Raw genomic sequence first — 275879 nt, 5'->3', positions numbered from 1 at the left:
AGTAAAGCACTAAGAAGATTAATTTGTTTGGGAATATTATAATAAATGTTGAAACAAAGCTTTTTTTCTAAGATCTGTTGGAGGGAAATTTGGCCAGTGAATCAGTGCATGTGCTCAGGCCTAAGAAAAAAATGAGAAATCATATTTTGTGTTTTAACAAGTGAGTAAAATTGTTTGAAAGACTCATTCTTTCCTTTTTTGGCATGGAGTGGCTATTTTTTACCTTAGCATGTGAATGTACTAAAAACTACAGAGCACATCCATTATTCTATGACCTATAATTAGAATCTAACTTAGATTTAAGTTGACCAACATTCATAATTATCTTTCACTTGCCAGTTAATCACAACTTGGACTTTGTTAGAGGAAAGTCTCTGGGGAAAATATCATAGCTAGTATTATCCTTTTGAAATAAATGCTTTCTCCATACTTGAAGCATCTAGGATGTTAGACTTAAAGTCACTTTTGGAGAAGGTGGTAGCCAAGAAAAAATGGTAAACAGTACTAAATATTCCAGAGTTGATTTATGACAAGGTAGAAAACCTTATGTAAGCCCGAGAGACTTCTAGAGTCCCTAAGTTTCATCACAAATGGCTGAGGGCAGGAGTGGTAAGTAGGTTTGGGCTCAGGTCCCACGACTGTCACCTGCGAGGGGCTCTGTAGAGCACAGTGCTGAGGATGACTTGGAGGCTGGGTGGAAAACAGGCCCTCATTGATTAGGGATGTCCAGTGCAGGGAGGGGAGAGGGGAGTGGCAGAATGTGAAGAACCGTCGTCCTTCTATTGGTCAGTGCAGCCTGGGAAGTGCCGGATTCCACAATCTTCCCCATCTGTCTCCACAGATCTTAAAGCAGGCATCCTGTCCCTTCATTCACATCATAAAGGTCCCATCTAATGAATGGCATTTTCTCCACAGAGCTAATGCAATTCTTTTAGAATATTCCATCTATATACAGATGTGTTCATTCTTAGTGGCCCCAGAGGTTCTCAACATGTAATCATTTATAATTTGAGAGAAACACAAACTTGACTTACATGTGCTCAGGATAGGTGGGTGGGAGCCAGTCACTTCCCTAGTGAGTGAGCCCAGCCACCCCCTGCAACAGCATCTCAGCACAGCTTTGCTTGGGGCTTTTTCAGTCATCAAGGAGGTAAAGTGAAAAACAAAATTTGTCTTTTTTGTGTAAGAGAAGACAGCTTGCATGTGCTGTAGTGACATTTATTACTTTGGGATTTGTGAAGTACTCAGTAAAGAGGCCTCTGTGCTGCTAACTAAAGCTCTACGAAAATATTGTCTGGAAGTTTCCACTGTTGGACCTCATTATGGGTGAAATTGTGTTTTAGTGAGGTACCTTCTGCAGTTTGGTAATGGTTCCCCTGGGAAACACATTCAAGAGAGATCCACTGTTTCTGAATCTCAATGACATTATACATAAGTCGTGTTGATGTAATATTCAAATGTAAGAAGGCTATCTCAGGAAAGTTGCAGGCATCAATTAAAAATTGATTTAAACCTCTCAACTAATCAAACTTAAAAACTGAAGAATAACACCTTCGTTGAAATTGTTATACAGGCATATTTCTTGAAATGGAATGATGCTCACAGCATGTTCTATAAAAGAAATGGCTTGCAGAGCCCACATTTGATATCAGTTCTTCTCAACCATCTGTGATCTGACTTTTGTCTGTCTGTCTATCAGATTGAAAACCCAGGTTTTCAAATCTGTTGCAGGTCAATACGGGCATGACCAGTGTGCGGCTCGTGACACATGCACCCCGAGGGGAATTCACAACACTGGAACTGCTCTCCTCCTGTTGGAGATGCAGCCACTGGCCACACACCAGGGTGTCGTGGTGGTGTCAGACTGGTATAAACCTTTCTAAATGCCTACTCCCAATTTCTGCACTTATCTAACTGCAAACAGGGAATAACAATTTACAGACCAGCTCTAGCAGTTCATTCTATACAATCCCATTTTTTGTAAAATAACATATATATGTTCTCCATAGGAATTCGTTATTGGATCCCGAGTACAAGTAGATGTTGTAGTGCTGCAGGCGCTCAACAAGTATTTGTGGACTGAATGACATTTCCAGTCTGCACATGTAGGAGAGGTGGCAGGGAGAGAGGTACTCTGGAGTGTTGGCAGTGGTTGTCCTCGGGTAAATAATAGTAGGGTGAGTCTAGTGTCTAGAGGGAGAGATGCAGGGAGGCAGGGGCAGTTGAGGGGTTATTTACAAGGGCAGAGTGGTGCCCCAGTCCATGGCACTGATGCCAGTTGTCTGTGGCCGAGGTATAGGAACACCAGCAGGGGCCTCCTCGTCCTGGGGCTCACTCTGGGCATGCTTTGGGGGTCGGCTCCTGCCGCCTGGCTTCTCCCCTGTCTACCTTCTGACCCTGGTTCTCCAGCCTTCCTGTTGACTCTGTGACCCACTACCCTTTATTTTCCCAGCACATCTATTCTTTTAGCCAGTGTTGGTGCTATGGACTAAACTGTGTTCACCTAAAATCTGTATGCTCAAGCCCTCACCCTCAAAGTGTTGGTGTTTGTTAGGTGCAGCCTTTGAGACATAATTAGGTTTAGATGAGATCTTGAGGGTGAGGCCCTCATGAAGGGATTAGTGTCCTTATAAGAAGAGCTTGCTCTCTCTGCCATGTGAGCGTACGGTGAGAAGGTGGTTGTCTGCTAGCCAGGAAGAAAGCCCTCCCCAGAACCCAATCGTGCTGGCACCCTGATCTCGGACTTCCAGCCTCCAGAACTGTGAGAAATTAAATGACATGTCTGTTGTTTAAGCCACCTAGCTCATGGTATTCTGTTATGGCTGTCCCAGCAGACTGAGACAGTTGGTGCCATTTGTTTCCATCCAGAACACTCACCCATTAGAAAAAAATTGAAGAAAGTTACTCGAGATCCACTTTTAATTGTATAAAACCTACAAATGTTACTTATTAGAGATATTAAGAAAAATATCTTAAAATTTGGAAACTTAGTGATGTTTTTAATACAGAAACTATTTCTCATTTAGCTTTTTATCAGCCACGTGAGAGAGAGATTAGGTTTCTAAAAATTTGGAAACCCAGGTTTTTCAAATTTTCTATATGTGTTTGTGTTAGTAGAAATCTCAAAATATGGAGCCTCATATCTCTGCTCAGTGGCTCACTCTCCAAATGACATTGCACGGGCGGAGGTAAGGCTTGGATGAGGCTGTTTTTCTTAATGTGAGCAATCTTCAGTCTTCCAGGCTCCAGAGCTCAGGACACCTGTCCCATGCTGAGCTCACAGTGCTGGGCACAGGAGCTATTTGATTTCAAAAAGTAAATGTTCCTCTCTGGGGGTGTTTTTTTTAAATGCACTTAAAGTAAGCAGGTTCACATATAACACCATGTAGGTTTGATATAAACACTTTGCAAAAAATACTAATGGGACACTTTAAATACATTTTAACTAAAGTCAGCATTCTATTTGCAGATTACTTTCCTTTGTAATGAATTTTTGTTTGTATTTTTGAAATTACAAATTATTTCTTTCCTAGTGTATACTGTAGTAAAAGTATAAATTTCTGGTCCTAGGATAAGCCAATAAATAATTTCTTCTCCAAAACACAACACAATTAAGATCATTAGACCATTTCCTGATTATAAAATAAAATGGGTTCAAATTCCCTTTTCCTCCAAATACAAAGATAAAATGTATAACTGATGGTGATCCAGGTCATTTTTAGCGCAGTGTGTTTATATTTATTGAGGCAGGTGTTGTAATGCAGTTTGTGGAATGCTGGCAGATGAAATATTTAATTTTATGAGGTTTCAAAGCTATGTATTAAACATGAGAAGGTGAAAGCCATGCAAAAAATTCAAAAGAAAATCTTTTTGTAATGAGTCCTAAAGAAATAAGATAAAGGAAACAAGAATATCCACTAGGAAGTTTTGATGTAAACGGCAGGAGTATATATAAATCTTTCTGTTTTAACTGTTTTTTATTATCTTTTTATGTAATTAAAAGTCTAGTTGATGTCAGGGTTTGTCTTGAGTGACAGCACTGGAAGGCTGTGTCTGAGCCACTACTGTAAATACTAGGAGAAAAGGCAGGAGAGGAGACGTGATAAGACCCAGCGTGAACAGCACGGTGGGGACAGACCAATAAATTGCTGCTTCGATTTCATGTCACCGTGTCTTAGGTTCTCCCTGGAATCCACAGCCTAAATTCTGATCGCAAATTCACAGTGAGATGAAACAATGTGGGACATGTTTACTTTTCTAAAAACAGACGAGACTGCTCTGCTCTGTGCATTTCTGGCTCTCTGCAGTTAGAGCCTGCTGAGATCGTGGGTGTCTCTCCCGCGTCTTCTGAGGAAGAAGCCCAGTCACCTTTTTCAGATCTGCCAAGTCGGTGCCCAGGTTCCAGCCACATCTAGGCACAGTGACACGTTCTCCCCGAGAGGTTTCCTCAGAAACCAGGGCCCCTCCTGTGAGCTGACTGACTGCCACCCTCCAAGGCGGGCTGGTGCCTGTTCCGTCCACATCATCCAGTTCAAGTCTCTTACCAGGTTTTATGTCATTTTCACTTCAGACCTAACATTCAGGTTAGGTTCCCTCTTACATCCATGGAATTCTATGGAATGAGCTCTCTGCTGGGGACGCTGCCGTGTGCTGTCCATGCTGTATCCCTGGAGTCCTCAGAACCACGCTGACGGGACTGCCAGCCCTTCCCAGGGAGGCGTCTGAGGCCTGGCAATGTTGGTATCATTTGTCCAAAGGCCACACAGGCTGAAGTGGCTCTGGGGAATTCAGACCGTGGCTCCTGGTCACCCTCGGTCCCCTGTTCCTACCGATCTGGGTCCCCTGCGGGTGTCCTCACCTGGACGCTCTCGCCGCCTTCACTTCTCCTCTCACGCTGTCCCCATGACTGTTACGTGAGCACAAGATGTTTTTTCTTTTCACTTAAGCTCTATTTAAAAAAAATAAGACTGTCTTATGTTTTCTACAGTGATCTCTATATGATATCTTTGACATGAGGGTATCATAGGAATTTTTAACTGAAAGAAATTTTGGAAGCCGTTTAATTTCCTTACTTTACGATCAAGTAATTAAGGACTAAAGAGATTAAGTGACTCAACGAAAGGGACTTCACTCAAGTTTATAGCAACGGCGAGACTGGACCCAGGTCCACACACTGTGATAAATATGCCGACTCGGATTAATTTTTTAAATCCTTCATTTCAAGGTATTCGTTTAGTTACAAATGTAGTATATTCCACGATTTAAAAAAATCTTTGCCTTTTTTATATCAAAATTAATTTATATCAATATAAAACCTACTCAGTCTTCACTCAAATAGCATTGTCAGGTTTTTTTACAGTGAAAAATGGAAGCTTTTGTTGCAAAAATAGTTTTATCATTTGTACTTGAAAAACGAAATGATCTCATAATTCCAAGGCATTATATTTGTTTAGGGGAAAAAAAGGTAACTAATCAAATCCAAATAAACTTTCTACCTGAGTTAATAGTTTTGTACCAACGTCAGCTTCCTGGTTTAGACAAGGCACTGTGGTTCTGTAAGACATGATCATTGAAGAAGCAGCTGGAGGGGGTGGATGGAAACTCTCTGTGCTATTTTGGCAACTTCTTGTGAGTCTTGAACTATTTCAAAATAAAAAGTGTTTTCCTTTTTTTTTCTTGTTTTTAAGTAATGACATATTGCTAGGACAACCAGCCCTGGAAAACTTTGCAAAAATGATCATGCCCTTGAGCCCTTCCTTTGAAGGACATGACAGTCTCCTATTTCCAATTCCAGTGCCACCTCCTGGGGTCTGCTCCATCCCCAGCCTCACAGTTGCAGAGGTACTCTCGGTACACTTCGGAATGCAGGAAATTAAAGAAAGTTTTATGAGGTTGCCTGAGAGTTGAGGCCTCCTTCTTAGCATTGTTTCGATGGGGAAATGCTTCTATGCTTCAGAGCCCCAAATTGCAAGTGTACTCTTGAAGCCCAACTATTTGTAAGTTGGGAGTTGCCTGTGTGCTCACTGCCATGAATGTGACCTTGGGTTTAGCACAGAGGACATGGGAAGCTGGCTTTCTTCTGCTTTGAAGTAAGCATTCATCTTTATATGGGAAAAGACACCAGTTTTACCAATATGGTGATCAATCATACTTCTCCAAGGCAAGTCTTATAAGAAGGCTATGACTGAAAAAAAAGTATTTATGTTTCTTCTACTCTTTTACTGTTGTAATCATTGGTGTTAATTAGTGATCTTGCTGCAAAAGATTTACTGTCTTTGCTTAATAAATACAGCCACACTTGGTGTATAAGCTTTGTGTGTGCACATTCTGCAACACACCTGGATGAACCTCAGAACAACCTGTGTTTAATGACCTGGCTGTCTGGGGCATCAGCCTGTGCTCACAAATGCAGCCCCTTGGACAGGTTCGCGTGAACCTCAGTAGCTGTCAGTACACCCCTTCCCACTCCTACAGGAAGCCTTGTCCTTGCACACTCTTGTACCCAAGTCTTTCTGGGAACCCCCAGGAGCTAACTTTATGCACATCCCAAATACTATTTTGACAGTTTTCTGCACTTCTTGTACCTTTCCAGGAATCTCTAAGACAACTGTGGGTGGAGATGTCTCATTTGTACTGTGGAACTGCGTCTTACTCACAGGTTAAGTCCTTAAGTCAGAGCACAAGGAGAAAATAGTGTACGGTTAAAAATCATCCTTGAATGTCTTTTCAGTATCCAGAAAGAACAGATCATGGTTCCTTTGGTCAGGGACCAGATGAAGCAATTGGCTTGAGCCCGACAATCATCTCATTGGAAAATACAGAATTAGAATGGTGATGTGTACATGTGGGAGGCTTGGGGAGGCCAGAAATGGCAGATGCTTGTGCACATCTGTGGGGGGGTTGTGAGGGGCTGGATGGGCTGCCCTTCTGGCTCAGCCAACAGGTTTCCACGGCTCCTACCTCCAGTGCATCCCTCAGCTCTGCATATGTTTGACCCCAAGTACCACCAGAAGTCAAGTTCTTTCCCACAGGTCTCCTGGGCTCTAGTCAAATCAGGGATCACCCCTGGGCATCTGTGTTCATGTCCCTGAAGATTCTGTCTGTGTGTCCAAAGCCCACAAAGTATGGTGGTCACCTACTTGAACAGCCAGTATACACCTGAATCTCTCTTCCAGGCCAACCAAAACTCCTCGTCACCTGCTAACACTGACCTCCCCAACCCATCCCCCATCATCTAAGCCCTCCCAAGATAAGCCCTGTTTACTCAGTCACATGTTTTCATCCCTACCCCCAAGTCATGCCAATTCCCTCTTTTATACTTATGCTCAATTCTTCTCGAATCTGAAATGCTCTCTCTTATCACTGTCTTCTGCCCCCATGACCTCTATTCTATGAATATACATTTATATTCATATTCATATCTATACCCACACCTTTTCTATCAACATAACTATCGCAGCAAGGTGGTTAAGTGACCAACTTCTAGAAGCTGCTCTGGTGTTCCACCTCTGTCACTTGTTTGCTATGTGTCTTAGACACATCGCTTACTCTCTTTGAGTTAGTTTCCTCTTTGCTAAAATGGGGATCAATAACAGAATCAGCTGTGTAGGGTTGTAGGGAGAAATAAATGAAACACTGTAAATTGATTGCTTAGCACAGTATCAGAGAAAAGGAAGAATTCAATCAACGTTAACTATTGTTCAAAATTCTTTCCATTTCCAAATTTTACCCCCCACCCCCCTCATGCCTCTTTCCTAAACTCTGCTGTTTCTCTTAACTCCTAAATATTTATGCCCATATCACACCACTTGACATTCAATAGCATACCAGCTATCAGGAGGCACTCTTTTCTAATTGTGTCCTACAGTTACTATTGTCTTATTAATCTTATTGATGACAGGGGCTGCATTATGTATTTTATTTCTCATGTATGAAAAATGCCCATTGTATTGCTGGACATATCACTAGACAGTCTACAAATAATTCATTGGCTCTCTGAGTAATTTTGAGGAAGTCCCAATGGCTCATTTTGTTATCAGTTTAGAATATTCATATTTTCTGAACCTCTTTATTTTGAATATTTTGATTTAATAATACCTTTCCCCATACCCAAATGGGAAAATAAATTAGGATCTCTATGGTTTCCAAAAACTATTCTTTCTTCTTCATCCAAGAGCAAGAAAGCCATGATCTCACACTATCAAAATGGGCCAGACGCCTGACGCAGTTGCTAATTATTACTCCACTGACGTTTTCAGATGTGCCTCTGACCAGCCTGTCATGAGCTGGTGATGCCAACACAACGACTTTACAAAGGAAACTTGCCAGGGCAACAGTTGATTTATGACTTATTGCCCTTGCAGGTATTATATAGACATAATCTAAAAGATCCTCAGTCTGTGTTGCTGACAGACATCTGTTCAATGGAGTTCATTATATACCTCAGATACAGTGACAGATAAACTGATTTTAAAAATCTTTCCACTTGGATATTTTATGACTGTGAAATCTCCATTAGAGAACATCAGAAAACTTTTTACAGATGTGATGTGTGAAGCCATTGGCATAATACTTACTCAGATGACATGCCCTGAGAATGAGTTTTCAGATGGCTGAAAGTATGGCTGTTCACAGTATTAATCAGTCTGAATACTTAGGAGACTGAGTTTGGAAAAACTGTGAAATTGCACAGGTAAATACCAGCTCCACAATAGGATTTGAGAGTCATGTTATCCTTTCAGAAAAGGCAATACTATTGGGTATGAAAGGAAGCTCATTTAACATTATGTTAATATAAGCTCACCTGAAAAAATGAACTAGACAGATGGAGTTTTTGGATGATGAAGTGTCTTTAAACTTAATTTTTAAATAATTTTAAACTAAATTTTTTAATTTTATGAGCTCTATGATGATATCCTATGGGACAATGAGAGGATGTGGCCTAGATAGTGATAATAGGATTTGGTGGCTTTATGGCTAATAAAAGTGGGATGAGGAATCAGTGCCAAAAAACTGCATGTCTTCTTCATGTCGTTTATTTGTTCATTCATTAAGTTCCTGCTATTGGACTAGGAGGTACAGAGATTAGTAAAATAGTGTCCCTGCTCCATAGATCTTATTCTCTAGGACAGAAAGAGCAGAGAGACATATGAAAGCAAATCAGAAGACAGAGTCTGGAACACTGGGAACAAAGAGAGGGGATGGTCATCGGTTTTGGAATTGGGTCTGAGGCATAGGGTAAGGTGCCATGCCAAGGTGAGGAAGACCAATGGACAAAGATCAAGACAAGAAAGCCATCTGCCACACTTGGAAGACTGCATAATTTTTCCTACAGCTGGGATTCAGAATGAGAAGAATTCCTTGAAAGATGAAGTTGCTTAATTGTGGGAAGATCTGGACGATAGGAGACTAGCAACAAGGTGCCCATTCAGGAGACTCCCAGTGGTCCCAGGGAGAGACAGGGAGGACATCCACCAAGGAGTGACGGTGGGAAGAAATGAGCGATGGATGTGAGGGTGCTAAGAGGCAGTAGGACAGCACTGTGGGTGGGAGGGGTAAAGGGTGGCCCACTGGGAGGGTGGGGGGTGGTGCCAGTCAGGAGGAGAAGAGAAGAAGAGAAGTGAGAGACTGGGAGAAGACCGGAAAACTAGTCTTAGACACGCTGAACTTCAAGTTCCCAAGGGACAGCCAGATGGAGCCATTTGGCCAGCAATTAATTGGTTCCATAAGAAAGTCATCTGAGACAGTAAACAAGAGTTTTGGAAATTATTTACCTATATCTTCAATTTCTGTTTTTCGTTAGAACTTAAACATGCTTAGGTCTCTACTCAAAGAAAGAAAAGAAGGGAGGAAAAGAGAAGAATGAAAGGAAGGAGAACTAGAACTACAAAGAAATAAAGGAGAAAGAAGGGAGAAAATACATCAGCCTACAACCACGTTTCTCCTCCGGCACCACCGAGCCCTTCTCAGCCAGCATCGTCTGCTTGTTCCCCCTGGCTCTTGGTCCTTACCATGGCCACTCAGCTTGTCCTCACCACTGCACTGTCTTGACAAGGTCATCAAAGCCTCCTTTTGGCTAAATCCAATCAATAAGGCTCAGTCATCTCATGGCCCTAATAGCCATTGATGTTATTGAACTCCTTCCTCCTCCTTCTCGAAGAGTGGGCCACCACTCTGTGGGCCGCTTTCCTCCCTTGGCCTCTGTGAGGTCCTGAAGCCCACTCCTCAGACGTCTGGGTGGCTTCCCTCCCTCTTGGGGCTCTGGCCAAGTCATTCTCCTCTTCTAGTCCACACACTCTCCTTGGGCGATCTCCACTACCCTGCAGCTCCTGTTGTCACGAACAGTAGAGTAGTCATGGCTGCAGCAGCAAATGCACCCCAAAATATATAGTGACTTGTCATATATTATATACTTACTCAATAAAGTTGATGGACATTTAATTTTGCTCAAACAAGGAGTAACTCAGAGCCTTCTCACCAGCCATGTCCCTAAACGTGTGATTCCCTCTCACTCCCAGGCTTCCCTGCCTCCCCTCCCGCCTTCTCCTAACTCATTTTTGTAGGCAGAATTTTATTTCATTTTTACTTCCTTAGCTCTTACCTGTTTTGGTGGAGTACACACTAGACTATCCTGGATGTTTATGCACACCTCATCTCATTTAATCTGTTATGGCCTTTTTCACAGAGTGAACCAACATTTGGAGAGGGAAAACTCACATAAAATATAACAAGGCCAGAATTCAAATCCAAGACTGTCAAATTCTAAAGCTGGTATTTTTTGCACACTTCATGTCACTCTGCTTTTTTCTTTTTCAGAGACACTGAAGTTAAATATGAAAAATAAACCATTAGTAAGAGACAGAGTTGGGATCCAGACCCAGGTTTTTGATCCCAAAACTAGAGCTCAAGTCCCCTCTGTACTGGTCTCTTCTGTGTCGTTATCAGCATCAGTGATGAACCTCCCAAGTTCCTGACTCTACATTTGCAAATTAATTTACGGTTTCCCAAAAGGAACCTGGGCATGAGACCGCGGCTGCTCTCATCCACCCTCCTGTGCGCCTCCCGTGTCTGGGAGAAACAGCCCCCCTGCTGCTCTGGGAGTGAGTGCTCCTAGACCTAGATGGCCACTGGCTAATGCCTGAATCATTGAATCAGCCTGGTCAGGAGTATAAAAAGTAAGATTTCTACTCCAAAAATGTGCTGCCTGCCACAGACACTGACAGTAGGGGTAACTTTCAAACAAAACCAGCACCAGTTATGTATCACCGGCACATCTATTCTTGGATAAAATGTATCCCAGACTATTTAAGTCAATCTTTAAGTCCCCCCATATTCCCTGTCTTCACAGGTTTGTGATCCAAGCCCAGTTTGGCACGGATGCTCCCTGGTGTGACAAAGGTGGCTTATGAGCTGTGGGCCTCAGGTGTGAGTACAACCAGGGGCCCTGTGACACCAGAGCCCCTCTGGGAACTGTGCAACCCGTTCCCTGCTCTCCTCTCTGGGGCTGCACCTGACATCCCATCCCACGGCTGTGCGGCCTCTTCTGTCCTCCCTCAATCGCTACTTCAAAATACATTTTACTGTTGGATTATTTCATTTTAAAACATTTAATTAAAATAATCCATGCACATGAAAAAACTGAATGATATGAAACGAAATACGGAAAGACAACAACGTCCCATCCAACCTGTTAGCCTAAATAACAGAGAGACTCTGTAAGGGAAAAGGATGTTTACTCGGGAATAGGCATTGCAATGTGAATCCATGCGCCACGGTAAACTATGTGCGTATTCAGGGAGGTAGAGGAACATGAAAGGTTTTTAAGAAAAATGAGGAAGATTATATAATTGTTTTGAAATAATTATCCTCGGCTACAAGAATCGATAACAAGGTGGTGCCAGTCGAAGGCTGGACAGGCAGTTGCTGGGCAGATGTCCTCGCGGGAAGATGTTTTTGTGTAAGGTTGTGATGGTCTTTGTGCAAGGTTGCAGTTTTTGCAGGCTCGTGATAGTTTTGTTGTGGGGCATACAAGCGTGAGAACTCTCTCTTCAGAGCTTTCCCAGCTCTATTTGTTCGTTGTTTTTGTTTGTTTTAACACAAGCGACTCCATTTTGATTCCGACAACTTTCACGGACCCTTCCCCATCCCCAGTGCCATGACCCAGAGCTGAACATTTTTTAGTAATTTTAGTGTTCAGTCTTCCTGGAAGTTACAGCTGTAATGTGGAATAACAAACCTAGGTTTCTGTTTCTTGTTTAGTAACATTTGATAGTATCAGAGACTCTCTGCTGCAAAAAATAAGCATCTTTCCCTATAATCTCCTATATATTTTATGACTACAGGCTGATTTTGAGTTCTTCTGTATTTAAATTGTTATTAAATCTCTGTTTCTTGCCCTAGAAACCCTGGGCAGTGTCTCCTGACTCAACACTGGTGTTCCTCCATCCCCGATCTCCCACCCATCTTTGCCCTTCCCCCACCGCCAAAAATGGGGACAGCATGACAGCCCTCACCCAGGTCCATCGTCCAATGGCGTTTGAAAACGAGCGTTCTCACATTTTACTTCATTTCTTCAGCTATTGTTATTCCGATGTTTACTTTCGCATTGGGCTGCTTTAAGGTCGGGTCACACAACCGTCAGCTTTCTGCCTTCTCCCGAGCAGAACTGAAAGACAGGCAAGGATGGAGAGTGTAGGCTGACACAGAAAGAAGACCCAGTTCCTGTAAATATTAGTAACAAAGGACCAAAACTGGGGGCTCAGAACCACAGACCTTTGTTGTCCCATGGTTCTGGAGGACAGAAGTCCAAAATCACAGTGTCAACAGGGCCACGCTCCCTCCTGAGGCTCCAGGGCAGGGGCCCTCCTTGCTCCTCCCATCCTCTGTGGCCCCCACGCTCCTGGGCTGGGGGCTGCGTCGCTCCAGCATCCGCCTTCGCCTTCCACGGCCTGCCCCTCCCTCCCTGAGTCGCTCTCTGTCAAGAGGTTTAACCTAATTATATCTGCAAAGACCCGTTTTTCAAATAAAGTCACATTCAGAGGTTCTAGGAGTGAGGGTGTGGGGAGGGGTGTGCCATTCAACCCACTGCTCTTCCCCTGGGAAAATATGTTTTGATATAAAAATAAAGGTAGAATCCTTCCCCCCCACCCTTTGTCCTCTGAAAATAGAACAAGGAAGAAGCCTTCCCATGGCAAACATCTAGAGGCTTTTGCCCAAACCAGGGCTTAGCTGAGTTTTGTTCTTGATTTTTTGTGTCTAGAATTTTCTGAGTGTGGGGCTTGAGGGGAGGCTTGTGGGCAGGCATGTTGGCCTCATCAGGCCACTTTCTACGATACAGACTCAGTTCCTGGGGATTCTGGGGGTGGGAAGGAGAGAACTATTTACAGGAAGGCTCTCACCTCCACCCTGACACAGGTTTCCTTTGAGGAAGGTGCCTGCCTTTTTTTTTTTTTTCTTAAGTGAGAAGGGTTGTATTCCATGTTGGCAGGGTGGCTTAAATGAGCCCACACAACTGTTTTTGATATGAAGATACAGACTGAATGTTCTAGGCCTCTCCAGACTTTGGGAGCAAATGACATAATTTTGGCATTTCTGCCTAAGTTAAAGGTCATTAAATATGAAACGTCCAATTTTGAATCAAAAGTGTAGTTTACTACATCTCAAACAAGAAGCAGTACAGTTAATCAAAATAGGCGCCTAAACTATCGACACAGTTTTGCCATCTTAACAGTAGCTTGCTCACGTCAGCAGCAAAGAAGCCTGGAGAGCGAGTGGCAGGGAAATAGCAAAAGGCGTTTGCCACAGCCTGTTGAGAACTGAATATTTGTCCTTGCAAGAAGTGGTCCAAAGCCTGGAAGTGTTAGTCAGTTGGTGCAAGGTCTGGTGAATACGGTAGATGACAGAGAGTTTCCAAGTCCAGCCTCTGTAGTTTGAGCAGCGTTGTTTGTGCGATATGTGGTCAAGCATTGTCTTGCAAGAGGATTGGCCTGTCTCTATTGACCAATCTTGGCTGCTTAAACACAGGCATCCTTATTTTGTCCAGTTGGTTGCAGTAGACATCACTGTAATCGATTGACCAGGTTTCATGAAGCTGTAGTGGATAATACCAGCGCTGGACCACCAAACACACACCATTAGCTTTTTTTGATGAATATTCAGTTTTGAACTGTGTTTTGGTACTTCATCCTTATCCAGCCATTGTGCCACAGGCTTGCAATTGTCAAAAAGAGTTCATTTTACATCACACGTAACAATATGGTATAGAAATGGCATTTTTGTCTTGACAGCAAAGAAGGGCAAGCTTTGAGATGATTTTTCTTCTGATCCTTGTTTAATTTATTTGGTACCCTTCTGTCCAGCTTCTTTAAATTGCTGATTTGTTTCAAATGGTCCAATATTGTTGGAATAGTAATGTCAAACCTTGCTGCTAATTCACGCATAGGTTGAGATGGATTCGCTTCCACTACAGCTTTTAGCTCATTGTTATCCACCTTGGTCTCAGGTCACCCACGTACATGGCTCATTTTCAAGATTAGAATCACCAGAAGAGAACTTCTCAAACCATCGATGTGCTGTGTGTTCATTAGCATATATCCTTCCCAAACACTCCGTTGATATTTTGAGCTGTCTGCGCTGCATTGGTTCCACGACGGAGCTCATATTCCAAAATAACACGCATTTTTTACTTACACATGGTTTCACAAAAATTGCTCTAGATAAAAGTTTGAAAGATAATTTCAAGCTAAAACGTACATTTGAAAGACTGAGGATGTACCTTCACAATAAAAATAAAACAATTGTCAAAGTGAAATGTCAGAGATATCAACTGTCAAACTGAGTACTTAAGGAAATGGAACATTGCATACTTAATAACTTAATATGAGGCTTTGAGGCCTTATAGCTCTTACCTGCTAAGCCAGGTGCTCAGCACTGCCTTCCTGCACCCCCAGGCTCCTCCGCTGTGAGGAGGCCCCATGCCCTCAGGAATAAGCCTGACCAGGGGTTCTGCTCGGGGTCACAAGGTGTGTCCCCATGACCCCTGCAGCGGGTTCGTCCATGAGCAGTGGCTCCCTCTACCGTTCTCCTGGCCTGCCCTACTGCTCGAGGAGCTCTCAGGGTGCCAGCCCCCGGCCCTGGGGCTCTGGCTGGAGGAAGGGGAGGTGGCCTCCAGGCTGCTCTACGCTGTCTTGCCACCTGGGCCGTGAAGCTTCTGCTTTGAGCCGCAGAGCCTTTCACAGAGTCCCATCAGTCCGGTCTATCCCCTCTCTGCCAGGCACTCCCGATCGCTGGGCCACCATTCCAACCTCCAGCATCCGTCACTGCTTCCTGCCTCTTTCGGAGGCACTAAAGCACTCTCAGCCAGGAGGTAAAGTCCCATAAACTCTACAGCTGTAAACCCCGTCTGGGTTCTGCTAGGATATCTGGTTCCGGGCGGGGGGAGAAGAATTGGAGACACAGGCACCATATGCTTCTCTGCTCCACCTGTGAGCGCAGCTTCTCCCACCAGGCTGGGTCTAGGACACACAATGACTCCCCTGAGCCTTTCTCCCCATTTACAAAAAATGTTAAGCCTGTAATTATGAACCCTTTTTCCCTTTTTGGTCCCACAAAGCTTAGCAAATTATTTTCTCCCAACATCCTTTCCAGTTCCGTATGGGCCTGCATTTCACATTACTCACTGGGAATATCATTCCCAAAATACCCTGAGAAAGCTTGTTTTGCAGCATTGCCAACCTGTACGGGAGGAGGCGTAATCAGGAATTGTATCTCTGGGGAGTCCTGGCCCCACGTGTCTAACCTACCAGAAGTAGGGTGATCCTGACCTTCAGTTAAGGATATCGGGTACTTAATTGTGATTTAACGAACCCATTAATGTACGCACATAGACCATATGCACAGTAAGATTATCCAAGGATGCACTGGAATACTTGACCTAAAGTTTTGCTTTTCCTTTTTATTTTCCAGTCACTTACTTTATACACTATCCATTTGATAATTATATTATTATATAAAACAATAACACAAAATATAATTTTTTCAGTAATTTCAGCATTGCCAATAATCTGGATCATCCAAGCAACGTCTACAAGTTTAGTTCTGACACTCGATAGAGGTATACAGCCCAAATGAAGTGCTGTGGCATTCTGTGCCCCAGCCCTCCCAGCTGTGAATAGATAGCTGATTATAGATGTTAAGAATTTTATTTCGTTGAATAGTAACCAAACAGAAATTCTCTTTGCTAAGTGCTCTGAGTACATCTTGCCTAGGGACCTAGGGAAGAAATTATGTCCTCTCCTTAGCATTCTGCAGTGAGCAATCCAACCAAACAGTGCTGTGAAGGCTTCTGTAAGCATAGCTCCACAACTCAGACACTGTCTGTCTTGTTTGTGGAAAAATAAAACTGGATTTTCATTCTTGGGATCAACCAAACGGATTCTCAGTCTCTGTTTGAGGGGAGTCCATTTAAATATCTACGTCTTGAATCCTGTATTGAAAGAATATGATGTGAAAGTGCTCATAATATTAATGTTTGTTTAAAAAGGATCAGTCTGCTAAGCTGTATCTACAGTTTATTCTCTAAAATATCTCCTACTAGATGCTGAAAAGTCTTTGTTTGGAAATAAAGGTCTTTATTCCACAATTCCTCTCATGGCTTAAATGTAAATCCCTGGGAAATACAGTTGATAGACTAGGTCACACCAGTTATTTGGAGGAAGTGTCCTTTCCTGAGTACCTTATTTTGATACAGGGTGAAATATGAAAGCTCTTGGTGCCAGGAAGTGGGAAGGATGAGGCAGAGGGAGAGGAGTTTCTCAAGGAAGGAGACGTGGGGCTCTGAACACCCAACTGCACTCACTTCGAAAGTGCAGAGGGCCTTGGCTCGAAACTGCAAGGGGATTGGCCTTAGCAATGGGGAATATTGATAGAATCAGGCTGCTTTAACTTCATATGTTTTTATCTTCATTTGAACAGAAGACAGCCTATTCTTGTTTGCATTCTGTCATCAAACCTGTACTTTATTTAAAGTGAATGGGTTATATTTTTCTATTAGAGAACCCTTAGCACAGACTGGATCAAAAAACTGAACTGAGGTACTCAACATACACTTCTAAAACAAGATGACACCAAGAGTTAGAAAACAAAATATGCCACATGATAAAAATATCTTTTAATAAACATAAACTCAAAAATATATGTATATAAATATAAACACATCTTTTAAAGAGTTATTTAAAATTTTTTTAGAAATTTTTTTGAGAAATTACAGTTACATATACAAGATGAGATTATTTGTCATTGGAAATCATGTTCATAGTTATTGGTAGAGTCATTGGAAAGAAGTGAAACTGAAGTGTGGTGAGAAGTTTTGTTTTAAGGTGAAGGATGCAAACATGTTTAAATGTTAATATAAAGGATCCAGTTCAGAGAAAGAGATGGAACACAGGCTAACATGCATGTGAAGGCAGATGACTGTCAGTTCCTGAGAAGGCGGGGCTGGGGGTGGGGTTAGAATCTACAGCACAGAAGTAGGACTAAAGCTGGGTCTTGCTTTGTGCTCTTGGCTCTTGGTTCTGTGGGAATCTTAAGAAACTCCATCCCCTCTGCCTTAGCCTCCCACCTTCTGTATCAAATGTAGGACTGATCTTCAGTCTCCAGCACCATTAGTTGAGACAGACTCCCTAGAGGTAGGAAGTATTCCTACAAAGCAACCTCCCCAAACGCTGGAACAACTGCCATTTTGTTCATACTAAATTTACCCTGTCATGGGCACTTTGGGAAGTGCTAGGTGCGCTTGAAAGTTGTGTCACACACTGATCACCCCTCAAAGGAGGAAAATGAATAATGTATGTAAGTCACTGCTACATGCGGAGCAAGTGTTAAGGTCCATGAGACAAATGCAATGGCTGTCCTGTAAGTCAGCAAGACAGACAGATGCAGAGGAGCTGACCCAGCCCAGCAGAGACAAGGAACAGGAAAACCGAGGGCAGCACGTGACCCTGGCTTGATCCTGGGCTGGGGACAGTAGCCACAAAGGACATTATTGGGACAATTGAAGTAACTGGAATACAAACTTTAGGTTCAGTTAGACAATAGTACCGTACCAATGTTAAATTTTCTTATTTTGATGGTTGTACTGTGGTAATGGAGGAAAATGTCCTTGGTCTTCAAACACATAGAGTATTTAAGGGAAAGTGGATGCCATGTCTCCAGCTTACTCTCCCACATTTCATACGTGCGTGTGTGTGTGTGTGTGTGTGTGTAGAGGGGGAGAAAAATAAGGCAAAATATGAGTAATTGGTGAATCTAGGAAATGGTACACAGAATTTTTTTTACTCTTATAACTTATCTATATTTGTGAAATGATATAAAAATTAAAAGATACGAAAATTATTGTAAGCATTGGGCAGAAGAAGTCCAGTTTCCAGCTTGAAGAACTTTGTAGAAATGGTGAAATTTTACTGGGTCCTATTTGTGTTCTCTGAGATGGAGAAGAAAAGTGGAGGGAGAGGTGTGGGCAAGACTGTGGAGGGAGGCAGTTCCAGGGGGGCATTTGGAGAACAGAGTGTGTTTTCATTTAGGACTGGAAAATAGAGCTGAAAGAGAGACCAGCACGAGAGAAAGAAGGCTTTGAATGCAAGGCCCAGGGTTATAGGATTTCTTTCAGGGGCTACAGGACAGTGTAGGTGAGAGCAGAGGTGAGGAGCTCAGCTGGGGCCAGGGCAACAGAACGCATGAAAGTAGCCAAGCCCCCAACAAAGGGTGGGCTATGGGCACAGAAGGGGGGACAACTTTGAGTGATGTAAGGAGTTATCCCTGCCAGCATGTTAAATCTTGTAACTGGGAAAGTGCTCTCTTAGAAGGAAACACAGGATTAAATTTTAGTGACCTGACATATGCTACAACATGGATGAACCTATAGAGCATTCCAAGTGACAGAAGCCAGACACAAAAGGGTACATTTTGTATGATTCCTTTTATATGAAATGTCCAGAACAGATAAATCTGTAGAGATAAAAAGTAAAGTAGTGGTTTCCAGGGTATGGAAAGAGGAGGGAATTGGGAGGTACCTGGTTTCTTTGGGTATGATGGAAATATTCTAGGATTAGATATGGTTGCACAATATTTTGAATATACTAAAAATCACTAACTTGCAGATTTTGAAATCATTATAATGGTGAATTTTATGTATGTTAACCAAATATATTAAAAAGTATTTGTAGGAACACTGTCCCTATTTTCCCCACTCCATATGTCCCATTGAGGGCCCTGACTTTGATATTACAGACCTGTCTAGTTGGGCATTTAACATTTGGAGCTCAGCTACTCTGATAAATATCTTTGTGTCTCATACTCAGTTCTGTCTTCCCTCGTGCTGCAGGAGATGAGAAAATCTTCAAATGATACTAAGGACGCTTTTGCTTACTTGTTAATCAATCCCAGGTCTTCGTTACATTTTTCTTTTAAATGCCTGATATATCACATCAGCTGGATTTCAAAACATCTCTTCCCCTGTTATATCATCCCAGTTCACCACCAGAGAAAATTTTAACCATTAGACTACTGCCTTGTACCAGGAGCTATCTCCATCTACCACCTACCACCTCCACCTACCTACTCCGCTTACCACTTGTGATGGGGTGCTCATTACCAGCTGGACAAGTGATTTTTGCCAGCTCCAAAACCATATTTTTTTTACCTACTTTCTTGGCACATTCCTGCTACTAACTGTTGTAGATTGAGTTCTCTGGGAAAGTCTCTGAGATAGAATTTTGTATGCAAAGTGCTTGTTCATGAGTGACCTTGAGATTAATGCCTGAGAAAGGGAGGAGAAGGGTGACGAATGGGGCAGAGGGAGAAGTTGAGCTGCACTACAGGTCCAACACTAGCCCCGGAAGACCCCCAGAGACCTCTGGAGCTACAGTGGTCCTTCAGAGTTATCCTGAGTTGGGCCAAAAGAGCCAGACTTTATATTTTTCAACTGGCCAGTCATTTCATGGGGCCTGCCCAAGCAAGAGGTGGGCAAGATAGCTCTCTGCAGCTACCATAGTCTCTGAAGGCCCTTACGATAGAAGACTGGTTGTCAATAGCAGTCCCAGCTGCTGTGACAACAAGTCTTTCCTTAGAGAGGATCTGGGAGGCTCAACTTAGTGTTCACCAGTTCCTTCATTGGATTTTCAGCTACATCGCTTTTCATTGTTCTTCTAGTTGTTCCTATAGGAATTATGACATAAATTAATCACTTGTACCACATCTCATAAAATATAAGAACTTTGTAATAATACATTTCCAATTATCATCACCCTTAGGTCTATCATTGTCATATATATTATATCTACATACATTATAACAGCACAGAGTTATACATCATTATGTCTTTTATGTAAATTATGAGAAGAAAAAAATTGTGTAATCTTTATATTTGCCCACATTTGTACTATTTCTGGTGTTTCTTGTATTTCTTAATTTCCATTTGGAGTCAATTCTCTTCAGCCTGAAGAATTTCTTTTGTTATTTTTTGTAATGTAAATCTTTTGGTAACAGAGTCTCTCTATTTTTGCTCACCTGAAAGGTCTTTATTTCACCATGATTTTTGCTGGGTATAGAATTCTGGGTTGTCAAGTTTTTTTTTTTCTTTCTACACTTTAAAGGTACTACTCTAATGTGTTCTGCCCTCCATTGATTCTGATGTGAAGTCAGTCATTATTCTTGTTGTTGCTTCCTGTAGTTATTGTGGGGTTTTTGTTGTTACTATTGTTTTTTACTGTTTCAAAGATTTTCTCTTTATCTTCAATTTTCAACAGCTTGACTATGACATGCCAAGGTGTGAGTTCCTTTGTATTTATCCTTCTTGGGTTTACTGAGATACTTGGATCTGTAAGTTTATCAGATTTGGAGAAATTTAAGTCATTTCTTCAAAAGAATATTCCTGTCATTTGCTACAACATGGATGAGCCTGGAAGACATCATGTTAATTGAAATAAGCCAGAGGCAGAAAGACGAATGCCAAAGGATCTCAGTTGTATGTGGAATCTAAAACAGTTGAACTCATAGAAGCAGAGAGTAGAATGGTGGTTGCCAGGGACTGGGATAGAGAAGATGTTAGTCAAAGGATACAAAATTTCAGTTCACCAGGAGGAATAAGTTCAAGAGATCTACTGTACAACATGTCGACTATGGTTAATAACATTGTATTGCCTTTTTAAAAATTGATAAGAAAATAGATTTAAAGTGTTCTCACCACAAAAAAATGATGTTTGTGAGTAATGTATATGTTAATTAGCTTGATTTAACCCTTCCACAATGTATACATACATCAAAACATGTTGAACATGATAATTATATATAGTTTTTATTTGTCAATTAAAAGAATACATTACTTTTTTTGAAAGTGCAACTGTAACGCACCTGTCAGCAAAGAGTTGAGCTTCCCTAGAGGGGCCCTGAAGAGGGAGAGCCTGGGCCAGGGGTCTATAGCCCCAACCAGGCATCCCCCTGCCACCGATCCCTTATGTCACGTTGGTCAAATCACTTTCTCCTTGAGACTTCGTCCTCCTCTGTAGAACAGAGACGCCACCTGCACCCTTCCTTTCTCCTTCTCCCCCTGCCTTCCTTCCATCCTTTCTTCCTTCATCCAAGCATTAATTGAACTCCTAGCATATGCTGCATGGTGGCCCAGAAATGAGTGTTTATCTCTCTTCTGGCTAGCTCCCACACCCCACCAACTTTATTGGATCATTGTGGGGGACATATGACAAGGCAGATGTGACGATATCTGTAATAAGAAGGCGTTTTCCCTGCAGGAGACACGATTGCTATTTTTAAAGCATTCCTGTTTTAAAGGCAGGGCTTCCTTTAGCAGTATGTAGTGTTAACTACAGGGTGTCCCAAAAGTTGCCATACATAGGGAAAATGAGAAATTGTAGCTAAATGTACCTTTATTTCTAAAATATTCATTACAAAAATTTACAAAATTTTTCCTTTGTATGGGGACTTCTGGGATACACTGTACTGCCTGTCTGTGGGGAAGCCCTGAAACAATCCTTCTGCGTGTTGTTCCGGTGAAGGCTGAAGAGGCCCCTGTGTTGTCTGGCTGGCCCCGAGCTGTGGGCACAGACCCAGCCTGGCATCTGGTAGAACTGCATACCCCGGCTGCTGTCTCCTCCCCAGCAGAACACACAGCAGGCTGGTGAGCCGGGGGTGTCCAGGCTTCGTAAAGCCTCAGCCGAGGCCAGAGAGAAAGTCAGCATAGCATATCAGGATTTGGAGTTGACTTCAGATTTCTTCTGCAGATACCAATGTGCTGCTTAAACAATTTTGAATTATTACCTATTTAAGAATGTAGTGTTGTAACTCCAAATATTTGTATGGAAAAGTTCCAATCAGATATGCTTCTCTTCCCCATCTTTAGTCCTCTAATTGTTAGTCTTAATCACTTTGATGCCATTCTTCAACCGTGGTGGTCAGCACCTGCCTTTAGGATCTTATTCAGGGACTATGTGTCTAGCGGTACATGCCACACGCCACGCAGAATAGTCCCTGAGGATCTCCACGGCTTCAGTTGGCTCCTCTATTAAATGAGGAGACTGCCCAAATTTGTTTAGTCTCCATAGTTTCATAATTCTATAATTTTAATTCTAAAGGTTTGAATTCTAAAGTTTCTAGAGCTTACAGTATAATTCAGGATTTAAAGCTAACAAGAAAGTATAAAATAAAGGTCTTTTGCTACCAGCTCCTTGGCGTCAGTGACCCCTGCAAATAAAAATAAGACATCCTTTTATTTTTAAAGGTCTCATTGAAGTGTATCATAAACTAAGAGCCCATGAACGTTGGGACACATCGTGATTCTATCTCTAAGGGCTCAGTTTCCCTGCCTGTAAGATGGGTTAGTTAGAGCCTGGTGCTGGTCTGTGACAGCTTTTGCTGATTCGTGTCAAAATGGGGGAGGGGTGTGGGAACAACATCATTACATTTTTATAAAGCTAAATTTACTATATTCTAAATTCTGAGATGATTCCTGCAATTTCTGGTATCCATACATTCTTTTCTAAAGTTGAGGTAATAGAAGATGATTTTTTGTTATTGTTGCTTGTTTGTTTGGTTTGTTTGGTCTTGAGTATCTTGCTGGCAACTCTATATCAGTCATTCTAGTTTTAAAATTTATTTTCCCAATCCATGAAGTCCAATAACCGGAACTGATAGGTCAGAAAATTTCTTATTCGAGTCCACTGCACTTATTTCTAACACCCTTGTGCTTTATCTAGTTCAGCAAATTAACACATTTTCCCCATGCCCGTAGTCTCTCACCCTTTCTCCTTCCACCCAAACCCTAGCACCCACTCTCCATTCCAGCCACCACTGTCCCCCGACACCAGATAAGCACACCCCCTCCCTCCCTGGACATGCTTCCCATTCCAGAGTCCTTTAAACTCAAATGAAGACTTGCCTGTTTCATAAACCCTTCCTGAATTGTTCCACCCTGTTTCAGCCTGGTAGCACTAATGGGGAAAAATGGGACCAACTCATGTCAGAAAACAGGGACTGCATTGAATATGTCTCTGTTTTTCTCACCAGCAACGCCTTTCTCTACCTAATACTCTGTAACACCCACAAAGGTTAATCAATCAGAGCATTGACTGGAAGAGGCCTTGGAGCCTAAGTGACCCGCCCAAGGTTGCAAAGCTGGTTCAGGGAAGAGCAGAGGCCAGGTTCCAGCCACCTGCCTCTTCCTGCCAGAGCTGGTGACATTGGCCACTCCACCCTCCTGTCACAGTTCCCAGGAGAACCTCTGTTGATTTAATGTACCGACTTAACCCTACTGAGTGATTTCAGGATCTAATCAGGTGGCACATGCCTCTTAGATAAAGGGCACTTAGGGATTGGCGTTCAGGTGTAACAGTTTTCTAGAAATACCCTCTGTCCAGAATTGATCAAAATCCTCTGAGTTAGCCATTTTCTAAGGCAGATCCTTGGCTGGGCCCTTGAGGTTGCCCCCACTTGTCAGCTGCAAATGGCTGCCCTGTGGACAGAGCAGGTCTGGGCCGACTAGTAATTCAGAGCAGGTCCGGGCCGACTAGTAATTCGGGGCAGGCCTGTGCCGAGTAGTAATTCGGAGCAGGCCTGCACTCTCACTGCAAAGCACGGCGCCCCAGGTGAACATCCTCTTAGCATAAACATCCTATTCCTTATTAGTATTCCCACCAAACATGGATTTTTAGTTATTTCAATTTGAGATAAAGAGCAACTTTTGTTTAGGCTGCAAAATACTAACCAAGGAAGATGGCCTTTGGAGATTAGCTTTAATGACAATTTTAGTGCGTCTTTAAAAGGAAAGATGTACTTTAAAAGGCAGATGGTCAGACTGTGTTCCCAACACCCATGAGATTCTGGAAGCTCTGCCGTTGTGCAGGCAGCTTGGGGAAGGCTCTGGAACCCAGAGGGTCCCAAAGTGGGCCTGCTCCGGAAGCCTCCCTCCTCCACTTACTCATTCAGAGCAGTGCTAGTCCCACAAGGTGTGTTTGAAATGTGCACCAGATCCACCCAGCAGCTCCCTGAGCCAATACCGAGGGATATCCTTACCAGCTCATGAGCGACAGGAAGGACTCAGTTCAACAACATTTAATCACTCTGCACCTTTGCGGGAAGGGAGAACATGCCGGAAACCGCCTTTCCTCTTTCCCTGGGTGTGACATTGCTTAATCTCCCCCATCCTATGGCTGGGAAAGCTGGAATTAAATTACTGTACTTTGCAAAACACAAAAACAGGAGGAGGACTTTGCTTGTGCATCCACACTCCCAACAAAGCCCCAGAATGGGGCGAATGATTGTCAGGGAGCAGCCGTCTGGGGCGTCTGCAGAGTGAAGCATGCCCTGCGCCTCGCAGCACCCAGCTGAGCACCCAGGATCCGCGCACAGCAAGGGGCTCTGTGCCTGCCTAACGCAGCTCCCGATGGGGGGACATGCAGCCTACAGCTCACTTCACAGGATCAAATTCCAGGTGGGTGTTTCTGACAAGTGTTACCGGGATTTGATAACCCCTATAAAGCGCTAGGCTGGTTGTTCTGGGGCCAAGAGATAAGTGGCAGCAGGCGGGGAAGGCCTCGTAGACAAGGTGGGAGCCAAACAGCGCCCTTTCCTAGACAGAAAGGCCAGCCCAGTGCAGGGGTAAAGGGCCCGGCTGGCGGGGCCTGCTGCGTGGGGACTGGCTGCGCAGCTGGGGCCCTGCGCAGTGAGCCATGGAAGGAGGCCACACCTCGGGAAACACCGCACCCATACCGCATCCCGGAAACCTGCGGGTGTGGACTGTGTGTTTCCCGCAGGGGCCACACCTCCTCCCGCCTGTTGCCTCTGTCCGACACACCCTGCCTGCTCCTTTTCCCGGCTGGCACCTGTCTGCCCTCCGAGAGCAGGGTCACGCGTCACACTTCTGGGAAGCCCTGGCTGTCCCCCAGCCGCCCTCTCTGAGGTGCCCTGTCCTGATGTGCCCAACCGCTTGGCACATGCTGTAGCATAACGATGAGTTTGCTGGTCGCTGTCCCCGTAGATGGTGAGCGCCTTGGGATCGTACCCAGGTGCCCAGCACTGTGCCTGCCATAGAGTCAGCAGCCAAGTCACAGCCTGCTGCATGCTGAGCCCAGTGTGGAGGGCAGGCTGGTGAATTCTGGAAGTTGGGGGTGGGGCGGGGTGCACTCTGCTCCCTGATAGGGAACTACAGGAATTACAGCTTTGCTGGCCAAAGTGTCTACTGGAGAAGATTCTGTCATCTTTGGGCTTATGGGCCTGTATTCCTTGAGCCCTTCCAAAATCTGCCAAAGCTCCATGGCTACTACAGAAGTCTGACAGCTCTCAGTGCCTCAGTTTCTCCACGTGAAGTTCAGTTTCTCAGAGACTGCCACAGAATTGCCAGATATTATTAAAATCCTTACCTTTGATCCAGCAATCCCACCCCTGGAAATCTGTCCTTGAAATAAAAATATACTCAGATACCTAAAGGCATACACAAAGATGTTCATTGCAGCAAAACCTCAGAAACTAAGGGATTGGCCACCAACAGGAAGACCACACCGCCCTCCTGCTGTGTCCTCTGCACAGGCGCATCCTTGGTGTCTTTTTATGTGTCCAAAGTTGCTCTTCTTGTAAGGACACCAGTCAGATTGGACTGGGGCTCACCCTAGCAGCCTCATCACCGGCCCTCGCTCCAGACACAGTCACATTGTGAGATACTGGGGGTTAGGACTCCAGCATGTGAACTGTGGGGGGAGGATACCATTCAGCCAGCCCACAACAGTGTGAATGTGTGTGTGTGGGGGGGGGCGGTACATGGATGTCTATGTGTGTGTGTAGATGCGCATGTGTGGCTGTGAATGTGTGTGGATATGCATGTGTATGTGTGGGTGTATGGTTGTGTGTGTATGCATGTGTGTGTGGATATGCACATGCGTGTGGATGTGCATGTGTATGTGTGCACGTTGACTGATCCCGCCGTGCATGTGCAGTGGTAGCATACATGCACTCGGGCTTGTTCTGGACTTCTTGTTGAGGAACACTTGATGACTTTTGCTCTTTAAAAAGTATTTTGAGAGGGTTGTGTGTTTCTTGAGTTTTCTTAATTGCAGTCACAAGCAACAATGACTTAGTTGCTTCATCTCAGGTTAACCAGTCTTGGCAAATGACATGGGTTGGGGGGGTGCTCTCTGATGACAGGATGTTTATTAAATGACACACAGAATCCTTTTCCCTTTGGGGGTTGGGCAAAGCAAAAATCTGGCCGCTCAAGGATAGTTGCACTTTTCATGAAAGGGATACCTGGCCCTTGTCACTTCTTGGTCTTCCGCATCCCTTTGTGACCTCTTCAAGTCTGTTCCATCCCCCACCCACACTTGTCTTTCTGTCCCCTACATGTCTTGTTTTCTCCCACTTCAGCTCCACACAGGTGGAACTGTCCTCTCCCGTAATGAAGTCCCCAACACAAGCTGAATGAACAGCCCAACACAGCCTAAATACAGAAAGTACATACCATCTCCAAAGCCTGGTTTATAAAAAGAACAGTCTGTGTTTTCTTTGGAATGCCTGTCGCAGATTTGGTGATGTGGCCTCTCAATCCCTGCCCTGCCATGCCCACTGAGATGTGGGAAGTGTTTTGCTTGCTCTAGAAATGCCTCGATAAACCTTCAGATCCTCTCCTTTTTCTTCTTTTCAATCACTCAACATGACAGGAATAAGTGCTGTCGAAGCTCTGTCAAGTAGATCAAGCTGTGCCGGGCAAATGGCAGGACTGTGAGCGCACACACATGCCAGGCCGTGAGGCAGTGGGACCAGTGATTCTGAAAGTTCAGCTGCTGCGGTGTAGCATGAAGGGCCGTGGCTTGGTCTAGTCCCACTCTGCTGTTTATTCACTGGGTGAACTCATCACCCCACCGGTCCAGCTTCTCGCCTGTGTCACAGGACTGCTCTTGTTCTCGGTGGACGGCCAGCCACGTCCTAGCTCATGCACGGATGTGCTGTGTCAATGGCAGAGCCCCAGGCGCGTGGAAGGTGGGAGACGGCTTTCGTGTGGCATTGATGAAAGGGTTGGCTTGACGGTGTGGGATCTGGGTTTAGGGGTCACCTTTGCTACTTCCCTCTGAACCACGCCCCTGTCACTGGGAAAACAGGGACATGAGAAGCAACTTCCCAGTTGCCCTTCCAGGTTGGACCATCCAGAGAACGTCGGACAGCTGTCCTCCCAGGATCCTGCACACAATGTTCCTTATTATCCCGCTTCAGAGGATAAGAGGTCTTTAGGGGCTCTGCCTGTGGGGTGGGATCACGGAAACATGGCCCTTAACCTCCCAGCCTTTGCAGAGCAGGGTCTCCCCAGATCTTGCTTGGCCCCCAGCCCTCCCAGGAGTCTTCCTTGTGTTGAAGCAGGTGCCCAGGGGCTTTGCGCCAGGTGCGCTGCAGCCGGTGCCTCAGTGCCCTTGCAGCCCTCATCCTGCGTCCTCTCAGGCTTGCAAGCACTCAGCAGCCACCACAAGGTGGAGTCAACGGCTCAGCCTCCCGGGGCAGAACAGGATCATGCCAGGGCTCTGCTCCTGCTCAGAGTCCCACCTCCCTGTCACGTGTGCTCACCGCCCTCAGTGCCCTGCAGACGATGGGTGGCAGGGAGCCCTTGTGCCAATCACCCCATCAGCCTGGACCAGATCTGCCATACCAGCTTAATCAAACAACCCTGCTTCTGGGTACACAGCCAGAAGACGTGAAATCAGTGTCTCAGAAAGAACCCTGGTGTTCACTGCAGCAATTTGCAGCTGTTATTCACGATAGTCAAGACACAGAATCAACCTAAGTGTCCGTCAACAGACAAATATACAAAGAAAATGTGGTGAGTGTGTGCACGTGTGCACACACACACACACACACACACACACACAGAGGAATATTATTCAGCCTTTAAAAAGGAGATTCTGCCATTAGTGACAACATAAATGAAACTGAAGGACATTGTGCTAAGTGAAATAAGGCAGGCACAGAAAGACAAATACTGCATAATCCCACTTATATGTGGAATCCTAAAAAGTTGAGCTGACAGAAGCAGAGCATAGAATGGTGGTTTCCGGGGGCTAGTGGAGGGGGAAATGGGGAGCTGTTAGTCCAAAAGTACAAAGTTTTAGTTATGCACGAGGAGTAAATTTTGGAGATCTAATGTACACCATAGTGACTATAGATAATAATACTGTATTTTATACTTGAAATTTGCTAAAAGATTAGACCTTAAGTGTGATCACCAAAAAAAAAAAAAAAACTATGTGAGATGATGGATATATTAACTAGCCTGATTATAGTAATCATTTCACAGTATATTAATATATGCATATCATCATGTTGTACACCTTAACTATATACAACTTTAATTTGTCAATTATACCTCAATAAAGCTGGATAGAAATTTAAAAATCAAGGGACAGTCTTCACCAGCTCATAATGAACAGAAAATGCACCTTATATTTCATCTATATTCGTCTTATCTTAGGGGTGCGTTCAGTTATTTTCTCATACCTTTACTGAAAACTTCCCTATTTCAGGCTCATTGCTGGAGACTGGGCACATGCAGATGAATACGACACAGCCCTGTCCTTGGAGAGCTCATGGTCTAGAGAAATGAACAAAAAGAAGGCACTATTAGGCATTTAGTAAATGTGTGGTTGGTGTGCAAATGTAAGATCACTCTTCACACTGGATGCCCCTGTCTATTAACATGTAATATTAACCTTTTCACCATACTCTGATCAAACCTTCTAGAAAAAAAAAATTCGAGGTATAGACTGTGGCTATGGAATAATCCAGTCTAACAGACCCACATGAGGAGCCAGTCTTTGACCTTGATCGCTGGAGGCCAGGTCTCTGGTAATGCGTGAAACAAGGCTCTGAAGTTTTAAAATTTGTAAGTAGGAAGGGCTGAAAACTGGTTGTGACTGAAAATCGCATGTTAAGGTCTCTGCTTTCATTGGGAAACACTGCATTAATTATAAAGGCCAGTGGTGGCACAGAGGACCATGTTCTGTTTATCTTTAAGGGGAATCTGTGTTCCTAAATGCTCAGGGAATAAATCCATCACCAGAACACTGACTCTATCTTAAAATGCCAACGGCTTGCTCAGCTGCCCACAAAAGGAAAGTATAAAAGCTCCTGTTAAGAGTGTATAACTCAGGCTTCCTCCTGGCTCTGCCTGCTTTAAGCAATGCCAAAAACCACTCTCCCAAGAAGACTTCCCAATTAATTCTACCTAACAGAACTCACTTCAGAGCCTCTTGGCATGCGTGCATGTAGTTTGTATATGCCATGACCAAGATCCACCAGCCATCAAAATAATTGCTGTCTTCCCTGTAAACCCTCAAACCAGTGGTTTGTCTGATTAATGTGTGCTCTCTCTGGGGAGCAGGCAGTTTTGTTTGTTTGTTTTTTAGGCTGGCAGAGTAGAAGTTACTGCTATATGCTCTGTTGGCTAGTAAAATAAATATATGTTTAATCATAATTTAATTCTTTACTTAGAACAATAAATTATCACAAATACGTATATTACTATCTTTTTATTATAAATGTCCATTAGTATCCCAGTACTATGATAGCAAGTGTTGGTGAATTTTAACTAAATTATTTCTACTAAAGCTTACCATCCAAACCTATACTTGGAGAGGACTTTCTGTTTACAAAAATCTTACACGTACATTTTCTCCATAAATGTCTCAATAATATTGTGATATTGATACACCTATTTTCATTTTACAGATGAGGAAAAAGAAGCTCAGAGCATCCAAGATCACAGAGATTCCAGCCCTGATGTTCTGGTATGTCCCATTATTTTTCACTCCTTCACGACTTTCACACATGGTATACACAAGGGCCACTGTAGTTATAACACAGACGTTACCTTCAGACAATTCTACAGGTTTCACATCTAGCTAGCGCTTGACACTTACAGGTGAAAATAGCAAAGACTCCAGCTGAACATGGAAGCCTCTCCCTATATCCTCCCCCCTACTTAGGTTACGGGGACCCCTGAGGTCTGAGACCAGGTTTCCATGTCTTTTGTAGCTCTCAGAGTCTTGGGCACATAACAAGCTCACTCTGCATTTGTGGAGTAAGTTAATGAACATTTGCTATGAAGATGGAGATTCAGTCCCCCATCATCTTTAGGAATTGTCCTCAGTCATCCCAAGGATTTAGCTGTCCCTGAGCCTGGGGAAATCAAGCCTCATTTGGGGTTACACTCAGAGGGATTTCAAGCTGTGACAGGAGCAAAGATGGAAAAAGGGAGTGGCAGACTTATTTCATGCTGGTGGCAGATGAGGAGAAAGGTCTGTGTCATCTGTCTCTGAACTCTGGGCTCACATCGGTCACTACCCAAAGCCGACTCCTTCCAGGGGATTTGGGTAACAGCCCTGCCTTTCAGAGCAATAACAGCATGCTCTTGCAGAACTCTTTAGGCCTTTTGGGTGGCTTTAGGGATGTAAGTTCCCATCCAGGTCTATTTCTGTGCAGTTCCCTGAGTCCCAGCCCCCCACCGCTAACCCCAAGACAAATATGACTCCAGAGCAGATAGTTCCTGTTTGGAGGCTTAGTCTGTTTGTATTGGCCCGTTACAGACGCTCCCAGAGATTCGCCCAATGCACATGCGGGCCTGCCGTGTGCTTAGAAAACAGCTTAGAGAACTGCTGGGGGAGCTGGTGGGAACCCTCCTTTCTGCCTCTGCTCTGAAATAAAGTGCGTCCTTCTAAGACAAAAGGCGGCTATGCTGAGATCACTTATGGGGAAAATCACAGGTCACAACAGAGTAACATTACTATACAATACAGGAATTTTGATGACAGCTTATGATCGTGTAGTCACTCATGTTTCTTTCGCCCCCCAACATCTAACATTACAACAAGCACATGTCACACACTCTGTTTCAGTCTCTGAAAATGAAAGAGTTAGATTTGGTATATCTAAAGTTCTACTCATCTGTAGCAAATACTAAGATTTTATAGCAAAATATATCACATAATGAGGGTATTTTGGAAGTTTGGGTTCAGTGTTCTCCCCATCTCCAATTCAGCATTTCATAAGACCTCCTTAAATTATTAAACAGAATCCTAAATCAAGAGGATATTAAGTTTCAAGTGACCTGTTGATAAAGCACTATGTAAAATCAACCAAAAACTATAGGAAACTATTAAGATGATCTAAGAGAAAATGTGCAGGCATTAATATTTTTTCTACCAACAAAGATGAGTCACAAAACCTAAAGTTCCTAGCCACAATATAAATAACAACAAAAACAAGTAACTTGGGAACATCTTATTAAACAAATGCACAGGGGAGCCAGGTGCAGTGGCTCACACCTATAATTCCAGCTACTTGGGAGGCTGAGGCAGGAGGATCACTTGGGGCCAGGAGTTCAAGACCAGTCTGGGCAATGCAGTGAGACCCTGTCTCTAAAACAAAATTTTTTTTAATTTGCCAGGTGTGGTGGCCTGTGCTGATAGTTCCAGCTACTTGGGAGGTTAAGGTGGGAGGATCCCTTGAGCCCAGGAATTAGAGGTTATAATGAGTTATGATCTTACCACTGAACTCCAGCCTGGGCAACAGAGCAAGGCCTCATCTCTAAAAAATAAATAAATAAATAAATCACAGGATACACACACGTATGACATATATATTTACTGAGCGACATTAAAGAGTGGCATAAATTGAAATAATTAAAATAAATTGAAATAAAATAAAATATTTGTAGATGAGAAGATTGGGAAGATTAAAGTATTGGTTCTTCTCCTAAATAACTGAGATGTTTTATTGAATCCCAAAGAAAATTTTAATGGCATTTTTTTGAAGTTGAAAAAGATAACATAAAATTTATCTGGAAGATTGAATGGATGAAAATAGTCAGTGAATAGGAATAGTATTCATCTTTTCTGCAGAACCTCTTTTCTATCAGATTTGAAAAGATATTTTAAAGTTAAGATGATTTAGAGTAGCATTATAGGTGTATAGGATGAGACACAAAGATAAACAGAACAGAGCTGAGAACCCATAAACAGATCTTAGGATACACCAGAGGTATATATTTTATAAAAGTGGCATCACTAATCAGTGGGGATGGGTATTTTTTAAAGTAATGATCTGAGAAAATTGTTTGACATTTTGGAGAAAAACATTAGTGTCTTATCTCATACCCATAATAAATTCCATGTGACTTAAGTAATGATATAGAGAAAATAACCCCTTAAAAATAATAACATTTGTTAAAACTTTATCTCATCTCAGTAAGGAGGGTTTCAAAGCACAAAAGCAATGGAAAAAATAAAAGATAAATATCTATTTAAATATTGAGCACCTTTGTAGGTCAAAACTCCTTAAAATCAAAAAGCCAAAAATAAGCTGGGAAAAAATCATTGGCACAAATTTCCGGCTTTCTGAAATAGCAGCTTTGCCTCGTTCTCCTTCCTGGCAAAGAGGAGGCTCTTTCTGCACCAGTGTGGGCTTCTCTCTCCCGGTCCCGCTCTCCTACCTCGCTGTGCCGATGTGCCAGAGACATGGGGAAACCTTGTACGGAAGTTCATCATTTACCAGACATTTATTTAAAATATGTAAATATTCTCATGCCTAAGGACCTCATGCTAAGGTTTTTTTTTTTTTTAAGAAGTTACATTACTTTACGCTTAGATTTTTAACACTAGAAATGTGATATTGTCCCTTAAGGAGAAGTCTGTTTGTAAAATTCTCAAGGGAGAAAAAGTTAAAATTATAAGGAATGAACTTAACTAAATTTCAAGTGGACCCTTGATGGGAGCAAAGAAGAACTCCCCTGAAAGGGCGATGTTACTCCCTCGGTAGGAAAAGAGGCCTCAGAATGCACACTAGGGGCAGGCAGGTAAACAAGGGCAGGAATTCTCCACACGCTGGGTGCCTGGAGGTGTGATTCACCTAGCAAACAAAACCCAGGAATTATTCATCTGTTCAGTTACTATTGTACGTGTGCAACGTAAAAGCATAGCCACATGCGTACATGTTTGTTAGAAAGAAGTGAAAACTTGGGAGGCTGAAGCAGAAGGATCACTTGAGGCCAGCCTGAGCAGCATAGCGAGACCCAGTCTCTAAAAAGAAAAAGAAAAACAAAAAACAACAAAAAACCTAGTTGCTAGTTCATTTGCAATTTCTGCTTCTGATCGAGTTGAAGTAACAGAAACCAGATTTATCTTCCTGCCTGAAACAACAATAAAAACCAAACAAAATATATTAAACAGCAGTTTTCAAGACCCTGGACTTCAGGCAATGAAGGACAGTAACGCTGAGAGATGCAAATTAAACAAAGTGAGCCCTGGGATTCCCCCAGCTCACTGCCATGAGAGAGTCTCCAGGCCCTGGTGCAGGGAAAGGGAATTCAGGTGGCACCCAGTGGACTCCCTGGGTAAACACAGCTCTATTGAATAAACAGAGCTGAGAGTCAGGGAGAGCAAGGTGCCAGGAATTTGCAGATTAAAGTACCAGAGAAGACAGAGCTGCATGGAGAGAATTTCTGAGACCTGTGGAGCACCCCTCTCAAAAGCTTAGCGGAGTGCTGATAAGCATGTGTGTGAGGAAATTATTTGAGGCTAGGGAAAGAACTGTCTCGAAGAGTTAGAGAGAAGAGTGCCTGGTACTCACACAGGGCCAGATAAAGTGTCTGTTTCCACCAGCAAGACAGGAAACATAATTAACAGGTGGTTGGAAAGGGTCCTCACAGTAGTCTCTTCTCAGCAGTGTGGAATAATTAGCCTGCGACTAACAACTGCTCTGTTCTGACTAAAGATTCCTAAAGCAAGAACCAAAAGGATCAAACTTTTCCCAAGTAATTTAACTGCTGCATCTCAGAAAAAAGCTCAAGAATATTTATAGATATGCAAAAAGTAAAATTCAGCAAGCACACAAAGAAATAGGAAAATATCTATAAGTAAGCAGAAAAATCAACAAATTGAAATCAACCCCAAACTGATACAAATGTTTGAATTAGCAGAAAAGGACATAAAACAGTTACGATAACTATATAACTGTATTCTAGATGTTCGAGAAGTCATGTAGACCCAAATCAAATTTTTAGAGAAGAAAACTACAAATTGTTAGATGAAAAATATACTGGATGTGAATTAACAGCTGTTTAGACATTGCAGAAGAAAAGATTAGTGACTTTGAAAACATAGCAATAGAAACTATCCAAAATTAGTTACAACTTAATTAGAACTTTAAAAAATGACAAAATCATCAGTGGACTGTGGGATAACTCCAAATGGCCAGATATATGTATATTTGGACTCTTCTTTAAAGAAGAGTAGGAAAACTATTTTAAGGAATAATGATTAAATTTTTCCAAATTTAGCGAAAAGTATAAACTTACAGATCTAAGATGCTTATCTAACCCTGAGCATAAGAAACATTTAAAAATTACATGAGGCACTTTATAATCAAATTTTACAAACCTCTAATAAAGAGAATCTGAAAAATAGCCAAAGAAAAAAGACACAATTGATATAAAGAAACAAAGATAAAGAGGATAGCAAATTTCTTGTTGGAAACAATGCAAGTAAGAAGACCATGATGCAACATCTTTAAAGTACCCAAATTAAAAAAAAAATCATCAATATAAAATTCTATAGCCGGCAAAATACCCTTCAAAAATGAAGGCAAGGCTGGGCGCGGTGGCTCACGCCTATAATCCTAGCACTCTGGGAGGCCGAGGCGGGAGGATCACTCAAGGTCAGGAGTTCAAGACCAGCCTGAACAAGAGCAAGACCCCCGTCTCTACTAAAAAATAGAAAGAAATTATCTGGACAACTAAAAATATATAAAAAAAATTAGCCAGGCATGGTGGCGCATGCCTGTAGTCCTAGCAACTCAGGAGGCTGAGGCAGAAGGATTGCTTAAGCCCAGGAGTTTGAGGTTGCTGTAAGCTAGGCTGACACCACAGCACTCTATCCAGGGCAAAAGAGCAAGACTCTGTCTCCAAAAAAAAAAAAAAAGAAGAAGAAGAAGGCAAAATAAAAACAAAAATTCTAAATTCTGAAAAAGTTAAAAAGAATTCACCACCAGCAGAGCCATATTTAACATTACTGGAAATGTTAAAGGAAGCCCTTCCAGCATAAGGAAAGTAAAATCAAATGGAAATATGGATTTAAACTAGTGTTTTCCAACCTTGGCACTGTTGACATTTGGGGCTGGATAATTCTTTGTTGTGGGGCTGTCCTGTGCACTATAGGATACTTACCAGCACCCCTTTTACTCTCTAAATGCTAGTAGCAACCTTTCTCAGTTGTGACAACAACAAAAATATGTCCAGACATTGGCAAATGTCCCCTGAGGGGCAAAATCACAACCAGTTGAGAACCAGTGATCTACACAACGGAATAAAGAATACCAGAAATTGTATGATATTGGTAAATATATGTTTTTTCTTATTATTTAAATATGTTTAAAAGATAATTAACTTTTTAAGGCAAAGATAATTTACTTTTTAGCTTTTAAAACAAAACAGCTTTTTAACTTTTAAAACTTTTTAAACAAAAAAGTGATTGTGGATTTTATGGGTTTGTGGGGTTTAAGCAAAATATGTGTCAACAACAGCATGAAAGCTGGGAGTGGGAAAATAGAATTCTACTATTGTACATAATTGTACTATATGGAAGTCATATAATATCACTTAAAAGGACATACTTGAAGTATGTATGCTATAAACCCTAAAGCAGTTGATAAAAGATTGAAACAAAAAGTTTCAGCTAATAAGTCAACAAGAGAGATTAAATGGAGTAATAAAAATAATTAATTCAAAAGAATATAGAAAAAAGAACAAAAGGCAGGTGAGAGAAATAGAAAACAAATAGCAAGATGATAGACTTAAATCTAATCATACAATCACATTAAATGTAAAGGATTTAAAGCTCTCAGTTAAAACAGTTAAAAGGCACAGATTATCAGAGTATATAAATAAAGCAAAACCCAATTAAATGTTGCTTCCAAGAGTACTAAAATATAAAGCAACAAGTAGATTAAAATGAAAAGGATGGAAAAAGATATGACACGTTAACACTAGTCAAAAGAAAAGTATTAATATCAAAGAAAAATATAAAACAAATAATATTATGGGTATAAAAAATTATTTCACTAAGATAAAGGGTTAATTCAGCAAGTGGATATAACAATCCTAAAAGTTTATGTACCTAACAACAGAACTTCAAAAAACATGAAACAAAAACTGATAAATATGAAAGGAGAAATAAACAAATCTACAATTATAGTGAGAGATTTAAATACCACTTTCTCAATAATTGATATAAGACGTAGACAGCAACTAAAGGGTATGGAAGACACAAACAACAGTACCAACCAAATGATCTAATTGGCATTTATTGAATGCTCCACTGAACAATACCAGAATACACATTCCTTTCAAATACATACAAAATATTTACCAGAATAGTAATATTCTGGGCCATAAAATATGTTTCAATAAATTTAAAAGGATTCAATTTATGCAAAGTATTTTCTCTGACCACAATGAAGTTAAATTATAAATTGATAAGAGAAAAATGGCTGAAAAGTCTCCAACTATATGACAATTAAATAATGCAATTCTAAATAACCCATGAATGAGTCAATGAGGAAATCAAAAGAGAAATTAGAAAATATTTTCAACTGAATAAAAATTAAAACATAATCCACCGAATTCTGTGGAATGACACTAAAGCTGAACCTAGAGAAAAAGTGATAGCACCAAATCCATATATTTGAAAGTGCAAAAGGTCTCAAATCAGTAATCTCAGATCTCACCTTAAAAAAATAGAAAAAAAGAGCATTTTAAACCCAAAAGGAGCAGGAAAAAGGACAAAATAAAAATCAGAGCAGAAATCAATGAAATAGAAAATGGGAATAAAAGAGAAAATCAATGAAAAAAGCTGGTTCTTAAGGAAGATTAATATTATAAAATCGATAAACATGTAGTCAGAATGATCAAGAAAAATAACAACAGCAAAAAAAAAAAAATTTTAGAAGGCACAAATTACCAGTATCACCAATGTAGATGACATCACTACAAAGTCTATAGATAATAAAAAAACAAGAGGATATTATCAATATCATATCCATAAGAGGATATGAACAATTTCATGCCTATAAATTCAACAATTTAAATGAAAGGGACAAATTCCTTGAAAGACACATACAACCAAACTCACTCAAGAAGAAATAGATAAACCGATTAGCCTTAGATCTATTAAAGAAATTGAATTTGTAGTTAAAGTCTCCTCAATGAGAAAACTACAGGTCTCATCTGTCTTTGCTGATGAATTCTACCAAATATTTAAGAAATAAATAATTCTAATTCTACACAGGTTTTTTTAAAAAAATTTAAAGAGAAAGAAATATTTCCCAACTTATTCTACGAGACCAGCATTACCCTAATACCAAAAACATATAATGATATATACAAGAAAAAAGATCTATAGACCAATATCCCTCATGAATGTATATGCGGAAATTCTAAACTAAATTTTAATGAACTAAAACCAAAAATCTATCAAAAAGAAAATGCATTATGGCCAAATGGAATTTCTTCAAGGAGTGCATGGGTGGTTTAATATTCAAAAATTAACTACTGAAATTTCCTATGTTAACAAACTAAAATCAAAAAACCATGTGATCATTTCAATGCAGGCAGAAAATTATCTAACAAAATTTAACATTCATTCATAATAAAAACTCTCAGCAAACTGGGTATGGGGGAAACTTCCTCAATTTGATAATTAAGATATATGAACAACCTACAGTTAATATCCTAATTAATGATACTTATTGTTTTACCCTTAAGATTAGTAACAGTACAAGATGTTCACTGTCTTCATTACTATTTAAAATTGTACTGGAGATCCCATTCAGTTCAATCAGGCCAGAAAAAGAAATAAAAGACATCCAGCTGAGGGGCGATAGGTGTATACAAGAGCAATAGGAGTCACGATTGACATCGAAGCTTTGGCCCGAGCAACTGGAAGAATGAAATTATTAATGCTATTAACTGAGCGTTCAGAAGTATCAGCTTGCAAGCTCACTTCAAAACTCCTTTCAAAAAGTTGAAAATCTGAGCTCATTTTTTAAAGAAAGGCCGATAGAGACATTTCAAGCTTTAAAAAAAATAAAACCTATTCTTTTGCTGTTTGATTAGTCGCCTGCTTGAAAACTGGTAGCAGCCAAAAAAGTTTAAGAAAAATGTTTTTGAGAGAAAAAATGTAAAATTGAGATCTTTTCTGGTAAATAACAGAAAGGAAGATGAGAGAGAGTCTGGTTTTAGTTGCAGCTAAAATGGACCCAGTGTGTGAGAAAACAGTGCTTTGCAGGAGTATATTTTAAGCTCTGCCTCGTATAATTTAACATTCATTCCCACTGGCTTCTGCCACCCATGTAAACTTGCTAAGTAGAGCTGCAGAGAAAAACAAGCGACAGCGTCTGTGGCCCCGCTGTAGCCAGGACTTCCTGCTGGGCAGGCAGCCTGCCTGGGCTGGGCAGGGGCTGGTCTCCACCGGGCAGCAGCTGAAGGGAGCACTCGGGAAGCTACAGAGGGAGGAAACAGATGAATCCAAGGATGCGGTTTGCTGTCCTCTGGCCCCTCCCTCAGCATGCATAGAATTCAGCCAGGGGGGTCGGGAGTGCAGGCGAGGCCAGGAAAAGACTTGGACATTCACAAAGTTACGGTGAATTGGAGGAGTAAGTGGCTGTGGGTGGGAGGCAGGAGTGAGTGGCAGACTGGAGTCCCAGCGGGTGAGCAGACACTCAGACTGGCCTGCATGACCCAGAGGTGCAAGCTGGACGTCTTCAGTGAGGTGCAGCCTGCAGCCGCCCCCACACCCCTGGGAGAGCCTGGGTTGAGACGGTTTCCTGACTGCATTGCCCAATGCAGTAGTCGCTAACGACATGAGGCTGTGTAACTTTAAATTTAAATTGGTTAGAATTACATAGAATTACAAATGCAGTTCCTCAGTTGCACTAGGTACATTTCAAGGCTCCATAGCGACCTGTGGCCACTGGCTGCCGCGTGGGAAGTGCGGATGCAGAACACACCAGTCACTGCTGCAAGGCCTCTTGGACAGTGTCTGTGGCCTCTGCTGCCTGCTTTGCCAGGTGGCGGAGACCAGCTGCTCAGTTGTCCATGGATTTAAATGACTTTGACGTCATCGGATCGGGTGCGCTCAAAACCTGAGATGCATCATCAAGATGGCCCGTGGGACATGCAAGGAGAACCCCAGACTGTCAGAGATGGCCTGTCCCTGACCAGCCTGGGCCTCATTGTCCTCACTGTTACATTCTCAGAAGTTGGGGACGGGTCCTGCTGGCAAGTCTCTGGAAAATACTTTATTGTACCCAAGTGTTTGCATTTTCTAAATCCTGGTCCATAGTGAAATTTTGTAATGAAGTATTTTCTGTGTTTCCATGCTACTGCCTTAATTACGAGTTTTTGGTGTTTGTCTTCATTTGTCTTGGTATAAAAGGCATGTAAGAATGGGCAAGCTGTGTGGGATAAGACAGGGGACAGCACTGTTGTCCCACAAGGAAATTTGTGGGGTGACCCTGAATGGGTTGCCTTGAGCCATCTGGGATTCAGTTCCTTCAACCTTAAAATAAAGCAGTTGGATTATGAGTCTGGGACCCTGTGACTGTGTCTGAGCTAACCACAGTTCTGGAAGCTCAGTAAGTGACTTGACGCATTAGCCAGATTCTGCGGAGGAGGTGTAGGACCGTGAGCCGTGGGCAGTCCCAGCTCTCCATGTAGTAAATACTGAGTCTCACAGAGACTCTACGGAGCTACTGATTCCAGCTCGAGCAGAGAGAGGGTCAGAGCGGTGGATGCAGTCAGAGTGCAGCCCGCGTCAGCCGGCCTCTCTGCTCTGCCACGCTGCAAGGACACACACCGTGTCACATGTGAGGAAGGACAGGAGCCAGGGCTTGTCTTCACCGCATTGCAGCTTTGCTGGAAATACCTCGCTTACTGCAAACACAACCCTGGGGGCAGCACAGGAGAAATAGTAACTCAGAAGAAAGATCAGAACTCCGAGGCCCCCAGACGTCCTGACCAGGCAATATTTCTTTAATCCATCAGCTTGATTTTGTTTCCACCCCAGCCTTCGACTGGACCGTGGATATTTCTGGGTTCCGCACAAAGCCAGCAGCGAATTCAGCCTCTGGCTGCGATGAGACTCACGATACGGAAACACAGCTCTTCTCACTGAGCGCAGGCAGCTGCGGGTTTGCTCCTGCTGGTCGGCGCGCAAGCAGGGCAGGGTGTTGAGCCCCTGGATGGCGTCAGCAGCGTTCCGGAGTGATCTCCTGGAGCGGCAGCTCGTGGCAGCCCAGGCGGGGACAGGCACCTGCTGCGGCTGTTGGGAGGATTTGTGCCGTCAGACGGACACCCGCAGCCCCGAGAGAGCAGCGAGGTGCGAATGTCGTCACTGGCATACTGACATAAATTGAGCTGAGCTTGAATATCCCTGGCCGCTTGCTGGCTCCAGTGGTCTTTGCCGACCGCCAGCCTCTGGACTGAAAGACACCAGCTCTGCAGTGTCAGAATCCCAGACCGGCCTGCCAAGCGACCCTGAGCAACCTGGAGGTGAGGGTGCCTCTCGCCAAGCAGAAAGGGCGGCGCTCACAGTGGTATCATCCCTGAGGAAGAACATTCTGGAGCCGGCTTTCATTCACCCTTTGCTCTCTCCTACACTTGTTTGTCAACATGATGAATAAGAGGCATATGGTAGGACCACAGCGTTTCAAAAACACAAGCTGGGTTTTTTTCCCAGACCTCTGAGTGTACTGGCCAGAAGAAAGGACCTCAAATAAAACCGATTTTTCATGAAGCAAACTTTAACTTTGCATATATTGCACCAAGTATCAAATGAACAAAGGCTGTGTACAGATTTATTTAGTGTTTGGCAAGCGTGTGGTCACCCAATCATCGGTACCATGGAGAATGATACGGTATACAAAAGTCCTCCGGGGCTGGCTCAAGGGATTTGTTTATTCACAAGGAGAAGGAAAGAGAAACAGATACTTTCTCAAAAAGCAAGTGTGAGCTTGGAAGGAACATTTTGGTTACTTAGAATCAACTCAATGACTGTCATTGAAATTTCACAAAAATCTTGTCTCTTAAGTAAATTGGAAACAACTGAAACAGTACAAACTTGCCAAGCTGGAGTTTTTCAATAGAAGCTGTGTTATTTTGAGGGTCCGAGCCCAGGGTTCTGGTGCAGATAGGATTGGGATGCTGACTAGTGTTAGCCGGCAGGTTTTGTTGCCACTCACTGTGGTGAGAAGAGCCCTATGAAGGCAGCAGACCAGGGCTGCAGACCCCGGTCTGCTCCTCTCTGGCTGTGTCTAAGGCCCGTCATGTCCCCTCTCTGGTCTCCATTTCTTATCTCTAAAATAAAAGGTTTGGACCAATAGTTCTCACCTGGGGACATGTGGCACATCATGACTTGGGGGAGGAGAAGCCGCCAGCAGCTAGGGCATAGAGACCACTGTTAAACATCTACAATGCACAGAACATCCCTAAACAGCAGTTGTCTGGCCCAAAATTGAGCTGAGGTTGAGAAACCCTGGTTTCAGCTAGACTACATTTTCAACAAGGTGACATCCGGTTTAAACATCCTGTAGTCCTATAGAGAGTTCACTATATTTCTTCCATTCCGTATCCTTTATCCTCAATATAAAGAATAACTTTTACCAAAAATATGTGGATAACAAGCACTGTTTTAAGGTGTTTTTTAAAAAAACCAACAGAATAAAGCTTCCTAAGACACTGGGAATACACTCCTCATATTTACAATGGCAGTTGGCAATGATGCACAGTCTTGCAGTGCATAACCTACAGCCTAGCAGCAAAATTAATCTTTTGGAAAGCTACCTTAATAATTGTTTGCATGATGTTTGCTGGATAAATGATTCATCAGATAGTATCTTTGGTGCTGAAAGAAAACACACAGCTCACAAAAGCCCCAGACTGTGGGAAGCAGAGGACAAGCAACCTACCGAAGCTCCTCGCTTAGCCCAGCCTCCCTTACACATGCCCAGAATACTTGCCTTAGCCTGTGGTTGGGCAAAATCAGAGAACCCAAAGCCTATTTTATAATGAAGTGTTGAACATCTCGTGTAATTTCTAAATATTGTACTGACAGTGAATGGTTATGTGGCTACCTGAAGTCGTTTCTACTGAAGGTGTATCACTTTTGCACCATTGTAAAGTTGCAAAATCGTAAGTCGAATCATTGGAAGTCTAGGGCCATCTGTATTTCACCTTCTAAAATTAATGTGAAGAAAAGAGGTTAGAAATGTTTTTTTAAATTCTTGATTACACAATATTTTCTTCACATTGCGTTCCTTTCTTTCCGCTGGGTAAATGAATATGGCTTCTTGGTCCCTAATTTACTTCCAATCCTATGAAAATGATGCCCTTAGCTGCCTGATGTTCCTATTCCTGGATGAAATACAACTAAACTCTGAGACTTGATCTTGAGGAAATCCCAAATATAAACAAAACACTTGGGTCAGTTGCCCAACATCTCTCATGGTAATCATAAATCTACAGGTCTTTTGCTAGTCTTCTACTTTAATTTGTCTTTTTTAGGAAAATGAGGAATTTATGGAGGAATTATATCAGTGATAAGCTTGATAATTTTTTCTCTTAATCAATGAGACTAGTAATCTAAGAAAATGAAGAGGACATAAGTAGCTGCTTATCCGGAAACTACGCACCTCACAGGCAAGCCTGGCTCCACCTGTATTAAAGTGAGAGCCTTTTGAAAGAAAGAAGGCAACATTTATGTATGTGATGTGATGAGAGATCTGTAGCATAAGTGTTACAGAGCCCTTTATTTGTACATGACATAAGAGACTTTGGATTTACCTCTAGAAAATCACTAAGTCCTTAAATTATGACATTTAAAGGATCCGTAGAGATTAGTTCATTCCCTTTAGTTTATGAATGAGAACATTACAGACTCATTAACTGACTAGCTTCAAGTAACAGAGCAAGTTCTACCCATCCAGGACAAAGTACAGATTCCTTTCTAGGTCAGTCCCTGTTTCGTTATACAGCAAGGTGCTTACCCAGCCCCTTTTGACACCAAAGCTGGCTGTAGACTTTTAGATCCCTACTTTGGGGATATAAATCTGAAATACGGGGTTCAGAGAGCTTCGGGTTGGTGAACATGCGGAGGTGCCTGGGGAGGGGGTGGGGGGCTCCGTGCCCTCCCCCGTCTTGGTCCTCCTGCCCATTTATCCCCCGTCGCCCCCTCCCATTCTTTGGTGAGAGTAAGGTGGTGAAGGCCACCAAGTAGTGGTGAGGATGACCGAGTGGCCCTAGACTGCTGCGGGTGATTTATGAGTCAGAGACTTCCTGAGCTTGCTCTGACTACGGTCTTCTGGCAGCCCGCAGGCCTGCTGTGCCCCCTCCTCCCTCACCCCAGCCCCCTCTCCCAAACCTGTCCTGATGATAAACTTGAACTTTGTTCTAAGGAAAGAACTTCTAATGCAGCATGGAGTGAGGATCATTCCATACTCATGGGAAGCAACGTACTGAGGGAAATCCAACACACATTAGGCTGTTTCACTGTGTACCCGTCAGAATCCAGTCCCACAGGCCGAGGGATGCCAACCTCGAGACACATGCCAGCTGCAAGTCTGGGCTCCGCAACTGCTGACTGACCAGCTTTCAGCTGGGAGCTCCCACAACCTTCTCCTCTGGTTTGGTTCATCTGCTAGGGCATCTCACAGAACTTGGGGAAACAGTTTACTCACAGTTACCAGTTTATCATAAAGGATATTACAAGGGTACCGAGGAACAGCAGAGGAAGAGATGCCAAGGGCGAAGTGTGGGGAGGAGCATGGAGCTTCCAACCCGAAGCTCTCTGAACCCCACACTTCAGAGATGTTTATGGCAGCATCATCACACAGTCAGGGTCTATTATTAACTCAATCTCCAGCCCCTCTTCTCTTCTCAGAGGATGGGGTGGGGGCTGAAAGTTCTAAGCTTGGAATTGTGGCTTGATCTTTCTGGTCATGGGGTGACCCGCCCCCATCCAGGAACCCACCGAGAGTCACCTCATTAGGACAAAAGACACTCCTATCACCCAGAACATTCCAAGGGTTAGGAGCTCAGTATCAGGAACTGGGGTCAAAGACCAAATATCAGAACAGAAGATGCACCTAGCACCCCTGTTGCTCAGGAAATTACAAGAGCTTTAGGGGTTCTGTGCCAGAGAGTGCAGAGACCAAATGTACAATTCTTATTATATCACAGTAACACAGTCCACTCCTGGTCTCTGGCCAGAGATCCCTCACAGCAAAATGATACACAACTGAAAAGATACTGTCACATCACGAGGATTCCACTCAGTCATTAACAATTAGTTCAGTCTATCATTATATCTTATGAACGTGTCTCCCAAGGTGAAGCCACTCAGGTTTGCAGCTTCCATCGGATCTAGTCAGCTTCCAAAAGCAGGAGTGGTCTTGGCAAAGACATGGCTTCACCCTTCTCAGCATCTGCAATAATTGAGCTAAGAGGCAAGGTCATCTCCTGCTCTGAGCCTCTTTCAAAGTGTTAATGTAATATTGGACTTCCCTCATTACATAAGCCCTTTATTCACTTCTTTACCCTCAGCTACTATTTCTTCTTTTCTTTGTTCTACCCAGACTTTTCCCTCTTTGGAAGAGACATTAGGATCGGCCACTGTGCTGGTCCAGATTGCAGGGAGCAGTACTTGTCCTGCAAGTGCCTCCCCCTTAGGCCGCTCCCATTCAGACAGCTAAGGTTTCCGGGTGCAAAACAGAGGCTATATTCACCACCAAACAAGATAGCCGCTTTCGGTGTCAACCCCAGGGTTGCCGGGGTGGGGGGTGGGGGGGGGTGGGATAGGCACAGTCCACCCCCACCATGCCCTTAGGAATTCCAACACAACGGCTCAAAAACTGTTATGGTTTCTTGCTTAGGAATCGTCTCTGCTTCCAGCACTTGCAGTTGCAGCCCTGGCCCTCTGACCCCTGCTCAGGGAGGGGGAAAAAGTTAAGGTCATGTGGGGAAGAAAGGAAAAAAAATATACCTAGTCATTATACCAGTGTCCTCCTCCCTTGGCAGGAACTACAGTCATACCAGCATCCTCCCCACCCCTCCCCCAGACCCACCAGAGAGAGCCTCCCTGCTCGTGAGTCTGTCCTCCTTCTGGCTTTGTAAATGTCCCCAAACGGGGATAAATAGGGCAGACTGGTTTGGAACACTTTAATGTTGGGGAACCAGCAGGGGGTTGCTTTGGCCTGCACAACCTTCCATAGTATTGTACTAAGACCTTTGTTTTGGTCCATTAAAAGAAAAACTTTAGACAAATTAAATGTAACAGAGTTTAATTGAGCAAGCAAAAAAAAAATTGTGAATCGGCAGCCCTTAGAATTGCGGCAGATTCAGAGAGATTCTGGTGTTGCTGTGTGGTTGGGAAAAGTGTATGGACAGGGAAAGGAAAGTGACATGCAGAAAACAGAAGTGAGGTACGGAAACAGCGGACTGGTTACTTGGCGTCTGCCTTATTTGCACACGGTCCAAACAGTCGGTCGCCTGTGAGTGGCTGGAGCATGGCGCTGGGACTGGCTGAGTGAACCCCAGCTGCTGGTGCAGAAGCGTTCCCCGAAGTTAGGTGTTCAGCTTGCCTGCCTGCTAAGCTAAGTTGCGGCTTGTCCGTAAGGACTCAAGCATGCGCGAGTATGGAGGCTTTCTCAAGCCAGAACTTAGTTTGATTTAACGATTCCCATCAATGTCTGTTTGAGTCATCCCATTTCTTAACAACCATCTAGAGATGTCCATCCTGCTGGGACAAGTCCTGTGATTCTCTACTTTCTTTTTCCTCTTTGTTTTGCTCCTTTCAATATTTGCTTTATTCATCTTATTTCTTTTTTTTAAATTTTTTTTCTTTCAGCATATTACGGGGGTACAAATGTTTAGGTTATGTATATTGCCCTTGACCCACCCGAGTCAGAGCTTCAAGCATGTCCATCCCCCGGACGGTGCGCACCGCACCCATTAGGTGTGACTATACCATCCCCTCCTCCCCTCCCACCTGCCCGACCCCCACTGAGTGTTAGTACTGTGTGTGCACGTGTCGGTCAGTTAATAGCAGTCTGATGGAGAGCACATGTGGTGCTGGTTCCCCTTATTTCTTAATAGCCACTTAAAAATTTCCACCTTGTTGGGAAGAGTCCTTCAACTCTTCCCTTGGCCTTTCCCCATTTTCTTGCTAAGTAACACGACTTTGCTTGAATTAAAAGGCCTGTTTCTGACACCTGTTTTATTTTTTTAAATCAGTTTGGAATGAATCAACGTTAGCATTATACATTCCCTTTGACTCTAGCCCACACGCACCTGTGCTGAAATCCCTTTATCATAAACAGACGGGAGGGTCACGTGCACTGCTTTCCTTAATGCTCTGAATAAGCAGTCTTAAGAAATGATAACTTGGTCAAGGAGGAAATTGGTTGCTAATTCCTTATAATCTCTGAGAATTATGCCAATAAAAATTTTACAGAAAAGATCCTTCTCTTTCTGTTCCCTAACAGTTCTCCATGCAACATTTCCAGGACTCTTTCTCTGTCTCCCTGGATTCTGTCTTTGAAGAACACAGTCCGGCCAGGAAGTTGACTCCCGCCTGGGGTTCTGCAGGTTAAATGCCCAAGGAAATTCTAATCGTATCTGGATGTTACTGGGGAGTCACTTTGGCAAATGGAACCGTGTGAAGACCCAGAGTGGCCAGACCAAAGCGCTCCGGTGACAAGAGCCTGCACTTATGTCCCGGCCGCTCCTTTAACCTGACGTCAGGGAAAAGAAAAGATTTCTTCTCCTCGCCCATTGCTGGGTTCATGGCTGAGGCCCCTGTCGGCAAGAGACAGATTAACAAGAGAAAAGCGTACGCATTTATCCAAGTTTTACATGACACGGGAGGCTTCAGAAGTGAAGACCCAAAGCAACAGGGAAATCTGTGTGTTTCTAAGCTTTGGTCTGATGAAGTGTGGACAGCTGCAGGGAAGTGCGATGGGACAAGGGCTCCCACAGGAACAAGCTGGGGAGACATAGTCAAGTGTGTTTGTTTAGATTCTTCTCTGTGTCCCTATGTCTTCAAGGATAAGGACATTCTTTTCCTCCCGATCTAGGACAGGCACCTCTCGAATAAGGGTATTATGACCTGATTCAGGAGAGAGGGACAAGGGAAGGTGAGAGGGACTTTCCTGCTTCTGCTGTTTTCTCTAAGGCCACAGTGTGGTATTTTGGAGTGGTGTGTCCCGAACCCCATCACCCACTTGGAAGCCAAAGGCCTAACTGAATACTTTGTACTTAATTTTACATAGAGTAATAATAGTCTTTAAAGACAAATATTATCTAGGAGGAAGGAAACTTAGTACTTAGCTGTCTCGGTCTTTTAAAAAAAATGATTCCCCAGAGCTATATAAAATTATACCTGGTGCACGATGAGGAAGATCTTTCCAGCAATCAATAATGTCCAACAGCAGCATGAGCTGACGTTGAACAGGAAGAATTTGCGTGTAGCTACTTAGGACAGACGTTGAGGAACGGAAGCATCAGACGTGCTACTCTGATGTCCTGTGAGCCGCCTTCCCTCCAGGAGGTTCCATGAGCCACAGTTCTGGATCAAGGCAGATCACCTGCAGCTCTGCTTGGCCACGGAGCCCTACGCCCAACCCACCTGGCAGTGACGCGGATGGGCAGCAGGGAGTTGAAGAAGAAAACAAAGGCATGTGTGGGGTGGGAGCCGGGCAGAGAGGAAGGAAAAACGGGAGAAAGGGAGAGGAAGTCTCGGTGGATGACTACTAACAATTGAAGCTACCCCAGTCAGTAGCAGTCCTGTGTGACCCCGTCCACTGGCTCTCTGGCTTAGGGAGAATTGCCATGTTACAAGAGGTAGGAGCTTACCGAGGTGACACGAAAACTTCAGGACCAGGCTGGGCTACGTGTGGGCTCTGCTGACTCCCTCTCTGGACCTGCCACACGTCCCTGTTGGCTGCGTAGAGAACACACAGCAGCCATCACTGTGAGACATCAGTGTCAATCATTCTTGTCTCAGGTAGACCTCAGCTTAGCAAGGGAGTTGCACTGACCCCAGTAGATCAGATATCAACTGCTAAAAGCACCCTGCTTAACCCAAAAGTCCCCTCTCTGATTGCTGATGGATCCCCCTTGTTCTGCCCTGGCATCCTCTAAACACCTGGCGCCCGGCTTGCCGTAGGAGGGTATCGGTCTAACTTCCCACCTCAACCGCCCCTGTCCTCTTGTGGGGGACGGAGACACTGTGAGCACGACTGGCCTTCCTCAGTGCTGCACAGAAGACTGCAACCTGGGGACAGTGTTTATTGACATTGTAAAGGATCCTGATGAAAGATTGAGAAATACTTCCAACATTAATTACAATGAATTATCAGATTACATGGATTAGATGATCATTTTGCATTGGATTGGATTACCCTCTGGGCACACTCCCATAAAGGAAGGGACATTCCACAAGAGACCTGCACTCAAATCCTAAGTGTTGAGTTAGCTCCGCCCCTACCCTCCTTCCCTCTGCGGATTCCCACCGAGTTGCTCGAGTTGCTCGCTGCCCCTGTGGCTTTGCTGTAGTCTCCAGTCTGTCACCTAACGGGGCTGGTTTTACGGCAGGTGTGCTGTGGAACAGCAGCATGTGGAACAGTGTTGAAGGGCTGTGCACACAGATTGCTGCAAGCGACCTGAGTCCTAACATCTCCTTATCAGATCATTCACTCTAATTCCTAATGGATTTCAACATCACTTCCCCTCAGCCAGCAAAGTGGCCCTCACCTGGCGCGACCTCCCTCACGGTGTAAGGTCTGGTGTCTTGAAGTGAACTGTGAACCGTGTCCGTGAGTCAGACTGAAGTGCAGGTGTCTGCGCCTTTCCTAGTAACAGGCAGTCGGGACCATCCATGGGGCCCAGGGTGCAGTGGGGTTTGACGACCTCAGTCACTTTTTAACTGGCGGCTTCAGGGCCCGTGGTCACCGTGGAGGTGGAGCATGGGGGTGGGGAGTGTAGGGACCTCACAGCAGAGAGACCAGCCTCAGCTCCTGCCTGTTCACTCACGACGCTGGCCCTGACCAAGAAGTCCCCACACTGCGCTGAGCCCACTCACTCAGCTCAGAGCAGACAGCGCTGGCATCGGCCTCTGCTGCCCAGAGCAGCTGCAGTGGAGGCCAGTCAGCAGATGGCCTTGCTGGTGACCTGCTTTTTGCTTTTTTAAGAAAACTAAAAGCTTGCAACTGCAGTGAGGGGGAAGACTCCTAGGTGTCACTATTTTTAGACCATGCTATTATACCCACTGACTATTTTATGGAAAAAAAAGAAGAGAGAAAACTGGATTAAATTTCTGGCGTTGTACTACGCAGATGTGCCAGCAGGGACCCTCTCCACGTGGCAGTCGCGATGCATTACGGATCCTCTTGTCCACCAGGAAAGACAGACGGCCTGTTGCCCCTGCATTTGGGCACACCAACACCTTCCTAAAGAGACACCCCTGACCCATGGGGCAGAAAGGGGGTGAGCCCTTTCCTCCCCATCATAAGGGTCACGACCGACAACCATATAACAAAAGGCAGGTTAACAAGAGAAAAGCACAACAAATTTACTTGATCATAGTCGTATGTGATACACGGGCTTTCAGCACGAAGACCCAGTGATGCAGGGAAAACAGTTCATTTTTATGCTTAGGTTCGATGAAGAATGCACAGCATACAGAACTGCGATTGGACAACAAGGGTATGAACTAATGCCGACAGGCACAGGGAGAACCCAGCAAGGCCTGTCTGTGCAGATTCCTCCTGGCCTCCCGTACAGCATTCCTTCCTCCCAGCTACGGGGCAGGACCCTCTGGAAGGAGGGTGTTCATTTCTTTATGGCCAGCTGCCACACAGATAGGCAGGGTGAAGGTTAGAGTGGTATGTTTAGGCTTTATGGCTGGCTTTGGGAGAAAGGGGTTCTGGTTTCTATGACCTGCCTTGGAGAAAAGGGATCTATTTCCATGGCTAGCCGTGGGGGAGAATGAGGGGCCAGAGACAGGAGGGCAGGAGAAGGTCAGACTTTGCTTCTGATGCCTTCACTTTGGGGTATCATTTTCTGAGCCTCAACAGAACACAGACAGAAAAATCTAGGACAAAAAGACAGTGGCATGAACACACCCCACTTGCATTTACACTTGACCTGTCTGTGAGGTGAGCACTTTATACTTTCCTCACAGATGGGTCAAGGAGAAGGAAACTTCAGGGTTAAAAGGCAAGAATGCCAGATTGGAGCAAAAACACTTTTTAAAAGCAGAATTATAAAATCTAGAAAAAATCAAAACAAGCAGTCACAGCGTGCGTCCTGAACACACTCTTTGTTTGGAGAACGAGCCCAGTGGTGGGGCTTGCAGACCAATCTGAGTGTGCACAGGGCGCTGACCGGAGACCTCGATTCACACAGTACCTGGGCAGCCGGACACGTGTGCTTTCTGCGCACCCCGAGGAAAGGGGGAGATAGGAATATATTAGGTTCCTGGACACTTAGGGTGCCAGAGGGAGATTAACAGACTGTGATACGAGAAAGCTCTCAGATTCCTCCCCTGGGACACAGAGAAAGGGCTGTTTGTGGTCCCCGCGTGAGGTAGCCACAAGCTCATGAAGCACTAGTGACATCCGTGCCCTGGGAGCCTGCTCAGGGCACTTCGGGAGCTCAGCGGGACACACACCGCTGGACAGCTGCACACTTTGAAGCCTGAGCAAGGTCTCCGTCTCAGGTCAACTCTCACCCCTTGACTTTTGGCCAGGATCTGTGCTGAGCTGGCCGCAGCCGCTCTCGGCAGCACCTGGGACGTCTCAGGACAGCAGCAGGACTGCGGCCTCAGGAACCATGCCCACCGTGGACGACATTCTCGAGCACATAGGGGGATTCCACTTTTTCCAGAAACAAACGTTTTTCCTCCTGACTCTGTTCTCGGCTGCCTTCACGCCCATCTACGTGGGCATCGTCTTCCTGGGCTTCACCCCCGACCACCACTGCCGCAGCCCTGGGGTGGCCGAGCTGAGCCGGCGCTGCGGCTGGAGCCGGGCAGAGGAGCTGAACTACACGGTGCCGGGCCCGGGGGCCGCGGGCGACGCCTTCGCCCGCCAGTGCAGGCGCTACGAGGTGGACTGGAACCAGAGCGCCCTGGGCTGCGTGGACCCCCTGGCTGGCCTGGCCGCCAACGGGAGCCACCTGCCGCTGGGCCCCTGCGAGGACGGCTGGGTGTACGACACGCCCGGCTCCTCCATCGTCACCGAGGTGAGTGAGCTCAGGCCTCCCAAGCAGAGCAAATAATTGAGATTTTCTTAGGGGAAAAACCAGGAAAGACCTGGCTCTTATAGCTGTGCCTGGACATGCTCTTTGGACTCCATGTCGCTTATAAAATCCTAGTTTCCGAATGAAAGCAGGCAGCTCCTAATTTGTGTGCACATTGAGTGGGTTAGTTCCAACTAGAAATTAGTTTCCTCAAATTCTGACAGCAATGATTCTACCTTGTGCATGTCTCAACAGTAAGAAATGAGCAAAAGCACATCAGAAATCCGGGAAATGATGCCAGGAAAGGGGATATTATTGAGCTTCCTCCTTTTCTGGAAACCGTACCTCTCCCTGTGCTCTTCCACCGCACAGATGGACCCCTGCAAGCGGCAGGACTTCCCGCGCTGTGCCTCAGTGTGTGGCCCCGTGTATCCACACTTCTGCCTCAGTGGCTGTCTTTTTCCCCTTAACTTGCTCAAAGGTCCATATAAAACCACTGGGCCTGGAGAGTATGCTATGGCACTACTATTTTGTTAAAAACTATAGTTCACATTAAGAGCTAATTGTGAAGTCTTATTTCAATAAATAGAAATTTAAAAATGGAGACTTGCTTTTATTGAAATGGGGGAATGAGATTATTCTGAGAACACTGAGGAAGCCAGGTGCCCAGCTTCGTTCAGCAAGACTGCTTGGGGGTTTTGCATGAACAGACGTTTAAAGAAGCCTATCTTGGAGGGTCTGAAGTGGACAAACAGTCCCGGGAAATGTGGAAGCTCGTGGACTTCACACCACATAACTTTAAGAGGCTCTTGGCATGGCTCATCTCACCCCTCCCCGCAGAGATGAGGAGGTGGGGGGCCCAGAGCAGAGAACGTTCTGCCCCAGGCCACCCAGGGAGGGACTTAGCAGAGTTCGCCCTCTCAGCCGCAGCTGCATCTCCTGGGTCCCCACCACCTCCCCTTAGTCCAGAGGAGAGCAAAGGGGAGCCGTTGGCGGGCGCCCCTAATGCCCTTGCTGCTAAGGAGACAGCAAAGAGACGCTACGCAGCTCAGCCTCCGCACGGCTGCTTCTGTGTCAGGTCAACACACCTATTTGCCTCTGTGTATTCAAGTTAGAAGGGAAAAGAATGAATTTGTCTATAAGTGGAATAATTACCCAATTTCAGCTGATTTAGCCAACACAACAGTTCAGCCTAATGACAAACCCCCAGAGGAAAGGGCAAATCTTTTGGTCCTGTAAAGAAAAGGAACATAGTCAAAAAGCAGTTGGTTTGTTGCCATTCAGCCACGCATTTCTATTTAAGGAATAATGAATGAGTTTCCTGGGTTGAGTTGTGTCCAACAGGATCCTAATGGGATTTTGTTTTCTTTCTCTCCTCACTCGGAACACACTCACGCCTCGGCAGTTTAACCTGGTGTGTGCCAACTCCTGGATGCTGGACCTGTTTCAGTCGTCAGTGAACGTGGGATTTTTTGTTGGCTCTGTGGGTATCGGCTACGTAGCAGACAGGTAGGTGAAGCACCTGTGGCGGAATTTAAACAACCCCACAGGTTTGGAAAACACTTGGATACACCTGCCCCTTCTTGAACACCATCCTTTCCTAAAACACGTACACCACAGTCTCCTGGCTGTAATGTCGATTGTTTTCACAGTCTTAGGTTTCTTCTGCTACTTTGATCATCGTGAACCATGTCTTTATTTGCAGATTCTCCGAGGCCGTAGAAAGATGTTTCAGTATTAGGCAGCAGTTTCTCCACGCGGGCTACCACGCAGCTTGGGTTCAGACGGCAGAGGAGTAGGTGACATAATCCCTTTGGTAATTCCTAGTTCATTGTTTGACCTCATCACCATCCACCTGGTCATGGGCCTTCAGGGCCTCTGGGCTCTGTACCACCCGCCATCTGCTGCGTCTCAGGTACTGCAGCCACCAGCACCAGGCCCGGTGCAGAATATCCCTATGCCCGTGGGATTGCAGGATTCCTGAATTGGGTCCCTGGGGCCAGATGTGACTGTGTGTGGAACCTAGGATGTGATCTATGAAAGGAAGCCAGGATCTGTCTGCACCAAAGGAGGTCACTCTCCTCCACAACCTCAGTGTCTCTGGAGAGAGAGGACAAAAGGCCCCCAGGCGACTCCGTGTCTTCAGCAGCTGGTCTTCCGTGCTCACGCTGACCAGGCTCTTCTTATCTCTCTTGTTTATCCAGCATTTTGGAAGCCCATGCTCATTTCATGAGACTGACTGTTTATTGAGTGTTCCCGTGCTCCAGGCACTGTGCTCAACATTTTGGACAGTATTATTCTTCCTAATCATCAGTCACGTAGTGAGATAGTGGCATGTAACTATATAAAATATATATATCATATATGTATAAAGCATAAATCTATAACTCTGAAATAAATGCTAAACCCACGTTATGCCTGCTGCCCCCCCACACCCACCCCAGCTACATCTGTGGTACAACCCAGACCTGTGAGCATAATATTAAATGTTATTCTCTGATGACGTTGTCAGGCTGGATTAAAACTTGCAAATGTGGTGAAGATTAATAATGGTGACTTAATGTATCCTCCCCCTTGGGGACCCCTGCCTTTCACAGGGGTCGGGGGCCGCCTGGCAGCAGGAGGGAGAGGCATGAGAGTGGCATCACCCACGTTTGTTGCCATCCGCTCAGCCTCCCTGGGAAGGCTCCTCGTGGGGCTGTGGGAGGCCCGAGAGGTGAAAAGGAAGGTCGTTTGTTTTCGTTTTTACTGCTGCAGCTTTGAGGAAGGTTGTTTGGAGATGTCCCACTGAGTCAAGAGAGACACACTAACAAGGGGGGTCCGGAGTCAGACCTCGCTGGGGGCTGTCTGGCCGCGCCGCTCCTCTATCTCTCGCCCCCGTAAGGCGAAGCCCCTCACACTCAGCCTGCTGGGAGGGATGTGAGCACGTAGGTGACTGAGCTTTGCACAGTGGGGCAAGGAAATTAGGTAATTATTTTCATCCCACTCAACGGGTAGGAGACCGGTTATGATTTCCTCTGCCAGTGCATTCCTGAGTTGTAATCTGCAATTACCCACCTTCTCAGACGACCTCATCGTTTGTTCCCATTGTTGAAATCTCCTCTGCAGGGTTGATTACTCATTATTCTCCCCTCAAACGCTGTCTACTGGCCTCTTTTCCTTAAACTCTCTGAAGTTTTGCTGGCCGTTGCCTCCTCGTCTATCCTGTCTGTGCCTGCAGGCAGGAGTGTGAAGGGTGGCCTAAAGGAACACGACAACCACCAAAACATTCAAAAAATAATAATTTTTTTGCATAATTCATGCCTACAATTTTCAGATTTTATATAATGGGACAAGAATCTCATGGACACCCATATTTTATCCACAGACTAAACTAACATTAAATAAAACATTGTCTTCCATGAAGAATTTTTAAAATGCCCTAATAGCTGATTAGGGTGTCTTTTAAAAGAAAACCAAGAGGACATTATGAAAAAGTTGCAAACAAGAATACTGGAAAGCTGGGCGTGGCGGCGCATGCCTGTAGTTCCAGCAACTCAGGAGGCTGAGGCAGGAGGATGGCTTGAGCCCAGGCACTCGAGGCTGCAGTGGGCTACGATTGCGTCACCGCACTCCAGCCTGGGTGAGAGAGAGAGAAAAAAAAAGAATAGTGAGTTTTACCCCAAGTCAACTTCTTGAGGGTCAGCTTTGGAAAAGGAAGGAAGAAGAGGAGGGAGGGTGGGAAGGAAGAGCGTATGTTAGACAATTTGCGAATGAATCTTTTATGAGATGTCTAATTTATTTCATCATCCATAACCTCCTGAAGAGTGATTTTGAGTATCACTTGGCACAAAAAAGTAATCCCTCACCAATTCCAGGTGTTTTGCTGTAGTGATTAGTAATCATGAGCGCTCTATTTAGTGCATGCTTGTGCATGTTTAACAACTGGCTCTCTGCGGGGAAAAGCCCCAGTTTGTGCTGTTTGCTGATTTCCAAGGTGTAAACACACCCACCCTGGTCCATTTCAAGCTATCGAAGTGAGGTCACTGGACACAGTGTTGGCCAGCAAGTTGGCCATCATGCAGCATTTCCACCATGCAGGTACAGCAGACGTAAATAACCTCACAAGCATGGGACGCCCAAATACAGTAAAATCATTAGGAAAAAATAAGTTTTGCATATTTATTATACTTGTTTTTAATATCATTTATTTAATTGTAAGTGTATATAATTTAATTTTTAATGATGGTGGTGTTCGGCAAGTAGCTGGCCAATTGTCTCAGTCTGGTAATCAGCTCTCCAGAGCCAGCGCCCCACTGTCTGTCTGTCAGGATGGAACTGGATCAAAGCAGAACCGAGGTCCCAGTGGGTGGCAGCCAAACTTACCCAACCAGACAGGATCTTCCGAAACAAGTTCTCCACTGATTACTGTGGGCTATTTGCTTCACTGTGCATCTTTATTTGTTATTTTTCATTTAGGATCACAACAGCCTTTTAAAGTAGATTTTATAATCTATGATTTACAGATGAAGAAACTGAGGCTCAGTGAAATTAAAGTGCTGCTTCCTGGATGTTCAGGTGCATATAAACCACTGGGGAAGCTTGTTAAAAATTCGATTCCGATCCAGCAGGTCTGAGGTGGGCCCGAGATTCTGTGTGTCTGACTAGCTCCCAGGCCATGCTGGTTCATCCCTCCAGTCCCCTGCTGACAGTTCTGGACCACATTCTGAGCAGCAAGTAGCTGAAGGACACAGGAAACTGGCAGTCCTGGGAGCCCATCTCTCCTCTCCTCTTCCAGCAGTTTGTGTTTTCATTTAACCACTTAAGTATCTCCGCTGGGTAGAGGGAGAGTCTCAGACCACTATCCCGAGACCTCCCAAACTTCTTCTAGCCATGCCTTATTTTTTTTAAAATAGCATTGTATCCTCATTTGGAAGATGTTCCCCAGTGAAATTTAAGGCCACGATTAAACCAGGTTGACAACTTTTTCCTCCATTCTGTGTATTGGAACAACTGTGTCCCTAAACTAATGCAACCTAATTCCCTCAAACCAAATGTGTGGCAGCTGTCCCCAGGGTGCTCCAAACAAAGGCCCCATGGGATGGTACATGTGTGGCACCAAAGACAATTTCCACGCAGACACACAAAGACCGTGTTGAAAAGGGATGAGGGTGTATAGTGAACATTGAATTTTGTTTTTTCCAAAGCAAAAACTCTCTTGGGTGGGCAGTTAGTTGAGACTATTAGTGCAAAGGCTCCAGCTCTAATGATGATGTAAGACCGGGCTAGGCCCCGAGGGCATTCAGCACTGGGTGGCCTGGCAGAATTCCCCCCTCCATGAATACCTGCCACGGTGTGGGGGTGTGGGACCGCAGCACTTTAACCCTGGGGAATGGGGCTCATTGTGCTTAAACTTTATGCACAGCAGGTTGGTGAAAAGTCCTAAAGGAGCTGAAGTCTGGATTCCTCTGTGGCTGTCAGTCTGCGCCTCCTTATTTCCATGATTTAGAGTTAACCTCTGTTTTGTTTAGATTTCCTTATCTTCCACGAATTTTCTCCAACCTTCACGAGTGAAATTTAATTCGATTCCCTCTCTTTGTTTTCCTCCCTGCAGGTTTGGCCGTAAGCTCTGCCTGTTTATTACGATCCTCATAAATGCGACATCTGGAGTTCTCATGGCCATTTCCCCAACCTATACGTGGATGTTAATTTTTCGCTTGATCCAAGGACTGGTCAGCAAAGCAGGCTGGTTAATAAGCTACATCCTGAGTAAGAATGTGTGTGTGATTGCAGCTGTGGGAACAAAGGAGCATTGCTGCCAAAACACAGTCCAGTGGGGGACAGCTCTGTGGGAAAACAGACCCAACTTCAAGACCATGTTGACAGGGTTTTTTTCCATATCAAAAGAATTTCTAAAATCATTTCAATCAACTCATTCTGCCTTCCTCCTATGAAGAGAACAATGAAAGCAGAAACAAGGATAAACATCATGCCACCCAGATTCTCATTATATAGAACTCTTTAAGAATTTTTGGTTTTCTATTATTTCCACAGAAAATCTAGCCTACCAGGCCTATTCACAAAGAAGATTCAATGATGAGAGATAATAATAGATTTATAGAGGACTTTAATATTTTGAATAAATCTATTCTAGTAACCACGATTATCCTCAATGTACATACAAGGAAACTGGGAATACACATCCTGTGTTCAACCTAGATTACTCAGCCAGCCATTGTGGGACCAGGAATATAATTCACACCCTGTTCATTAGTAGCCAGAGTTATGGGTAAGCTCCACGGAGCATAAGAGAATATTTGAATTTTAACAGCATAGCATCTTTATAGCAATATTAAGAAAAATCACCACCATAATTAGATCTTGGGAATTAACCTCATCATTACTTTCCCTTCAGCTACATTCAACCAGAATCTATACAAAGGGAAATGGATATTTTGAAATTAAAATAATAATAATAAAGCTCTCATTACACATGAGAAAACTAGAATATGTGTGCTTACAATTTTACCTGGGAAAGTTATTTGGGGAATTCCGTAAAAGGAAGAGGTGCTAACTAGTCCTGCCAGCATAGGCACTTAGTAAACGTTTGGTCAAAGAACGGATTAATGTGAGCAGTATTCAACCAGTAATTGGGTTTGTAGGAAACACAGTATGTAGAATTATACAGAATTTAATTGCGTAAATGTGAATTTCAACAAAAGTTAATCTCAGCCTCCTCCCATTAATTTCTTCTCCTGTCCCTCCAAATGTCCATGACGTAAACCTCACTGCTCCACCTCTGCCTACCCTCCCACCCGAACTTCATCTCTGACCCCAACACCTCTGAAAGACAGACATTTCTGTTTATGGAGCACTTACCTCGGTTTAACTGTTTTAAAATAATTTTTAGGGCACATTTCCATTTGGTTTATAAGTAATTGAAGTCTTTAACATGTTTGCCAAACATTTAAAGCAAAAAATGTGGCTTGTGGAATATCTTGAATTTCAATTCTAGTATGTCTGTCATATAAACACAACTATCCCCCAATTCCATGTACATGGACCTCGTGTCTGTCATGATGTAGTCACGGATGAGATAAAGCTGATTATTGTACCCTGTGCAGTGGTAGCCTGCCAAATTGGCTCTTAGAGAGTAAAAAGCCCTGATTTGTGGAGTTTTCCAGTTTCCAGGTGTGAATACTCCCACCATGACTGATTTCAAGATACCAGTGGGTTGAACAACCAGCTTGCAAAATTCCTGAAAATTTAAAAGCCAGTTCTTGCAAACCAGTACTATCTGATTGCAGCCCTCTGCTAAGTTTCCAAGGCATTTACACAAATACGATTGCAAAGGAACATTTAACTCATGTAAGAGAATATACAGGTGTTCATTTACATAAAAATTACCTGCAATCTAAATTCAATGTTTGATTCACTTATTCAGGTCTTCAGTTATCACTGTCTTATTACTCTGGATCAAAATTTTGCATACACAAACACAATTGCATTTGTCCTTGAAATTATTCTATAAATCAAATGTTTTTGCTCATGTGGGCAGGCCTTTCATCCTATCTAATATGGGATTATAAAATTTTATATCAATTAATACAACAGCAATTGTTACAACAAAATAAGAACTAAAGAACATTTAAAAATATTCAGAGAGCTGTATAGAAAATTCTAGAATATGGGCTATATTTTTGAAGTTACCTTTCTAGTGTCCTGATAGTCAGCCAACTCACTGCTGTGCTGAATTGCACTGACCATGTGCATTCTCTTTGCAGTTACAGAATTTGTGGGGCCGAGCTATCGGAGAACAGTGGGGATTTTTTACCAAGTTGCCTTTACCGTCGGGCTCCTGGTGCTGGCTGGGGTCGCGTATGCACTTCCTCACTGGAGGTGGTTACAGTTCACAGTTACTCTGCCCAACTTCTGCTTCTTGCTCTATTACTGGTAAGTCCATTTGGAACAAAAAGGAGATAAACCAAAACATTTTATGTTGCTAAAAATGCTGCCTTAGTGCATACCGTCCTTCTGATTCCAAGGTTTCTTTCACTTTCCAGGCTTATTTCACAGGGAGCCCAATTCCATGTCTCAGGGATAAAAATCACAAGCTTCAGCCTGTCTCTCCCCAACACCCCAACCCCAGAAATCAAATGTCTTTCTCTTTGGGCTTAAAGTTTTTGTGACCTGTATCTTACATTTCTGCATTACTTATTTGGTGTTTAAATTAGCATCTAGCAGCTGTGGTACAATTTGGACTGTAGACCCTTGAAGAGATTGACAATATCATTATTGCTGTTGTATCCCTCCTCAGAGGAAACTTTAGGATGAAGAAGGTAAAACATGGCACTTGTGTCACCACTTTCCAATACCTGTGCCTGAGGCAGACATCCCCAATCAATCACAGCAGTCTCTATCTCAGATAAGGCCCAACATGGCACTCCAGATAGACTGTATCAATCAATCAGAGTTACCAAGGAAAGTGAGTTTCTCTGCCCAAGGGAAACACATGGGAAATAGCAGAAACTATTAGAAACCCCTAATTTACTTGAAATAAAGCAAGGGGGATGCTGGATTATCAGACCAAATATCTCTCCCATGCAATAAACCCATTTGTTTACTTCCTCTTGGATGTATCCACTTGTTCTTCCCATGGTTGTCTTGCCTAAGACTTAAATGTCATAACCCTCCCCAGGAAGCTTGTTTCCTTGTCCGAAAGCCAGTAAAACTGTGTGTCTTAGTCAGCTCAGGCTGCTATAACTGTGTACGTAAAAACAAACGTTTCTCACAGTTCTGGAGGTTGAAAAGTCCAAGATCCAGGTGTGGCACGGTCCATTCCCGGGGAGGGCTTCCTGGCTGGAACACAGCTAGACTTGTTGCTGTGTCCTCACATGGTGGCAGAAGAGAGAATCCTCTGGCCTCTCTTCCTCTTCTTATAAGGACACTAATCACATCACTTCCTGGGGGTCCACCCTCCAGGCCTCATCTAATTACCTTCCAAAGGCTCCACCTCCAAATTACACATTGGGGTTGGGACATCAGTGTATGAATTTTGTGGGGACACAACGTTCAGTCCATAACACTCTGACAGTGACCTGCATCTCCCCTCCCTCATCTCCTTCTACCCATTTCTCCCTCCTCTATACCTCGGAATTCACCTCTCTTCTCCTTTTCCCATTAGGAAATCATTATTATTTCTTGCTTGGGTTACTGTGATAGATTCCCAGCTGGTCTCCTTGACATTTGGTTTATTGTCTTCTAATCCATGCTTCCTGCCACATGTTAGACATCCAGTTCCACCATGTCACTGCCCTGCTTAAAAGTCTTTCCATGGCTTTTTCCCTGCGGAATAAAGACCTAGTGCGTTAGCATGACAGAGAGGCTACCTATTATCCAAGTTCTGACCACCTCTGAAGCACTTCCTCTTGCCACTTTCACTGAATAGAATCAAATTGAATTTACTTACAATTCTGCAAGCTCCATCATGTGCTTCACATTTTTGAAGGATTGCTCCAGATGCAGAGTAGAAGACAGGTGTCATGGGGGAAGAATGGAGGCAGGGAGACCAGAGAAGAGACTATTGCAACTACCCTCACAAGAGAGGACAAAGGCCTGAATTGAGATGGAAGTTGTGGGTATGAAGAGGAAAAATTACAAACAAAATTCTAATGAGGCAGTAATGACAGAGGGTGGTGACAAACTGCCTGTGTGAACTTCCTGTGGTAGTCTGCACACTCCCACCTCTGCTCTTTGACCCTCTGTCAGTTCTGGGCCTTTGCAAAGCTCAGGCCCACTCGGGCTGACCTGCCTCTCCTGCGTGCAGCGCAGAGTCGGATACCCAGCGGCCCCCGCTTGGCTGCTCACATCCTGGGCTTCCGCTTAGACATCTCTGAGGAGGGAGCTGGAAGGCTTCCTGGACAAGGCTGACCATAAGTCACATCTGAGGGAGGAAAGAGCCACATATCCCCCTGCGTGACCATTTCTTTGTAGATCCAACTGGACCTTACTGTGTAAGATCCTCAAAGAAATCTGATTAGGAAAATTGGGGTTGGGGGGACGTCAGTAAAACTTTCTCCTCCACTGACCTTGTACCCTAGGTGCATACCTGAGTCTCCAAGGTGGCTGATCTCCCAGAACAAAAATGCTAAAGCCATGAGGATCATTAGACACATTGCAAAGAAAAATGGAAAACCTCTGCCTGCCTCTCTTCAGGTGAGCCAGAGCCTGAAGTACCAAATCAGGGGGCAGTGAGAAGGGAGGCTCTGGGAAGACACGTGGACACTGGTGTTCTCGGGGAGCACAGGACCAACCCACCACCCTGCGTGTGGGCCTAACTTGTAGTGAAAAGCAACAGAATATTTTATGTACTAAGATTTGGGGGTCCCTAGGAGAATACTTTAAACTGATGCAAAACATCAAACTAAAAGGGAACCAGAGATCATTTAAAGGTCACACAAGGAGTCTCTATCTTGTGCAACTCACACCTCCGCCGGCCACTCGGGCCACGCTTACCTGTGTGTCCGGCATCCCCACGTCAGATTCTTAGACCGGCACGACAGTTCTTTTTTTCACTGAAAACTTTTCTGTTGGCCTTTTGGATAGAAACAGGAATTTATTTGCCAGGAAGGATGATCCTGTCATAATTCTGCTGGAACCAGCGCGGGGCCTCCTCTTGGCTGGTTCTGTGTTTGGCCCAGTGCAGCCTGGCCTGCACTTCCTGTCTGCAGTGTCAACACCCAGCCTGCCCTGCACCACACAGAAGTCCAAGCTGTGCATACTAGTGCTTGTGTCATATTTGATACCCGGATCAATATGCTCCTGGATCCCAAAACCAAAGTCTCCAGTATCTGACAAGTTATTTTTTTCTTAACTCATTCTCCCACACCTTTAGACCTTTCTCCAGGAATCCTTCTGCCTTGGCCCCACTGGCTGCGCAGGGGACGGCGATCTCATTTCTGCCGCTGCCAAAGGACCTGGCAGTGTATCTAGCCGTGGAGGACGCAGGGGTCTGGCCTGAAAGCTGCCCCTGCACCTTGGCTGCCTGGGCCAGTCTGTCCCCGCCCTCCCCACACAGATGCTGAGGCAGAGCCTGCGGATGCACAGTTCCCACGTAGGCCTCCCCTTTGCACCTAGACCTGCCATCATGGAGAACAGGAAGAGAGAACAGTTCTTTAGACACAAATAATTTCTTAGAATTTTAAACATTTGGATAGAAATGGCCCCAAAACATTTTAAGCAATCTGCTGCCTTCTTAAATAGAATCAAGTTACTCAAGTGTTCATTATGTGCTCAGTGTTTGCCTTTAGCAGATCTCACTACTTGGATCTCAAACCTTTTCATCTAATAGGGGCTGGAAAAGAAAACATTAAGCTTATTAGAAAATTATGTCAAAATAAGAGTAAATCATTTCTGAAGGAGGATCTATTAATATGATAGGTTACGTGTAAGAACTTGAGATTTACATGACATTTAGAATGAGAATTTTTGGACTCAGAGGGCTTTTTCCTTTACTTCCTCCCTGGTTCCTGGGTGGTTGAAATGTATGTCTGGCAGAGCACCTGATTCTCAGGTGTTAGAGTCCTTCAGTGAAGGGTCAGTGGGTAAATCACAGGAGAGTCATCGTCTCCTAAGAGGTGACATCCAGGTGTCAGCAGTAAATCTCCACTCCACCACCTACTGACCATATTCTTCTAGAGCAGGGTTCTTAAACGTTACCCTCTGTGCACAGGAATCACTGAGAACCTTGGGAAAATGCAGATTCAGAAAGGTCTGTTTCCCGCCTATTTCTAACGAGCTTCAGGTGATGCTGAAGCCAGTGTGAATGTCAAGGCCCCAGGGCACAGCCTCCTGCCTGGTGGGCCACAAACGGTCCAGGTGGCAGACGCATTGCTTCCCCTCAGCCCACAAGGCCGGGCCGCAAGGCTGGGCATCGATTATAGCCCACTGTGCTCTACAAATAATATCATTTCAGACAGGCACTAGGAATTGTCTAACTTCTCCGCATCCCAGCTTCCTCTTCTGTAAAACGGGGTGAAAGAAATAGAACCTAACTTCTAGGATTTTTTACAGATTCAATGAGACAAAGTGTGCAAACTGCTTAGTGTAGTGCTGGGCACGTGGTAAACACCGATATGTGTAAGAAATTGTTGTTATTCCCTGTATGACCCAGAGACACCAGCCTCAAATAGACAAAGCTGTTCCTACCATGTCTTTTCTTAGAGCCTGAGACCTGATGAGGAAGTGAACGAGAAGTTGGACCCTTCCTTTCTTGACTTGGTCAGAACCCCTCAGATAAGGAAACGTACTTTGATCTTGATGTACAACTGGTAAGGAATATTCTTCCCTTTAAAATCCCTCCGAAGTCTTTTAATCACAATCAGCCACGTTAAGGAGGGAACAAGGGCACCTTCAACTCATAACCTAATCCCAGTGTTGGTGTCAACAGCGGACGGCAGCGTGTGGCTCATGCATAGCAGGTTTTTCAGCAAATGTTGAAATCCACTTACCGTCCCTGAGCATGAATCAGGGCATTCTCAACCTTGGCTCCACATTAGAATCACCTGGAGGTTATAAAACACCCAGGCCAAACCCCCGTCTCCAGAGATATTGATTCAATTGGTAGAGGGTAGGGCCCAGGGACCAAGATGGTTTAAATTCTCCAGGTGATTCTGACATATAGCCAAAATCGAGAGCTGTTGGTAGAGATTAATTGATGATGAGTGTAGATCTCTATGGCAGTACAAGAATGGCAAGGAAAGGGACTTTTCTTTCCTTTTTCTTTCTACCTGGAGAAAAAATAAATAAATTAATGAACAAGAATAATCCGCTGGCTGCACAACCCGGTAACGTGATCTCCACTGTGCTGGCTGCAGGTGCTCGCAGAGTTTTGAGGCCGCCTTCTCGGCGGGGATGCTCCCAGCAGCGCTGGGTCTCAGCCAGCCAAGGGAAGATGCATAATCGCTGACAAAAGCAGAGCTCCCCAGGAGTTAACCGAGCAACCTTCGCAGTGCTGCACCAAAAAGGCAGCTTTGAAATTTGGCCTCATTATCCTTCTTTCCTTTTTTGAAAAACTGTGACTCTTGTTGATTATCTTCACATTTTCTATTACATATAATGAACGTTTTTAGTCAATAAAGCTAAAAACGTTGTCCAAATGCTGTTTGCATTGGGTCGAGAGAGAAATCATCAAGAGAGGAGCTCTACCCATGTGGTCTTCTGATTTCCTAAAATTGGAATTACGTGGTCCGTTCTTTCGACCCCACTGTGTTAGAAGACCACAAAGACAGATGTAATTCATAACCACTAATAACTTGATCTAGTTTTACTAAACAAATCGCTCTATTAAGACATTCTTTGCTTTCAATCTGGCCAGGAAATGCTATCCTAATTTCTTCCCAGGGTCCTCGGGTCACAGCCAGCCAATGAAGTGGATCAGATATTATAAAGGTGGTGGATGGAGGGATCAGTGGGAAAGGTGGCCTACAACCAACTCTTTTTTTTTTTTTTTTTTTTTTTTGAGACATAGTCTCACTCTGTTGCCCAGGCTGGAGTGCCGTGGCGTCAGCCTACCTCACAGCAACCTCAAACTCCTGAGCTCAAGCAATCCTCCCGCCTCAGCCTCCGCTGGGACTACAGGCATGTGCCACCATGCCCGGCTAATTTTTTCTATGTATATTTTTTTAGCTGTCCATATAATTTCTTTCTATTTTTAATAGGGACGGGGTCTTGCTCTTGCTCAGGCTGGTCTCCAACTCCTGAGCTCAAACAATCCGCCCTCCTCGGCCTCCCAGAGTGCTAGGATTACAGGTGTGAGCCACCACGCCTGGCCCAACCAACTCTTATTTTTCCAGAAGCCTCTCCCTTTCGGTGGTTATGCTGGCACTCAGCTTGACCTGAACTCTCCTCTCTGCTCAGGTTCACGAGCTCTGTTCTCTATCAGGGCCTCATCATGCACATGGGCCTCGCAGGGGACAATATATACCTGGATTTCTTCTACTCTGCCCTGGTTGAATTCCCAGCTGCCTTCATCATCATCTTCACCATTGACCGGGTCGGTCGCCGTTATCCTTGGGCTGCGTCAAATATGGTGGCAGGAGCAGCCTGTCTAGCCTCAGCTTTTATCCCTGATGGTAAGTTTCAGGACAAGCTGGGGTCTTGTCTCGAAGGCCCTGAGAAGAGGGGGTGTCCTCAGCCCTTTGATAGGAAGACCATGTAATTTATCATTTGGATCAATTTGAAAGATGCAGAATAGTATCTGGGACCTAAACCTATATGGCCTGCCTACCTCTAGGAACAATTGTACCCAGTTGTTCCCTGATGCGATATAACAAGAGAGGCTGTGGGGATCCATGCTACGGGCCATCGAGCCAGCCTAGAGCAAAGCTGAGCAGACCCAGGTTCAAAATCTTACTCCAGCACTTCCCAGGTATTATTTAGCAACTCTCTTCACCTCCCTGCATCATCCTACAGAATAAATGAGAAAACTTAAGTAAATGCCATCAATAAACAATTATTCAGTTACTCTCTTTCCTTTTAAAAATGCTTTCTCAAGGAAGAGGAGCAAAAGCCTGTAGAACAGAATCCTTTTAGCAACATGGATTTGTTTTGATCCTTCCGTTATTAGTAATTTTAAAAAATGAGTCCATATTTTGCTGTTTCTTTGGAGTGACCTCTGTAGACTGAAGTTGGCCCAGCTTTGGAAACTGGCATAATTCCATTGTCATTAATGATTGAGGTCTAAAGTTAAGAGAGCACAGAGGATTTTTAGGGCAATGAAATTATTCTGTACGATACTATAACACTGGATACAGGTCATTATATGTTTGTCCAAATCCATAGGATGTACAACACCAAGAGTGAGTCCTAATGCAAACTGTGGATTTGGGGTGATTATGATGTATCAATGCAGGTTCATCAGTCGTAACAAATGCACCACTTGGGTGGGGGGTGTTGATAACAGGGAAGATTGTGCGTGTGCAGGAGGCGGAAAGAGTATATGGGAAATCTCTATTCCCTCTCAATTTCGCTATGAACCTAAAACTGCTCTAAAAAAATAGTCTTTAAAAACAAGAGCGAGCAAGTATTACAATTGTGTCTGAGGTTCAAACAAACACATGTGAGACTTTGTTGTTCTACAAAAGAACCAATTTTGCTTTCTTGCCCCATTCTGGAATGGGGGGCTTGTCCTCGAAGCCCGCCCCCTGCGGCACGGCTGAGAGGGGGACCGTCTGCGGCACGCGAGCACTAGTGGTGTGCTTTTCCCCACAGATCTACAGTGGCTAAAAATGACCGTTGCGTGCTTGGGCAGAATGGGGATTACAATGGCTTTTGAGATGGTTTGCCTGGTCAACGCGGAACTGTTCCCCACATTCATTAGGTGAGTGCCTTTTCCTCAGCATGAAGAGGGCGGTTGGGATATTTATTTGCTTATTGGCTGGAACTGCCACGGGTGCAGGCAGAGCACACCTTGCTTTTCAAAACACAGTGTGAGGGAAGGTGAGAAGATTTAAAGGCAGCATCCGGGCCCAGCAGGTCACCTCTCACACTTACAGGCTGGGGTGGACCACGGACACCGTGGTGAGAACAGAGGACCGGGTCACGAGACAGGGCTCACCGACGCTGCAGCAGAGCGCAGTGCGGGGCAGCCCGCAGGCCCGCAGCGGCAGCCCAGGGCAGCCCAGGGAAGGAAGCAAGAAGGAAAAATGGCTCTTCCTCCCACCATTAAACATCTTAAAGTTTATGTAAAACAAGAACAACAGGAAATGAATGTTTTTAGGCACTGAAAACAATGTAAAATTTTTTTTCGGTTCTCAGACATTTTAATGATTTGGGGAAGTATTTATTTGGAGGTGAGGTTGGGGGTAAAGTTACCGCCCAACCCAGTCCCTCTCCCCCCGGCTGGACCAAGGCCAACGCACTGCCAGCATCATATGGTGCCGGGCGAGGAGACGGCATGACTTTCTCAGCTCCATCTCCTCTAGAATTTGGGGGCTAAGATTTTTAAAGGAGTTTTGGTGACCGAAGCGCTAGGGAATGGGGTCTGCTGATTGGCTGGGGATGGACTCATACAGTTGGGAAGCAGAAACAGTGTCCTTGGTGAACAGGGGTCTCTGAGTGGGGGCCTGCAGGCCTCGTTGGGTCCGTTCCCACCAGGGCTGCGGGGACCCCCAAAGGCAGAGTCTGGAGGACATCTCAAGAACCAGCCTTAGGTTTTACCATAGAAATGCAATCTGTAGAAGCAGTTGGGGAAGTCACAAATCTTGCCCCTGTGAAGGGACAAGCAGTGAGCAGTGACAGCATTAGGGAACAATGGCTGGTTAAGTTGTAGCTATGTCTATACTTGTGCAGAAATCAGACTTTTATCACTATTCCTGTCCATGGCCTGACATTATTTTAATGTAGGTGGTTTCAATAACTACTGCACTTTGATAAATTAAAAAGTTAAATCAGTTGCCTGCATTTTAGGAATCTCGGTGTCCTCGTCTGTTCCTCAATGTGTGACATTGGTGGCATCATTGCACCATTCCTGGTCTACCGGCTCACTGACATCTGGCTTGAGCTCCCGCTGGTGGTTTTTGGTGAGAAATCCTCGTAGAGGTCTTGAAACGAAAACCTATGTTTCTAGGGACCTTTATTTCTCTACTGCAAAATAGGCATCGTGCCTATTAGTAAATACCAATCACTACTACTCGTTAGTAACATTATTAGTATCAGCAATACCGGTTAATACTAGCGCAGGATTCACATTGTCAGTCACTGCTAACACGCAGGTGTGGGCTCCTGCCTTAGACGGGCAAAGTTCAGGCAGGAAGGAGCAGGGAGGAGCCTCCCTGCAGCTGCCCTAACTCTCCACCCGAGACTCCCACCTCTCCTGTCTCCCGGCAGAGAGCTCGCTCTTCTGCCTCATCCATGTCCGGAGGGCGAAACACAAAGCACAAAGCCCCTTTACTTCTTGCTTCACAGAAAGGCAGTTACGATTTTGAAACCCAGAGGAAACAAAGACCCACATTAAGAAAATGCGTCAGCACAGTGGAGCCCAGTGTGCGTGCTCCTGCGGCAATTAGAGAGCCCCTCTGCTACTGCCTAAGAGCCAGGGGCAGGTGGGAATGTCCCAGCACTGAGCCCCTCCCCTCCCTGGAGGACAGAAGGTGACAGGGACAAGTCTAATCATCAGCAGTTAGCACACAGAGGCAGGTGCTCAGCATGAAATCTGCAACCATGCAAGGGCACTGCGGGTCCCGGGTCCGTCCGTCCATCCGGCATCCGTGGCCTGTTCCCACAGCTGTAGGCTCACGACAGAGCCGCTCCTGTGTGTCCCACAGACACCTGCCGTGTGAACGCTGCTCCAGATTCACACACATGGCATTCACCTCTGGTTACCTGGCCCACAATGCACCCATTTCAGTCTCCTTTAAGACCCATTCGGAGCCACTTTTAATTCAAATATGTGATGCTTCTTCCCTGGGGTGTATGACACTCACTTAATTTGGGGGGAGGAGAGGAAAAGGCCCTACTCTCACATGCAGCCCAGGAAGCCCCTGGCCTCGCTCCTGGGGCTGTACAGCTGCCCACAAGCATCCTGCTCGTTCCTTCTCTTCCCCTCTTCTCAAGGGATTTGTGTGGGGGAAAATTTTCCACTGCTGTGGATCTGCCAGCAAAAGTTCCAAAGCACTGATAGAACTCACCCGAGAAACAGACCGATGTGTTCCTCCACATTCTCGCTGAATGACAAGGGGCCAGCGCTGGGGGAACACAAGCTCTTTACCCTGCGATAACCGTGGGCTGCCCACTGAGTAGCTGGCGCTGCTGATGAGATGTGTGTGCCCCAAATTCCTTTCTCCCCCAACACTGGCTGACGAGCCTGTCCCCAGAGCCCCCTTTCCAGGTTGAGCCCACCCTCTGGCCCCCTTTCTGCTATGGAGGAAGTTAGAGACACCTCAACATCAGCTACTCCCTTAGGTGGACAGTGGGTGGCCAGTGGGTCAGTGGGACACTGCTGGGTAGCAAACAGCTACTTCATGTTTCTCCACATCTGTTTAACAAAGCAGTGCAAAATCCAGACCCAGAGGAACATTGTGGACCCTTGCTCATGCCTCATCCTCCCCTGGGAAGGACAAAGGATTATAACTACATTGCAACATACACAGGAAAATCAAAGACAATTCCAATTGTATTCTTGTGGGTAGTTTCATCTTCTTCCCTCACCAACCTTTAATCTGAGTAGTTAGCAGAAAGCAAAACCAGTAGTTTTGCATTTTAACTTCTTTCCTTTTCTTTCTACACAAGAATGGTGTGCTAACTGTGGTCTTGAAATAGTCTTAAAACAGTAATAGAAGAAACATGAAAATCAACACATTGGAAAATCCTGGTTGAAAGAGTGCTAGAAAAACTGTTAAGGATCATCCCGGTTAATTAGGCCCGTCTTTGCAAATATAAAATTCTGAATGAATGATAATTTGATTAATCATTTGCATTGCATTTGTCATAATCCTCTCACTTCAGAGATTCCAATGCCTGCGAATGTGCATCGTGTTTGCATTAGTTACAATGTAATAACCAAGTGAATCTTGGGAGGTTTGGAGAGATGTTGAGAGGTGGTTATTTAGTAAGCACTTCCACAATTCATAGCCCGTGCGAGGCACTATTCTCAGGGCTTGGCAAATATTAATTCATTTCAGCCTCTTCATAAGACTGTGGGGGAATCTGACCTGCAGAGAGATTGCAAAACTTCCCAAGGCCAACCAGTAAGTGAGGGAGGCAGTGTGGCCGCCCAGGCACTCGGGCTTGTGTTTTGAGCCACTGTGCTCTGTGGCTTCTGTTAAGCCCATTTTTAAGGGTTCAAAAATAAAGGCCAGCATGCTTGTTTTGAAACCCCAAACTAGTGAGGAACCCATATCTGACTTCCTACATTCTAACATAGAAGACATAAAAATATAACTTTAAAAGACCAAAGCTTTTATTGGAATCTAAAAAAAACAAAACCATTAAAGCATTTATTATTCAAAATTGTAGCCAGAGACAAGGATTAACAGGAATTTAGCAAACACCTGAATTTGAACTAAATGCCTGGCTATACTTTATAATTTTTAGTGTCGTTATGTAGTTACACGATTCATTACTTTTATTTGCAAATAATGATCCAAGTTTCTGACTTATTTTCATTACTAAGTGCTTTATACTGGCAGGGTTATGTTCTTCCTTTTCACACAGTTTTTTTAAAAGTTATTTTCTAACTCGAAAGTATCTTAATATGGTGGCAATGTCCCCTAGCCTAGAATAACCTTGACTCAAAATATTAAGTATTTCATTTCCCTATAAGGAATTGTAATTCAATGGAGTTTGGAATTGGTGTAATACTTATGACGGAAAATGGGACAGTCCGAGATGGCAAAGGAATCTGTAAATAAGTATAGAAAAAAATACCCAAAAAAATTTTAAATAGAAATAAGGGGAGCTCTAATTATAGAACCTGTGTTTTTCAGTTCTTAATGTGGTTTGCATCTGTTTGGCTTTCAGCTGTGGTTGGCTTGGTTGCGGGAGGACTGGTGCTGCTGCTGCCAGAGACCAAAGGGGAGGCTTTGCCTGAGACCATTGAGGAAGCGGAAAACATGCAGAGGTAGGCGGCTGAAGCTCCTCAAGGAACTATTTCATAAAGGTTTTGGGACAACTCTGTAGCCAGTCGGAAAGGAAGATTAGATCAAATCCATACCTCACACCGTACATCCAGATAAATGCAAACTACATCAAAGACTTAAAAATAATGAAGACACCATGGGAGGATTCCTTTATACTTTCGTAGGGGAGAAGGTCTTTCTAAATAGGACCCCAAAATCCAGAACCCATAGAAGACATGTCAATACCTGTTTTTGTTATTTCTGAATTTTGGACCATATGAACTTATTCAAAAAGTAAATTGAAAAAAATCTAAATACAGAGAAACCTGTATGACACCCTCCCCATAAGTATGCTTATGCAGTATGCTTAGATATTTCTATTTATTTTGTTTTTATGCCAGTTTTGGCCTATTGGTGCCACAAACTGAGCTGAATTTTATCCATTCTACGAAACCTTCATATTTAACATATTCCTTAGAATTGTTCTTGGGCAAAATGTTGCCAAATTGCAGTGGTCCGAGGCTTTTCCTAGAACTTGAGTCTTAGATCGGAAGAGGCCTTGGAATCCGACCAGAGGTCACACACTGGCAGCCCATAGGACACCAAGTTCTCAAATGTTTTGTTCAGCCCACGCAGTGGGGTTTTTTTTTGTTTTTTTTTTTTGTTTTTTTTTAGAGAGAAATTCCATATAAACTGGACTTCTAGGATCTGTTTAAAAAAATCAGAAGATTTGGTAACACTGAGCAGGTATTACCTCTTGTTAGTAATTTGTAGGAGCCGAGCAAGGGCTCGGCTTTCTGAAGGGCATGCCTTCTTCAGCAGGCCACAGTCCCCACTGTTCCTTATCGTCTTGTGTCTGGTACATTATATGATCTGCTTGGTGCATGCAGACATTTGAGTCTGAGACCCCTGATCTAGCCCAACCATCCCCCACTCCATACCCCCATCTCAGAGCAGCTTCCCACGCACACGGGCACCTCCCCTCCCAGACACGAGACTAAGTCCTGTCTACCTGCATCCCCAGAGCTTAGCACAGCACCTGGCACACACAGAGGAGGAGCTGACCAAAGATTTGGGGAATAAATGCTGGTGTTCCTTCAGCAGCATCCCTAATTCAAGTTCCCTTTCCCAGGCAGCGCTCTGGCGCCAGGCAGGCAGTGATACGTGCGGTGAGGACAGGGCTGTCCTCACATTCGCCCTCTGTGTGGCCTGACGGCCTCCAAGCCTCAGTTCTTCACCTGTGAGTGGGGACAACAGTAGCTACTCGCTGGCTTTGCTAACAACTGAATAAGCCAATGTGTGTGTAAGGGGCCTGGCGGTAAAGGTCCAGGAGCCAGTGTTACCATTCACAGCTTTCCTAGCTGTTCTGTAAAACAGGAAAATAAGTACCTAGACTATCTATTGAAATTCAAATTTTAAAATACGTCCTGAGTTGTTTTAAGACAGAGAAATGTAGCCCGGGGCCACACATATATGCCGATACTCATCAGTCTTTCATTTTCATCAGGCTGGTTCAAAGCAGGCTAAAGAGATATTTCAAAAGAGTATTCCTTTTGTTATTTTATATTCTTTCTGTTTATGTAACCCACAAATACTCCTATGAAGATCTGCACTTTTCCTTTTTCTGTGCTGCGTAACTCAGCTCACTGTTCTCAGGCGGAAGACAGGTCTGCGTGCGAGCGGCTTGGGGGCTTGCGGGAGAGCCTCGGAGGGGAGGCGGGGACAGCTGGGACACGGCTGCTGCAGCGGGAGGGGTGGGAGGCAGGGCTGTCTGCAGACCTGGTCGGCACGGAAAGCTGACCCAGGTACAGTGCCGCAGACACCAAGGAGGGCCAGCAAGAAAGGGCAGGGCCGAGAGCCCCTGGGTTCCTAAGGGTGCGCGTCCTAACTAGTTACCAGTCTAGCCTGTGTGAGTCTCACCTGACCCTTATTCGCCTCTTAAGCCTGTTTCCTTTTCTGTAAAGTGAGCATACGAGTCGCCTACGTTTACTAAAAGCTCTCAGCTAGAGCATCCCCAGTGCACTCGCACCCAGGAGCACCTCGTTTCCCTGTGCTATACTTCGCTTTATTGCGCTTTGCAGACACTGCGGTGTTTTATAAATTGAAGGTTTGTGGCAGCTCTGCATTGTAATTCTCACAATATTTCAAACATTTTCATTATTATTATATTTGTTATGGTGACCTGCGATCAGTGATCTTTGATGTTATATTGCAGTTGTTTGGGGGCACCACAATCCGCATCCATGTAAGACGGCAAACTTAATGGATGAACGTGGCGTGTGTTCTCAGGGCTCCACCAGCCAGCCCTGCCATCTTTCTCCCGCTCCTGGAGCCTCCCTATTCCCCGAGACGCAACAGTACTGACATTAGGCCAATTCATAACCCACAACAGTCTCCAAATATTCAAGTGAAAGGAAGAGCCACACGTCTCTCACTTTAAACCAAAAGCTGGAAATGACTAAGCTCAGTGAGGAAGGCGTGTCAAAAGCCCAGAAAGGCCAGAAGCTAGGCCTCCTGTGCCAAACGGTTAGCCAAGCTGAGAATGCAAAGGAAAAGTCCTTGAAGAAAATTTAAAGTGCTGCTCCAGTGAATGTAGGAATGGTAAGAAAGAAAAACATCCTAATTGTTGATATGGAGAAAGTTTGAGTAGTCTGGATAGAAGATCTTACCAGTCACAACATTCCATTAAGCCAAAGCCTGCTCCAGAGCTCAATTCTGTGAAGGTGAGAGAGGTGAGGAAGCTACAGAAGAAAAATGTGAGCTAGCAGAGGTTGGCTCATGAGGTTTCAGGAAAGAAGCCATCTCCATAACATAAAAGTGTGAGGTGAAGCAGCAAGTGCTGATGGAGAAGCTGCAGCAAGTTATCTGGAAGATCTAGCTAAGATAGTGGACAAAGGTAGCTACACTAAATGATAGATTTCAACGTAGACAAAATAGCCCTCTATTGGAAGAAGATGCCGTTTAGGACTTTCATAGCTATAGAGAAGTCAATGCCTGACTTCAGAAATTCAAAGGAAAGGCTGAGTCTCCTATTAATAGCTAATGCAGCTGGTGACCTTATATTGAAACCAGTGCTCATTTACCATTCTGAATATCCTAGGGCCCTTACAAATTATGCTAAATCTACTTTGCCTGTGCTCTACAAATGGAACAAGAAAGCCTGGATGACAGCACATTAGTTTGTAGCATGGTTTACTGAATATTTCAAGCCCACTGTTGAGACCTACTGCTCAGAAAAAAGATTCCTTTCAAAATATTACTGTTCATTGACAATGCATCTGGCCACCCAAGAGCTCTGATCGAGATATACAAGGAGATGAATGTTGTTTTCATGACTGCTAACACAACATCCATTCTGCATCCCATTGATCAAGGAGTGATTTAATTTCAACTTTCACTTATTATTTAAGAAATACATTTCATAAGGCTATAGCCGCCATAGATAGCGATTCTTCTGGTGGATCTGGGCAGAGTAAATTTAAAGCCTCTGGAATGGATTCACCATTCTAGATGCCATTAAGAATATTTGTGATTCATGGGAGGAGGTCAAAATATCAATATTTACAGGAGTTTGGAAGAAGTTGATCCCAATCCTCATGGATGACTTCAAGGGGTTCTAGACTTCAGTAAACAAAGTAACTGCAGATGTGGTAGAAATAGCAAGAGAACTAGAATTAGAAGTAGAGCCTGAAGATGTGACTGAATTGTTACAATCTTATGATAAAACTTTAACAGATGAGGAGTTGCTTCTTATGGATGAGCAAAGAAAGTAGTTTCTTGAGATGGCAAAGATGCTGTGGACATTGTAGAAATGACAGCAAAGAATTATGAATATTACGTAAACTTAGTTGATAAGACAGTGGCAGAGTTTGAGAGCTGACTCATTTTGAAAGAAGTTCTACTATGAGTAAAATGCTATCAAACAGAATTGCATGCTACAGAGAAATCTTTCATGAAAGCAAGATTCAACTGATGTGACAAACTTCATCGTTGTCTTATTTTAAGAAATTGCCACAGCTACCTCAACCTTCGGCAGCCACCACCATGATCAGTCAGCAGCCATCAACATCAAGACAAAACCCGCACCAACTAAAAGATTATGACTCGCTGAAGGGTCAGATGATTGTTAGCATTTTTTAACAATAAAGTATTTAAAAATTAAGGTATATGCATTTTAAGACATAATGTTATTGTACACTTAATAGACTGCAGCATAGTGTAAGCATAACTTTTATATGCACTGGGAAACCAAATTTTCTGTGACTCTTTTTATTGCAAAATGTGCTTTATTGTGGTGGTCTGGAACTGAATCTGAAATATCTCCAAGGTATGCCTGTATTCCCTCATCGAATCCTTCTAACAACCCTGTGAAACAGGTATTATTATTAACCTGGTGATGACTGACAAAAACCCAGGACAGAGAAATCAAAGGACTTGCTTAAAGCCACACAGCCAGTACAGAACAAAGCCAAGGTTTCAATCCTGGCAGCCAGATTCCATGGCCCACGTTCTTGTCTCACCCTCAAGGCCTGGGCTTACAAATGCCAAAATGTGGTGAATCACCCACTGCAGTGCCAGGCATTCAGTTAGTGGTCAGTCTCCAGCAGCTGGTGTGGCTGCTGACATTGTTGCTGGTGCTGTTGCCATTGTTACTGGTGTTGCTGTTGTTATTGGTGCTGCTGCTGTTCTTGTAACTGTTGTTGCTAATGTTTTTATTGCTGCTGCTATTGCTGCTGTTATTGTTGCTGCTCATGCTGATGTTGTTGCTGTTGCTGATGCTACTGTTGTTATTGTTGTTGCTATTATTGTTGCTGCTGACGCTGCTGTGCTGCTACTGCTGCTGTTGCTGTTGTTGCTGCTGCTCTTATGGTTGCTACTGTTGCTGCAGCTGCTATTGCTATTGCAGTTGTTGCTACTGTGGCTGCTGTTGTTGCTGTTATTTTTTATGATGCTGTTGCTACTGCTGTTTCTGACATTGTTGTCACTGCTATTGTTGCTGCTTTTGTTGTTGCTGGTATTGCTGTTGTTGATTATGATGCTGTTGCTATTCCTGTTGCTGCTATTGCTGACATTCTTGCTTCTGCTACTGTTGCTTCTACTGTTGTTGCTGATGCTCCTGTTGCTGCTACTATTGTTGCTGCTCTTGTTATTGCTGCTCTTTTTGCCGCTGCTGTTGCTATTGCTGTTGCTGTTGCTGCTGTTGCTATTGCTGTTGCTGTTGCTGCTGTTGCTGCTACTGATGTTCCTGCTGTTGCTATGACTGCTGTTGCTATTGCAGTTTTTGCTGCTGCTGCTGTTGCTGTTGTAGCTGCTATTGTTGATTGTTACATTGTTGCTGTTGTTGCTGCTGCTGCTGCTGCTGCTGTTGCTGTGACTGCTACTGATGACATTGTTGCTGCTGTTTTTGTTGCTGCTCTTGCTGTTACCATTGTTACTGCTATTGTTGCTACTGTTGTTGCTGTTGTTGATTATGATGCTGTTGCTATTATTGCTGCTGCTGTTGCTTACATTGTTGCTATTGCTACTGCTGCTGCTATTGTTACTGTTGCTACTATTGCTGTTACTGCTGTTGCTTCTGTTGTCGTTGCTATTGCTGATTATGATGCTTTCACTAGTGCTGATATTATTGCTTTTGCTATTGTTGCTGCTGATGATGCTATTGTTATTGTTGCTATTGCTGACATTGTTGCTCCTGCTGCTGTTGCTGCTGTTATTATTGTTACTATTGTTATTGTTGCTGCTGATGCTGCTGTTGCTATTGCTATTGCTGCTGCTGTTATTGTTGATGCTGCTGTTGCTGCTACTGCTGCTGCTATTGTTGCTATTGCTGTTGCTGTTGCTGCTGTTGTTGCTGCTACTGTTGATATGGCTACTGTTGCTATTGCAGTTTTTGCTACTGCTGCTGCTGCTGTTGCTATTGTAGCTGCTATTGTTGATTATTATGTTGTTGCTGTTGCTGCTGTTGCTGCGACTGCTATTGATGACATTGTCGTTGCTGTTTTTGTTGCTGCTCTTGCTGTTACCATTGTTACTGCTATTGTTGCTACTGTTGTTGCTGTTGTTGATTATGATGCTGTTGCTATTGTTGCTGCTGCTGTTGCTGACATTATTGCTATTGCAACTGCGGTTGCTATTGTTGATGTTGCTACTATTGCTGTTACTGCTGTTGCTTCTGTTGTTGTCACTGTTGCTGATTATGATGCTTTCGCTAGAGCTGATATTATTGCTTTTGCTATTGTTGCCGATGCTATTGTTATTATTGTTGCTGTTGCTATTGCTGACATTGTTGCTCCTGCTGCTGTTGCTGTTGTTATTGTTGCTATTGTTATTGTTGCTGCTGATGCTGCTGTTGCTATTGCTATTGTTGCTGTTGCTGTTATTGTTGATGCTGCTATTGCTGCTACTATTGTTGCTGCTACTGCTGCTGCTATTGTTGCTATTGCTGTTGCTGCTCTTATTGCTGCTGTTGTTGCTGCTGTTGATATGGCTACTGTTGCTATTGCAGTTTTTGCTACTGCTGTTGCTGTTGTAGCTGCTATTGTTGATTGTTACATTGTTGCTGTTGTTGCTGCTGCTGCTGTTGCTGCTGCTGCGACTGCTACTGATGACATTGTTGCTATTGTTTTTGTTGCTGCTCTTGCTGTTACTATTGTTACTGCTATTGTTGCTACTGTTGTTGCTGTTGTTGATTATGATGCTGTTGCTATTGTTGCTGCTGCTGTTGCTGACATTTTTATTATTGCTACTGCTGCTGCTATTGTTGCTGTTGCTACTACTGCTGTTACTGCTGTTGCTTCTGTTGTTGTCACTGTTGCTGATTATGATGCTGTCACTAGTGCTGTTGCTGCTGCTGCTTTTGCTGATGTTATTGCTTTTGCTATTGTTGCTGATGATGATGCTATTGTTATTGGCGCTGACATTGTTACTCCTGCTGCTGTTGCTGTTGTTATTATTGTTGCTATTGTTATTGTTGCTGCTGATGCTGCTGTTGCTATTACTATTGTTGCTGCCACTGCTGCTGCTATTGTTGCTATTGCTGTTGCTGCTGTTGTTGCTGCCGTTGATATGGCTACTGTTGCTTTTGCAATTTTTGCTATTGCTGCTGCTGCTGTTGCTGTAGTTGCTGTTGCTGATTATTATGTTGTTGCTGCTGCTGCTGCTGTTGCTATTGCTATTGCTATTGTTGCTGAATCTACTATTGCTGCTGCTGTTGCTGTTGCTATTGCTACTGCTATTGTTGCTGTATCTACTATTGCTGCAGCTGCTGCTGTTGCTATTGCTACTGCTATTGTTGCTGTATCTACTATTGCTGCTGCTGTTGCTGTTGCTATTGCTACTGCTATTGTTGCTGAATCTACTATTGCTGCTGCTGTTGCTGTTGCTATTGCTACTGCTATTGTTGCTGTATCTACTATTGCTGCTGCTGTTGCTGTTGCTATTGCTACTGCTATTGTTGCTGTATCTACTATTGCTGCTGCTGCTGCTGTTGCTATTGCTACTGCTATTGTTGCTGTATCTACTATTGCTGCTGCTGCTGCTGTTGCTATTGCTACTGCTATTGTTGCTGTATCTACTATTGCTGCTGCTGCTGCTGTTGCTATTGCTACTGCTATTGTTGCTGTATCTACTATTGCTGCTGCTGTTGCTGTTGCTATTGCTGCTATTGCTATTGCTGTTACTGCTGTTGTTTCCGTTGTCACTGTTGTTGATTATGATGCTGTCCCTAGTGCTGTTGCGGCTGCTGCTATTGCTGCTGTTGTCGCTGATGCTGCTGTTGTTGCTGCTGGTACTGCTATTGCTACTCTTGCTGCTGTTGCTGTTGTTGTTACCATTGTTGCTTTTGTTGCTGCTGCTGTTCTTGCTGGTCCTGTTGCTGCAGCTATTGCTCCTGCTGCTGTTGTTGTTGCCATAGGGACCATGGGAGCTCAGCAAACTGGATTGCACCCCTCCATCTGGAGTCTGAGAGAACCCCAAAACCACAGGATGATTTGGGCGAGATTCTGCTATGCCCCACCTCAGGTTGGACTGGTCCAGAAGTTTAGGCAGGACTAACCACCTCCAGGTGGAGGAAGTTCGAGGAGCCAGTTGTCTGGAAGCAGCCCAAAGCTGATTCAATATTACTGTAAACAAGAACAGGTCCAAAGGGCGTGGCTGGGAACAACAAAATGAAGAAAGCAGTATTTCTACAATGACTATCAGCAACATCTTGGCATTCACAAAGACAGGATGATTGAGAAAACTTGCATTTGAACAAATGTTTTAATTGCATTCTTCACTTGCCAAACTGTTGAAAAATAAATGAGCTTTGGTAAAAATAATTTCTCAAATTCTATGTGCAGAGACTGATGATAACAATGTCTAGATTTTAAAATCATCATCTTGTACTGACATACGATTAAATTTAGACTTTACTTACATTCTCCATTACAGAGAAGGGTGGAACGCCCTAAGAAAGGAACTTATGTAGACCAATTCCACATCTAGAGGAGATTTTTAGGAGCCACTCCATCCACATTAGTTATTCAACAAGCTGTCCATTTTCTTTATGAGAATCACCAATCAGAGCACTTTGCAAGACTAATCCTGGACAAAGCTTACACTCATTTATTGTTCCTTTTATTTATTATAATATTTGCTTTATTTTGGTTTTCAGCCTCCTCATAATTTCTTTCTTCCGTATTTTTATTTCTTATTGCAGACCAAGGAAAAATAAAGAAAAGATGATTTACCTCCAAGTTAAGAAACTAGACGTTCCATTGGACTAAGAAGAGAGGCCTTTACTCCTGCTATGTCCTTGCTTTGGTGATGCCAAGGCTGGAAGCGGAGGTTTCTTCACTCATCACAAAGCCCGTATGCTCCAACCTTCTGTACCCTGGACCCCCTCAGCTTAGGCCTTCGGCCAATGGAGTTTGTTGTCCCTTCTGTAAGAATTCACCTCCGGGACCAGATCCTGCCAGGCTCTTCCAGCTTACTCTGTTCTCAGCATTCCTAGGACAGTGGCCACTAATTTGCTGGAATACATATTGGTATTTTTTTTATTCCTTTTCCCACAATGACATCAAACCAGAATACATAGGGGAACTGTGGGCCAGTGACACAGAAAAGAGCTGACAAACAATAAAGTTGGGAGAGATAGACTATTTTCTTAGAGAAATGAAACATCCAACACAATATTGAGTTGTCCAGAATGTATGTCGAAAACTTTAAATAGGCCTTTCAGTATCATAGGTGAGGAAATTTAAAATACATTGATTGTTATCTGGATTAGACTTGAAGGGGACCTCAAATAAAAGAATCAGCAATACAACTTGAATAATCACCAAGTCCTTCTGTAGTTACACTGGATAAGTACAAATGTGTGATTTCTGCAAAAGATCTTGAGAAGAGTTCACTAAAGAGCATTGCTGGCAATATTAACCCAGAGATGATAATTTTTTAGTTCAGTAAAAATTCCTCAAAATTTTTGGACTTTAAAAATTATATTAATATTTTATCAAAGTAATATAGTAAATATATTTTGAAAAGCTAAGTACTATAAGGCTTATAATGAAAAACAAAATTTCCTTGCCCTATTCCACCTCTATAAAAACCTTGGAGAAAATTTTCAACTATTGAGCTTTGTTTTCCCTAGATTGATCTCCAGGTATCTAAATAATTTCTTTATATTGATATTTTTTGATCTTTTAGTTTTAAATATTATCTATTGACTTTTTAAAATTAAAAAATGAATATTTAGCTCTCTTCATCTCTCCTGTCATCCCAACACACTACTTCTCTCTGCCTTTAATCTTTGTATTGTTACGTTTCTATTAAATCAAATAGTGGACATTCATTCACCTCATTGTGGCTGTTATCAACGCTGAGCCACATAGTATACTGTGAGGATGCTTCCTTTCTCTCACAGCATCTTGTTTTTCCTGAACCTCAGTTTTTGTTGCTTTGTTTTCTATATATTTGCCATTAATTTTCTCCCAAACTCTCTGACAGAGCAACAAATCTCCTCTCAATGTATTTAAAAGCATCACATACTGGTTCCCTTTCTTACCTTTTTCTTGCGAGTCCTCCCACCTGGAAGCTCCAGGCCTCCCGCTCCACCTTGTCCTGGCTGATCTCTAGGCTGCTGCACAGCTGTTGCCCAGCGCTGTCCTTCCCCACCTTCCTGATCATTCCATTGCCTCTTTCTCTTGTTGGATCCCCTGTCTCCTACATCCAAGGCCATCTCTTTGTTTTCTCTCTTGTTTTGAAGAAGCACATCTTGCAATCGCTTCCTGAGAAAGAGTGCGTGCCTGTCCTGCTCTCTCTTCTGTGGCATCGGTGCTGAAACCCACAGAGTTCATCTCCCAACCTCCTTTCCCCCTGGCTTCCTGTGAGGCTCTACCGATGGGTAGCACTGGCCAGAGAGAAGCCGTTTTCCTTGTGTCTTGAAGAAGAGTCAGGCAGCTACAGTTGTAGCTGTGGGTGACCACAGTCAGAGGACGGAGGCTCCTGGCCCTGCTCAGTGGCACTGGGGTAGTTCTGACAGCTGCAGAGGCAGCAGAAGTGCCTCTGTCAACTTTAAGGCACCAAAAAGCTCTTGGGCTCCAGCCAGGAGCAACTGCTACTTCCTGGTCTTTGTGTATAAACCCTTTCCTCTCTCTAGCATATCTTCATCCTTTCTACTCTACGAATGATTTTGTAAACAAGTGTCTATATTAAATTGCCTCCCTTTGAAATGCCTAGAGTGGTTTCTGTTTTGCTGAGTCATCACTGATTAATACTCTACTTGGTACTATGAGTAGACCCAGGAACCAATGCCCAAATATGGGAATCTGGGGTTTGTTAAGTGAGGGGGATTGAACACACTGGTGACTTCATTGTCAGTTAACATTGGGATACTGATAGCATCTATCCATAGTACACAGTGGCAAAACAGTCACTTAAATTATTAGCTGTGATTACTTGACGTGAAATGCCTATTCCAAGAAGACTTTGGAAGGCCAAGTGATTGTTGAATTTGATCACTGCTGTGAGCATTATGATCACAAAAACTCTGGGGTAGGGCTGGCTGGTTCTGATTCCACTGCAGAAATTACAAAAAGAAAATATGAACTTGAGGGCTTTAAAATATCAAGTTGCAGCACTGTCAGAGAAGGAGAGAGATCCCTGTAATGGCCCTAAATGAGATCCATCAAATTTATAGAGGCAAGGGTAAAAACCAGTGGAAAGCAGACTCAAAAACTGATGCTGTGGGTTATAGGTTGAATGCATAGCCTAGTCTGGTCTCTTAAATGAAAGTCACACAACTGGTGGGAAGGAGGAAACCTCTGAGAATTGGGATGAAGACACTGAGTAGACTCAAGTGAATCTGAAAATCTTAAACCCTCAAACCTACTGCACCTCCTTTGCCAAAAGAAGCAGCCTCTCCTTTCCTTTTTGAGAAAAATAATCTTCCCTTGCTTGAACACTTCTAATCACGTCCTCTGAGTTAGGTACCTTGAGAGGATGCCAGGACTCCTCAAGACCTTCCCTCCGCATTGTTGCCCCAGATATGTCTAGAGTAGATTCCTGCACACATCTCAAGGGGAGAAGGCAAAAGTCTGTCTAGGGAAGAGAGAGCTTACACATTAAAAGAATTTCAAGGTTTTGTAACTTACATCAGCAAAAGTCAAGGGAAAATTTAGGAATAAATTGTAACGATGGTAGACTCGGGAGGGTGAACATAATGCCGGATCAGGTCAGATATGTTGATATGAGTTCCATAACCTAAGATTCTAGATTTAATGTGCTAGCTGAAGCATTGGTCATTAGCTCCAATAGTTTGCAGATCAAGAACTTCAGAAAAAAATACAAGTGAATATTTCCATAATTTGGAATAAGGAAGGACGTATTAGGTAAGAACAAAATACAGCAGACACAAAACAAAAGATTGATCAATTTGACACAAAACAAGACCAAATTAAATGGAGCTAGCTGAGTAACACACACACACACACAAACACACATACCAAAAATAAATTTAATAAATGGGTGATAGATTTGAAAAAATATTTGCACCATATATAAAATATCCAAGGAACTAAGGTCCAGAAGACATAAAGTGCTACTATAGATCAATAAGGAAAAGACAGTCAAATGGGGGAAGAAAGGTCCAGGACTACAAATAGCTATTTACAGAAGATTACATAAAAATGGTCAATTAACTTATGAAAAAGGTGTGCATTCTCATTATTAATCAGGGAAATATAAATTAAAATAACAATGAAATATTTTTCACTGAGATTAACAAAATTGATAATATCGAGTATTTTACACAAGGGTATAAATAAACTTTCATACATTGCTAGCGGAGGTATTGATTGATACTGTTTTTTCTTTGAGACAGAGTCTCACTCTGTTGCCCAGGCTAGAGAGCAGTGGCGTCAGCCTAGCTCACAGCAACCTCAGACTCCTGGGCTCAAGCAATCCTTCTGCCTCAGCCTGCCAAGTAGCTGGGACTACAGGCATGCCTGGCTAGTTTTTTGTATATATTTTTAGTTGTCCAGCTAATTTCTTTCCATTTTTAGTAGAGATGGGGTCTTGCTCTTGCTCAGGCTGGTCTCAAACTCCTGAGCTCAACGATCCACCCGCCTCGGCCTCCCAGAGTGCTAGGATTACAGGTGTGAGCCACCGCGCCTGGCCAAAACAAACTATTAATATCAATACCTACATAACTTGCATAAATCTCAAGGGCATTATGCTGAGTGATAAAAGCCAATCTCAAAAGGTCATTCTTGAAATGAAAAACTGTAGAGATGGAACACAGATTAGTGGCTGGTTATGGTAGTAGTTACACAAATCTACACATGATGAAGTAACACAGAACTATACTCACATACTGCACCATCAGTTTTTGGGTTTGGATATTGTACTATAATTACATAAGCTGTAACCAATGGGGGGACACTGGGTGAAGGGTACCCAGGACCTCTCTGTAGAACCTATAATTATTTCAAAATAAAGCTTTAAGAAATAAAAAATTGAAAATAAATGCAGTATTTTAAAAAATGGAGTGCTATGAGAGCCCAGAAGAGGCCGTTTCTCTGTAGCAATGTGACTTACAGTCATTGATCATGGTGTCTTTGAAACCTGAAGCAAACTGATTTCTATCCCCAGAAAAATACATAGCCAGAATGTGCACACACTCTCCTAGACTGTACCTTAATTGGGCAATCCCTCACCCAATTAAGAACTCTTGCTGTGACACACCATAGCCGATAGGCAGAATCCAGCCTTTCCCTATGTTTTAAAGAAAGTTGTATTGGAACACAGCCACAACCATCATTTATATGTGGTGTATGGCTGTTTTCAAGCTACAGCAGTGAGTAGAGCAGCTGCTGCAGAGACTCTCTGGTCCACAAACCTCGAACTATTTACTCTCTGACCCACTGGGTATAATTCTACCTCTATAACCTGAAGGAACATCGGAGTCAAAAAGAATAAGAGCAGAGAAGACAGTATTGTCAACATCCTAAAAGCTGCATTTCACTTTCTGTGTGCCTGGAAGTAAATATCATTTTTTGTAGGCAAATAGGCAAGTAGTTAGATTAAAAGGTGGCAATTTGGAAAGAAGAACAAAAACTACTGTTTATGGAATGCCTCTGGGTGTGGGCTGTGCTCTCCGTGAGTGTGGCCTGGGGGTCCCTCCCCACTGCCCCTAGAGCAGGCTGGGGTGCCATCTACCTGGGACCCCGGGCCTGGGGGTGTGTCCAGGGCATGGTAATCCTGCCAACCCCTCACTCCTGAGAGTCTGGGAAGTGGCTTGTGAGTGGAAGGCCAGCACACTATCCATACTGTTCAAGACAAGCTCAGGAGAATCCCTTGTATCCAATGCCCATTCATCAAAAAGAACATTATTTTAATTTAAACCAAAACAAATAATTATTTGCCTTTGATGAAGGATAAAGATCTTTAAATACAGGTCTTCTGATAGAAGTTCTACATGCTGCTTCTTGCATATACCACATTCATAATTCATTGTTTGTGATTTGCAATTTTGATTTCTTTAAAGTAGAGCTAGAACTCAAAACATTTTGGAACATTCTGAATCCAAAAATCCCAGATTTTTATAGTACATTTTCCTTTACATTTGATTCATCCACATTTAATTAGACAACATTTTTAGGATTCACATTTATTGACTATTAAGGAAGCATTTAATTTGCATTAATTAAATTACAAAATGTAACTCATTTGCACATTTATATTTCACCAGGTTACATAATAAGTAATCAGATTTGGTAATTACGATACCAAGTTCAACGAGAAAACACAGATTTGGGAGCAAAGCCAGCTGACTCTGGTCAGCCTGTAACTCAGCGGTAGACGTGGTTGGTGAGCGCTGGAATGTGGCCCCAGCAGGAGACGTGACTGTCAGCTGGTTTCCAGGGGGAGGGGGCCTGTGAGGGGACCAAGCAGAGGCTGGTTTTGTGAGCTTCCCCTAAGGCCAACGCTGATATTTCAAACACAACACAGAATTGTCTTTATTTCTCTCACACAAGCCTCATTGAAGAGGACAATGTTTATGAAACACCACCCAACTAAACCCCAGGAATCAAACTCTCTTCCCTTTCCTTGTTTGGTAAATCTCAGCACAAGAGCCATGATTAACAAGGATTCTGAAAGGAGGACTCGGGCCAACCCGAGTGACCTCCATTAAGTTTTGGAATCAAAAGTGACTTGGCAAAGACATCTTTTCCAAAACAATTTGACTCCACTTTTTGTCATCAGACAAATGGGTCTTGGGCTCAAGATGACATTTTGATGTCTTTGGCAACAATTTCTTCGAGGCAAGAATCCGTGGAGTGAGAGGCTGCGCTGGTCCTGTCCCTCTCCAGCTGCCGTAATTTTCAGGTCTGTGTGGTTTCAGTGTCACCCCATTCTACACCTTCTCTGGACAGCAGTCCCCAACCTTTTTGGCACCAGGGACCAGTTTCATGGAAGATGCAGTTTCCGCAGACAGGGGCGCGGTGGGTCGGGGTGGTGGGAGGCGGAGCTCAGGTGGTGATGGGGCGGCGGGGAAGGCGGTGGCTGCACATGCGGATGAGCTTTGCCAGCCCGCCCGCCGCTCACCCCCTGCTGTGCGCTCCCCGCCCAGTTTCACCCATGGACCGGGGGTTGGGAACTGCAGGTCTAGAATGTAGCAAATCTTCCACCGTGAATGCTTTTCCTTTATCACAGAGCACACAAGCACACCCCTTCCACAATGACCAATCCTGGTAAGGCCAAGGCCACTGTCCAGGTTCCCGTGTGCGGGGGCTGCCTCTCCTGCTTCGCAGGTGGTCCACCACCCTTTTCCTGTGACAACGGCAATCTCCCCTCAGGCCCCTCACCATGACCCAGAGTCTGAGGACTCTGCTACGGAGTGACGCAAGGGGGCAGAGGACATTGTTTTGTAAACCAATCTGGCTGTGTTGTGGAAACTGGTGGTCACTGTCCAGAGCCCCAGGGCCTTAAATCACTGGACGTGCTTGTGTGCCCAGAGGCTCCTAAAAAGCAGCGACTCTCGACACCAGACACCTGCTGTGATTCCCACATCGATGGGCGAGCCCAGAACTTTCCCTGTTCCAGACATTGCTTGTTAGGTGTCCTGAGGGTTTCTTATGGATGCCACGTCTCACTGGAATTTTACTGCCAATGAATAAATGTCCATTATCCTTAGATCTTGATGAGAAGACGAATTCTGGAAAAGTTTGTATTCATATTTTGCTTGCCGTTATCTAAGCCATCTCTCATCCCCAGGAAAATCACAAGTTATTTACTCCAAAAATGGATGTTCGGTGACTGTTTTTATGTCGGGCTCAGAGGCACCGGGAGTGAAGCGCAAGCCCTGACCTCCCGGATTTCATAATCCAGTGGGGCCACAATCCCAACACGACAAACCGTGACGCTGAACTAGAACCGCATTGTGCGTGGTGTCACTACAGCATTGGCCTTCAGCCGCAGCACCGTGTGGGGAGTTTGTGCTGATCTTTTCTGTTCGGTAATCGCTGACTGTTGAATACAACGCCAGCATTGCACTAGGCAGTGGGACAAGATAAACACCAGGGCTGTGGGTTTGTCTTCACAGGGAGGACAGAGGCAGGGAGCAGGCAACGACAGCACAGTGCGATCCCTGCGCCCTGGCAACAGGAGGAAAGAGCTCTGGGTTCCCAGAGTCAGAGCTCAGTCCTGCCTGCTGGGTTGGGACACGTGTCCCTGGGGAGCTGACATTTAGCTGCAATGCTAGAGGTCAACAGGATTTGCCAGGCGGGCAAAGGAGAAAGTGTTTCCTGCAGAGACAGCAGCACTAGAGAACAGGCAGCGGGGCAGGTTGGGGAAGGCTGAGGGACAGAGGTTAAAGGAGGAATTTAAGACGAGTCCAGCAATGAGAATGATCCCATAACACTCTAACATAAACTAGAAACCAAGCCAGAATGCTCAGCAGCCTGGGGACACTTAGTATAGGGGACAGATATCCAGAGGCAGCTCTATAGGTCCTGAGATCTTAGAGCAAGATGCAACTTTTGTACATAAAATTATCAGAAAGCATAAAAGCAGATCCAAGTACATTAAGAATATTCTTTCAGAAAGCAAGAAAAAAATATACAGCATTTTAGAAACAGTTTCATCCAAAATGGTCAAAATGGAAATAGAGTTAAGATTGTGGGTAGGGGTCATTTTTAATTTTCTTCTTCATAATTTTGGCATTTCCCCAATATTCTATAATGCATGAATTTAAAAAACTGGTTAGGTAACATTTCAGGCACACAAAAGCATGTGTGTGGCACATGGGTCACCAAAAAAGCTGTTATTCCTTAAGCCATCCATCATCTACGCCCTCACCACATGGAAGGGAACCATTTCTGCATGTTTTGTCTATACCACGTCCTTGCTTTTAATTTTTATCACAAACACACATGTGTATGTATGTATCTCTAAAGGAAATATATTGTAGTTTTATTTAGCTGTCTAAACAGATTTATTGAGGTATAATTCATGTACAATAAACTACACGTATTTAAAGCATACATTTCAATAATTTTTGACATGTGTGTACTTGTGCAATCATTACCACAGTCAAGATAGTGAATACCCATCATCCCCAAAAGAGAATGCACAGCTTGCACTTCTGATCCAGAGCGACGCAGCTGCATGAATGCCGGGCTTAGGGCTTGTGAGGACTCGCCTGCCGTGCGGGTGCTCCTGTAGTATGGACTGTAGGTGTTTGCACTGGCAGGACTGGTGGGGTCCTTCTGCTTATCCCCAATCCTGGTCAGGGACATAGGGCTGCAGGGGCCAGGTGTCTCCATGCTGCCCTCCGGGGCTTTCAGTCACCGCAGGTGCCTCTCCTCTCCCCTGCTGCACTCCAGAACTCTCCCTTCAACATTGCAGTCAAAGCTTAGCTGTTTATTCATTGGCTTGGTCCTCTCTCGTTGTGGGGACAAGTGCCAGGCATCGCTAGTCAGCCATCTTGCCCTAGTTTCTTCTTTATATCTTCTGGATATGAATTTTATCAGTTATAAATGTCGGAAATATCTTCTCTCAGTTGGTGACATGTACTTTACTATCTTTTTGATGTCCTTAGATGAATGAAAACTCTTAAGTTTAACGTGGCTAAATTTATTGATCTTCTCTTTTTGATTTGCATGGGTAATGTCTTGTTTAGGAAATCCTTTGCTACCCAGAGGCCACGTGCATAAGCCTCTAAAATCTCAAAGTTTTGTCTTTTACACTCCACTTGTTAACCCATCAGGATTTACCTGTTGTGTGTGGTGAGGAAAGGGTCTCTCCTCTACCCAGTAATTTGCTATTCCGTCTGTCTTAAATTCTGTTTCCATAGAGACATCATCTGTTTTGAGCTCTCTTTTCTGTTTCCTCTATCACCTTCCAATCCCTGCATAACATGACTCTGTCAACACCTATTATCCTTACAGTAAGGCTTCACGTCTGCTAGAGAAACATCCCCATTTCTCTTCCTCCCCCTCTCCCCCTCCCCCTCCCCTTTCCCTCCTCCTCCTCCCCTTCCTCCTTCTTCTGTGTATTAGCTATTCTTGGACCTTTGCTCTTACACATTAATTTTTCCAAGTTCCCCTCAAAACTCAAAACCCAGTTGGGATTTTTATTGGAATTGTCTTAAACCTGTAAATCAGTGTTGGGAGAATTAACATCTTTGTAATATTAAATCTTCCTACCCGTGAGTGTCCTATAGCTATACATTGAATTAAATCTTCTCGAATATCTTTCAGTAAAGCTTTATAATTTTCTTCCTACAAGTGTTGCAAATCTTGGATTTATCTTTAGGTGCTTTTCATTTGTTGTTATTGTTTTACCTGGTATGAAATTATGTTGCTTTTGTTATTGTTGCTGCTACTGGTACACAGACACGCAATTGACTTTTCTGTGCTTTTCTTATTATTTTTAATACTTTATAGATACTTTTTCATCTTCTATGCAAGCTATCATGTCATCTATGAATAATGACAGTGTTGTTCCTTCTTTTCCAACGTTATACCGTTTCCCCCACGTGCACTGGCTAGGACCTTCGGCAGAGTGTCGCAGCTGTATTGAAACACCACTGTTACATTAGCCCTGACTTTAAAGGTAATAATTGTAACATTTCACCATGAAGTATAGTTGTTCTAGATTGTTGAACAATAGCTTTGTCAGGTAAAGAAATTGCCTTATATTTCTCATTTGCTAAGTGTTTCTCTTCATTTAATCTGCTAATGTGGTTAATTATGTTCACAGGTTGTCTAATGTTAAACTGCTGTTGAAATTCTGTGACGAACCTGACTTGGTCATGATATTATCATTTCTATTAATTGTTGGATTTGGTTGAATAGTATTTGTTTAGGATTTTTAAATCTATGTTAATGAATAGGAATGGCTTCTAGGTTTTTCTCTTGTCCTGCCCACAGCTGGTTGTGGAAGTGAGGCTGCCGCGAGTGAGCACAGATCTGCAACAACAGGGAGCAAAGCTGCCCGAGGGCCGAGCGAGGCTGGGCTGCGAGACCATCGCCATGTGTACCCAAGGCCTCGCTCCCCTCGGGCTGCTCCCAGATGACGCCTGAGCTTGAGGGACACTCAGGCAGTCCACCCCTGAGCGATTCATCTGACCACCGACGTGACAAACCTCTCCTAGACTGCCCGGGGGGTCTGGTCCTCCACGCACCTTCTCTCCCTTGCTCCTTCCCTGTCGTGGGACAGTCTTTCCCAGCTCCGTCCCATTTTATATCACAGGTGTGCACCCAGTAAAATTCTTGCACTTTTAATTCTGACTTGGCAATTGCTTCTCAGAGGACTCAGTTTAGCGCAGAAATAAGATAATGCTGGCCTCGTAGGAAAGTGTTAGCAAAGGGTCAAAAAATCTGTTCCCTGCAGTTTGGTGGGCCTTGCCTTCAAAACCATCTAGCTGGTGTTTTCTTGTGCTAAAGTGTTTAAATGCCCATTCACTTTGTTTTATTGCCATAGTATGATTTAGTCTTCCTGCTTCTGGAGCCAATTTTGGTTGTTAGGTTTTTCTAGGAATCAGTCCATTTTGTTAAGTTTCTTAATGCATTGGCACAAAATTGTGTTTCGTTTGCTTTTGGCTGTTTAACCTCTCCTGGATCTGTAACTACTCCCCTTTTTAATTGTTACCGTTTATTCCTGCCATCGCTTGGCGTTTCTTGGTGAGTCCCATCAGAGATTCGTCTATTGCATTCATCTCCTCGAGAAGCCAACTTTTGGCTTCCTTGAAACTTTCTTTCATCTTTATTTTGTATTTTATTATTTTCTGTTCTTTTCTTCGTTTTTTTTTTTTACTTTGGGTGTATTCTGTGGTTTTTTTTCTAATTCTCTATTCCATGCTGCCAGAAGTAGAAGTCTTCCTGTGCATCACTATTTCTGTATGCTCAGAAAAATATAGCACACTTAAAACAAGAGGAAAAGGGTGGGTTTTTAATTCAATGTATCTGTCATTTACAAAATTTATCATTCTATAATAATTTATCACTTGGAGGTTTAAATCCCTGAAACATGATTTTTCAGGTTATATACTTTATAGCTTATATGTCACTGTATTTATGCATAATTCTGAGTCTTTCTTGACCATATTTGATCCAGTAATTGTAACAAGTAGCTACCATTCCATTTTATTGAAGGAAAATGTACTTCTGTAATCAGAATTGAGTACAACTTAATTGCCAATCAAGCTAGCCAGTGACCAAGAAAAGATCCTGCAAGTTCTTATTCTGTGATAGCAAATGAGCTATAGTAATTTAATAAATGTTTATCTGGAAAAAGAAACACATGACTATATACTTGAGGTTTCTTTGGTTGTTGAAAATTCAAGCTCTTTTGACATGTTAGGACACAATGTTAATTCAGTTGACCCAATAACCTTAAAAACTGGAAAGCAATCAGATGAAATGGACTATTTGTTTTTATTCATTCAGACCAGCTGGGGATAAAAAAAGTCTGGTAGTACTTTCTTTAAAATGTGACTTAGAATAACATATCTTCTTTCTTTGACCTATTTTTAAGAAATGAAAGTTCCAGTGTTTAGAATGGAAAGGAATTATCACTTGCATATGTTGAATTACGTCAATGAGATTAAACAAGATAGCAAGATTTCCGCTAACCTCAGAAACTTTAAAAAAAAGCAAGCATTCACCAACAAAGTTTTAAATGGCCAGCTTTGATTAGCTAAACTAATAAATGTTTGACAGCTGATTCTGGGATTAAAGCTACAGTAAGATAAACTCCCTTAGGTGTTTGATGTCTTGCACAGCCAGGCTGCAGCTGTGGGAGGAGGCTGCCATCAGAGTGGGATCCGATGGGACAGCCACAAGAGTGGAGTGAAAGAAAGGCATAAATAACTGCTTGACCTACAGACTTCGGGTGAACCCCAGACTTTCTGGGCACCCTTTGGGAATCAATCTAAATCAAGATGATCTGCCTGTGGCTACCATACAGTCCAAAGTTTGAGCCTTTTTTTCTTCTTGAAAAAATGAAGGACTAGCACTCTGGGAGGCCGAGGTGGGTGGATCACTCGAGGTCAGGAGTTCGAGACCAGCCTGAGCAAGAGCGAGACCCCCCCCCCCTCCCGTCCCTACTAAAAATAGAAAGAAATGATCTGGACAGCTAAAAATATATAGAAAAAATTAGCCGGGCATGGTGGCACATGCCTGTAGTCCCAGCTACTCGGGAGGCTGAGACAGAAGGATTTCTTGAGCCCAGGAGTTTGAGATTGCTGTGAGTGAGGCTGACGCCACGGCAGTCTAGCCCAGGCAACAGAGTGAGACTCTGTCTCAAAAAAAAAAAAAAGAAAGAAAAGAAAAGAAAAAATGAAGGATATTGTAAGAAAACACCTGGAAGGCCTTAATGGCCAAATCCTATTTATTTAGGTCCTTGGAAGCCTAGAAGAAACACAGCTGGGTCAGTCCCCCAAAACATGAGAACCTGCTAGAGATGCCTGTTGCGGACTCTGGCAGCTACCAAGGGTGGATAAATGCGAGTTCTGGTTTTAGAACTTCTGTTCTCAACGTTATCCATAGGTCTTATAGAAAAATCTCTGCCAATTGCCATGAATGAGGAAAAAACCATTAAAATCTACAGGGTAAAAGCAAAATAGACATTTTATTGACATGCACAGTAGTGTTTATTTTACCAATGCTCGTTAAGCATCCGCTATGTGCACATGCTGCCCTGGGCATGGGGATACAGCGTAGAGCAGGAGAGGCCTGAGGGGGCTTGTTTGCCCCTTTTGACGTTTGTGTCACATGGAGACACAGCCAGAAGGTGCCATTTATGAGGCAGAGGGCCCTCGCCAGGAACCAAATGTGCTGGTACCTTGATCTTGGACTTCCTAGCTCAGAACTGTGAGCAATCCATTGCTGTTGTTTGTAAATTACCCAGGCTAAGGTAATTTGTGATAAGGCCTGAGACAGGAGGCAGGGAAAGCCCAGCCTCCCGTTGGGAGGAAACCAGCTACTGATGCTCTAGGGGGGACTCCTCGAAAGCTGTGCCTGGATGTTTCTAACTTTCCTAGCTGGGAAACGAGTTGCCCAAGGTCAGATAGTGGCACATCATTATCTCAGCTCAAACACATTTTAAAATAAAGATTTCCCCTGTTCTAGGTACAAGAGAATAAGTGTTCGATGTGAAGTGCCCCCCACCCCCAGCAGCTGACTTGGGAGGACAAAGGGAGGCTCCAAAGAAAAGGCCCCTCCCTTCTTCCGGATCTGGCTCCAGGGAAGTCTGCAGACTTTGACCAGTGAAGTGATTCTTCTGAAGCGTTCCAGAGAGGGGGAGTTGATAAAGGCTACGTGCCCCTGGTTAAATGAAGTCCCATAAATGGATTCGATAAGGTTTGTAAACGGAACAACAAAGCGCGTCGTCATGCTATGGTGCATAGGGGAGTGGACGGGGAGGGAAGAAGACAGCCAGGGAGAAAGGTGGGAGGGCGCGGGGAGAGGCCTGAGTCCTCTGCACCTGGGCTGCTGGTCTTCGGCTGCAGTCAGTTTCTGAAGCAGTAGAGAGAAGTGGTTAAGAACATGGGCATTGTGAAAATTGGATTTGTTTGTTTGCTAGCCACGCGCCGCACATTTTAAGATTTTGCTGTATACATCAGACCGTCCTTCAGAATGTATTACCAATTAATTCCACCAACACACCGGCAGAGAGTGTGGCCTTTGCATATCCCCATGGCCACAAACACAGCACGTGCACACTCGCTCTCGCACAAGTAGGAAATAATATCTCATGGCTGTTTTATCTGCGTTTCTTTGCTCGGTGAGATTGAACATGTTTTTATCTTTATTGCTAATTTTCTTGTTCTAAAGTGGCTATTTTTGTCCTTTGACCATTTTCCTTTTGGGCTAGTCCACTTGATTTATAGGTAGAGCCTTTTATATGAAGAATATCAGCCCTTTGACTGGCATGGAATCTTGAAATCATTTCTTGGAGTTGGTCATTGGCCCTTTAATTTTCTCTTTGGTATTTTTCATTGAAGTTTTTAAAAATTCTAAGTGGACAAATCTATACTTATTTTCCTTTGTGGTTTCTTAAATGGTGTTATGTTTAGAAAGTCTTGCTCTGACCCCAACTAGATAAATGTTGACCTACCTGGTATTCTAGTATGTCGAATGGTTTTATTTTCCACATTCAAATAAATTGAAGCAGATGTATTTTGATGTAAATTGGAAGGTGTTGATAGAACACTCCAACTTCCAGGGAATGTCCCAGGATGTCCCCAAGGTCCAGGGGTAACTTTGGTATGATTAAATCAGATGGTCTTTGAAAGGGGGCCTTACCAATAACCTACCTAACAGAGGAAAATAAACAAACAGAAAGTAAGAGAAACTCACAGCACATAATTGCCCCTTCAAGGAGAAAACTCAGCACAACTGCCCCCTTTATTTTGTTTGATTAAACACCTGGGCCTCAACTCATCTTTAAGCCTAACTTGTTATCTCTTAAGAGTTTGTTTCACTGCCTTGAAGAGCCCTAACAGTCAACAGGGGTGCGAGCTCTCTGCCTCAGTTCCTGCCAGGACTACATTGCAAGGACCCTGGTAAAGCCGGCCTCATGGAGAAAAGAAAAAAAAAAAAAAAAAAACAGAAAAAACAAACTCAGCCTCTTTAGCCACTCCTGTTACCAATCTGCAGCAAAGGGGAAAAAAGCCCTTTTACCCTTTAAAAGCCTGAGGAGCTTTTCCTCAGCTGCCAGCACTTCCCTCCTTTTGTCTTTTCTTTCTCTTTCTCTCTCTCCCTCTTTCTTTCTTTAGAAGGTACAATAAACTTTTTACTACTTTCTATCCTAATATTTGTATAAGAAATCTTTCTCCAACCCGCCGTGAGCTCCTCATGAGTCCCCCCCTGACAGTCTGGGGTCTTGATCAGTCATCTCTGGAGGGCACCAGAGCGACAGGGTCCGTCCCTGTTCCCAGGCTCCCCGGAAAGTGCTCCTCTGCTTCCGCAGAACTGAGGCAAAGCCCGGAGCATAGAGGTAGAGCAAATAGAAATGTAATTTCCAGTTTCAGCCCTCTGCATTTGCAAATTTCATCGACTGCATCTGCTTTCCTTGTCTTTCATCTTTTTACTGGTCACACTCACTTTTGCCTCTTTCTCTGCATTCCAGCAGAATCCCTCAAACACACCTTCTAATGCCCAGATCTGGTTTTCTGTAATATTCAATTTACTCTTTGCTGCCTCTGTTGCTTTTCCAGATTTTTTTCTTTCTAAAAGCCATACATCTTTAACAAATTCTTCCCTTTCATGACTTCATGGTCTTCTAGAATCTTGGAGACAGCATGAATTAGAGATTTTCAAAGGTTTTCTCCTTTTTGGTGGGGAGAACTCTTTTATGAGGAAACACTTGCTCTGATATCTCAGGTTTGTCACTTTGTCTAACATTTGTTATAATGTTTGGGTATCTTTCTGCTCCTTTCTTTTTTGCAGACAAAATCTACGTTTTTTTCAGAATTAGTAGATGAGGTGGTTTTCTGGACTGTGTTTCTCAATGACACAAAATGATTCTATACAAGGGCCACGGGCTATTAAATGGCAAGGCCACCGCCACAGGCACACACAAATGTGTGGGCCACTCTTCAGACCTTCTGGGCACAGACCCACGGATAATAGAAAAGTTAGATTTGCTGCAGTTTTTCTTTGCCACACGTTTTGAGACCTACTGTAAATTGGATTTGTCACCCATCTCTGGGCCAGACTGCTCGTAGGTTCTCTTGCTCACAATGAGATGGAAGTGCCCTGGCATTGAGAGTCTCATATTGGTTGCAGGATTCCACCCACTCTTTTTTCCTGATGAAATGCAATGCTCAAACAAGATCTCTGTATTACTTGCATTTCTTTCAGCCTCTGCTTGAGAAATTTCAAGCCTCTGAGCAGGTCCGGGGCTCCGTGCTGCTGTGCCTGTCAGAGACAGACAAGCGGAACAGTGTGCCCACTGCCGAGGATAACATTTAGGAATTTGGGGGCCGTTCCACTCCAGCAACTGAAGGTTAAGGAGGCAGAAGTTGTAGCTTGATAAAGAAATTTACTCACAGCCTTCCTGGGGCTTAATGTCAGTAGAACTTACTGAACAGGAGCAGAGCCTTTAAGACAGACACGAACCTCTCCCTAAGTAGGTTGGGAAAGGGTGTCGCAACAAGGAGCCAGAAAGGTCCCTAAGAAAAGAATTCAAATAAATGAATTTACATATATCATTAATCCTTCCTCAATAGAAAAAGGGGTTATACACTATTCAGGAACCATGGTAAAAATGTATTAATACTCTATTCAAGAGAAAAAGAAAAATGGTTACACAATTACTTAACCTAAATTAGCCCTAAGGGATCCATTCAAGCCTTTCTGTGCCCCATTATCCTAAGTGACTTTATCTCCTTCTGAAATTACTTTGTTCATCTGTTTATTGTATTTTCTCTGTCTCCTGCAACTAGAATGTAAGTTTGAAGAGAGCAAGAGGTCTTGCCTTTGCTGTTCTCTAACTGAAAGCCTAGCACCTAAAACTGTGTCTGGCACACAGTAGACGATCGGTTAATAACTGCTAAGTGAGTTAGTGGGGATGATTGGATGATGGATGGAAATAGGTAAGAAATTTCTGGAGCCATAGTATCCCTTTATTTGGGTTTTACTCGTGACAAAATAAAAGTTAGGGGGCACGTGGTTGGTTGTGAAGCCCAACAATGATGATTAATCCTGTAATAATCAGCAATATCCAGGCAGGAGCATTTTAACTGTCACCATCAGGAGACCACGTTTCATTATCTCAAACGGGTCATTAATTCATTGACTACATTTGCCTTGTTGATTTTTGATAATTGCCAAGTGCACTCTTTAACTTACCATTAATTAGAAACTCTGCATTCTTTACGCAGTGGCTGTCATTGGCAAAAGACATGCTACTTTAACCAAATTCACCAGGATTTCTGCACCAGTGTTGAAAATACCCAGCCTTTTCCTGAATAGAAGTGGTCCAATATTGCACAACTGTCTTTTAGAACAAACTCAGCAAAGGAACAAGGTTTCAGGGGCCGCTTGTGTGCACATCAGCATTTGGGATGGGGGAACTAGCCCTAGTCTCACTTGTCCTAGACATTTGTCTTTCTCTTCCAAAAAGAAAGCAGACTTTGGTTTGAGCCCTGGAATATCAGAGGTCATGTGCACAGTAGGTCATGTCTTCAGCTTTGAACAACAGCGACCATGTCAGAAGCAGCTGATCCATGGGATCTCACTGGAAAAGGAAACTTCTAGAACCTCTCAATTCCAAATGACTGTGGGTCATAAGTTGTATCTCCCCAATCCCCAGGCAACATTTCTTTGTGCCTTTGGTTTGGGTCATAGGTACCTCACCTTCCTTTTGTCCCCCCTCCCCAGCCACCCATGGTTAGAGGGTTTTTATCTTTTCATTAGCCTTTTTGGCTAAGCATAATCAGTGGATCAGCATCAAATGATTCCTTCAAATTTTGCTTTAAAAAATGAATGCATATTGTTTTAAGTGCATATGTCTGATGAGTATATGCCCATGCAATAATTAAGGTGACAGTTTCAACCTTCTCAGTAGATGGCCCTCCGGTCCCTTCCCAGTGGCTTCACCAGGGCTGTCAGGGCTGTGGCCTGTTCTCCCCAGTCGTCACCTGTCCTCAGCCTCCCTGACCAGGTGGCCCTGGAGGAGGGAGCCGGTGACAGTGGGAATTTCAGAGTCTTAACAGTTCTGCCTGGGACCTAAAGTGCCGTTTGAAGTTTTGCCTATAATCAACATCAGGAGTGTGATAAAGTGGAAGGAACTGTCTCATAATTGCCAGTTTTTACCAAGAAGTTGTATCATTTGAAAATACCATTTTTATTATTTTTTAAATCTTTCAAAGTGATGAACAGTTCTGTGACTATTTCTGCCTAAGGCGAGTTGGGCTGAACCTGCTGCCTCGTGAGTCACGGCGGGGAAGGCCCGTGGGCCCCTGTAACCCGGCTGTCAGCCAGACCCCGCCCTGCAGATCACGTTCCCGATGTGGGCCAAGGAGGTCCACAGTCTCTATTCCAAGCCTGTCATCTTCAATTTGGGCTGAGCCCCTGAACGATGTGCCTGTGGTTTCCAGGTCTCTCTAATTCTGGATGGCCAATGTATTTTAATTTAAAATTATCAAAGCATATATATTTTAAGCACACTTTGTTTCCTCTCTACATCTGTTTCTTACTTATGGTTGTGAACTTTGGTGTTAATCTAACCGTGAGTGGAGGACTCACATGAGTTGCATCGAACAATTAACAGAACGTCTTGTCAACTTTATTGGAAACCCACGTGTGCCGTTCCTTGGCGCACTTCCTGATACTTATTCCTTTGCATATTACCATGCACTTGTGAATCTTTATAGGCTCAGCTCATTCCGATTGACTATAATCAGTCTTTAGGACATGGAAACTGTCCCTGCTCGGCCATCGGGGGCCATCCATATTTAGTCCTCTTTGTCTTTCAGCGCTACCTTAGACAGCGCTGACCGAGTTCTCCCTCTTTGGCAAAAACATTTCCCTACCCTTCTTGAACTTTGCATGTTTCTTGTTCTTAGGTCCAGTTACAGCAACCTTTCTTGGAATATTAATTTATTGTTTTTAACAAATTATGTGTTAGAGACTAAACTCTGGGTTCTGGGATTGCCCAAGAGATGGTCGCACAGGCGCTGGGGCAGCAGCCCCATATCGTAGGCAGCCCCAGCCCTGGGGGGGGGGGGCGGGGCGGGGCCCACAGAGTCAGGATGCCGACGTTCACTTTAGACTGATTTAATAATTCCTTGCCTATCATGTTCTCATGTGGAAATACATTTGTTTCTTTAGCTGAACTATCAACTTTTCTTCTCATCTATGTAATTCTCTTATATAAAAGATCCTTTGTTAACTCTAGTGTATCATGCTTGAATGGCTCCCACCAAACCACAGCTCTAACTTATAATATCAGCCAAAGCTTTAGATATCTTCATTTTCCTTTCTTTAAGGAAAAAAAAAGATATCATCCAGCAATTTTCAAATATTTAAGCAAGATGGAGGCCACGAGCAATTCAAGGGTGCAGGGATGACACTGGGACTAGGCACTGGCCATGCAGGACAGGAAGGGGATGGTAATTTTGGAGACAAAAGTAAGTTTCTATCAGAATATTGCTTAAACAGGCTCTATGTTTAGCACATACGTATGAGAAAATGAGATGGTCAAGGGAAGCTGGTATAATTCTTCTAATATTTTTCCCTCTTGGGAGTGAGGGGGAAATCCCTGGCCTCTGTGTAAACATGAGAGGTGGAAATAAATATGCTCCTCTTCTCTATCCCCTGAAGAAAAAAAGGGAGACCCAGCACTACTTTGCAAACTGCCTGTGGCAGAACCTGGTACATATTTGCTACCAGACTGCCACTAGATGTTTAAGTCAGAATGAACCCGGGAACACAGTGTTTGCCCAAGTAGCAGCTAAGTGACGACCTGCGCCTGCCCGTCCCAGACCATGTACCCTCCCCTCCCGACATGGTCCCAGCTGTGCGGTCCCTGCGCCCGCCGTGGGCGCAGCCCTTCCTCCCACCACAGCAGCCCTGCGTCAGATCACGCTTCGGCCCCACCATGGGAACAAGGAGTCTCTGCGCTGCCTCGGGTCCCCCGGCTCAGGAGCCCCAGGCAGCCATGTGCACCCACCCCTCCCACGCCACGGTGGTATGGAGAACTCTCCATGGTGTCACTGCCACCTACAGCAACCCACAGCAGGTCCCCTCTACTCACAGAGCCTCAGATTTACTGTCAAGGTCCAGCTGTCCCACCGACCCAAGCACAGACAGGTATCTGCCCCTGCAGCTGTTCTCACCCACTTCCTTGGTGATGGAACCCAATTCTAGGTGGGGCCCACAGCCACCCACCTCCTGTCTCTGTAGTTGTTCTGGGGTGGGGCCTTGGGTGACATCCAGAAGTGTCCTTAAAGGAAGGGGCTATGTTCCTCATGGTGCCCCTGTGTCCTGCATGTGACGGGGCAGCCAGAAGCCAGCTTGGACCCTAGCAAGGAAGCCCTGCCCAGCAGAGCCACAAGATGGCAGGTACCCAGGCCTGTCGTTTCGGCACCCTGGCCAAGCTCCGTGCTGACATCCTTTGAGCCTTCTGATTACAAGAAAGACATAAACTGTATCTTGTTTAAGCCCCTGATATTTTAGATATTTTGGTTACTCACAGGCACATTTAGCTCAGACCAATGCACCCCTTGGGAGCTAAGGTAGAGTTGGGGCGCGGGCCAGGCCGGGGCCCTTCTCAGGGAACAGCACCAACTCTAGCTTCTCTCTGCATTCTTCGCCATCTGCCCGGCCCAGAGCAATTCTGCCTCGTCTGTTGACTGGAGACATGCCCTTTCCTTAAGTTCTGAGTCTCTGTACCGGCAGAGGCCAGCCTGCCACCTAACGCCAGGGTCTGCATCCTGTGTCTTTTGGTCTCCTGTGACCACCCAGCCCAGGGCAGTGGTTGCTGCTGTGTAGCGCATGAACAGGGTTAAAGGAAGAGTGCGGGGTGGCGGGGCGGTACGTGTTCTTGGGCTTCCGAGAGGCATCCCAACACTCGCTCATGCCCACGGCAGCACTGGAGGGGGAGGGGACGGAAGCTCACCACGCTGCCCGTGGCGACTCCCAGAGGGCAAGGCAGTGACCCCTCTTCATTCTTCCTCCGATGAATTTTTTTGTTTGTTTGTTTGTTTTGTTTTTTCTTTTTTGGAAAAAAAAAAGGCATTTTTTTTTTATTTCAGCTTATTATGGGGGTACAAAAGCTCAGGTTATATATATTCCCCATGTCCCGTCCATCCCCCTGAGTCAGAGCCTCAAGTGTGTCCATTCCCCAGACAGTGCGCCTGGCACTCACCATGTAGTCATACCCCCATCCCCTCCCCCACCCCCCACCTCCCCGAGTCAGCACCTTCAAACATGACCATTCCCCAGACGGTGCGCAACGCACTCATCATGTAGGCATACACCCATCCCCTCCCCCCACCCCCCGCCTCAGTCTCATATCCAGTTGGTATCATTCCCCAATGTGCATTTAGGTGATGATCAGGGAAACCAATTTTCTGTTGAGTACATGTGATGCTTGTTTTTCCATTCTTGGGATACTTAATATAATGGGTTCCAACTCTCTTCAAGAGAACCAAAGAGATGTCGTATCACCGTTATTTCTTATAGCTGAGTAATACTCCATGGTATACATATACCACAATTTACTAATCCATTCGTGGATTGATGGGCACTTGGGTTGTTTCCACATCTTTGCAGTTGTGAATTGTGCTGCTATAAACATTCGGGTGCAGGTGTCTTTTTTATAGAATGACTTTTGTTCTTCTGGGTAGATGCCCAATAATGGGATTGCTGGATCGAATGGTAGGTCTACTTGAATCTGTTTAAGGTATCTCCATATTGTTTTCCATAGGGGTTGCACTAGATTACAGTCCCACCAGCAGTGTATGAGTGTTCCTGTCTCTCCGCATCCACGCCAACATGTATTGTTTTGGGACTTTTTGATAAAGGCCGTTCTCACTGGGGTTAAGTGGTATCTCATTGTGGTTTTGATTTGCATTTCCCTGATGATTAGCGATGTTGAACATTTTTTCATATGTTTGTTAGCCATTTTTATATCTTCTTTTGAAAAATTTCTATTCATGTCCTTTGCCCACTTTTTGATAGGGTTGTTCGAGTTTTTCTTACTGATTTTCCTGAGTTCTAAATAGATTCTTATCAGTCCTTTATCTGATGTGTAGTATGCGAAAATTTTTTCCCATTCTGTAGGCTGTCTGTTTACTCTCATGACTGTTTCTTTAGCTGTGCAGAAGCTTTTTAATTTGATCAGGTCCCATTTATTTATTTTTGTTGTTGCTGTGATTGCCTTAGGAGTCTTCTTCATAAATTCTTTGCCTAGGCCAATGTCTGTAAGAGTCTTTCCTACATTTTCTTCTAGAATTCTAATAGTTTCCCACCTAAGGTTTAAGTCTGTTATCCACCGTGATTTGATTTTTGTGAGAGGTGAAAGCTGCGGGTCCTGTTTTAGTCTTCTACATGTGGCTGTCCAGTTTTCCCAGCACCATTTATTAAATAAGGAATCTTTTCCCCAGAGTTTGTTTTTGTCTGCTTTGTCAAAGATTAGATGGCTATATGAGGATGGTTTTATATTTGGATTTTCTGTTCTGTTCCACTGGTCTGTGTCCCTGCACTTGTGCCAATACCAAGCAGTTTTAATAATCACAGCTTTGTAGTATAGTTTGAAGTCTGGCAAATTAATACCTCCCATTTTGTTTTTGTTGCTTAAAATTGCTTTTGCTAAACGGAATCTTCTCTGGTTCCATGCAAACCGTAAAATTATTCTTTCTATATCTGTGAAAAATGATGTTGGTAATTTAATAGGGATTGCATTGAATCTGTAGATAACTTTGGGCAGTATAGACATTTTAACAATGTTGATTCTTCCGATCCACGAGCATGGTATGGTTTGCCACCTATTTACATGTTCTGCAATTTCCTTCCTCAGTGTTTCGTAGTTCTCCCTATAGAGGTCCTTTATCTCCTTAGTTAAATATATTCCTAGGTATTTTATTTTCTTTGTTGCTATTTTGAAGGGTATTGAGTCCTTAATTTTGTTCTCTGTTTGACTGTTATTGGCATACATGAATGCCTCTGATTTGTGTGTATTGATTTTGTATCCCAAGACTTTACTGAATTCATTGATCAATTCCAGGAGCCTGTTGGTTGAATCCTTGGGGTTTTCTAGATATAACATCATATCATCAGCAAAGAGTGAGAGTTTGATCTCTTCTTTCCCTATTTGGACTCCCTTGATTCTGCTCTCTTGCCTGATAGCTCTCGCAAGGACTTCCAATACTATGTTGAAAAGTAATGGGGACAGTGGGCAGCCTTATCTGGTTCCAGTTCGAATTGGGAATGCTTTCAGTTTTTCCCCATTCAATATGATGTTGGCTGTGGGTTTGTCATATATGGCTTGTATCATTTTTATATAGGCCCCGTCTTTGCCTATTTTGTTAAGTGTTCTTATCATAAAAGGGTGTTGAATTTTGTCAAATGCTTTTTCTGCATCTATTGAGAGGATCATATGATCTTTATTTTTGCTTCTATTTATGTGGTGAATTACATTTATAGATTTGCGTATGTTACACCATCCCTGCATCTCTGGGATGAAGCCCACTTGGTCGTGATGGATTATTTTTTTGATAAGCACTTGGATTCGATTTGCTAGGATTTTATTGAGAATTTTTGCATCTATATTCATAAGGGATATTGGTCTGTAGTTTTCTTTTTTTGTTGCATCCTTTCCTGGTTTTGGTATTAAAATTATGTTGGTAAAATGTGTTGGGGAGAATTCCATCCTTCTCGATATTGGAGAATAGTTTATGTAGGATGGGCACCAGTTCTTCTTTGTAGGTATGGTAAAATTCAGGTGTGAACCCATCTGGTCCAGGGCTTTTCTTTTGGGGAAGGTTTTTTATTGCTGTTTTGATTTCAGATCTAGATATTGGTCTATTCAGGAATTCTATTTCTTCCTGGTTGAGCCTGAGAAGGCTGTGTGTTTCTAAAAATTTGTCCATTTCCTCCTCATTTTCCAATTCGTGTGCATAAAGATTTTTGTAAAATTCATAGATGATGTCATGTATCTCTGTGGCATCGGTCGTGATTTCTCCTTTCATGTTCCTGATGGAGGTTATTAGAGTTTTTTCTTTTCTGCTCTTGGTTAGCCTAGCCAGAGGTGTGTCAATCTTGTTTATTTTTTCAAAGAACCAACTTTTTGTTTTATTAATCTCCCTTATGGTTTGTTTGTTGTCCTTTTCGTTCAGTTCTGATTTGATCTTAACAATTCCTCTCCTTCTGCTGGGTTTGGGGTCGGTCTGTTCTTCCTTCTCCAGCTCTTTGAGTCTGTTCATTAGATTGCCTATTTGTAAGTTTTCTGTCTTTTTGATATAGGCATTTATGGAAATAAATTTTCCTTTCAGGACTGCTTTAGCTGTGTCCCACAGATTTTGATAGGTTGTGTCTCCTTTGTCATTTAATTCAAAGAATCTTTTGATTTCTGTCTTGATTTCTTCATTTATAAAATAATCATTCAGGAGAGGGTTGTTTAGCTTCCATGACTTTGAGTAGGAATGAGAATTTCTTTTAGGGTTCATTATTACTTTTATTCTGCTGTGATCTTTAAGTGGAGGGATTTCAAGTGACTTTTACTTTTTTCACATTTCTTGGTATTTTTAAATTAAAAAAAAATTAAAATATAGGAGTCAGGTAATCTGCAGTTGAGGAGCAGTCGTGGCGAACGCCCCACAGCCCTGTGCAGTTAAAGTGTGTCCCGGCCCGAGACAAGACGGACCTTGTGTGGCTAACAGGGTCCCGAAGTCAGACAGAGCAGGGCAGCCATGGCTGGGTGAGGGAGTGCTCACGTACACCGTGTTCTGAGAAGTATGTCATAAAAGTGTCGCAGGACCTCCCTTTCTGCAGCCAAGCCAAACCGGTTCCTGCTGTCAGTGACTGTGGCCAGGAATTCCCCAGCTGACCACCAACGGGCCACCTGGAACCAGCCAATTAAGGGAGCCTGGAAATTTGGGGCTTCATGTCATCCACTTGTCTCCCTGAGCACTGCCCGCCTGGCAAAGGAAGCTCCCGAAATTTCAGATGACGTGGATGATGGGCTTCCGGCACCTATGGCTTTGCTACCAGCAGGAAAGATTTCGAGAGGAACATGATCCCTGATGTGGGACTCCTTGCTTTGGGAATTTGGTTGGCCAGGAACTGGAGTAACATTGCCCTCAAAGCACATCAGCCAGGGGTGCAGCCAAATAGAGTCTTTTACTGTCCCGAGTCTTCCAAAAACAGGCTGTGACCTGTGACAACCGCAGATACACCCTGACGGCTGCAGAAGTTGGATTCAGACGGGCACCGTCCCCTTCCCAGCCCAGTTTCCCTCAGGGCTCCACTCCCCGCTCAGACGCTTCTCCCGGACCTCCAGGCCCCGGCCGCCACCCCGTCCCGCTCCCGCCTGGCCTGCAGCCCCCACGCCCAGCACCTGCTGACCACAGGGGACTTCATTTCTTCCCTCTCAAGACCCGCACAAAGAAGTCTCTGCAGGTTGAATCCCAGGCGCTGAAGGAAATGTCTGGGGCAGGACTGAGGAGGTGATTGTCGGGACCTTCAAATCTGTCTGCTTACAGGGCGGGCCCTGCTGCCCCCTCCCGTGCCTGCTGGGAGCGCTCAGTCCACAGCGCTGCCCCGGGGGGTGCGGGAGGCTCCTCGCAGCACGGCCCTTCCAGGACCTTTCTGTGTCTCCCGATGCCCGAGTCACACCTACCAGCCTTTCCAAGTCTTTAGACACCAACTGTGTCCCAACCAGCTTATGTCTGCATTCACACTGCCAGACGGACACCCTGACACCCCCACTTTACTGAGATTGACTTTGACCTCATGACAGCAGCAGTGAGGAAGGCAGGAAGGGCAGGATCACCACCGTCACCTTTGTGACACAGCAGGTAACATTAAAATACACTTTATTTCCACTGGGCTCCATTTGAAAACTGGTTCCCTGGAACAGCCTTCCGTCCCTGGGGAGAGCGTGTGCAGACACCCCTGGGAGGCAGCTGCGCCCTCAGACCCGCCTCCTGGCTGTTGAGACCAACCTCCCTGCGGCCTGCGCCGCCGTGCGGTCTCAGCTCTAGCGCAGCCGCGCCTCGTCCCTCGTCCCGTCTCTCGCTGTGTCCACGCAGCAGCGAGAAGCTGGGGGTAGTCGTGGTTGTTTTTAATGATGCCCCTTCTTTGCTTAGAGCCTTCCGCAGAAGGAGTCTAAGAAAGATTAGAGGACATTTTTAATACACATTTGAAAAATGTGATTCAAAGCTCATACTTTTCATATTTGTTACCGGTAAAGAGTGCAATCATTATGGTCAGAAAGTGTAAGGTACAGCGTAAGGGCTTTGCTGCAAAGAGGCCGAAATGAAGTGCTAGTTTCACGCTGCTATGGAGAATTGGGAAGGCAAGGGCCACCCCGACCTCCTTTTTTGGCCAAGGGCAAAGATTGAGGTTTCCAAGCAGCAATGTCCAGTTTCAAGGCACTGCTCAGTACCAACTGCCATGGCCTCAAGCCCCTGTGGCCATCGCTGGTCTTAGCTAGATCAGGCCGGAAATGTTGATAATACAACCACACGTGTTTCTCAGGCCTCCAATTGGCATGAGAAAATCTTTTTTTCCCTGGTTGTGCTCTGAAGACTGGCTACTATATTATCTTTTTGGATTGCTTCACAGATAAAGAAATTTTAAAATAAAATGCTTTGTGTTCTCCAGTAACAAAATCACTGCACAGGGTTTAAGAAGCACATCACTGATAGTCAAGTGAACTATTTTTGATGTATTTACTGTGACATCTCATAGTTGGCGTATGAGTTCACCTTCTAGAGTCACCACCAAGAACCCAAACCATGAGTGAAATAGAATAAAATATTCCTGGAATACAGGTGGCAGAAACTTCTCCCCTAAAATGGTCATGGTGCCTCTGGTCTTTCAATGAGAATCATGTTTATTGCACCGTATGTATGTAAATGTGACCAGGACACGGTGTGCCGGCAAAGCCACCATATTGAAAACCAAGTACAGTCATCCCTTGTTATCCACAGGGGCTTGGTCCCAGGACCCCCGTCAAATACTGGAATCCACAGATGCTCAAGTCCCTCAGACAAAATGGTGTAGGACTTGCACATCAGGTACTCACATCCTCCGTATACTTTAAATAGTCACTAGATTACTTATGATACAATGTAAACACTACGTAAATAGTGTTATGCCATATTGTTTAGGGAATAATGACAAACAAAAAGTCTGCACATGTTCAGTACAGATACAACCGTCCTTTTATTCTGAACATTTTCGATCCGTGGTTGGTTGGAACCCATGGAGATGGAAGGCCAGCTACTCCCCAAGCGATCTACATGTTGATGTGCTCTTGCAACACAGACACCTTCAAATGCAAAGGCATTTTGTTTCAGAGAGTTAATAAAACAATACTTATTCTAGAAAAGCAGTAGTCTTCAAAATACTTTAGATAATTTAGTACCTGGTCCCAAGAGTACCAACCACTCTCACTAGTTTGGGTGAATAGATGAAAGATCACCAGGGCTTTGGGGAACTTGAAAGCAAGAAACCAAAGTGAGGCAAAGCCCATGCAAACAATTCCTTCAGATTGGTACTGACATGGCAGGCAGGTATGAGGATGAACACAGAGAAGTGAGGGCTCCTAAGGATCTCCACAGACTGTCCCTCCGATACTCCGTCCCCAGCAAAGCGTGTCTCTCAGCTGCCTGGGCCTTCTGAAGTTTGGATCTTAAAGTAAATCGTGTTTTCCTTGGGCTTTGCTTTCCTGTAGCGACCAAAAACAAAAATCGAACTTAAGAGAAATAAATAAGAAATCAGTGTGTTGATAAACTGCTGCAAAGTTTTATGCAGGAATAAGTCCCAAAACAAAAAGAAAGCAAGGTCAGCAAGCACTAAAGAAGAAAAGTGGCTTGCGAGCTACGGCCCAGGGGCCAGATCGGGCTCACAGCCTGTTTTTTACAGCTCGTGAGCTAAGAATGGTTTTCTATATTTTGAAATAGTTGGAAAAAATGAAAATCTTTCATGACCTTAAAAACATTAGATGAAATTCAAATGTCAATGTTCATAAATAAAATTTTACTGGACTCCAGACACAGCCAATTCCTTTACGTATTGTCTGTGCTGCTTTTTTCTGATGCAGGGGCAGGGCTGAGCAGTGGCAGCAGAGGCCCTGTGGCGCCGCAGCCTGGGATATTTACCATCCGGCCCTCTGCGAGAAGGAGCTACAGCCCCCCGCCCCCGAGCACAGCATCGGTGGTACTGCGGCCTGATTCTGCCACGGTAGGGTCAGCATTCACTTAGAATCTGGTGATTTGGGGCACCTGTCGTTACTTCCTTCACCTGCAGAATGGGCACAATAACCACAGCAGCTGGCATGCGGTGTTTTGGGAGGATTAGGCGACAATAACTTCACAGGGTCAACACTCCATAAAGCTCAGCGAGAGTTACGATTACTCCCGTTCCCTGAGGTTTTCTACTGAGGGTAGGGAAGGAGTAATTGAACAGTCTCTCTGGTGGCGGACTGTGGCTGCTATTTGCGGCATTAGTATAGTGGAGAAGACAGACAAGGAAATAAGCGATTATTGTGAGGTACAAAGAGGATTTTGAGAACAGAGGGTGAATGGGAGGGTAGGGCTCCCCGGCAGGGCGGGAAGGGTTGTGACGACAGAGTGAGGTGATTAAGCAGCACATCTCTGAGATGACCAAGTGCCTGTTAACAAACTACAATGAAACATGTTTAAATCAGGTAATACTACATTAGCTCTGCATTTCTGGCACTAGGGACCAAAAAGAAGGAATCCTTAGCAACTAGAAAATGTGTTTTCAGTTAAAATGGAGTTTTTGGCCCTTATCAATACCAAGACATCCAGAATTTCTCCGAGTGGGTTTTATGGAGCACCTATCTGCCGTGGGCATTGTTGACAGAGTTATTAAAACAGATTCCTGGGCCCCACCTTGCATTTCCTCAGTCAAAACTGAGAAGCCCTAGGAATCTGCATTTCAGCAAGTGCCCTTGTGATTCTTCTGCACACTCAGTTTTGAGAATCACTGAGGAAATTGCACAATTTGCAAGAAGAGTGGAGAAAATATGAGAGTTATTAAACACCTACTATGTGTCATGCAATGAATTAGTCACTGTCACCTACTTACTCTCATTGAATTTTCACAGCAACTCTCTAAATTAAGTATTATTGTGGCTATTGTGCGGGCTTGGGAATTAAGGCTCTGTAGGGTTTGATGACATTCCCAAAGTGGCGTGACCACATCCAGTTTTGAACTCAGGCCTTTGTCGCTCCATAGACTCCTCTCTGTCTGCTCCACAGGACACGCGTGTCCTTGCTGTGGAATCTGGGAATTGAGTCTGGAAATATCACCTCATCAAGCACTTGTCCTTCCTTTTAATTCCTTGAAGAGTAGAATCTAAAACTCCAGGATAGCACACTCTCTGTCACAAGAATTTTGTGAAGAAAATCACTAAAGAATCTGAGCCAACAATTGCTAAGAGGACAGAAGATTGATTTTAAAATGCTCCCAACTCAGAGTTATTAATCTGGGGGTGGCCGGGGACCTTGGTGGCCCTGCAGCCAACATCATCCTCTGCCACGCCGTTTAGAACAGATAACTGTCAACTAAAAATGCATATTCGTGCTCTCCATTTTTTCCTTACAAAAGGTCAATGGCTATTTTGTTTTGTTTCCCTTATAGAAGTTCTGGGAGTGAAAAAGAAAAAAAGACACAAATAAAGCTCTTCTAAACCCTTGGATAGAGGAGATGGAGGACGTGGGGTGATATTGTGACCTTTTCAGAGGGCGCATCTGACACGGACCCCCCCCCCTTGAGTCCCGAGCACCGGGGGCTTCACCTCCACAGGTTCTCGGCATCCTTGATGGTCTCTGGCAAAGCGACGCCCTTGGTCTCCGGAAGAAGCAGCGTCATCGCCCCGGCAGCCAGGCCCAACACCGCTTCAGAGGAAACAGTGCAAATGGAGCCATTAGAACACAGCCCGTACACCAACACCATTTACAGAAATGATTACTGCTGGACAACACAGGTGGGAGAGACATTATTTTTTTAAAAAGTTGTCAGGAACATTTAGGAAAGAAAACTAAAACAATAGGGTAACTGAGGAAATGCCAGAGTAAGAAAAGGGAAGGTTGCCTTCATGCTATAGAAGTAGAAAGTTCCCTAGTAACTGATGCTTAAGTATCGGGGGCTGATGCAGGCATATGCACATACGATTAGATACAGGGCACAGTCGGCACATACACGTGGGCATTATCACTCTCTCGTTCTACTTCCCTCTCCCCCTCCTCCTCCCTTTCTTTCTTTCTCTCCCTCTCCCCTCCCGCCCCTGTTTGCATTCACCTGTGCCCAGGCACGGCAGGTCTCGGCACATGACCAGGCATTTTTGCCTTCCACCAAGTGGGTAAGCAGGGTCTTGGAGGTCCCCTGGCCCAGGTTTAGGGAGAGAAGTAAGAGTGCTCTCTTCCTTCTCTAATTCAACTCCATCAGTAACCAAGGTGATACACAACTTTGATTCCAATTTGTTTCATCATGTCTATTCCCGATTGTTAAGATCTGGATACAGGAGTGGGGTGAAAATTTAGTACCTTCAAGACTCCAGCAATTATGTGTTAAATGCATTAAGAGTTGGTGATCAAATTCATAAGAAAGCAGGAGACTAAGCCAAAATATCTCTCATATTCTATCCTGTAGGATGAATTATTGGATTCTGGAGTCATAGGATGTAAACCTCTGTCCCACCTCCTAGGAGTGGCATCTTATCTTTCCCATGAAGCAAGACAGAAGGAGCCAGGAGACAACTGAAGAACACACACCATCCTTGCCTTCTGTAAACCGGCTGAGAGGTACCATTCCCTTCACTCAGCAAATAGCTGCTGAGTTCTCACACTGCACCAGTCATGGAGCCTGCTGCCAGGCTGGAAAGAAGGAATAATAATGCTCCACAAAGCCTTACCAAACACAGCGAGGGGCAGGTCTCGCCACACCTCCACCAGCCTGAAGACCATGAAGGGAGTGACGATCCCACCCACATCACACAGGGAGGAACACACCATCATTCCAAGGTTCCTGATAAAATACAGAGGACAAAAATGATTACATGTCTGTGATTCACTTTTCCAAGTGTCAACTGGCCCTAGAGCAGACACAGTGCTCACACTTGTGGCTCGCTGTGGGTGTCCAGGGCTCAGCACCCCAGAGGAGCCGGGGGACTAGACGACATGGTCCTGAGAGGAGGCAATGGGCTAGAGCTGCCCACTGCCCGTGCCACTGAAGAGAGCCTGCCTCTTGTGAATTACATGCCCAAATATTGAACTCTCAGTTTTGTAATTCCTGAAGAATTGCTGCAAGCCTCAGGAAGATAACAACAGCATGTGCTACCTGCTCCACATCTCACCTTTACCTCGCTGCTGTCCCAGGATCATGATCTGTCCTCACCTGTGAGGAAAGCCCAGTATCTGGGGGTGACTGGCTCTAGCAGGATCTGGGCTCCTCCCAGCCCTAGGACTCTGGGAGTGGGGCCATCCTGGAGAGAAGTCTTGACTAATCTGCCCCAGAGACTGACTGACCAAATCATCACCTCGATAGCCAGCAAGTGACCCTCAGAGGAGATTCATGGGAAGAAAGGAAAGGAAGGGGACTAATTACAGTGAAGGATCTGTCACTGGACCTCTCAGTTAAGCTGTAAGTGTCAAGGAATGTGGTTCCATGTGCATGTAACCCAGAGAAAAGATGTGTTGCACAAGGTAACAGGCCTTAAGTATAGGTTCCCAAGAAAAAAAATGAATTCTAGCTTCTAGAACTGGTACCGTGGGGGCGGGGGGATCTACAGTGTTGCTGAGGACACTCTGGTGCTGAATTGCGAGTTGTTGAGGAAGACAGGGCTGGCTGTTGGCATTCTGACTTAGAGTTTCTTTCCTGCTGCTGAAAGTTTTGGTCTCTGTTGAAAGGAGAATGAGATTTAAACTGTGATCAGTCACTTTTTCCACCTGATGAGTTGCTAGGGATGCTCAGAGCAGGTATTAAGAGCTGGAAGGGAAAGAACTTCCACTAGGGAACTGGATATGTCTTTTACAGTAAATAAACAGAAAAAAAATAAGTATTTATATTTACCTATGTAGTTACCATTTTTAGTGCTCTTCATATTTTTTTGTGTATGAATCCATATTTCCATCTGCTATTGTTTTCCTTCCTTCTAAAAGACTTGAAAGAATATTTTCTGGAATGCAGGTCTGCTGGTAATAAATTCTTTCAGGTTTTGTATGTTTGAAAAAAATCTTTATTTTCTACCTGTTTTTGAAAGATATTTTTGCTGGGCCAAGAATTCTAAGTTGGAAGGTTTTTTTGTTTTTTTTTTTCAGTACTTTGAAAAAGTTATTCTACCATCTTCTTGTTTGCATCATTTCCAATGAGAAATTTGCTGTCATCTCTTATCTTTGCTCCTGTTGGTGATGTGTCTTTTTCTCTGAATGCTTTTTAATACTTTTATAATGTGCCTTTCTTGATGCATTTGTAGTTGGGAGCTATTGAGATTCTTCAATCTGTGCATATGTAGTTTTCATCAAATTTGAAGAAATTTTGGCCATTATTTCTTCAAATATTTTTTCTGTCTCCCTGTCAACTCCTTCCACTCTCCTTTACAGACTCCAATTACATATATTGGAATTGTCTCACAGCTCACCGATTCTGCGTCATTCTTGATAGTTTCTATTGCCGTCTTCATGTTTACTAATCTTTTCTTTTCTTCTATAACATTGAATTTGCTATTAACTCATGTGGTGTAGTTTGCATCTCAAACATTGTATTTTCATCTCTAGCAGTTTAATTTGGGGTGTTTAAAAAATATTTTCCATGTCTCCACTTAATGTGTTCAATCTTTCCTCTAGGTTCGTGAACATACAGAATACAGGTATAGTAACTGTTCTAATTCCTGTCCACTCATTCTCTCATCTGTGTCACTTCTGAGTCAGTGTGAATTGATTTATTTTTCTCCTTGAGATAGGTTCTGTTTTCCTGCTTCTTTATATGCCTGGTGATTTTTGATTGCATGCCAGGCACTGTAAATCTTACCTTCTTCAGTGCTGAATTTTGTATTCCTAAAAATAATCTTAAGCTTTGTTTTGAAAACATGGTGAAATGAGGAACAATAAATCAGGAAAATATCTATCTTTTGGGGTCTTAACTTTTAAGCTTCTACTGCTGCAACCATTTGCATAAGTTCTTACTCCCTGCAGCAAGTGCTTATAAAATTAGTACATTTATATTTCCTTCCCAATCCCTCCCTCCATGACCTCATCTTAATTGCCTATATCATCTCTTATAAAATTTTAAAACAAGAATAGTGTTTGAATTTTACTGAATGCCTTTCAGTATCTATGGAGATAATAGTATGAGTTTTCTCTTTTGATTTGTTAACGTGAATTACACTGTTAGATTTTCTAATATTGAGCCATATTTGCGCTCCTAGAGTAACTCATCTTAGACATGGTATATTATTATTTTAATGTGCTCCACTGTTTGATGATATATTATTAAGGATTTTAAAATCAATATTCTTAAATAATATTGGTCTGTAGTTTCCTTATTCCTTTTATCTTTGTTGTTCTTTGATACCAATATTATTCTAACTTTATTTTAAAATCTTGAAAAATTTCTTCCTTTGCCTATGCTTTAGAGCAATTTGAATATCATTGGAATTTTCTGTTTATTAAATGTTTCAAAAAATTCCCCTTTGAAACTATTGTAGATTTCTTCTTTATCATTATTTAGGGCCTGCCTTGTCATTACATTTTTTCCATAAATTCAATTCTAATAAGATTTTGATTCTTGTCATATTTTTGTTTGCATTTCCCTAATATGCCTTCTTTTCTTTTTAATGTTTCTGAGGAAAAGTTGTACTTCAAGTACATAGCATATTGTTAGGTTTTGCTTTGTAATCAAATCGGGAGTCGTCGTCTTTTTTTTCAGAAGAGGGGCCGAGAAATGTCAGAAATGTTTGTCTTTAATTCTATCGTTAGCTTTTATGTCTTGCTTTTTATTGCTTCTGGTGTCTTTTCTTTTTCAGTGTGTTGATTACGTGTATTTTTTCCTGATAATGTGGATGGGTTATATTTTATTTGAAGGACTACCTTTATAATTTTATATAATATAATTAATATTACATTCCTTTAGACAGTATTAATTTCCTGTGATGAAAAATTATAAAATTAGTATATTTCTACTCCCTGCTCAAACCATTTCCTCCATTCCCTGATTGTAGTTGATTATATCATTATTTTTAGCATTTTCCTTTATATTAATCTCTTAAAATATGCCCATATTACTTAACATAGTTTCCAAAGGTACACTTTTTTAAGGAAATTGGTGTATGACACCATCTCCAACATTCCCTCTCTCTTCTCTTTTCAAGCTTGGTTAGTTATAATATTTCTTTATTGTCAGATTTGTGACATTTACATTTTGTTTGTAACTAAAACGGCATTTCTTTTAGTCTCAAATTCAATGATTATCACCAATAATTTTGATACATAACTCCATTCATCACTGTGTTCATTGAATTTTTTTCCTCTTAACAACTTTTTTGGGAAGGGTTCATAGGAAACATAATCTTTGAGATATTTTTAAATTATTAGCAATTGCTTTTATATAGGAATGAGAGTTTGCCCTTGCCCCATAGAGAACCAGGCATTCAGTACCTTTGACGGTTTACATTTTGAGTCAGTCTCTTGGGTCCAGTGGCCATGACAGTGGAATTGTTTAGCCTGGCTATTTTAAACTCTGGGCTCAGAACTGCCAAATATAGAAAGTTTCTTCTTTAATTTGCTTTCACCTCCTTGGACTCAGTCCGAGCAACTTTTTACAAATGAGAGTCTAAGACATGGCCTTTTAATGAAGGAATAGGCAGGAAAGAGACAATTGGGGTCATGCTTGTGTCTCTGTCTTACCGAAGGACTCAGAGCCATGCAGGTGTAAGATGAGACTGGGCAGCTGGGATAGTTCTTAGAAATCATGGGTAGGATGACAAAGGGAGGAGAAACGATTTATACGGAGGAAAAAAGTAGTTTAGGGTAATATGCAAAATTCTAACAAAGGTCAGGTTAAGATAAGGGCAATTTTTTAAATTTAAATAAAGTGGTTACTTTTATAATTAAAATAACCTTCATTAAAACTAAGTCTTCTAAGATAGAAGGCAATAAGTACATGCAAAGACACCAAACCATATTAGTAACTATGAAAAAGTAAAGTAACAATAATACTACTACCTCCCAGAACAACTTTAAAAACCAACAATCCCAAACACCAGTGGGGATGTAGAGCAACTGGATCTCTCCAGCATGGCCTGTGGGAAGACGGAATGGTACAGCCACGTTGGAAAACCGTTTGACTTTTCTCATAGAGTTAAAACGCACTTACCATGCAACACAGCAATCCTGCTCCTAAGTTTTTACCCAACAGAAATGAAAACGTGTCCACTCGAAGATTTATACCTGAACATTTAAAACAGCTGTATCATCATCACTCCAAACTGGAAGCAGTCCAAACATACCTTAAGCGGTAAATGGATAAACCAGGGGTGGGGAAAGTTTTCATGTTGGAAGCCTGTATTGATTTAGCTACAATCAAATAAGGCCACATTTAAGAAACTTCAATTAGATATACTGGAAAATATACATTATTTTGTAAAAATATAACTATGTACTTAATAATTTCAAAAAATGAAAACTATTTGTTAATTTTAAAGTTAACTAACCTTTTTAGTGACTTTGTTGTGTCTGCTTTTTGTTGGAAAGAGTTTGATTATTTGAGGCAGCGAGGAGGTCCGCAGTTTCAGCTGATCTACATGGGTATGAGTCATTTGTGACCTTAAGGGCGTCTTGATTTGGGTTAGGTAGGAAAATATAGATTCATAGCAATAAACGGTTGAAAAGGAAGAAAGCATTTTTGGGGCATGTTTCCAAAGGCATGGATATTCTGCATTTTTCCATATTTCAATTGGATCTTTTTTAGCATCAAACAATGACTTTAAAATGTCATCTACTGAGAGCTCAATCAATTCCATCCGTAGTTCTTTAGGTGCCTTGGTGATATCAACTAGTTGAGGCTGAAATGCTAATTTGAGTGCGATGTTGTGATTCTCAAAGTCAGTGAACCTTTCCTTGTATTCTCCATTTAATAGGTCTATAACAGTCACTTATTCTTCAAATGATTTTCATATATCATCCTGCTCATCAATGACCTTTGCTAACTGGAGAAAATGTTCATCCAAAATTTCCTTTTGGAGAAGAAGTGTTTTGAAAAAAGATAGCTTTTTTGGAAATGCTTGGATTTTTTGCCACATATATAGACTTAGTTTTACCTTGCAAAGAAATATTTAAGTCATTTTGATTTGACATGATATCACACAGAAATGCTACATTCCTATAGAAATCTTCTTTCAGTAATTTACATTGCTGATTCTGTTCTTCATAAAATTTTGGGTGAAAATTTTATTTGTTCTCACAGAGATAAAATTTTGGCTAACACCTCTCCCTGCAATGGCCAACACACTTAGGGATGATACAGCAAATCCACACTGAATAGCTCATCATTTAACTTTAGGATGTTACAAAACTGAGGATACCATATTGCATTTGCATGAATATAGTTAAAATACTTACAACTTGTTGCAAAGTGTCACTTAAAATAGTAGCTTTAGCACAGAGATTTTGCTGATGCAAGATACAGTGAAAAGAAATGAGAGCAACTGGATCTGTTAATTTTTTTTATCTGTGCAATAAACTTTTCATGTTTTCCTGTCATGGAAGGTGCACCGTCTGTACATACACTCACTAAATTTACCAAATTCAGTCCAACTTCACAACATTTATCTTGAAAGTCATTGAAGATATTTATTCCTGGTATTCTGTTCACAAGAGTGCCCAAAGTGGGTAACTCATCCTAGCAAAGAAAATCTTCTGTTATGACCCGAATGAAGTATAAAACCTGTGCCAAGTCAGTAGTATCAGCTGATTCATCCAAAGAGATTGAATAATATATATTTTCCTTTTGAAGTATTGCATGAATTTGTTCTGGTAAGTTGAAGGCTAATACATGCTGCCAATCAGTTATGGTTCTCCTTCAAAGAGGCAGTTGTTTGTACTTTTAAGCCTTATCAGGGTCTAAGCATACTATAACTTTGACAATGCATTCTTTCACAATTTCTACATCACTGAATGGCTTCCCTTTTTGCTGAGTATATAAGCTACTTTATAAGTTGCTTCAATGGCATTATTTCCAGGTCTTACTGCTGCTCGAAAGAATTGTCTTTGCTTTTGCTTTTCATCTTTTAATTTCTGCAGTACAACCTTTGGCACCTCTCCCTCTAATTTAAAATATTTGTGGTCCTTATGAGTGTCATAATGCTAATGAACACTGAATTTCTTTATCTTAATATTGTAGTATCACAAAGCAAGCAAATCATCTCATCTTTAGCAGAAACTCAATAATACTGCAGTCCTCATTAGAAAATCTATTTTCTTCTCTCACAGTTCTTTTGGTCTTCTTTGACATGATAGGCTGTTAGGCAGACAGAATTAAAAAATACTGTCGAGCTGTGCAGCTATTCACAAATTCCACTTCCAGCAGAAACACAGTGCACCATTGTCAAAAGCTGATAACAGACTGGCGCACTCCACTCCCATAAACTCCCACCAACCAGCCTCATGCGGCAGTGGTGCCAGTCAGGCAGGGGAAGTTAGAACTAAATCATAAGCGTAGCAGCTGTCAATTTAGCCTTTATGGCTTACTACTTCTCTAATTGTACTGGTCAATTTGGGAGGATTGTTTCATTGAAACTTATTTTGTTTTTGGGTATTTTAAATACCTTCATTTAAAAAATAAAATAAAAATATAAAAGATGAACAAAAACATATTAATAAAAATAAAAGGATTTGTTCTGTAAAATTTGGATTCAGTCAAAAGGCTGCACTTAAGGACCTAGAAGGCCACATGTGGACTTAGCGCTGCAGGTTCCCACCCCTGGGATAAACAAACCGTGTACATTCACACATTGGAATGTACTGTTGAGCCATAACAAGGAACAAAACATCCATGTACACAACAAGGCAGATGTATCCCATTACGCCAAGTGAGAGAAGCCAAACACAAAAGGCTACATGCCATATTATTCCATTTACAAGCCATTCTGGGAAAGGTAAAACTACAGGGACAGAAATCGGATTAGTGTTTTCCAGAGGCTGTAGGTGGGGAGAAAAGCGATTGACTGCAAAGAGACATGAAAAAACTTTTGGGGGTGATGGAAAGATTCTCTATTTTGATTGTGGTGGTGGCTAACTATGTGTTGCCATAACTCATAAAACTACATTTTAGAAATAGTTTTATTCTATGTAAATTGTATCTCAATAAACCTGACTTTAAAAAAGTAAGTTCTTCAGCACCAAAAGGAAAGCAACACAAGTAAATAGAGCTAAATTGGATTTCATCAAAATCAAAACTGTGCATCGAGGGATACAATCAACAAAATGGAAAGGCAACCTATGAAATGCAAGAAAATGCTTGCAAATCACGTTTGTGATAAGAGGCTGATATCCAGACTATCTAAAGCAATCCTATAACTCAACAACAATAAACAAACAAACAAACAAAAACCAAGAACACATGAAAAGCTGCTCAACGACTCGTCACTAGGGAGATCAAACCACAGCGAGCTCCCCTGCACACCTGCTAGGGTGGCGTCTGCCAAACAGAAATGGTGAGGTTTGGGGAGGATGTGGAGCGACTGAGACCCTTGTGAACTGTTGGTGGAAATGTACAATGGTGCGGCCTCTATGGAAAATATTACAGCAGTTCCTCAAACACTAAAAATAGAATTACATTATGATCTTATAATTTCACTTCTGGCACGTACTCCAAAGAATTGAAAACAGAGTCTTGAAGAGGTATTTGTGTACCCATGTTCATAGCAATACTATTCACAACAACCAATGGTGAAAACAACGCACGTATCATTGACAGATGAATGGATAAACAAAATGTGGTGTGTATACATATACAATGGAATATTATTCAGCCTTAAAAAAGAATAACATTCTGACACATGCTACTACATGCATGAACCTTGAGGAAATTATGCTACGTGAAATAAACCAGTCATACAAAGATAAATGCTATATGATTCCACTGGTATGAGGTACTCAGAGGAACCAAAGTTACAGAGACAGAAGGTAGCAGGTGGTTGCCGGGGGCTGGGGGGGTGGAGCATCTGGGGAGTTGTTTCGCAGGTACAGAGTTTCAGTTCTGCAAGACGAGAAGACTGCAGGAGACTGGCTGCACAGCAACATGAGTGGACTTAACACTACTGAACTGTACACTTAAAAGTGGTTATGGTGGTAAATATTATGTGTATTTTACCACCATTTTTTTCAGAGTTCCTCAGTTTACAGAACAGTCGCGTGCCGCAATGGGAAAAGCACAGGCTTCAGGTCCGAAAGGTGTGGTTCTGGCCCCAGCCCTGCCACTTTCGAGCTGTGCAACCCTTGCAATGTGTCTCTCCCTTTCTAAACCTCAGCTCCCTTGTATATAAAATGGTATAATCATGCTCAGGAACAAATTTAAGGGCTAAACTGAATCACCGGTCTGGAAATGCTCTGTGCATCACTGCACATGTCAGCTGTTTAAGAAAATGAGGCCCAGAGGTGTCAGGGAAGCTGCTGGAGTTTACACAACTAGTTAGCGCTAAGGACAGGGTTAGGACTCAGGTCTCCCGCCTCCTCGTCCAGTGCCCCCTTCTCCATGCCAGCTGCCTCCTTTCTTTCACTTGCCTTCTCTACAGAGCACAACCTGCCGCCTCTGTCATTTCACATTCCCTGCTATAGTTGGGGGTTGACCCCTCTCTGAGCCTGAGTTCCTAACAACGCCACTGACGTCCACACTGATCAACCAACCTTGGAGCGTCTTGGGGAAATGTTTTGGAAACAGCGATCTTCACAGAGCCTGGCTCACCTGACGAACCGTTTCGTGCACTCACCTGATGAACGTGGGGTACAGCTCGGCATTCACTAGGCAGACCATTTGGATCACAATGGTGACTCCCATTCGGCCAACACAAGCCACTGTGGTTTTCAACCAGTGCAGGTCTGGAAGGGACACAAAGAGGGTGTGTCAGTGGGTGGGGGCTCTGTTCCCTGAGCTATTTCAAGAAGCCCTGGTGGGTTGTGCTTGGACTGCTAGAGCTGTCGGGGCCAGAAAGGTTGTTTTATCTAACCTTCTCATTTTGGGGTCAGTAAACTGAGTCCTGAAAGATTTCTGGACAGATTTGAGAAGACTCCATTGTGCAGAGGAAAGAACGAGCTTCTTGAATCTCATCTTGGTTTCCTGAGCTCTAAAATGGGAATAAATATATCCAGCTTATAGGTTGCCATGAGACTTAGAAAGAATGTCTGTCAAATGTCCACTGTCACCACAGAATTACAAAGTTGGCTTTTCGATTATCATGTAATAGTGTCCACTGCAAGCACAGTGCACTCAATAAATGTAGTTCCTTTAGGCACTAGTTCTCAAACTAATGGAACAAATTTCTAATTCTCAATCTAATGTTTGTTTCCAACATATTTTTAACTGAAACGTCTTTCACAATGCTCTCGGAGACTGAGAATTAGGGCAGTGAGCTTTGTCTCACCCTGGCAGGCTGTGGTGGGGTTCTCGATCACCCCAAGTTTGGGGAGGAGCCCCCTCTTGGGGGCTGACCAAGGAATTGGGCTTAACCAGAAGGAACCTCAGATCCTTGGTAGCCACTGTCACCTGCTTTCCCTGGTTACCCAACACTAAAATGCAAGTGGCCTTGTGACATGCCAGCTCACTAAAAAGGCCTCACAGACATTATGTCATCTCGACCCTTGTCCCCAGACACTGGCTACATATGGGAATCTTGATTCATGTCACTCGGCTAGCATGAGGTTCCAAGAGATAGTGGAACTAGCCCACCCATGGGTGCAACACAGTCCCTCTGCCCCCTGCAGCCCTCCGGCCTGGTGGAGAACCCACACTGGGCCTTCAGTGACGGACACACCCCTGTTAGCTGCTAAAAGACAAAGGGGCTCTTTCCGGTGCTCCAGGGGAGCTCCCTGCGCACTGGTCTTTCATCTGGCGAGAGCACTGCTGGGATGAACCGTAGCCCCGACCCAGGGAACTAGCGCACCGCGGGGCCCACTCGTCACAACGGCCAGAGGGACCCACTTAAAACTGAAGTCAGGTCAAGTCAGCCCCCTGCTCAAAGCAGACTCTGGGGATAAAGCCCAGGCCTGGCTCACTCCACGCCTCCCTCTGCCCACTGCCCGCGGGCTCAGCCCACTCTAATCCCGGGCTGTTCCTCCAATGCCACACTCTCTCCACCCTGAGGTCCTCGCACCTGTGGGGAACACTCTGCCCAGATTTTTACATGGTTCATTCCCACTTCACTTAGGTCTCCTAAGGCCTCCCTGCCCGCTGGGGAAGGAATTAACAGCCATCACTCCCCAGCCTTCTCTGTTTCCCCCTAGGTCCTCTTCCTGGGGCAGGAACTTTCTCTGCGTTGCCCACCAGAGAGATCCTAGACCTAGAGGCATGCCGGCCACCCAGAGGCCTCAGGATGTTTCCTGGAGGGGGTGAATGACTCTCGGGCAGTGTGGTAGGACTAAGGCAGGGGCAGGTGGAGAGTGCGGGTGCCGGGAGGACCGTCCCTAGAGGGGACGATGCCTGAACTGTGCCAGGTAAGGATTGGACAGACTCAGCCCTCGGTCACCCTCTTTCTCGGTACTCACTGCTGTTGCTTTTTAAAAGTCTGCCTCTTCGTCACACCTTACCCAGGATTCTAGACATAGGGAGACGGGGAGAAAATGGGGAACGTCTGTTTCAGATCCACTCCACCTCTTGTCCTCTGTTCTCTGCTCTTTCCCCACAAAAGGAAGGAGAAGAAAACTGAGCTTTCTTTCCCACCTTTTTATACGTCCAGTCTGATCTACACAGCCTGAGTCTTAGGAGTACACAGTCCATGGGACATTTTCCCCGGTGCCCTGCACGAGAGCCTGCCACGTGACCCGTGAACCAAATGCAGTGCACCAGCAGGAGGAGCTGAGAAAATAGCAAATCTGCTTTTGTATTTGCTTAACATTTCCAGAAGCAATGAACGTGAAAGGCAATTTACGTACTCAAATTGACACTGACTAAAGTTAATCTGTAGCTTGGTTTACCTTGGATCATTAAGAACTACAGATGGAAGGACACAGCCACCAAAATGGCCACTGTTGAAAAGACTAGCAATAGCAAGTGCTGGCGAAGGTGTGGGACAAATGGAACGCTCGTGCCCTACTGGGGGGAGCGGGAAAGGCTGACTCTAACCGCTTTGGAAGGCTGTTTGGCAGCGTCTACTGCAGCCACACATACGCCTCCCTCAGACCCAGCAAATGCGCTCCCAAACCCACGCCCACAGGAGACGAGGGCATCTGCCCACCAGAAAGACACGTGCAAGGATGTCTTTCATCCCAGTGAGCGGCAAACGCTGAAACAGCACAAGTGACACTCAACAGTGGGATGGTTACATAGTGTAACATTCACACAATGGACTGCTGCACGATAATTTTTAAAAAGTACAAACTACACTCTCCTGTGAAAACATGGATGAATCTCACAGGTGCAATGATGAGTGAATGAAGGGGGACCAAAAAAAGTGCATTTGGTGTGGTTCTACTTATTTGAAGTTCAAGAACAGTCAAAACTAAGATGCGGAGAAAGAGGTCAGAACTGTGGTGATGCGGGCAGGGCCGGGGCAGGGGGCTATTGATTGTGAAGGAGCAAAGAGAACCTTCTGAGGTGCTGGGGGTGTCTTGTGTCTTTGTGTAGGGTCACGCTCAGGTGTATACATATGTCAAAATTTATTGAGGTGTACACTTATAATTTGCTCATCACATACATGCTACACCTCAATTTAGAGTTTTTTAAAAAACACTGTAGACTAAGGCAACACTTTGCCTTTGTTCCTGTTCCAGAGGCTTATCAAAAAGTTACGACACTATTCCCCCAGTTCGATTTCTTGGAAAATGATGAAAACAGTCAACTCACCATGGGAGATAAAAATCATGATGAAGCAAGCCGCCCCTGCCACCAGATTTGACACGGCCAAGGGGTAGCGGCGGCCGATGCGGTCAACGGTGACGAAGATGACAAAGGCTGCAGGGAACTCAACCAGAGCCGAGTAAAAGAAGTCCAGATGGAGGTTCCCGCCAGTGGCGCCCAGGTGCATGATGAGGCCCTGGTAGAGCACAGAGCTGCTGAACCTGCGCAAAGCGGAGGGCTCGAGTCAAAGGCAAGCTCCGCAGAAGGGGGGTTTCCAAGACGCCCCTGCCAGTTGGAGAGAAACACGTGCCACTTGATTTAGAATGTCCTGGAGCAATATTGGGGGGGCGGCTACAAATCAGGAAGGGTGTCGTAGAAGGGCCCTTGATGAGGAACTTTCTTAATGGTAGATGTGAGAGTGTGGCTTCCAGGATGCACCCCCATGTCTCCTGGAGACTGCAGATGGCGATCGCTACTGTTCACTGCCTACCTGGGTGTGTCTGGCCCTGCCCCACGCACTGCACATGCACACGCTCATCTACCCTCCAACAGGCCTACAGGAGTCGGTGGGAGAAGGCAGCAGGCAAGGGAGAAGCTTCCGGTGTCAGACTGCTTGGTGAGCTGTGTGGCCTTAAGGAAGTTAACTAACCTCTCTGGACCTCAGTGCCCTCATCCGTAAATGGGATAATGATAGTACCCACCACATTGGTTTGTCTTGAGACTCACTGAGTTAGTGGACAAAAGTGCCTGCTATAGTTCCTGGCACATAGTATGTGCTCAGTAAAGATGAGCTTTTATTGCTGTCGTCATCATCATCATCATCGTCATCTTTCCAAGGTGGAGGACCCAGAGCACCACAGAGCAGAGACGCTGGCCGAGTCGTTCCAAGTGACAGCGCGCTCCCTCCCCCATCTCGCACTGTCTCAGGTGGGCACGCCCCCGCCCAGCCCCCGCCCACAGCTGAGGGAAATACGGCAACATCACAGAACGTGGCACACACAGACCGAGGCCTCGCTAAGTCACTGTCACGTGACACAAAATTTAGAGTGTCCCATGTGTCACTTTTGGGGAAACAATATTACTTTGCAAGTTTGAAACCTTTCATGATCATTTTGGTGTTTACATTGTGAGAAGAGATTTTGTCTGATAATAAATTACTCTCATCCCAGCCTGCAAGTTGCCTATCAGCTCCAAAGCGCATATCACACCTGACATTTCTAATTTGTAGACCTCTTGTTTTATAAAACTGTGCCCAGAGAAGCACTGGGATGCTTTTGTTTCTGGTCCTAAATTATTCCTCACTGGCCAGAGGGGTCAAGAGGACAGGACGGAAGGCGCCTGCCTGAGCCCCCGTCCCCACCCAGGCCCTTCAGCCAGTGGAACAGAAACAGCCACCCGCCGCTGACGGGGACACTAACAAAGAGAAGTGCCAGTTTGATTTTCCAGGCCCCAGACCAGCTCGCAAGCGTGCAGGGCTGCCACCTCTGGGCAGAGCCCTGAATTGCACGTGTCTATTAAAGTAACAAAAACAACTTGTTACTGTTAGCTGTACTGATGCCGGACCCGGCTCTAAGTCCTTTTCACAGACTAGCTCACTAATTCTCCCAGCACGCCTCGGAGATAGGTACTGTTATTACTCCCGTTGCTGATGAGGAAACTGAGTCACAGAGAGATTGAGGCACTTTTGAAGGTCGCCCAGCCAGGAGGTGGGGGCCAGCCCTCCGCGGCAGTGAGGAAACCGCAGGGTGGCGGGAGAAGGTCCCCAGGGGCCGAGCCTCGCTGAGGCCTTCAGGGCCCCCAGAAAGAGTTTGGCTTTGTCCTCCGTGGATCAGGAAGCCCGTGGGGGCATGAGCAGGGGAGAGACAGGTCTGTCCAGCTTCAGGGCTCCCCCTGTGGCTTTGTGGGGTGTCGCCTGAGGTGGGGGGGAAGCCACAGGCCCCCAGCAGGCACCTGCAGCGACGCCCGAGACGCTACACGGAGGCTCCTGCAAGGGCTCCGAGCGCAGGGCAGATTCTGGAGACAACGTCCAGACAGAGCCGAGGAACTTGCCAAAGGCCTGGGGAGGGGGTTAGGGCACAGAGGAGTCAGGACACCACCTTGGGGGGGGTGTCTGGCGTGGAGGGGAAACTGAGCACTGCCGCAGAGCAAGCGGACATTTCCCTGTGCGGTGGCCCCAGCCCCTACGCTGAGGGTCCCACTGAACAGGATGCTGAGCATCTGCGGAACTCTGCTGGGCACGGGGGCGGGGGCTGTCTGCGAAGGCTCCGGGGCCCAGCGTGCGGATGGGCCGGGATCCCGGGGAAAAACACAGGGACGGGGGAGGGGGGGGTGGGTGGGGGTAAGTCAGGACAGGGCGCCGTGAGCCTGGTGACCAAAGAGCTCAGTGGTTTCTGTGGAACGGTGGTTATTCATTCAACTTTCAGCAAATATTTATTGAGGGTCTGCTATGTGCCAGGCATGCCCGGCCCGCTCCGATTCTCTGTTCCAACAACACCCGCTGTGGAAGTACAGGCCGGTGTCCCCGGGAAGCAGGGCTGCCCTGGGTGCAGGGGGAAGGCCCTGGGTGCAGGTTGAGGAGAGAGCCCTTGTGTCGAGGGGCTGACCCGGTGTCCCCTGAGGGCACAGGGTAGGGACTCCTCCTGTCATAGCAGCTGGGGGGGGGGGGCGCAGACCCCAGGAGTGTGCAGGGGTACATGTGTGACTTTTCTGATCAGTGCGTGACAACCGCACAGACACTCTCAGGTGGGGGCCGTGAGGTCGTCGGATGCGAGGAAGGAAACTTCCCCCTTGAAGGGCTGAGCCCCCGGGATCTCTCCCCGCCCCGCCCCCGTCGGACAGCGAGTCACGACTCGGCTATTTCCCGATGAGATGGCGTGGGGGGGCAGCCTTGGAACCCCTTTATCATATTCCACTCATCTCGCTGTCGCCCTCCCCTCCTCCTTCCTAAAAAGAAGGCTTTTTCCCAGTACTCAGTGCTCATGGGAGAAATAAGAGCCCTTTGGCCACCCAGCAACCATATTAAAATCCCTCCCACCCTTCTCTTCTCCCGCCCGAGTGCGCCCCGTCTGTAGTTGGTGCCGGGGCTGGGCGGGCGACTCACCACAGGTACATGAGGATGAAGGTGTGCTTCCTCAGGCTCGGCGTGCGGAACAGGTCTGCGAAGGACGGGCTCAGCTTTCCCGTGACGTCCTCTTCCAGGGACAGCATCTGGGGGGTGTCAGTGCGTCAACCCCGCCCGAGCTGCAGAACTGCCCCTGGGCGCCCCCGGGTCGGCCACAGCCACCGCTGCCACATCTCATACCCTCCCCGGCCACAGCGTGGCCCGACTGCCCCCCAGCCAGCCCCAGGGGCACCTTCTAAGTCACAAACCCAGCCCCAGGTTCAGTGACGGGAGAAACCCCTTCCCAGCTTCGTCACCTTCACGTTATCAGGAGGCAGCTTCCCGTTCTTCTGGGCGATGTGGTTCATTATCTTTATGGCTTGAGTGTTTCTCTTTTGCGACAACAGCCACCGAGGGGACTCCGGCACGCACCTGCAGACACAGTTCAGCGCTGCGTGGCACTTTCGCCAGAACTCGTCTGACTTTAAGCCCTGAGGAGAGCGACGCCGCTGGCCAGGGCAGCCTGCCCTCCCCACTCGGGACTGAGAGTCCCCAGGCAGCTGGGGCTGAGAATCTGAGGCCATCGTGCGCTGGCCGTGTGGCCCACATGGAGGCTCTGAGGGTCACTCCTACTCTTCGTGCCACCAGCTAAGATTTACCAACGGAGAGGGAGCCACTGTGTCCTGCGTAGCCACCTCTCTGGAGCAGGCACCCGCCCGTCTCCCCTGGAACTGGCAGCCCTGGTCCCCGGGAAAACACGCCGATGCCCCCGCACCTGCCCCGCTGTGCTACATCGGGTGTCTCCGTGCAACACAAGGGCTGTTGAACAATTCTCAACATCTTTCCCAAACAAAATAAAATGAATTTACTTTCTTTTAAAATCAGAGCAACCCCATGCTGTCCACATCAGACGGGACAGAGATGTCACAACTGAAAGATCGGGGCTCTCTGGCACAGGCGTCCTCTGAAAACACACAGGCGTTGCCGCCCCTGCCCGACCACCGGCACTCAGCCTGGGTGGGCGTCACTTCCTGCAGGGGCCCCTTGTTCCACAGTGACAGGAAGGCAGCGGGCTCCTCTGGACTCCCTGGTGGCAGCATACAACCCTTAGAGGCCACATTGCATTCAGAGAGCTTGGGTGACTCCCCTGTCACCCGCAGATGAGATTTGCTCTCAGCAAAACCGCGACAGAAGGTGCCGGGATAAGAGATTTCTCTCTGCAGCCCCTCTTGCCTCCACCACAACAGAAGCGGCTCTGCGCTGGCAGCTGGTTCCGTGTCGTGAAGGCCCAGTGCGCCCATTCCCCAGGGCACATGACATCGAGCAGCCCTGTCATTCATTCATCCATTCATCCCACCAAGATCGAAGGCCTGCTGTGTGGCCAGCCGAGGGTACTTCGGAGCCGTGTTGACAATACCAATATTACTACGTAAATGACGACATGGGAGAGGAAAGAAGACAGGAGAGAGGAGAGGGGGAGGGGAGAGGCCCAAGAAGACTGCAAGGTGAGAACATCGGAGCTAATGCCAGCAGTGCTGGGGAGACTCCAGGGGCTGTCGGGGGTAGTAGCCACCACCCATCGAACCTTCTCCAGGGACTGGCCACTTTGCAGAGATTGTCCCCCAGACTTCCTGGGGCCCTGAGCAACACATGGAAAGCTGCCTCCTCCACCAGCAGTGAGGCTGACCCCCCAAGGCCAATCTCCCTGCTATCAGCCTGGCCTTGTGTGTCCAGAAGGTGCACATTCTGAGGCTGCAGGATTCCCCTGAATTTTTGTTCTACTCTTAGCATCGCTGGCCTTTATCTAGGGAGACTGAATTTAAAGAGACTGTGTCTGAGGAGAGCTCCCCACGCAACAAGGATTACCCGTAATATCAGAACAACCCGAGTGGCACAAGTGGTGTGAAGCGCCAGGCTCTGGGGCAGCGCCGTGCCTTGTGCATGGGGACGCCAGGCACCTTGGGAGTTGGGCACCCTCCACTCAAGAGCCTGGTCCCCCGCGAGGATGGAGAGTGGGGCAGGCGGAGTGGCCAGGAGGAAGGGCCTTACCAGTAGTAGAGCAGGAAGAGGAAGGTGGGCAGGGTGACGGCCAGCTGCAGCCAGCGCCAGTTGGGGAGGGCGTAGGCCAGCCCGGTGAGCAGCACCAGCCCCACCGTGAAGGTCGCCTGGTACAGGATCCCCACCGTCCTTCTGTAGCCCAAGCCGACAAACTCTGTGACTGCAACAGGAGACGTGGTCACACGCGGGCCCCTCGTGGTGCTCAGAAGCCGAGGGCCCCAGTCCCCTCCCTTTCTCCCCGGGAGCCGCCATGCCTCACCCCTGCCCCACCTGCCCCGGCTTCTTTCTGTCCCGTGTCCTGCATTCCTCCTTCGCCCAAACCACAGCCACGCTCAGCTCTCACCTTCTTCCCTGCAACCCCTCCCACCCGTCGCTGAAGCCCCCAGGCTCACCAGGCTGCTCTGTCCCCGGCTTTTCTCTGCCTGTCCCTTTTTGTCTCCTCCTTTAATTTCTCCCACTGGGCTCTGCCCCCAGAGCTTTCCTCCTGGATGCTCCAGACTGAGCCAGGATACTTCTCAGGACCCCGGGAGTGTTCGTTAATTTAGCAAATATCTTTGAGTGCCGACCTGGGACCTGGCACTGCTCTGGGTGTCTGGCTGCTTCGTGGCACAGGGGTCCTGCCGTGGAGCCCCCGCGTCCCCATGAGAGACAGCACACAACCCATCACACATACGTAAATTCTACACCACATGAGAATGTGGTACGTTGCTCTGACCCGGGTTAACCCTCCTCCCCGGGTGCCGGCCGTGCACATGGGCAGACGGGGCGGCACAGGCTCTGCCTGCAGACGGGCTCAGCCTGGGAAACTTCACCAGCGAGCTCACATCTCTCAAGGTAGGAACGGGGTTTCTCTGGGCCCTAGTGAACTATTTCTCGGAAGAGGGCTGCCAAGTGATAGGGGGTGGTCTTCAGAGGTGACGAGACATGGCTGTTTCTCTTCTCCCGTCCACAGAAGAGCAGGAACGTGGATTACCCTCACCGCTCTCCGCTGCCCGACCCCGGGCTCGGGGAAACACAGGCAGCCGTTGTAGGACACTTTCCTCCAGGAAGGGACGTTTTGTTTCCTGTTATTACCCTTCATAGAATATTTGAAAGGGAAAAAACAGGCTAATATGTAGAACTACTCACGTTGGTTTATACCTCAATTTTCTAAAAAATCTTAATGTTTATCTCCTGTCTTATTTCATCTTGTGCTTCCTCTCCTCACTCTGGTGTGCCATTCAGACCTATTGAGTCTGTTTTATTTCTTTTAAGGAGGTGCTGATTCCTTCATATTTAAGGTGTTAAAATATCCTCCCACCCGTCTCTGCTTCCCATGCCCCGCACCGCCAATCTTTTGTTCCCCAAACAGATAAGTTGATATGGAAACGCTGGATCCGAGCGATTGTCTCTCAGATACAGAGAGAGCAAAGGAGGTCGCCCCTGCCCCACTCTCTGCCCGAGTCGCACAGACACGTACGTGTACCCGGTGCTTCTGCGAGTTCCCCAGACCACAAACATCCCCCCAAAGCCCCACTCCACGCGTGGCCCCCTCCCACGCCACCCCGACACCTGACCTCTGCAGGTCACTAAAGTCCAGGCAGCCTGGGCCCCGGGCGTAATTACTCAGGGTGTAGCTGGCCATCCAGATGCCCTTGCTAACCAGCCCCTGCAGCAGGCGGAAGAGCAGCACAGACACGTAGTCGGGCACCAGGGCCATGAGCACGCCCGCGACGGCGTTCACCAGCACGGTAGCCAGCAGACACAGCTTGCGGCCAAACCTGCAGAGACAGGAGACGGAGGGTGAAAACCTGGGGTCAGACACGCAACGGGACAGCAAGGGTCCTGGCAGGCCAATGCCATCCTAGAGGGCCACAATGGACTGTCGGGACAGCACCGCCCAGCACGTGGCCTGGCCATCGGTCCCCAGAAGCTCTGCAGCTCTCGCCGGGCCCAGTGGGGAGTGCTGGGCACTCTCAGCCCGAGCCCGGCCTGCGCTGCCCTCCTGTGTTGAACAGATCGTGTTCCTGTTAACTCGCGTGAACAGGGTGTGCTGAAAACCAAGCTTGTCCCCTCACACGGTTAATCTCACAATGGTCGTAGAAGCCTTTCTGTGAAAGTATTCAGTTCCAGCAGTGCGGTGAACGAGGACCGACTCTCCCCGCCTTTGTTCCTGAGTGCAATGGCGAGCCGGTTGCTGACGTTCCACACCAGCATCGCGCTTGGCGGGCTCCATCCTTTCCACCGCATCCCCCGCCCGGACAGTCCCGAGGGGGCCGGGGGCGAACTCACGCCTGGCTGGCCTGGCCCGGCCTGCCCTGTCCTCTCTGCCACCCTCTGCCCGTCCCCAGACCCACTTCGCTGGCCGGTCCTGTCCACTGCCTCAGGCCTCCGCCCCTTCCCGGCACCGCCCCACGCCCGCCAGTGCACGCCCGTGTCCTTCACGGACCAGGGACACTTCTCACCCCACAGGGCCATCCCCGACTGCGCCATGCTGGTCTCCTGTGTCCTTGTCCCCTGAGGAGGCCGCGCGGCCCTCTGAGCTCAGCAACAACTACCCCCGCCCCCCCTCCCCTGCATCCTCCTTTTCCCTCCACCGCATCGTGCTCACCCCGGACCCCCAGGCTGTGCCCGCTCCGGCCTCCTCCACAGCCAGCTCAGGTGAACGAGCTGCCCACACGCTGGAATCCACTTCCTCGCCGCCCGTTCCTCTGCAGTCCTGCCTGTCCGGGCACCCGTGGCCTCCACATCCGCAGCCTCCGACCCTCCTCATTTTCACGCTGCCCTGCAGAAGAGCTGCCCTTCTCCCACCGCCGTTTCTGCTAAATGTCCTTTGCGGGCGCCTTCCTGCCTACCGCCCGCCGCGAGCTGAAGCTCTCCCTACACCCTCTTCCAGCCTACCTCAAACACGTGTTATAGCCTGGAACACAGGCTACTGGAGACAAATCCCAAATACTGAACCCCAGCCCAAAGCTCGCTCCTGAGCTCAGCTCACACACCCTGCGGCCTCCTGGATGTCTCTTCCCAGACGCCCCACGGGCCACTCCTAGCACGTCCCAAACCGCACACACCTAAGCTGGAACTCTGGCTTCTGCGTCACCCCTTCCCCTACAAACAGCTGCAGCGAAAATCCGTTCCTAACCACGCTCTCCCATCGCAAACCCAGTCCTGCACACTTGCTCGAAGTATAAACCTTGGCTTTGCCCCACATTTCTCTCAGCCCCGCACCCCAACCGTGCGATCCTCACGCATCTCAAATCTCGCCGCCTGCAGCCCAGGGCAGCCCAGAGCACAAGCGGCCACGGCTGGTCTCCGCCTGTGTCTGCAGCAGGTTCCTTCTGGTCGTGTTCTTCCACCCCGTCCCCTGGAATCCCCTCTCCTCAGGGCACCGAGGGCCCCTGTAACTGGACTGGCCTTTACATACCTGTCTGCGATGTAGCCGACGGTCAGAGAGCCCAGGAAGAAGCCCACGTTCACGCAGGACTGAAAGAGGTCCAGCTTCCAGGCGTCGGCACACACCAGGTCAAACTGCCAGTCACAGCACGTCGGGAGGGACCAAAGACAGAACCACATGTAGGTCAGGACTGCACCCTTCCATCCTCTCTCCAGGCAAAGTAAATGCTGTCACCGCACTGGGAATCCCGGGCTGTTTCACAGTTTTCTCTTACCGCACTTCCGCAAGACACGGTTCACGGTTTCTGGGCAACCGCTCAGTACAGATCAACACACAGCTGAGCCTCGAACAACGCGGGTTTGAATCGAGGGGGTGCACCGACACACAGATTTTCCCAACAGAATCACACCAAGTGTGCCTGCCTCTCCTGCCTCCCCTCCCACCTCCTCCACCTCTGCCACCCTGAGACAGCAAGACCGACCCTCCTCCTCTTCCTCAGCCCACTCAACACGGAGATAAGGACCCTTATGATGCTCCACTTCCACTTAATGAACAGTAAATATATTTTCTCTTCCTTAGGACTTTCTTAAATATTTTCTTTTCTTCAGCATACTTTAAGAATACAGTGTATAGTATCTATAACATACAAAATATGTGTCAATCAATTTTCTGTTATCAGTAAGGCTTTCGGCTAAGTCTTTGCAGAGTCAATCGTTACGGGTGGATTCTCAACGTTGTTCAAGGGTCGACTGTATTCCTAAGACCCTGTGTCACTCTCATCATGTATTAAAATAAAGAGGTTGTTGTCAAGTGCTTTGTCATCGACAGTTGGTTATCAAAGGACAAAATGTCTTTTGTAACGGGAGGAAGAACAGATAAACTTTCTCAAAAGAGACATGGCTGCTAGGTAAGTTTTCTAAAAAGAATTACAGCCAAGTAATTTTCCAAAAACAGAAATGTAGCAAAAGAAATAATTAAATAAATTGCACTAGTAATTATGTACATGCTGTTGTCACTGTTGGCGCTGTGACAACTCGAAAATAGGGGTATCTCAGAGGCAGCTGGCATTCCAGCACCGTGTCGGGTGGGAAGAGACTTAGGGTCCCATGTGCCAAGAGCCAGGGCAGGGGAGGGACCAAGGGAAGACAGAGGGGAAGACGGGGCGTGGGCTGCCAGGGAAGGGCTTGCTGTGTTTGGGGTTCTGGAGACGGCAGATGCTCTCTGTGGTTAGAGGCCTTTGAGGAAGAAAAGCAGGAGGAAGGGGCGTGGAGGAGCCCCACCTTCCCTGGCACAGAGAACAGGGTGACACTGGCACGTGCCTGGGCATGTGTGAGGCTCTCTTTAGAGCTGAGAGAGGCAGGACGAAGGCCACACCCCAGGGAGACCAGAGGCAGGAGGGGGAGGGCTGGGACCAGGGCCTCTGGCTCCCTCCCCGTCCCAGTGCAGCCCCTCCTGGGTGGGGCCGGGCGACACAGCCATCCTCCCCGGCCCTGCCTTTCCACACTGCTCCATTTGCTTCGGATTCATGGCTCCACCTAACCGGGGGTGATGGCAGCCAGTCCCTTAGTAACTTTGGGCCTCAGTTTCCCAATCTGAAACAGCACATGGCACCTGTTGTCCCGTCACACTCAGGCAGCTGCTGTGAGCATCAAAGGTGACTGATTATGTGAAAACTGTTTTGGTAAATATTATAATAAACCATTTCATTTAAAAAAACTGAGGTTTATTACCCGCTCCCCCAAATCTCTAAAGTTCCCGGTTTGAGCCAGGCCCCTGCCCCCGCCCTGGGGCCAGATGCTCAGAGCCTCAGGGGCTATGAACTCAGCCAGCCTGGGTTCCGCCCGACTGAGGCTTAGCTCCTTGACATGAGCACCTTTACCCTGAAATGTAGGTGAAACTCTGCAGTATCTCTTGCTTTTCAGAAAGTAGTGTGTTAACTCCTGGTAACTATCTTCTGCACGGATTCAACACCTGCACCTGTGGGTGGCTCAGCTCTGGGGCGTGTGACAAGCTTCTGCCCAGTGTCACTCTCATTCTCTCCACCAATCCCAGTATTTATTTCCTCTACAAGCTAGCTCAAAACACACCTTCTCCGTGGAGCCTCTCCCAGGTGCCCCATGCGAGGTGTGATCGTTTAGCCGGTGGTTGCTGGGCCTTCCTGCCTGCCCTGTGCTCTGCCGTGAGCGTGCAGGGCCCATCTTTCCTGCAGGTTAGCTGGCTGCCCCAGGGTCTGTATCTCCAACTGCCCAACTGTCTCTCTGTAGCCTCCACCCACGTCGCCGAGACAACTGCTTGTGTCTGCCGTGGGAGATCTCACTAAACACACAGGCACACGGGGGTGTGGAATTGTTACCCCTGGGCCTCGGCTTATTCCCTTCTTGGCCATTTGGCCACTGTTTTTTTGTTTGTTTGTTTGCTTTCTTTCTAATGTCTGCAAGTCAGTGTCTCTGTGAGGTGGTCCTGCCGCCCTCCCTGACTGCCCCGTCGGCCCAGGACTGCAGGTGGAGCAGACAGCGCCCGAGCTGGGGGAAGTGCGTCTCAGCTGAAACACCCGCCCGAGAGCTGCCTCTGCCCCAGGCCCGGCAAGGCGTGTAGGCCTGCCTACCTCCTCCGCTCCCACACTCAAGCCTACCCACCGCGCCCCAACACACCTGTGCACACCTGGGAGGAGCTGGGGCTGCAGGAAAGGTGGGGGGGGGGGTGTGCCCCAAGCCCGTTGCTGCTCTTGCTGGGAGCAGAGCAGGCACAGGGCCGGGGGACTCTTTCCGGCACAGTGTATACAGCAACAGGGCAATGTTCACCAACTCACCCCATCACAAGGAACCCCCAGGGTCCTTGTTAAAATACAGATTCCCGGGGGATTCTGCCTCAGTGGGTCATGAATAGGAATCAGGGGAGCCCCAAAGATCACGCAAGTTTGGGAAACATGGACGTAGCCGCCTCTGTCTCACGCTGGCCAGAGACCTCCTTCTAGTGTTTGCGGCTGATGGAAGACAGTGGCTCCCCGGCCTGGTGCGGGGCTGTGGCTGAAGTCGTGGCTGATGGAGCAGAAGCTCCTGATGGTGGAGTCAGAAGTCAGGGGATGTCCACATTCCTTCCCCAAGGGACCTCGTGACCTAGCCACTAAGCCTTGGGGTGGGAGTTAAACCTGGTGTTCAAACAAATTAGCGCACCCTCCTTCTTTAAGCAAATTCCAATGTCCAAGGCAAAGCTAAGTTAAAAATTAGTTCTGCAGCAATGAATAACTAAGCCTAATTCCCCAGTAATGATCTTCAGTGTAGGATGAGGCGCTGGGATGCAGCGGGAAGGGGGGATGGAAGTGGGAGGCGATTCCCACCTGCCCGTCCACCCAGGCATCCATCACCTTTGAGCACCTGCAGGTGAAGCCGCCACTGCCCTGCAGCTCAACACAGCCCGGAACCAACTCTCTCCTGAAACCTCCTCAACGTCTCGGTCAATGAGACTGCCAGGAGTCCCTCGATCCTCACCAAGGCTCCACATCTTGGGGTCATTTGAAGCCCCTCCTTAGCTGTCGCAGACAGCCAAGCCAGCCTAAGATGCTCTTGGGCCCCTTGAGTCTGCCCCCCCCATTGCTGCTGCCACCCACCGAGGTCCCCTCGCCTGGCTCCTCCACCTGCACACACGGCTGCCTCTCCAGGTTCCCAGCCTGGCTTTCAGTAGCTCGTCCGCCCCCCAGCCCAGAGCCCCCAGCCCATGCAATGTCTGCATCTTTTCCATCTTTTCTTCCGTCCATTCCCACGACCAACGTGTTGTTGACGCTCCTCACCAGGGCTCTTTCCTTGGCCTCCTCCCGAGTCTCCCCACCTCTCGTGAAGCCTCCCGTCCCCCCACCACCCTGCTTCCTGCCCATTCACGAGGTCCAGCCGGGAGCATCTTGTTCCTCTGACCAAATAAGACCAAAGTCTTTGTCAGAGGTAGCAAATAAAAATAGAGTGCCCAATTAAATCTGAATTTCAGATAAACAACAGGTTTTTTTAGCATGTGTTCCATGCACTATTTGTATTCCCAGTCATAGTCATCAGTATCAAATAGGCTGCAATAACTGGGACATAATTACCCTATAAAATTGTATTATCTGAAATTCAAACATAACTGGGCATCTTGTATTCTATCTGGCAACCCTATATAGGGACTGGGTCCCGGCCCCAAGGTGAGATACCATCAACATCTCCCGTGACTCCTAGAGGACCCTGGATTCCAATCAGCTTAACAACTCATTGCTCCCTGAACTCATTGCTCCTCTCCCTGGAAGCTCAGCTCAAGCTCTCCCCCTGGCCTGGGATTGACTCCCCGTCCCTCCAGTTTCCTCTCCTTGCTGGTCAAAATACCACCTGAGGCTCAGCTCCAATGCCACCTCCTCCAGGAAGATGCCTAGGATCAGCCCAACAGCTGAGATCTCTCCCTCTGTAGAGCCCACCAGTCCCTCTGTGCCCTCTCACAGCACTTACCACACGTGGCCTAGGGCTGGCATTAAATGGATGCTGGCCTCACTCTCGCTGCCCCCTCCCCTCTCATCCCCGTGAGACTGCAGGTACCTTGAGGGGCCCCACAGCCTCCTTCCCTCCCTCTCGCACAGCGTCACGCTCCGCGCTGGAGAGAGGGAAGCCAGAACACGCTCCCTGAAGGCCCGGGTGGGTGAGTGGATGGATGAGTGCGTGCGTCTGGTCCTTCCAAAGCAGAGTGTGCCTCAGTCCCGGAGAACAGACACATCCCCTCGTGCCCTGCTTTCAGGAATATCCCCCTGCCCAGCAGGAGTGTCCGACAGTTGAATATCCCTGGAAGGTGAGCAGGTAGAGCACTGACTGGGCCAGGAGGGAGAGGGGACCCTGGGCTTTCCTCCGGAAACGGCCCTGGATGTGTCCCCACTGCAACCACTAAGGAAAGGGAAGAGAGGATGAAAGGAGACCCGACAAGCCCTGTGAGCCTGGGGACCGTGGGCAGCTGGGAGGGATGCGGCGGGGTGGGGGAGCCCAGTGGTGTTCCAGGTAGGTGGTGCCCGCGCCAAGCCCAGGCCACTGCTGGCAGGGCCTCTGAGCAGGTGCTGGCCCGTGGCTTCCCCAATTGACCAAGCGCCCACGCTGGTCACAGTGCAACGCTTTCACAACGGACCGTGATGGAAAAAACCCTGGCGGCACTTCCTGCTAAAAGAGTCTCAGAGCCAAATGCTCTAACAACCAATTAAACTTCCCAAGCCCGGCTCCTCTGGTGCCATCACCCTGTCCCACGGGCCAAATGGGACCGCGTGGAGTGCGAGGCTGCACAGTCCCCAGATGAGCTTCACAAGCCCGTGAAGCAGTTATTATTGTCCCCGGTCTGCCGGGGTGCTCAGAGAGCCAGAGCGGCTTACCCGGTGACGCTCAGCAAGGGAGGGGCGCGGCTGGGACCCAGGCAGTCCGTCCAAAGCCAGGGCGATTCCCAGCCCCCCAGCACCCGTGTTCAGGTCACTTGACATCACTCTTGAGTGAAGGGTGGGGGGCCCACGACTCTAAGTGTGGGGCTTGAGTTCAGCGTGTTCTGGGAGGAGAGGACCCCCGGTCTCCCCGCAGACTCGTGTCCACGCAGACCTGCTCCTGGCTGTGCGGCTGGGCCTCAGGGCCTCAGCGTCCTCCTCAGACACCCGGAGTTTGTGGAGGATCAAACCAAAGAAGAATGCAGGGTGCCAGGACAGAGCCAGAGCCCCGCCAAGTGCATGACAAGCACCCCCTCGCTTCCCTCTTTCCTGACATGAAACAGAGCTGCGCGGGATGTGTTTTCTATTCCTCCCTGCCCTGAACCTCCACGTTACCCAAAATGCGGGGGCCGCTCTCACCTCGGTGACAATGGAGGAGCCGGGCGTGTCGTACACCCAGCCGTCCTCGCAGGGGCCCAGCGGCAGGTGGCTCCCGTTGGTGGCCAGGCCGGCCAGGGGGTCCACGCAGCCCAGGGCGCTCTGGTTCCAGTCCACCTCGTAGCGCCTGCACTGGCGGGCGAAGGTGTCGCCCGCGGCCCCCGGGCCCGGCACCGTGTAGTTCAGCTCCTCTGCCCGGCTCCAGCCGCAGCGCCGGCTCAGCTCGGCCACCCCGGGGCTGCGGCAGTGGTGGTCGGGGGTGAAGCCCAGGAAGACGATGCCCACGTAGATGGGCGCGAAGGCAGCCGAGAGCAGGCATAGGGTCAGGAAGGCTTGCTTCTGGAACCAGCCGAACTCCCCAACCTGCTGTAGAACGTCGTCCACGGTGGGCATGATGGGTCGGCACCCTCATCGCCCGGGCAGGACCTGCTCTGGCTGCAGTGGGCGGGTGCAACGTCTCTCTTAGAGATCTTTGAAAAGGGGTGTTTTGAAATCAAGGGGCTGTCCAAGCGTAATAAGTCTGGAAGGCAACCAAGGAGAAATAATCTTTTACCCCGCAGCTCGGTCTCAGAGCAGGGGTGGCGTGTGCAAGGCTGCCTGGCCAACCTCTCTGCTTTGCCGGAAAGCTCGTCGGCAAGGCTCAGACCCTAAGAGAACCGGAGTCCACTGCAGAACGAGTGCAGAGAGCCAGACAGCGCACCGTGCAAACCCCCAGTCTCTCTGGGCTCCTCTGAGAGATGATCTGCTGAAGAGCCTCTCAGAACCCAGACAAATCAAAGATGGCAAATGGGTCGCCTGGCACAGCCACAGGTTCTCCAGTCCCTACAGCCCACACTCCTGTCCCCAGCGTCAGCTCTGTGTCCCACGCACAGCCCGGCTCCCTGGCCCATCTCTGCTGAGTCACGGTGGGTGACAGTGTGTTTGCTCTTCAGGCCCCAGCGCCATTTGTCTCTGAGGGATTTAAGGCCAGAGGCCGGTGGGAAAGGGAGCCCCGCAGCTGGCCAGCCACACCGGCCAGCGAACCTCAGCAATGCACACGGCACCCTCCATCGGGAGCACCAGCTCAGGGCTAAGCATGTGTGATCCCGGGCATTCCCACAGCAGCCTTCCGGGAGGACGCTGCTGTCCCCGCTCCACAGCTGGGCAGACAGAGGCCTAGGGAGGTAAAAGCAACTTTCGAAGTTTGCACATTACTGAACTTGAACGTTGTCCTGCTCTGAAGCAAGACCTCTGGCTTTATCAAGCTGCCCTGGGCTGCCCTGGGGACTCCCCAGCAGCTCATCTGTTGGTTCCTTTGTTCGTTCGGCAAGTATCTGCTGAGTCCCTACACACTTCAAGCTGTGTGCCAGGCTCTGGGACGTAGAGATGGGACAGTCCCCAGCTCCAAGCTCCATCCAGTGGGGGAGACGGCCAGTGGGGGAGACGGCCAGGCCCACTGCTCCCTACGCCATGGAGAAAAGCAGCTGCCCCGGCTCCGGGCGGGAGCCGCCCTTCCCAGCTGCTCGGGGCTCGGGCCCTCTCTCCCTTATTGGACTAGGGGGCAGGGGCCCCCATCTCTGCAGCCTTCCCCTCCCCCATCTCCCAGCCCCACGGCTCAGACCCACGAGGGCTGGCTGGACACCCTGGGCAATCACAACTGCACAGTGGCTGTTGCCGCCATCCTATTAATAGCTGAGCCTCTGGGATGGGGGAGCAGGCTCCTTGCTGAGCCACTCCTGATCCGACAGACCACACATTGCAGGTGAGAAACCACGGCCCGAGGGAGCAGGTCGCCTGCCCACTGGCTCCAGGTGAGACTCAATACATCCCTTCACTCAAAGCCCGTCACCAGTCACCAGTTTTCCAGAACTCCCTGTGCTGCAACTCAACTCACCAAATGCCCAGCTGGACGCAAATTCCAGTGGCCACCTCTCTCTGCTCTGGGCTTGGGACCTCCTGGGCCACCAGGTAGAGATGGGGGCAGGAGCTGGCGCAGAGCGGGGGCTGGCCTGGAAACACAGAAGGAAAGAGCTGGGCTCAGGGCAAGCCCAGATTTGCACGGGAGTGTTGGCCACCACGGTGCCGTCCAGGGATTCCAGGTGACGTTCTGGTGAAGTGGCTGTCAGGCCTGTGATGACAGGGCTGTGGGAAAATCAGCCATGGTTCTGCAAGTCGGTTACTAGGGACTGAGCCTGCCAAGTCCTGGGGACCCCGGGTGTGAGGGGACAGCAGCCTGGGGCAGAAGCTCCTGCTCTGGCCACTAGGCGCCCTCCCCGCCTCTCACCTCTTGGGGCTGTGCTCAGGCCCCTGTCGCCTGCCCAAGGCTTCCTCAGTGGGCCCCCAGGGTGGGCTGTTTACCCTCTGTGCCTGCCAAGAGGGGACCACCGTCGTCCCGGAAGCTGGAACAGATTCTCCCTCACGGCCTCACAGGAACCAGCCCTGCCGACTCCTCAGTCTTGGACTTCCAGCCCCCACTGCTGTGAGGTGGCATTTGTGGTACTTTGTCCCAGAAGCCCCCCACAAACAAGCCCAGAGAGGCAAGGCCCAGGCCTGCCGGGTCACACACGGGCTCACGGGGGCCCCGTCTAGGCTGCCTCTACCTCATCCCTTCACCGAGCTGTTCCTGGGATTTACTGAAAATGTGATGCAGAAAATTCACTCATTTTCGTTTCCAATCGTGCTCTCCACAAGATGGTCCTGAAAGTCTACTTTAGGCCAGGAACCACGATGCGGGATGCAGACATCTGTGATCGGAGGAGAAACATGACCATCCCTTCCCTCGTGGAGCTTGGTAAGAGAGGAAAAATTCCTATTCGTCTACCCTTCTAAGTTCTCAGCTGGGGACCCTGTAAGAAAAGACAGAGTAATGAGAAAAACAGAAGCTGACCAACGTTTGCATCTCACGTTGACAAGGGAGAAACACTGAGAAGAGTAAGTCAAGGCGGGGGCTTGGAGCCCTGCTGCCATGGCATCTCCGACAGAGGATCCTTTGCAGAGCAGTGGCGGGACAGAGGAGAGGGTTCCAGGCAGGGGAAGGCCCACGCCGCATGTCGAAAACGAAAGGCGGACGAAGGCCAGGCAGCAGTTTGTCAGCAGCTGCCTCTGGTGCCATCTCCAGGCTGAGAAGGGTCTGGCCTTGTCTGTCGATGAGCCCTTGTCCTTCCAGGTGGGGCGGGGAGGCGGCACCAGTGAAAGCTTGTGCCCCGCTCTTAGGCAGACGGGGCAGGACGGGCAGCCCCCCTTGTATCTGCCTCCGCTCAGAGTAAGCCTCACCCCACAGGGCACAGCTCAGGGCGGACACGCTGGGCTCCTTCAGCTCCCACTGAAGGGTCGTGATGCAGAGGTCCACGTACTGTCCCAGAGGTCACAGCCGTAGGGTGACGTCTAGCACTGGTATGCGCTCGCTGTGTGACTGCAGACAGGCAGACTTCTCGGGGTGTGTCTGTATTCGTCTGCTCAGGCTGCCACCGGCGGGGGGGGTTAAACAACAGAAAGTCATTTTCTCACAGTCCTGGAGGCTGGAAGTGCAAGATCAAGGTGTCCGCAGGCTTGGTTTCGCCTGAGGCCTCTCTCCTTGGCTTGCAGAGGGTACCGACCTGCTGTGCCCTCACATGGTCCTCCCTGTGTGTGTCTGGGTCCCGATTTCCTCTCCGTGTAAGGACACCAATCATACCACACTGGGCCGCATCCATGTGACCTCATTTTACCTCAATTACCTCTTTAAAGACCCTGTCTCCAAACAGCACATTCTGAGGTCCTGCGGGTTAGGACTTCGGCACGTGCATTTGGGGGAACGCAGCCCAAGCCGCAGCAGTCTCTGTACCCACCACGCACAGGAGCAGGGAAACTGAGGGAATGCGTCAGAAGCACCAATTCAACGGCTCCAGTTTTCAGCAGTGCCAATGCCGAGCTTAACTTCTTAGAGAATTTGACCCCAAAGAGAGAGAACTCTGTTGGGCACGGATGGCAGGGACAGGGCTGGGGGAGGGAGTGGGGCTGCCTCTGGACAGCGGCTCTGACATGTCACCTACCGGTCTCCTCTTGGCCGCAGTGGCTGGCGGGTTTTGTTTTTATCCGGCTTCATTGAGGTGTAAAGGACAGGTAAGAATTGTATACAGTTGATCCTTGAACAACCGTGGGGACAAGAGTGACTTTATTTCTAAATGCTAATCTGCCTGACTAACCCTGAGTCTGAGAATGTCTCCAAAACATCCAGTTGATATATTTCTCTTCATGTAGGATCTAGTCACTGTGAGTCCCACCTTTTCTGCAAAACCACCCTTGATGCTGGTACAGTGACACCAGCAGCGTCCTCGGCCACTACACATTCCTCCCAGAGCACATATACTGCTACCCAGACACAAGCCCTGGGGATGGGGGTCACAGTGCAGAGATCTCGCTGTCTCACAGCCACCCAAGACCAGGCTTCTGGCCGCGAGTCCCTCTCATAAGTCACCCTACGCTGACAGACTGGGTTGTCTGCCTCATTCTCTGGTTTCTCATCTCCTTCGGGATTTGGGGGTCGCTTTGTGCGTACAGCCCGTTCATGGTACAACACGGGGTTTAGGGGCACTGACCCCCGTACAAAGATCTACATATAACTTTTGACTCCTCCAAAGCCTAACTACTAATAGCCTACAGTTGACAGGCAGCCTCACCAGTAACTGACAGCTGAGTAACACATTTTCACATGTGTTATATACTGCTACATTCTTACAGGAAAGTAGGCCAGTGTTATTAGGGTGATCATAAACAAGAGGAAATATGTTTGCTCTTAAGTGGCAGTGGATCATCATAAAGGCCTTCATCCTCCTCCTCTTCATGCCAAGCAGGCTGAGGTGGAGGAGGAAGAGGAAGGGGTGGTCTTGCTGTCTCAGGGGTGCAGAGGCGGGGGAGGTGGCGGAGGTGGAAGGGGAGGCAGGCATGTTTGGTACGACTTTTATTGAAAACAATCTGCACGTAGGTGGACGCGCTCAGTTCACGCCCGTGCTGTTCGAGAGTCGACTATGCACGGTGATGTGCGCCATGATGTTTTGGTGTCATGTCATTGTGATACGATTCCCCCAGTGAAGCCGGCTAACGTATCTGTCACCTCGCATAATTACCTTTCGGGGGTGCAGGATGAGAACACAAGATCTACTCTTCGCAGATTTCAGACATGCAAAGCAGCGTTGTTGACCGGTCACCGTGCTGCACCTGAGGTCTCCACACCCGCTCGTCCTGCGTGACTGGACTTTGCACCCTTGGCCCAGCACCCTGTCATTCCCGCCCCCAGCCCCTGGTGACCATTACGCCGTGCTCCGCTCCTATGGGTCCACCTTCCTTAGGTCCCACGCACAAGCAGGGTCTTGCCTATTTGTCTGTGTGTGGCTGATCCGACTCAGCATAACGTCCTCCAGGTTCAACCATGTCATCACAAAGGATAGGATTTCCTTTTTTGTTTCTTAGCAAGGCCCATCACTTCAGAAAGAATTTCCTTCTCTTTCAAGGCTGAGTAGTATTTCATTTTGTGTGGGACACACACATTTTCTTTATCCATTTTTCTCCAGGACGGTGCTGAGAGCAGCTGCCAGATGCCCCCACCTGGGCTGTGAGCGAAGACAGGGACCTGCGTTTTATTTTCACCCTCCCCAGAGCAACTGTGTTTCCCTCTAACACTAGTAGTGACAAAATGACACTATAAATTATATTCAATTGGATTTTATTTGCAAACTGGTCAAGATGCAAAACAGACTAAGAGGCAAAGAAATACAAATAAGTAGCCATTCACAAGCCTACCACCTTTGGCTTTTCCCGCTGACTTTACGAAAACTCTCTGTTTCCTCCAGGAGGGGACCCCCTTCTGGCGGAGCCACAGGGTTTCCGGTGTCTGCACAGCCAAGGCCTCCCACGCCCAGCCCCACCATCCGGATGCTCAAGTGTCTCCATTTCTTCGCTTTCTCTAGTCTGTTTCTCAAAAGCAAACCCAGCCCTTCCACAGCTCCCAGCTGCTTTGGGGGGAGAGTCCCAGCCCCGACTGTGACTTCCACAGGGGCTCTGGCTCTGGGCCCGCTCTGCTCTCCTGCCGCTCCTGGCCACTTTGTCCCTCACGTGGCTAACTTGTCTCTGGGAACCGCCCCCTCCACTCACACCGCACCTGCCCACCTGTTTACCCTGTTCTTGCAGAAGCATCCAGAACAAACAGCGAGTTTAGCCGAAGGGCATGAGAAGGTAACTACCGTACAAGCCAACGCAGCAGGGCAGAGAAGCCTCGAGGAGCCATGGGATTCTTCGGGAGCCATGAAGGGATTTCTGGAAACGGAGTCTTGCCCATATTACCCATCCCCTCCCCTCCACACAGGGGACCCCTGTGACCCAAACCACAAGAAACATTAAGACCCACCCTTCCACCAGTCCTTTAACTAATACAAAGAAAGGATCGGGCTGACTGGCCCGAAATGTTCTTTTTAATCACCAAGGTGGTTGTCATCCTTCCAAAAGGAATCGTCTTGGGATGTGTCATTTTCGTGGTCGGTGAAGTACAGGAAAACGTTCATGGTGAGAACCAGGTTTCCTCTTTACGGTGGATCTCCTGGGCGTGGGGTGTGCCTGTGTCGTCCCGAGACAGCCCCTTCCTCCTTCCACGTCTCTGCCATTCAATGGGCAGCCTCAAAATTTAAGGGCACAGATAACTTGGTTAAAGGGAAACTAAGTATCAAGGGTGTAATCAATAAAATCATTCCTCTGAAAATATCCTAATCCCTAGTTGCTGCCAGGGAATGTTTCCCTAAAAACAACAGTAAGGGCAGCTCGCAAGGATGATTACTCTATTTTTTCAGCGGTTGGGAGTAGACACTACGTAGGTTTCTTAAGAATCAAAGCAAATGTGCTCACACAGCCTGTCCTCGCTTCCTCCCCTCTGAGGGCCACACACAAGGCAGCTTGTACACAACACACCTCCCTGCCAGGGAGCCACCAAGGGGCTGGCAGGTCCCTGCAGATGCCCCTCTTTACAGAGAGGGCGCCCGTGACCTTCTCAGGTGGGAATGGGTGGAGGTCAGGCCTGGGACACGATGCCTGAGGACCAGTGACTCTGATCCCAGTGTGACCTGTACAAGACCCTGGGATGTCTATCTCAGGAGAGATCTTGTAAAATCCTTACTTTAAAAAAAAAAAGGAAAGGAACTCCAATTGGATAATTACAAAATGGGAGGGAGGGAAGGATGCTGACTCTGAGAAGTCTGGTTTTGACACTGTAGTGACTCCTGCCGTCATGGAGGCTCTGTTTCCAATCAGCCATTTATGATGGAAGACTCGGTTAACTTGCTCCACAGAAAAGGCTCCCCTCTTAGGTTAGGTTGGCAAGGTGCTTTACTGTCCCTCTGGAATCTGAAGTCCCTGGGCATCGTCTGGGTGAACAGGACAAGCCCTGAGGTCTGCTCGGAGACAGAAGAAATCAGATCTAGACAAAGCCGCAACGGGAAGTCTCCAGAGAAAAACTGAAGTGCCCTTTCATAAAGGGTCACCTACGACAGCAGATCAAACATTTTTCTAACTTCACAGAAAGAAAAGACAGGCCATCAGACTGGCAACTACCTCAGCAACTTCTCACTATCCAGGGGAGAAAAAATGCTAACACACCCAGTTAATAATTTATCTTTTATTGAAATTGCTGAATAATTTATATTACAGTAAAGTTGATTGAAAAAAAAAAAGAGAAAAATCAATTTTAAAAAATACACTCATGTTGAAATCAAATAAGCCAGCCAAACCGGTACAAACCAAGGGATTCTGTAGGGCGGTTTGCTTTTCAGTATATGAATACCATCGAGTCTATATACAACTCCATAATGTGAGAAAAGTCACTCAAACACTTTTAGAAGGGAGCAGACCCCGGTAGGGGAGCCCCCCATGCCGTGCCCTTCCCCGCACAACACTGAGCGGCCCCTCCGCCTCATCCCCACGAATCCAAGTGCGATGCCAGGGGCGAGACTCGGGCCCATCATTTTTCATGCAATTTCCGTAAGTCACACTGTGCAAATTAAGGCTTCTTATAGGTCGAATGGTTGATAAACATTTTTTTCTTAAAAAAATAAGCACAGTAAAGGTGGTATCATGAGAACCTGAAGAGATGAGACCTATACCCCAAATCTGGAAAAGTTATTTTCTCTGACATCTGAACTCCACTCTCACACACACAAAAATCAATCTTTGGGTGGGTTGTTTGACTTCACCAGCCGGTGAAAGAAATACTGATGAATGTGCTCTGTACACCTAGGGTTGAAGATGTCATGCAAAGCCGCAGCCGTTCCTGACTGAAGGCATAGAACAGGAGAACCCTCCAAAACCTAGGCACTCGGGGACCCTGTGCACATACGTGTGTGTGTGCGCGTGAGCACATGCGTGTGCCCTTTGAGAAACAGAAAGCAAAAGAGAAAAGACACAGAATGAGTATTCCAACTCAGGGGACACAGTAACCGCCAGTTCGAAATTCCACAAGAAACGTCCCAGCACACTGACAGCCTCCCCTTCTCAGAATGGATGAACCGGTACATGACACCCCTGCCGGCAGGAAGAAACTGTTGCTGTTTTCTTTTTTCCTTTTTCTCAAACCTGAGTAATTGTCAAAGTCAATAAATAGGGGGAGAGAATAAAATGCTAAAATATAATGGTCAGATACCCTACAGGGCCTAAAGCAGCAAGGGTTTGTTTCAAATGCAGCCCTCTATTCTGAGATGTGTCTGGCCTTAAGCTCGCAAATGAGGACTTGGGGCAAAACCCCGGGCATGAGGCACCGCCCCGTGGCCGACCGGGCCACGCCTTACTCCAGCGACTGTAAACACTCGTGAAGGAGCAGGGCCTGACCTCCCTCACCCTCTCCTCCAGCACAAAAACTCTTCCCTTTTGAGACAGTTTTTGTTAAAGGCAAAGTTATCGAAGCGTCATCGAGCTGAAGTCTTATTTGGTTGGAGGTGCTTGGCTGTCCCGGCTCCACGCCCCACGGGCACTGGGAGTCAGATGTGTAAGAGGTCCTCGTCGCTGTCGTCGTGGAAGGACACCAGCGCCGGGGAGGCCCCCGCCTTCCGCTGTGCAGACTTGGGCTTCCCCCTTCTCGCCCTCTCCCCCGTCACCAGCCCTGCCCGGTCGTCCGCCTGCTCGCCGGGGGCCTTCCTCTGTGGGTTTCTCGCCGGGTGGGAGCTTTCTGCCCCACCTCCCCTGCCCGAGTGAACTTTCACCTCCGGGATGGTCAGAACCTCGTCCTCGCTGTCCTGGTCGTCCCCACGCAGGGAGCTGAGGGCCTCGGCTTTCACGGACTTGGTGGTGATGTGGCCGTTCTCCTGCCCTTCCTTCCCCGGCCTTGGAGCTGGCAGCTGGATCTCCTCCATCAGCCACTCCGTTTCGTTCTCATCTGCCTCCTCCTCCTTGTTCACCTGCGAGGGATCAACAGCAGAGACATGTGAGCCCATCAAAGCCCCCTGTTCTGCTCCTCTGTTACCTCCAGCCACGACCCACCCCAAGTCAAGGGCCCTTTCCGCTGGCGCGAGCTGGGGACCAACCCACTGCCCACCAGAATCACCGCGCCTCCAGTTCCCAGGTCCCCACCGGGGGAAGGCGAGGGCTGGCGACTCCTGCTCACCCCAGTGCAGGAGGGCGGCCGGAGAGGGTAGCAGATGGGCGGCTTAACACCGGCCTCAGGGCTAAGGGGCAGGGCCACACAGAATGAGTTCAGGACGGCCCAGACATGAGAGTGGGCCAAAGACAGGCCAGCAGTCCTGGGGGCAGAAGGGGCTCTTCTGGGCTACTCATTGCTTGCAAGGTGCCCACTGGCAGGGAAGGGACACAGTATGTAGGGAAGACACAGAAGGGACTCATGCCAAAAAGTCTAGCTTCAGAAAGCAATTTGGCAATATCCATCAACTGTCACCAACATACTTATGTCCTTTGACACAGAGAATATCTCTCTTCTAGAAATTTATCTGAAGGAAACCATCTACATGCTAGATGCACAAACATCTTCATTACTGTTTTTTAAAGAATAGCCAAAAAGTAGAAACAACCTAAACATTAAAGACGCTAACTAAATCAGTTGTGACCACGAGAGACACTTGAAGGAAAAAAAGACAAAAGGTGCGCAGGGGAAGCAGCGAAGGCCATGAGTAACCTTCTCCCTCCTCGATTCAAGTCGCCTGGGTCACTGTTGTCTGCTGTGCTGAGGCCGAGATGTGGACAGCGGTGGAGGTGGGCAGGCGGGCACCCGGAGACGCGGCAGAAATTACCTTTGAGTATTTGTAGGACACGTTTGAACTTCTTCTACAGCAATTGGTTAGCTTACTCATCACTGTTTCCCTGTAAAAGAGGAGCGAGTGAGCACTGGCAGGTGGAAGGAGCAGGGGCGGGAACCCCACCCCACCAGCCTCGACCCGGCGCCGGCACCTTCCATAGAGTTCCGAGCTAAGAACCTTAAGGCTTTTGTTGCTGCTGGGCTCAGAGAGAAGCAAACCCCAAGCCCAAGATCTGATTTTGCTGCACGTGCCCCACCCCCAGCCAATGTGGCCCGTCACTCCCTCCTCACCTCCTTTCCTTCTTGTACAGCAGCAGGCCCAGCAGGCAGCCCGTGAGCGCCACCAGAAGCAGGCTCAGGACTGCCCCGACGGCCTGGCTCCGCTCCGAGAGCCCCCTGGACGCCTGCCCGTTGTCCCCAGCATCCTCAGTGTCCCTGGAAGGAAGTCGTAAGAAAGGACGCCATGTCAGTGGGTGGCACTGCCACCACAGCCAAGCCCCCAAGAGTGCCCAACGCAGAGAGCTCTGCCTTTACAAACGCCACGCGACTCTGACTTACTCCAGCCTAGTGCAACAAGATCCGCGCGACATGGAAAAGGGCAACAGAACCCTTCTGAGGACGAGGCAGGGTGTGGGAGGCAGATTAGGCAGCACTGTTTCACACTTCGTGGGAAGTTACTCCCACTCAGGACGTGAGGACAGACACAGCCCCGCCAGGGCCGGCTCACCCCAGCGGGGCACAGGCCCTCCTAGAGCAGAACCTCCGATAAGCCCACCGGCCACACTCCTCTCCCGGTGCCAAAGCGCTCTTCTCTCTGAACTTATTCTGGGAGGAGGCCGTGAGCACAGCCCAGGCCCCGGCTTCCCCGTTTGAGACACGACCTCAACGCTCTGCTGGGGCTGAGGGAGCCGCCAGGGGACAACCCTGGGCCCGTCTCTGGAAACCTGTTATGCCCAGGGGAGCGGGAGTGGGAGCACACCTGCTCTGTAATCCGGGCAGAGTTCACAATCCCCCACCCAGTGCCAGCATTTATACTTAGGGAAAATGCAATATATTCCCATGGCATTAAACATTCAAGGAAAATTGTGAAAATACAAAATCAGAAACGACTGGACTGGCTTCCCTTTCTACTCAGAGGACGACATGGGTGTCATGACTTGACACTTCTAACCTTTCTGGCCCTCTGTCATCTGGGGCCACACACGCACAGAAACAATCACCCAACAGAAATTCTTCCCCGCCCAGAGAAGGCAGAGGACAGCGACGAGAAATAGACAGACTGCTTGGGATAAAGAGAGGCCACCTCGACAGGCCACACAGGTGACGAAGCCGGATGCTGAGGCTGCTGGCTGCTCACCTAGAAAAGTACTTAACTAGGACAAGTTTGGCTCCAAACAATCAGGTCAGAGGGCAACCAACCAACCAGCAGCTTGGCCACGTGAGGGTCACTGAGTCAAAGTTCAGCTTAAGCCCCAAAATCTTGTCTACAACATAGAAAGACAAGAAACAGCAGCACTGGGTGTTGAGTTCTGCCCTGGCATGCGCTGCTGAGCCCTGCTCGGGCGGAAACATCCCCGCGCTGCACACACGTGCCTGAGGACTCTGCAGATCCGCCCAAAGCCGGGAACCCACTCGCCCAGAACCAGCTCGGGCCACTCGGAAACACTTCGGATGCTTCCTGAGACACCCTCACCATCATCCAGTTCTAATCTAAGTATGTTTTAACTAACTTCTACCTTTGATTTCTTCTTTGAACCACGGATTATTTAGAAATGTGTTTAAGTTTCCAAATGTGTCCATATTTTTCAGGTGTCTGTTCTTGGTCCCTAGCTTAATTCCATCACACATGTAGTTAATGTGGCATCAATCTTTAGAAATTTGCTGAGACTTGGCCATTTCGTGGTTAATTGTGACAAAATTTTGTAAAAGTTCCATGTGAGCTTGAGAGAACAGTATTTTCCAGTTGTTGGCAACAGTGTTCTGTGTAGGTCTATGAAATCCAGCTTTTCCTTGTGTTGTCCCAATCTTGCAAAAAGTCTCCCTTTTTGTCTACTCGACCCAGCAATCACTAAGGGATGGAGATTTGTCATTTCCTCCCATATGTGGCTTGTCAATTTCTGCTTTACACACTGAAGCTTTCTTATTAGGCTGACATAAGTTTAGAATTCTTGTATCTTCCTAGTAAACTAAGCCTTTTTAAAATTATAATGACCCTCTTTATTCCTAACACTTTTCCTTAGTATCTTATTTTATCTGAGTATTAACATCAGTACGGCTTTCTTACATGGTACTTGCCTGGTGTATCTTATCTTTTGACCTTTGGTCTTTTCTGTGTTGTTTGAGGCACATTCCCTGTCAACAAAGCTGTTTTAAAAATCCAATTTGACAATTTGTCTTTCAGTTGGCAAGTTTAGTCCATTTATGCATATCATGGTTATTGATACATTTAGATTTATTTCTACTGCCTTAGGCTGGAATTTCTACTTGTCTAATTTTATTATGCTTTTCCCTTTTTTGTCTTCTTTTGGGACTTAAGTTTTTTTATTTCTCCTTTTCTTCTGTACTGCTTTGGAAATTATATATTTGTATTATTTTAGTGGTTATTCTTGAAATTTTGGCATGCATACTAAGACAAAAAGTCTATAATTAATTTCTTATCAACAATAAGAAAGTCTACCTTTTCCTTCCATCCTTTCTTTCTTTCAAGAAAATAGTTTCACTTCAATATTCTATTATCATAAGAAATTTTTTTTTAAAAAAGACTCTAGTTACCACCCCACTAAGCCTACACACTATTGCTGTCCAGTAAATTCTCACTTCGCGTTGTCGACAGGTTCTGGGAAACTGCAACTTCAAGCTAAATTACACACACCACGTCCTTGAACAATGTCATTTCCTTCAACATTGTGTCAGCACAATGTTGAGGAAAAAAACTTTCTCTTAAGGTTGCAGTTTCCAAGAGCCTATGGACATTAAGTGAGAACTTACTGTATTTTACTCTTTCTTATGTTTTAATCCAACAAATTAGCTTCCCTTGAAGCTTTTGTAGTCTTCTCATCAGATGTGTACTCTGACATTTCACAACTGCGTGGATTGTTTTGTCATGGTGGTTAACTACGCCGGTCACGTGACAAGCCTGTTCCATGCATGTTTTTTAACTATGTAGAAGTTGTTTTGTTATTTTACATGAGCATAAGTATTATATATAAACAATGATTACTGCTTTAACCAAAAATTGTGAAATAACCATTTTGGGGAAGTAGAAACAAGGTGTAAGCAAACTAGATCTTCGTCTAGTACCGCAGGAAGCCAACAGATGAAGTATGAAATATTAATTAAAAATACTGAGATAAACTCCAGAAGAACCAGCTGAAAGAATTAAAAATGGTCATCTATGAGGGAAATAATTACTACTTATTTGCTATATTTATATTATTTTAAAACGTGTAACACTCTGGTAAAGAGAAAACCCCAGGCGCTATTCGGTCTCAGAGCCGAGCGGTGGCTGCATCTACCAGAACCATCATCCGTGCCCGCGCGAGAGGGGGAATCAGTGACCGGCCCTAACGGGTAGAGGTTTTGCTGTTGCTTTTAACTTTTGTTTGTGAAAGTCTTTATTACTTCATCAACACATTAAGGGACTTAAGCAACTCCAGTTTCTGATGTTCTAAATGTCATGGAAAGCAAGGTCTCCCACGGAATCTTCCTCTCCAGTTACAGAGTAAAACCCCGAACTCCCATAAGTTGTGTCCCTAGCTGTGCTTTTCCCATTCTCAGTCTGACTTTTAAATACCTGACACAGATGCAAGCTCAGGCCTGGGCTGGTTTCCTCCAAATGCCACACAAAATCTTTGCTTATGGCATTTTTAGCCTCTTAGTGACAGAGAATGCAAGGCAAGTTCGCTTTTAAGTTCCATAAATATTTTTAAATTCACGTTTTGCTTCTTTCAAAGAATTTCAGTTTTAAACTTCTTTTTGTAATGACCTCACCAGAACAGCATAAATATGCAAAAGCGCAAAGTACTGCTAGTGAAACTTCACCCGAAAGCCTCTTTCCATGGCTGTGCAGCTGGGAGTCCTGACATCCATGTCCCTAGAATACTGGGACAAAGCTACTTTTTGCTGAGCTAGTACCTATAGGTAAATGACAAAGAAAGCCAATTTAAGATCTAAAATATGTGATGTGAATCTCCTCATTACCCCGACACTGTGGTGTGCTGACTCTAGGACCCCTTGCTCAGGAAATGAAGGACTTATCTGCAGGTTAAGAATCATTTGTCTCTTGATCTTAAGTCCTGGAACAGAGAATGAGAAGTGTGTGTGGGACAGCAGGCTGGGTGAAGGAGGAAGAGCACAAACCCAAGAGGAAGGAATGACACGTCCTGGGCAAAGGAAGGGGTGGCTGGGAGATTCCAGATGACCACAAGGAGGCGCCACCTCCCCGCAGAGCAGAGCTGTGCCGCCCTGCTGCCCCACACCCCTGCGGCTGATTTTCGCTGATTTTCAGGATGTGCAGGGTAAGCTTCTCATTCATCCAACACAGAAAATACTTCACTCAAATCAGAGTGAAGCTTTACCATATACTAGTGTGTATGAGGACACGAAGAAAAGATGTTCTGGGAAAACACAGATGAGGCCCGGCCAGCACCTGCCTCCCAGGAGCTAAGGAGGGAAAGGGGTGGAAGCCGGGGGCGCGGGTAGGAGGCGGGGAGGCCGGGGCAGAGCAGCAGGGGCTCCGGCAGGACCCCACTCGGGTCACAGCGCACGGCGCACAGGAAGGAAGCTCGGCCAATCTAATAAGGGTGGCAGGTGGTGGTGACACTGGTGTGAACAAAACGAACAGCAGGATGTTGACAATCACTGGACCTGGGTGCTGGCTAGGTGGGATCTCACTATCATTTTTCTCTGTTTTTTGTGCAGGTTTGAGTATTTCACAATAAGACACTGTGAGGAAAAAAAAATCTCACACACACACACACACATACACGCACACTTATCCTACAGTCAGGCTCGAGAGGGGATGTGGGGTACAACTGCTAGTGCCAGGACACGGTACTCACCCCAGCGGACACACGGCCGAGGTGTACCAGGAGAAGAGGTACTGGCAGTCAGCTGTCTCGTGGCTGAACTCGGGGATCCCATCCTTCACCAGCGGGTCGCAGTGGAAGAAGATGGTGGAAGAGACAGACTTTGTCTTATCTTTCCCACACTTAGAGGAAGAGGCAAACACGACGTCAAGATCACCATCTGTCAGAAAGGAAGGGGCACACACAACCACAGCACCATTAGCACTGACTTTCCAGCAGCAGCCCGAGGTCATCTCTGTCTAGTCTGTAAAAAGTTTGCAAAGACTTAAAACCAGATGTGAGGACGCACCATTGGTTGTCCCCCATATGCCGTCTTCACAGCATGGGAAGGCCACTCTCTGACGCACATCTGCAGAGCCCCTGCCCCAAGTCAGAGTGTAGGAAAGAATTTAACCTTGCCCCAAGAGGTCTGGCCTTTGTCCTCAGCTAACGATAGCATTTGGAGTAGGGGCTGGCCACACAACACTTGGGCAACCAACCAACCAATCACGCCTACGTAACGGAGCCCCAGTGAGAACCCTGGACTCCAGGCTCAGGTGAGCAGCCCTGGTCAGCGACACCCCATACGTATGTCTCCCATCAGTGCTGGGAACGTAGCCGGGCCGGATCCCACAGGGAGAGGCCGACAAGGGGCCCCGCGTTCAATTCCCTCCCAGACTCTGCCCCGTGTGCATCTCCCCTTGGTTGATTTTAATCTATATTCTTCTGGCGTAAGAAGTAGTGACCGTGAGTGTAACAGCTTCCAGTGAGTTCTGTGAGTTCCAGTGAAACACTGAACCTGAGGTGGTTTGGGGAAGCCCCTGAACTTGCACTTGGTGTCAGAAGTGAGCCCTGTAGGGACTCTGTTCCCTTCAGACTTGGTAGTTGGCTCAAGCTCTTCGTGGGCAGCTGTGCTGGGGTGCCAGGAACAGAGATGAGAGCGCAGCGTGAGACGGTCGTGACTACAAACAGAGGGGCGTCCCTTGAGAAGGGTCCCGCGTTCTCGCGTGGGATGGGGCGAGGCAGGAACTGGGCTGTTCTGCAGGGCTGGCGTGGGACCAAATTGCCTAGCTCATGCGGGGCCCAGGTGGCAGCTCCGCCTCGTGACTAGAGACAGGGCTCCCCACCCAGTTCCCTGTTCCTGCCCCCTCTGAGGATTGACCACATTCATGAAGAGATTTAAACTGCACTTCTTCATAAAACGTGCAAAGAGGTCTTCAAACTAAAGCTACTTCCTGGTGCTGGTGAATGAAGAAAGTGAAAAGGTCCAAAAGGGATTTTATTAACTGAGTATAGGCAGATGCACACATGCACACACGCACACGTGTGCAAGCAGGCATTCTGGAAATTGGGGGTTCCAGAAGGTCTACTGGTGAGAATCTGTGAACGTGGAGATTCTCACTCTTAACCAGACTCTGAAGCGACCAGGGCTGTGCTGTGGAGCTGAACTCTCCTGCAGACGCACAGGGCGGCATCACCCCGGGCAGGAGGGAGGGGGCTTCCCGGGGAGGAACGCTGGAGGCAGGTGTGGAAGGATGAGGAGGGAGGGCAGAGGCACTCCAGCACAAGCAACAGCACGTATAAAGGCCACCAGAGAGGAGGATGACTTTGGGAGTTTGTGCTTGCAGGACCAGTGGCTTGTGAGCCTAGACTGGGAGGCTGGGCCCGTCAGAGATCTTCAGGCTGCGTAAAAAGAGCTTGGACTTTCCTTCCTGCATAACAGGGCACCTTGAAGGCTTAAAGCAATCCTTCAGTCAGTCAACAAACATTTACCGAGCACTTCCTCTAGGGCCAGACACCAAAGAAACAGGACAGCAAGAGAGGGCACGACAACATGTGACAAGCGGCATCTGACTCTGAATTATGAAAGGATTCACTGGTGTGTCAGGAAGGCCGAAGAGCAGGGAAGCACAAGGTGATGAAGGATTGCGAAAGTGAGTAGGGCTGATCAACTTCCCTACCACAACCCAGCCCAGAAAGCAGAACAGGCACTTCCCCAGGCCTACTCGTGGGCCGCAGGCCCTACGAGTGAGCCTGCCACCAGCGCCAGCACAGTGCCCGGCAGGGAGCAGCTGCTCTTGCAGCGACAGGCTCAGCCCCAGAGCACGGAAGCACACGCTGCTTCTGGGGTACAACCATCAGGGAGCAGCCTCTTCGCTCCTTGCAGGGGACCCTCCCAGCAGCCCTTTTACATCAGGGTAGGCTACGGGGTTTTTCAAACACACTTTTTATAAAGTTAATATATTCACATGGTTTAAAATCAAATTACAAAAAGTACTCGTTTATAGGGAAATACTAGCTGTTTAAAACAAAAGCTGCCTTTCAGAGATACTATTTCAAGGACAAGGCAGAACCAAAGATAATACCTTAATCAGTGCCAGCACAAAACCTTCATTCCCTCCCCACTGTTTTCAAATACTCAGGCCAGCGTCTAGCAATCTTTTCCTTTCGTCCTTTTGACAAATATGAAATCTCTTACCCTTCTCTAACAGTACTTGAAGTTTCAAAATAAGGAAGTCTCATGTCTAAAACCAAATCAAAGGTAATTTGGACCACACACACCTTTGCCTCCACCCCAACCTGGGAACCACTGGTTTCGTTTGTTAACTGAGATGTAATTTACCAACAGTAAGATGCTCAGGTATTATACTCACTGATGTGTTTTAACAAAATGCATATCAAGGCACAGAATTAGACCAGGCTTTTGTTTTAAACTCATCTGAAATTTCAACTGAAAGGAGTGTCTTGGTGAAAATTCTAAAGCCCTTCCTTCAAGGAAGTTAAATACGGAACATTAATGGAAAGTAATGAATTACCTTGAACGTAGTATTTGGTTTTATCTGAGGTCCCAACTTTCCTACTGAAGTGCTGATCGTTAGGCTTGACTTGGCATATGTTGGCTCCGGAGCAGGCAGGGTTCCTGGAGCTTGTGATGGTGGAAAGCTGGATTTCGTACAGGTAGTTGTCCCCATTGGTTCTCATGTCCCCAGAGGCTCTGAACAGCCTAGAGACAGAAAAGATCATAGTGACTCGAAGTCCTTTAAGAAGGTATTTTTATTACATAAACCCAAAGTCCTTCAAATAGCTGCAGGGTTCCCGGACATGTCCTTTCCCAAGTGGGGACAGCGTGTCCCCCTGAGACTCTGAAGGCACCAACTTCCATCTCAGTCACCTACTCCCCCAGCAGCTTTGCTCTCAGAGCGTCCACGCGCTTTTCTCAAGACGCTGTGTCCAGTGCCACGTGGCCCTCCCTCCACCTATGCATGGCCAGTCACCTTGGCCACCTGACCCCAAGATCAGCCCTAGTGACATTGCTGAGAAACTGACTTTTTTTTTCCCCCAGCAAGCCCAGAAGTTCCTGCTCAAACACGTGTTCAGAAAGCTTTGGCTGCAAGCCTTGGGCTTATCATGAAGTGAGAGAGGAGGGGGCACTTAATTTTTACACTCACAAGAATTCACCATCTTTGGTGTTAAAATTTAATAGTTGAGCAATGTTTTTCCTTGATTTAAGTAAAATATGAAGCCTGCTCTAGCAACAGTAACTAAAACACACAGAACTATTTATTAATGTCTTGTGGTGCTCCCCGATAGGGAAAGATCTGAACAGTGGGGTTTCATTTTGAGGATGTTTCAGTGCTCAAAAGGAAAATGTTTCCCTTACTTAAAATAAATATCCCCGAGGCTGAAGCTCTTGCCATTTATAGGGTTGGTGATCGTCCCGTTCACCATCCGCACCTCCTGGGGCTTCACGGCACAGGCGGCTCGAGAGTCCCAGCTGAAGTAGTAAGTGCAGCTGTCGATGTCAAACCTGGGCGGAGGGAAGCACACATGACAGTCACCTCCCAGCCGGGCGCCAGAGGACTGCGAAACAAACGCACGCTGCAGAGCCCCCAAAGCAGCCTGCTGGCTGAGACCTGTCTGACAGCCCCGGGCCCCCAGTGCTGCTCCACCAGCTGGAACTTCCAGACGCAGCACTGATGACAATTCTGGGCTAGAACGGTGACGTTACTCTTTGTCAGCGCCAGAATAGGGAAGATGACATGCAGCACATCAGTAATGTGACAAAGCAAGCAAGCATTCAGTACAAATTTTTTGAAAATTTAGCCACTGTAACATTTAAAAACTGGACAAATTGGCTCCTAGATTTTCCAATTTTTGTTTTACAAGCTTCTCAGATTCATACATTATTAATAAATCCTTTGACAATTTCTGGGTTTGTCCCTTTCCAAGCCCAGCTTCCAGAAGGAATCAGCTTGTTCACAAACAGCAGCTTGCATGCTACCCCCACTGGCCAAACTCTGCTCGCGGGAGCCAAGACGCTGCCTGGAGGACTCACAGTGCCAGCACGCCCCAGGTGCGGGCCCCACCTGCCCGTGGGTCCCAGACAGCCTGCTTAAACACCTGGCCTTGGGTGGGACAATCACACCCCTCTGGTTCTACTATGACACTCAAAGACCGAGTCCTGGTAAATTCCATTCAGCCAGCAGAGACAGCCCTAAAGCTAGACCGGGAGCAGGTTGTCCAAGGCAAGCTAGGCCAGGAAGCTGCATCGATCCAGCCACAGTGTCTCAGCGCTTTCCCCAGGGACCCACGCCCGTGTGGGCAGCCCAGCCGCTACGGGACGATCAGGCCCCACATCTCAGCAGCCACTCCCCCCACCCCTGCGCTGTGACAAAACCCCACGTGAAAACCCGGCAGGACTCTGAGGAGTTCCCAGCGTGCTCTGCACGGTCCCCCTCTGAGCCCTCAGCCTCCTGACCTCTCGAAGGCAGGTCTGCCCACCGTCTTCGCACAGGTCAATTCTATCACAGTGGACGTGGTCTTATTGTCACCACATGGATAACCTTTTGAGTACGTGACAATCACTCTGTCATCTGAAACACACAAATGATTGAACTGACGTTATTTCTAGCGCATTATAAAAAGCCTCAATGTTCGGAGTCAAAATCTACTTGAAGGGCCAGGAGTGGTTTTTGGCTCGCCAAGGGTTTGCCGACTTGTTCTCAACACCCTTATGTTTGGTGGCGGCCACCCAGCTTGCCCCGCCATTGCCACGGCGACAGCAAGACCTGGGGTCAAACCTGCACCTTCCACTTCATGACCCTGGGTTGCCAAACTTCTGAGCCTGGATGTGCAGAACAGGAACACTACCCAAAGCACGCAGGTTTCAGGGGTGCACACGTGACACATGATAACAACGGGACCTCAGTTAATGGCAGCAGTCGGCACTGCTCCAGTTCCACACAATTTCTGCATCATTTCAGGTGCCTTCCTGACAGGGCCCCTCACATGAGCCTTCCAGTAATAACGGGCAGGGACTCAACAAAATGGAAAGCCAGAGAGAGACCAGCTCTGGTGTTCCTGGGTCTTCTGGCTCTAAGTCAAGCTCCGTCTGCTTTTGAGAGGATCACATTAAAAGCCCTCTAACTTGCAGAGTCTAAGAGAAAAGTGAACACACGCTTTAAGTCACATGTATCACAGCGGCAGCACGGCTACCAGGTTTCGACTCTTGTGCCGCTGCCAAGAGACTGCCAGGCCTGCCAGGGTGCTGTCCTAGGATCGGTCTGAGCCCAGCCTGGCCCTGTAGACAGACGATGCCTCCCGGGCATGGCATAGGGTCTCTGGGAGGAGCACGCGCCCTCCACCCCGATTTCACACACGTATGTCCTCCCAGGCAGGGGCATGTGGCGGAAACACGGGTCCAGTACTAGCTAACCCAAGTGTTCTCCACGTGACACAGGCCAGGGCACCAGGGACAGTGTGGCGGGGAAGTAGGAGGTGGGACTCCAGGCCCTCCGCCCTGCCCCCAATTCAAAGGTGCTCCAGCTGACTTTGTTCTAAATATTGGGCTTCTGTGTAAAATTTTGGAAGAAAGAGCTTCATTGTTTTAAGAAAAATTTTTTAAACTGCTGGAATATGGGAACCAACAAATGTGGGTTGTAACAGTGTGGACACCCCGTGCCGGCTGGGCAACATGCTGACCTTCTACACCTCAGCGGCCTCACCTGTGGAATGGACCAGGATTAAACACGGATAAAGCACATCTGCTTGGTAAACGTTAGTGCCTGCAACAAAGAGCCCATATCCTCACGGCCAGGGCGGTATTCTCTACGTGGATGTCGGGGTCGCTATAACTGTCCTTAGACGGTGCCCCGCCGAAGGCCGAGAGTAAGATCCCACTAGAGTGTCGGACGCCAGGAGATTACTTCTAGCTCCAGGCCCAGGAGAAAGCACGAGTTCTGCCCGCTGGGCCTTGCCTGACGCCGTCTTGTGACAGCGCTCACCAGACAGGAGGCAGCCAGCAAGTCACCACCAGTAAGTCGGATCACCGTGTTTCACGCTACCCTGTACTCACTACTCTCTTTTGTTCCTCCTGCCTCAAACTCTTAGTGAAGCCTTAAATATGTTAGTCTTCTTCAGCTGGCTACGAGAAAGACTCCGAGTTCACACGGGACCCTCCGCCCTTCTTGGGCGAGTGGAAGTGGCAGCAGTAACTACCCTCCAAAGCACCAGGAGCCTCCAAAAGACGGCAAATCTCGGGAGAGGTCTGGCCGCTGCTTCCTGGCGCCCATGACCAGCCTGAGGAACCTGGGGCGGCTTTTTATCAAGGGTCGCAGTGGTTTCCTCAGAATCCCCTTCTCCATTTCAACATCCTAAGCTGACTTAAGTCGCCCTATGGTTTCGTCAGGACAACTTGGGCAATTCCACCCCAGCCTAACAGGCAACGGGGAATTTATTTCTGTGTTGGTCCCTCCAACACAACCCAATCATTCTTAAGCTAAGAAAGCTCTGTTTTCCTCCTCCAAGTAACGAAAGAGAACATCTTTCACTCAATAATGAATTGCAAGATGATTTTTGTATTATTAAAAAGCATCATTATTATTTTTGATATTGTTACGTTATAAAAATATACCCCTAAATTATCTTTACGAAGTCTTGTGCAACTGTCTGGCTTTCAAACAAATTTACATATATGTAGTGACTCAGGCACTCAACTTGCAGCCAGAGCACGAATTTCAGAGGAACTCAGAGCATCCTTACTTCCACCCGGACAGAAACACCTCCCCAAGGTCGATGGACCCCTCTGAACACACAGGCTGGGACCTGCAGCCTCAGACAATACAAAGCAGCACTTAGCCTAGTGTTCCAGGAGTTGCCAAAATGCCTGAGGGACGGCCATGGGGAATAACACCTGGGGGTCTCCACCAGAACCCGCACTGCCACACTGAGAACACCCTCCCCTGCCCAGACACAGCTCCGCGACCCCAGCCCAGGACCCGCAGCCCATACCTTTGACATCCAGCTTCTGTGTGTGAATGAGTCCCAAGACCTGGACCTCACCAGTCGGGCTCTTTCTGCAAACGCTGGCTCTTTCGGGACAGTCAAGGGGGCCTTTATGTATCCTCTGGCACAAATTTACATAGTACCTATAAAACGACACAAAGGGGCAGGGGCGAGGAATGCAAGTTGAGTCTCCGGCCTAACACAAGTGGGGCAGTCAGGACAATGCACTACCCCAGCCAGCAACGTCTAAGGAGCTCTTGCCAAACACCTGGGAAACCCAACACACCTCCCACAAGCCCGAGCAGCAGATACACACAGAGGAAACCTAGCCTGATTCGGCCAGTCCAGCTGCTTCTGGTCTGAGGGTTCCATTTCTGTTCACCCAGATTCCACCTCTCCCCCTACCCCGCCCAGCCCCAGTGCACAACGATGGACACCTAGGCCGCTTCCCAGGACCACCAGCCCCACGTGCGTGTGGCATTCCCACCTTCTGAACCACGAGTTCCCACCTGCAGCACGTGTCACGTGCAGGCCAGCGGGGAAGGGCACTCACCAGGCTCCCTCGTGGACCAGGGACCAGGACCCAGTGAGGGACGACAGCAGCCGCAGGTCGTAGGTCTTGTGCTTCTGAACGAATTTGCACTCCATCTTCGTGGGAGGACAGACGACTTTCGTCTTCCACTCAAATGTCACCTCACACCCACGAACTTCACTGAAGACTTGTGGCCTTCCAATGTCCTCATCTTCATCGCACTTAAATATGATCGTAGAAGTCCGGTGGCTTTTTGCTGAGGGGCGGCAGGCGTGGGAAGGGTCAGCACCCCGCAACTACTCAGTGTCTGCCCACTCCCCGCGCTGCCCCGGGCCACCCAGCACTTTGTTTCATGCTTGCGCATCCTAACTCCAAACAGACCAGGCTCCCTCGGGCACAGTGTCTTAACCCTGTGGCAGGGACACAGTTCTCCATAGACAGGTGCTCAATATTTGATCAATGTACTAACGATCACAAAAGTTAAAATAACGCAATACCTACAATCACCTAAAAACCTGAGTGATGGTCAATGAACCAGGAATAATGTTTTGTCAAAATAAACCCCAAACCTATAGTCAGTCCCTTATAAATTTAACGTCTGTGGTTACTTAAAATGTCCCAATTTGTTCACTGGTCATTTGTAAGAATTACGTGATTTTTCATGCATTTATCTCATCTTACTCTCCTGGGGAACGCATGTCACGTTAGTAGGATCCTCCCGTGATGTTCATGTCTAAGCATCCCAGGAGCGAGGACACTAGGGTCAGCTCACCGTGAACCGAAGCCCTCCCCGTGCCTGCCACGGGGCAGTCAGTGAATGAGTCCCCTGGGTTTCCTGAATACCCACTAGCCACCCTGAAGACCCACGATAGGCAGTCATTTTGCTGAGACATGAATTTGAACCATGAGGGCTGAAAACTGGCAGGTGGACACAAGCCAGCTAGTGAGTGGGCCCAGCCAGCCACCCAGCAGGGCAGCTCCCTGCGGCCCTACTGCGTGGTCTACAGTTACGGTGACCCAGGGCTCCCACGGAGCGACCGAAATGTTTCTCTGTGGGAAACAGCCCTAACGAGAAAACGTTTCATGCAACAGAATTCCAGCCCTTGACTTGAACATCCACAAAGGTCTCAGCACGAATCAAGCTGGAGCGTGTTGAGGGTCCCCTGCACCAGGCCGCGCCGGGACGCAGAGCCTCCCACTCACAGTGTCTGCAGAAGCCCCACTCGCGGTCCCGGTCGTAGTTTGCAGTCGTGCTGCACCAGAGCTTCGCCCTTCCCTCCACGACACACTCCTCGTAGCTCTTCCCGTTGAATATGAAGGGGAAGACACAGGGGACACCTTCGTCCGTTTCTGGAAAGAAAAAGAAATGTGAATAATCCAGATTACCCGTATGACGTCAGCAGTGCCTCCCCAGGCACCATCACCCAAGAACACACACGAAGGGGCCCGAGGAAGCCACCCACCCTAAACCCACGAGTGACAGCCAGGAGTCCCCTAGGAGAACTTAACAGTCAACCGGCAGAACGTGGTGGGATTCAAAGCGTGAGCTTTCACACCCAGGAGGATGATAACATCCTGTTTCATATTCAAATCCAAGCTTTCAGCATTTGTAGGATTTTGGAGCTTTGCTCCTCAGTTTCTTCCTGCTGCTCAGTCTACGAATTTAAAATTTATACCACTGCAAATCTTTACCTGGAGGACAAACATCACCATTCATGTAACTTAAAATGACCGCCTCGTCCTGGTGCCTGTAATCCAGCTTCATGGACGCCAGCCGTCCAAACGACACCCCCTTGCTCCCCGAGAGCAGACACACGCCGCCGTCCTTACAGCCTCCTTGGTCCGGCCCGGCGGCCGCGGTGCACACCCCCACGCTGTACGTGCGCAAGTCTCGAGTCACCTGGACAGAAAAATGTCATGCGTGGCTGTGAGCAGAGCGACAGCACCTGGATCTCCAGGTGGAGCGAGAACCTCACTGCCGCTGGAGGCGCATTGGGGAAAGCGCAGCTCTGCTGTGTCATCAGAACACACTCCCCTCCCTCTCTCTCCAGGCCTGAAGCCCTCTGGGCGCCTCCCGGCAGCCCAGGCCCAGCTTCCCTGCTCATCCTGCTGCCCCCAGAGGCCCAGGCAGCCCACTGCTGGCACCCACTGCCCTGCCTGTCCTCTCCAGCCAGGGCCCTGCGGCTCAGCCCACCCTCCTGAAGCCCACATTTCCTTGCCTGTGCAATGGGGTGTCGTGAGGACTGAGCGCATCAGTGAGCAGAGCAGACACCCCATGTGGACAGGTAGCCCTGCTGCCTCACCTGCTCTGCCTCCGCAGGCTCCCAGCTGCTGTGCACCTGGCACCTGAGCCCAAAACTCAGAGCTGCCACGCCCAGACAGGTGCTGGGATGGCGCAGCCTGGTCCAGATACTGGCATGACCTGGCCACATCTAGATCCCCAGGCTCAGGGGTCAGGGGCCCCCACCACCAATGACCATGACCATGACCATGATGTGGCCAATAGTCCACAGTGATGTGCACAAGGGCTCTGCCTGGCATGACACCAAGTCACATGCCCAAATGCTTCTTGAGTCGGGGGCACCCCCTAGCTCCCTCCACCTATCACCTCTGTGGGCAGCAAACAGCTGCCTCTATCTTAAAGCCAGGTTGGAGACAGAGGAATTCCCCACGGACTCTGGCCAGCCACACTAGACATGGCCCTGACACTGCAGGTGTGTTACACACGTGTCCCCAAGCCACCTACTCTCATCTGATACAAAAGGTCCCCCTGCCCCCTCATTGGGTCACTTGATGCTCAAAAGTCTGAAGCACAGAAACACCCCGAGCCGTGAGGTCCAAGGCCAAGGATCAGCTGTGCTCAGCCACACAGGCCAGAAACCTTCCCGATGTGCCGCTCCTGTGCACCCCACGCAAAAGCCACCACTCGTTGCTGCCAAGGGGGTCACACGCTCCGATGGCCACAGACGCCACGTCACCTGAAACACTCCAGGCAGCCTCGTGGTGGTGGCCACCGAGTCACGGAGCACACCCACCCGGCGAGGCTCAGGCGCACGGCCTTACCTTAAAGGTGCTTTTGGAAAGGCTGGACAGGTTGAAGCTGTAGAGCAGCTGCTCATCGGTCAGGGCACAGCCCTCGGTCCTCACTTCGTCAGGACAGACGATCGGCGTCTCCCACTCGAACACAAAGTCACACTCACTGGTCCTTAACAGCTTCGGCGTCCCCTGTTGTCCAGAAGAGCACAGGCCTTTAAAATCCCACACTGTAGGGACAGCAGCTTCCTGCTGCACCCTACGAGGACCCACAGCAGGGGAGGGACACTCGAAAACAGCAGCTGGGGGACCAGCGCTGTCCTGGGCACAACAGGCACCTCTGACCCTGCCCCACGCACTGTGGAACTCCCTGGCTAACGCCAGGTCACTGTCCTTTACTTAAAGAGAAACAGACCCTCAGAGTTCTATGCCACAGGCTCGAAGGAAGAAACGGGAGGTCTGTAAATGTCACAAAAGCAAAGTCTGTGAAATCGAGACACTCTTTGCAAAGGAAGCAAGTGCTTCAATCACAACCAGGGTCTTCATGCCACCGTTTCTAGAAACTGGGGATATTTATAAAGGGGGCAAGATGCCACTCGACCAGATATTCCATAGGCCAAGTATCCCTGAATGGATTCCTTTGTCCCTTCCCTCTGCAACAGCAATGAAAGCAAATGAAGCAGCTGGTCAGGAATTTCACGTTTAATTGCTGTGAAGGGTCTTTTTTCCTATGACACAAGTGGTACAAGTACTTCCACTGAAGATGAAAACCACCAGGAAGGAGAATCTCTTTATAATCTTTCTGAAAACGGAATATACTTTTAGTGCGACACACTGCGTTTCTAAAAACAAGTAAATACTGATCACTCTCAACGCGCAGCTGCCCAGAATGAACTAAAATCGCTCCGGCTCACTGGCTCTGTGCAGACAGACTGAGCACGGCTCCGCGTGCTTCACCGCTAGGGAGAGAGAAGTACCGGTAGCTTGCGAAGAGGCGGGTCTGAGGGAGAACTGAAGAATCTCCTCTAAACAATGCAATGCTGTTGGAAACAGAAGCCCCTGTAAGGGTTAAGTCCACGCTGCCCTACACTGCGTGTCTGCAGAGGCATAAACAGACACACCTACATAAAAACACAGACACACACACAAGTACGTGACAAGGGTTGACTGAACACAGCTTCACTGTCCTGTCCTTGCTAACTAAGGACTGTCATCACACTCAAAGAGTCACGAACAGGGACATGTCCAAGGGCTCTGAGCTGCTTTGGGCCTCTATACGGAGCAGCCTGCATGGCAGAGGTTTTGGTTTTTCTCCTCCTCTCTCTCAGTTACTGTACTTTCCTCATCGTGAGGTGGCTGCCGGGTCACTTCCCGCTGCTGCCGACAGACCCAAGGCCAGCAGGCCTGGAGCAGGCTTTACAAACCTGCCATAGGCCAAAACACCAGAAAGTCATCTTTATCGGAACCATAAGACATAGCAGATCATAATCCATCACCTGAACTCCTTGGGGTCAGATAAGCCTTGCAACCCATCATCTTTAGGATTTTAAGAGGCAATTTGGGATATATTATTTACACCATATAATAGACACATGTGTGCACCCCAGATCCTATAATCAAGCATATCAGTATTTCTGCAGCAGAGGTATGAATATTCACATTAGGCGGGACAAATACCAGCCACAAACAGCCTCAGTTCATTCATGTCAAAGGATTCCCAAGTTTCCAGAACTTCAGAGACGTCAGAAGCACAGAGGGGGCTGTAGAGCAAAGGGCTGTCCCTCCACGTGGCAGGCTGGGACCAGCTGTGCCACCGCCGAGCTGCCCTGAGTCACTGGGGACTGTAACCTACCAACTTATCTCCTATTCAGAGGGAGTCAGGAGAAAACGTTGCAAAAACTCTTTATAACAAAATGTTCTCATTATAATGGACGCTGATATCATTAATATATATTTAATATGCACATAAAACAGAAGCCAATGACCTTCTTATAAGTAAAAGTACTATGTTGTAGCCATTTTGATTCCAGAGGTCTTTTGTTACTTGCTAACTTGTAAATTTTGAGCTATGTCCCAAATTATTATAGCTGCCCATAAGTCAAATTTCCCAGTAAGAATAAAATCAGTAATGTCATAGTAAAAAAAAAGTTATGACTCTTTTATACAACAGCAGTCAAAGTTGAATGTCATTTCTATACTCAAGTGTCCCATGGTTTTAAATTATAGCAAGCTTCGATGTGCTTTTAACTCAGGGTGAGCCTACTTGGTCCTCAATTAAATGGTTTTAAATTACTCAGACACACCGCTGACGTCCCAAGTCATCCAAGGCAGACTGAGGAGCTCCCTGGACTCAAGTGTGCTTCCTGGTCGTCCGGCCTCGGCTCACTAGTCTGTGTTCCAGCATCTAGACTCTAGATGGCCGCGGGTGGTGCACTTACCATGCTCACTCCTCTCTTGCAGTGAAACGCGATGAGGGAGGTGTAGTTGAAATGCTTGTCTGCTAAGCAGGGAGTGCTGCTTTCAAAATTCAAGTAAACTTCTTTTGCTACTGGATTGAGTATTGGAGGTCCTGCAACCCGGCCAATATCCTAAGCAAACAATAAAGAGTATTTCAGGAAATTATTGTTCCCAAGGTTAGTGGAGTAAAAGTGAATGTAGAATCATAAAAACTAGACTTCACCAGTTCTGAAAATGAGCAGCATCTAAAAAATTGATTTAACACCAACTCAAGTAAGAGGTCTTGACATTAAGGTGCTACAGAGGAACTTCTGTACACTGGTGGTTATTAGTTTTGATCCCAAGGTTAGTTCTAAGTAAGGTAGATTCTATTTCTATGCATATTCGATTTTCAGGATTCCAGGCAAGAGGAATGCCTCTCTCCAGTCATACTGAGGGTGACAGAGTGAGATCCTGCCTCTTAAAAAATAAGAACAAAAAAAGCTACTCAGTCCTCCATCACCTGCCGGTGGAGGGCAGGAACCTGAGAAACATCTCCCTACCATCTGATGTTGAGCCTAAGAATACTGAGTTATAGAAATGCCCCCTGTATTTCTGGAGACAAGATTTGATTTCAGAAGTCAAATAAGGCTTTGCCTTCAAGAAAAAATAAATGTGTTAGTTCAAAAGCTGCCTCGCCTCAGGAGGGCGTCTCAGTAACAGCTGCACTTCAAAGAGACAGCTGTAAACTGGGCCTATGGTTCTCACCTGTTTTGAAAGACAAGACAGGCTTTACCTAGGGCCATGGGTTGCCAGAGCTGATCGACAAAGATCCCCGGAGATGAGAGCTGATCAGATAGATATGCTGATGCCCAAGCTGGGCCCAGACGGAACCATGCGGTTAAAGTAATTAACACAAAGCACAGCTCATGTTGACTTCTGAGATCATCTCTGTCTCCAAGAACACAATCACCGGAGCCAAGATGTCTCTGTTTTTTGCTAAAGTAATAGCCTTATCATAAAACTTAGAAGTTTGCCCTGAGAAAATTTTGTAACTCATTGCTCCCCTAGATAGAGTTAGTTAAAGGATCTGTAGTAGCCTTTAGGAGACTTTGACCCTAAACCACACTGCCTGTTAGTATGTGAATCCCGTTGCCCTTGGCAATGGGAGCCTGTATCTGCCCTATAAAATACCTGTGTGGAGTTTCAGTCTTTGATATATTTTTGCAGGAAGAAATATATCCATCCGGACAGCCTCCTTTCGTCTATTTTCATAAACCTTTACTTTATAAACTGTATCTTTGGCTCTGTGTATTATTATGATGATTTTATTTTTATTTGTTTCCTACTGTTTTTTCATCCTTTGCGATGACCCCTGCCTGAGAGACCTGATGGAAGAAAAACCTCTCTGCGGGGGCGCAGCCGCCCCCCCGCACTCTGACACTGCCCTGGGAATGTTCATTCACCTGGCACGGCAGTCCCTGTCAGGTGTGTCCTCAGGGGCAGGGACAGATGTTCACTGTTGACTTTCATTGCTTATCACAGCACCTGACACATAGTGGCTGCTCAATAAATATTTTTCAGTGAATAAATGAATGAAGGTGAGTGGCCAGGAATGGTGTGTGATGAATGCGCATGTGTGCATATGTGTGAGCGTGTGTATTCACACATGTGCATCTTCCCCATGATTTTGCTCTCAGCTGCAACGCTCTGCACTCATCACTGTGGGACATGTTCAGGCCACATGACACAACACCCTCTCCAATTAAAGAACTTACTATAATTTTTAAAACCTGACCAATGTTGGCTAAGCAGGAAAATACAGCAGATCGGACCTCCCAGAAAACAACTCACAATGGAGGCCCCCGAACCCACACTGTCAGAGGATGCTACCAGAGGCTTCCTATGAAGGTCTGGTTTACCCAGGCCTCCTGAGCACACAGCAGCTTTGTTAAACGCACACTGCGGCTGGGCGTGGTGGCTCACACCTGTAACCCCAGCACCTCGGGAGGCCAAGGCGGGAGGATCACTTGATCAGCCTAAGCAAGAGTGAGACCCCGTCTCTATAAAAACACACACAAAAAAATTAGCTGGGCATGGTGGCGCATGCCTGTAGTCCCAGCTACATGGGAGGCTGAGGCGGGAGGATTGCTCAAGCCCAGGAGTTACAGGTTACAGCGAGCTATGACCAGGCACTGCCCTCTAGCTTGGGCAACAGAGTAAGATCCTGTCTTTAAAAAATTTAAAAAAAAAGAAAAAAACACCTCATACTGTGGCCATAGATACAAACACAGACAACTTTCGAGATACATGTCAAGTACTGAAACACACCAAAGATTTAACAAAATATTAATCAAACTCATGGAGACAATTTTTAAAGATCCAAATCTATATCAAAAAATGCTAGCATAAAGCCAAAGCTTTCAAAGCAGAATATTTAGCTACCAGCAAGCCTGCTTTTGCCCTTAATTATAGCATGTTACCAAAGAAAGTGCTTGCATTTCACAAGTGCTTTAAATGCACAAGACAAGCATTTCAGACAAAGAAACCGGCCATGCCAATGTGTTTTCTTGCCACTTCACCTAAAAACTTCTCTTGATTAGGGTCAACCCTGAGGCTCCTACCATGACAGATGAAAAAAGTATCTATAATACGTGTTCACATTGTCTACATAGCTCCAATACTTGCTGGCTACCATTATCAACAGCTACCAACAGTCCAACGCACAAACCCCTGCCGTACTCTTCCCCTAGAGCACCCAGAACACACCGGTCCCAGCTAATTTCTCCATTCTGAGTCACTCTCCCTCGAAAGCAAGAAACACAACGTGAAGGTTATCACTAAGTGTCTTGCAAAAATCATCTCCATCCCTGGTTTCCCACACTCACTATGGGGGGACCGTCCACAGGGACTTTGCACACGGCGGCTCCCGCGGGACACGGCACCCCGTGCATGGGGTTCAGCGGCTGGCAGATGTTGATGTAGAAGTCGGGGCTGGTGTAGGAAGCGTCATCCTCACTCTCGTCATATGCTTCGTACCCGCCGGTGCGGTGGATGAGAGGGGACAAGTCAATGATAGAGCTTCCGTTCCTCACGGAACATTCCGTCTGTTAAATAGGAAAGACTGCATTGGAGTGGCCCCCAAAATTTTCTTAATCAAAAAGCCTAACAACAACAAAAAAGCAAAGGGTAGGTTAAAGTCTCAAAGTGCTACATCACACAGCATCAGGCACTTCTGGTCAACTTGGTAGCTGGGACAATCGGAGTGGACAAGGTCAGTTGGTGACCCCAGCACAGGGCCCAGGCGGAGCTGGGCAGGGACTTCTTGACTCACCGCCTGCTCACAGGCCAGCGGCGTGTGCCAGGAGAAGAAGAGCGTGCACGTCTGCTTGTCCAGGGAGATGAGCATGGGCCTATTGGCCGGCCCGGGCTCAGGCCTACATACAAAGCTGATCACACTCTTGTAGCTCAGGCCGGATTTGGAGGGACAAGGGGACCCGTCCTCGTACACCAGCCGCAAGACCTGGTCCGCATACGTCAGCCTCTTGCTGGCCTTGCCGACGCTGATCCTGGTCTGACCAAAGCAGGCCCCTGCGCCACAAGGGAAGAGTGGAGGGAAAAGCACACAGTCATGGGCTTGGTGGCCCGTTTGCTGATGAGAACTTTCCACACACCCAGACTGTCAATTTCATGCTATCACTCGTAATTTCAAGCGCCCAGTACGGCTTTGGTCAACGTTACACATTTAGTATTTCGTCTCATATCCGGCCCCACATCCCCCATGCTGGCTGATGGCCACCGAGACGAAGGTGTTTGACCTTGGCTCTGCTCATCTCTTTTGCCATCAGCACAAGGTCATGATGGGGACAGCCCCGGGACAGGGGAGCCAGGCACTCACCCACACCGGGAGGGCAGTTCTCGTTTTCCCCGCAGATGCTCATGTACACCAGCCCCTTCTCGCTGTAGGCAGCTGTGAATCCTGCCCTGCCACCCAGGGAGCTCAGATCGAACAGGTGTCCTATGAGACGGAAGTGGGGGGACACAGTGACCCCAGCAGCCTCACACATGGACCCTGCCAGTGTTAGGACTTCTGAATCTCACCACAACTCACCGCCCCTCCACCAACACTGCTCCAACCAGCCACTGCGCATCAGGGGACGCCAGTGCCCAAATTCAGGGGACGGCCCATCCTCCCCCAAAAGATGGTGGCTCCCAGCACCCTCTGCTCTGGGGCCACAGCACAGCGGCCCTAGGACTCCCCAGGCATGGGGAGAACCTGACAGTGTCCCTCTCACTGCCCATGGAACACCCCCTGCCTTTCTGGGTGCCCAGCACAGAGGACAGCACAAGTGTCCTGGCCCCTCCAGAGAAAGGCCCAGTGCCCCACACACACCACGGACATGTCTGCCCAGGGTGCGGCTATGCATGGTTCCTCAGGTCCCTCGCCTGAGCTGGGGCGGGTGACAGCGCTGCCCCTCACCTGTGCTGGGGTTGGTGACCTGGCAGTCGTCGTGCACATTGCTTTTCACCGCACAGGCAGCAGCCGTGGGCCAGGAGAAGGTGTACTCACAGTCCTCCACGGCGCTGATGAACATGGGCCTGGAGTTCTACAAACAAGCACAGACGGGCCCTGAGGGGATCTCAAGTTTGACATCGTAACTCAGCTACACCACGGGGAAGCTGCTCTGCAGAACTCAGGAGCACATGGGATTTCTGACTCAGTGTCTTCTGGGGACAAGGTGCAGAGCAGGAAAGCAAAGGGCCAGAAGGTGCTCCTGGGGTGCCATCGTGGGCTTAGCGCTCACAAGGAAGTGAAACCACCCAGAGCCAGAACCCGGGGAGGGCCAGGAGGGCTCCTCAGGCTTAGGCAAAAGACGGTGCAGACAGCAGGGCAAGGGTGCAGGGGGCCAACAGGGGACACCAGTGAGAAGACAACAGGTGACATTCTGAAGACACACGAGCTAGAATCTGTTACACGGTCGAAACAAAGACCCACCAAGCGCACTCCCTGTTAGTTCTGTGGATCCTCCCACTCCTCAGGCCAAGGCTGCTCTGCTCGCCTCACCACAGGGTCGGAGAGACTCGCTCAGCAGCACCCTCCGTCCTGGGCAAACCCTGGGGAAGCTCTGCACCCCACTCCCAGCAAGCCCTCCCACAATGCGCCATCCGGGCACCCTGAGCCACGAGCCTGCCCGCTCAGCCAGGAGCCACAGCCCGTGGGGGCCCGGGCTCCAGCGCCCAGCGGCCATCACATCTGGGCAGAGCCTCTGCACGGTCTTCCCAAGAGGAAACCTCGCTGCCACTCCAGGCGAGAGAGCAGGCCTTGGGTGCCTGGCGCTCCCCTTGTCCAGCTCTCCTGCCGCTGCAGCCGACGGCTGGGAGAGCAGGCAGCCAGTCTGAGTGAGCACCCAACACAGCTACAGCCCTGAGCACATCAGCACACGGGGCTCCCCTCAATCTCACAGCACGGAAGCCGCTCAGTCAACATCTGCTGAACCCACATCTCAACCGAGCAGGGGAAGACTCGCCCCCAGCAACCATGCAACCTGCCAGAAATGCTGCCTGGCACTTCCTACCTCTTCTCTGGAATCCCCAACACAACTGGCAGAACAGGCACACCTCGTTATTACTGGGTGAACAATGTGGAGTGCCTGAGTGATTAACCAAGTTACGTGGCCAGGAAGTGGAGGCGCCACCTCTGACCTGGGTCTGCCCAACCTTCTTGCTCTTCTCAAGCTGCCTCCGTGAAGACAGGGCATGCTGTCGGTTTCCTCTACAGCCTCTGGGGGTCTCAGTCAAATGCTAAAAAGAGGCAACTGAATTTGAGACTAGAATTGCCAGGGGAAGCGTCTAAGGAGCCAGAGGGGAAGTGTCCCCGGATTGCAGGCTGAGGCGACGGTGGGCTCTCACTTCCATTAAGCTGCGTCATCCCGACCTCTACAGTTTGCATCCCGGTTAGAACATGGGTCTCCCTGACAGTAGGATTTGGGCCCTTCCCAAAGCTGCAGGAGGGGCTGTCCCTTACCACTTGGTTCTCACTGCAGGTGAACCGGATGGTGGTGGACTTTTTCCGAATCTGGTCTGGGCACGGGTCGCCGTCGACATACTTCAGGACGATCACACCATCTATCCACTGAGGCCCGTCCCTCACCCTGCCAAGGTTCACAGGCTTGGAGCCACTCAGCAGACACGCAGCTGCTTCTGGAGGACACGGCTCTGCAACACACAAGGTATGAGTGAAGAGTCACCTTCTGTGACCCTCCAGTCTAGAACAGAACTTCACCCGGCAAGTCATGGCAGACATGCTGCAGAACTTGTAACGGGCACTCCAAGGCTATTTCTGCCACACCAGTCAGACGACAATGACATCACGCCAGTTCTCACTCATTTCAACACTGTTTTACCACAGGTGGATCGGGACAGGCATCGGGTATGGTGGGGGATCCCAGATACAACAGTCTAAAATTACTCCTGAACCCCACAGATGATGGAGCTGAAATTCCTTGAGGGAGCCAATGGAACATTCTCAACGGCCCACATTCATGCCCTCTCTATTCAAGAAGTTACCAGGAACTTTGCCCACTTCCCAGTCCCTGAACCATCTGCGCCATCTGCCCCGGGTAAAGACGTAGTCCCACACCACGGTGTGAACCACAGTGTCACAGCCTGCCCAGCGAGACTCGGCAAGGGGAAGTGGGCCCACGGTCTCAACCCACACAGAGGACGAAAATGACATGAGATGTGGGTGGGTTGTATTAAACGCCACAAAAATGGGACGTTTCATCTTCAGGACTCCAAGAGGCCACGGGTGGCACCAAGATCCCTGGGAACTGCCCTGGGTCCCAGATGCACAACTGGCTTCTGGTCTCAGTCCTGGCACTAAGGATTTGGGCATGCTGGTCCTGTGCCACCAAGGGCTGCCCACATTGCCGTCAGTTGCCGGGCATGCACTGGATCTCCTGCCCTTCTGCAGAGGATTACTCGCCACTGCCTCCATTTCCATCAATATCTACCTTCCCTGTTCCGAAATAGCTACGCTGTTCCCAGCAGAGTCCTCAGTGACGATCTATCCTGCACCACACCAGGGACCAATAGTTAGGACTCTCAAATCACTGCTCCTCCTGCTGCTCCTTGGGCAAACCACTGACATGGTGCAGAGCTAAAACACCTCCAAACAACACCCTTCCTACTCGCCCTTCCCCATAAGTCCTGGACCAGCCTTCCCCCCAGGGTCCCTCTCTCACCGGTGCCAGCCTGTGGGGACAGAGACTTGCACACGTTGATGAGGTAGTGCTCCGTGGCCCCCGTACTAGTGACAGCTTCCCAGTTGTCACTGTATCTCGACAGGGATGACAGGTCAAAGGAGTTGCCAGCCGCGTCTCTGGAGGGAAGAGGACACTGCGGTCAGGCTGGCTGTGTGCCAGGTAAACCAGGCACTCCTCCGGGAAGACCCAAGTCCTTCAGGCAGGTGTGTCCTTGGCATCGTGAATCACGTCCCACCCAGGGACAGAACTCTGGACTAGACTCCTCTCTCTCTCTCACATCCAGTCAGCAATGACACAACTTCAAGTTCAGGAAACTTTAAGACTCAGTTTAACAAAATTAAGCCTTAACAAGAAACCAAATCTGAAGGTGTGTGCTGTCCACGCCCCGGCCAGTGAGAGGCAGAGCCCGCCAGTGACAGCCAGGAGCAGCGAAGACGCTCAGCACATACAGTGCGGGCCACCCCAGCACAGCCCCCACAGGCCACCTGCTGTCCAGCCCTGAGGCCACCCACGGTCACTGAAATAAAAATGGGCTGTGGTGACCTTTCTGCTCAGGCTGAAGGTTCACTAACTACACAAATCCCAAAGGTGACTGAGAACCAACCAGGTGCCAGGCACAACATTAACGGGGAGCAAGACACACACTCTGAGAAGGTGACCCTGAACAAACTCTGAAAGAAACGAAGAGCTAACCCTCCTGGCACCCAGCACCGAGCACCCTGGCAGAACAGCACAAGCAAAGGGCCTTGCGGCACAGCAAGCCTGGTGCGTTCAAAGAAAAGCAAGGAGCCCGTGTGGCTGGAGCACGCTCAGTGTGAGGGAGCGAGACCGCAGGGGCGAGGTTAGAGACGCGCAGGGGTGATACAGGCAGGGCCTCTGTTGAGATGGACGATCGATGCACTGAAGTTTCAGCAAAAGAGTGGCACAGCTGGGCTCGTATCTGAACAGGACTGTGCAATTACTGTGAGTGACCAGTCAAAGGTGGGCGAGGGCAGGGGCGCAAGCCCTGGGGTGGCTGTGGGACAGCAGGGGCAGGAGGAAGGCCAGCAGGCAGGAGGACGGGAAGGGACGCCCAGAGGCAACGGAACAAGGACCAGCTCAGAGCACACGCGCTGATGCCCTCACGGGGCCCAGCAGCAGAGACGACGGTGGAACCGAGGCACGCAGGCAGGGCAGGCAGGAGAGGCAGCCGGCGCCTGCGGGTCACAGCCTCCGCCTCCTACAACAGACTCGGCGATGCCAGAGGCTGACGATGGGGTGTCGGCGCCACTCACAGTTGCAGACGTTCCACAAAGAACCGCAAGAAGATAGGGTCAAAGGTGGGGGGCGGCCGAGGTCAGGGGTCAGGGTGGGGGAAATCTCCCCTCACACATTTTTGTACTCTCAATTCATTATAATAAATATGTATTAACTTTTAATGTAACCGATTACAAAAGTCTCCTTTCACTTAATTCTACTTTAAAAATTTGGTATAAAAATATTTTTAGAAAAAAAGTTTTGTGTATAAAGAAAATCAAAATTTTACTCCTTGTACATAAACGTCAGAAAACTGAAGGCAGCCTCCAAAGGTAGCAAGACAACAGCTAAGTGAACCAGGGCACCTGCTCAGAATAGTTCACGCCCACTGGAAACAGTATTATTACTAAAAGTATGACTTTACCTAAACATAAATTATTAAATGTATGCACTTACATACATTACTAAAACTTAAATTATGATTTCACCTAACACCAGATGACACAACAGGACAAAGGCTAGAAGGAAACACAGAAAGGACTGCTCTTCTCCCCAGGAAAGTACGTGGTGGCTGAGTGGTCACACACAGGACGGCTTATCACACATCACAACTGTCAGTGCATTCCTGCAAAATGCAGAACTGCAGAGCTACAAAACCAAAATCTCCAGGGACAGGCCCCGAGGTGCCTACCTGGTAAAGTTCCAAGAAAGACTCTATGGAAGAAGCTTCCACCCCATCTCGGGAGCCACACGTGGCGCCCGACCCAGGTCCCCCACTCACATGTGAGACCCACGCGTGCACGCAGCCTCCAGTGTTATGCTCCAGCCCCAGGCACTTCCCCACCCACTTTACATCTTAATGCAAAATAACCGCGGAATCTCAAAGCCGTGAGGGATCTGGGAGTTAACCTAACCCAACTCCTCACTTTAACATTAGGGAACTGAGGTGCAGGGAAACTGACTAATCTAATCCCCTGACCACTAATTATTAAAGCAAAATCATATCAAGGCAGTGTGTCCAGAAACATCAGCATATACATCAACATGCATATACATCAACTTACTTGAACGAACACTCTGTCAGGTCAAAAGGTGGGCAGGCATACTGCGTCCGCCACTCGAACAGGTAGGAACAATCTGAAGTCTCCTTTAGAAATACTGGCTAAAAACATTAAGATGGAGCATATGCATAAAACCGGGAATGTGAAACCAGTTAGTTTATACTTTTGAGTTTTAAGGATGAAAACAGTAAGGAATAATTATGTTCATTAAAATCTACACAAACTGATGAAAGTTCCAACACATTTTCCATAAGTAATGTATTTTAAACTAAATTAACCAGGAGATGCCATGATCTGACGGCAGATTCACTGTACACAGACGGCAGCGGCCTGAGGGAGGCAGAGACCCCACTCAGGACGGTTGCACACGCCCACCTTCTGGGTGCTGCGGTCGCAGTAGAAGAAGATGGTCGTGGAGCGCTGGTACACCTTATGGCACGTGTCCCCTCCAGTGTAGTTTATTTTCAACAACCCGTTTTCATAAGTCACCTTCTGAGTGAGGAGACCTATTCAAGAGGAAGCACATGAAACAAGGTTTGGTTCAGGGGGTCCCCAGGTTGCTGAGCTTATCATTAAGATGTGTCACGTCACACACCCTGAAGAGCAGGGGACAAAGTACCCCTGGCCTCCTGACACTGCACTACCTGTTCTTTGTCACATTATTACACTGCAGGAAGAATAAAACCAGGCCTCCCTGACCAAGGTTGCAAAGTGACAGCTAACCAGGGACACAATGACGTGCCAACGCTCCTCAGCCTGGGCAGCTAAGAGAACATCACCTCCTCTGCGACACCCGAGGCTGCCCATGTCCTCATCAGCAACTTCAACTCCATTTTAACAAGTTCTTAAATGTATTAAAATCTTGCCCAGCTGCCGAAATAGCATGAATGACCAGCAGTCTGCCCTGGAACTTCTACAGCCAAACCCCATAGGAAATGTATCCCCTCTGACTCAATTCTAGAAAGTACCATCTTAGAACACCCATTACTCACTAGTTTCGTGTGTCCTAATGTTGTAATAAAGAAAAGAAATGGGATCTTAGAGTCAGTAACTCGTATGGCTAAGTAAAAATAAAATGAACATATTCTCAACAAAATTCTCCAGTATGTATTCTGCGTAAGAAAAACAAGTGAAATCAGAAATATCGTTGATGTTGTTTTACCAGGATACTCATTCTTCCTACTCAAGAGAAATGCAATCTTCAGCACAGCATTTTAACATTTTAATTCCATTCTTTTGCAACAAAAGTTGAAGGAAAAACAATGGTACCTGCCACTCTCTGAAAGCCTTGCAGTCCTGGCTTCTCCTGACACGAGGAGACCACCTTAGACCTGTCGCCAGTGAGGCAGACCCCCGAGGAGAGCTTCCCGCAGACCCGGAAGTAATAGTTGTACTCGCCGGCGCGCACGATGGTGTCATTGAGGGCCAGGGGCTTCAGGTCATACAGGCTGCCGTGCCTTGGGTCCTTCACCTCGCAGTTGTCTCCTTCAAGAACACAGCAGGGAGGCGCTGGCAACCACACACACACTCACGCTTCCAGGCAAAAAGATCTACGGTTTTTAATCAGGTAAGGACTGTCTTCCAGTGGGTGTTAAAAACCATTTCCACATGATTTTATTTTGTTTATATATATTGCAACTTATCAGGCAAATAGCGTTCTAGAAAAGCCCCGGTTCCAGGATAAAGTCCCACTTCCTCAAACAAAACAAAACCAAACCCCACATTAGTGTTTTCAAGTGGGAGAAGTCAAAAACACATTAATCCGGTACACGAGGAAAATGTTACTGGTAAAATTAGCAATGTGCTAGAGTATAAAAAACTCAAGGATAAGAACCTACCCACCCTCTAAAAGGCATTTCATAATCCCACCCGTGGCCATTATCACAGGGTTTCATACCTAGGACGTTGCTCAGAACGTCTACAGCCTTCAACATTTGCAAAGACTCAGTACAGGGCACCCCAGGTCTCACCTTCCACTCTGACAACGGGACAGGCTTCCACCGTTCTCCAGACAAACACGTACTCGCAGTCATCCAGGAGCTGGAACGTCGGGGAGCCCTGTAACATGAACCGACAGCTTGCTTCCTTTCCCCTTCATTTTTTTAAAAAATTAATCAAATGATAGACACAATTAATATCTAATCTTTAACTTCCATGAGCAAAACATATAGCATTTCTTAAACACCTAGGACCTGGGGACTAATACCTTCTAGTCAAATCCTAGGGATGGCCAGAAATCCACAAAAAACACAGGCAAGTTTTCAGTAGGACAGGAGATTCAGAGATTAAAGGAACATGGGAAATGGGACGGAACATGGGAAATGGGACAGCCCATAGACAAAATACACATTGTTGATGTGAACACGCACTGATATCTGAGCACACTCAAACGTGATCCTGGTGGAGAAGCGCTGGGTCCCACACTTGTCGCCGTTGACATACACGATGGTCAGGGATCCATTCGCCGCAACCTGAGGACTGATCTGTACCACACCCAAGTTCCAGCTGTTGGCTTCTGATACTAGGCAAGAGCCCACCGCACTGCCTGCAAGAACAGGAGACATGGTTTTAGGGTGAGGAACATAAGGGAAGGGAGGATGGCCTTAAGTCAAAAACAGTATGAACAGATGTAAATCAAGAGACCGCACAGAACTCACCGTGGCAGTCGGGGATGTAAGGCAGGGGACTGCAAACGCTCAAGTAGAAAGTCCTCTTTTTCCCATCAGCTGAGGTGTCGACGGCAGTCCACGGCTTCCGGACTGAGCTCAGGCCACTCAGGTCATACTCGTTTCCAGCCGAGTCTGGAACACAAGAGAAACCTGCTGGAAAACTCTGCCTTCTCGTTAGTCTGCGGGACCACCTCTCACCCTGAGTAAGGACTGCCGGGGCGTGAGCCTGACATTCCTCACTGAGAGAGAAGGACTGTGCAGGAGGCAGCAAGGCTTTGCCTACAGAACACACACACCCTCGGCCCTCACAACTGCCATTCACGGCCAGGTGGTGGCGCGCACCCGTAGTCCCAGCTACTTGAGAGGCTGAGGCAGCAGGATTGCTTGAAGCCCAGGAGTTTGAGGCCAGCCTGGGCAATACGGCAAGACCCTATCTCTTAAAATACAAACAAAATCCTGCCCTTTGCAAGGAAGCCCCCCTGCCATGGAGGTGGCAGGGCCAACCCACAGAGGTCAGGCACCCTGGGGACACCGCTCAGCTTCCAAGGCATGGCTTATGGTGTTCTAATGCCCATTTCTTTCTTTCTTGCTCAAATAAGCAGCTCTGCCATGTGCATTTAATTTTTTTTTCCTGTGGTATATGTAGACCATGGAGTACTACTCAGCTATAAGAAACAATGGTGATATAGCACCTCTTGTGTTTTCCTGGAAAGAGTTGGAACCCATTCTACTGAGTGAAGTATCCCAAGAATGGAAAAATAAGCACCACATGTACTCACCATCAGATTGGTTTCACTGATCATCACCTAAGAGCACATTTAGGAATAACCCTGATCGGGTGTCGGGCAGATGTGGGGGGGAGGGGATGGGTGTATACATACAAAATGAGTGCGATGCGCACTGTCTAGGGGATGGACACGTTTGAAGCTCTGACTTGGGGGGATGGGGGGGCAAGGGCAATATATGTAACCTAAACTTTTGTACCCCCACAATACGCTGAAATAATAAAAAAAAATTTAAAAAATTAAAAATTAAAAAAAAAAAGAAATATTTTTTTTTCCTCTGAGTTTTCTTCTCTGTTCTTAAGCAGCAACTGATCCCAAATCATAGCTTATAACTATTGACTGTATGTCCAGATTCTCTTCCAGAAAAACATTACAACTCTAGGCATCATCCAAAGAAAATATGTAACACCAACATCATGCTGCCTCTAAAATAAAACATACACACACACATACACACGTGCACACATACATATAGACACGCCTTCATGGACATTCACACACACACTCGCTTTTGATAAGCCCATTAGTTCTTAGACCTCACTGCCTACCGGTGACTTGGCAATCCACTGGGGAAGGAACACAGGCCAATGCAGTTTCAATTTCAAAGAAAGTGTCCCGGATCCCTCGTCCAGAGTCGATGTCTTGATGCAGGAATTTAGCGGTCCCTGGGTAAACGTCATCATTGCAAATAAAGCGGATGATAAAAGCATCCGAGGTACCTGTGGAGCAAGAAGGCCTGATTTTAAGAAGCAGAACAGTGTTCTCGACGCAGCCCATCAACACAGCGTGGCACCAGGATGACACCACGGCAGGCACAAGCTTCACAGCCATTCACTGACTCAATGGCATCACGGTGGCGGGTCTGTGTCAAGGGACCTGGATTGAACACAAAGTGGCCACAGTCGTTGCGACAGTGACCTATGTCAGGATGGGTTTATACCATGAGCCTAATGTCTAGTCGTTCTCACTCTTGTAGAAAATATTCAAATTCTACATCAGTTTATCAATACAAACATCAGAAAACAATCTAACTCTCATTTACTGGTTAATTCAACAATTACTAAGTCTCTACTCCCTACAGCAGTGAAAGAAAGGGAAGAAAACCCCTGCCCTGGGATGTGCTGGTTACAGGGGTACAAGCATGAAGGCTCAGGAGGGGAGGGCAGGCTTCGGTCATTCCAGAAACAGGGAGGCCAGCAGGACCGAGCAGGAAGAGCAGGGGCGGCCACGTCAGAGAGCTGTCATGGGCGTCCCACAGCCACCATGAGAGCACTGGCTTGTCCTCTAGGTGAGACATGGAGCCACCAGAAGGCTCCGAGCTGAGAAGTGACATGACCTAATGTTTTAAAAATATCACTGACTGCTGCGTTGAGTATAGACTACAGCAGCCCCTCTTTATCTGTGGGAGACACAGTTCAAGACCCTCAGTGGGTGCCTAAAATCGTAACCCCTATATACACTATGTTTCTTTGTACACATACATATCTGTGATTAAGTTTAATTTATAAATTAAGCATAGCAAGAAATTAACAATAATAATAAAATAGAAAGATTTTAACAATATATTGTAATACAACGTGAACGTGGTCTCTCTCACTGTCTCTCAAAATATCTTAGTATTTTCAGACACGTTTGACCTCGGAAAGCAAAACCACAGATAACAGGGGACTCCTATGTTCTGTGAGGACAAAAGCAGGAAGACCGACGAGGAGGCTCCTGAGCAGGGTGGGCGGCACAGGCCACAGCGGGGGAGAACTGACACTGCATCCTCAAGAAGGGGGACAGTCTGTCAGGCACAGAACCAGCAGGGCCCCTGTTAGCTGCAAAAACAACGTGGCTGTGAACTCACCTTTGGTGGCAGAAAGAGGCCCTTTGTAGGTGAGAGTTATGAAGCCCTCCGTGGACAACTGGAGGCTTTTCTCGAATCCCACTGGCCTTTCCGGCCTCAGGTCCTTTAGGTCTTCCGTCTCGGTGTCCCCCTCACAGCCAGAAGCAGGTTTCCCATCGACGGTCCCACACACTGGCATCGTGCCGCAGACATTGAACTGCAGGCCAGACAGCGAGAAGCAAACGAACTTAGGCTGTGTGACTTGCCATAGACAAAACCCCTAGTGACTCAAATTCCCACTGGGTTACCATTTATTAGTCACTTACCAACCTTCCCACATGTGGACAGCTGAGTCCCAAAGTTAGTACATATAGTAAAAATCAAAGTCCAAATAGCAACACCCATAAATTGGCCCTAAGGTGCAGTGTACATCATTTTATTTATATAGCCCTGTATCTACAAATGCATAAAATAAGGTACCATATATAATACAGGGAATATACAAAAGCCATAATTTTGTGATATTTTTAATTACAAAAAGTACATATAATTGAAGTCATGTTAATCACAAGTAAATATAAAATGATGCTCTTATATTTCTTGAACATGTTGATACCATTCTATTAAAAAGCAGTTACATTTGCTGTAGTTGTGAAAATGAAGTAGAACACGCTCCTTGGTATGAAGTAGAGTATACTCTTTGGAATGAAGATACAAAAGGACAGACTTCTGTTCAGTGTTGATGGACACTGAATACACAGGCTACCTACAGAAAGTGTTTTTCTTAAAGACCAAAGTTTCCCACCTAAGAAATGGCCAATGAGGACTAGAGCCCACCAAGTGCTCTTGCTGCTGCACAGGCTTCGTCCAGGGGTCCCGATCACAGAAAGGCAGATTCCCTTTCCTTCCTTCAAGATCTTTCTTGCACATTAAAAACAGCGCTGAGGGGCGCCTGGGCTGTGCCCTGCACGGATCTGCACCCCACTGCAATCGGGGTGTTCAGGCATGCTTAGACACGTCCCACCTGGCAGTTCCAGCAGCATGGGGAGGCTGAGCCCAACAGGATGGAGCAGGGGGAATGTGGGGGCTCTGCCTGAAATGCCAAGCAACACGATGGCCGGGCCCCCACACCTGGGACCCGAGACCCCTTCCCATCAACTCTGTTTCTACTTTTGTTATCCTGAGTCAGTCTCTATTGTCTACAATATACTACCTCCTAACTGTCCTGCTAGTGGACAAAGCAGAGCCTCCCTGACCTGTTTCTGGCATGTTCTGTGGGGTTCATGGTCATCTCTCCTAGCATGTTCTCTACAGGGTTCAGGGAGGTTTCTGCCCGCCTCTCACGACCTGTTATGCACCTGTCATATACACTTGTTATACAGCAACCTACTGTAAACCAAGCTCTGTAGTCACTACTTGGTAAATCAAACCGTACTAGTATTAACTTTAACACAGAGGCCGTTTTCGAACACATTATGAAATGGAAAGATCCCTGTAAGAAGACGCTAGAGGGCTGTGGGGAAGGGGACAGAGCCCAAGTCCTGCGAAGGCACAGGTCCTGCTCCGGGGTTCTCTTGGCTGTGGGACAAGCTGTATGTTCCTTTGCAAGAGGTATTTTACCTACAAAGTTCTCTTCTGCATTTAAATCTTTACAAGACTTTCTCATCCCAGCTTCCTGTTTTCAAAGCTTTTATTCCAATGTGGATTTTGTTACAAGCATTTAAACAAATCAAAATCAAGATTTTTAAAAAGCTTTCTCTTTCTAGCGGTGCTTCGTTTGTAACAGAATGGCATTAATTTGGAGGTTTTCTATCTCAACAGCTCCAGACATGCCACCAGAGCTGTTTAGGAAAGAAGTGCTGTCAGAAGATTCTAGAACACAGCCATCCAGGTCATTTCCCTTTTACAGGGTAATATAATTACCAATTCCTCTTGACTAGAGGTTCTCAAGCCTCAGTGAGCATCAGAACCACCTAGAATGCTGGCTGAACAAGAGTTTCTGACACGTGAGGTCCAGGGTGGGGCCCAAGAACCTGTATTTCTAACAAGTTCCCAGGTGACACTGATGCTCCTGGCTCTGGGGACAGCTGCTCTACACACAGCAACAGATCAGGAATAACTTATTATTCAACGAATAACAGTCTTCATATCAAATGAAACTGTACCAGGACGGTGGTGACAGTTTTACATCATTTCCCCCTTAATCTGGGCTTCTCTCCTCCTAAAGTGAGAGATGCTGTCACAGTGCTCTGGGCAATTCCTGAGGACACCTGCGTCCCCAGTCACCAGCTGCAGGTGACTTTAATGCTCTCTCTCCCAGTCTCAAAGCAAAATGGAAATTCATTGTATCACTCTTACCACAAAAGTCTTCCCAATGGCTAAGAGCACGTATCCTTGGGAACTGTTTAGTGGGCTCAGATTAAACACAAATCCAGTGTTGGGGTCCCTTATAGAGCAAGCCTACAGGAAACAAAAAGGGGAAAAAGAGACACATTCAAAGCAATTCCACAGGAGCACGACAAACACAAAGCACCGCCAGAGCCCACACGTATGTACTTCACAAAACAGTGTTTCCCCATTTATTTTAAAAACCCGTCAGAAACGTAGCCCTCCACGTACTGAATAGCCTCTTCAAACACAGCACCTCAAGAAAACCAAGTGTAATACCTGACTCAGATATTAAATTTACCTGAATTTTTCTCACCTCATAAGGCTTCAGATCTAAGGGGAACGTGGTGAGAAAGTGGGTGGGAAAGTGAGGCCCCTAAGAAGACAAACATCTTTAGAAATCTCATTTTCTGTCTCAGTTATTCACTTAAGGGTAATGATGGGTAACAAAATATGATCAGGTAACTCTCAAACGATTCCTTCTCCTCTTCTCGGTGTACTTAATTCTGCCCTGGGCCTCCCGTGTCCACTGAATGCAGGGAGGGGGCAGTGGCCACAGCCCACCAGCACTGTCCACAGCAGGGTGCCGGGCATCCTGCCATCCTGCCCTCCCCGGGCACTTACGAGGCCAGGACCCCGTGCTGGGTCACTCCTGTGCATAACCCACGCTTTGCTGCCAAAGAGCTTGCAGCCTAGCGGGAGGGAGACGGGCAGGGAAACACATTCCACCACGGGGAAATACCCGGTACTGTGAAAGCAACTCGCCACCCCGGGGAGGTCAGAGAGAGCATCACAGAGCAGTGTAGGGCCACGCTCTGCGGGGGCATCCCGTGGGGGAGGGAGTGGACCCAGGCCGAGAGCAGGAGGAACTGGAGCTGCAGCAGGCACCCGGCTGAGGTAGAGGAGACACTGGGCAACATGCCCGAATCATAGCACCGCGAGCCTCAGCTGGCACATTAACACCTACGGGCTCTATGCTCTAGGCAGGATCATATGAAAAAACACAGGCCTTACCCTATAGACAGGATCACAGTTAAACCCCCGGGCCTTACCTCTTGGTGACGGGCACTGAAGTGGTTTAGCTGTGGAGTACCCCATCAACTACTCAGACACTGTGGTGCTACAGAACCCCCCCCTCCTGAGTCCACCAGATGCCACTGCCACAAGGAAGGGACATGGTACGGAAAAGAAAGGAATCCACAGTGAGGAGGCGGATGGGGGGTGTAAAACTGAGGGACCCAGTTCTTATCCCAGGATCTACCTGGGAGTGGGGGCGGGGGCAGGAATGCAGGATGACCCCCAGCCACCTGCTCTCAACACAGAGGGGACAGTGATGCAGTAACTGAGTCAGAAAGCAGGGGCAGGGCTCAGCTCAGGGCTGGGACACCTGGGTGGAGAGGCCAGGTGAGAACACACGAACCTGCTCAGTATCTGTCGTCGTCTGAACAGGACAGGCAGCCTCCGTATTCCACAGGAAACTGACCACACACTCCCAGTTGAGAGAAAAGATGGGATGGCTGTTCTGAAAGGTCAAATCCAGGGAAGAGTCAATATAGTAACACGGAACTTGATCTAACCAGAAGAATGCTGGTCTGGTAGATAAAAACAGCTCAAATCTACTGCATGTTTACTATGGGTCCATCAATAAGCTGGGCATTTAATGTGCACTATCACCTACTGTTCCCATCATCCTGCAGAGGAGATATATACCTCATGCTTGGATGCTAAGAATGCAGAGATCATGCTGGCAGTGAATGGTAGCATTGGGACCCAAACCCAGGTCTGAGGCCAAGTCCATGCTGTTGAGAAACACTCTACACCAAAAGTTGGATGCAGGAAGCCAGAGGCAAAAGGCGACAGCACGTTTGATTTCACTGACGTTGGCTAAGAATTAGGCAAATCTGACTGTGACGTCAGAGGTCAGGACAGGTGCTGAGAAGTGACAGGAGAGAACAGGAGGACATCTGGGTGGTGCTCACGTTCTCTTCCTTGATGGATGTTCTGGCTGTACAGCTGTGTTCAATTTGTGAAAACTCACCTGGCTGTTATTAGGTTGCAATTTGTACACCCTTCCGTGTATGTGCTTCAATCACAAGTTTGCCCCAAACGTGCCACATCCCCTTTCTGTGCGAGCACCATGCCCACGATGGTGACGGCAGCTCACACAGTGGAGTGTGCACCGTGCACCAGGCGCTGCACTAGTTCTGCTAGCGTTTCTCAGCTGACGTCACCGTGACCCCCCAACCAGGTCCCACAGGCACCCACAACTGCAGATGAGGAAGCAGGCACAGAGAAGCTTAGACCCCTGCCAGGGCCACAGGCTAAGGAACGATGCTCCTCTGACCTGAGCCCACACCCTTCCCACCAAGGCTCTCTAACCTGAAGGCCCCACCACCTCCCAGCTTCAGCAAATGCTTTCCAGTAAAACAAAAACGCACCAGCTCCTTCCACCTGACAGCGTGCTTGTGAGGAAAGTTCTGAGACTTAGAAACTCTGAGCATGTGCCTCTTTACTCACTCAGTGAGTCTATTTCCTGGATCCACACTGGCCACTAGGCCAGTAAGAGACCGCCAGCATGGAGGGGCTCTGGCCAGCCCACCGAGGCTGCACAGAGGGCCATCATGTCCTCTGCATCACCTTTCATGTCAGAGGGCTGAAAACTCTGCCTGTGGATCGTGCCAATGCCACCATTTTTTGAACAAACGACTATGAAGTGGCATAAAGCTCAGCTGCACATGTGCCTGCTTCTCTTTTCATAAATATTCATGACTCCTCCTGCAGCTTGTTAAATACTACCTTCGGCCACCCCACTCACCATAAATTCCTGTCCCTTTACCCCTCCCTCGAAGGGCTTGCTCTCGGCTTCTGCCCAAGACTACAGCCCCTGTGAAAAATGAAGCTCCCCTTTCCAAATGCATGAACCTCGTGACTCTCCAGTGCACAAGAGAGCTCTTTTTGAACTCTGAAGAAAGCATCTCCTAGAGAAAATAGTATGTGAGCAATGACGAAGAGAACCCGGGGGGCTGCAGGCTGCTGTCATGGGAGTGACTCAGTCGCTCACTTGAGCCACCCCGGAGGAGGCTGCCACCAGCCCTTAGCCAGTGCCCTGTGAAGGACTCAGCTGCTAAGGAGTATGACTTCCGGTATCTCCACTCTGGATTCACCTGACCATCTGGCAATTTCCCAAAACCATAGGACCCTGGTATAAACCAAAACTCCAGGTGATAAAGCAATTGGTTTCGAGACAATAAAAAAAGTTCTGGAAAGGGATACAGGTGATGGATGCACAACACCATAAACATGCTTAATGTATTTAAGCCAAATATGGTCAAAATGATGAACTTTATGTGATACATATTTTACCACAATTTAAAATGAGAAGCAACTGAGACTGTACAGAATGAGCCCAAAGTATTTGTATGTCGTTTTCTCCACTGTTCAGCCCTGGCTAAGGAACTCAGAGCCAACTGCGATCCCAATCACTGCCTCGACTTCTCAGCCTGTTTCTTATTCCTGTTTTATTCCATATTTCACACACATCCTTCCTTGTCCACCCATGGCCACAGCTACACAAAGCCTCAGCTTCCTCATCTATGGACTCTGGGGTTTGAACTGTTGGGGCTCAGAAAGTGATACCCCCAAAGACTGGCGCTCTGCCAGGCTGAGAGACCTTAGACGCTGCCTTGAGGTCCTTTTGACCCTGCCTTGCTCCTTCCCCAGACCCCAACCACAGGGAGGGGCTCCCTCTGGAATTTCCTCATCCAACCAAGAAAGCTTCTTTGAGAAAAAAACACAATTACCTTCCATCCCCTTCCTGAAACCTCATTTCATTGAGAGATTTTTTATTACTGCTTCAATCTCACTGCTTGTTATCGGTCTGTTTAGGATTTCTCTCTCTTCCTGACTCAGGCTTGGGAGGTTGTGTGTTTCCAGGAATTTATCCATTTCCTCTACATTTTCTAGTTGCATGTGTAGAGGTTTTTATAGTTTTCGCAGATTATACTTTGTATTTCAGTGGTATCAGTTGTAATGTCTCCTGTTTGCCTATTAATCTGCCTTTTGTCAGTTGGTTTTCAACAAACCTTCAGAGGGCAGAGGGGAAGTTCTCCCTTGGCCCCTGCAGGACCAAACCGTCTCTAAGACCCTGCTCCACTGCCGTGATCCTCAGATCATCAACTCAGAGAACTAAGAAAAGACAGCGTCTACACAATGCAAAGAAAAAATCCACATCTACGGAGCACCAAACAGTGTACAGCACGCTGGAGGCTCTAACTCCACAGTGGAAGATGAGGCTTGCACTTCAGAAGTCACAGCCACAGAAGTACCATGAATGCGCTCCCTGCCTGCTCACATTTAGACCACACGCTGACAGTAAGCAGAACTAAGACCAGCACAGCTCCTCTACCCACCCCAGGTGCATTCACTGCTGTTAAGAGACACATCAGGTGGTGCCCAATCAGAAAAGAACCCAAAGCGGTGGGCCAGGAGCAGCGCCCTACCAGGCTGCCGCGGGAACAGACGAGGTGGATCCTCGTGGTGTAGGTGGTCAGTCTGCCATCGCTGGTGGTGCAGGCGGAGCCATTCACGTACTCCAGGAGAAGGCTGCCACTGTCCTCGATCACAGGGCCTGTCCTTGCCATTCCCAGGTTACTGATGGAGACTGCTTCAGCAAAGGAATCCTGCAACAAAACTGTCTTGTTAGTCTCTTCCCTCTGAAGAGAAAACAACTGACTTTTTCATTACTAACAGTTGATTCATCATTCATGGTAGTTTCATTCTATAAAGTTGCAGCAAACAATAAATTATCAAATACTAAACAATTGCTCCTAAGGGAATTAGGTAATATATATATACACACACAGCTCATGTAGGTTATCATCCTGAATCCTAAAAACAACTCATGCTGACAGATTCTAGTTCCTTTATTCTACAAAATAGGAAAAAAGGTTCAGAAGTGTTAAATGACTCACCTGAGGCTGCCCCACCAACCAGTGCCAGTGCAGAGATTCAGACCCTGTCCCACTGGCCCCAGAGGCAGAGCTCCACCCGCCCTGCACTGCCTCGCCCTCTCCTTCCTCTGGCCACCTCGGTGTGAGGCCGAAACAAGAGGGCAGAGCGTGGCCTTGTTCAACCTCAACTAGGGAGGTGTATGTCAGGCTGCTACGCACACCCAGGAATGACTAAGAAAGTGCTCTGTGTACTGATTTTGGGGTTATAAATGTTAGCAAGTAGGCACATTCACAGATATGGATTCTGCAAGTGACGAGGACTGGCTGTACTTTGAGGTCATTGCTCCAATTAAGAACACACACTTGCGCACAGGTACACACAACCGGAAGCTCAATTCTTAACCACCAGAGTCATCTCACCACCTTCCTTTAAAAAACCTCCAAGCTGCCATTAATATATGCCAGGAAAAGTACATTCCTGACATGCTATTTTTACAGAAGCCAACTTCCAGAGCACACAGACATCCTTATTTTAAGATTTACCGTGTACAACGACCACGAGGCAACGTGCAAGGTCCCTGAAGTGACTGCATCGACCCAGTGAGGATGCACAGCTCAGCAGCTGGAGTGGGAACTCACATGGGCATCTAGTCCATCCAGGGCAATTCACCCAAACCAGTTTTTTTCCCCCTAATTAATCCAGAAGCAAGAGCTTTTTGGAAGCAAAATCTCTTTTTTACAGATGTCTGCTGAAGCCCTCAAAGACACTTTTGGATTCAAGCTAGAGACAGCCATTAAGCACTTCTTCACCCTTTAAATGATCAAAGGTCCCCAAAACCACAGCATTTTCTGTTTCTTAAATTTTAAATCTGAACCATGATTTGAACATGACACACATCTGCTCGGGAGGCAGACTAGTTCACAGAGAGTCCGGCTTTGCCGGACCAGCCAGGCCTGCATTGGTCTGGCGTCCCAGAATACCCACCTCCACCCGCCAAGCCGTGCACTTAGGAGGGAAAACGAGACCAGCAGGGCAGACAGACTCACTTGATCCTTTTCATATTTCATCTGGCATGCCGACGCGTACCGGTCACAGCCCGGCACCGGATTCAGAGGCCGACACACGTTGATGTAGTACTTCCTCCAGGTGACGTGTTCCCCCGAGGTGTCCATGGCGTACCAGTTTCCTCCACGACCGCCTTCAGATTTTGCTAGCCTAAAATTTCAAAGGAAAATGTATACTTTTAAGAGCTTATACATTTCAGTCTGAAAATGTATTTCGAAGTAGTTAGAGAAATGAAGATATCAGAAGAAACATGCTCTACCCATCAAACTACAAGAGTCTGGCTCACCTGACTCAAGACACCATGATCACACTTCACCTTCACTATACTCAGCATGCAGCGGCCCTAAACCCGTTCCCCATGCTTCTGTACTGACAGTCACTGGTTTAAATGACAAAGCTGAAGACTAAGGCTTTGCTGTGGCGAAAACCAGCTGATGCAACCAGACCACTATTAGAATTCATTCTGCTTAAAGCACCCCATCTTGGCCCTGCACCCCTATCACCAGTTTAGCCACACGCTCCCCAGTTCCACCTACCCCCCAGCATCTGCACTGGACCAGGGACTAGAGCAGCTGCCCCTGCCTCACCTGGAAAGATCGTACTGCTCCAGTGTGGAGGGGTCGGTCACCACACACTCCAGGGGCTCCTCCGGGCAGGCGTAACTGGTGTACCACCGGAAGTTGTAGGTAGAGTTGTCCTCTTCCTAAGTGTGTGACAGGAGAGATTTGAGGGCACACAACTAGAAACAGACACGCTACACAAAGCCAGCATTCAAAACGTGACAAGGGCATTGTTTTAAACAAAAACCATAGGAAAGAAAGCTTACTTTGCCCATCTCTTTTCATTTTACTGAAAAGAAGATTGCCTAGTAATAAATTAAGACGGAAATTTAGCCCCTGTTAAGTGGGGATAAAGGATGATTTCTGATGCTTTTGCATGTTTTGTACCCAAAACTGACAGTCTTGTGGGCTATCACTGAGGTGTCCAGTCCACTAAATAAACAGCTTAAAAAGCAAACACCGCCTCTGTGCCCTGGCGAATCTAAAAGGACTAATTATGGTGATGATTTGGCCAGGAACCCAGAGTAGTACAGCTCTGCGTCTAAATAAAGGGTCCACAAGAGGCTTGCCTATCCCCAGGGACTGCTACAGGGAACGATTCCTACCTGATACTCAGGGAAGCCTACTCCAGCATCTCGATCGCAGAGAAAAGTGATCAGGGTGGATCGTGGTGTGTGCCTTTCATTATTGTAGGGCGTGCCATCCTTGTAGTTCAGCTGGATCATCCCATCGTAATATGAGAGCTTAGTATTACTCAGTCCCAAGTTCCAAGTCTTCTTATCACTAAAACAAACACGAATTTCTCTCACAAAGCCCCAGTGAGCAGGGGCATCCCGAGGCTGGTGGGCAGCGTGCGGGGCTGCCAGGGCCAGGCAGGGGTGCAGACCACAGGAGCCCTGCTCTCTAAGTGCAGGGGGGGAGCGCCGCCCACCCCACCAGGACCCAAATCTGCTCTCAGAGAAGTCTGTGCACCTAGCAGCTGAAAATCACAAGACGCACAGAAGGAAGGGTTTAGTAAATCCACGCTTCTTTCCCAAGCATGCGGCTTGCTCCTTTGCTGGGAAATTAATGTCCTAGCAGCTTTTAGGCCAGGCTTTATCAGCATTTAAATGCTTATCATAAAGCAATGGCATTAGAAGAGAACACGTCTATTCCTGAATAAAATACCCGTTCACACAAATCTCTAACGCTAAACCCGTAACTGAAAAGCTACTTGCCTTCTGGCCACCTGACAGGCCCCCGAGCCGGGCTGACAGGAGCCCGCCGACACTGCACCACAGACGTTTATGTAAAAGTCATACTTCCGTGTCTCAACTTTATAGGCACCGCTTTTCTTTGTGAGGGGTGACAAATCAAAAGAAAACCCTAAGTGAGAATAAAAACAATAAAAGTAGGTAAGGTCAGTCAGAACACGGTCAAAAGGGCAACCTCGCCCCACAGTCTCAAAGAGCAGTTCTTCCCAAGGCTTCCTGCTGGCAGGAAAGCGCATAGCAAGCAGGAAGACACTTTCCCCTTCTGGGCCACCAGAGCCACAATCGCCACTGTTTCCCTTGGAGGCGGATCCAACACTGTCAGTCCCTGTTACTGCATTAGCCTAAAACCCTATGCAAAACCTGTAACTGCTAGTCTAATAAGCAACCTGCACGTTGCACGTAGGATGACCACAATATAATGGCCTTCTTGTAAAGTCTCCCTAAGGTAGGTTTCTTGGCTAGAATTCACGCAACAAGCCTTTTCAAAAATGAGTTATTCCCTTGTGTTCTTAAGGTTTTGCATGATCTCGGCTGTGATCTCGGAGCAAACCTACTTCAACAATGATCAAGATAGCATTTTCAATATCTCAAATAAGCCCCAAGCATCAGACTTTCAGAATTTTGGTCAAACAGCATTAATAAAATTCTAATGCAGGTTATCTCGAAAGACATTCACGGATAATGTTTAGAAAAACACCAAGTGGTTGCAAGCCACACTAAACCACGGAGGTGCTGCCCAGACACGCACCTGCCTGGGAGTCGAAGACCGTGCAGTTTTCTCCTTCCGTCTTAGACAGCACGCAGGCAGCAGCCGTGTGCCACTCGAACTCATAGAAGCAGCCACTGTCCCCTGAAGTTCTGAACACTGGAGCGCTTTCTAGATCACCTGTCCGTGGGGGAAAAGAATCACTACTCCATTAGTTCCTAAAGATCTCACTTCATTCTTATTCTCTTAAACATAGACTTGGAAGTGGCAGCGGGAAATGAAGTACAACACACCAAGGGCCAAAAATGGTCCTACAAATACCAGATGGTGCCACTTGTCTGTGGAGACAGACAGTGGAATGGTGCGCCAGGGGGGGCAGCGAGGAGTTAGTGTTTAATGGGGGCTGAGTTTCAGTTTGGGAAGATAAAAAATTTCTGCAGATGGATGGTGGTGGTGGGCGCACAACGTGACTGAGAGAAAGCCCTTAACATCACTGAACTAGTGGCATTAAAAACAGTTATGATGGTAAATTTTATGTGTATTTTATCACCATTTTTTAAAATAGTAAATTTTACTTTACGTTATGTTTTACCCTGATTAAAAAAGCAAAAAAGGCATGTTCCTAGCCTTTGACCTTCTCCAACAGCTGGGAACTTATCCAAAGGAAACATTGCAACGAGACGGAGAGAGGGGATATGTAATAGCACAATACCAACACTGGAAACACATTATTAATACAACAATAGGGAAAACATTTAAAAATAGTAAAACCACACCACATCGACAAGGAAGTCTCTAGAAATTATAAATAGAACGCTGAAACATAGAAGAACATTCACAAAATACCACATTTTGAGGAACATTAAAATGTGTGAATATACAAAAATTTTGACTCAGTAATAACAACATATATGTAAAACACAAGAAATGAAAATTAACATTTTGTTTAAATGATGAGATCATGAGCAACATTTTAAAATGATTTATGATTTTTTCCCCTTTTGGAGGAAGTTAAGCAACCCACACAACTGACCCCGTATCACTCCTAAGGAAGAGGATGCCGTGCTGAGACTCGCGTCTCCCTTTGACCATCTGGTTTCTCCATTTCTGGATTGGTTTCGGATGGGACATGGGGGAAAAATCCAACTGATGCATCTCTTATCACCAAAGAGTCTAGAACCTAAAATGCTTAGCACCACCCCTTGTTGGCTGATCGCCGTGCAGCGGCCAATGAGGAACACAGAAATGAAGACTGAAGGACACCTCTGGCAAGAGCCTGTAAAAGATTTCATCTTTTTTTCTTTTTAAATTTTTACCTGGCTTGCACACAAGTGTGATATTAGTTCTTATTTTCTTGCCATCACCACAATCGTCACCATCTGAATAAGAGAGTTGAATGTTTCCTTTCTCTTTTGTGGGAGAAGAAATAAACTTTCCCAGATTTTTACTTCCATTCTTATCTGGAAAAGAGAAAGTAAGAAAAAAAACCAGAAGATGAGGTTAAAAATGATCATGACACAGACAAAGATGGGGGGGGGAAAAACTCAGCCCAAACCCAGCCACGGCCCCTTCTCCAGCCACCTGGCTCACTGGGACAGGCAGTAGATTTTCTTCTTTTTACTATTATTTTTGTAGAGATGAGCTCTCACTATGTTGCCCAGGCTGATCTCGAACTCCTGGACTCAAGCGATCCTCCTGCCTTGGCCTCCTAGATTGCTGGGATTACAGGTGTGAGCCACCCTGCCTGGCTCAATAGGTTTTCTTGCATGACACATTTGGGCAGTAACAGCCACACTGGAGCCTCCAAGGCCATCTGTAGGCCTAGCAGGAAAGTGCCCTGAATGACACACAATGTCCACCAAGGGCACAAGAGACAAACGGCCTGCAGGTGCACCATCACCATTTGTAAAATCACACTATCCCCCATTTTCGGGACCTCAGCTACCCCAGGACACAGAGTCTTGAAAGCACAGCCGAGGGGTCAGTTTGTCTCATGACCAAAGCAGTGACTAACTAAACCTGTTCAGCAGCCCAAGTAGGTGGCCACTGACTTCTTGGTTCAGTTGATTGTTACTATGAAGTGTTAAAACTCGGTCACATACTCCTGCTTTTAAAGACACACCACCAATTCTGAATATCTGGATAATTCCTAAAATCCAACCAACGCTCACAATTCCTTACTGAATATTTATAGTAGATTCTCATTACTCTCATCACCTGCATTTCCAAGGTGAGTCTTAAATGAAAAACAACTAATGTGCTAAATATCTGTATCAAACCGAGAAGTCTCTGCATGACAGCTATTAGGACCAAAACAATCACAGCAAAAGGAACCTAAGCACTCTTTTACAAGGTTACAACTGAGATTCCACTTCTCTTAAGGCGTAACTTTTGAACAATTCCAGGCAGTCAAGTTTAAAAAATCAAAATGGGCTTTACACAAGTACTGACAATGTTATTCTTCAGGTCACAAACTGCAAAGATAATAAAGTATTTTCCAACATGGTTCTTTCTACTACCAGTTATGGCTTTAGCCAAAGTCAGGAGGCTTTGGCCAACCTCAGGATTTCAGAGTGCCTCACGCAGTTACTGACATTTAAGTCATTAAAAAAAAATTTTACCACCCTTTATACGCTGAACCCAGAAAGAGGAGGCTTAGATAAACCGCAGGAGGACTTCCTAACTCATCCAAGCCGAATGCAGCACGCCTTGGGAAAAGCGTCACCCAGATCTTCCCGCTGGGCACAACTCACCCACTGCGCACACGGCCGCATCCTCAGGACAGCCTCTCGCCTTGCCTTCCCGCAGCACTCTGTGGCAGATATTAATGAAAAAATGCTGCTTTTCTGTTTCCGTCTGGCTGCCATCCACCGCTTCCCAATTCTGTTCCGGTTCTGTGACCAAAAAAAAAAAAAGTTTCTTTTAGTCAAAGGCAATGACGATTTCTCCGTGAGTCACACCTAAACTGTGATTAAGCCAAAGGTCAAGTGTCCAAAGCTCCCCAGGCATTTGGTCACTCAATCCCAAGCACGGATCCGGATCTGAGCAGGCTGAAGGTACAGAAACTCGCTGAGATTCTCCGGTTTCTCGTTTAGTGTGATGGAAACAAACTATGCCCCAACACTCCTTCAGAAAACCCGTCTCAACCGGGGGTGGAAAATTAAACAGCACAGTTCTCCCAGGCCCCACCATATAAAATTGGAACCTAAAAACCAAATCAGGAAGCCAGCCCATGTCTTGGGACCTGGCAGGAAGGCCAGCCACCGACATCGTGCCCAGCTTCAACCTCTGTGAAGGCCGATTCGGCTAAAAGAGACCCACAGCTCGCACACGTACACAGACAGAGTGCAGGACACGATGCTCGGTACCATGGAAGATAAACAAGATCCGCCGGGCCACTGAGCTCACAGGCCAAAGTGAACAGATGCTGACCGAAACCCTGCAAGGGGTGAGGGGCACACGCTGAGTGCTGGGCCATAGCAGGCGGTGGAGTGGCCACAGAGCAAAGCATCCCATAAACAAATAGCCACCAAAGTAGTAAACCAGAATTGTGTGAAAACGGACATAAAGACATAAAAATACATGTTCTCATGTGAAAATACTCCTTTGCAGGTTCGGACTGGGGCTTGGAAGCCAAAAACACCAAACCCCAGCAGTGGCGAGGCAACACTCACGGAGAGCTGTACTCTGACATGAACGGCCTACAAGAAACCACACAAGACTGTGAATGTAAACACAGACCCGCCTAAACACTGGGAGTCTGGGTTGGCATGGACTTTTTTAGGCAGCAGGAAAAGGTTTTGTCTTCTACCTCAGTGCTTCCTCAGGGCTGGGGCCATCTACATGCAAACACTACACAATACTCCAGATTCCTAGAGAACCAGAGCCAGGTCAGAAGTCTCTGAGTGAGTAAATGTATCTCTGAGTCCCTCCACAGGTCCTAGGTTGTGTCTTGTGCACAGTGACGTTTCAAAAAGAAAAGCTGCCTGATGGGCTCTAGTACGACCATCAGCCCACTGTCAGCGCTCGGGCTGCAGGACCACCTGCTCAAGCAAACACGGTGGGACGCGGCAGCACCAGCCCTTGAGGGTCTCTGAGTCTGACGCTAGACAGAGTTCTTTGCACTGCACGGAAAACCAATTTCTTCATCAGCACACACCACAGCGCCAAGGCACTTCCCCAAGACAGAGCACTTATAGCAGACCTCCCGTGTTCAAGGCCAGAGGAAGCTCACACACCACAGAAGAGAGATTCCTCTTTCTAGCGTTGTACTTTCCAAACCAGATAGGACTCAGGAGACACAAGCAACAATCCTGTCACAGCTGGTAATTACGTGACTTCTCTGAGTGGCAATTACACGAGGCAGGTCATTCTCTCCACCTCAGGGATGACCTCACCTTACGGAGGCAACTGGCCTCTCTACACACCTAGTTCCAGGGCTGCCAAAAGGGTAGAACCACAAATCCCCCCGGAAGGTGGGTTATCCCTGTCAGAAGTTCCCATTCTTCCAGAAGGCTGATGTTAAGAATCGAAATTTAAAAAATAAAAAATAAAAGCTTCTAAACACAAAGCACAAGGCCTGCCACACAGTAGGCACTGAGGTAGCTTTCGCTCAACTATGGCAAGACTGGCCCAGGGTAACACAACTAGAAGATGGGAGTGCCGGCCGCGGGGCAGGTGTTTCAGCTCCCAGGGCAACGCTCTTCTACCGATTCATGCAGCCCCGTGTAAAGGGGCTGTACCCCAACCAAAGAAAACAGAACAGCATCTCCAAAAGCATCCACCGGGAAACGTCCCATGGACGCACCGACGGAGGCCCCACGGCGAGGAGAGCGCTACCTGAGTGGCGGGCCAGCGCGGACAGGTCGTAGCGCTTTTCCCCGTCGGTGGCACCGCAGAGGAGGTCTTCCTTCTCTTTGACACAAGCGTATTTCGTGTCCCACGTGAAGAAGTAGGTGCAGTCGACCTCTCCGGTGAACACGGGAGACCCTCTGCCATCGTTACCTGTGCAGTTCAAGAGGAAAAAATAAAACCCTATTATGTGACCAGAACCAAGGAATGTCTAAGGAGCAAGGGAAGAAACAGTCAACAGGACCAATGCCAATTGTCCTGTCAAAAAATTCAAGTCCAGATTTCTCAGAAGCCCTTGGGGTCAGAGACTAGAAAGGCTTGCATTATGTTTCAGGTGCTTAAACGTAAGCCCTCGCAAGCAGGCCTGCGTGCTTTTCATCTTGGTAGAGCGGTGTCAGGAGCTTGATAGGAAGCTGTTTACAATGCGCCCCATGATGAGAGGAGCACGCATGAGGGAACGTGCAGGCGGCCAGCAGACTCTGGGTCAGCTGCCAGCAGGATGGTGGACCTCTCCGGGCGAGGACAGGGACTCAGAGGGGAGGGCAAAGACCGGGGCTCTAGTTCCAAGAGTGCTGCTGACTTAATGATGTGACCCTGAGCAAGACAAGATCCCTGGGACTCTCCCTAAGGTGGAAGCAAAAAAGCAGAGAACGCATACAGTCGCTCCCACTGACGCGTGCCAAGATCCCACACCAGCCCCACAATGTCGGCACACCTCCAAATGGCATAGGCATTCTTGTGGCTCCGTCAGGGCATCTGTCTGTAATGCCCTCCTCAAATCCAGCCTCTTCCTCCTGCCCCCACCCCCTCCCATGAGCCCCACAGACGTCCCATCCGTTGGCTGAACGGCACAGCTCCTGTCTGAAAAGCGGCTCTTCATGGGCTGCTTGCCCATCCCACAGAGCCCGGGATTCGGCAGACTCTGCGGACTTCCCCCTGCTGGAAATCCCATCTCCTCGCCTTTCCAGGCCGGTGGGCCTCGGGCACAAAGCTCCCTTTTCCACCCCGTTGATGATTTAAGAATCCTTGTCTGGACCTCCCACGTGATTGGCCTCCTCAAGGTTTGGTGTCCTGAGTTGTTAAATGTTCTAAGGAAAAAGGAAGACCTTGTATTAAGAGCAAATGGTATTTCAACTGTAATTGCTACTACATCTTTAATATTATAATCATTGTAATTAAAATGCCAGCAACAGCAGCTGATCTATACCAAGCACAACCTGAGCCAGGCACTAAGCTAAGCATCTCAGCTGCACAAGGGCTGGCTGCGGGGAAACAGGCTCTGCTTTGAGAACTTTATTACAGATACAGCCATGTGCTACGTGACACTGACGCTTCAATGACAGGCCATATACACGATGTCGGTCCCGTAAGATTGTAATACTGTATTTTCCCTGTACCTTTTCTAAGTTTAGCTAAGTTTAGACACTCAATACTCACCATTGTATTCCAACTGCCTATAGCATTCGGTACAGTCACGTGCTGTACAGGTTTGTAGCCTAAGGACAGGCTACATCATACAGCCCAGGTGAGCAGCAGGCTCTGCCATCTAGGCTTAGGTATGAGACACTCCACCATGTCCACTCGATGACAAAATCACTGTATAACATATTTCATCCTCAAAACCCTACGGCACAGGTACAATTTTAGCCCCATTTCTTAGACTTAGGGTGGCTAACTAACTTGCCTGTGGTTTCACAACTAAAAAGTAGAGGATCTGGGAATCAAACGCAGATGGTCTAGCCTCGGGCAACTCGTAACCACGAGGCAAAACCTCCTACTCCACTGTGGGGGTTTTTTCTATTTTTCTTTTTTTTTTTCCCCTTTGTTTTTGATTGGTTGGTTTTGTTCTGAGTAAGTACTTCAAACTATGTGCTTTAAGAAGAGTGACTTCCACCTCCCTTTCCCAGGCCCAGTGGACAACTAGAGCCCGCCACCCCCGCTGGGCCCGTGCTGCCCTGTGGTGGAGTAACTCAGTACTCATTTATCTAGTTTAAGAGTAGTTTAATCCTACTGGATTCCTGTTTCACTATTGGGAAAAGATTAGTGTTTCTGCAAACTTGAAATAGTCACTGTGTTTTTCTTTCACCAGATAAATTTGAATTATTCACAATTAAATAATACTATGAACGGTCCTACCCCACTTTGGAGCTGGTTTTGCATCTGAGACTTACTAATGATCTGCAGGCAGAAACAACCATTGGTATGCATCTTACGTGTACTCTTTCCTCAAAAGATTTTAGCAGAATAAGAAGCTACACTCCCCTCTACCAAAGGGGCTTTGCCTCCAGAAATCACAATTCCTGGGGCCTGTGGTTTCTCTCTGTCCGTCAACAGCACCAGCGTCAGCCCTGCACAATCTCTCCCTCACTCACACAGTCCCCGAGGCTCCAGCCTGGCTCCCCAGGCTCCAGCTTATTCTGCAGCACACCCCTTTCCTACGTGGCCCAGTCCAGCCAAGGGGGAGGGGAGATTTCTGATGGAACCAAGGAGCTCTCTGCCTAAGGAGCTGGTGACAGCACTCCTCCTCCATTACTGTGGCAAAGACAATGCCACCTATTCCCAAAACCCTCCCAACAAAACACCTAACATCTCTCTACCCAGGCTCCTTGTTACAATCATAATGAAAACAGCCTAGTAAAACACTGGGTTTTTGATATTAGGGTATCATTGTTCATTATGTGAAGTACAGTAATGGTATTGGATTTACATAAAGAAATTGTTCTTTTTTGGCATCGGGTGGGGTGATATGATCCAGCAACGATATATGGTTTACAAGAAACAAATTTAGCCAAACATTAACAGCTGTTAGAGTGGTGGCATTTTCACTGTAATGTCTTTCTACTTGTATGTTTGAAAATTTTTATAATAAAAGAGAACAAACCAGTGTGGGGGTGCTTGCAGCATTTTCAAGCATTGCTCATTTGGGCTTTAGCTTTCTGGGCACAACTCTGCAATGTCCACACCTCTCCCCTGGAGTCCGCTGCTACATGCCCTTCTCATATCCTCCTGGTCCACTTGGATCGTTACTCTATTTTCCCAGCATCCCCAGATGAGATCAGCACACTCTCAAAGTCCTCAGCCAAGTCATTAGTAAAAACCCCTGAACAGAACAGGGCCAGAGGAGGTCACAAGGCCGGAGGGAGACTCGGACCACAGCAGGGCGGCCCGAGCCAGCAGGGGTCCCAGAGAGCCAGCTTGGGGGGATACAGAAACCAGAACCAAGCACGGGTGCCTGAGGGTTGGGGACATGGAAAACAAAGCAGGCTGCATTTCCCAGGGACAGGGGACCCAGAGCAGGAGAGGTGAGATTCAGAATTCAGACGTGGTCTCCTAAAAGTAGGCCGAGACCAAGACGACAGGAGGATGGAGAACCTGAGTGGGGCAGGGAGCGTTCAAACTGCACAGATGTATCCAAAGGCCACCCTGGTTTGTCTCACTCACAAATCAGATGCATGTCACACGCCTGCTGCAAATCCATGGAACTTCACTCTGATTTGCAGACAGAGTCCAGCTCTTCTGCAGGACAAACATGCAGCCTCTGACCTGCTTGCAGGTCCTACCTTTGAGCACCTCGAGTCCAGGTGCCCACAGCTCCGCCACGCACCTGGCTCACTTCCGTGCACCCTGTGACTCGGGCAGCACCCCCTCCTCACTTAACTGCCTAATCCTCGTAGGCAGCCCAGACCCCGGCCCAGCCTGCCCTCGGTGCCCCTCCTGGTAAAGGGCAGGGATGACGACACCAAGCAGTGGCTCTATTTCAGCACACACGGTCCTGGGCTTCAATCATCATGTTCCTTTTTACTGTCTGTTTCTAGTCTGTGAACACCTGGAACACTGTCACAGGCACCCTCAGGCCTCGCAGGCCCTAAGCAAATAGGTACTGAACGAATGTGTGTACCGTGCAAGTGGCGAAAAGGGCCAGCAAACACATCCCAGCAGAACAGCGGAGTCCACGTGCAGAAGCAAGGGCAGCAATGGCGGATCCTGTGAATGGCGGCACCCTGGTGGAGCAGGCGCACAGTTGGCAGTGACTGGAGCGCCTTCCCAGCTGCATCACCCTGGGCCCGATCCTTGCTTGCTTGCGAGGGAGTTTATCAGAGCCTGAGGCTGTGATAGCACAAGCACCTGACGTCTCCCCCACTGCGTTTCCCCCACTGAGCCAGGGGAGCTTCAGGAGCGCAGATCCTACGGTGAGTCACGTAGGAGCCTGCTCCCTCCCTGACCGAACCATCTACAGCTCTGCCACAGAAACTCACAAAACAAACAGAAGGAAGGGCCCGAAATACCCTCAGGGGTGGGGCAGCCATGTGTACTTGGGCTGGTTGTACACAGAGGGGCCTGGGGGCTGGAAACCAGGCCGAGCTCTGTGCAGTGGCTGGTGGGCCTGCAGGGGTGCCTGGGGTCACAGGCTGGGGGTCACCAGATAGGATGGGTCTCTGGGTCTCTGATGATGATGGAATCCCATCACCTCTCTACAGATGCAACTGTGTCTAAAATCTTCATGATACAGATACCATCACAGCTTTTTGAAATGCCAGTGCCTTAGTGACTCAAGGATGATTCTTTTAATCACTTAAAGAAAGCCAGGCCACCTTCAGCTTAAATGTGCTCAGTGACATCCTGCAATTCCCAGATCCAAACTCTACCACAGGGCTACCATTTGTAAAAAGGTTATCTTGATACTCATTACATAAAAGAAGGGGCCACCCGTTGGAAGCTGGTGAGCCAACCCACCTCTGCTGGACCCATTCTTGCTTGAGTATGCACCAAAATTCAACACCGAAACTCTTTCCCAGCAAGCTCAGTGCTGGGCCCATTCCCAAAACAAACACAGAGAGCAGAGGAAAATGGAAACAGGATGTGTGTGTCCCTGGGGGCCGGGGGAGGGGGGGGGTTACTCTAGCAGAAAAAACAGTCTTGGGACTAGAGGTAGCCAGTCTCACGAAGGACATCTGACTTTTCCATTCAGTGTTCCACTTCCAAGAACATACGCACGTGCATGTGCACACACACACATCCATCAATGCAAATGGTAGGGACTGCACCCCAGCACTTACTTACCGGCAGTCTTATTGCACTCAAAGTTTATGACACTCATCCGCTGAAAGCCTGAGCTGCATTCGTCGCCTCCAAAATATAACAAGGTGAGGTCTCCATCAGAATATCTAGATTTTTGTGACAATAATACAAACGTGTTTGGTAGAACCAAGAAATAAATTTTAATTTTTTTAAAAAGTCTGCATTAAGCCTTTTGCATACCGTCAACAAATCACTACTGACATAAAACAGCAAGCTCTCTAGCCAGCTGGGGAAGAAAATGTCTAAAGGAAATGAGTTCCAAATGTATGGGCTTGCCATCTTCTTGCTTCAAAGCAGTAACTGGCTGGAAGAAAATGCTGAAAGTTTTTCTGTGGGCATGAGCACTTCTCGTGCTTTCAATTTTAGATTTTTTACAAAATAAATAATGCCCAAGAATTAGACAGCCTTGCCATCAGCTGCCATAAACACAGTCTCATGGGATCCTGGACAGTACTGACCCTGAACACTTTGAAAGGAACAAAGTGAAAACTTTTAAATGCAGATATTCCACACTTCTGAAAAGCTCAAAGATAGATTGTTGGGGTTTTTACATTTTTCTGTTCCTATCTTTTGAATCACAATTGCCCATAACACATTTTCAGAAAACTGCATTTTCATACTACTTTTCTGATGGTTAAGTACCAAGGTAAGGGTCAGCCAGATTCCACCAAATGCATTTTTTGTTGTTGTTTAAAAACTTTTATATAATGTTAATGGTATTTCAGATTCTCAAACTGCCAAAGAAAAATCAAAACTCCTCGAAAACATATTTTAAAATACAAAACCATATCAACTGTGAATTAATTAGATAGTTTTCCTACAGTGTAGTTCTTACAAATAATATGTTTATAAAACAAGCAGTTCTAACAGAGGGACTCTTACTATAAAGCCAGGAGAAACATCCAACTGCTTAGTGACAAATGGCAACTTGCCTAAGTCAAACAGGAAGGAACGCTGGCTTAACTAATTTTCCCGCACTTTATGGAAAATGGAAGGAGGAAGAGGAGGAGGGGAGTGAGTTATGTTCCACAAGAATATACACAATATACTTGAAAATTACGAAGAAGCTCTTTACACACCGGAGGGTTTGAGTCTGGTATCTTCCTGCTACTTTGACTTGAGTGGAATCGGTCTTTTTAATTTGGCAAACTGCAGTGTCTTTCTTATTGCAGATCTGCGTTTCAGTTCCTCCACAGACATTCAAATGAAACATGTATTCTTTTCCATCCGAATGATAGACTAAACATAAAGAAAGGGAAATAAACGAGAAGAGGCTCTTTTGCATGAGTAGATGTTAAAAAGTTACAGTATTACTTTAGCCAAAGCAGAATCCTGTTTCTAAAACACCAGCCCAAACTGCAGTTCTCCAGCCAGCGGCATGGACTGCTCAGCCCGGACCGCCTTGCTCCCTCTCGGGCCCCTTTCTGCCTAAGCCGTGCCGGAAGCAGGGCAGGCAAAAGCCCACTCACCTTTGCCCTCCTGGGCCAGGGGCCTGAGGTCAATGGTCACATCCTGCTGCTCGCTGCTCAGAGAGCAGGTTTTACTTTCCAGGTAATCTCTGTGGCAGGCGTACTCAGTAACCCACTCAATCTCATAGCGGCAATTGGATTTAGCAGTGAGCTTGGGAATGGTGCCCTACCAGGAACAATTTGAAAGGAACAAAGTAAACTTTTTAAAATGTAGCTGAAATGCAGATTTTCTATGCTTCTGGAAAGCTCAAAAAGAGGTTATTTTATATTTCATCATTCCTGTTTTTTTAAATCGTAATTTCCCCTAATACATTATTTGACTTACGACAACTCCATTTACTTTTACTTTTTTTTTTATTTTACTCTTTTTAAATTTTTCCTTACTTGACTTACAACTTCATTTCCTTCTTGGTCACCTTTAGAGAGATACAAAAGCGTCAGCACACCCTGAAGTCAGCGGCACCTGACAATCATTATGACCCTGGCAAACGGTAATGGGCCGTGAGGGGTGCGCAGTCCATTCACTCCCTTCCACAAGAAGCACTTCGCCGGGGCCAGGGGAGCATCACCCTGCATGTACACATCCAGGGCAACGGTCCGTAACTCCTTTCCTAACAGTGACAACAGGGTCCCTCATCTGAACCCAAATCTGCTCCTGGGCGAAGCCAGGGCACCACCCAACCACAAACCCGGATTCTGCCATTTTGCTGCCGGAGAGCTGATTTCACAAGCCGGGAGCCCTGACACTCATCTGTGCGGGAATTGTGGAAGGTGCTAATGAGGTCATTGTTCACGGGGGTGCCACTGCCACCTTTCTAATCATCCTCAGGAGAAATGGCTTATTGGGCTTCGTACCAGGAATAGCTCTGCTGTCTCTAGGCACCATTCGTCCCGTAAGCATTTACTGAGCACCTGCTACATGCCAGGCACAGAACCAAGTGCTGGCTTTACAAATAGGTCACACACAACTAAGTAAGCTGCAGAGTTGCAGCCCAGCCCTCTTCCGACTGACTCAAAATCGACGCTTCCGACCACTTGGCTCAGTGCAGTCAGACAGACAGTGAGGCACAGCAGAGCACTCAGTGAGAGAAGCCAGATACCGAAAGCCACAGACTGCAGGATTGCATTTACATGAAATGTCCAGAAAAGGCAAATCCATAGAGACAGAAAGAAGATCCGTGGTTGCCAGGGCTGGGGGTAGCAATGGGAAAAGACTGCTAATAGGCATGAGGTTTCTTTTTGGGGTGACAGAAATGTTCTAAAATTAGATTGTGGGCATGGGTGCATAACTCTGTAAAGATACTAATAACCATTGAATTGTACTTAAAAGAGGTGAATTTTATAGTATGTAAATTCAGTAAACTTTTTTAAAAAATATCTATATGACAAGGGGAATATCTACTAAATACCGGCTGCTAGAAGCACTGAATGAGCCAACATAAATGCTTAAATAAAACTTCTAAGTACTGAGGGGCATCTAAGCACATGCCACCCAAATTCTGCCCAGTGAACAGTTAGGCTTGGAAGGGAACCTCTAGCCTCACTAACAACAAATCAGCTTCCTCTAACACGAAGAAATGCCTCATACCCCTTGGAGAAAAATAGGAGAGAAACCCTCAATTTTCTTAATTATCATAGTATAAAGTGATTCTTACCAAATATAGAACAAACTAAAAGAAAGGAAAATACTAAAACTACTACCAGTTTAGAACATCTAACCAGACGTAAAAGATTTCAATTTACATAGGTACAAATGGAAAGTATAAATAAATATTCCCAACATTCCTATCCAGAACCAACGTCAGACAGTCAGGTCTCTGCTAACGCCTACAGCGCGTGGACACGGAAGTCTGGGGACACAACAGGGGAGCTGAGCCTTGACCACACTTGTGTCTGCAGATCCCACACACCCATGGCAGGCCAGCTGCCAGCCTCAAATCAGAGCAAATTCCACATTTGTTTGCGGGAAGGGGAATGTGGTTCTCTGGCCAAAGAATTCAGCCCCACCTACTTCATTCCCTTACTAAGAAAGCAGAGATAAATTAAAGGAAAGTGCTGCCCCTTCCTCCCTGGGGAATGCCCCCTATTAAAACACTTAACCAGCAAACTGACCTGGCCACGAGGAGTCAAGGACAAACACTACTCGGCAGCTACTCTCAAGGAGTTTACAACAGCGCCGCAGATTTAATGAACAGTCGGAGGGGAGAGCAATCAACCTGCCCTGGAAGTGGGGGAGCGGGAGGCAGGCAGGGAAGGAGGGAAATGCTCCCCTAGAAGAAAGCACAGGCTTGAGATTATGCTCGTGGTCTTTCAACTGTGTGCTAAAATCAACCTAACTACCAAAATAAAATCACCTCAGGCAGACTCAGAGAACACACCACGCCATCCTGATATACACGCAGGCCCCTCCTGGTTGGTGCAGAAAAAAGCAAAAACCAAGCAGCAAACTGCTCTCCCGCAGGGAGCCTCCTCCCGCGAGCCCAGCAGTGGCTTTCTCGACAGCACCCCACTCCTGCACCCAGGCCCACCCGCCCCAGCACAGACCTGGGTTCAGTGACCCAGGCTCACATCCTCACTTTCAAGTCCTGGGGACACAGTCACTTACCTCTCTCCGCTCTGACGGGCAAACAAATGTAATAGTCACTGCTGGGCTGTGGCCATCACAAAAATCGAGCTTTTCTCCCTCTTCCTTCACATAACTCAGGACAAGCCTGTGAGATCCGCATTGAGCAAAGAGAATTACAGAGGTAAAAATTACATTCAAATTAGCATGCTGCTCCAAGCATGCAGCACACTCACTTGGGGAGAGAGGGGTGACAGAAGAAACATTAAAATATAAAAGAAGGCCGGGCGCAGTGGCTCACACCTGTAATCCTAGCACTCTGGGAGGCTGAGAAGGGAGGATCGCTTGAGGTCAGGAATTTGAGACCAGCCTGAGCAAGAATGATACCCTGTCTCTACTAAAAATAGAAAGAAATTATATGAACAACTAAAAATACACAGAAAAAATTAGCCGGGCGTGGTGGCGCCTGCCTGTAGTCCCAGCTACTTGGGAGGCTGAAGCAGGAGGATCGCTTGAGCCCAGGAGTTGGAGGTTGCTGTGAGCTGGGCTGACACCACGGCACTCTAGCCAAGGTGACAGACTGAGACTCTGTCTCAAAAAAAACAACAACAACAAAAAACATATATATATATATATATATATATATAAAAGAAGCTTTGGAATAAAATAACTGTATTTCAATTTGAAAAAAACAACTTAAAAGTAAACATCAGTGAGCATTATATTTGAAATACTAAGAAAAGCTGTTTGAGTAAAACAAACAAAAAGGTTATAAATGAGCTAACAAAACAAAACAAACACAGAACAGGCCAAACCCACTTTTACCCACAAGGTCACAGGGTCATTTCCTCTTTAAACAACAACTTCTAAGTGCAGGCCGGAGATCTTTTTTTTTTTTTAACCTGAAGATACCCCAGAGAACTGGCCCAGCAGCCACAGACCTGGAGTCGACCCCCGCCACGGAGCCCCAGCGCCAGGGCCTGCACCGCCAGGGCCCACCGTGCTCGCCGTGGGAAGGGCCGCTGCCCCTGGCCGCCCGGAGCACGGCCTGCCTCTTCTCCCAAGACAAGCTCGGACTCCTGTTTGGTGCCCCACGTTTTACTGCATCTTCACTCATTCAATCACTGGTATTAAGAATTACCAATTCATCACTTAGGACACTGGTGGGCTGAATGGTTTCACCTTCTCCTTGAGGTACACTCAATTTAGCATCACCCCTTTCCATTTCAGATTCAGTTGATACAGTGAAGTCCTGAGCATTACCTCAGCATGTGGCTGTATCTGGACACAGGGCCTTTAAAGTGGTAAATAAGTAAAAAAAAAAAAAAAATGAGGTCATATGAGTGGGCCCTCATGGCCTATGACCGGCATCCTTATCAGAAGAGACTAGGACAGACTCGCATGGGGAAGATGCCCACCTAACGAGTCAAGGAGCGATCCCTCAGAAGAAACCAACACTGGCGACACCTTGGTCTCAGACTTCCAGCCTCACAGACCATGAGGGGATAAATCTCCGTGGTTTAAGGCACCTAGTCTCTAGCATTTTCCTATGGCAGCCTAGGCAAACTAATGCAGACACATAACAGAAAATTCCAAACATTCCGGTTATGCTCTTGTGCTTTCTAGGGACACAAGTGCAACCTATAATTGCACACCATTTCTACAACCACCCTGACATGCCATTAGTTCTGGTCTAAACCGAGCCAAAACGAGGCATCTACCGAAGGCCCCTAGAATGGGGAGAAAATCAGAATCCTTGCTCTAAGTTCAGGACTTGGTCGTGTGCAATGTGCTGGAGAAAAGGAAGAACGTATGTAAACAGCACAGTTTACACGGGAGCACACAACGCCTGCTGGGACACGGGGTGCCTACCACACCCCAGGGAGGAAGTAACTCCGCACCCTGGAAGGTCAGCAACAAACCGCCCCCTCCTGTCCCATGCCCTCCAAAGAGCAGATAACCAAAGACACACAACTGACTTCATGGGTGACATGAATGAAAACTATCAGAACATACCTTAAGATAGGTATTATTTCACGAAGCAAATGCACTACGCACTACGGACTGGATCATGACATATATTTTACTGCTAAAGAGACAAGTGGTCAGAAAGCGGGCAAAAAGCAAACCACCCTATGTGACTCACAGCAATGACCAATGACCTCACAAACACGTGGGAAGTAGTAATTTTGCAGGGACCATCTAAGCCTTGTTGAGAAAGGACACTCTTGCAACTCCCTAAAAGTCAGGCTCTTGTTGAAGATTAAAAATGCCAACAGCAGCGGAGGCCTCAGACTGACCTGTCCTTGCCCACCAACTTCAGCCCCTCCTTGGGTTGGCCGACGTCAAACGCCTCGTCCCCTCTCACCAGGCAGGCGGCAGTCCCAGCGGGACAGGCATGTAGCTGTGAACCTGGGTCCCGTAGCGAGTCTGCAAAACATCATATATTGCGTTTTAAGTGTCAGGCATGGTAATCACACAGACCCTCAGGGTCCCCTTACACAAATTATTAAATTTTTAAAGACTCCATGGTAACCATTCTGAGACCTCGGGCAAGTGATTAACCTCCAAATGCAGCTCAGGGTGACAGAGTGTAAAGTACCAGCTCTAAACAGACTATCTTGTCAGTCGTAGTCAGGGAACGTATCCACCTTCTCTTCGAGGCACACTAAATCTAGCACTACTCCCTTTCAAGCTACCAGAAAATGCTCTACAGGTGAGTAGATGAGTGGAAAGAACCCACAGTTTCTGGGTTCAAGTCCTAGATTGACCACTTACTATCACTGTGACTTTGGTCTAACGACAACACTATCCAACTACCGGCGTGCCGCCTCATAGGTTTGGGGAAGGATTAAAGACGAGAACACGCTAATGTAGAACAAAACCCAGGCTTTACAGACTGCCAGCAGCAACAGCCAAGGACCACAGCTGGGCTTCTCTTCACCTGCACTGCTTCCATCTGGCCTGACCCTTATGCAGGACACTGCTGGGTTTGTTTGCTATGTATTTTCTCCCACTGGACTCTAAACGCCAGGAAAGCAGGAACTGTGGTGTGTTCAATGCTATAATCCAGTACCTAAATTAGTGCCTACCACATAGGAGGATTCAAACACTCTTTCTCCCATGAATGAGTAACTGAATAATATTGCCTCCCTTGGATTTTAACTACCTTATCAATCAGAGGGGACAGGGTTATCACACCTTCTGCCACAAGCAGTCATGAGCTAATGAACAGGGAAGCGAACCTTGGACTCTGGAGCCCTCCAAAGACAGGGTGGTATTATGACAGTTCACTTAATGGGCTGTTTTGTTCAACACATAGTATTTGCTGTGCCATGGGCTACTTGCCCTCACCGGGACTCCAAGTTAGACAGACTGCTTGTCCTACTGGAGGCAGAAAGTAAGGCAAGTGCCCTGAGTATCTAAGGAGTTAAGCACGTAGCAGCAAACCCAAGACTACACATGCAGTTTTGAGAGTCACATGCAAACTTAAGGCTCAGAGCAATTTCCGGGAAATGGAGAATGTCTGAGCAAAAACTGGAGCACTTCTAGTAAGAATCAGAGTCATTCAAGTTCAACACAAATTGCCAGTAAATTTGAAAGAAAAAGACTTTTATAAGAAAATATCCAGCAAATTCAGATAATCCTCAAAATGATAAAAGACCAGCAATGTAAATGTTTTCCAAATCAAAATAGCTCATTATTTCAGAATTCAATAATCTACAAGATGCTTCAACTTTATAACCAAACCTGAGTTCAGACCCATTTAAGACAAAGACTTTATCTATCAGCCTTTTTCCAAAACAATTAAGAAACGCTGTCCTTGGAGAATAAAAGAATAATGTAATATCATGAAGCACAAAAAAATCTAAAATTATCACTGGTCACTTTTCGTGAGCCATGTGTGCGGTATAATTACCATGTTTAACTATTTAGAAATAATACAGGAACAAGATGAGGCATAATGTATATGTACAATTTAAAGAATAAGGCCGGGCGCGGTGGCTCACGCCTGTAATCCTAGCACTCTGGGAGGCCAAGGTGGGTGGATCACTCGAGGTCAGGAGTTCGAGACCAGCCTGAGCAAGAGTGAGACCCTGTCTCTACCAAAAATAGAAAGAAATGATTTGGACAGCTAAAAATCTATATCGAAAAAATTAGCTGGGCATGGTGGCGCATGCCTGTAGTCCCAGCTACTCGGGAGGCTGAGGCAGGAGGATCGCTTAAGCCCAGGAGTTTGAGGTTGCTGTGAGCTAGGCTGATGCCACGGCACGCACTCTAGCCCGGGCAACAAAGCAAGACTCTGTCTCAAAAAAAAGAATAATTGTAAATTAATACACAGATATCTACTATCCAGCAATACCCCTACATGTATTGACTTTATTTTTAAAATTTTTTCCAAACTTTTGTAGAGCCAAAGCGTTACGTACTATGTGAGAAACAGAAACATAAAGAAAACAGTAAATACGACCTTTTTAATTAATCACCAGCAAAATCTATTCATGACTAGCGCTGCAGAAAGACAAGTCCTGGCCAACAGAGCTAAAAATTCACAGCCCTTAAGGAATCTCCACGAAGCTAGTTTTTAGAAACCTAGCTTAGTAAAACTAGGTAACGGCTAGGTTAAAGGCTTAGTAAAACTTACAACAGTCCTTTTTCGATAAAGACCATTTATTTACAGCATTTAGTTAATTTGGCAAAAAGATTCTTCTTTTCTTTTTGAGACAGAGTCATGCTCTGTCGCCCTGGGTAGAGTGCAGTGGCGTCATCGTAGCTCACTGTAGCCTCATACTGACTCCTGGGCTCAAGCAATCCTCCTGCCTCAGCCTCCCAAGTAGCTGGGACTACAGGCATGGGCCACTGCACATGGTTAATGTTTCTATTTTTAGTAGAGATGGGTTCTCACTCTTACTCAGGCTGCTCTCGAACTCCTGACCTCATGCAATCCTCCCACCTGGCCTAGCAAAGATTCTAAATCTAAACCTAAAGCTTCTCACACTAGTTCTGGCATCTACAGAGAAAGCCAGGGAAAGTCCAGGCACAGTGGCTCATGCCTGTAAACCTAGCACCTGGGAGGCCGAGACAGGCAGATCGTTTGAGCTCAGGAGTTCGAGACCAGCCTGAGCAAGAGCCAGACCCCGTCTCTACTAAAAAAATAGAAAGAAATTAGCTGGACAACTAAAAGTATACAGAAAAAATTAGCCAGGCATGATGGTACATGCCTGTAGTCCCAGATACTTGGGAGGCTGAGGCAGAAGGATTGCTTGAGCCCAGGAGTTTGAGGTTGCTGTGAACTAGGCTGACACCACAGCACTCTAGCCAGGGTGACAGAGTAGGACTCTGCCTCAAAAAAAAAAAAAAAAAAACACTAAAAAAAAAAAGAAAGAAAGAAAGCCAGGGAAGAAGGTAGCCTGGGCCCAAATATGCATCATGACCAAGTACCCAGCCTCTAACTCAAAGCCAAAGGACTCAGGTACACCCAGGAGGCAAGACCAACCCGTCTTCATCATGGAACTCTGAAACCCAAAGTATCTGGCAGAGAGAACTCACATAATGGACGAACAGTCTGGATGGAATTTGTGGGGGCCAGGGAGAAGGCATGGAATCAGAATTTACTGGGGATAAGAGGTAGGCTGTGCAAAGAGAACATCTCTCGGGACAAAAGCTTTCTTAGAGGGCCTCATCAGTGACATGGATGTCCCAATAGACCAAAGAAAAGGCACAGATACCAAAGCCTTACAAGAAATCCTTCAGCACTACCATCCCCCTGCCCCACAATGGTTCATACCTATGTCTCTGCAGACATTGATGAACAGAGAAGTGTCCGGATCAGAGTCATCCACCAAGTAGCCGCCACTAAGCTTGATTAGTGGGTTTAAGTCATGCTTCCTTAACTCTTCATCAAATGCATAGCAAGGCACCTGGAAGCAAGCAAGAGAAAAGGTGAGTCTTCAACATGCACCCTGGGACTCTAGGATCACAAAGCCTAGGATCAGTGTCATATAGCACTGGTTTCCATTTGCTAGGGTCTACCAGGCCATGACGCCCTCCAATGACAAAAATAAACAAAGCAAAGGCCAATAAATGTTTCCACTTCTCTACACTGTCCTCAGCACCTCTTCTCCCCTATACTGGGACCATGTACACACCCTCCCTCTGCATCCCCCTCAGCCATCTCCTGGGACCCTGCAATGGGGAGCAAAATTCTGTGTCCTCACTCTGCTTCCTCTTTTTCAACTTCCATTCTCTCTTGAACGTGGTCACATTAGGTTGCTGCCCCACCCTCATGCTCCACCAAAATCATGCCTTGCAGATCCAGCCACCACCTCTCCCTGCTGCCGGGCCCAGCACTCATTTCCCAGCCTCCCCTCACGTGCTCTTCCGTGGCACTCGCCGCTGTGGACCATCCTCACCTGCTGAAACCCGCTCTTTCTCCACTTTGCTTCCTGGCTTCTGCCCAGATGCTCACCTTGCCTGCTAACCTGCCTTGCCTTCCTCCTAACTCGCTCTGACGCAGACACGCACCACAGCTCACTCGGCAGCCCTCCTCCCTGTCTGCTCTCAGTCCCTGGGTGACCTCGTGCATGGCTTCGAACACCTGCCAGTGGTTCCCAAATTCCAGTCTCTAGCCTTGACCTTCCCCAGAACTCCAGACCGGCACAGCTAACAGCAGAATTGTTTCTGAGCAAACTCTGGAGATAGACGCTTGAGTTCAAACTCTGGTGCTGACACTTAGTATGACCATGAGCACATGTAACCTCTGTGCCTCAGTGTCCCCGTGTGTTGCATGGGAATGGTGATAGCAATTCCTTCAGGGGGCTGCTAGAAGGACTGAGTGAGTTATAAGTAATATGCCTAAAACTCATGGTACAGTGCCTGGCAAGTTGATTTGTTATTTACCATCGTCATTTTGGATACACAAAATCATCTCCAATTTCACGTTTAACACATTGACTGCCACACCAGAAAAAATAATTTTTTCCTTGGGGCCACAGTGTTTGATTACAAAAACAGAATAAAAACTTCAAAAACAAAACCATCCTTTCTAATTTAATGAAAAATTTGTTACTTTTTTATTGTTTTCTGCGCATGAGTTATATGCAATTAAATTGTCAGTATTAACTGTAACAATAAGAACATCAATAAGATTTTCAGGAACCAAATGCAGTTACATATGTTTCATGAGGCCCCAGGCTCAAAACTGGCATGAGTTAAATACAACTCACGTGGCAGTTAATATGTTAAACATGGGCCTTTGACTTCTCCCCTGGACCCCGCTCTTACCCCAGTGTTCCCCATCGCAGTAAATGGCACCATCATTCAACCAGCTGCTCGGGCCAAAGCCTTGTGTCACCCCGGATGGCTCACTTTGTCACACAGCCTACATCCTGCCATCGGCATGTCCTGCCAGTTCTATCTTCAAATGAAAGCCGGGGTCCACTCGCATCTTGTCAGCTCTGCCACTGCACCCTCAGCCACACCACGGTAGCCTCTGCCCTGCAACAGTCCCTTAACTGGTCCCCTGGTTCCAGCTCCTAATGCGCTCTTACCCCTCGGCCCACGTCTCCACAACCATAGGATCCGCCTTTTAAAATTAACACAGGCCGCTCCCCACCCAGCTTCCCATTATGCCGAGAAGAAAATCTAGTCCCCTCAATAGCGCCAGCCCTGGCCCCATGCAGCCACGCTGACCTCTCGATGCAGTTCTGCCCCTGGAAACTCAATGCCCCTCTCCCAAGATGTGTCCCTGAGTACCTGCAATGGTTTTCCCCCTCACTTCACCCAGGTCCCAGATGAAATGTCACCCTTAGTAAGGCCTTTTCTGACAGCTTTATCTAAAATAGCACCCGCCACTTCTCTCTGTCCCCCTTACCCAACCTTTTTTTTTTTGTTTAAGACAGGGTCTGGCTCTGTTGCCCTGGGTAGAGTGCACTGGTGTCATCATAGCTCACAGCAACCTCAAACTCCTGGGCTCAAGAGATCCTCTCGCCTCGACCTACCAGAGTGCTAGGATTACAGGCGTGAACCACCAAACCCGGCCCCCAACCTTATTTATGCTCATAGCCCTGCAATGTGTATCACCAGGCACAGCTATCTGCTGACTTGTCAGTTTCTTCCCGCTAGAATGTTGGCTCCTTGAGGACAGGGGCTTTGTCACCGTGGCAGCTAACCAAGGCTTACGACAATGCCTAGAACCTAACAGGTGCTCAGTTATTGAGTTTCTCCTCTGAGCATCTTAATCCATCCTTACTTAGTTCTAATTTATGGCCACTCTCTCATCCCTATGAACTAATGGTCTTTTTATTGTACAAATGTCAGGGAACCTGTCATTATACTGATGCTTTAAGAGTTCTGCCTATTTGTGAAGGCAAAGCATTCAAGACCAAAGATGTGCCAAGAGGAAAAAGTCCTAGGTCACCAAGTGAACACTGTCTACTGTCATGACTTTATCTGAAACACCCCCATAATTTTATTTCCAAAGTAACACACTGGCATCATTTGAACTGCCCCTTCCAATATCCTAAACATGCGTGTTCTCTGCCATCATTTCAAAGTAGTTAGTTTTATTACTTTCCACAGATAAATTTCCTAAAATTTCATCTTTTAAACTGAAGCAATTCACAGGCAGGTCTATTTACAAAAGTTAACTGCTTAATACTTGTTTTTCCACTTTTTCTTAGAAAGATGCTTTCCAAACTGCAGGAATACTTCAATCTACTAACCTTTTCCATGGGCAGCTAACAGAGTGAATCAAACCACTCACACCTCCGCACAGCCTCAGAGGGTACCAAACCCACTTCAACCGTACCAAGGCAAAGTCACCCCTCCCCTAAAATGCGTCTAGAATGGATGCAAGAGTGACTCACCGTCAGGGAGGAGGCTGGCCCACGGTGCTCAGAGGGCCCCGCACAGCACAAGCCTCCTGCCACATGCCCACAGAAGGGCAATTCAAATAAAAGAAAGGCATTACTGCCGACTGTAATTGGGCTGCAGTGAAAAACAACCACAAGTGTCCGTAATCCCACAAACCTAAGGCTGACATCCCACGCGAGAGCACACAAAAGCATTAACCTGAGGGGGCAAGTCAGTCGAGCGGGTAGGGCTGCAAGACAAGCGGCGGTTCTCCAGCCAGCTCAACGCAAGCCTGTGAGAGAAAAGGAGCAGGACGGCAGGCGCCAAGAGGGAAAGACCGGGCCACAGTGGAAAGAATTTGTCATTCTGAAACTCGCTCCATTTCACCAAGACACTGGGGGACGCCGAGACCAGCAGACACTCCGCTGGGGGCCGCTGGCGCGGTCCGGCTGTCTCCCTGCCCCCGGCGGGAAGAGCAGACACGCCTCACGGCACTCCGGGGAACGAGTGTGCCTCAAAAAACAGTCCTGGCTCCTGGGGAACGTCCTCCCATTTCCTGCGACAGCGAGCAAAGCAAGGGAGACATTCATGAGGCCAGGAATTTAGCAGCCTGGGGGAGGAGCCAACACTGTTGCATGTATATAAATCCTACTTATATAACTCTGGTAAGACTACCAGCAGGTCAGTTCTGAATTGTGTGTGTTCCCAAGAGAGCTAATGGGGGTGGGGGTGGGGGGGTATCTACGCAATGCTTTAATGAAGTAATTTCTCAAAAACCCTTACCAGAATCCACTGAAGCCTTACAACAGTAGTTTTAAAAGGCACTGTTTGGAACTATCATTAAATACCAAGCTCTTTACCCATCAAATCATTCTGAATAAAAGAAATGAGGAGACATCAGTAAAGTGTGGAAATTAAGACCACATTGACACTAGACTAAGTAAGGATTTTTTTTAAGGAATGATGAGCGTTGTACAAGCACATATAACCTTTAATACATCTTTAGAAGTGATCATACCATAGCCTGTAAGGTGTAATCAAATCATATGAAAAGGGTACATGCTTTATTAAGATCTACTGAGGTGACAGCACTACCTTTCAGCAGTCACTATGCTCTCAGTTCTTTCTGTCTACCTCATCTTTCCCTAAGGCAGGAAAACACGGAGCCTGTGCATCCCAATGTGTCCTCCATATCTTTAGTCCCTGGGCTCCCAGAAAGCAAGAACCACTTCAAAATTTAATGAAATTCCTACTGCTTAGCCCACAATAGGCTCTCAATAAATGCAAACTGAATGAATAAAGCCCCAGCTGCCATCCACACCTAAGAGATGACAAGTGAGAACAAATGACAAACATTTCTCGTGCATCTTCAGATCAGCTTCTGAGAGAAATTACACATCACTGTTTTGAGAAAAACACACTATACCTCCCCTCTCCCACCCCAAAACACTGTCAGAACAGAGATCAGCACACTTTCCCTGCAGGGAGCCGCACGGTATATATTTTAGGCTTTGTGGCTCACACTGGTCTCTGCTGCATATTCTTCTTGGTGGGGTTTTTTTTTTTTTCTATAATCCTGTAAAAAAATCTAAAACCATTCTTAGTTCTGGGGTTGTACAAAAAAAAGCCTGTGACAGGACTTGGCCCAAAGGCTGTGGTTGGAAAAAAATGGGTGTCACCATCAGGTTGGAGAATCAGAGCCCAGGAGGACACTGTGGGGCCGAGAGAGGGAGGTCTGGGCTCTCCCGGTCACAGCCTCCAGCCGCCCCTGCAGGAAGCAGCTCACACCCAGCCAGGGGACACTTTAGGATGGCTGCCCCTTCCTCCGCCAGCCCCAAACCTCAAGATGCTCTTCCTATCTCATCAAACAGATTAACCTAAGTTTTAAAACCTAAACAAAGTTTAAATGCGACAGCACCTCCTAAATACCAGCCTAACTCTTTCCACATTAAACTCCTCCTTTGCTGAGCATTCCATACACGCTGCCCCAGGAGCAACATGTGGCTCTTCCACTTCCACGTCAGACTGTCTCGTCTTTTACAAATGATCATATTTTAAAAATCAGAGATAATTATTATTCATAACTTGATTTGATTTAACATCTCTTTTTGCCTTTCTTACACTACATGGTATTAGACCACCAGTACAACTTAACTGATTGCTGCCATTTGTAAGTTCCTGTATCCTAAGAGAATCTTTGAACTCAATCCTTAAAAACTGAAAACTAATCGAGAAAAGAGAGAATAATCAATTAACTAAGACTGTGAAGACAGGGACCACCTCGGAGATCTGGGGGTGGGCAGGGAGAAGGCGCAGAGGGAGCACCGTCGCCCTTTCCCCACGATAGGGAGAGCTGGGGGCAGAGCGACGCCAGAGGTCCAGGCTGGGAAATGACTCGACCAAGAGAGCCATTATACAACGTGGTGACTACAGCCAATAACAATGCACTGCATACTTGAAAATCACTAAGAAAGCAGCTTTTAGGTGTCCTCACAACACAAAACAGTAAATGTGTGAGCTAATGCGTGTTAATTAGCTCGATTTAGCCATTCCACAATGTATACATTATCTTGAAGTATCATGTCGTACATAATATGTGTGTGTGTGTGTGTGTGTGTGTGTGTGTGTGTGTGTGTGTGTGTACACACACATTCTATATGTGTGCTGGTGGGGAGGGGGGCCTGGGTTCACAATTCAGCCAGAAGCCACCCCAGGGCTGAGGAGAGGGACCAAACAATGAAAATAGGCAGAGGGGGCAGAGGGGACTTATCAGAGCAGGATGCACCCCAGGCACGAAGCCAGCTGCAAAGGAAGACAAAGCAGTCAAGGTCAGAAACAGACAGCTCCTGAAGGCAGGGAGAATAATCTAAACCCAAGCCCAACCGCGTCACTGAGCTTACTTACTGAGTTGCACGGCACCAGAAACCAAGAAGAGCTAACTTGCCTTATATGGGCGAGCCATTCTATTTCCAATCTGGACCAAAAATCACATCTTGTGATATTTTAAATGCCCTGTCCTAAAAATAAGAACCACCCAGAAAAGTTTTAACTATTAAATCACATGGTATCTCTGCTCAGGCGGAGTTTGAAAACTTAAAAAGAGATGGAGTTTGAAAACTTAAAAAGAGATTTGCATCCCGAAAGGTTAGAAGGAGTCTTTCAAATTTACCAGGTCCACGGAGCACACATCATAAGCACAGAACCTGCAAGTTCCCCTGTTACCTCCTTATCAGCTTTAAATATGTCTTTCTTGCAGGCTGCAGTGGTCCTCCACTCAAAGTAGTGCACACATTCTGTCGCAGTTACAAATTCAGGGGTTCCCTATTTAAAAAAAAAATTAAAATAAGTTACCATACCATATATTGTAAAGTTTCTTTTTGAAATTAGGACACAGTAAAAGCTACTGAAATAAAAAAAGCAGCTGCAAGAAGGGAGGGGGGACACAACTGCTTTAGTTAAACGAGGTCATCACGAGGTTCCCAAACTAAAAATTCTGGTGCAGAAAGCTTCGTGAAATCATGCTGGAATTTTAGTACAACTAATCCAAAACTGTTCTACTGCCCCAACTATGTCAGTACAGTAAGCTCACGGGAAGTAATCCTCGTAGTCGTTCTACTCTCACAGTCTAAATCTTCTCTTAACCAAATGCCAACAAAATCTGAGCCAGAAACCGTGACCTCATGCTTCCTGTGAGGAGGCCCGTGAGGAGCCCATCTGCGTCCCACCCAGTCAGTCCCCGGCCCCAGACTGCGCCCAGACGCCCACCCTCAAGGCAGCGCCTCCTGCTAGACTCGATCAGAGTGGACTCTAAATTGGTCAACCACAGCACCAAGGGGTGACACGTGGCACGGCAGGAATTAACCTCTACACTCCATGCACAGAACTAGGGAGCTCTCCTTCACAGATCTGTTTCTTGTACGGTAAACACAGAATTCTTCAAGGAAATTAGTTAAAACAGCAGCTATACATTTTACTCTATAACATAAACCTTCAAATTTCATGCTGTTGCAAACAGAGTTTTTTTAAGGTTTCAATGTTTATGACAATGCAATTAATAGGCTGATCCAAAATTAACAATGTTAGTTCTATTTTCAAAGGTCTTCAAATGAGACGTTACAGGCCTGAAGATGCAAAGGTCACAGACCCAAGTTCTAAAATGATATTTCAAAGCAATTTGGTAGCCACGAGTTTCACTCAACTTGACTTTCCTAAACACTTGGGTTCTTACTCTGATTCAAGAACATGCATGCATAGGATTTGTGTAACTATTGCTTTTCCTACAAGCTAGCAATTATTTACTGCAAGTCCCTTTCTAAAAACTAAAGACTAAAACCAACAAATCACACACGATATGCCTAGAGTAACAAACATATGCTTTACACAGTGATGTCCCTTTTAAACACCAGGTAATGCCCTAAAAGCTTGGGACCCATTACCTACTGGCCAGGGCTTCTCCTAAAAAGATGTTGATCTCCCCAATTTAATGTAAATGAGGAAAGAAAAATATTTTTTAAAAAACTAAACATATTGCCTTAAAATCTTAAAAACAAAATGAAAAGCTAGGAGGTTGGATTTTTTTTGTTTTTTAAGAGACAGAGTCTTGCTGTCTCCCAGGCTGCAGTGCTATGGTGCAATCATAGGTCACTGCAGCCTAGAACTCCCTCCTGGGCTCAAGTGATCCTCCTGCCTCAGCCTCCCAAGTAGCTGGGACTATAGGCGTAAGCCACACTATGTCCAGCGAGGAGAAGTTTTGGAAAGAAAAAGAAATTATGCCTGTGACATAAACATTAAAAAAATGTGCTGAGGTTTTATATACTAATCACTTTGAATTATAGTCTTACACAGAATGTGGCTCAAGTTTCACTTGTAAGTTGTAACTGTAAGTTTGGGATGTGTTTACTTATTGGTTCTTGAGGGTGATGGTGATTTGGTTGGGGTTTCTATTTGTGTTTTTAATTTTGCTCACTTATTCTTCCTGGAATAGTGCTATAGCAAGAGCACCCAAGGAACAGACATTTCTAATGAAATACATAAAGTGACCATATGTACTCACCAGGGTTTTCCCACAGAGGAAAGTGATGCTACTCTGGATTTTGTGACTCGTGCTCTGCTTCTCACAGTTCATTGTTGTGTTGAATTCCAGAATAGATGTGGTTGTACTTCTCAAAACAGAGCTACCTATTTGGAGAGTAAAGACAATGAACAGGCTATAAAACATACATAACCATACAGCTATTTCCAAGGAAAAGCAAACTAAAAAAGTAGCATTATAATTTATCTGAAGGCTTATAAACTTACAAAATTGTGCTTCCCCAGAATTCTCCAACTCAAAAGTGGCAGCTTCATCCACCTAGCTATTCAAGCCCCAAGTCATTCATTACCTAACCTTGATGAGTACTCTCTCTCCCTAGACTACTACATTTAATACATCAGAAAGCTCCATCTAAAATCTATCCCATTTCTCTTTCTCTACTACCACTAAAGCCACTACCGCCCCTACCTGCACTCTGGCACTAGCCTCCTAATTGATCCCCTTACCCTTATTCTAGTCACCACCCCCAACCCATCCATCCTGCACCAGTATGATCTTCAGAAACATTAACCAAAGAATGTATAATTTGGCTCCTGAAACTCTTCAATACTTCCCATTACATATGCTATAAAATCAAAATTCTTTAGAAATGTCCACAAATAAAGTGACCATGTCTCAGTTTGTCTGGGACATTAATAATACAGAATAAAAGGGCTATATAAAATCAATATGATAGGGGTTGGCATGGGAATAAACTGACAGACTAGAATAGAGACCAACAGACTAAAAGAGAGAGCAGAGATACATATGTGTATCAAACTTCGATTAGCACAGAAGAAAACAAAAGACTGTAAAGTAAATGGAACTGGCAACAAAATGATTATCCATATGAGAAAAGATAAATTGGATCTCCGCCTATCACTGGTTACAAAAATCAACCCTAAATGGATTAAAAATATAAACATCAAAATCCAAACTTTAAAACTTGGTATAAATCTTAACATAAAAATTTCTTAAGACTCAAAAACATTAACTTCAAAAGAAAAGACTGAGCTCTCTGCTGCATCTGCTATGAGAATGAAGGCCATTCTCAGCAATCAGACTGTTGACATTCCAGGAAAGGTTGACGTGGCTCTGAAGGGACACACAGTTATTGTGAAGGGCCCCCGAGGAACCTTGTGGAGGGACTTCAATCATATTAATTTAGAACTCTGTCTCCTTGGAAAGAAAACAAAGAGGCTCCCAGTTAATAAATGGTGGAGAAAACCAAAGGAACTAGCCATGATTCGTGCTATTTGTAGTCATGTACAGAACATGATCAACTGTATTCTACTGGGTTTCCATCACAATGTGAGGTCTGTGTATGTTCACTTCCCCGTCAACATCATTATCCAAGAGAATGGGTCACTTGTTAAAAATCCAAAATTTCTTGGGTGAAAAATACATCCAAAGGTCTGGATGAGGCCACGTGTTGTTTATTCAGTATCTCAAGCCCAGGAAGATGAGTTTATCCTGGAAGGAAACATTCAGCGTGTTTCAAATTCAGCTACTTCGATTCAGCACACCGCAAGAGTTAAAAACAAAAATACCACAAAATTTTGGGATGGTATCTATATGTCTGAAAAAGGAACAGTTCTGCAGGCTGATGAATAAGATCTGAGTTATCCAGCTACAGAAACAATATGTGGGATGATTCCTAAGGCCTATGTGTGATATTTTAGTACTGTAATAAAAGACCTCTATTGATTGGTCTGAGGGGTGGGGAGTAGAAAGACTGATAAGATTTACCTACTCTATTTGAGATTTCATATTCATCAAAAAATAGTTTAAAGGAAAAAATAGTTATAAACTGGGAGATACACAGAACTGACAAAGAACTGGCATCAAAAACATCTACATAGGCCTGGCCCGGCGGCTCACACCTGTAATCCTAGCACTCTGGGAGGCCGAGGCGGGTGGATTGCTCGAGGTCAGCAGTTCAAGACCAGCCTGAGCAAAAGCGCGACCCCGTTTCTACTTAAAAAAAAACAGAAAGAAATTAGCTAGACAACTAAAAATATATAGAGAAAAAATTAGCCAGGCATGGTGGCGCGTGCCTGTAGTCCCAGCTACTCGGGAGGCTGAGGCAGGAGGATCGCCTGAGCCCAGGAGTTTGAGGTTGCTGTGAGCTAGGCTAACGACACGGCACTCACTCTAGCCTGGGCAACAGAGCGAGACTCTGTCTCAAAAAAAAAAAAAAAAAAAAAAAACAAAGAAAAAAGATGCCTATGAGAGGGGACCGGAGGTCAGAGCTCTTGCATAGCACCAAGCACTTGCCCTCCTTGACTGCCGGACAGTCCTCCTCCTGAAACAGCAGGGGTCTTTTCTAAATTCTTTTCCCTGATCCGCTCGGACAAAAGGGCACAGAAGCCCTGCCAAAGCTCGGTGACCTAGGACAGCGCCCCGTGGACAGCTCCCGGCAGCCCCACCCACAGCGGGCCTGTCTGGGGTGGGGCCTGGAAATTGCACCGCGCAGGCGCGAGCCCGGGCTACAAGAGGCGCAGGCTGCGGGAGGCTGCAGGAGGCCAGGCAACACTGCAGGAGGCTGCAAAAGAGGGAGGGTGCAGGAAGCTGCCGGAGGCTGCACGGGTGGAGGCTGCACCGGTCGAGGCTGCGGGAGGCGGTGCGCACGCTGCCAGAAGGGGGCGCAGCATCTCCAGACAGCCTCGCAGGCCGCAGCCCTCAACTCGGGGGCCGTACACACACTCCTGCCCTAAGCCCTCTGTGTCGACAGCTCCTGGGGGCCCCTCCTAACTTGAGGGGCCTGTCCTCAGAAGATTACGTTAAAACCATAGTATTAATGTTTGGGATGTTAAAAGGAATGTCAATATATTTGGTATGTTTATGACAATGTTTAGGATCAAAGTTTGTACTGAGCAATTGATTTAGACTTGTGACACAGTATTAGAACATCTAAGAGAATTTTAGGTTTATCACATTCATAACGTTAAACTATTACATTTAAAAGAATTACTGTTATACTGCAGTTTTTTAATTGTTAAATCAGACCTCTGAAGCACTTAAAAAAGGAAATCAAATACAGCTGACCCTGAACAACAGGGGTTTGAACTTCCCAGGTCCACTTAGATGCAGATTTTTTCTCCTCTGCCACCCCTGGGATAGCAAAACCAACCCCTCCTCTTCCTCCTCCTCCTCAGCCTACTCAATGTGAAGACAAAGATGGAGACTGTTACGATGTCTTACTACTTCCACTTAATGAATAGCAAATATATTTTCTCTTCATATATAAATACATGTAACATGTAAAATGTGTTAACTGATTATAAGTAAGGATTCTGATATTAATAGAAGGCTATTAATAGTTAAGTTTTCAGGGAGTCAAAAGTTATACTCAGATTTTCAACTGTGTGGGGGTTTGAAGCCCCTAATCTATGTTGTTTAAGGATCAACTATATATAATACATGTAAATCATTTTAAAATGTGGTGAAGATGATTAACTAGGTTTAAATGGGACCAAATATTGTTCACAGGCTCGATAAAAATGATTGTTAAAATGTGCTAGAGTCATATATTATAATGTAATCTGCCTAAGGAGGAACCAATGTATGATTTTTTAATTTAAAACAATGTAATATTATTTAAACCAAAGTTTAGGTCTTAATATTTGTTTCTTAATATAAAAACTGCCTTTGAGGGCACTATGAAACTCACATCAACAATTATATTTCCAGAAGAATTATAGACAACCATCTTCCTCTAGCAATATATAAATGTGCCCATTTCCAGGCTTCTTGCCAGCATTCTATGATTCAACCATTTAAATTTCTGCCAATTCAATCAAAGAAAAGTGAGATCTCACCATTGCTTTGATTTGCATTTATACCTGGCTTACTAGTAAAAGCTGTATTAACCATCTGGATTTCTTTTGTTATGAATTGCCTGTTCTTAGACATTGCCGTTTTTCTCCTGGGTTGTTTGCCTTTCTTATCAATTTTTAAGAAAAGATCTTACGATAATAGCACATTGGCCCATGTGCTGGAAATTTTTTTCCCAGTCTAGCAATGTCTTTTGTCTTTGGGACACACTTTGTCATTAAAATGTGCGTAGGCAGAAATGTTCCCATTCTTTCTTATGGCTTCCGTGTTTCTCTAAGGAAGTCTCCTCTATTTATATTTATAAATTTTTTCCCATGTTCTATTGTCTTTTTACTACCAAATTTTAACTGATCTGTTATTTCCGTATGTGATATGAAGGAGGGAATCGAACTTTGTTTCCTAACAGACAACAGCTAATTACATCCAACTTTTTGGTTATACCTTAAGTTCTCACATATATTTAGAGCTATTTCTACACTAGCTCATTTCCTCTGATCTATTGGGAGCTCCAGTTTTTGTGGTTGTTTTGAAGGTTCACATCTTTTTCTTTCTAGCAAGTTTGTAAGTTTCTCAGTTGTCCTCTCAGGGCCATACAGATTTCCCATCCCGGTTCCCATTTTAGCTTTCCACCTGCTGGATGTGACCCCATAACTCATTTAACACAGCCCTGAAGAAGTACACAGGCTCTGGAGCTGGCCCGTCAGCATTCAAATCCACAATCACGCAAGCTCTGGCAAGACACTTATCCATTTTATGCTTTAGTTTCTTCATTTATAAAGTAAGGGAAATGAAATCACCTACTTCAAAAGGTTGCTGTACAAATTAAGCAAGATATTTTACTTAAAAACAGTAGACCTGGCACATAAACGCACAACAAATTTAGTTATTTTTATTATATACACAAACTAGCAAATTTAGATCTGATTCAAGATTATCCCTATGCTAATATTAATGTCACTCTTATTCACTCATACAATCTGTTTTCTTGAGTTGGAGAAATGGAGCAATTACTGCTAGTTCTGAAAGTATGTCTCATCACTCCTGCTGGAAGTCTGAAAGGTACCTGTCATGTGTCTGGGAGTAAAAATGAGACTAGAAACTGCTAGTTTGTATCATCAGCAACTTAAACTGTAACTTAGCCTTTACTCATCTAGTTACCTTCAGCTTCTCGCCTTTAAGCAACCTTTCCTATTCATTGGGCCGGCTTTCTAAAGACACCTTCCATCACAGAACACCTCCCCCACAAACAGAAAACATCAACTCTCCTTCCTCTCTTTCAAAGCCTGAAAGAAGAACTTGATCGTACTCAAATTTTGTCCAGCGAGGCCAATCTCCCAGATCATGCTACTAACTTGTCTGAATCTGGCATTAGTCTATTAGTTTATGTTGTGTTACACTACACTATACTACTGTATCACCACACACTACAAGACATACTTTCATTACCCAAAAGTATTAAAGTCAAGTGTTATAATAAAGTCAAGAAGAAAACTACTTTTTCCACTTTATGAAAACCTGAGTAACACTGGCCAACAGGCTCACTCGTGGCCTCTGTCTGAATCATCAAATGATAACAGTCAGAAAACTGACAATCTCATCTGTAAGTTTCCTAAGTATATCACGAAACAACAACATTTGTCTGACCCGAGAATCCAGAACAAGCTAGTGCTTTCTCAGATCTCTCTCCTGGGCCTCAAGTCCCCCTGGCCAGTGTTTTCAGTCTAGAAAGTCTCTGTGTTGAGAGGAGGAGCTCAAACGGGCTGGGCCTCAACCAGCAGACTGGCACTGCTGTATCTCCTTCCTCAAAACACTGCTTTCTAAAAGGTCCTTTAACTGTGTCTGGGCATTTCCAATCAAAAGGAGAGACGGAGCTACCACAGTAAGCTACCCCTCCCAAATCCAAAAACCTGCCTAACATCCTCTTCCAGGTACCACACAGTCCCTAGTCACACGCTGTTTCCATTTCGAGACTGTCCACCACGAGCAAACTTCACCACTCCAGCTACCTTGGTCGAAGGTCACCACAGACATCTCCATGTTGCCAAGCCCCAGGGCCACTCGCGCTTTCATGTCTGCCCTGCCCCCCTCTCGAGAGGCGTGTGCCCCTCACTTCTCTGCCTGTAACCGAGCAGGCCTGTCAGCTCACTGGGACCACCTTCCTCACAGAAGGAAGGGGGGAAGGGATCCTGACCCGAAAGGGGTAAATTTGGGGAAATGAAATGAACCCCAGGAAAGAAAGGGCTGCACTTTCTTCTCTGAGAATGCCAATCCTCAGGATTATTTCATTTTTAATATAAGCCTAACGCCAGAGACCATCTGTGAAGACACACAGGCTGAGCATCAAACCACCACAGAAGAAAGCTGAAAAGGTATAAGGGAGTCTAGGGAAGGGGCACAAAGGGAAATGGAGGTGAAAGGGGAAAAAAAGTAAAGTTAGGGTTTAAGAAAAACGTGGGAGAGAAGGAAGAGCCACCTAGGAAACATCTTTCTCCATCAAATACACCTCTACATAATTCTTCGTAACCACCGCCTGCATAGTATCCTCTAGACGACGGAAGTAACCTAATTTTATCTCATATTGGACATTCAAATTGTTACCACTTTTAACTATTATAAAACATAAATTATATACTATGTATTATAAACATATACATAGAAGTGTGTACATAGCTACATATAATAGCCATACACGTGAAGTCATTTTTGGAAAACTGAGGGACCACACTGCCCATCCAGCAACTTAAGGCAGTTTTACTTACCCACTGAACGGTAACTGTTTGTCTTCAAGTCGTGCATACAGACAGCACTTGATGGCCCACACTGGGCAATATTCACATTTCCACAGACGTTGATTTTATAAAGTATGTTATTTGCAGTATCAACAGCTTCCCATGTATAACTGGAAAAGAAGAAAAACAACTTGTCACTGTCATTGATTTGCCAATAATTAAACTTCTCTCTAGTTTTATATTCAAGCCACATTTGCTTAAAACTGCCATAAACTACAAAATGCTTTCATTAGCCAAAAATACTAAAGTCAGTTATATTAAGTTGACAAGAAGTCAGGGCGGAAACTACTAAATACGACCCCGCTCTGGTTAAATCCACTCTGAAGCCACCTCAGGACTCAATCATCATCAAAATATGAAAATCGTGAGCTATGACCGCGCTGCGGCACTCCAGCCTGGGTGACAGGGCAAGACTCCCATCTATTAAAAAAAACAAAAAACCTACCGTTAATTTAAGAATATCAACTCAGATAACTGCTCAAGAATCATGTTGAATATAAGAGAGTATATAACCCTTCCAATCACACGAAAATGCTGAAAAGCCAAAGGATTTTCAACTCTTTATTTTATTAAAAAACTAGCTGTGGCATCAAAGACAGTTCTGCTGGTTTTACCTTTTACAGCCACAGTTCAGATCTGAACTGACAAGATAAGGCTGTGCGGTGAGTCAACTATCTGATGCGAAATCAGACAAAACTTACTTTAGGTTGATCCACTACATCAAGCATTAAAACTCATTGTTCAAACCTCTGGCAAAGGAGACAATGAGTAAATGCTAATGAATCAATCCATATACTTGGGGGAAAACAGTTGGTTTTGTCAGTTCTGTCAAAACAATTATTCTCAACTCTCTACTCTTCCTTGGGAGAATGCTTTGTCCATTTTGTAAAATGGGGATCATTTCCTCAGCAAGAACAGAAAGAGAAAGAGGGGGAGAGTGACTGAAAAGTTCCTTGCAAAATCAAAAAAATGCCTTATTATAATAACTTTCATTCATCAGGACTGCTGAAAGGAGAGCAGAGAAGTTAAACTGGAAGTGCTCAGACTAGGCCTGCCCAGGAGCCGTGGGGGGCTGGGTGCGGGACTGCTCAGCTTATCTGAGCTCACCCAACACAGCACCCCCCTGGCAACAGGACACCCCCTCACAGAAGTAGCAGTCCACTCCCCAGAGCAACCGTCCATGCCCGTGGGGCGCTGACTCAGCACAAAACTATCAGGCAACACACCCTCCCTGCCTGGAATTCGTTTCCCAGTGGCCGGTAGCCCCGTCCAGCAATGGAGGGGCCACAATAGTCCTGAAACTAGCTCTGGGGACCAATCAGATCCACCTGCCATGAAGCCAAGGGACATAAGCACACACAAGCATACAATCAGGGTGGCAGAACTTACAGTCACTTAATTGCTGTAAACCTGAAAAACAGGCTGGTATACTTAAGTGCTGGCCTTAGGGTGACAGCCGTGGGGTGTTGTTACTACTAAACTCAGGTTCTTTTTTATTTTTTTGAGACAGAGTCCCACTCTGTTGCCTAGGCTAGAGTGCCGTGGCGTCAGCCTAGCTCACAGCAACCTCAGAGTCCTGGGCTCAAGCAATCCTCATGCCTCAGCCTCCCAGGTAGCTGGGACTACAGGCATTGGCCACCATGCCCAGCTATTTTTTTCTATTTTTAGTTGTTTGGCTAATTCCTTTCTATTTTTAGTAGAGATGGGGTCTCGCTCTTGCTCAGATTGCTCTCGAATTCCTGAGCTCAAGCGATCCTCCCGCCTCGGCCTCCCAGAGTGCTAGGAATACAGGCATGAGCCACTGCACCCAGCCTAAACTCAGCTTCTTTATAACTTATCTCCTGTGGTCCAGATGATCAAACAACATGAGAAAACCCAGGTATTACCAAGCACAGAGAAAAGTCATCAATAAAGGCTTGTTTCCTTTGTCCTTCACTAACCTTTATTCATTTGTTTCACAAATAGGTCTGTGAAAGGCACAGGAAGAGTACAGCAGTGAACAAAACAGACAAAAAGTCCCTGCCCTCTTGAAGTGTACATTCCAGTGGAGAGGACAGAAAATAAATATTATCAGTAAGTAAACAAACACACAGGCTAATCCCCCCTGCTAATACCTGCTCTGGTGGAAACATAATAGCAAAGCAGATAGGAAATGACTGGCAGGGACTGCGACTGCGAAGTCTTCTAAGATGGTATTTGCCCTGAGATGTGGACAAACACAGCAGCCCTGGGGGAAATACAGAAGGGAGAATGTTCCACGCAGACAGCCCAGCCATGGCCAGGGTCCTCAGGCGGAAGTGACCATGGCACATGCGCAGAAAAGGGGGGGCACTGTGGCCAGAGTGTGGGGAAGAGGAGAGCGGGCAGACTGACTGGTCACTGGGGCCCTGCAGGTTAAGGGAACAGTTCTGATTTTTTTTCATCTTTTTTTTAATTGAATAATTTTGATTTATTTTTCTTAATTCTTTTTTTTTAATTCTTCTTTTCTTTTTCTCTTTCTCTCCCAGTTTTGATCTTATACTTGAAGCAAATGAAGGTGACTCAAGACACTATGACTCTTTCTTTAAAATGCTATGCCAGTGTTTTCATTTGCAGAGTATTAGTAAAACTTTTCCATTATTAATTATGGTTGATTCAGGGAAAATGCTAATCTCTTATTCAGGACCAGGACAGCAGACAACAAACCCAAAACCGTAGCAATGGCATCATCAGAGTATTTCACAATCCTAAGTGTACATGATAGAGGCAGATAAAGGTCATCATTTAAAATGAGTCAACTTCGTAGGAATTAACGCTAAAGAAACCCACGCAGCACCTAAACACTAGGCTTTTCTTAAAAACTAAACTCCACTGCCGATTTTGCAGAGGTGCTATTTAAAATAAGGCGAGTCTAAAAAGCATATGTGTTTGGGGAGAAGAAAAGAGATGAAAAAGAGTAAAATGAGTAATATTGACCTGATTATCTGGAAATCAGAGTTTCTAGAAAGAAAAATGTCACTCTCTTCGATTATATTCTTTCCTGTACTTGTATTTCATATTTGTTTTGTCAAGATTCATCAAAATGTAAGTGGCTGTGGGGTTAGGGAGGGAAGCTCCTGTTATAGTACCTGCACCCCGACTTTTTCAGGGGATGATCTCACCACTCAGCACAGGGCAACACTGCTCCAGGCTTGTGCCTCCAACGCCATCCAAACCCGTCAGCAGCACCTGGGCGGAGGCACCAGTATCTCAGAGTTCTTACATCTCTTGAAAATGAAGAAATGGTCACAGAAGGTTTCTACACTATACTACCAAGACATCTGCAAGCTGTCAGTACTTGAAATATTCTGATTCCAATGGACATTATGTCTGCTTTAAAACAAAGATCTAGCATATAGTGGCATTGGGAGCTCAGGAATAGTCATTCAGTTGAAAGAATCTCTCTGAAAATCCATGAAGCATATTCCAAAAACATTATGTACTTTGGTATGCGCCCTGGTTAAGTTATCACCTAGATATGCTTCTGCTAATAGTAAATATTTTTAAAGACTATTTCATAATAAACTTGAAAGTCATATAAATATCTGATAGCACTGTTTAAGAAATTGCATGCTGGAAACTAGATGGTTCTTGATTTCTTTCCAGACTGAAGGCCAAGCTACCAGAATGGCCTAGGCTACAATCACTCTTAAAATTAAATTGATACTGAAGTTTAAAAGCACCATGATCATATTATAGAACCAGAGAATGGTTTCAGAAGCAATAAAAGTATTAAAAACTAATAAAACGTAATGGTATCTTTGAGAAAGGAGAAAACTTTTGTCTGAAAGTCTGTGCACTAGAAAAATCTCTATCTGAAATGAACACGTACAGCCAAAAAACACTAGGAAACTCTATTGCACAACAGAATGGCTCACGTAGCAGCCAAGCAAGTGTGACCACTCAGCTGAGATTCCCAGAAAAAGGTACATTCTAGACTAAGTCATTTGAGTTTACACAGGTAAAGACTTAAAAAAAAAAAAAAAAACAGAAAAAAATGAGATCAACATATTAGATCAAAGAGAAAACTATGCAGTGATATTAAAATTTTAGCAAGAAACAAGCCTCTGGAAGAAACCATCTGCAAGCTGTGTGGAAATGCAGCCTTCACCCAAACACACACACACAAAAATATTTTAAATATATTTGCTACAACAAGCAACTTCTGCAGCAGATTCCCTGTAGGAAGCCCTGTGGGCATTTTCTTGCAACTCTAACACTGTCTGTGTCCGGTCTTCTAAAAATCACTGACTCCATGCTACCGTCTCATTGGAAGGAAGCCGACAGGATGCACGGAGGCAGAGCAGGGAGAACTGCAAAGGCCCAAGGAGAAGCTTGACAACTGCAAACACCCCCAGAACCACTGCCTATTGTCCCAGCTTGCAAAATCCAGTTAACAGTCCCAAAGGAGGCAGCCTCATCACACCATTGCTCTTCTGGTTATAAAACTGTGCAAGAACGTTGGTTTTGAAACCAGCAAAAGCAAGCAAAATCCTTGCTACTCTAACCTCATTTTTCACAGCATAAAACGTAGATAGCTGGTGGTCCCTCTCCCACTCTCAAAAAATCCAAATTCATCCCTGAGCAAGCCTGAGGATTCCAGAAACACATGCATGGCACGCCACTCCCTGCTGAGGCCACAGTTCTGGCACCAGGTCCCCCCCCCACATTCCATACAACTCCATGGTAGCATCTTCCGGGGAGGGACAGTGATGCCCTCCCTCCCAGGATGACTGGGACATGCAGAATCAACATTCACTGATGGGCTGAGAAGGACACGGACCGTGGAGTAAAAACACGTCACAGCACAACCCACCACAGGCCCTGACAGCTGAGCCAAATCTGCCAGGCACTGGATGCCATTACTCAACTCTCCCACTGCTCAGAAAGGTTAACGTCTTGCCCAACATCACACAACTGTGAAGTGACAAAACCAGGAATAAACCCAGGTCAGTATGAGCCAAGGGCAAGTGCTTTATTTCCATTTAAAAACAATTTTTTAACTTTTCAGAAAATACTTAGTTTCAACTACAGCACTGAAACCGGCAAAACATCCACAAAACTTTAGAGTTTAAATCTTTTCACAATAAATGCCATTCAGATGACAGATTCTGTGTGGCATAAAGGTTTCCGAGTTCCTGGCTGAGGCGGGAATGTGGTCTCTCTCTCTCAAAATATCTTAAGATTTTCAGATAGCAGGTAACTGAAACCTTGGATGAGAAGGGACTAGTGTACAATCACACGTTGCTTAATGATGCAGACACATTATGAGAAATGTGTCGTCAGACAGTTTCATAGTTGTGCGAACATCACTGAGTGTACTTGCACAAACCTAGATGGTACAGCCTGCTGCCCACATGGGCCACGTGGTACAGTCTACAAACCTGTACAGCATGTGACTGCACTGAATACTGTAGACAACTGTAACACAATGGTAAGCACCTGTGTATCTAAACATAGAAAAGGTACAGCAAAAATACGGCATGAAAGATAAAAATGGTACTATATCAGGAACTTACCATGCTGCATCGGGCACCTACCATGAATGGAGCTTGCAGGATTGGAAGCTGCTCTGGGTGAGTCAGTGAGTGGGGAGTGAATGTGAAGGCCTAGGCCATTACTATACACTTACACGTCTAGCAGCGCAGTAAGTTTGTTTTCACCAGCATCACAATGAACACGTGAGTGATGTGTTGCACTACAGCATCACCACGGCTCCGGCATTACAATGACGACGACACTAGGCAATAGGAATTTTCCAGCTCTACCACAATTTTACGGGAGCACCGGTGTATATGCTGTCCATCAGTGACCAGAATGTCCCTATGTGGTGCACGGCTGTGTTTGTGGAAATTCCCTTCTCATTTTTAATGTCATGGTTCATATGGACCGCTACTTGGAGAGTACAAGCAGACTTCTCAGAGTGGCTGAACCCATCTGAGGACAGCCTCCAAGAAAAAGCCGTGAGCTGTTTGAAGATTCAGACTACACCATGTCATACTGATCAACAGATCACATGCTTTTTCTAGCTCAAGTTCTTCCCCAAGTTTTAAACTTCTGCTTTATAATCTCGGTCCAGTTCTGCTTTCCCTTTTGCACAGTTGGAATTGCCAAACATCAGAGGCATCACCTTCTGCAACCTCTCTTCCCACACCCCACTGGTTTCCATGGAAATAGCACCAATTCCCTCGCTCACGCCTTCCCGCCGCTGCACTCTGCACTCTCTTCGCTGTCCCTATCCAAGCTGGTTGTGGACTCTACTAGGAAGGAACATGTCTATATTGTCTTCCTCATCTCAGATTCATACTCTTCCTCTGACTACTTAGCTCAGCCCAGAGTCCAATAGTAAGTGGTATCGGTAACTCAGAAACATCCTATAATACAATCCAACCACCAGGCCCAGCAGGAAGTGGGGGAGGGGCAGAAGTCACACACAAGGCAAAGGACTTCAGAAGAACTCCAATTTTAAAGTGAGTTCTGTGGCTGAAATACACCCTAGACACGGGCAATTAATTTAACCATATAAACTAAGCACACGGTCTGAATTCTTCCCTTAAAGAAAGCTTAATACTGTTGCTCCTGACTGTAATCTCCCTGCTTCTGCTGACCCTCTCCCGGAGCTCTGCAGTCCGTCCGCGTCTGGTCAGCAGCACAGAGGCTCCATTTTAGCCTCATTTGGTTTAAATTTCCTAATATCCTGAGAGGTGTTGGCAGATTACCGGTTAGAAGGAAACACACAAGTAACAGACTGTCAACCAACTCAGAGACAGGAAGGTGTGTCTACTTTCCTAACACAGTCCCAGCAAGTGCCACAATTAAAACTGTTCCTGGTCAAGACGAAACCAATCAAGGGGCAGCAATGAAGGAACAAATCTAACTGGCCAACACCACTGCCTGGCATTTGGAAAGCTCAGTAAGGAGAAATGCAGAGCCGTCTCCACCAAGGAATTTCTAAACACCCATCCAAAAGAAAGAAAAAATTCAAAAGACAAAGTCATAAGGATACAGCTATACAATATTTTTAAACTATTTGACATTGGTATCTTAATGTGACATCTCTCAACAGTTTTTATATATGTCATCATTGAATGCCTGCAAAACTGCAATACTCTGCAAGATGTAAGTTCTTTCATTTTAAAAATAGTTAACTTCTAAAATAAAGTATGTAAAATTCCATGACCAAGATGCATGGCATGGGCCGGGTGTGGTGGCTCACGCCTGTAATCCTAGCACTCTGGGAGGCCAAGGCAGGAGGATTACTTGAGCTCAGGAGTTCGAGACTAGCCTGAGCAAGAACAAGACCCTGTGTCTATGAAAAATAGAAAGTTAGCCGGGCATGGTGGCGTGTGCCTGTAGTTCCAGCTGTTCGGGAGGCGAAGGCAGGAGGATCACTTGAGCCCAGGAATTTGAGGTTGCTGTGAGCAACAACGATGCCACTGCACTCTAGCTGGAGCAACAGAGTGAGACTCAGTCTCCAAAAAAAAAAAAAAGCACGGTACACCTAATCCCTTAAAGAAAAAAATCTTAGGAAACTGGGTTCCTTCCCTCCAACACAAAACATTTCCAAGAGCTATCATTCTGTCCCTTCCTCATTTATTGCCACATATCCATACTCTTTTGAAATATATTTTAATTCCCTCGCTCGCTATGAGTCTTGGGGTTATGGTAATGATCAGGTAGCTACTAAACATTTTATTACTGACCTACAATTACCAGCACATAAAGCAGGATAAAGGAACAACTAAAATCTAATAAAATTAATAAGCACATACGAATGTGTAATTTGTTTTCCTTCAAAAAGCAACCCAGTTGGTAATACACAAGCTAAATTCACATAGCAAAACACAGTGCACAGTCACTAACTAGGGGAATGGTTTTCTGAATCTATAGCAAGCAACCAATCTAACACTTTGGAGATAAAGGGAACACACAGTCTTTCTGACTTGCACTTCCAAACGGGATTTTCCTACTTTGGGCATGCTTCCAAGTCTCTCAGATATTCAAACAGAATATTCAAGAAATCATTTGGCTCACTACCATCCCTTATCAGAGTTTCAGCTCATTCAGCCCACTAACCTTCAAAAATCTGGACCAATCTCCTAAACTAAGAAGGAATTTAAAAAAAAAAAAAAAACAAAAACGCCAGCAGGGAAGAAGAGCATGTTCAGAGGCAGGGTTCCCACAGTGGACATGTGCTGCAGATTTCACAGCATCATGTGACCACTGTTGCCCGCAACTTCTGTGGCCGACACTAACAGAGAAACCGTCTGATTTGGCATGATGACCATGCCCCGACGCGAAGGCGGGGACAGCATGTGAGCTTGACACAGCATAGCCAAAGCTTATATAGGAAGTACTTCACTTCCTATTCTCACAAACCCACAAAGCTGTGGATAAAGATACAGGGCCTGCAAAAAATAAAGAAACAGAAACCTGGACGTGCCAGGCATCAGTCTCTGATTCTCCCTGGGAGTTACTCCGGGTCTGGAGGCCAAGTCCCATCTGACATCTAAGTCAGTGTCAGAGCCTAAGGCTCCAGGGCAGGCAACGGGGACTTGGCAATGTTTTTGAAGCCAGCATCATGAGTGAGTTTAACAGAGGTCACGTGGAACAGAGAGAGAGAAGTGAGCTTCCCTCTGAAAGGTGCCACGAGGAGCCTGCAGACCTGGGCCCAAATCCTGCCCCGCCGTGGCCCTACAGGCTGTGTGAGACACACAATCTCTCCCAGCCCCAACTTCCTTGTCTATAAAACTGAGCTAACCAGCAAGGTCACAGTGAGGGGAAAAAAAAACACACCAGCAACATAGGGCTTCTGAGAGACTATGATCTAAGGCTTTCATCTGAATCGATAGGAGGATTTGTACTGCTTAAAAATTAAGTTTACAAAAAATGGTAAGTTGACTTGGGGCCTCCCAAGGAAGTGTCACATGACACTGGCAAGGAACTGGAGACGGGAGAGTGGGGCAAGCTCTGGCCCTGGGCCATCTCCACGGAGCTGGGCCACGAGAAAGACAGCCAGGGAGGCTGAGCTACGGCTGCCACGCACCCACCCACACAGTCAGCTGCCTCCTGGACCTCTCAGGACAGGCCAGCAACTCCAGCCCTGCCCGACCCTGTGCCATCTAGCCACTGGCTGCCACCAGAACAGAGATCTGGTGAATCTCAAACTTCTGGAAGAGGAGGGTGGGGGAAGACAGGACACTCCATGCTAATAAGGCTTCACTGCAGTGAAAGGCGTGGAATTCTTGGTAAATTGGCAAGCGACATTCCACAACACAGAGGTACCAAAAAAAATAAATAAATAATGGCCTGTCTTCCCTCTGCTACCCTGGGCTCAGGTCAACTCTATGGTACATGATGCAGGCTAGTATTTCAACCCTAAACTCTGCTCCATGATGATTTTTTTAAAATCAGAGTAATTATCTGTATGTTCTCACACTTTATAAAGTATACGTTACTCGTTCCTCTCATGTAGAAACAAGGGTTATAACATAGGTTATAATCCTTCTTCATTCACTACATGGATGTCTGAATTTAGCTGCCTTTAAAGTTAACCCAGCCCACAGCACAGAATGCAAACGTTAATGCTCAGGGCCCTACTCTGCCTGCCACCGAGAAAACCCTCCCAGACCCCGCCCCTCCCTGCATGCTCTAACTACAGGGAAGGTGGCCTCTCTAACTTCTGGCTGTCAGCTGCACTGGCTGATCCACAATGCTAAGGCGGCCACCGGCAGGTGCTAGTTCTTCACAAAGGCCAATTAGGTAGACACAGGAGAACAGCCCCTGCCTTAAGACGCTGGGGTCAAACGTCAGACAGGCACATACAGCTCTGCAAATCTTAACACCCAACTGGAAAAGGAAACACACACACAGCACGCTCCTTTAGAGCCAAATCAGTTCTCACCTTTATGCGTTCACAGGAACAACATTATCTCCCCTAATCCAAGAATAAGGAACATGTCTTTGAGTGACCTTACACCGCACGATTTGTGAACATCGTTGCTCAACCTTTGCCAACTCTCAAGGTCGGCACCATCCCTCCCCGCTTTTACACAGAAACTACGGCCTACTAAGGTCAGTGACCTTGCCTCCAGCCACAAATTCACAAAGTGGCCACGCCAGTGTTCGAAAGAGGCAGGTCCTGCTCCAGGGCATGTGCTATCTCCACTACACTGCCATAGTAAAAAGGTCATCAACTTCAAGGGGACTTGAAGAGAAAAAGTTGTGTACTAAATTGCTGCCCTTAACTAATGATCTTGCTTCCCAGTTCACTGAGGAAACTGAAGACATCAGATCTTCCGAATTCCCAACAATCTACCAAAATCCCCCGAGGGCTCCAGGCTCCCGGTGGGGAAAAGCCAAAGTCCCAGGGCCTATGGAACCTGGCCCCTAGCTAGTCCCCTGCCTCTGGTCCCCTCCCTCCATTCTCCCAGCACCTCCGGCCACTCCAGCCACACTGGCCCCTATGCTGTCTGTCAAACTCATCAGGGATGCTCCTTGCCAGCGTGCCTGACACATGGTCCTTCACCCTGAGTCCATGGTTCACTCACTCACCTCCTTCTGGTCTCTGCTTAAAAATGTCCTCTTAGGCCAGGAGTTCAAGACCAGCTTGGCCAACATAACAAGACCTCATCTCTACAAAAAAAGTTTTTAAAAATTAGCCAGGCGTGGTGGCACGTGCCTGTAGCCCCAGCTACTCAGGAGGCTGAGGCAAGAGGATCAGGTGAGCCCAGGAATTCAAGGCTGCAGTGAGCTGTGATCGTACCACTGCACTCCAGCATCTGTCTCATGAAAGAACAGAAAGAAAGAAAAGGAGAGGAGAGAGAGGGGAGGGGAGAAAGGGGAAGGAGGGAGGAAGAAAGAAAAGGAGAGAAAAAAGAGAAGTCAAGTCCTCTTACAGAAAGGCCTGGAACAGTGGACTCACTGTAGAACAGCTCAGCCCCCACCCCCTGACCCTCTTTCCCTCCCTCAGTCAGGCAGTCAGGGTCCACCAAGCCACTACCTCCCACCGCCTCTCTAAAGGGCGGCTCCAAAAAGATGGAAAAAAGAGATGCGCTGACGTCTCACTTTGCAGACACCAGGTGGACGGAGGGAGCCTCAGAGGAACAGTGCGGGTGACTCACCCGGAGTCGCACCCTCGGCACTTCTAGGAAACCCACTTCTCTAGCACTTCTATTCTGGTGGCCTGCTGTGCTATTTGCAGGAGGGAGTGTTGGGGGAGTTTTTTAAGTACAAAACAGCTGTTTTAAAATTCATAACTGGTTTTGGAGTAGAGAGAACCATACATATGGCAACAAATTAATTTTACACCCAATCCAAACCCAGTGGCCAGTCTGCTCCTGAATGAGCTCCACATCACTCGGGCTCGCCTTCCTCCTGCACACGGCAAGTGTGAGGAGCACGGACAGCTCTGATTGCAAAGACACCTCCTAAACTTTCAACTGCAAAGGCCACTTTTCACCGTTTACACGCTCCTCCATCTTTCCCTATGTCCCTCCTTCCCTCCACCTCCTAAAACAAAACTAAGATCAAATCCTTGCACAGTCTCTGTCATTTCCCATGACTGTCCTCCATGGCAGGATCTGCTCCCTCATCCAGAGGAACACGCCCTCCGTGTGTCGGCTGAGCAATGGCGGCCCCAAGGGATCTCAAGGCCAAAAAAGGAAAAAGAGAAAGTCCACCAAAGGTCTCTCGCTCATCTGAAGGGCAAGTTTCACGGTCACAGGACCCAGAGGGCCTGGGATTTCCCCCACTGCGGAGGGTTCACAGACACGCCCCTCGGTGCTGGCTGACACAGACAGAAACAGACATAGGATGCATTGCTCTGGGCACCTCAAAAACCCAGTCAGCAGCAGCTGGGGGTGTTTTGTTTGTTTGTTTCCGATTTTTTCATAGTTATACAGCAAGGTGGTGTTTGTTCTTTCCTTGTTTGTTCCCACCTCCATAGACACCCTGAGATCCAGCACCCATTCCTCCACCCTCCAGGGGAGCCTGGTAAGGTCTAAGTCAAGACAGGAGCCCCTGACAGCCGACGCCCATGCAGAAGTTGGCTGGGCCCTCCTGATGCCTGCAGGAGACAAACGAGGAGGCTCTCTCTTCCTCCCCTGGACGGCGGAACCGCTGCAGCCCTCTTGCTCCCAGCTTGGAAGAAGCCACTATGGGAAGGAGGGTGGAGCAGGAAAGGATGCCGGGTTAGGGTACCTAACATATGGCACCTGGCACCCACCCAAACCCCACACCTCCCATCACTAAGTTCCTTGTTCAGGGAATTTGAGCTGGGAAGGACTCCTGAAGGCTGCATAACTCAGTCACAGAAATCTGGATGCCAAATGGACCCAGAGAATCATGTAGTCCAATAGTTTGAAAACTTTTTTTATACAGTGGAAACCTTTCTTCCTCAAAAGGAATCCTACATGGAGTGCCAATGTACGAAACAGATGAAGAAGAAAATGCTCCCTGGTTAAGGCAGAAACTCCACGACACTAATGGAGTAACAGGCTAAAAAAAAATAAACCACTGATCTGACACGGCAACTAACTCACAGATAAGGCAGCAACTACCACGGATGAACACGGAGGATGTACCAGACATTCAAGTGTATTCTCATTGCTACACCGAGCCTGAGAACATGACTAGTATCCTGATTCCACACAGAAGAAATCAAGACCTGAGAGCTTCTGTAACTTGCCCGAGGCCTGGGAAGGGAGGAGTCCAAATTCAAAACCAGGACAGTGACTTCCAAAACTAACTCCTACCTCTCTTCAGGAAAATAAGGTCCAGAGCAAAGAAGTGATTTGACCCAGGCAGCTCAATAACCCAGATCTCCCAGCTCAGGCACACGCTGCCAACGGCGACCAGCAGGGGTTCGGCAGCTGTCTCCTGGCAGGAACACGCCTGGGTGATGTTCAGCAGGACGGAAAGGACCAGCCACAGAGCAGGCCCTGCCCATCCCCCAGTCTCCCCCAGAACGATTTATAGCCAAGTTCCAACAACTGCTTCCAGCCCTGCCCTGTGCAGCTGCACAAGAGACAGCAAACGTCCCCACGGAGACTCACTGCACAGAGCACAGCAGAATCACCAGATGACAAACTTGAACTGAAGAAACCAGGGCCAAGTAAAGAGAACTAATACAGCAATCAGGGCAGAACTTTAAAACACATCTTCAAAGGGGTGCGGAAAGCTGCAGAAAGAACAGGTAGCTGTGGCTACACAGCAATGGGAGACCTTGTGGAAACAGACAACGGAGAAGCCACAGAGCTTAAGAATATCGGGAGCCTCGGTAAGCTGAGAGACAGGAGAAGACACCTTCTCCAATCCTGTCCAAAATGGTAGCCGACGCAAGAATAAAAGCAACCGACAAATCAAGCAGAACAAAGAATAAGTTAGGACAAAGAAAAGCTGGACAGCCACACAATGAATAACTTTGACACAGCCTGAGCAAGCGTGAGACCGGCCGTAGTGGCATGTGTACATGTAGTCCCAGCTACTCGGGAGGCTGAGGCAGGAGGATCGCTTGAGCCCAGGGGTTTGAGGTTGCTGTGAGCTATGACGACACCACCACGCTCTACCCAGGGTGACAGAGTGAAACCATATCTCAAAAAAAAAAAAAAAAAAAAAAACTTTGACCCAAACAGAGAACATTTTTTCCAAACACGTAAAAGACTCCCAACTTGACTAGGTGTGAGGCCACAAGGGAAATGGCAATAAATTCCACCACATTTACTGGCCACAGTGGAAAAAAATAACCCCCCCAAAAATCCATTTACCTGCAAAAAAAAGTCTAAAAATTTAGTGGGTCCAGGAAGGTGACATGGTGTCCAAAAGGAAATATACAGAATTGAAGAATGTAAAAACCATGTATCAGAACTTAGAGATATAGTGCTCAGGAGAAAGCAGCACATAGCTTTAAATACTTTTTTTAATTATGTAAAATGATTTAAAATAAAAGATCTAAGCTTTCAATTCAAACTAGAAACAGAAAAATAATGTGTTCATTGGTGCTGTTCAGCTTTCCTTTTTTCTATTTACTAACAGAGCACAGAAATCAATAAAACTGAAAATAAATGGTGAAAAAAACAAAATGCTAGTTCTTTTGTAAAGACTAATCACAGGTAGACAAATCTTTGGTAAATATAACTAAGGGGAAAAGTACACAATTAAACATCAGGAATTTTTTAATTTACCTACAGATACATATTTTCAAAAATATAAGAGAGTAGCATGTACATATTTACATATGAATATGTAATTAAAATGATAATTTTCCAGGAAAAAAATATTACCAAAACTGACTCAACAAAAAAGTAGAAAATCTGAATGGGCAAGGTAAATAAAACTAAAACCATAATCAAAACTCCTTCCCCACTATACTCTACCTCCTCAAAGGCATCAGGCCGAGATAGTTTTACTGGTGAGTTCTACCAAAATTTAAGGAACAAGAAAATGTTCACCACACACAAAAATACTAAAAACTAACTAATTAAGCTCTTTCCACAAAGCAAACATATTTTTGACAACCAAATCAGTCAAGAGCAGCACAGCAAATTACAGCCCAATCTCAATTTAAAAAACAACTGCAAACATATTACATAAAATATTAGTAAATACAACTAAATATATTCATGGAAAAAAATTAACTTTCACCCTTCACATCAAACACAGAAATTAAATTAAAAAAACTGATCATAGGGCTAAACATAAAAGTTAAAACTATAAAACTTCTAAAAACAAACACAGGAGAAAATCTTTCTGACCTTGGAGTAGACCAGTGGTTCTCAATTGGGGATGATTTCCCCCACCTCCCAATCATTTGAAATATCTAGAGACATTTTTATTTGTCACAGCTGAGAATGGGGCCAGTAAAGAGTACTTTTGGCATCTAATGGGTAGAGGACAGGAATGCTATTTAACATCCTGCAATTTACAGCACAGCCCCACAACAAAAAATTATCCAGCCTGAATGTCAATAGTGCTGAGATTGAGAAATGCTGGGGCAAATTTCCTAACAAAGATGTCTTAGGCTACAAAAGCACAAACCATTAAAAAAAAATGATAAATTGGAGTCCATCAAATTTTTTAAAATACCTGTTCTTGGTTGGACACAGGGGCTCACAGCTGTAATCCCAGCACTTAGGGAGGCCAATGTGAGAAAATCACTTTGAGCACAGTAGTTCAAGACTCTGAACAAGAAACAAGACTCTGGTTCTACCAAAAAAAAAAAAAATCTGTTCTTCAAAGGATATCACTAAGAAAACGAAAAGGCAAGGCAAACACTGAAAGAAAATATTCATAATACACATTACATATCTAAGAAAGGGCTTGTATGCAGAAGATACAAGGAACTAGCAAGGAGAAAACCCAAAAAAGTTTTAAGGAGTGGGCGAGGGAAAATATTATTTTTAGAAGACAATACAAAAACTATCCGAATGGTCAATAAGCACATGAAGATGTTCGACATCATCTGGCATTCCAACAAAAACAAGAAAAAACGCTCCTTCATGTTCAATATCATGAGTCAGCAGGGAGATGAAAATTGAAACCACACTGAGATACCATTACAAACCCACTAAAACAGCTAAAATTAAGACTGGCAAGACCAAGTGGTGACAAAGATGTGGAACTACTGAAACTCTCATGCATTCGTGGTGGGAATGCAAACGACACAACCACTGTGGATTACAGTTTGACAGTTCCCATAAAGTCAGACAGCTATTTCCACTCCTAATACACCACCCATGACCAGCTGGGGTGTTACCAAGAGATCTCCATGGCTGGGACATTCAAAGGAAGAAAAAGAACAGCACCTGCAAAGGGATGGGCTACTCTCTGCCACTAGACTCAGTCCTGGAACCCTGTTGAGTCCTCTCTGCCCCGTACAACAATTTATAAGCCAAGATCAAAATAAAGAAGAGAACATCTAAATTCTTTTTCTCAGGCCCATCTTTTAAAAATCCCTCTGTCTATAAAACGTTGATAAAAGATGTGAAACCCAATCAGGCATTCATTTCCTGGGAATTTGTCAGGATGCTGTTCTAAGAATTAATGCATGAGGCCTAATATAATCATAATTAACAATCTTTGGTTTCTACAGACACTTACTGTTGAAAGAAATGCACACACAAATGGATGTGATCCAGGTTTAACATGTGGCCCAAATTAGGCATATAAGCATTGTTCCTTTGGAAAAACTGCAGGGAGGAAAGAAATCTCCTTAGAGACAGTAACTAAACCAACCTCAACTCCCAGCTGGCTTCATTATTCTCTTGTCCTCAATATAATAAAAACTTTCCAGCATTTATATTCAAACAATTTGGGGAAAACTTGTTATGGATAAATTTTAAAGTACTTGACTCCCTAAATCTAGTTAGCCCAATGCATTATTTTATAATTATATAAACTGTTAAGACCAAATACATTAATGATCTTGTTAACACCTAACTAAAGAGTGGAAATTTACATGTAATATATGTAATGTGTACTTTTTACTAAGTTTAAGGCATAGAGTAATAAGTAAAGCTGTTGACTAGCTAAGAGCCTTTTGGTCATTTTTAGTGGTTTTGCATGGCCTGGCCTCTGCCCCTCTCTCCTGGGGCCCACTCTTGTCTTGCTCTCACTAGTCCTGCCCCACTGACCTTCAGACACTCCTTCCTGCCCCAGGACCTCTGCACCGGCCAGTCTCACAGCCTGTCACACTGGCCTCAGGAAACACACTCTTTGTCCTAGCACATCATCTCCTGAGAACCATCTAAGAATCACTAACTTCTTCCACAGCACAGGGCTCACCTGGCACAGCAATCCCCTTAACACTTAACATATTATTGAGTCTTTCCAAAAAGCAAGCACTTATTTAAAATGCTGCTTCAAGCCAGATAACACTTTGGGAAACTTGCCTTTGTAGTACCCGCTATATAATGTGCAACTTGCAGAGAGAAGGCCTCTCCACGTGCATGAATGTAGTTAGAGCTGCTGCTGAAATAGTTGTTTCCTTCACCCCTCCACCAATAACTGCACCAAGAATTACACCCCAGCCCAGGAGTGCTCAGAGCCAAAGCTCACATTGAAGCTTTGATCCCACAAGGTGCCAGGCAGGCACTCCTAAAGCAGGCCCAGACTTCCCTTCTTGTTGGTCCCAAGGGACTGCAGATGAAAAATATCCTAAGTTGTAGGGAGCTAGGCTTGGGAGAAGAGGTTGTTTCCCCAGAAATCCAACTCTTAGAGCAAGGAGTAATCTTTTAAAGCAATGAGAATTTACTGCTTAAGCGCTACTGAAAGCTGTATGGCGTCTGGGCACTCCAAAACCTTTGCGAGGATAATGGGTTTCTGAGGACTGCCCTAGCCACCATACCACAATGAACAAGACTGTTTTCCAGGGGAAAAAGTGTTCCACATTTCAAACACCCAACTTACAGACACTTGGAACACAATCCTTCTGTACATCAGGGACGGCCTCCATGCAACCAAGGTGCAAAAACAAATGGCTTCTAGGAGTCTACTTTTCATACTCACAGTGGAGACGTGGGTAAGTTACTGACATTTCAGCAAATGGATGCCCAGGAACAGAATAAAAACGTAGCTTAACACATCATGCTTTGGTGATATTTGGTAGAACTTTTAAAGCGGATTTAAAAAAAGATCAGCTCACATTCCCATTCCTCACATATGTGCTAGAGTTAAGGTACTTTTAGCCAGTTTTACCTCCTAAAAGTACACAGATTATTGACACCCCCACCCCCGCAAGAAAAGTCTTTAAAAGTATTCAAGGAAAGGTATCAATTTAAAACAGGAAAACACAAGAAGAACTTCACTTTGCAGGTGTTTTGTTTAGAGCCTGCAAGTGACTCTGGAGAAGTCTACATGAGCAACCACAGTGCAGTAACAGGCAGGGGAAAGAGGTGTGTCAAAACCACCTCTAAAGTGACTGGGAGCTTTGCTGTCCCAGGAAAATCTGGCAGAAAAACGGAACACGCCGACTTTAAAGATATTCCAAGACTACGGAGGGCACAGCTTATCATACTTCCAATGCATTATCAATCTCAGAACCCTCTTCAGTGTTTGCTAAGTTATGACCACATGCGTCAGTGCCAGAAATATGTAAAGATACAAAGGCCATTCCTACTGGACCAAGAGGTCATGTTCCACCTGGAGATGAGGTTAATGAACCAGGTTCAAGCTGCTGAGATGACTAACCTAACACAAAAGTCAGAGCCCCCTGAATCAGCCAGAGTATCAGCCTACCCTTGAGGCCAACTTTAACCTTAACTGTTAAGAAATAAATTCCAATTTATTAACAAGACGAAGACTTCCACACCAATAGCCCAGCTGAGCTAATTTCTTATGGACGTTTTTGGTCATAGCAGCCACTATTCCAAAATATCGTCCTTTAAATGTCAGTCTCAGCCTGACCTTGCTCATGTTGCCCCCCTTTTCTCTGTATCATGCCAGTTACTAGAGCAACTATGTATCCTAGAGTAGCTAACTCGACTATAAACTACTGTGCCATAAAGTCTCCCTCAAGTCTGCCCTTCCCCTTCCAAAAAAAGGAAGGAAATAAAGGATATGGTCTTTTCAAAAGGTTTCTATTGTGGGGTCAGCCTCATTCTCCTTAGAATAATAATTTCTACAATTCTGAACACATAAGTGCTAATAAAACTCTGTAATATGAGGGAAAAATAAGAACCCCATAAACGCTGGGACAAACTCAAAGTTCAGCTCAACATACTCTAAACTTCATTTCATTCTGAAAAGTTACCACGGTATTGCCAAGGGGGAAACTGTTGACTGTTCTAAACTTTCCATCTTGCCCTTTTTTTTTTTAACCAAAGTTGAAAAATAAATAAAAGCTGGATTTTCCATAACCCTAAGCAGTCCAGAGAAGGTTGGTCCGAAAATTCCACGAATTGGAAGTTCCCCAGACCCGGGACTCCTAGCTGTTGTGGGACATTAACAGTCCTCGATGGGAGTAATGGTTATAGAACCGCGGTTCCCAGAGCAGGAGACTCCACTAGAATAATCCACCCCGGAGACAATGACATCATGTGAGCAACTGGACAGGAAGTCGAGCTCAGAAGAGTGAAGAGTGAAGTCTTGAAGCCAACACAGGATGACCACCCCTCAACCCCCAATCAAAGAGGGGGAAAAGTCACCTACTGCTGGAAAGTTATTTAAAGAGAAAATGAAAACCCACGTGGAAGAAATCGGTCAGCAAATGAAACCAAAAACACCCAACGCCAAGGCCACTGGCGTGGGCTCCGACGCACTGGCGAGTCTTCCCACACTGGGGCCCCCCCAAAGCCGCGCCGGCGAAACTTTGACGAAGACGTGCAGTGGGAACAAAGCGCAGCTGTAGTTCCTTTCCTGCCTCCTCCAACTTTCCCAGAAGCACCGCTGCGAGGGGCAGGCACTGGGCGTGAGGCTGCCCCGCAGCGTGTCACCCGGACAGGACGGCCGCCCGCTCGCGCACAAAGCCGCCCCCGACTCAGTGACAGCCACAAGTGGCCGGGCACGGGGCTCGCGGGCCAGCGCGTCCTCCCGCGCCCCCGCCCGCCGGACCCCCGTCTCCCCTCGCGGCCAGCACGCGCTCAACTTTGCTTGGGGCGGGGCGGGCCCCAGCGTGGACTGGAAGCGACTTGGGGACCCCCGCACCTTCCCGAGCACTCCCTGCCCCCCACCACGGCCGCGCGCCCGGGGCCACCGCGAGCGACGCCTGCGCCCCGGCGGGCCACCCACCTGCACAGCTCGGGGAACTCGACGGCCTCGGCCTGCGTGGCCCCCGGGGCAGCGACGAGCAGCAGCAGCTGCAGCAGCAGCAGGGAGCGCGGCGGGCGGCCGGCAGGCGCGGGCCCCAGGTGGGCGCTCCGGCCGGCGGCGGCCCCCATCGCGCCGGGCCCGGGCTGCGCGGCGGGCACTGCGCTAACGGCGCGCGACTCCGAGGGGCAGCGCCCGGGACAGGGTCGCGCCGCCAGGGCAGGCGCGGAGGGGCAGCTGGCGTCGGAACGGTAGCAGGCGCCGGAGCCCGAGGGGAGCGAGGCTCCGCTGGGCACGGCGGCGGCGGCGACAGCGGCGGCCCCGGAACCGCGTCACGTGACCACCGCTCGGTCCCGCCCCCTCCCCGCCCCCCGCTCACGTGACCCCCTTGTTCAGGTGATCCCCGCCCGGCCGGCTCCGCCCGACTCGGGTCATGTGAGCGCGGCACGCGCGGGACAGGAAGCGGCGGTGGCGGGGCGCGGCCCTAGGTGCACCCCGGGCGCGCCGCGCGTGGCAGGGGCCGCCGAGCCCCGGCCTCCGTTTTCCCTCCCGCCGCGCCCTGCCGGATCGGGAGGAGCCGTTCCCAACCTCGACCGACAGGGACAATGGGGAACTTGCCCCCGTGCCCGGGCGGGAGCTGCCTCCCCACGCCGGCCGCGCAGCGCCGGGTCCGCGGTGGGGGGGCGTCTTTCCTGCCCTGTGGGATCAAGTCCCGGACTTGGGGGTTAACAAACAGCCTTTGCCGCACAGCGTCTCACGACCTTCTGTGGGAGCGTGAGCTTCTCCAGCAGGAAGGCAGCACAAATGCGGCAACGCGAAGTACACGGTAGACAAAGGTGCCACTACCAAGTGCCACTCAACAAAGCTTTAGTGATTCTTCTATTCACGGATCTTGAGCCAGTGCTGTGTGAATGGCTGTGTGCTAGGTACAGGGAGAGTAAAAAAAAAATCTGAAAAGATTGAACTCAAAACATTTATTTTCTTTTAGAGCAAATAAGATACAAAAATAATCACGATGACATCGTTTTTCAGTGCTTATTCCATACCACACAGCGTGCTAAGCACTTCAGCATGAATCCTCAAAGACCTATGAAGTGGGAAGCTCCTTATAGATGAGGAATTGAGGCACAAGGATATGAGTAACTTACAAAGATGCTCATTCAGATGCAAATAACTGTGACCCCTTACTAGCAAACACTTGTTGAGCAACTAATCACCAGTGGCCTGACACCGTGGTTTAGCTCATTTAATCCTAATACAATTCTATGAGACGTACCTTTATTGCACCCATTTTACAGATCATGAAACTGAAGTATGGCAGAATTAAATATTAATAACTAGCTAGTCATGCAGCTGATAAGTGAAAAAGCCAGGGTTTGAGCCCAAGCCAGACAGTCCCAGAGCCTGTGACTTAGCCACTGTGCTTATATTGCCAAAGAGTAATTAATACAGCCCAAGAAAGGGAAGTGGTTAGCAGCTCAGAGGGAGAGTGCGGGCCTAGACTGTGGACGTCAAGAAAGGGTTCGTGTTTTGCAACTCCAGTGCAATAATTGACACAGATACGGGTCATCAGTGGATACCAAAACCATCAGGTGAAAGATCAATACGAACCAGAATATTCACTTTGTCTCAGAGTATCACTCTCAAAGTGTATTTTCCTAATGAAGACAAAAATACATCTTCACAATAGAAAGATCCTGTAGAACCACCTTAATCAAGAGGTTAAAATTAGTATCACCTATTTTGGGAAAAATTAGCATTTTCTGCTTTTTAAAGTGATGCAGTGAAAAATCTGCAAGAAGATAATATTTAAAAGAAGGTATAGGCGGGGCGCAGTGGCTCACGCCTGTAATCCTAGCACTCTAAGAGGCCGAGGCGGAAGGATCGCTCGAGGTCAGGAGTTCGAGACCAGCTTGAGCAAGAGCGAAACCCCTGTCTCTACTAAAAAATAGAAAGAAATTAACCAGACAACTAAAAATATATAGAAAAAGTTAGCCGGGCATGGTAGCGCATGCCTGTAGTCCCAGCTACTCGGGATGCTGAGGCAGTAGGATTGCTTGAGCCCAGGAGTATGAGGTTGCTGGGAGCTAGGCTGATGCCACGGCACTCTAGCCTGGGCAACAGAGTGAGACTCTGTCCCAAAAAAAAAAAAAAAAAAGATATTGTGAAGTCCTAACCCCCACTGCTACCAAGTGTGACCTTCTTTGAAAACAGGGTTGTTCTTTATAGATTAGTTAAGATGAGATCACACAGGAGTAGGGTGGGCTCTTAATCCAATATGACTGGGCTACTTATAGGAAGTGGGAAAGAGACAGAGACATGCGAGGAGAGCACAGCCACACGAGAATGGAGGTGTGACGCATCACAAGCCAAGAAGGGCCAAGGATTGTTGCCAACACAAAAGCTGGGAGAAAGACGTTGAGCTGGTTCTCCTCCTAGAACCTTCAGAAAGAGCATGACCCAACACCTTGATTTTGGACTTTTAGCCTCCAGAACTGTGAGATAATAAATTTCTGTTGTGTGAAGCTATCCAGTGGTGCTTTGTTATGGCAGCCCTAGAGCAGAAATACACCCCTCGCCTAATAGGACAGATCCAGGCTTGGAATCCAGGTGCTCCAACCACTACTACCCCATTATGATGACTCAATCTTCTTGCACCTGACATTTGGCTTTGGAAACACAAGCTTAAGTGACAGACCAAGGACAGAAATAAGCTGCTTCTGAGGGTGTCCCTGCTTGGTGTCTAGAGCACTAGCAGAGGCAGGGAAAGCTATGACTGCCCCTTTGGAACACAAACCACGAGCTATTGAACTGGTGGTACACAGATACCACCCTGAAACTCAGGCAAAAGCTCACACACAAAAAAAAAATCCAGAAACTTTTCAGAATATCCAGAAAGGAGCTTGATCCTAGCAAAAGACCCCCAAAGCACATTGTCATTCCTTTGGGGCATTTCTTGGTTCCTCAGATCACAAATAAAATAAACTGCCAAAAAATTGTACAGTAGATAATATGGAATCATTGTTTTATGGGTGAGACAAAAGCATTATGATTATGTAGGATACTGTGCTTGTTCTTAGGCAACACATGCTGAACGTGAAGTGTCATCATGTTGGCAATTTTGAAATGATTTGGGTGGGGAGTGTATATGTAAAGATAGAAAGCAGATGTTAAAGATATTAACAATTGCAGTGGTAGGTGAAGAGTATATCAGTGCTCTTGCACCATTCTTTCAACTGTTCTGGAGGCTTGACATTTTTCAAAATGAGAAGTTGGGAAAGAGATCCCATCATGGAAGATGTTGCTTTTGAGTGGAGCCTGGAAGGATATGGGGAAAGTTAGAGAAAGACAGTACAGGCACGGAGACCAGCGAGTGTAAAGCCATGGGTGGAAAAATACAGAAGCTGTATTTGCCATAAAAGGGCCTTTAGCTTGAGCAAAAATTACATGGGAAGAGAGAGCAACTGCTTTTGCCCAAAAATTGTGCTATATCCTGGGCTTTTAAAATATAATCCTTCCCTCAAGTAGCTCACAGTTTAGGTGAAAGTTAATTGTAATATGTTTGGAAAAATTGTACTGTGGTCAGCTCCTAGAGGATCTTAAATGATCAGCTAAGAAGCTTAGATGTGATTGGCTGTAAAGTGGGGAACAACAGCTGCCACACTAACACATCCTGAAGGCTCACCCTGTGTTGAGATCCATTCACGGGAATTGTGTCATTCACTCTTCATAATGATCGCATGAGATAGGTAATTTTATTACCCTCATTTAAAAGATGATAAATTCAGGCAAAAATAAATTAAATATCTCAAGAACTTGACATTGAGTAAAAAAAGAAAAGAAAGAAAGAAAGAAAAGCAATTAAATCCCTTGCCCAAGGTCATGCAGTTAGTAAATGACAGAGCATGGATGTGAACTACATGATTTGGGACCAGAGCCCATGCTCATAACTCACCCTGCCTCCTGAGCGAGAGATTTGGAGCATGAGAAAGAGAGAGTCACAGAGACACTTCAGGAAAATCCATCTGGTTGTAGGATGGACTGGAAGCTGCTTTATTAAAGCTATCAGACTGAAGGTGACACAATCGACAGCAGAAAGCCTTGTGTCCTTCTGCAAGAACACCCCATTCATGGTTGGTTAACACCTAGCTGGGTGACTGCCAAAGGTAACGACCTAGGGCTGTGGGAATGGGAGGGGAGGGGGGCAGCGGTGCGAGGCGGCAGTGGGTGGCATCCTGCAGGCATCCTACGCCCTGGCCCAACCCTTCCATGCCAGGCAGGGCTCGCCTCCGCCACGCAGGCTGAAGGTGCGGGATTCCTGCTTCCCAGCCTTTGTTACAGCCTGACCAAGGGCATACGACCCAATCCTGACAATGGAACTTTATGGGAAGTCTCCTGAGACCTTCTGCAAAACGTTTTTTTCTCCAATAAAAAGAGACACAAGGGAGGAAATTCCCTTTTTAAAATTTTTATATTAATTTGTTTTTTCGCTGGCTGCAGTAATGTCCATATAAGGTGCTTGCGCCTGCTACAGCCCCTAGTAACTGTGAGGGAAGATGTGGCCCACACGGTAGGAATAAGATGGAAACATCGGGATCCCGGACAACACAGCTGACCACTTCATCACAACCCTAGAACTGGCCAGGATCAGATCTTTTGCTTTGTGACAAACAAATAAATTTGCTTAAGCCATGTGTGTTATTAATTTGTTGCCTCTAAGCTCCAAATGCACCCTTCAATATATGCTCCATGATAAACAAAGGAATTCCTTTAAGTAGTTCTCCTTTAATGTAAGCATGACATTAAGCTTTTGGAGTAGAGAACCCTCTGGAGGAACATTGCTGAAGAGGTTCTCCTGTGGTTTCCAGCACATCCACACCACTAGGTGCTGATCACCGGCTCCCTCACCTGCACACCAGCAGGTGACCTGTTGCACCTGCAGACCAGCTTCAGCCTGGCCCGTCTGCTATCTGGCGAGCTGAACCCCACACCTTCTCCAGTGAGATCTAAACCCCTTCCAAGCTGTTCTTCTTCGGGTTCTCTCCCTCAGCCCAGGGTGCCATAAAGAGTTTCCTCATATCTTATGGTGACTCTTTTATCATAGATCATAATTATTTATATTAAAATCCCCCTGTTTCTAGCTCCTGATTAGACCCAAACTGCTACACCATGTTGAACTGGCTTTTTGTGTTACTTGCTGGCAAAATCATACCAACTGGCCCAATGTAACACTTAGCGACTTGTGGGATAGGACAGACAGAAAAGGAGTCAGTGGTGATCAGAGCTTCTAGGTTGGAAGTTTGGTTCTGCTAAGAACAGAAAGAGAGAACAGAAGAGGAAAAATGGATTTGAGCAGAAAGATGCTAAGTGTCTTTTTGAACAATAGCAAATCTGAGGAGTATCCCAGAGGAGCTGCCCAGTAGGCAACCGGTCATGTTAACTGACCATGGGCAAAGAGTCTGAAAGTAATTACGGGGAGGAACTTGCAAAGACAGGAGAGTTGACATTGAGAGGAAGACAATGAGGGGACAGCTGGACATCAGCAAGGTGAAAGAAATTGCCAGGGAAAGAACAAAAGAGAAGGGAGATTCTTGGTAGGTTAGTTACTTATTATGTAATAAGCTACCCCCTAATTCAGTAGCCTAAAACAACAATCGCCACTTATTAATTCTCACTAGTTTTCATGGGTCGGGAATTTCGTTAGGGCCCAGTAGGGATGGCTTATTTCTGCCCCATGATTTCTGGGCCCTCAGCTGGAAGACTTGAAGGCTGGAGGCTGGAATCATCCGAAGGCTCTTTGGCTCACACATTTGGCGGCTGATGCTGGAACATCTACGCACAGCCTCCACACGTGGCCTAAGCTCCTTCGGACAGGGTCGCTGGGCTCCGGGTCGAGCAGAAGGTGTGAGAAGGAAGAGTAAGAGAGGTGACAGCGGCATCCTTCTTATGACTCAGCCTTGAATCACAGGACATCAAGTTTGTCACACACTGTGGATCAGGGCAGCCACCAGGCCCTGTCCAGATTCAGGGAGAGGAAACTAGACCCTGGCTCTCGATGGGGGGAGCCACTCGCATCGTGAGAAGAAAGCATGGAGCGGAGTAAATACCTAGGTGTGGCCATCTTCAGAAAGTACGATTTGCCACACTCGGGGAGCACCACAGGTACAGGAGACAAAACAAGCCAGAAAAGGAGCAGAGACGTATTAACAGAAAGAAAAGGAAGGGGATTTGCAGGAGGCAGAAGGGAAGAGAAAGTCCCTGTGAACTACCCCATGAGAACCGTGTGGAGCTGCATCATGAGATGCACATGTGAAAATGAGTGCTGGCGGCTGTGATGGGAACTCCGGCGGGAATATCAGTTTTAGGCTGGTGGTTTCACAGAAAAGTCTTCACACAGAGACACCCAGTACTGAAGTTCTCCAGCCAGGGAGAGGATGGAAAGATACGATGCACTTTTAAACAAACCATTCCTTAGTTTCCTTATTTTGTAATGTTCTATATTAGTAGGGTCAAAGAGTGCATGAATAAATAATAAACATTAGCTTTGTATGTGCAAGATTTCATGTGAGTAAGTTCTCTCATGAAACTATGACAAAAGCAAGGTGACTTATTGGAGTGCCACGTTTCTCTTCCCCACTGGCTCTCTACGAAAGGCCTAACTCTCACTCTCTCTGGTTCTTCTGCCTTCAACCGTGGGATGGCGCAGTAAGCGGGCCCTCACCCAGTGCTGGCACCATGCTCTCAGACTTCCCAGCCTCCAGAACTGAGAGCTGATAAATTTCTTTATAAATTACCCAGTCTCAGGTATTCTGTTATAGCTGCACAACCGTACTAAGACAATACTATACTTGGCACTAGGGCTGCAAAGCAATGAAGGCAAGTGCCCAGCTAGGGGAACTCACAGCTTAACAGGAGAGACAAGTAAACGGTTCACTATTCACTGGGATAAGTAGGCAGGAAATTACCTACAGGGAACTAAGGGAGACGGAATTAGCTCTAATTCTAACTCAAGAGGAATCTGACAGGGATCCCAAAGGAGGTGATCTGAGCTGAGTCTTAAAGGGAGGAGTGTTCAGGAAAAAAGGGAACTTGGTTTTAAAATAAAATAGCATGCAGATGGGAGAAAGCTTGCCTTGGAATGGAGCCTGTGACAGATTCTGGGAAATGTGCTTGGTTCTGTGTGGCCAAAATACAGGTGAGAATGAAGGAGTGGGGGAGATAGGGCCAGTGAGGGACGCACTGGCCAGGTTTTAAGGAACTTTGTGTTTCGCTAAAGATAAGTGAAACTATGTGGCTTTTCATCTGGGTAGCACATAATCCCATTTTCACTCTGGGCAGATGGCACTGACGACCATGGGCAGGGCAGGTGTGGGGCGCAGCTGGGGAGATTCCCGGAGGTTAGGACTCAAGACATGGGGGTGCCGGTTGAAAGACTACGCCATAACCGGGGTGTTCTGGGTTTAATTGAAGTCCTAGTACCTCATCCCTCAGAATGTGACCTTATATGGAAATAAGGTTGCTGTAGATGTAATTAGTTAAGGTGAAGTCATGGTAAAGTAGGGTGGGCCCCCAATCCCGCACAGCAGGTGAAGGGGCAGGCACGTGCACAGGCAGAACACCCCGTGCACGCCGGAGTTAGGCTGTCACAAGCCAAGGAGAGGCCTGGAACAGTCTTCCTTCAGGGGAAGAGGGGCCCCTGTGCACACCTTGATTTCTGACTTCTGGCCTCCAGAACTGTGAGACGATACATTTCAGTTGCTCTAAGCCACCTGGTTTGTGGCACTTTGTTACCACAGCCCTAGGAAATGGGTGCAGCAGGTAAGAAATGACGAACGCTCAAGTGAAGGACAGAGAGCAGCAACAGGGACAGACAAGAACCGCAAAGCTCACCGGAATCCCAGGACTGCTAGCGGTGGAGGAGGGAAGACAGATTAGGATGACTCCAGTTTCTGGCCAGTGGCTGAGTATTTGGTGACGCGACCCACTGAGAAGGAGAAAACCCCCCTAGACTGCAGCTCGGTGCCTGTGCTTTGCCCAGTGCGGGACCCTAGTGCCTAGAACAAGTAGTTATTAAATGAGTCAAAAAATGACTAAAAGAGGAAAAGTGTCTTTTTCATATCCATAACATGCACCTAGATAGTTTCAGCATTTTCCACCTTCCTCACCAAGTTTTAAGGTTCCATATTTCTTTTCTTTTTTTTTTTTTTTAGCCAGAGTCTCACTCTGTTGCCCGGGCTACAGTGAGTGCCGTGGCGTCAGCCTAGCTCACAGCAACCTCAAACTCCTGGGCTTAAGCGATCCTCCTGCCTCAGCCTCCCGAGTAGCTGGGACTACAGGCATGCACCACCATGCCCGGCTAATTTTTTCTATATGTATTTTAGTTGTCCAGATAATTTCTTTCTATTTTTAGTAGAGACGGGGTCTCACTCTTGCTGAGGCTGGTCTCAAATTCCTGACCTTGAGCGATCCACCTGCCTCAGCCTCCCAGAGTGCTAGGATTACAGGCATGAGCCACCGCACCCAGCCCATATTTCTTTGTATGGCCTTGTTTGCAACGTTCTCCACTGTCTAGCTTTTGTCCCTCACATCTATTATTCCCACCTTCTAAAATGCATATTTTTTAAGCCAAAAAATCAGAACCTGCGGTCCCTTAAAGAAAGTATACTTAAGATACAATGCCTGGCACATAGTAAGTGCTCAATAAATCTACCTGTTGTTATTATCAGCAGACTTGAACCTGTGCTACTCTGAAAAATCTGGGACCCGTAGTTGTCATGCCCTCTTCTTCCCCTTCCTGTCCCTCATGTGGCTTCTTACCCAGCCTCCTTCTCTGTCCTTCATTTCATTCCTAACCCTTCATTCTGCCCACCTGCCTACCTCTTCCACCACCACTCTTTTGACCTAAAATGAAAGAAAAATGGATTAGTTACCTATTGCAGGTTAACAAATTACCCCAAAACCTGACAACTTAAAAAAAACAATAAGCATGTATTACCTCTCACACCCCCAGCCGGGGTCTCTCCTAAGACTGCAGTTAGGCGGAAGCCAGGGCTGTGGCCATCTGAAGGCTTGCCTAGGGCTGGAGGATCTGCTTCCAGGAGCTCACTCACGTGGCTGGCAAGTTTGTATGGCCTTGGTGGGAGGCCTCAGTTCCTCTCCACGGCGCTTGAACATCCTCACAGCAAGGTGACTGGCTCTCCCCCAGAGCAAGCAAGCTAGGAAACCAAGGTAGAAGCTGCAATGCCTTTTAGGACATCGCACACTGTCAGTCTGGCCGTATTCTAATGGGTCACACGTGCTAACCCTTAGATAACGTGGGAGGGAACTAACAAGAGCATGAATTCCAGAAGGCAAGGGTGACTCGAGGCCACCTGGAGATTAGCACCTACAGAAAGACGAGGGGTAGAGAGGGGCTGAAGAAGCAGGTGGGGAGGGAGATTGAATGTATATATAACAAAGGAAAAACAGACATCACAGGTGTGTCTTTTTTGTGAATACTATATTCATTCATTTCACTGTTTTTTCCTTCATCTTAAAAACTTTCTGTGAATTAAACTCATTAAAGTAAACATGAATCAAAATTTCATCGATGTGAAGTTATTTTTTTAAAACCATTAATTTTATCCCAATGGTTATGAAAAAATTTTAATGATATTCTGGTTGGTGTTTGTGTGTCTTTTTAAAATAGGGTGTCAACATTTGTATGACAAATTGTAAAATATCCCTTCCATTATCTCATGCCCCCTCCCTGTTCCTCTATATTAGCATGTGGAATTGTTGTTCCTAAGAATTGAATTAGTTCTTATAGACAAGTTTATTTCAGCAGACCTGTGTCAGTGTTGCCCTGTATAAAAGGAAGCATTGACACACATCGAAAAAAGGCAAGCCGATCCCAAGAAATTCTCCCGGTGGAGCTGGTAACAGAGCTTTGGACAGCTGCCTTAGAATTCAGCCTCTGCCTGTCATCTCTTTGACATTGGACAGGTCATTTAACCTCATCTCCACTTTCTTCATCTTAAACAAGGGTCAACAAACTTTCTTTAAAGGGGCAGATCATAAATACTTTAGGCTTTGTGGACCATCTGGTGTCTGTCACAAACACTCGATCTGCTATCCTAGCATGAAAGCAGCTATAAACTGTACATAAGCAGATGGGCACGGCTATGTTCCAATAAAACTTTATTTACAAAAACAGGCAGCTGGCCAGATTGGGTCCAGGGCTGAAGTTTGCCAACCCCTGATCTAGAAAATAGACATCCGTAGAGGACATTGTGGCTGCCTGCTCACTATCTATTATACCCCAGGTGATTAGTCCAAGCCAATCAGGGACATCTATGCCCTGGGCCAAATTCCTCTAGAAACAGGCGTGCCTAAGCCATTCTGTGAGCTGAGACCTGACTAGAAGATTACTGGCGGTTTCTGAGAAATCAGCATCCTTGCTCTTAAGAAAATGCTGCCGCATGAAGCCGGCCCCTCTGACCCCAGCATGGACAAGGAAGCTGATAGGCCCAACCAGGACTAGCCGCTGTCTGACCAGCTTCAGGAAAACCCTGACGGTGTGTATGGCCGAGAGGAGTCTGTCTCTGGGCTTCTCATGTAAGCTAAAGCAGTTTCCAGCTTCTCTTTATTAACTCTGAATTCGGTCATCTGTTATTTTGGCTAAAGGCATCCTAAGTGAAAACCTCATTCAAAGGGTAGTTATAAGATCTAAATGGGAAAATGTGTGTGACCATGGCATGCGATTTATAAACTATAGTTCTTCCCACTGGAATCAGTAATATCAAATCACTCCTTCCCCAATCATCACATTGAAATGAAAAAAAAATTCTTTCATCTCTCTTCAGTGATTTTTAAAATTTTATTTATTTTATTTATTAATTTTAGAGACAGGGTCTCTTTCTGTCGCCCAGGGTGGAGTGCAGTGGTGGGATCACAGCTCACTGCAACCTCCAACTCCCAGGCTCAAGCAATCCTTCCAGCTCAGCCTTCTGAGTAGCTGAGACTAGAGGCACGCACCATCCAGGTCAGCTAATTTTTAAATTATTTTATAGAGACAGGGTCTGGCCATGTTGCCCAAGCAGGTCTCAAACTCCTAGCCTCAAGTGATCCTCCCATCTTGGCCTCCCAAAGTGCTGGGATTATAGGTGGGAGCTGCTGTGCCCTGCCTTGTGGTTTATTATTAAAATCAAAAAGTGCTAAGTACCTTGTAAAGTTAAAACACTCATAGTCTCCTTCTCTCTTTCTTCCTCCCTCTATCCCCCTGAGGAGGTTAGCAGGACTGCAGTACTTTTTTCTATTTCCTTTTTATTTTTCCATGGTGACCCAGTTCTATGATATAAAATTTGAAACAAAGAAATAAATTAAGTCAATATAACATTTCATAACTTGTATTGTTCTTGCTACTATGTTCCATGTACAGCATTCCAGAGATGAACAATAAATTGCAGCTCTCATTTGTCAAGTCCCTACCGTGCACCACCGACTGGACTGGGTGATTGACAGTCAACTTTCCCAGCACCCTGTAAGGTATTATTATCTTCACTTCACACCTGAACAAATTGAGGTTCACAAGAGGCCAAAGCAACTTGCCTAGGGCTATAGAACAAGGAAGGGGAGGGGCCTGGAGCTGGACCCAGGTCTGTGAGACCTCGAAGGCGATTCAGGGAGAACAACTCTGTTCAGCAACTAGGACAAGTGTGAGGCTGCCAGGAGCTCTTGTTTGTGCAGTGCTGCTGGCTGCGGGGCTGAGTCTCTGAGGGTTGGACGAACCGCATCAGGGGAGCCATGCAGGACTCTGGAAGTGCGGCTTAGACCATGATCGGGCAAAGGGACAAGCTGCCCGGCCAGTGAGACTGGTTACCTGGAGCTGGGATTGGCCACCTGGAGCTGTCACAGCAGCCCTTGTACCCAGGGAAATTTGGTAATGGGCTCCAGTTCACACAGAAGTTAATGACAGAACTGGGACCCCTGTGGAATCCTGGTTCCTGATTCCAATTCCATTCTTCTTCCGCATAAACCCCAGCTACGTTTCCTTCAAGCCCAGTGTGAAACCCTCCTTCTCCACAGAGCCTTGGCTGACCCCTTGGAATGTCAGGGACACTCCTTAGCTCTCACTCTTACTTGGCACTTACTATATACCACCTTGTATCATTAGGTTATTTTCCATTTTTGTGCATTTATCTTGGTAAACTCAAAGGCAGGGGCTATATATTATATTAATTTTTGTGCCTAAATCATATTATTTCATGTGTCCTCCACAGGACCTAGTATAAGGCCAAGCGTGGAACAATACTTACGTGCCGGATGTCGATTGCTGTAGTAACAGCGTGTGAGCCTTTTCCCAGGGGCCCTTGAATGCACAGAGGTGTTTGTGGGTGCACAGCGTTTGGGGATCAAGCGCCTGGGCTTTCAAGAAGGCAGCCTGCTCTCCTGCATTCTACCTGGGCCACCTGCATGATTTAGTTACTAAAGTTACCAAATTTTACTTTCTTAATTTCTTAATCTTAACTTCCTAATCTGTCAAATGTGAATGGTAAATACTGGCTGTAAAGTGCCCAGCACTACCCCGAACACACACAGCGCACTTGAGCTTTCATACACTCCTTACGCCTGACCGTTCAGTCACCCGTGATACCCAGCAGGGACACAGGGACCATTTCTAGTTCCCTATTTCAGCAGTTCTCAAAGTACGGTCTGGGGACCCGTCAGGGGCCCTGAGACCCTCTCAAGGTGTCTGTGGGGTCAAAGCTATTTGTCTAACACTAAGGTGTCCTTTGCCTGCCACGCTCTCATTCGCACGTGTGTGGATGGTGGTGGTTCCCAAAGGCCATGTGCAGTGTGGTGACGTCATCTCTCAGCTAACGGCACGCGAGCTGGAGTATTCCTATGTTTTTACATTTTCTCCATTTTAATTGTGAATCTGGCAAATAGCAATAGATCTAACCCACATTTTAAAAAACGCTCTTTGGGGCCCTCAATAATTTTTAAGGGTACAAAGGGGTCCTGAGACCAAAAGGTTTGGGAACTGAGGATCCAGATGCTTCTGTGCGTGCTTTCTGAGCACGCTAGGAGACGCCAGCTCACCCACACACACAGTCACTTCACTGTGTCGCTATCTGTGTTGGAACCACGCGAGCAGCGGGGAGGGTGCCCTTGGATCTCGTGACACACTTTTCTGACGGCTTTGTTTGAGGACGTCCTGCCAACAGTCCTGTTTAAAATAACAGCTGCTCAACCAGCAAGAACCAGGTCTTCCCGCCACTCCGGGCCCCATCACTCTCAGGGAAGAATCAATCTCTTTAGATCAAGGGGAAAAAAAGTCCACAGTTATGGGCTGCTACTCCCACAATGGTCCCTGAGAGCCAGCGGCATCTAACTGCCCCTCGCCCCGCATCTGATTTCCCCCTTGAAAGCTATGCGTCGCTGTTAAGCAATTCTCCTCCAGAGTTTGTGAAATCGCTCCAGTGCAATCACTGGGTGGTTCCTACAGCGATTTGCTAGATTTCCCAAGAGTGTGCTAGGGGGTCACAGTTACAGAAGTCAGAAAAGGCTTGGTGGGGGGAGCGCGGCGGAGGACACTAATTATGCATGGCTTATTGCTTCGTGTTTTCTGTCCCACAGACTCCATGCAGATGGTGTGATTGTTCACACAGCAGGGGCAGTTTTGCCACCAAAGAGACAGGAAATCTTGGCAGGAGGCACACGGGTGCCAGGGGCGTGGCCCCCTTTGACCTTGGCATGCCGCCAGCGAATCTTGCCATTTCAGTGAATCAGGGAGATGGCTTGTCTGGCCTCTGCCGAGGCTAATCGGGCTCAGGGTTCCCAACTCTAGAACTTGCTGGCTTTAGGCTGACGAGAGAAATTGGACACATTTTAAGAATGAATGGCAAATGCACATTCTCCCTTAACTGTACAGGCTTTGTTAACTGCGTAATCATTTCCAAACGTGGCCCTTCCTGGAGGTCTCCCCCAGGAGAGGACTATTCAGGGGACAAATGGGCCCTGGGTGTGTTTATAGAAGACATCTGCCTTCTTTGGCTAGTTGTTGCCATTAATCGAGATTTATATGGAATGGCTAGTCGTTTGCAGAACAAAAATATAAGCAGAGGACACTGAAAGGTTGAAAAAGAATATATAAATCGCATAAATATGCAGAACTAGTCCCCAAGGGTCAGTCCTTGGAATGATGAAATAAGGTCCCTGATTTAGCAGCACACAAAGCACACAAGACACCAGAGTCTACACAGTCATCACGGGGCTGGTACTTTTTGCCTCCAAGGCCACCCCCAGGCCAAGTCTCAAACAGCTCTCCCCTCTAGCTACACCGGCACCGCAGCCTCTGGGCACATCTGAGAATGTCTGGACGCTTAAAACCAGATTTCAGAGCTTTCCTCTGAATTTCCTGCTCCGCTCTCCACCCAGCCCTGCCCAGAGTCCTGCGCTTATAGCCTGAGGCCCCCTCCCCTCAGGCAGGCTGAGACCCCAAACAGTGCTCACACATGGCTGCTGGGCCCAGGAGCCTCCGGCCTCAGGGCTGCCATGAAGATTCAGATGCAGATTCACCGAGCAGGTTTGCAGCTCCCAGAGCTGAGATAAAACCTGCTGGCACAGGAAGAGTATGGGAGGAGGATGGCTCAGAGAAGACAGCAAGAGATAGAGAAAGGGCAGAGCAAGGCCTCAGGCAGCCACGATTCCAAACCACAGACCCCTTTCCTGCTGCCCTGTTGCCCACCAGTCAGCTGATGTTAGTTGACTTGAGCCTATGCCCCAAGAATTTGCCATGTGTTGTCCAAGGGCCTAAGACACTAGACTGAGGTGCTGGTGGGGGCAAAGCTCCTGGGGGGAGGGCTGGATGGGATGAGGGGGAGATTCCCCTTTAACCAAGGTGGGCTTCAAGGGAACCTGTGTTTAACTCCCAGCTGGAGTACACTGGCCCTGCTACCGTCCCTCCTAGGAACAGGGTTCTGCCTTCAGAGTGGGAAACGTGTAAGAACACACTTCCTACCCAAAAGGCAGGGCTCAGCCTATAAGCATGAGAAAGGAAAGTGGGGGTTACTTGGAGTGTAGATGAGGAGGGTCCCTGGGAAGGGGTCCAGCCCCTCCCTCCCTGGGCCAAGTATTGAGTTGGTGAGCAGGAACACCTGCTGGAAACCGCAGGTGAACGAGCAATGCCTGGCTGTCAGGGGGTGGCCCTGGAGGCTGCAAACCCCAGAGGGATTTCTGTGCCCCTCAGGGCACCTGAGTGGCTGAGCAGCAATGCCGAGATGCTCGGGTGGATGGGCTTAAGAGAAGCTTCACCGTGGGGCAGAGCAGGGTGCCGAGGAAATGCCTAAAATAGCTCAGGGTCTAGTGGTCTCCAGCGGGCTCTCCTGACTGAGACAAAGAAGACCAGCAAAGTTGACCCAATAACGTGTGCCCTCACAGGACTGTGCACTGTTAATGGGAGGGGGGACCTCTGTAAAATAATTTAAAGAGGTTTGTTCTGAGTCAAATGCATGTGACCTTGGCCCGAGGAGCCACACCCCAGAAGCTACACCCCAGAAGCCTTGAGTAAGTGGTCCCAAGGTGGTCAGGTTCCCATTTGGTTTTATATATTTTAGGGAGACAGGAATTTCAGGCAAAATCATAAACCAGTACATGTAAAATATACATTGGTTTGGCCTGAAAAGGAGAGATATCTCGAAGCAGGGGATTTACAGGTTATAGGTGGGTTCAGAGATTCTTTGGTTTGAAGAAATAAAGCTTTATCTAAAGGCTTGGAATGCATAGAAAGGAATGTTTTAAGATAAGGAAGTTGGTTAATCTTAGAGCAAGCCATAACATACTCAAAGTGATCTGTTAAGCAAATTGATGGCTTGTAGGCACGTCTTAATCTTTGCCTTGTGTGGCCTTAGGTCCAGTTTGCAATTAGTCTAGACTTCAAAAGGAATCTGTTTTAAATCTCAGTTTTAAGGTTGTTCTGGAGTCCCTTGGCCAAGAGGGAGTCCGTTAGTAACAGAGGGAAACGCCTGAAAAAGGGTAAAAAGTTTTACAAGTTGTCTCTTTAAAACTTCCCCCACTGTGCACTTGAATATTTATAGCAGCATAATTCACAATTGCAAAGATGTGGAAACAACCCAGTGCCCATCAATACATGAGTGGATTAATAAAATGTGGTATATGTATACCTTGGAGAACTACTCAGCACAAGAAACAATGGTGATCTAGCAGCTCTTGTATTATCCTGGACAGAGCTGGAGCCCATTCTTCCAAGTGAAGTATCACAAGAATGGAAAAACAAGCACCACATGGACTCACCATGAAATGGGTATTAACCGATCAACACTTACGTGCACGTTTAGTAATAACATTCATGGGGTGTCAGGCAGGTGGGAGGGGGAGGAGGGGATGGGTATATACACAAGTAATGGGTGCAGTGTGCACTGTCTGGGTTGGGGATGGACATGCTTGAAGCTCTGACTCAGGTGGGGCAAGGGCAATATACAGAACCGAAACATTTGTGCCCCCATAATATGCTGAAATAAAAAAAATTAAAACAAAACAACAACAAAAAATCCCCCCACTCTTTTTGGGAATTAAAACCTACATTCCTGCCTGAGGCCAGTAATCAGAGGAGCAGGGGAGTGTCCTTTGTTCTCAGTGCCACAACAGATGGCTCAATGGAATTGTCCGGGCAGAGATGGGATGGATCAGAACCATCAACTATGGTTGAACAGCAGTAGCCTGAAGCTGAAAACCCTCCCTTTAAAAGTTCTTCATTTCTATTTATAGTTAGGATAATGGCACTTCTACCAGTGCCGAACTTTCAGTAGCAGAATTTGGCCTGGAGAAACCCTGGGCAAAGCCGTGGGTAGGAGCATCGCCTTTTGGAGTAAGAGAGTGAGGGACCAGCCTGTCCCAGCAACTGCTGAAGCCTGAGTAACTGGGGAATGCCCATCTCTCCCTTCTCCAGATTAGATGCGACTCCAACCAGTTTTGACCTGTTGAGGAAAAGGAAATGGATTTGGACGGTGTCTCGAAACCTCTGCCATTTGTTTCAGTTCCCTGGCATGCATGCTGAGGAGACCCTGATTCCATCCATTTGGGAGGTTTTCAGACCTTCCTGCTTTGTGGCATTTTGTTTGGATTTGTTTGGAGGTGCTGTCTGGGGGTGGAAGTCATGGTTGAGTGGAACTAGGGAACCTGGTTTGGATTTGGAGCTCATTTGTATGGTGGCCATCAAGCACTGTCCTTGTCACCAAAAAGGGGAGACACTTATGGTTCAAACAGAATCAGGCCACTGGCAGAGCTGCTAAGGAGGCCGTGGAAGGTGATCTGTTCCACGGGGCCTTGATACCCTGGCTAGATTTAAATCCCCTTTAAAGACTGGGGCTCTGACATTTGGGATGGCACAGCTAAATGGAGACAGAATTCTCACAGACTCGTTTTCCTACCTGAAGCCTTGGTTCAACCTCACATGAGGCACCTTGAAACACTCAAAGGCAGAAAAGCCGCCTGCTGCATAGGGAACCAACAGGTGGGGACCCACCCTTGCGATGATTGGCAATTTCACTCAGATGCCCAAACTTGCATTAGTAGATGCCTTTTCAGGCTGGGTAGAGGCTTAACCTACCTGAACACAGAGAGCGTCTGAAGTTACCAGAATCCATCTGAAGGAATTCCACTCTGAGATGGGCTCTGACCAGGTGCCACTGGCCCAAGGCAGGGCGTTTGCCAAGTTCCTGTGCATGTATGCCAGCACAGAGCCAGGACAGACCTCAAAGGATGATAGGATGACAGACATCAGCAGTCCCGGGAAAGAGGCGAAGCAGCTGGAGAGTGGCATGCTGGTGGTGGACGCAGGGGCCAGGCAGCTGCAGACAGCCCAGCAGCTCCTCCTCCTCCAGCACGATGTCGGCAGGCACCACAGCAGCACAGCAAGCTGCAGAAGGCCAGGGAGGCCAGGGCCAAAAAGGAAAAGACCTGGGAGCTGATGGAAGCAGACAAGGCTCAGACAGCAAAGGCCAAGCTGTTTGTCTCCTACATGAAGGACACTGGACTGTTCATCTCCTTCCCAAACATCTTCCTCTTTTTGTGTGACCATGTTGCCACCCTGGCTTCTAACCATTGGCTTAGTCTCTGGACCACCGGCCCCACTGTCGCCAGGACCCAGGGGCACACTAAAGCCCACCTGAGCGTCCATGGAGCCCTGGGCAGTTTGCAAGGTATCACCGTGTTTGGCTACTCCATGGTGGTGTCCATGAGGTGCGGGGGAGGGGGGCGTCTTTGCTTCCAGCCCTCTGCACCTGGATCTGTTTCACAATGTCCTGCGGTCGCCCATGAACTTCTTTGAGGGGACCCCCAGTGGGAACCTGGTGAAAGTGCTTCCTAAGGAGCTGGACACGGTGAACTCAATGATCCCATAGGTCATCAAGATGTTCATAGGCTCCCTTCCTCCATACAGAGTGATAACGGACCCTCCTCTGTAGTGGAGGTAACCCAGCCAGTAAGCAAAGCCCTGCCTCTAGGATGGAGAGTGCGTGCATCCTGGAACTGATGTGGGAAACCCACCTAAAGTGGGATGGGGGTTGCCACCTGCCCTCCTCTGGATAAGGGTGGCCCCTAGAAGCAGGCATAAGTTAAACCCTATGGAATAGTTTATGAGAGACCTTCCTAGCGTGCCAAGTTAAGTATGGTAACATAACCATGAGTAAGGAAAGCGGAGTAAAGCATTATGTCAAATGGTGGGTCAGATGCTAACCATTGTGCATGATTTGCCTCTTTCAGGTCCTTGCTGCAGTTGCAGACACCCCTCCACCCTTTAAACCAGGAGGCTGGGTGCTGCCTAAAGCCTGGAGAGAACAGAACCTGAACAACAACTGGCAGAGAAGTGGAAGGAACCCTAGGAAGTGCCTCTAACAACCTACACCTCATTGAAATTGTCAGGAGTGAAACGCTGGGTCCATGATTCACACCAGCGTAAAGAGGTGTCTCATGGAAGAAGAGGACTCGAACTCCCAATGGACGGACCAGCTTTTAGGCGAACTAAAATATCTGTTTAAGAAGGGAAAATTAAAATGTTGATATTTTCGTTAACTTTCTTTGGTTATTTGTTCTATAGGATGGAGGGACAACTCCGTAGTGAGGATTTCTGGGCTTTCACCTCTTCTGCTGATCTGTCTTACTGCTGGGTTTGTCATCCTAAACCTCATTTGGTGCAGGTCTTCCTGCATATGCTTTCTGAATTCACAGAAGCCGGTCTCTTGGATCAGCCACAGGGAGCAACTAATGGCTAGTGCCTGGGAGGCTGAGGTGGAAGGATCGCTTGAGCCCAGGAGGAGGTCAAGGCCACAGTGAGCTAAGTTAGCACCACTGAACTCCAGCCTGGGCAACAGAGTGAGACCCTGTCTCAAAAAATAAATTTAAAAAATAAGATGGAGTCTTTTATTTAAGATGGAGTCACTTATGTCAAGGGTGCTCTAGGCAATTACAAAGCTGAATATCAAGTCAATCCAGGAAGTTCTCAGTGAAATTTCCACTGGCAAGAATCGAGTAATTCAATCCATGGTTACTGTCTCCACCTCACCCTTGCCTGCACGGTTGCCATGGCCCATGAGGGTCTCTCTGATTCCCTTTTCTCCATCTTCCTGTCCATGCCAGTCTGCACCGGTGATCTTCAAAGTAGGGTGGGCCTGACAATCAATGGGGTGCAAGAAGAAAGTACTAGGGCTACAAATTTTATTACTTTAATCTCTTCCTTTTAATATATATCTTAAATTGTACATGCCATATGCATAAATGTTTATATTTTATAAAGAAAATGCTTTGATTGGGATGCATGCTCACTTTGCTTGGTTTTTTAGTGGTGCATAATCAAAAAGCTTGTGGATCACTGCTCTGCACTACTAGCCAGAGATCTATCTTCCAACCACACAGATCCTCTTACGTCCCTCCTTTGCCCCAAGATACTTGGTGACTCCCTGGGTTCAGATGCCACCTCCCTCATTAGTCTTTTCCCAGTTTCCCATGTTTTCACCAACATAGTTCCGTTTATCCAGAGCTCCCGGTACAACACATACGTCTTTGTTTGGTTTGTAATATAGGTATGTGTGTACACTGTCCTTATTTTCTGGCATATTTTAAGCTCATTGAGGACAGACTATATTTATATTTCCCCCAGAGCCTCGCATTGCTTCATGCATGCAGGGAGACAAGTGTTTGCTGAAGTCTCGTACATCTCAGAGATGGATCTTAGTGACAGGTTTCCTATTTAAATAATCTGTTCTTCACAGAAAGTGCCCTGGCAGTTAATAAGGCATCTTGCAGGATTAAATACTTGGCCTTTTCAGGAAAAGTCCATGATCCCTAACAGCCTCGGTACAGGCCACACCCCCCAAAGAAGCCAGAGAAAGAGACTGCCACAAGGTGGCAGAATGACATCGCTCTTCAGTATAACATGTTCAGTGTGAATTCTCTTCCAAAACCTCACTAGCCTACCCTCTAAACTGCCATTAGAGCACGTTGCATGTCCCCAGAAGAAAATGGAGTAGGGGCTGAGTCACCTCCCAGGTCCTCACCGTGTGCTCTGATCGTTGCAGAGGGCATCAGCCCACAGGTGATGCTCGTCTCCTGAGCACACGCACAGGCCATCCTGGCTCTGCAGGTCTGGTGGGCCCAGCTCAGTGCTCGCTGGCGGTCTGGGTGCCAGGGGTCTTCTGCTGGCAACTTCTCCTCGGCATCGGGCACCTCCTCTTAGCCCGCAGAGAGCCAGGCGGAAGCTAAGATTCAGAAATGTTAGCTGGGGGGTCCTGTGCATTTCCCTGAGCCCTTGAGCCTCCTGCACGCAGGAACCCAGGGCACCATACCTGTGGCCCATCGAAGGGACAGCAGAGCAGGATGCAGACAGCTCGGAGCCAGTACTTGGCTCTGAGTGTTGAAAGCCTGGTGGAGATATTTTTTGGAAGCTGTTTTTTTTTTTTTTTTTGGAAGAATGCACCAGGAATAGAAGGCTTTCTGCCTCTGCACTTTCTCCCCAGGGCTAGATAAAGACTCCCAGGGTTAGACCTCGCTAGAGACGGAAGCTGTGAGTGAGTAGATTATGCTGGAGCCCTGGGCCCTGCTCTTTCTCTCTATCCATAGAATCTCCAGATGGCTTTGGAGACAAAGGACCAGAGGGACCAAGTGCCACCTTTCCTGGGCAGACCCTGGAGAGACAGAGCCCAGGCAGTGGAGCAGACAGGGCCCTCTGACTCCAGCATGACAAAGTAAATGTCATCTATTTACTCCCCGTATTCCAGGCACTGTTTTAAGTACTGAGTGACTTAATTTTCACAACAACCCTATGAGTTAAACTATTTAAATCCCCAGTTTGGTTTTCAGGTGTGAAAACGAAGCTTCTGCCCTCCCTGAAAAATGGTGGGGCGGTCCTCCCATCCAAGTGGCACCCAGAGTCCCTGCCTCTGACTTCTGTGCAGGAAAGATGTGGGGGAGAGGTGGGCCTGGAGAGGGCTTGGGCCACACAAGGTGCGACTCCACCATGAGCAGGGTGGGTGGCCAAGCAAACGCCAGCCAGGAGCAGTGACTGCTGAGTAGCCCCCGGCAAGGACGAGACCACAGTGAGTGTGGTGCCAGAGGTGGCTCAAAGCAGAAATTAAAATCAGTGCCAGAAAATTAAGGAAATATTCAATTCCTGATATATCTGACTAGGTGAACTGAGATCCATTTCTGCTAGGATAGAGAAAAGGAAGAAAACAAGCCGGGCCCTCCTCAACACCAGTGCACAAGTCCTCACCGCAGGCGTGAGGGGTTAATAATCTCCCTGTGTTGACCCTGGGACACCCAGGCCGAGGGGTGGAGGGGTCGGAGGGGTCGAGGGCTGCAAAGGCAAACGCTTGTGCTGAGCATGGCGGAGCCAGAAACCAAACCCAGATTTGCCCAATAGAAATTGGCTGGTGTTCCCACTGCCCATGAAGTCTCTGGTATTAAAGGTTGACTTCCCCGAGGCTGCCACCTTGGAGAGGAGGAAACTCAGCTCGAAGCTGGACTTGGGCCTCTGGGTCATGCTCCTCCTGCCCCTTCTGCCACCAGCCCTGCTGTTTTCCATGCTCACGGCCCAGTCCGCTGATGGAATCCCTCCCTAGAAAACCCATGTGGCTGCAAAACCTCCTTTCACTCAGTTCACATGACTCCTTTTTGTTTGCCGTCGTTGGCACTGCCTTATCTCTGATTTTGATACAGTGAGCTCTGCTGAAAAGCTCTTGGCAGTGGTTCAGGGAAGAAATTTTTTTTAATTTAAAAAGTTTTATTGAGATATCATTAACCTGCAATGCGTTGCTTATTGACATACCATAAACTTGTCCATTTAAAGCAACTTGGTACGTTTTGACATGTGTATACACCCATGAAACCATCAGTACAACCAAGATAGTGAACACATCCCTCACCCCCAAACTCTCTTTGTGCTCCCCAAGAGATCTGCTTTCTGTCACCATAGATGAGTGTGCATTTTCTAGACCTTAATGTAAGTGGAATCACACAGTCTATACTCCTTTTGTCTGGATTCTTTCACTCAACATAATTTTGAGATTCATCTCATTGTTGTGTATATCAACAGTTCACTCATTTTCATTGCCGAGTAATATTCCATTGCATGGCTATACCACAGTTTGTTTATCCATTCACCTGTCTTTGGACATGCACCTTCTTTGGGAGGTAAATACCTAGAAGTGGAATGGATGAAGCATATGGTAGGTGTATGTCTAACATCTTAACACACTGCTAAACTAATTTAAAAAATAATTGCACCATTTTATATTCCCACCAGCAGTGTATGAGAGTTCCAGGTTTTCCACATCCTTGCCAACACTTGTTATGGTCAGCCTTTTTGATTTTAACCATCCTAATGGATATGCAGTGGAATCTCATTTTGGTTTTAATTTGCATTTCCCTGGTGTCATCATTAGATGTTGAACATCTTTTCACGTTCTTAGTTGTCGTCCATGTATCTTTGATGAAGTGTGTGTTCAAACCCTTTGCTCATTTTAAAATTGGGTTGTTTCTTCATTGTTGAGTTTTGAGAGTTCTTTATATACTCCAGATACAACTCCTTTTCAGGTACATGCTTTGCAAAGATTTCCTCCCTCTATCCTTTCATTTTCTTAAGTCTTTTGAAAAGCAGAGTTTTTAATTTTGATGAAGTACACTGTGTGAATTTGTTATTTTATGGATGGTGCTTTTGATGTTATATGTAAGAAACCTTTGCTTAACCCAAGGTAACAAAGGTTTTCTCCTATACACCCTTCTACAAGTTTTCTAGTTTTAGATTTTTCATTTAGGTCTATTATCTAGTTTAAGTTAATTTTTTAATATGGTTCAAGTAATGAATCCAAGAAGGAAAATTTTCTTTTTGTTTTTTGTTTTTGTTTTTGTTTTTTTTTGCATGAGGATACACAATTGTTCCAGTACCTCTTGCTGAAAGGACTATTCTTTCATGGCATCATCTGCGCACCAGTTGTCCATACAAACGTGAGTATATTTCCCGACTCTCCTGATCTCTTTGTGTTTGCCAGAGCCACGTGGGGAATTCAAGCACGACGAGGAGTTACAAAGTGGCCCTGAGGTCCATTCCATTCTGGAGAGTCTGGGATTCCCTTTTTCCTTCCTAGGACAAGGGAAAAGCCTACAATGTCTTACCAGAGGTCAGCATGGGCCATCTTTTGCTCAAACGGTCTTAGAATTGCTGCCCACAGGTTAAAACAGAGAAGTTTCCGGGCCTGTGTGGACAATGAGAAGCTCTGCAGGTTTATCCATCGTCAACAACTCGCTCCTCAAACCAGGCTGAGAGCAAACCAGAGGCCTCAGGCGGTGGGTCTCCCTGGCAGGGAGCAGGCTCTCCTGCAGGAACAAGGACGACTGCATTCCCAGCCCTGGACCACCCACTGGGCACTCGTTGGTGCTTTCTATAACGATTTAAAGACAGGCGATTGAAATTAACCATTAAAATAAAAATTGGAAATAATTAAAAAATTCATCATACCTCTTTCCCTCCCCCCATGCTGCCTTGCCTCTTCCAACATCACTCCCAATCCCTCAGCTTCAAAAATTGTGGGGCAGTTACATGCTAAAGGGAAGTAGGAACAGTGGCAGCTTCTTGTCTTCTTGTGCACTGGGGGTGTGGCACTGAGGACGTGCCTGAGGCTGGTGACTGGACGCTGGATGGTGCTGGGCAGAAAGGCAGGGCGCTGGGGAACGTGGAACCTTCCGCGTAACCTGTGCCATTTGCTGGTAAATCTAAAGCTGTTCTAAAATAAGAAGGTTTTTTCTAAAGTGAAAGTAACCATTTGGAAGAAAAGTTAGGGAAAAGGAAGGCATACTAAAACTGCTGAAAAACAACCTACCAGTTCTAACAAGTAACCTTTCTCTTTGTTTATTATCTTCTCAACTGAAAAATGACCATTAATCTCAGCCGTCCAGATGCTCCTATTTGATTGGATGTTTGTTTATTTCTTCAAGCTGTGAAACGGCCCTTGGATGGCTCCATGCAGCAGAAGTGAGTATGTTTTGGTTTCTTCCCCAACCCTTCTTGGTGCAAACACCCTTCCATCCGTTCAACCTTCTCCCCAAACCTGATCATGTCCTTTCTCCTGGTTTAATCAGACATAAAAAGAACAGATATTGAAAGTCTCTTTGATGGAGGGTCCATTGGTGCTCAGTGCTCATGGGCGGTGTGCAAGCATAGGAAATTGAAGGTGAGCATTGCAGGCAGTGCTCACGCATCACCACTGTTCTGGTGTAATAAAAATGTAGGGTATGTAAACATCGTTTCAGTGACCTGCCAGTCAGAGCCCCCGCTGACGAAGGCTTTCTACTGATGAGTGCCCCACTCATGGAATAATCTCACAAATGGGTAAACACAAAGACACAGGACTCTGTCACACACTGACACCAACCAAGTTGCCTGTTTCCTGAGTAACAGCTTTGCCCAGGAGGAAGCCTAGTCAGTAAACACGAGTGTTAAGATGAAAGCAGATACCCTGGAAGCTGAGCACAGCAGTGCTAATCACAGAGCGAATTCCGTGAAAGGCCGGACTGTGGTGGCCCTTGCCACAGACGCTTACTGCCACAAGAAAATCACAAGGAATTCAAGATGGAACCACTGAAAGTGCCATGGAAGTACTTACCAAGTGGAACGTGGAAGGCATTAAGTAGTCACTTACACATTGAGTCAATCCTTCACATGGAAGGTCCAGTGGAGAATGTGGGGAGGAGACCTGAGGTGACCCTCAAAGAAACTTACCGCCTGGGGTTCATGCCTTTGTGTACCCTCCTCCCCTGGAGTGCGAGCAGGACCGGAGACCTGCTTGGAACCAGAAGGATACGGCAGAGGTGATGGATGGATGTCTCCCCATGATTAGGTTACCACATATGTAAGACCGTCTTGGTAACAGACATGCCAGACTCTCCCTCACTGGCCTTGAAGCACGCCGTGAAGAAAGTAGCCACGGTGGAGAAGCCCACGTGGCCAGGGACTGGGGGCAGCCTCTAGTTGCTGAGAGCAGCATCGCCAAGAAACCAAAGCCTCGACCTTGCAACAAGAAGTAATGAATTCTGCCAACACCTGAGGGAGCCTGGGAGCAGATCTTTCCCCAGCTGAGCCTCTGATGACACTGCAGCCCAGCTGCCACACTGACCACAGCTGGCGCCATGCTGAAGCCCGGGACCCCGCCGAGCCATGCCAGACTGCTGGCCCACAGAAACGCTGGGATAAGAAGGGTGTGTTGTTTTACGTGGCTACATTTGCAATAATTCGTTATGCAGTAATAACTGACTAATACAGAAGCTAAGAAATATTTGGGTTTGCCAGCCACTTTTACTTTAAAATATAAAAATTTTGTTTCTGGCGATCCCTTCATGCTACGAGAAACCCCCACTGTCATCGAGGCATCCCGATCTCACGCCTGCGGTAGAGCTTCGTCAGAAACAAGTGATTATGGAAGAGAGGCCGTTCCCAAAGGAAGCAAACACAGGGTCCCATTCCCGAAAGACAAAGGAGACAGAGTGAGCATCCTCAAGCTACTGCCCACCGAAGAGCCCAGTGCATCCAGTTGGACACAGGAAGTGGCAGCCCCTGAGTGGGAAAGTGGCTTCCACGGTCCACAGCTCCTTCGCGGCAGGGCCAGGCGCAAAGCTGTTTCCCCAACCAGTCCCCAAGTCTTATCGCTAGAGCACACTGTGTGACTAGTGTCTTCGGATGATTTCATTTCTCTGTTATTTTAACCTATTTAGGAATATTTATTCAGTGAGAAGGCATGAAAATCAAAGTTAAGTAATTAGTGAAGATAAACAAAAGTTTTTTAAAATCCTACAGTGGAATCAAACTTGTTATTTGGAAGAGAAATGCCTATTTGGCTGCCCTTTTAAAACATTTCCAACTGGTTTTTGCATACTTGAGACTTCCAATCACTCCCACAACCAAGAACAACAGAATAGCAAACATGAACCTGTTAAAGAAAGAAAAAGTATTAAGTTTTCAGTTTCTATTTCCCCCGCCTCCTCTTTTCTCTCTCTCTCCTTTCACATATAAACTCTCGAGGTCTTTTCATAAAAAGAGATGGAGGTGCAGGCTCTCTCACTAGAAGAAAACTTGGAGGTTGTATCATCAGATGCCTCCTTTACACGGAAACCAGAGAGTAGCTGGAGGGGCCACGTTCATGCTGGCTGCTGGTGCCGGGGTCTCTGACGCGGGGAATGGTGACACTGGTGCTGCCAGGGTGAGCATCATGGCTGGAGGAAGGTCGTTAGGGGGAGCATCGTAGGCTCACAAGCAGGCATGGCGCCCAGAGGAAGCCCACAGGAAGGAGTATGTCCTCTTTCCTCCTCTTCCAGCCCTCTTGAGCCCCCAGTTAGCAGAACTAGGAGAGAGCCAGCGGCAAGGCAGACAGGTTTGCAGAGCCTACGCTCTAGCATCGCATGGCTGAGTAGGGAGAGCTGGCCACTGAGGGTCAGCAACTTAATAACTGGCATCATGGGCCCACTCTCCAACAGACGCTGCATTGGTCACCCTTTCCCGCGTCACTTATTCATTCAACAAACCTGAGCACCTGCTAGATATCAGGCGCTATTCTAGACATGGAAGACATAGTATCAGCAAGACAGATGTAATTCCTGTCCTGGGCCTCTGGGCCTTGCAGTCAACCTTGACATCTTTTTTTTTTTTTTTGTCTTTCACTCTTCTAACAGCTTCCAGCCTCTGGCTCCACCCCTGCTGCTGTGCACCGCATTACGGTGTGGTGGGGTTTCTTTTGTTTGTTTGTTTGTTTTAGAGAAAACACAGGGCTTTGTTATTCTCATCACAATGGGCAGGTCTTCTCAGGTTGGGGGGGACCTCTGCCAGGGGAGGAGGGCCTTACTCCCAGCACCAGGATGACAGAGTCCCTGTGCAGGGATATTTGGGAGGGGCAGTGGTCCTTGTTGACTGGCTTGGGCTTCTTGCCCTTGCGGCCCGTGGGGACCCTGGGGCACATCTCCTTCATAGTCCCCAGCACCACGTTGCAGCGTCTATCAGAGGCCTTCAGGCAGCCAGGGAGTTCTCACGGCAGTCGATATGCACTTGGGTGTTGTTCTTGATCGACGCATGAGCACAGAGTGGACCCGTGTTAATTCCTTCTCCCCCCCACCCACCCCGCCGCTTCTGCAGCTCCTCTGGGGTTGTCTCACTCTTGGGCTTGCTGAGGAGGCTCATGGTGGTGGCTACACTCTCAAGTCACTCCTGTTGTTTTTTTCTAATTGTAATAAAATATACATAACATAAAATTTACCATTTTCACCATTTTAAGTACACAGTTCAATGGTGTTAAGTACATTCACAGTGTTGTGCAACCATCATCACCATCCATCTCAAGAACGTTTTTTCATCTTGAGAAACTGAAACCCTGTCTACATGAGACACTAACTGCCCACCCCCCTTCCCCCGGCCCCTGGCACCCCCGTTCTACTTGCCATCTGCATGAATTCAACTAGTGCAGGCACCTCCTGTAAGTGGCATCACACAGTACTTGTCCTTGTATGACCGCCTGATTGCACTGAGCATGTCGTCCTTGAGGTTCATCCACGTTGTAGCAAGTGTCAGAAAAATATTCCATTGTGTGTCGATGCCACATTTTGTTCATCCCTTCACTCACCAATGGACGCTTGGGTTGTTTCCACCTTTTGGCTATGGTGAGTCACGCTGCTGGGAACATTGGTGTCTAAGTGTCTGTTCAAGTCCCTGCTGCCAATTTTTTTTTTTTTGGTCTATACCTGTGGGTAGAATTGCTAGATGACACAGTGATTCTGTATCTAACTTTCTGAGGAGCCACCTAAAGTCCCCACAGCAGCTCTGCCATTTTACATCCCCACGAGGGTTCCAGTTTCTCCACATCCACGCCAACACTTGTTCTCCTTTTTTAATAAAAGCCACCCTAATGAGTGTGAAGCGGCCCACCGTGGGCTTTGGTGCGAATCTGACATGAACACACCACGTTTTTGCACAGTGCCCTTTTGAGACGGTGCCTTAATTGTCACCTCTGGAAACTCCCAGTCAGCCCAGCTCTTCTCTCCTCTCCCAAACCAGTTTGGTTTTATCGGCTTTGGAAACCTCAACATTTCTCAGAGAGTGCTGGTAATCTCTTGATAGAATGAGCTTAATGAAATGTCAGATCCGAGATACAGAGAGAAACCGAGAAAGCCCTTTCGTCTATGAAATACTTTGATGCCTGGAAGAGTGAGCACTGCGGGGGAGCGGCCCCTTCCCACCCTCACCCAGAGCAGTGCCAGGGGACGCCAGGCCCGGCGGCGACTGCAGCGTGGGCATGGGAGCCAGCCTGAATATCCAACGACTGGACAAGCTACACTCCCACCACGGAGCATGATTGCACGCTTGCATTAAAAATTAAGCTTCTGAAACATATTTAATGACACAGGAAAAGCGCGTGATGTAATTCAGGTGCAAAAAAGCAGAACGCAAAACAGTAATAGCGTTACATATTGTAAATATGCCTTTTAAAAAGACTAAGAAAAAGTACATCAAGATGTTAGTGGTTATCTATGGTATGGGTCACTTTTAAGTCTCTCTCTATTTTTCTACTTCCCAGATCCGTTATAATAAGAATTGAATGTCTTATAATCAGGAAGAAAAGGTAAACGTGAAGCAAACACAGCAGTGGCTGCAGTAGGTGACTTGAGTGGCTGCCAGCCAAGCAAAGCACAGGGAACCGCCTGGGACCCTGCCAGGGAAAAGCAAGGACATGGGTGGTGGCCGAGAGGATTCAGCTATTTCTGTTTCTGTAGCTTCTGTGACCTGAGCCCCAGCTCCCCTCCCCGGCCTGCTGTGGTGTGCATGAGCGAGGGTGACAGAGTTCACCCGAAAGGGAAGGCCCTCAGTTCATTGCCATCTGGTGATGGAAAAAAAAAACCCAGAAATAGGGAAGGTGTCATCAGCTATTGACACCTTTACTACTTAGGGGCCTCCTCTTTTCCCTCCGTAGTTTGGTACACAAGTGGACCAGGAGGCCCCGTGTGCTGGCCTGCAGCGGCCCCACGTCGTTCACACCTTCACAGCAGTGAGGACAGGTAGCTCAAAGCCCACTGGCTCCAAACTCAAATTCTTACACACTGGACTGCTTTAAATATAGTCCAGAGTAACAT

General features: G+C 46.6%; 3 protein-coding genes and 2 pseudogenes across 6 annotated transcripts; 2 read left to right on the top strand and 3 right to left on the bottom strand.

The window, feature by feature from the left end:
• The first annotated feature begins 51363 nt into the window (after positions 1–51363).
• SLC22A2 (solute carrier family 22 member 2) lies at positions 51364–82187 on the top strand. The gene is made up of 11 exons (XM_045544690.1): positions 51364–51883; positions 53286–53389; positions 57474–57628; positions 59644–59812; positions 61960–62074; positions 64082–64188; positions 65777–65991; positions 67130–67238; positions 68327–68439; positions 71378–71477; positions 80174–82187. Exons 1-11 carry the CDS (start codon positions 51473–51475, stop codon positions 80238–80240), a joined length of 1665 nt encoding a protein of 554 aa, XP_045400646.1. The 5' UTR covers positions 51364–51472; the 3' UTR covers positions 80241–82187.
• LOC123633497 lies at positions 62475–63004 on the bottom strand (annotated as a pseudogene).
• A 25154-nt stretch (positions 82188–107341) lies between the features above and the next one.
• On the bottom strand, positions 107342–138438 carry SLC22A1 (solute carrier family 22 member 1). Of its 4 annotated transcripts, XR_006733592.1 has the most exons (12): positions 137571–138382; positions 131771–131874; positions 129973–130127; positions 128359–128527; positions 126627–126741; positions 126310–126416; positions 123216–123430; positions 120148–120256; positions 111079–111191; positions 109963–110062; positions 107700–107865; positions 107342–107466 (listed from the first exon to the last, which is right to left on the bottom strand). XR_006733592.1 is itself a non-coding variant. In XM_045544687.1 (11 exons), exons 1-11 carry the CDS (start codon positions 137979–137981, stop codon positions 107418–107420), a joined length of 1647 nt encoding a protein of 548 aa, XP_045400643.1. In that variant the 5' UTR covers positions 137982–138408; the 3' UTR covers positions 107342–107417. The 4 variants fall into 4 exon arrangements, 3 of the variants coding, with proteins under 3 accessions (XP_045400643.1, XP_045400642.1, XP_045400645.1); XM_045544687.1 differs by lacking the exon at positions 107700–107865 and having other exon boundaries at positions 137571–138408; XM_045544686.1 differs by having other exon boundaries at positions 107342–107865; positions 137571–138381.
• Positions 138439–145191: 6753 nt separating this feature from the next.
• IGF2R (insulin like growth factor 2 receptor) lies at positions 145192–246349 on the bottom strand. The gene is made up of 48 exons (XM_045544685.1): positions 246201–246349; positions 226428–226567; positions 219814–219938; positions 217983–218081; positions 211696–211828; positions 208208–208337; positions 205950–206055; positions 203345–203510; positions 202955–203114; positions 201858–201961; positions 196785–196949; positions 194699–194839; positions 193262–193405; positions 191988–192125; positions 191204–191351; positions 190592–190769; positions 190014–190129; positions 189408–189576; positions 187911–188090; positions 184832–184933; positions 183382–183483; positions 181045–181240; positions 179744–179914; positions 178399–178542; positions 178111–178286; positions 177712–177799; positions 177011–177226; positions 176117–176247; positions 175745–175842; positions 173424–173560; positions 172205–172395; positions 170660–170786; positions 170078–170197; positions 169514–169770; positions 169068–169286; positions 166182–166331; positions 163774–163935; positions 162403–162610; positions 161914–162060; positions 160732–160966; positions 160185–160321; positions 157654–157768; positions 156556–156702; positions 155711–155898; positions 152889–153075; positions 148120–148263; positions 147824–147893; positions 145192–146977 (listed from the first exon to the last, which is right to left on the bottom strand). The coding sequence occupies exons 1-48, from the start codon at positions 246347–246349 to the stop codon at positions 146561–146563; spliced, it is 7473 nt and encodes a 2490-aa protein (XP_045400641.1). The 3' UTR covers positions 145192–146560.
• On the top strand, positions 220870–221445 carry LOC123633433 (annotated as a pseudogene).
• Positions 246350–275879: the final 29530 nt, after the last annotated feature.

This window comes from Lemur catta, chromosome 2, assembly GCF_020740605.2.
Source record: "Lemur catta isolate mLemCat1 chromosome 2, mLemCat1.pri, whole genome shotgun sequence".
NCBI classification, from domain to species: Eukaryota; Metazoa; Chordata; class Mammalia; order Primates; family Lemuridae; genus Lemur; species Lemur catta.
This window is presented reverse-complemented; position numbering and strand designations above follow the sequence as displayed.

Bases quoted from the DNA above. Each gene is read 5' to 3' on its own strand.
- SLC22A1 (XM_045544686.1), bottom strand. From the start codon at position 137,981: ATGCCCACCGTGGACGACGTTCTACAGCAGGTTGGGGAGTTCGGCTGG. The intron at 126,417-126,626 runs GTGACGAAGCTG...GACACCCCCCAG, and splicing joins TGCCTCCTGATAACGTGAAG to ATGCTGTCCCTGGAAGAGGA. The intron at 111,192-120,147 runs GTGAGTGCACGA...GTATTTTATCAG, and splicing joins CTGTACCCCACGTTCATCAG to GAACCTTGGAATGATGGTGT.
- IGF2R (XM_045544685.1), bottom strand. From the start codon at position 246,349: ATGGGGGCCGCCGCCGGCCGGAGCGCCCACCTGGGGCCCGCGCCTGCC. The intron at 208,338-211,695 runs GTATGAACCATT...GATGTTTTGCAG, and splicing joins CAATGTCTGCAGAGACATAG to ACTCGCTACGGGACCCAGGT. The intron at 177,800-178,110 runs GTGCGTGTTCAC...TTCATGTTACAG, and splicing joins TTGAGTGTGCTCAGATATCA to GGCTCCCCGACGTTCCAGCT.
- SLC22A2 (XM_045544690.1), top strand. From the start codon at position 51,473: ATGCCCACCGTGGACGACATTCTCGAGCACATAGGGGGATTCCACTTT. The intron at 67,239-68,326 runs GTGAGTGCCTTT...CCTGCATTTTAG, and splicing joins CTGTTCCCCACATTCATTAG to GAATCTCGGTGTCCTCGTCT. The intron at 71,478-80,173 runs GTAGGCGGCTGA...TTCTTATTGCAG, and splicing joins GAAGCGGAAAACATGCAGAG to ACCAAGGAAAAATAAAGAAA.